The following is a 209829-nucleotide window of genomic DNA, read 5'->3' on the forward strand; positions in this document are numbered from 1 at the left end:
GAATGCTTTCTTCACACTTGCATGACTTGAGAGAATCTCTATTCTGTGCCAAGGGCATGGATGTTTGCACACCAGCCCATAGATCCCTTCTGGAGACTTCAACCGTGCTTATTTTAATTTTTTAAAGAAAAGAACTTGTTAGCATTGCAAAAAATAAATAGATCTGGCCTTGGTACAATTTGATGGCATTCAGACAATGAAATCCTGGCTTAAGAAGCCAGGATACTTAAACACACCATGCGTCCACTTCATATACAGCTCATGTACACTACATATACATGAGCAAGGAAACGAGCCAGGAAGCCACTGTTAACCATGGTTTCCCATTATGTCCAAAACAGGAAACAATGGTTAATGGCTTCCAATCAAGGGTATGATGCCATGGTTTAAAATTTGGCTTATGAATCCTGACTTGTTTAGAAAGCAATTATGCACAGTTCCCAGGGTTCATGCAATGAAAAGCATGTCGAACTGCAGTTATACACTTTACTCTTTTCCTATGAGTGATGGGGCTGCATGTGTGCTGGTGCACAAAGCTCATGCATTTCCATGCATATTAGGATTTGCGCATCTGAAGATTTTACATTACACGTTACATTGCAGTAATTGCTCTACGTTGGAAAAAGGCAAGAAAATGCATTTAAAAGCGCTTAAAAGATTATTCACTTTTATTATGTGTGCATCCCACCTTCTCTCTGGGAACACAAGGCAGCAATACATGGCATTACAAGTTATTTCCCATTCTGGCCTGGGCCAGCCCCAGACTGACTTTGTTTCAGCAAGGTCGCTACCTCGTGGACCTTCAGACTGTTGCCTACTCCTTATCAACTGTACCTCTGGAACTGAGTAAAACACATGTCTGATACAGAGTAGACACTACAAGCCTTCAAAACTACAAACTACAAGCTTTTGATATTGTGGTTTTAAAGCCTCTCTGCCCCCCATTACAAATGTGCTTTTCTGCTGCTGGGGAAAGATTCAAGATAATGGGGGGAGGTACACAGAACAGAGTAATATAGCACATTCATTTGAATGCCTTTCAAGATCCACCCAGCATTCCTGCCTATGTAGTTATGTACTGGTTAGAGCCACGGTTACAGCATTCACCCATGAGAGGAAGAAGAACCCAATCCGTAGATGTATAGCAAAGTGGCTAAGCCTTAAATTGCGTCCTGTGGAGGCCTGAATCAAGTTCCACTCCACCGCAGACCTCCCCATCATCTATAGCACTGAGCAATAACAGCAACCTACCTTTCTGAATTGTACTCCTTTCCACAAGTTTCATGTATGTGAAATAAATGAAAACACTTTTTAAAGAAGCTAAGTATGGGCATGTTTCCTTCTTGTAATCCACTCTGGAACTTCAAAAAGTGGCCAGGTTATGTTCCAGATCTTAAGAAATTAGCCTTCAATTCTGCACCCATTTTGCTAATTTCTAGTATGGAGCATATTGGAAAATATAATGACCCAATTTTGTGTGTACTGCTAAATGGTTTAGTGTTACATGCATGAGTCTGGGGCTACTAACAAAGGAGAACAGGGTGGGTATAAGCCCTGGCTCACTCATGTAGCACTAATACATAGTTTAGCACTGTCTCTAAAATAGCCAAAACAAGCTGCTTAAATTGGCATCCTAGGTTGCATGCAAGTTTCTCCACACTGCCGTTTGAAAGAGTGCATCAGGGACTGCCTACTCTAAAAAAATGAATATTGATGTATTCTTTCTTTTTTCAGTCTTTCCAACAGGTATGAAAGCAGCATTTTCTCTTTTTCTTCTCACCATGTCTGACCCTCCAAGTGTCCCTATTTTCCAGGGGTAGTCCTAGATTTACAGAAGCCATCCAGGTTTCTGATTTGATCCCAGAATGTCCCACTTTTCCTTAGGACGTCCCTATTTTCATCAGAGAATTGCTGGGAGGGTATGGAGTTATGCAAACCCCGAGCCAAGGATATAAGTAACTATACAACCTTTAAAAGACATATGAAGGTTTTTGTAATGCCTTAAGAGAGAATATTATGAAAATGATATACAGGTGGTACATGACACCAGTCAAGCTTGCAAAAATATATCATCTGCCCGATAACAAATGTTGGAAATGTAAAGAAAATGAAGGTACATTCTTTCACCTTTGGTGGACGTGCCCAAAGATTAAGGCTTTCTGGGAGATGATCTATAATGAAATGAAAAAGGTATTTAAATATACCTTTCTGAAGAAACCAGAGGCCTTTCTCCTGGGCATGGCCGGCCAATTGGTGCCAAAGAAGGATAGAACTTTCTTTATGTATGCTACAACAGCAGCAAGAATACTCATCGCAAGGTATTGGAAGACACAAGATTTACCCACCCTGGAAGAATGGCAGATGAAAGTGATAGACTATATGGAACTGGCGGAAATGACTGGCAGAATCCGAGACCAGGGAGAAGAGTCGGTGGAAGAAGATTGGAAGAAATTCAAAGACTATTTGCAGAAACATTGTAAAATTAATGAATGTTAAAATGATGTCGGATTGAAATCAAGTGGCCTTAGCAACAAGGTTAATAAGAATATGTAAAAATGGATTGATAACGGATGAAAATATGAAGTCATAATATGTTGAGATATAGAGTTAAGATAAAAGAAAGAGGGTAAGGATTTGCTGAACTAACCATGTGAACGGGAATACAAAAAAGGGAGGTGTGAGGAGGTCAGGGAAATAAGCAAACAAAATTTAAGATATGAAAAAATTGATTTGTTTTTAATTATTCTCTATCTACTTTTTCTGTATTTTGTATCTTTTTTTCTATGTATTTTTGTATTTTTTTTCTTTTTTTGCTTTCTTTTTATTCTGTAATTTTTTTCTTTTTGTAAAACTTCAATAAATATCTTTAAAAATAAAAAATAAAAGACACATGAAGGCAGCCCTGTGTAGGAAAGTTTTTTAAATGTTTAATGGGCAGCATATAAATAATAAAATTATTATGGAATAGGATGCCCCTATTTTCACTGGAGAAATGTTGGAGGGTATGCCATGTAAGCTGGGTTCAAAAGGAGAGCAAGGCAGAGACACTGTGGTTCGTTCCATTGCTGCTGCACATCAGTGGTACAGCGCATGCCTTAACACAAAACAATTGCCCTAGTAAAATCCATGTAGGGCTGCAGCTCTGGAGACCAGCTATCAGTCAGCGTTAGACAACATGGAGCATTGAATTCTGAATTTATTGTTATTCACATTTTATACTGTATCTTAAGCTGTTTTTTGTTGCATCAATTAAGTGTTTTAAATTTGTTGTTAGCCGCCCTGAGCCCAGTTTTCTGAACCGGGAAGGGCGGGGCATAAATAAAAATTTAGTATTACAGTGGTACCTCGGGTTAAGTACTTAATTCATTCTGGAGGTCTGTTCTTAACCTGAAGCACCATTTTAGCTAATGGGGCCTCCCACTGCCGCCGCACCGCCGGAGCACAATTTCTGTTCTCATCCTGAAGCAAAGTTCTTAACCCGAGGTAATATTTCTGGGTTAGCGGAGTCTGTAACCTGAAGCATATGTAACCCAAGGTACCACTGTATTATTACTAGATGGAAGGTCTTCAGGTAGGGGTCAGCAAAATTTTTCAGCAGGGGGCTGGTCCACTGTCCCTCAGACCTTGTGGGGGGCTGGACTATATTCTGAAGGGGGGGGAAAGAACAAATTCCTATGCCCCACAAATAACGCAGAGATGCATTTTAAGTTAAAGCACACATTCTACTTGTGTAAAAACACGCTGATTCCCGGACAGTCCGCGGGCCGGATTTAGAAGGCGATTGGGCCTGATCGAGCCCCTGGGCCTTAGTTTGCCTACCCATCTCTTAAGGCATTCTCCATTGCTACTAACTTAAGCTGCTCTTCAGCAGCTACATAGTTTTAAGTGGTGGTAAAGGGCAGAATGATAGGGAAGAGTAAGCAAACAAGTGCATTAATGCTCCCCTTGCAGCTTCAGGAAGTACCCTGCACACCCTCGCCCCACGGAGCCTAATCAAAGGAGCTGGTGTGATTTCAGGTGGGTTTGGGAAACAAACAGTCGGAGCAGATGACGCTCTCCTTGTGCAGGACGTTCTGTTTTCTGTACAGATGTCCTCTCTATGTAAGGGGGTGTGGGGAGAGATTTGAAGCAACACTTAACTGTTGCATGCCTTGGTCGCCTCTTCCTCCTTCAAGCGCTCCTTAACTGCAGCTGCTGAGAATGGGCTTCTGGATATTTTTTTACATTGAAATCCTCCCAACAAATCAGACAATACAAATGTCTGCTTGATCCAGTTATTTGCAAAGCTCGTTTTAAAGGGAGAAACGTGTTCAACTATCCCCAGGTGATTCTTATCTTTCAAATGCACCGAGAACCGTTGTACCATTTCTGGTTTTTTACTTCAAGATCCAAGAAGATGCCCAATGGTGATAATTTGGGTGTTGCTGGTTTTTGGGCTGCTTTCAGTTGATCTATAAAATGTATGTGTATAAACTGCAGTGCTTCGCGGGGCTTTTTAAAACAGAGAATCCCTGTCAATTCTGCAAAGAAGCGCTAGATGTTTCAAAAGCTTACACTGAAAATAAATTGGGTAAGATATGGCTCATGGAATAATGACTGAATCATGCCTGCTGAACTGTCCTCTGCTCGTATTTTAGTGCATTATCACGTAATTATATGCCATGCTAGTGTGCATTTGCCCCTTGAGAGACAGACTTGTAAAAACAGATCCTGAGTCTGGCCTGGCTGTCACTCAGGAATACTACAGCCCATAAAATCTCACGGCAGGAGAAATTGCTCCCTTCTGCCAATTACAGTTTTTGTGCTTTTATTCTCTCTCATCACTTGGAGCAACTACAGTAGTTAAAAATTGAATTGCTCCTGCATCATCATCATCATCGTTATTATTATTATTATTATTATTATTATTATTATTATTATTACACAAACATCTCTCTTTTTATATACCTACATTTGAAGGATTTATCTAATGTTCAGCAAAGAGTTGACATGTTGTAAGTGAATGACGTCATAGGAAATAGATATAAGGAAAGAATTATATAAACGGGACCCACTCAGCTGCGGGCTGTTGTCACTCTTACAAAGTTCATTTGAGTGTGGGGCTGGAGGGGGCATTTTTGCCAGCATGAAGCAAGAAAGAAGTATAGGGAGCATGGATTAGCTGGTTGCCTCTGTCTTCATGATGTATCCTCTCACAAGAGCAATTTTACAGCTAAAAGCCTAAATCCTTGTCTGTCTGTCTGTCTGTCTGTCTGTCTGTTTGTTTGCAATGGGTCACAGACTGATCCTGAAGTGGCAAAAAAGGGAGGGATGGCTCCTGTTTTAATATTAAGCACCATTTAAACATTATTTAATGCACGCTATTATTATTTTGCAATAGCAGACATGATCATGCTGCATTAGAAGAGACTTGCAATTGAAAAATGGGTGTAAGGTAAAGACAGAAAGAGTAAGAAAATGGAAAAACGGGTAAATAGGAAAAATATTTTATTATGTCAATTACACTCAGTTTCTCTTCTTGGGTGCTTCCAGACCTGAAGTTTATTGTAGAATCAGTACTGCTTACACCCACAAGCTTTTTGCAGTGCCCACGCAATGTTGTTGCTGTCAGAATGTCTGCCCATGCTGCTGATCTGCGCCCCCCCCCCAGCTAACCCAAATTTCTCCTTACTACAGAAAATTCAGTGTGCAAACACCCATTTATACAGCTGAAGTTGTTGGCGGTGTTAGAAGCTTGTTAGCACATTGTGGGGGGATTGTTGGGGGCAGTGCCTACTTCCATTTGCTCCCTATCTGAGCATTACTTAGCCATGTTTCCAGTGGCCCCCAATACCCTTATCTGCACTGATTAACACCTGCCAAAGACACACCCCCCCAATTGTGGAAGATATTCTCTCAAAAACTCCACAAAGTGGGGGAGATGGTAATCACAGTAATCACATTTGTCAAATGTTAAAACGATACAGACATCTTGCAAAAGGCCTCTGTTGTCACTGCTGCACTATTCTGCACTACCTCAGCATTAAAACAATTTTTAAAACCCAAATATCAATGTATACTGCAGCATCCCACCAAAAACCCAACCCACAAGCCTCCATTTTGCCCCTTGTGATACAGGAAAACTGATTGGATAAGGCTGGTAACATTTGTTCATGTGTATTTCATGGGGATTTTTAAATGGTTTAAAAGGTGAGTGTGTGAAGTACGGAAATACTATTTTCTATTGTTTGTGTTGCACACAGGTAATTGGGCAGTGGGGGTGTGGGGAGAGAGACTCATGGAAGAGATGTTCAAAAACTGCAACCCCAAAGCAGCCTACATACATTCTGTCATGCTTTGTTCACAGGTCTGGTCAGCAAGTGGGGGAATAGCAATGAATATTATGCTTGGAACCTGTGGAAACCTAACATGCAAAATGCATGCACTCGGGGAAAGAATTCATCTGGACCTAAGATTCCTCACCCTTGAGCTATAGGAACTATAGGAAGCTGCTATTGGCCCATCTAGCTCAGTATTGTCTACACTGACTGGCAGCAGCTCTCCCGGCCCTGCCTGGAAGACACCAGGAATTGAACCTGGTACCTTCTGCATGCAAAGCAGTTGCTCTACCACTGAGCTTACAGCCTTTCCTGCGTACTTCCTTTAAATATATTTTTTCTGCTGAGATTATAATCTTGTGCTCTGAATGTTTGGAGTAAAAGTACAGGTTCGATCTAACTGAGTGGCTGGGGTATTTATTATTATTATTACTACTACTGTCACAGCAGATATGACTGTGCTGCATCTCATTCACAAGCTCTCCTGTGGTGCCTCGAATGATGCAGGTGATGTGATGTCAGTAATCCTGAGAGCTTTTCCTGCCCTAAATGCCACCAACAATGGTGGGGGAATCTGGCAGTACAGTGATTTGTTTGTTTATTTATTTATTTGTATGTTTATAATACGGCAGGGGGGCATTTTTGTTTGTTTGTTACAATGCTTTGTGGTTTTTGTTTTTGTGGACAGAAGTACCAAATATTATATGGGATAAGTACAGGCTATGATCTCTCAAGAAACTCTAAAATTACTTTTGATACTTCATCTTGAAGCCATTGGTACTGATTTTCAGCTGAGTATCATAATGCTAACAGCAGCAAAATAGTGTATTGCACAAAAATGGAAAAAGATCCCCCTACCATAACTGATTGTTTAAGGAAAACTTGGCAATCTGTGTTAATGATAAAACTTACAAATGAGAGAAACACAAAACATAATGATCAAGAAAACAAAATTAATGAGAGGCGGGCCTTGTTTTTACATTTCTGGAGTGACAAAGTATATGTCAACATTTTCCCTTTTAATTTATTCATGGTGCTATGGAGTTTTGGTTATGTTGTCCTGCTTCCCTCTTCATATGCCATTTCTTTGTTTTTTTATTTTCTATTTCACGTCTTTTTTCTTTGTTTCTGTTGCACGAGAAGCCAGGCTGTTAATGCTTTTTGCTACATATGTTTACAACAATTTAATGTTACTAAAATTTAAAAGGAGAGGATGAGGAAGAGCCCTGCTGGATCAGGCCAAAGACCCATCTGGTCCTTCGTCCTGTTCTCACAGTGGCTGCCCAGGTGCCCGTCGGAAGCTTGCAAGCGGGACCAGAGTGCAAGAGCAATTTCCCCTCCTGCAGTTTCAGCAACTGGTATTCACTGCCTCCAACAGTATTTGTCTAATACTGTATTTGTCTAATCGCTGCCCCCCACCCACCCAAGAAAGAGTCCTAGCCCCAGTTATATGCATTTTAAGCTGGGCTGCCCCAGACACTGTTGGGCCTGAGGGTGTGTGTGTGGGTGTGGATGTGCTCTCCTTAGCCTCTCTTGTTGTTCCTCCTCTGAGAAAGAGGACAAGCATCCTGGGTCAAAGGGTCACGGCAGAGGTCGTAGGAGCACCTCTGGATCAAACACCAGAGGCAATAACTTCCTGTGGTTGGTGGGCCCCTTTCTCTCTCTCTCTCTCTCCCCCACCCCACCCACCCGCCCTGCTCCATTCCTCCAGCGCGGCCTGTCTCAGCTCCCTTGATCCTGCGCTCTCGCTTTTGATCTCTGTGGCATGGGTGTGAGGTATCTAAGGATTGCTTGTGAAACGCAGGCGTGGGGCAGGGGGAGCGTCCAACTGCACTGCTGCTGCTGCTGCTCCTCTGTTAAAAGGCCCTGTTCCTTCTTTCTCTCTGGACACAGTTTCTTCCCTCTGTTTATGAAGTTTTTTACACCGGTGGAAGAGACCACAGGGGAGATTTTGATGGATTGGAGAGAAGGAAGGTGTTTGATGTGAGCTAGGCTTTGCCTGGGAAATCCTCTTCCCGTCCCCCATTCTATTAATTTGTAACTAATATCCTCCTATTACAGTGGTACCTCAGGTTAAGTACTTAATTCATTCCAGAGGTCCGTTCTTAACCTGAAACTGTTCTTAACCTGAAGCACCACTTTAGCTAATGGGGACTTCCTGCTGCTGCCGTGCCGCCGGAGCACGATTTCAGTTCTCATCCTGAAGCAAAGTTCTTAACCCGAGGTACTATTTCTGGGTTAGCAGAGTCTGTAACCTGAAGCATCTGTAACATGAAGCGTACGTAACCTGAGGTACCACTGTATATGGGGCCCATCGGGCTGACACCACTCAACTTTGGCAAGTCTGCAATTTCAGGTCCTCCTCTCAAATTGCTGTATTTCTCCCTTCCTCCTCCTCCTCCTCCTCCTCCTCCTCTACCCCCCCAGAGCCCAAAGCAGGTGGTCTCTAAACATGTTCAGAGTGTCTCTCACCACTGAGAAGCTTGATGAAGACAAACCAAGCACCTTTCTCACAAATCTGCGTGGTTTTTTGCTTAGGGAAGTTCTCAACAGTAATTTTAGTCTGACTTACCCATCGCTAATGTATTCAGCTTCCAGCCTGAGAGCTTTGATTCTGGCAAAATCCTCCTTTCCTTTGCACTCAGGAGTGCGTGTGTTTGAAAAACTCTCTTGAGCAGGAATTGGGAACCAATAGCCCGCCAGATGCCGTCACTCCAACTCCCATCAGCCCCAGCCAGCATTGTCAATAGTCAGGAGTGATGAGAGTTGTGGTCCAAAATACTTGCAGGGCACCAAGTTGGCAAAGGCTGCTTTCTGCTCCCAAAGCCTTCTACTTGGGTTTTACGCTGCCATAGCTATCTGTATGTTGTCAGGGACAGATTGAGGGACAGGCGACTCAGGTGCCCGCCTTGGCTGCCAAACTCGGGGGAATCCTATCAAGGACTCTCTGGTCAACTATTTACTCAACAGCTGAAACAAAAATAGTACAAACCTTTGTTTGACCCACAAGGGCAGCATTGCATTAATGCTTTGTGTGTTTTTTGATTCGTGGGAAAATTTACGATGTGGCTGCCTGCTCAACAAACTCTGTGTGTGTGTGTGTGTGTGTGTGTGTGTGTGTGTGTCAGGGAATCAGGAGCAGGAGCACTGGGGAGAGAGGATTGGGAGAGCGAAGGGGAAGAATCTGAGGGCAGCGTAGGGGAGTATGACAGTGGCCCGAGAGATTCCATGAGCTTCTCCGGCGAATCAGAAGATTCCCAGAAGGGGGCGCCGATGGTCAGGGCAAGGGGGGTCCCAGGGGGGACGCACCAGAAACAAGGAGCCAGAGGGGAACCCCAAAGCAGCAGTGGAGGATCGGGACCAGTTTCCCCACCAGAGCATAGTGGGGGGGAGGAGTCACATGTGTCAGGGCCAGCGTCTCCTCCAGAGAGGGAGTCAGGGCTGACCACGCCTCCATCGGAGAGTGGGGGAACGGAAGGGAGGTCAGTTGCAGCTAGCCCCCCCGAAGGGGGAAGCAGTGGCAGCAGCAGTGAAACGGTCAGGAGGAAAGCTGCTGGCTGGGCGCGCGCGCCAAGTTCAAATGTGCAGGCGCGCGGAACAGCAGGAGACCCGGATGGGGAACCAGCTCCTAAAGCCCGCCGGAGGGAGGGAGAAGGCTCAGGGGAATCAGCGGGAGAAGAGGCTAGAAAGGGCGGAACCCCGGCGGGCAGGCGGACCCAGAGGAGGAAGGAGCAGCGGAGAAGGTGGAGCAAGGCTAGGATCTTAAATTGGTGTCAGGGGGGAGGAGACTCAGACGGAGCATCAGTGGTCTGACACTTTAGACGTGGGGCTGCGCGCTGCGGCTCTGGAAGTGAAACTGAACTTCAATAAAGACTTTTATACTTAACAACGAAGCAGCGTTGGTCCTTTGTGAGCTGGGACCTAGGGCAGCCCTGTGAGAGAGAGAGAGAGAGAGATTTGCACACTAGGATCTCATCATCTTATATGATATGGATAAGCCACTTGCACAAATCATGCATCCAAGCCTGAAAATGCAATTCAAAAAATGAAAGAGTTCAAAAAGTTGTACGAATGATGGAGTGTGTGCGTGTGCAAGATGCATCTCACCTGGGCCATCATTTGCTCTATGGCTGGTCCTGTATGCTCTGTCTCTGCACAAGAACAGAATATGCTATTGGGTGTCATATTTAGGTCCCCAAGAATCTCTGCTCTTCCTTGATTAAGAAGTCAAGTTTCTAGCTCTTATTGTTCATGTGTGTGCACACATTAGTGCTTTCTGGCAAAATCTCAGAAGCTCAGAGGGATTGCTGAATCAGATCAGGGAGTGGGGTTTCAGTGGCTTAAAGCTCTGCTCTCTGCTTCTCCTCTCTTGCAGAAGCTGAACAAATGATGAAAAAATGCTTTTAAAAGGAAAGGGAAACGAATGCAGCTGTGCAAATTTGGATGTTGAGTGACAACAATGCATTGGTGACACATAAGGTGGCCCTTTTTGCTCTGGTGGCAAAAAAGATCAGGAAGAAGGAATTGGATAAAATAGCCATAAACTGTAAGGGGGATTCAGAGGACTTAGTTGCCACTCAGTAGTGTAGACGCGGCGGCATCCCTGTTACTGGATATCTTCCACTGCCTCTCTACTGCTTTTATTTGCAGGTGGCTGGACTATATTTTAAACCAATTGGGATTGTATAGAATTGTCATGGCCTTTGACTAGTACAATAAACTTATTTTGAGGTGTGTAAATTAAATAAATTTGTGTAATTAATGAATGTCATGGAATATGGGCTCAGGCTTCCAATTGTCCCTTTTTTTTCACAGAATGCATTCAAGACACACTTTGCAATAGGGCTGTCCCTATTACAGTGGTACCTTGGGTTAAGTACTTAATTTGTTCCGGAGGTCCGTTCTTAACCTGAAACTGTTCTTAACCTGAAGCACCACTTTAGCTAATGGGGCCTCCTGCTGCCACCACGCCGCTGGAGCACGATTTCTGTTCTCATCCTGAAGAAAAGTTCTTAACCCAAGGTACTATTTCTGGGTTAGCGGAGTGTGTAACCTGAAGCGTATGTAACCTGAAGTGTATGTAACCCAAGGTACCACTGTAAAGGTAAAGGGACCCCTGATCATTAGGTCCAGTCGTGACCGACTCTGGGGTTGCGGCGCTCATCTCGCTTTATTGGCTGAGGGAGCCGGCGTCCAGCTTCCGGGTCATGTGGCCAACAAGACTAAGCCGCTTCTGGTGAACCAAAGCAGCGCATGGAAACACCGTTTACCTTCCCGCTGGAGCGGTACCTATTTACCTACTTGCACTTTGATGTGCTTTTGAACTGCTAGATTGGCAGGAGCAGGGACCGAACAACGGGAGCTCACCCCGTCAAGGGGATTCGAACCGCTGACCTTCTGATCAGCAAGTCCACTGTGGTTTAACCCACAGTGCCACCCGTGTTCCACTGTACTACTATACTACCACTGTATGACTCCAGAAAAAGAAGCTGTAGTCAGAATGAACCTGCAAGTGTGGATGCATGCATGCACAATCACCCCCAGTGTTTGCTGGCAGTGAGGCTTTTGTGTGCAATCCTCCAGTCTGGTCCCATTAACAGGAGGACATTGGTGCTTTCCATAAGCCACTTCTTTAAACAGGAGACTCCCAGAACAAAAGTCATTCTCTGGCCCTCTGCAGCTGAGACATGAAAACGGGGCGGGGGGGGAGAGAGGCATCAACTTTGCAATGGAGCAAAGCTGAATCTCCAACCGGCAGGTACGTTGAAGCTGTTTTGTTGGCTGATAACTCTTCCTAGCAACAGACAGCACACACACTTCTCCCTGGGGATTTATTTTAGCTCTACCAACTGTTATATGTAGTGCTAGACTTTCTTTTTCTTTTTCCATCACAGCTCTTTAGAAGCTTAACAGCAGCCAACAACAGGCTTTCCCAGGCAGCTCTGTCCCCAATCCCTTAGCAGGCTATATTGCTACTTTCCCAGGGGTCTGGAAGGAACCCAGCTGTAAATATGACGCCTTTGATTTAAATTAGCAGCAGCTCTCTTGATGAGAGACAGACAGACATATGCTATCTGTCGTTACAAGGATGTCCCACTTTTCCTGCAAGCAGCTCAAGGTGGCATACGAAGTTCTTCCCATTTTATCTTCACAACAACCTTGTGAGCTGCTTTAGGCTGAGAGATGTTGCCTGGCCCCAAGTTGCCCAGTGAGTTGCAATTTGAACCCTCGTCCTTTTCCAGTTTACTCCTATTAGCTAAATTCATGGAGGTACGACTATCAATGGCTGTCAACCATATTCCTGTGTGCACGCCAATCTCTGAGTGCTGAGAAATTTCAGGGGTGCTGGCGTATACCTCAGACTTGGTTTCCTTAGAATGGAAGTCACTGGAGAAGGCAGCGTCTTTATGATTATGTGGTTTTATTTACACACAAATATATAAGCCGAGCATAAGATGGAAGGGCTCACAGCACATCAACCACATCTTGCTCCCCCACCCCTTAGGTTTTGGGAGTGAGATGGTCCCAAAGTCATAGTCTTGGAATCAGCATGGAGAGCAAGTCAAGTGGTTCTCCCACCAGGTGAGAGGAGGGAAGACCTGCTCCCTTTGGAAAGCATCACTAGCTAGTCATTCCTATGGCAACACATATGTACTCGGCCAACTCTTTAGTCATGCAAATGGGACTTGGTTAGGGCCATTAAGAAAACAGACTGGTGTGACCATTTCAGCAGGTTTCTCCTTCTGCTGGCTTGAAGTGGCCCCAAAGATGACACCCAAACTAGTCCTCCCATCCTGTAACAATGTCCAATCCCCAAGTTCAGAGGCACAAACTGAAGAGCAGGCTGTAGATTATAGGCCCGGCTTGTGTGCTTGCCAGAGGCATCTGACTGGTTACTGATGGAAAGGCGATGCTACTAGCTGGACCATTGGGACAATCCATTCAGCAGGGTCCATCTAATAGCCTTGGCATAACTTAGTAGCATCGCATCTGTCTTGCATGGAGAAGGTCCCAGGTTCAATCCCTGGGCATCTCTCTTCAGGCAGAGCTGGGCAAGACCCTGGATAGTGGCTGCCAGTCAGTGTAGAAAGTACTGAGCTAAAATAGATCCAATGGTTTGACTCAGTGTAAGGCAAATTAATTCCTATGTTTATATGATGGTTTTTGGTTATTGATTGCGCATTGTGATTAAGTTGATTGTGTCAGCTTTTATGTAGTAGGAAGAGTTAGAGGTGCGCTCTTTTTTGTATTTATAGATAATATTTTTGCTGTTTTTATTTTAAATTTTGTATATTTTATGTATCTTTTTTTGTAAGCTGCCTTGAGTCTTCTTTTTTTGAGATGGTGCCTGCAAAAGATATTCCCAGGGTAGAATTTCCCCCGTGAAACCCTCCTGACCCCTTCTTTGGAGGCATTTTGGGTGCATAGTTTTTCGCAAAGCCCTTGGACAATGCTGCAGTTCATCACAGTTTCTTACATTTTCTGGTCCTTTAGCTATGAATTTCAGGAGGTGGGAACAGGGTGATTTGGTGAAACCTGGGGAGAGTAAATGTGGAATTTGCTTATTTAATTAAGGACTTCCCTAATTCCCACCCCTTTAATAATCTAAGCACTGGAATGCTAGGCTGGTTAAGGTATTTATCCAGGCTAAGTTAGTTGAAATTAACTCCCACTTTTATACATGAGATAAGTTAAACATCTCTAGGGATGAGGAAGAAATTCAATTCAGTTTGCATTTAAAGGTGAACCTACCAAATTCTCACGTTCTGAAACAATGTATGGTCAGAGTAATGTATAAGAAACTGCACATTGAGGGGGTAAAGTGTGCATAAGAATACATATATTAGTAAAAAAAAGAAAATACAGAAGTGGAATAGCATTGCTATTCCACTGTGGAAATAGCATTGCAAAAATGTGCATAATAGGCAACATTGCATTAAAAATTTGTTAATTGAGAGAAATTTGCAGTAAAACGTCAATGAATTTTCATGAGCATGAAAAACCTTGTGTGTCTGTGAATGTGCGAATTGATGCAAAGTGCGGGGAACTGAATTTAAGACTGGAAAAATTGGAAAGTGGGTGAACTAGAATTGACAGTGCCTTCCTTCTTTAGTCATGATTAACTTGGAACTAATTTCTAAATGAACGACTCGGGTGCGTTTTAAGTCTGAATACACAGCCCAGATTGAAAGGTGGAGTAAAATTGTTGAACGCAGGGGGTACTGCCAACTTGAAGAAAATTTAGTGGATTAATTGTATGGTTTTCAGTTGATTGATCAAATGAGGGGCAAACCTAGGCTTTATTTCTCCCCGGTCAAAGACCCAGTTTGGCACAAAACAACAACAAAAAACCCCAACCTCACATTTGCGTACACACACACACAGGCTGGGAGCTTCAGTGGTGCCCTTCTGGAGGTTTCACCCGGGGCAAAAAAACCAGCAAAAAAATCCAACATAGGAGTAGAAAAATACCAAGGAAGTTGGCTTGGGTTTTCTTTGTTTTTGGATCATGTGTCAACCCTGTTGCAATGTGACACCATTTTAGAAGAGGCATCCTGCTGTGTGTGTGTGTGTGTGTGTGTGTGTGTGTGTGTGTGTGAATGAGAGAGAAAAAACGACTCTCCTAAGAAGGTGCCTGCTACTCACATCTTTGTCAGTTCTTGAATAAAAATCATAAACAAAAAAATGGTGTTACAATTACAGTGAGCTCAGCAGCAGAACAGTAGAGCTTTGCATGCAGAAAGTCCTAGATTTCATTTCAGGCATCTCCAATTAGGGCTGGGAGAGACTGACTTCCTGAGACCTTGGAGATCCTTTGCCAGTTAGTTGACAATATTGAGCTAGATGGACCAGCAGCCAGACTCAACATAAGGCAGCTTCCTATGATCCTAACAGGGGAGAAGAGCCCTGCTGCATCAGACCATCTATGTATGCCTATCTAGTCCAGCATTCTGATTGGAGCACAATAGCTCTCTTGACCCCCCCAGGAACTGGTATTTTACCTCTCCTACAAGGTGATAGCCTTGTCCTCCATGAATTTATCTGACCGCCCTTTAAAGTTGTCTGTCCTGAATCCCCCAGCCTTCAACTCAATCAGATGAACATGAGTTCTTGTATTAACGAGAGAGACAGATCCGATAAATAGTTCAACCCTAGTCATAAACAAAGCAGTCTTGTCATTTTTTAAAAAGGCCTTTAGTGGTGTTTGAACACCCTTGTTGTGGCTAAGAAGAACAGTACATGCCGGGTTTAAGCTGTGCTGAGGTGGCTGTGGTTGGCTGCCGAAGGCCGAATCTTAAAGTCTTATGGGTGAAGTGGCAGCGGGAGATGTTGCTATCAAAAGGCAGCCAAGGTAAAAGTGAGTTTTGCGGCAACCCTTTTCTGGCAATGGCCTTGCAAAGCTCAGTACTCCTGTGCTGCCCTAACCTGTGGCGAAGGGTGCTATGACAGGTAATCTCAGTTTCATGTGTTCATCAAAGAGTCAAACGCCCATGACTACGCGCATACAGTCGTACCTTGGTTTTCGAACAGCTTAGTTCTCGAACGTTTTGGCTCCCAAATGCCGCAAACCCGGAAGTGAGTGTTCCAGTTTGCGAATGTATTTTGGAAGCTGAATGTCCGACGCGGCTTCCGATTGAGTACAGGAAGCTCCTGCAGCCAATCAGAAGCCACGTCTTGGTTTTCTAATGTTTTTGGAAGTCGAACGGACTTCCAGAACAGATTCCGTTTGAGAACAAAGGTAAGACTGTACCCTGTACCATGTTTAAAGCACATGACGTCTGTCCTCCACAAGATTCCTGAGAGCTGTAGTTTCTGAAGCATGCTGGGAGTTGTAGTTGGGTGGAAGAGTTTTGCTTGCAGTTCATGGCTAGCCAGAGAGAAGCACTCTGTACATGCTCAGATGAACTTCCTGTTGCTTTGAATACTGGAGAGTGGACCCCTGGTATTTAAACAGATTTCTAGGTGAGTAAGTTCCAGTACTGAATCGTGACCTAGATGTACTCTTCATGATCCCCTGCAAAGTGGATGAACTTTTTCACATAAATCGGCTGTGACTTGCCCAGCCTGGCTTAGCGCAGGAAACAGAACTCTGTTGCAAATGTGTTGCTAGGATGGTGCAGTTAACAGACATGCTTAGCATAGCGAATCAGTCCCAGCCAGCATGCTCAGTGGTCAGGGATGATGGCAGCTGTAGTCCAAAAACATCTGGAGGGCCACAGGTTTCCCACCCCTGCTTTAAACTAAAGATGAGCTGAAATGAAGGGAGGGCATCTGGTTTGCATGCTGCTGCCAGTCAGTGTAGACAATACTGCGCTAGATGGACTAACTTGGTCTTGGAATAAGGCAGATTCTTATGTTCCTATCCCAACTTTTTACTGGCTCCCTTGGCCAGTAAAGCGAGATGAGCGCCACAACCCCAGAGTTGGTCACGACTGGACCTAATGGTCAGGGGTCCCTTTACCTTTACCTTAGGCCTCGATACAGGCCATCTAGAGAGCCAGTGTGGTGTAGTGGTTAGTGTGTTAGACTAGAACCTGGGGGCCAGGGTTCGAATCCCAACAGAGCCATGGAGCTTGCCGAGTTACCTTGGGTCAGTTCCAGTCTGTCTGCCTCAAGCGTTGCCACAAAGGATGGAACGGGGAAATGCAGAGAACGATCTTAACCACCTTGAGCTCTTTGGAGGAATGATGGGATATATATGTACAGAAAAATAAAATACAGAGTGATTCCCAGCTATCCATGCTGGGCCTCTTCTGGTAGGCTTTCAAACTTCCATTCCAGCCTCTTTGATCCTATATCACCTGCCGTCACCTCAGCCCACCTGCCTCTTGCTGCGGTTGCAGATTACGGCTGCCTGAATCATCGCTCACCTTTTAAAGGAATGAGAGGCAATTTGGGGAGAACCCAGTCTCCCAAATGCCCTGTGGAAGAGGTCTGGGCTTGCCCGGGCCCTTGGAGGCCTGGTATGGTCAGCATCGCCGCCAGTGGCCAAGAGGCCTTTGGGATGTTCTCTCATTCTGAAAGAATTCCCCCCACTTGGTGGGTCTCGGTGGTGTCTGTCTCTCGGTTTTGGAAGGCTCTGCAGCTCCCTCTCTCTCTCTTCTCCCCCCACCCCCCTTTGATCTCCTCCGAGTGTTTGCCCAGTCGATCAACCCAGACAGGGTTAGCGTCTGAGGTCAGTCGCTTTTCCATTCCAAACTCCCAGCCCATCGGTGAGAGGGGAGGAGATTCCGGTTACACCCCCCTCCTCGCCTCTCTTTTTCTGCTCACCCCAGACACACACCCGGGAGCTGCTTTATAACTCTGTTCCTCCCTGACCCAGGAACTTAATTTCCCTGTTGATGTGCTCGCTCGCTCTTTCTCTCTCCCCAAGGTTGTTCACCAAGCCATCTTCCTTTCCTAGAGAACCTTCTTCCTCTTAGCCTCTGGCCTACTGGCTCCAAAAGATCCAGCACCTTTCCATTTGCCCCAGGGCCTGGATTTTATTATTTTTATTTTAAAAAAAGAAACTGGAAGAGAACGCATTGAGTGAAGAGAAGAGGAGCAGGAGGGCGAACCCCACAACTGGATGAAGTTCGAGGGAAGAGACTGGGAGCCCCATTTGCTGGTGAAACATGGACCTTTCCCTCTCGAGGGCTGCGCTTTAAGTGATGCTACTTTTTGGAAGGCCTCGTGTCTGGCTGCTGGTGGCAGAAGGCAGAATGGACACTGGAGCGTCCAGGACAGGCGATAAAATGAGGAGTGTGTGCTGGGGGGTGTAAGAGCGGAGGGGAGGGAAAAAGAAGAGCTTTCTTTGGTTTCTTGTTATTTCCCCCTCCTCCTCCCTTCCCTTCACCTTCCTCTCCCCACTCTCTTTCTCTCCCCCCCCCCCCCCCGCCCGCAGCCTCCTTGCAAATGTGATTGTTTTGTCTATCACACAAGGCAAAAGTGGAAGACTCTCCCTGGGTTTTGGGGGTGGGGGAACACACACAAAAAAAGGAAGGAGGCGCAGCAGTGGCTGGCAGGAGCTTGGTGGCGCGGCTGTATGCCTTTTTGGACTTTCCTCGGGAAGGGCTCGAAGCGAGAGGGCGGCCAGCGACGGCTCGGAGGGGAGCAGCACCTTCGCGACCCCATGCTGCCTTCACTCATCCTGTCTCTGCTGTCTCTCCTGGCAGAAGGGGCCAGCCTGCAGCCAATCAGGATGAGCCACCTAGGGGTGTGCCCCAACCAGCTGAACCCCAACCTGTGGGTGGATGCGCAGAGCACCTGCGAGAGGGAGTGCCAGGCCGATCAGGTGAGTCGGGGACGCTGTAGGTGAGCTCTCTCGCCCACCCGCTTTGCGAGAGCTTCGGCGCGCAGTTCCGGGCCTAGCCAGCAGGGGGTGGTGCTGTGCTCCCCTCGGGTGAAATGCCCTTCTATGGCAAAAGAGTAATAGCTCAGCCCGGGAGGTCGCATCGCTCGACGGTTTGTCACCGAGGGAGGCTTAGGAAGGTGCCTTATCTGAAAAGCGCAGGAGTGGCTCCCCTGCATTCGGGATCTCTCGGGATTCAACCTGGGGCCACCTGCATGTAAAGCAGATGCTCTGCCCTTGAGCCACAGCTCTTCCCTGGTTTGTAGGCAGAAGGTCTGAGGATCGGCCCCTGGCGTTTCCAGTTAAAACAGTCCCCGATAGGCATCGTTCATTCCCAACTCTGCTGAGACCACTGCCAGTCAGAGAGGACAGTGCTGTCCTAGACAGACCAATGATCTGACACAGCATCAGGCAGCTTTATATGCTCAACAAACTTTATGGTGCAGCTGAGAATCTGGCTTCCCTCGACTTATTTCGTTTTTGTTTTCTAAGACCTTCTGTTAAGAGGTCTGGAAAGAACCCTACCTGAGACACAAGAGGATCTTGATAGACCCAGTGGTCTGACTCAGAATTCAGCAGCTTCCTGTGTTTCTTCTCTCTGCCAGCAAGGGCAAAGGGACGGTGCCTGCATTTACTCAGCACTCTGTACATGCTCAAAGGATCTATTTTATTTGCTTCTCTGGATGCTTCAGAGATACTGCAGATTGTTAGGCTAATAAGCCTACATCATTTTAGGATTATTTTTCCATTTCTTTTTGGAAGCTACACACCTTCCCTCTTTTGCATAAAACTCAAAATATCAATGTGCCTATGTATAAAAGTTGCAGCTGTAATCAATTCTCCCTCCATTTGCTTTGGGTTTGTATGTGTGTGTTTTGCGCACCTTCTCTCATGCGCAATTCCCAGATGCAGGATGTCCTTTAGATGGGTCACAGAAATAGGGGAGTCCAATCAAGACATTGGGGCAAGTAGTACCCCCTCTTCACCTAACGATATGTTGTGCCCGTGGAGCAGTACAGGGGAACTGACTCCTGAAGTGGTGACAGGTGTTTGGGTGCCAGTAAGGATGGCAGAATGGGAGAGAGAAACAGTTCTGACCCATGGGGCACAATCAACCACAGAACTCTTCTGTGCAATGAAACTCGCAGGAGCTTTGGATGAGCGCAAATGATATTTGCACAAGAGAACTCCCCAGTGCTAATCTGTCATGGCTCAGTGACAGGGCACATATTTGCACACCAAAGAACTCTGGTTCACTTCTCCAACATCTTCAAGTTGGGCTGGGAAATTATCCTGTATGGGAGCCGGTTTTAGACAAAGCTGAGCTAGATGGATCAATGGTCTGAGTAAGGCAGCTTTTGGTGTACCTCTGAGAAGGAGATAATATCTCAGGTCATCCTTGAGCAAATGCTGCATTTCCAAGGGGGTGGGCAGTGGAGGAGCCAATGCTCGTGAATGTGTGCATGAACACATTCCAGTTTGGGAAACTGTAACATTTTGCTCAGCCTTAGGACTAAGCCGAAAGGCTGGTTCACATTGTCCCTTTTCCTCCTCCATGTGAACAGCCAGGGTCATGGGAACTTCTGCACCTTATCGGTATGCAGCCTGCAGTGTACGTGGGTGCCTGCGTGCATGATAGTAGGTATATGCATAGCTCAGAATGAGCCAGGCGGCTCAAGGAGAAAAGGAAGTTGCTTTGTAAACCACACAGTCCAAGGGCAGTATCAAACGGTACTCCATCAAGTGTGGAAGTTGCTACAGTGTGCTTCATTCCCACATTCCTGAGATATGTGGAAGAAGCCAACATTGTGGCTCTTTCTCACACTTGCATTGCCCCAGGACAGGTGGCGCTGGCATGGCAAGTAGACATATCACTGGTGTTGTTAGTACAGCACAGGTGGGCATAGTGCCAATGCCCCTTGGGACTGGTGGGGTGGAGAGCAGAGAGGCGAATGGTAGGTGGAGCGCGAGCCAATGACAGGCAGTGCCAAATAATTCTCTCATGCACCCCACCCCACCCCATCCTCTCCTCTGCTGAGTTTTACAAGGGCAATACTGAGACTTAGGAAGCTGATAAGCAGTACAACCCCCTAGATAAGAGGAACAGTGGAAAAGAGGCGACTGAGAGGAGATATGATAGCCGTCTTCCAATATCTTAAGGGCTGTCACATGGAGGATGGAGCAAGCCTGTTTTGTCCTCCTCTGGAGGGACATGAACAAATGGCTTCAGGTTACAAGGAAGGAGATTCCGACTAAACATCAGGAAGAACTTTCTGACAGTAAGAGCAGTTTGATAGTGGAGTGGACTCTCCTTCCTTTGAGGTTTTTAAGCGGAAGTTAGATGGCCCTTTGTCATGGATGCTTTTGTTGAGATTCTTGCATTGCAGGGGGTTGGACTAGATGACCCTCGGGGTCCCTTCCAGCTCTACAATTATCTGATTCAAAGAAGGCAGGCAAGTTGGGTGGGCAGACATAGGTTGGTGAGGCAGTTTCCTGTTCTCCCTAATGGAGCTGTGCCCATTCATGCTAATGGTGCAGTCGCCACTGACAGATGGGAATGGTAATTGCTGCTGAGGGAATGGAAGCCCCTACATCACTTCCATGTGGAGAATCCCATGCATCACCATCATTTTCATTATTACATTTGAAACCATTAAGCAGCTCAAGGCAGCCCCCTTTATCCTCACAACAATCCTGTGAGGGAGGCGAGAGAGAGAGAGAGAGAGAGAGAGAGAGAGAGAGAGAGAGAGAGAGAACTCAAGGGTCACCCAGTCAGCTGAGTGAGGATTTGAACTCGCATCTCCCCACTCCTAATATGACATAGTATAAACCATCTCATGGGACGTGGGTGGCGCTGTGGGTTAAACCTAGGACTTGCCGATCGGAAGGTTGGTGATTCAAATCCCTGCAATGGGGTGAGCTCCCGTTGCTTGGTCCCTGCTCCTGCCAACCTAGCAGTTCGAAAGCACATCAAAGTGCAAGTAGATAAACAGGTACCGCTCCAGCGGGAAGGTAAACAGTGTTTCCGTGCGCTGCTCTGGTTCACCAGAAGCGGCTTAGTCATGCTAGCCACATGACCCGGAAGCTGTACGCCGGCTCCCTCGGCCAATAAAGCAAGATGAGCGCCGCAACCCCAGAGTCAGTCACGACTGGACCTAATGGTCAGGGGTCCTTTTACCTTTACCTAAACCATCACATAGGAAACAACACACAATATGTTTCCATGTAGGAAAGTCTTTCTTGTGTGAAGTGGTCCTTCCTTCCTTGGGAGGTGCAAACGGTTGCTAGGAAACCAGAATAGGATCCTCCCTGACTCTGGCTTTAACACCCACCCTCAAATACTTGGTTAAGCACCATCCTCTGCTTTTGCCATCCATCTCTCTTATCAGTCCCCCGCATAACTGGAAATTTATATATTTGCATATGTGATGGCAACTGGAGGAGGAGAAAGAGAGGACAGAGGGTGAAGAAAGAGCTGTGAGTGGACGGAGGACCTTCTTCCCAACCTTTGGACCTCCTGGGAAACTCAGCAAACCTGCTGTACCTGGAAATGGGTGTGGAGAGTACAGTTGAATGGGACACAGTTGTGGGTAACCAGAGAAAGTGCCATCCACCTGCCTACAGAAAGCAAGTCTAGAGTGAGAGACTAGGGTGATGTCTGCTGTTTCCAGGAACTCTTCTCCCTGTAATACTTTTGTGGATGATCTGAGAGTTTGTTTGGACCCTGGGTGAGAACCTGGAGGCTGAGAGGGAGGGCGTGTCAGAAGGAAAATGAACTGATTTTAAAAATATATTAGTAACTTTAATTTTTATATGCAGCTGTTTATTTTTGTAATATTTTGATTAAGTTGTCTGTTGTGGCTTCAGTTTTCTATAAACCGCTTAGAAATATTTTTTAACATATTAAGCGGTATAGAAATCAGTCAATCAGCTTTGTCAAATTGTGGCTGTGCTACCTCGTTTTTGTCTGGGAAGGGAGTTGAAAAATTCTTTCCAATTAACCCCTCCCTTCCTCTCACTCCCTTGTGTGAGAGACCGTCCAAAAAAAATCCTTTTTACTCAAAGTGGTAAACTGGTTCCCCCATCCCCACCCCAGTCAGGATCAATTTCAGTCAAGCAACTTCTTATGTGATAAGGAAGCAGCAATGGCACCCCTTCCCCCCCCCCAGTAAGAGCACAAGTACCTCAGACGTAAAATTGTACCTCACAGCTTAGAGCATGGTTGGGGCTTGTGGTCCTCCAAACCAGTGGCGTAGCGTGGGTTGTCAGCACCCGGGGCAAGGCAAGTAATTTGCGCCCCCTAACCCTGAGTGAGCCAGGTAGGGGCAGAGAGCTGCGAGTGCGAGCGCGCCCCCCCCAATGTTGCACCCGGTGTGCCCGGCCCCCCCTGCACCCCCCACGCTACGCCACTGCTCCAAACATTGTTGAACGACACCTCCCATCAGCCCATCATGACCAATGTGGCCAATGGTCTGGGATGATCAGAGATGGATTCTGACAACACCTGGAGGGCCACAGGTTCCCCAGGCCAAAGCCATATCTAGAGGAGCACAAATGGTTCAGTTGCACTAGGTGCAGAGCTTCTGGGGCAGGTGCCACAACTATGAAATGCAACAGGAGGCAAAGGGGCAGATGTTGGCGTTGCACAAGGCACCACTGAAATTTGAGGTTCCAAGGTCCTCCACTGCTGGTCAATGGAGCCAGAGCCAACTGAATTAAACTGCAAGCAGAGCCACTAATTCTGGTTTTGTCCCCATCTTCCTCCTCCTCCCTGTTTAGTTCTACAGTGACAACACTGAGAATCTGGAAGGAAGAGGAAGATGACAAGCAGGACAGCTCCCAGGACTCGTTGCAATAAGAATGCAGGCAGGTAGCTGCAGGCAAGCTCAGGTTGATGGGCCACATTCACCCTTATGGACCAGCCTGCACTGTAGATGTGTGTATTAGAGGCAGGTTGCTTGACAGCGGCATATATAGGAAGACTTTGGGATGCTGCTTCTGCTAGGTCACAACCATAGCTGTCAACGTTTCCCTTTTTTTAAGGGAAATTCCCTTATTCTGAATAGGATTCCTCACAAGAAAAGGGGAAAGTTGACAGCTATGGTCACAACCCAGAGGAGGCCTGTAGGCCCCATCTGCACTATATGCTTAAATCACTATCACTGATTTTTAAACATGACTTTTAAACAGTCACGGCTGTTTAAGGTGGTTATGCTGCTGCTGTAATTGCACCGAGGAGATGGGGCCTTACACAGGCTGCTATGTATTTAGACACAGGGGCGGAGCACAGGTGAAGCAGCCTACTACCGGGACGTCCATTTTGTTCTCCCTCACACATGAGTTGATTCACGAGGTTAAAAAAAGAAAAAGGCCCTTTCCGCAAAAGCTGGGAGTTCGCCAGGAGATGCTTCTCCTCTCTGAGCCTCTCCTGAGCTCTCTCTGCCGCCCTTTTTTGCTTCAATGGGATGCCAGAGGGAGGTGCTGACAGCCCTAGACAGGCCATGCTGCCTCATCCGGAGATGGGTGGCATTCTCTGGACCACAGACTTCCCTCCCTTCAAGCCAAATAATTCATCCCTGAACCTGCTCTAGTTCTCACTGAGGTGTTAAAAGGTTGGTGGGGGGTGGGAACCGAAGGGGCCTCAATATTTGAATTTTTTTAATCCCCCTTGTGTGTGGAGGTTTATTCCATCAAGGCCCTTTCCTTCCTTGCTTGTTTCAAGGAGTTTGTGGTTTAGGCCGCAATCCTAAAGCAAGATGAATGTCAGCTGAGGGGCCAATAGATGCTGCTTAACTGCTGCTCTGCCAACAGCGGGAGGCTTCCCTGCAGAAAGGCACTTAACATCACTGGCACACCCACAGAAAACCCTCAGATGCTGCCTTATACTGAATCAGGCCCATTGGTCCATTTAGCTCGGTAATTTCTACATTGGCTGGCAGTGGCTCTTCAGCCTTTCAAGCAAGGATCTTCCCCAGCAGCACTTGGGATACAAAACCACACATAACTGATTAATAAGAAGCCAGCCAAACCACCACCCAGCCCCCAAATACAAAAATCCAGCTGTCCAATAAAACAACAGGATTACTCTGCCAAATAGTAGCAGGGTTTTTTGTTGTTAAACTTCTGGTTGTGAGCTATTTTTAAATGTGATTTAATTGTTATAGGAGACACCATTTCTTGCATATTTTGTTATTTCCGTGGAGTGGGAACTGCCTTGAGAATGGCTGCAGTTCCGTAATAGAGCATCTGCTTTGCATGCAGAAGGTCTCAGATTCAATCCCTGGCAGGGCTGGGATAGTTCCCTGTCTGAAATCCTTGTCTGAACTAGTTGGGCTGAAGTTGGACTCCAGTATAAGGCAGCTTCCTATATGCATATTTATTTATTGAATTTGAATTCATACCCCACCTTCCTCCCTAAGGGTGGCAAACAGTTACACAACTTAAAAAGAAAGCAGAAACATTCTTAAAATGTTAAAACTTACAATTGAAAACATTCTAAAAGCAATAGCATACTTCCATCCAGCTATCATATAATTGTAAAGTTGGAAGGGATCATGAGGATCTAGTCCAACCCCCTGCCGTGCAGGAATCTTTTGCCCAACGTGGGGCTCAAACCCAAGACTCTGAGATTAGGGTCTCATGCTCTGCCAATTTAGCTATTTTATCTCAGGATTACCAGGAACAGTATTCTTCAGCTACCAGATATGCTTGTGTGAACAGGTGTGTTTTAAAATTCTTCCCAAAAGTTAATGGGTGGAGACAGGCTCACCTCACAACAGAGGGCATTCCACAACTGGGGAACCACCACCAAAAAGGCCCTGTCACACCTAGTTTGATGGGGAAAACGATGCCGATTCACTCAAATCTAAAAATTCTGCTCCTCCTCCTCCTCTGCAGGACTGTGAAGGCTTTGAGAAATGCTGCACCAACGTCTGTGGCCTGCGGAGCTGCGTGGCAGCCCGCTATGCGGACGGAAGCCTCTCCTCGCTGGAGCTGGTGCAAGAGGCCACATGCGAGAGCTTTGTGTGCACGCAACAGGGCTCGGACTGTGACATCTGGGACGGGCAGCCCGTCTGCAAGTGCAAGGACAGGTGCGAGAAGGAACCCAACTTCACCTGCGCCTCCGACGGACTCACCTACTACAACAAGTGCTACATGGACGCCGAGGCCTGCATCCGGGGCATCAGCCTGGCCGTGGTGCCGTGCAAGTACATTTTCACCTGGCCCAACACCAGCCCGGTGCCGATGGAGACCACGGCTCACCCGACGCCCGGCGCAGGCACTGAGCTGCCCATACCGCCGGCCCTCTACAACAACCCCTTCCACCAGTTGGTCTACGTGGGGGGCACAGTCAGCTTTCACTGTGATGTGAGTGGGCGGCCGCGCCCTGACATCACGTGGGAGAAGCAGAGCGACCACCAGGAAAACTTCATCATGCGGCCCGACCAGATGTATGGCAATGTGGTCGTGACCAACATCGGCCAGCTGGTCATCTACAACGCCCAGCCGGAGGACGCCGGGATCTACACTTGCACGGCTAGGAACTCCGCCGGCCTCCTGCGGGCGGACTTCCCGCTGTCTGTTGTCAAGAGAGAGCACTCCAGAGGGGAGCCGAAGGCATCCAGCCCTCCTCAGCTCCCACCCGGCGAGTGCCTGAAGGAACCTGACAAGCAGGAATGCGAGGCCTACCAAGTCCGCTGGCATTTTGACTCCAAGAGAGGCTTGTGCACCACTTTCCGCTATGGCGGTTGTGGGGCTAACCAGAACCACTTCGATACCTACGAAGAGTGCCAATTGGCCTGCGTCAATAACGCCGTCAACCTCTGCACTCTGCCCATCGTGCAGGGCCCCTGTAAGAACTGGGAGCCCCGCTGGGCCTACAACCACCTGATGAAGCAGTGCCACTCCTTCATCTACGGTGGCTGCGAGGGCAATGAGAACAACTTTGATGGCAAGGAGAGCTGCGAGGACGTCTGCCCCTTCCCCAAGACGCTGCAGTGCAAAGCCTGCCGTCTGAAGAGCAAGATGGTGCCCAGCCTCTGCCGCAGCGACTTCGCCATCGTGGGACGGCTGATGGAGATCATCGAGGACCAGGATTCTGGCATTGCCCGCTTTGCCCTGGATGACATCCTCAAGGACGAGAAGATGGGCCTCAAATTCTTCAACATCAAGTACCTGGAGGTGACCTTGACAGATATGGACTGGAACTGCCCCTGCCCCAACATGACCACCGAGGACGGGCCCCTCATCATCATGGGCGAGGTGCAGGAAGGCATGGCGGTCCTCGACCCCAATAGCTACGTCCGGGCCGCCAATGATAAGCGGGTCAAGAAGATCCACGAACTGCTGGAGAAGAAGACATGCGAACTTCTCAACCGGTTCCAGGACTAGCATGGGCGGCAGTGACAGCTGCTGCTTGTCTGTGGCAGAGAAGGGAAAGGCAGACGAAGGCTGACGTCCCTTTCCCCAAGAGACTGTGCTCTCCTTTTCTTGTGCTGTGCTGCAGCTATGCAAGGACTGGGTTGGAGACTGGCAGGACAAATCTGGCGCTCCTGGAAAGCCCATGAGCCTCCAAGTGGGTCCAGAGTGCAGAGGGGTGAATCCTTATTCCATGCCACCTCCACGGACCTGCCTCTCATTTTTAGATGTTTTCAGTTATTATCACTACTGTTTCAATGAGCTCCATTATTGCTTGTAACTACCTATTGTCTGTTTTTGTGTGTGAGAGAGAGCTGTAATTTATCTGCGCCTGTGACATCCCTCCAGCCCAGCCTATGTGGAATTAATAATAATAATAACGAAAAGGAAATCCTGTGTTCCTTCTACACTGGAGGTTGTTCTCTACCAGCACCTTTCTTTCCTGTTGTAAAAACAAATTCTAGCTAAAAAGGTCATGAGGACTAGCCTCCCATCAAATAATGGCAAAGGGGAGGGGGAGAAACAGGCTTACTGTAGCCGCATGGGGAGCAGAGTTTGCAAAATGTGAGAAGGGACCTTCCTAAGGAAGGAAGAACAATTGCTAAGGGAGAAACAGAAAGTGACAACCACCTGTCCCAAATGTGGCTGGATGAGGAAATTAGATCCTCTTTGGCATTGATTTGCAGTGCTCATGTGACTATTCCACTTTTGGACTTGTTTTTAAGGCAGGGATGGGGAAATTGCCCTCCACATGGCCCGGGATGGTGGATGTTGTAGTTCAGCAACATCAAAGGACTGTCTTAAAGCAATATTGTGGGCCTACAGCAGTGCTAGCCAAAGCAGAATTGCCTCCCAGTCACAAGCAATCCTATGCAGAGCCACACTTATTTGGATAATCAGTTTGGGGTTATTTTGCTGTGTGCAGCAATGGACGGAAAAACAACCACTTAAAGTCTGCATGAACCCTTTCTGGTTCTACTGTGGGAGGGAAAATGCTTCTGATGACTGCCTGATGCTGGAAGCTCAAGAGCGGAGAGTGCTCTTGCTCTCAGCTCCTGTTTGAGTCTCCCTGCCTGGGCAACTGTCAGAACAGGATACTGGACTAGGTGGGTCATTTGCCTGATGCAATAGGCTCTTATATTCAGAGATGGATTCTGGATCAAATTTTATCTTCTCAGGTTACATATTGCAAGGTTTACTCCTTTGTTATGTAAGCTGCTCTGAACATTATTATAACAGAAAAGTGGGAGTACAAATATTTAATCTAAACTTTGGCTTTGCTTGTCATCAACCTAGACTACGTAGGAGAGTAAGGCTCTGGTACTTCAATCGAGTACAGTAAATGAATACATTTCTCACATAGCAATACCCAAGCAATATATTTATTTGCACTCAAATGCAGCAGAGTCCACACAGTATTACATCCACACAGATCTCCCTGGCAAAGTTCTTCCTCCTTGCTATTCCCACAAGCTCAGCCCTTAGCTATACATTGTTGCTGCTCTAGTGGCTGATCACCACTAGAGGGAGCTATTACTTCATACAGATTTTTTTAAAAGATGTGCTGGAGTGATTTGCTACCTCTTTTGAGGAACACTTGGAACAGGCAAAGAGGGGGGAAATTACTCAGCTGAAGACATGTTAAAGCTGCTAGACTGTAAGCTAACCTACAGGTGCAGGTGGGTATGATGTTATTGGGGTGGTAGCGTTTCAGAATACAGGTGTGGAATTACATTATTGAATACCCAGCATTTTAACAACTTTGTTAAAACTCTCTTGAATTCAGAAAACGAAACTCTTGAGGGAAAGGCTAGCATAGTGTCATTTTCCTTCACATCCTAGTTTTCCCTGGGCAGGGAGATTTTGATGGGGGGGGGATTCAATTGTGCAACCCACACCTGCAGTCCCAAATGGTACAGCCCCAGCAATCTCATAGCATGCCCTTTATCTGGATTGTCTGGTGTTGTATTGCCAGAATTCATGTGGTGTAAAATCCTAATCATGAGTGCAGGGGAGGAATCTGCAGGCCTCCATATCGCAAAAAAAAGAAAGAACAAAATCTCTCCCACAGCCACCCTTTCATAAGCAGAGTAATGAGGCTGATGAGATTGAGGGTTTGCACTTATTTCGCCCAGGCTAACCTGTGCCCCTCCAGATGATGCTGGACTACAGCTCCCATCACCCCTGGCCATGCAGGCTGGGGCTGATGGGAGTTGGAGTCCAACAACCACTGAAGGGCCCAAGAGTTCCCATTCCCCTTCACTGGGTGGGTTGTTGGCACATTGTGGCATTGACTTTTGCTCTAAGGAACATGGGAAGAAAAGGAACACAGCAGAATCTGGAGGGTGGGGTGGGAAGAAGGAGGAAAGGAAAACAGTCCCAGCCTCTTTCAATGACTGTAAAGAGTACTAGTCATCAAATCCATCTTTTCCATCTAGCTCTGAACGATAGCCTCCAGTTACTTGGGGAAGTGTCATTCTGAGCTTTCCTTCCTCCCATATTCTGTAATATTTTCTACTCTGAAATCCCCTCTTAACCCAAAAGTCACAGTTACAGGGTCAAAAGACATTGAGGTCTCCATCAAAGAAGGCCTGAAAACAAAGCCTTCACTGAAGCAGGCAAAAGGTAATAACCATGCACAAGAGACAAAAGTGGTTTGAGATGGGTACATGGATGCCGTCTAACCCACAACGTCAAAACCAGCAGCGAATACCAAAATCGAAGCATGAGCGGGCTAGCAGGGGGACCCGCAAGCCCTCCAGATGTGCTTGGGGTCACAGTTCCCTCCTCCCCTGACCATGCTGCCTGGGGGACGATGGGAATTGGGAGTCCAAGCACATCTGGGAAGACTGCAGCTCCTCCATCCCTGTGCTAGCTCAACACTGGCCAGAAAGCTTTGGGCAAAGCTCCATTCTCTGTAAAGGCTTTTCTCCCCTGATGCAGATCTTCATACAGGACATCATTCTCATCTCGCCAAGAGCTATTTTCAGCCAGGAGCTGAAGAAGCTACTAGAAACCTGGTGGGCTTGAGCACGACAGACACAGAGCAAATTTGGCAACGGCAGGCGACACTTTGACTGTCCTTGGTGGTCCCTTCTCCTTGGCAGAGAAAGTGGATGGGCTGGCTTAGTGTTTGCGGAAAACAAGACACTTGTTGTTTGCAGGCATGTCGACCTGGAAGCAGAAAATCTTGAGGTTACTTGAGATACTTGGCAGCCGCATTATACGGACGCAGGCACACAGTTCAACCAAAGACACCACTAGGCCTCTTCAGGGGTCTCCCCCTCCAAGCCAGATTCTCATTGCAGGGGGTGGGGAGAGTGAGGGGCACATTTCCTAGACCCTCTTTCTCCCTTGTGCGACTTTCTCCTCTCCTGCAGCTCTCCACATGTTGGGGGCTGCAGTTCTGCACTGGCAAACCTGCCCTGCTCCTGTTGGCAATGACAATAATTCGGTGGTAGGGCATCTACCTGGCATGCCGAAGGTCCCACACTCAATCCCTAGCATCTCTGGGCAGCCCTGGCACAAAACCCTTTCTGACATTCTGGAGAACCAGTCAAGTGCAGGCAATACAGAACGGGATGTACTAATGGTCTGACTCAATATAAGGCAGTTCCTTAGGCTCTCCATGCAACTCAGATCCCTGGAGGGTCAGGAACCTAAATTGCTTGGAGAGCCCAGCATGTGTGGGAAACCTCTGGAAGAGGCTGTTGTAGGGTGGTGGAACCGGTGCAGTGATACTGGGCGCCAAACTGCAGGGGCGCCAGAACAATGCTGAAGAATGGAAGGTGGGGACGTCGAAGTTTAGTGCTGCACTGGAATTTAAGAGCCCAAAGTCTGCAACCCCCTTTAGCCATCCAGCTGTTGAAGAACTACACAACTCCCACCGCCCCTGGTCATTGGCCATGCTTGCTGGGGCTGATGGGAGTTGTAGTCCAGTAACATCTGGAGGGCCAAAGGTTCCTCACACCTGACCCACAAGAATGTCTAATACACTGCTTCAGAACATTACAAGATGAGCCCTGCTGGATCCGACCAAAGGCCCATCCAGCCCTGCATTCTCACCATGGCGAACCAGAAGACTGCCAGGAGAACCTCAGCTACACACTCTCTCCAGCTGCTGTTCCCAGCAACTGATTCCCAGTGGAGGGAGAACACAGCCTCAGTGTTCTCATAGTGAAGGCACTCGCCAAGAGACAAATTTGCTCCTCCCAAATCTATTTGCAACACGTATTTCCCCCTCCCTTGCCCACAGACATCCTGCTGCCATTCGCAGGGGTGTGCTACTCCACACCTGGCCAAGAACACTTCAGTGGTGGGAGAAACCAGCTGGGGAAGCCCAAAGGAACTCCCAGGGGAAGAAGGCTCAGAGCCAAGGGGTTGGTGGTGGGATGACAAAGAGTAGTCAGAGGCAGAAGAAGGAGCAAACTGGGAGGAGGTGTTGGAAGATGAAGGGGCAACAGGGTTTGGTGAGCAGGAAGAGGCTGTGGCAGAGAGCAGTCCAGAAGAGGAGACTGGAGAGGAGAGGGGCCAAGAAGCAGAGATGAGTCAGGGTGTCACCCGCTCCTGCTGAGACCAGATCCCCTCCCCACTGGTCTCCCAGAACCAGAATAGGGAGGAGCTTGGGAAGGACCCTGGGGAGGAGGAGATTTAGAGAGCTGTGGAAGGCAGGGACCTTCAGTTATCGCAACTGCCTCATTAGGGCAAGATCTGCTGGGAAGAGTTGCTGTGATTATTATGCCTAGCCTCCTAAGCAGAACTTGCTTCCTTGAATAAAGAGTCAATTTTACTGATGCCGTGTGACTTATGCTCCTGACACCCATCCCTGACAGGTGCCCATCTTCCCAGATCCTTGAGCCACGCTAGCCAGAGCTAATAGGAGCCAAACAGTTGTGGGGCAGCACACTCCCCCTTCCCCCAAACCTATTCTTTAGGTTCCTATGACCACCTACCATCCTCTCCAACCACATCCTATTGATCTCAGCAAGCTGCTGCAGCAAAGCCGTGTCCCGGAGGCCCCAGGCTGGGTTTCTGTGGTTGGGAGTGGAGGGGAGAGGAAAGAGAGAGAATGAAGTCAATCACTGTATTCAAGAGGTGCTTACATACAGAGAGCAACACTGCTGCCTCCACATGATGGTTTCCTACCCACCCATGTCAGAATCCTGGTTGAGGTGATGCTTACAATTCCTACAATGGCTTAACAATCACTCCCTCTTCCCAGGGAACTCTGGGAATTGTAGCTCTGCGTGTGTGGCTAACGATGGCCTGAATTGGGCCATGTCTGTGCCAAGCAGAATTGGGCCAAGCAGTGTTATATTGCTTTAGCAGTCATGACTTCCCCGTGTGGCCAGGAGACCCCGGTTTCCCTCACAGAGCTACAGTTGTCAAGAGTGGTGTAACTGTCAATCCCTCTTCCCAGGGAACTCTGGGAACTGTAGTTCTGTGAGGGGAATGGGGGCCTCCTAACAATGCTCAATGAACTACAATCTGGAGGATGCTTAGAGGTAAGTCATGACTGTTTAAAGTGGTATAAGAGTGCTTTGAATGGATGGTGCAGATGTCAACCAAGTAAAACTCAGGAGTAGAGCCACACTACTCTTCCTTATTTTATATACTGTTCAATCAAAAATAAATAAATCTCTAAGCCATTTGCATAAAATGGTATAAAACAAACATTTAAAAATAGCAAAGATAACCCTAAAACCCAGAGACTTGAGAAACAGTAGACATAAATAAAACAATCCAAATATACATAAAAAACCAACAGATCTTTGAGCCTGATAAAATTACATGTCTGGCTAGACTTGCTGAAACAACAACAAAAAAGGGGTTTTTTTTACCAAGCATCAGCCACAGTGCTTAATATCAATAGGCAGGGAGTTCCTACTGGTACCTACTGCCATGCTGAAAATGAAGATTCCTTGCAGTTGCAGAATGAACATTATGCAGGACTTTTGAAAATGCCTTTTCTGCAGATGGAAACGGCTGAGAGGGCACAGTAAACTATTTCCAAAGCTGCAGAGGGCTTTATATGCTATGAGTAACTCATTCAATTTAGCCTAGCTCCTCCTTACCTCTGCCTCAAGTAGGAATCAAAGTCCACGTTGCTCTGTGGGTAGATGCAGCCATTCACAGCATAAGGCTAGGGGTGGAATCAGGCAGGGGGAAAACACACCAAACAGTTTAAGACAAAGTGATATCAAACAATCAACTATTTTTTTTTAAAAAAGTGTTTTTTAAAAAATCAAATAATGTGTGGGTTCTTTGTCCTGCGACCCCTTAACTCAGAACTGGGGGAAAACTCTAAAAATTGAGACAGCTAAGTTCTTCTTAATGAAGCTTTCAGAAGTTATGGGGGGCTTAGATTACAGAAAGCTTTAAAAAAACCCCAGCAACCATCAGCCGTGTTACCTCAAAGTTGCCAGTGTGAGAAAATGCACCTTGGATTTTCTGCAGAGCCAAGGGCTGCCACTAGGGGGGGACATGGCATACTGTTGGCAACGAATGCGACCAACTTCCAAAAAAACCCCAAAACCCAAGACTGAAACAAAACATCACATGAATCTCTATACAGTGGTACCTTGGGTTACATACACTTCAGGTTACAGACTCCGCTGACCCAGAAATAGTACCTCAGGTTAAGAACTTTGCTTCAGGATGAGAAGAGAAATCATGTGGCGGCAGCGGGAGGCCCCATTAGCTAAAGTGGTACCTCAGGTTAAGAACGGTTTCAGGTTAACAACGGACCTCCGGAACGAATTAAGTACTTAACCCGAGGTACCACTGTACACAGAATCACTAGGCTGTTGCAAAGGATAAACCTGCAGCCCTCAAGAGGTGGTTACTTCAGCTGCCCTCATTCTTAGCCAGAGTGACCAATGGCCAGGGATGTTGGGAGTTGTAGTCCAGTTACATCTGGATTGGCACAGGTTCTGCACCACCACCAGAGGCCCAAGAACAGCAGCTTTGCGTTCTGGTTACTTTAGAGCAGCCTTCCCTGAGCTGGTGCCCTCCAGATGTTTCAGCCTACAATTTATACTCCGAAACATCTGGAGGACGCCAGCTTAAGGGAAGGCTGTTCTAAGGAGACACAACATAAAGGAGTCAATCACGCCCAGGGTCAAAACTACATGTGGCATTAAAAGCACCTTTGGGGGAAAAAATTCAAGGCTTTTTTAAAAGAAGTAAATATAATTTCTCCCGCTCCTCTTTAAGTCCTGAGAAAAATCCTTCCTCTGCTGCTACTTGCAAATGGAAGGAAATTTTCCAGTGTATTTATGTAGCCAAATTCATACAACAGAGGGAGAATTTAGCAAGTTGGGAGGAACTGCAAGTTTTGCACAACGTTTTTTTGTTTTCTTTAACTGCTGGTTGGAGCTGATGGGAGTTGTAGTCCAAAATATCTAGAGGCCAGCTACTTGGCAAAGGCTGCTTCAGCAAAAGCAGCATCTAGATTACAAGGATCCTGATTGACAGCTTACCCCGTATGTGACCATCACCGCTTTAGGCTTTAACAGCTTTCCTGCTCCTCTGAACAAACCCTGTGGTTGGGGGTGGGGGGGCAGGGAATAATTAAACAAAATGCAAAGGAAATAGGTTAACAAGCTCATTTGGAAAGAGTGGATTTCATGAGAATCACAAAGCATTTGCAGGATATGTATAAAAATTAACAAGAAAGTGACAACTGATCTTTCCAGTAGGATTTTTCCTGTGTATCTAAATTCTGTTTCTTGCAGATTCCTTACGGAATAGTAAAAGAAAACAATGCAAGTTTTGCAAAATTGTGGTTGGTTTCCAGAGCAAGAGGCACCTTAGACTACCTCCTCTCCATAGATGCAGTTGATCAACAATGGTGAGGGAAATGGACTCTATGTAGACTCAAGGGTGCTTCCTCTAAGCATGTGCAGAGCGCATTTCTCTCACTGTTGCATCAGTTTATTTGTAGGAATGCACGCAGGTCCCGCTTTCTGAACATTCAACATGTGAAAATTCACTTATCCAAACACAGTGAATTAGTACTCAAACCTTACTATACACACCACAGATTCAGATATCCAAACAAAACATTTCTTTTTTATTTCCTTGTTTGCCTTTTATTGGTTGGCTGAGGAACAGAGGAAGGGAGGGAGGGGGAGCTATTGGACAAAATCAGAGAGCATTTTTTATATATATCTTGCTTTCAGGGGTCAAAATTCTGTGGGCATGAGCACATTATAAATTTCCCCAGAGGAATCAATGGAAATTATCAACTCATTATGCAAACACTCTCATAACTAAAAATTTTTAGGAAACGCATTGTTTTCAGTAAGTGAGACCTGCGTGTACTTCTAACCTGCCATATCACTGAAAAAGGTCTCATGGCAGTGTAATAATAAATTTGTTAAACCACCATAAAATTACAAAATCATAAGATACAGGAGATATGACCAACACTGAATCAAATTAATTCTCTAAAATCCCTTGGGAAAACAGAAGCATTTTCTGCAGGCAGCAAAATATCAGAATTGTTAGTGTTGGTCTGATTTCAAAGGGAATGGCATTCCAAAGGCCTGGTGCCGCTGTACTAAAAGCCTCAGCTGGCCGTATGGTGCACCATTTGTAGGTGTATAAACAACTGGGAGCAACACACTAGATTTCTGCTATTGGTGATGCCGGTTCCCTAAATTAGCAAACAGCCCAGGAAAGGTTGTTAGCTAGAAGGACATTCAACCAAGAACCACAAGATGGCGCTTGCATTAGCTACACAGAGACCACTCAAGTCCAAAAGCAAGGAAAGTGTAACTGCCTTCATTGCAACTCACTGATGGGAGGCCGGAGAAGGCGCATCCAATCAGGGCAGCAGCAGAGACTAAGGGTTAAAGCCCCCAACTCAACCTTCTCCCAATCCAGCTCACTCTCCTCTCTTTGCAATGACTATTTCTTTCTCTCCCTTGATCAGGCAGGCAAAAGGCATTATCCAAATTACCCTGATAGAAATGGGCAGAAAAAAGTTCCCCGTTCCCACTGTATGCACTTACCTGGGAGGAAGAGGTGAAGACACTCCTTTTTACCTTCTGGCACCCTAGATGGATATTTTAGGGCCTTACCTTATTCCTGTGATTGCGTTTTAAATTTTAATAAATTGCTTTCTTTTGCCACATATAACATTACAAACTTAAAAGAGATACAGAAATGAACAATGGCTTGCCTGTTTGGTGCCATATGGTCCACAACTTTAAAAAGAAAATGATACATAGTGGACAAATGGTTATTGCAGAGACATAAATCCAATGCTACAAATAATATTAGGATTCCATGGAAGCGCAACGGAGCGGTCGTTAATAAGTCCTGGGATGCAATCAAATTCACATAAAATCATACTTCGCAAGAACTTCCTGTAGCACCGCATTTCAAACTGTTTTTAGCATGGTGTTTCTGTTGTCCTAACCCGCCCCGTCACCTTAGGGTGAAGGTTGGGTAAATAAATCAGAATAATATGAAGTCCCATTCAGTTCAGTGGGCTTGACTTCCCAGCAGACACAGTACAGGCTTTCACTGCCAAGCGGGCTGACAGGAGCGTGGCCTCACCTCCGTGCAGCTCATGTCCGAGATATGAATCATGTTGATGTTGACAATGAGGTCCAGAGAGTCCGGGCGCAAGCTGCCCCACGTCTCCCAGCTGCGCGATGCATCCAAGTAAATGGGTGGTTTGACATTCGGGAGGCGGTACGCCCTGATAAATTCAGAAATGCTAGAAAGAGAAGGAAGAGAGCCAGACTGCAGATGGGGCAAGGGTCAACGGTAGAGCCGGCACCAGCAGTTTGCTCTCAGTAGGGACAGGGGTGCCATCAGGGTAGGGGACTCTGGGGTACAAGTCCAGGGCCCTTCTCAGCAGGAGAGCCTCCAGGCAAAGCATGGATGGATGATCTCATGTATGAGACGCCTCATGTATGAGACGCCTGTTGCCATTTAAAGAGGAGGCCTTGCACCAGTCCATTAACTGCACAGTCTGAATGTGGGAACATAGGAAGCAGCTTTTGGTCCACCAAGCTCAGTATTTTCTACAAACTTTGGCAGCAGCTCTTTGGGGGTTTCATGCAGCCCTACCTGGAGATGTCGGGGACTGAACCTGGGGCCTTCTGCATGCAAGGCAGATAATCCTGCCACTGAGCTAAAGGCCCATTCCTAAAATGGTTTCATTGCACCACCAGACCAACCAGTTGAAAGCATAAAGCAAATTCAGCCGATAAATGAAGTGCAAAGGAGGTTGGTTGCGTTACCAGCAAAGCTGCTGAAGAGTTCAGAAGAACCCTTCCAATTAATCAATTAAACCTGTGTAAATTGTGCATGGGGGGAAATGACCCACAGCCTTCCTAAAAAAAGGAAAAAGCAGCCAACGTTGCCCTTAAAGAGGGTCTTCTCACAGACAGATTGCACTTGCCATCCACAGCTTTTATAAACACTTTTAAAATGAGAAGTACTCAGGCCTCTACCAAGGACCACTGCGGGGCTGTCTCTCCCCGCCCCCAACTCTCCTGGAAAAGGGGGGGGGGCTGACCTGTCCTCATCCATTGGCCAATTAAGCAGCAGCTGGCTTTCATCTCTTCTCCCTATCCTGTTTTCCTTTTATAGCATCTCTATTAGAGTGTTTGGGGACACGGGTGGCGCTGTGAGAGCCTAGGACTTGCCGATCAGAACGGTGGTTCGAATCCCTGCGACAGGGTGAGCTCCCGTTGCTCAGTCCCTGCTCCTGCCAACCTAGCAGTTTGAAAGCACGTCAAAGTGCAAGTAGATAAATAGGTACCACTCTGGTGGGAAGGCAAATGGTGTTTCCGTGCGCTGCTCTGGTTTGCCAGAAGCGGCTTAGTCATGCTGGCCACATGACCCAGAAGCTGTACGCCGGCTCCCTCGGCCAATAAAGCGAGATGAGCGCCGCAACCCCAGAGTCGGCCACAACTGGACCTAATGGTCAGGGGTCCCTTTACCTATATGAATGTTCTTAGGACATTTTAGGTGCCAATGGAAACTTTGATTTCAGTAGAAAGAGCAAGTTGTGTGGGTTTTTTGGGGGGGGGCTGTTTCTGGATCAGAACTGCAGTGGGAATGAAGTAGTAAGGCCCCTGTACCCATCAACCCATCCTGCCAGGAACCCAATTCAGATCCTGTGACTATAATTTAATTAACAAAAAAAAAAAGTGCCAACCACTAAAGCAATTGCTAAATACACAAGTGATGTACTAAATCCAACAAATTATAGGCCTGACACTAAACTATGCTCTGCGCTATCCCCTAAACTAGGGGCTGGGCTGACTTCAGCCATGCGTGGTATACTTTCCTCCCCAGCCCCACCTGCCCCAAGGATATGTTTCAGATTTGCAAAACCAGAATGAATACAGAGATTTGCTGAAGAGTTAACGTGTAACAGAGCAGTGCTCAGTGATCCTGTGCTTAGAGGCATAGGAGATGCTTTGCTGGACCTGGTCAAGGTCCACTTAGACCAGCCTTCGTAGCAAGAATCAGAGCAACCAACTAACCATGAAGCTGGCCAATCATTATGGGCTAGCTCACTTTCAAGTACAATTTAAGGGACACTTTTTAACTACTGCTTTGGATTAATTTGCCCTCCCTCAACTGTCACCTAGGAACAGCCATCCCACCAGGCTTTCGGATTTGCTTCCATCCCTGCTGGTCATTTTTAGAACAGCAGCTTCAAAAGCTGGAGCTTGAGTTTGCTTTTTTCCTCCTCCTTCCCCACTCTTTTTTCATTGTGTGTTATCTCTTTTTTTAGTATCTGTTTTTTTGTTTTGTAAAACTGAAGGGAAAAAAGAAAGAAACCTTCAAGATGCTCTTTCAGTTAAAGGTGCTTAAAAGAAGAAGAATAAAAAACAAGCAAACAAGTACAATAACGCTCACTACACGGGGTTGTCTTTAAAGGCAGCTCAAACACACCTTTGGTACAGAACACAGCTGCCAGGGTGCTGGTAGGAGCTAGAGACCAGACTTATTATGCCAATCCTGTATCGCTTACATTGGGTGCCAGTTTGTTTCCAGGTTCGGTTTAAATCCCTTTAAATAAATACAAATGAAATATTTTATACTGACCACAGCCCTAAAACCATTAATTTCCAGCATTAGTCTTACAGGTGGGCACAGGCTAATAGGAGATGTATTTCTTAACTACTGTCTGTAATGCAGAGAAGATTCTGTACGTCCATTCTGCGGGGTGGGGGAGCGACAGAGAAGGGGAGAGACTGGAAAGCCATCCTGCCATCCTCTTATGGATGCAATAACTTCACCATGGGTGGGGAACTTCTGATCCCTTTCCCCCTAACCCAGCCCACCTGCTGCCAGTCTGCTGGTGTCATGGGGTGACGTCAGCTAATAGGCGGTGGGGTTCAGTCCCGCTGGGCACGGCTGCTTCGCCAGTGTGTTTCCTGCACGGCACTCACTGGCAAAGCAGACTCGCGCCCCCGCGAGCCAGCTGTGAAAAGTGGGTGGGAGGAGCACTACCCACCACCTACCAGCCACATGGCATAGTCCGTGCATTCAATGTATATGGTGCACATGAGGCCTGAAGCGCGTCAAGAACACGTTTCAGACGAGACCCAGGATGCTCGGGGGGGGGGGTCTTCCTCGTGACCAGACTGGACCGGCGGGGAATCCCGTGCAAGTCCACTCCGACGATCCATGCGAACAGCCTCCCAGGTCCGCCCCAGCAGCGAGGCTCCTACGCCTCGCCTTACCTCTCGATGCATTTCGGATCCACATCCGAGGGCTGCCAGAGCACGTTGGGCATCATTTGGGCAAAGTGGGCCGCGTGCTGCCCGGAGCCTGAAGCCACTTCCAGCACCTGGACTTGCGGCTGGCAGGGGTTCACGTAGTCCCGGAGGACCCTCAGGATAGGCTCCTTGTTCCTCTCCCCCGCCGCTGCTACGAACGCGGCACTCATCCTGCAAAAGAGGGGTGAGGGGGTCCTTGGAAGGGACTTGCCGCTTGCAGAGCAGAAGGAGAGCCGCAGGGCGCCTTGCAACAGTTTGGCTGCAGGATCCGCTTGGGTGACCCTTGCAAGCAGCCTGCAAGGACTTTCCTTCTCGTCCTCTAGGTCTACCTTTAAGGAGGCTCGCACCCCCGCACCCAAGGATGGCAGGCTGGGAATTTTGTCCTCCGAGCTGCTGGGAGGGAGGGAGGGAAGGAGATCGAGGAAGTTAAATGAAGCCACAAAGCAAAAGACTACGATTCCCAGAATGCAGCGCGGGGGAAGCGTGGCTATTGGTTCCACTTCTGCCCCTCCTCCTGGTATAGATGGTTTTGCAAGAGGGTGCTTGGAAAGTCCGGAAAGCAGGTTTCTGGAGGGATCTTGTTTTTCAAAGGATAGGAAGCGCGGGCTTCTTGAATGTGTGTTTGGACTTAGCAAATAAACCATAGATTTACTCCCTAGTAAGTGCCTGCGCTGCTGTAGCTAATTCATGCCTTACAGGTTCCTTTGAAATTTCGGCTGCAAAAAAGAAACGGGATATTTCAAGGTGCTAGTCCGCAGGGCTCTTTATTCCTTTTTGCTAGCCGGTGAACTAGTGTGCTCCTCTGAGACATTGTTGTTAATAATAAAAACAATTTGTATTATTATTATTATTATTCTTAAGTTTTCTTGTGTTGAAAGACTTCATATTCACTGTCTAAATTATAATACAACAACCCTGTAAGATAGGTTTGTATTATCCTTTACAAATACTCTACAGAACTAAATTGTATTGGAAAACAGGTTATTCTGGATGTGATGAATGGGGGTGAGCCCTGAATACAGATAGCTTTTTTCCCGTTCGTGTATACTCGAAAGTAATGCCCTTCTTCTGGGTTTAAGGGGGGGTTCTTCCCAGCTAAAGATGCACGTAGAATTACAGCTTTAAACTCATGGAGCGGATATAGACGCAAAGCAGCCGCGTGACACCAAGGAGGAGAAGCGGGAAACTGTTATCACGAGTTTGCGCATGCAAATATTACATACGTATAGTGTTTGCGAAGTAAAACGAAACCAAAAATGAAAAAAAATCCTGCGCCGCCCGGGAATCGAACCCGGGTCGCAAGAATGGGAATCTTGCATGATACCACTACACCAGCGGCGCGGTTAGGAAATTTGTGCTCTGGGGGTTCCTATCAAGCCGTAAGAGGGAGCCACCTACAGGTACGCAATGGTAAGTATCCTGTAATTTTCCCGTTAGTTTCGTGAAAAAATAACATGCTCCTGACTTTTCAGTGGTTTTTTTATTTTAGACCAAAAAAAGGGGGGGGGCAAGTGACAAAATGTAACTTTTTTTCTGAGTTTGCAAACATTTAAAACTTACTTTGTTAATGCCAATGTAGATAAAGTCCATCATTATTAAACCCCATATTTTGCAGGGGGGAGGACTGTGGATGGAAGTATAAGTTATGTCAGACTTGTTGTTATACCCATTTTGCTGAAGGGACCATCCTGGAATGTATTAGTATTATTATTAAATGTCTGTATCCCTTCCTTCCTCCCAAAGGAGCCCAGGGCAGCAAAACAATACAGCTTAAAATAATACATACTTTAAACAATTCAAACGCTCCTAAACTTTTAAAAATTATTATGTTGTTAGCTGTTGTGGCTAATGTCATAGGCCAGTGGTTTTCAAACTTTCTTTTTCTGGGCCACAGTTTCGGAATAAAAAATTCATTGCATCACGCCAAATATTTTATCGGTAAGAAATACATTGGAAAATAAAAAGAAACAACTAGCAGTGCTTGAGAACACAGAGCACAACTATTTTATAATTTGATCATGGGGCACCCAGAAAGTATAAAACAATTCAGCTACATAAGAAATGAATTATTCCCAAAATATAGTTATAAACGAGCCTCTTACATATGTACCTTACAAACTGAGAGATGTGAGCTTGCTTTTTCCACTAACCTCATTTATATTGGGTCTGAATTGAGACAAACAAGCTCTCATCTCATCAACACAAATAAGACTTCCTCTTTTCTGATCTTTAAAATTTGTCAGAGTTGAAAATCCCTGCTCACAACAATATGCTGTGGAGAACGATAGAAGAGTAGCCAATGCTGTTGAAGAGAGGCGCAGATAATGTTTCCGATGGTATATCCAAAAAGATTTATTTTGAAATTATAGGATAGTACATTGAAATGTTTAAATGTTTCTTTGACTGTCCTTGAATCTTCCTGCCACACTTGCCATCCTCTCCTGCCAAATAATAATAATAATAATAATAATAATAATAATAATAATAATTTATTTATACCCCACCTATCTGGCTGGGTTTCCCCAGCCACTCTGGGCGGCTTCCAACAAAACACTAAAATACAATAATCTATTAAACATTAAAAGCTTCCCTAAACAGGGCTGCCTTTAGATTGTCTTCTAAAAGTTTGGTAGTTGTTGTTCTCTTTGACATCTGGTGGGAGGGTGTTCCACAGGGCGGGTGCCACTACCAAGAAGGCCCTCTGCCTGGTTCCCTGTAATTTGGCTTCTCGCAGCGAGGGAACCGCCAGAAGGCCCTCGGCCTGGACCTCAGTGTCCGGGCAGAACATCCTTTGAGAATCACTGTCCTATGCACTTGGCTTCAAACGCCAGCAGTGGGAGAGCACTTGAGCCAGAGTGAAAAGTAATGTGTACGCAGCCATAATCTCTCAACTGGACAACCCTGCGGCTTAGAAGATTGTTGCCTATAATGTAGGACACTTGTTTGTGTCCCCCTGCTCCCAGAAGGGTGGGACTCTTGGATTAATTTTGCATCAGTATGAATAGGGGGCCCGATACATAAGAAAGATGATCTGCCCACAACTTACGAAAGCTTCTGCATACCTTGGGATAATCTGTAAACTGTTTTCACCTATGGCCCAGACATTGGTAAATCCAGCTCTGAATCCACTTCATCCATGTAAACAAGCTCAGCTTCCAGGAGGACATGGACCTTGGAACATTTCCAGCGACCGGTGCAATTATATAATTTTTAAAGCACCACCAACATTGCTCTCTGATGTGAATCCAGCAGACCCTCAAAAATCCACGTTGTAAGAATTGGTGTTTCGTGAGAATTGGGGTGCTACTGCAAGCACACCCACCCCTGTTGTCATTATGAAATGTTGATGGGTATGTACTGGGATTTCCCTTTCCCCCAGTTGCTCAAGGACCAAACTAGACATCTTTGCATCAAAATGCAAGTTCCCATTTCCATTTCCTCCACATCCAGCGGGCTCCCATGGCTAGAGTTTGAAGCCACATTCACACAAACTTAGCCACAATCCATATTGATCCTGTAGATTCTTAACAAATACTGCTGTCTTTTTCTCAAACCAGCTCCAATCCGGTTAGAAAAGCAGATGCAGGGTAATATGAACATTTGAGACAGCTGCTTGGCACAATGCACGTTTAGCTGAATAGGTATGCAAAGATGACAGCTTTGTGGATAGATTTTTTTTTGGGGGGGGAGCTGTAGGGACAGGGAAACCAAAAAGGCCATCCTTCTCAGTAGAAGACCTCCTCAGCTGCTTTCTGATGAGATAATAATAATAATTATTTATTATTTATTATTTATTATTTATTATTTATTATTTATTATTTATTATTTATACCCCGCCCATCTGGCTGGGTTTCCCCAGCCACTCTGGGCGGCTTCCAACTGAATATTAAAAACAGTACAGCATCAAACATTAAAAACTTCCCTAAAGAGGACTGCCTTCAGATGACTTTTAAAAGTAAAATAGTTGTTTATTGCTTTGACGTCAGATGGGAGGGCGTTCCACAGGGCAGGCGCCACTACTGAGAAGGCCCTCTGCCTGGTTCCCTGTAACCTTACTTCTCGCAATGAGGGAACCGCCAGAAGGCCCTCGGCGCTGGATCTCAGTGTCCGGGCTGAACGATGGGGGTGGAGACGCTCCTTCAGATATACTGGACCGAGGCCGTTTAGGGCTTTAAAGGTCAGCACCAACACTTTGAATTGTGCTCGGAAACGTACTGGGAGCCAATGCAGATCTCTCAGAACCGGTGTTATGTGGTCCCAGCGGCCACTCCCAGTCACCAGTCTAGCTGCCGCATTCTGGATTAATTGCAGTTTCCGGGTCACCTTCAAAGGTAGCCCCACGTATAGCGCATTGCAGTAGTCCAAGCGGGAGATAACTAGAGCATGCACCACTCTGGCAAGACAGTCCGCGGGCAGGTAGGGTCTTAGCCTGCGTACCAGGTAGAGCTGGTAGACAGCTGCCCTGGACACAGAATTAACCTGTGCCTCCATGGACAGCTGTGAGTCCAAAATGACTCCCAGGCTGCGCACCTGGTCCTTCAGGGGCACAGTTACCCCATTCAGGACCAGGGAATCCTCCACACCTGCCCGCCTCCTGTCCCCCAAAAACAGTACTTCTGTCTTGTCAGGATTCAACCTCAATCTGTTAGCCGCCATCCATCCTCCAACAGCCTCCAGGCACTCACACAGGACCTTCACCGCCTTCACTGGTTCTGATTTAAAGGAGAGGTAGAGCTGGGTGTCATCTGCATACTGATGAACACCCAGCCCAAACCCCCTGATGATCTCTCCCAGCGGCTTCATATAGATATTAAAAAGCATGGGGGAGAGGATGGAACCCTGAGGCACCCCACAAGTGAGAGCCCAGGGGTCTGAACACTCATCCCCCACCACCACTTTCTGGACACGGCCCAGGAGAAAGGAGCGGAACCACCGTATAACAGTGCCACCAGCTCCCAGCCCCTCTAGACGGTCCAGAAGGATGTTATGGTCGATGGTGTCAAAGGCCGCTAAGAGATCCAACAGAACTAGGAAACAGCTCTCACCTTTGTCCCTAGCCCGCCGGAGATCATCAACCAGCGCGACCAAGGCAGTTTCAGTCCCATGATGAGGCCTCAATCCCGATTGGAAGGGATCCAAATGGTCTGCATCCTCCAGGCATGCTTGGAGTTGTCTGGCAACCACCCGCTCAATCACCTTGCCCAAGAATGGTAAATTTGAGACTGGGCGATAGTTGGCCAAATTGGCTGGGTCTAAAGATGTTTTTTTAAGAAGCGGTTTAATGACCGCCTCTTTCAGCGGGTCTGGGAAGGCTCCCTCACAGAGGGAAGCATTCACTACCCCACAGAGCCCATCGCCCAGCCCTTCCTGGCTTGCTTTTATCAGCCAGGATGGGCAAGGATCAAGGAGACAGGTGGTCGGTTTCACTTGTCCAAGCAGCCTGTCCACATCCTCGGAGGTAACAGATTGGAATTGATCCCATGTAACAGGGCTAGACAGAACTCTAGCACTCTCCCACCCTGGCTCTGCTCCCACGGTGGAGTCTACCTCCTTCTGAATCTGAGCGACTTTATCTGCAAAAAACTTTGCAAAAGCATTGCAGGAGATCTTGGGGTCCCTACCAGGCCCCGGTGGTGCAGGTGGTTCCGATAGATTGCGAACCACCTGAAAAAGTCTCCTGCTGCTGTTTTCTGCAGATGCAGTGGAGGCGGTGAAGAAGGCCCTCTTCGCCATCGCCATTGCCACTTGGTAGCTCAACGTTGAGCTCTAGCCCGTGTCCGGTCTGATTCAGAATGAGTTTTCCGCCACCAGCGCTCTAGCCGTCTCAACGATTGTTTCATCACCCTCAGCTCCGGGGAAAACCACGGGGCTCTCCGGGCTCCATGCAATCGGAGAGGGCGCTTCGGAGCCAGACAGTCAATAGCCCTGGTTAACTCCGCATTCCAGCGGGCCACCAGGGAATCAGCTGAAAGGCCATCAACTTGGGATAAAACATCCCCTACCACTCTCTGGAAGCCAATTGGATCCATTAAGTGGCGGGGGCGGACTATCCGAATTGGTCCCACCTCCCTGCAGAGGGGAAGGGTCGATGAAACTTTGTGCAAATGTGGCTTGAAACACAGCTGTAAGAAGGGATGACAATGTGATAGCTCAGTCAGTAGAATATGAGATTCTAAATCTCTGGGTTGTGGGTTTGAGCCCCATATTGGGCTAAAGATTGCTGCATTATGGAAGGGTGGGGTGCATAGCTGTCAACTTTTCCCTTTACTTGCGAGGAATCCTATTTGGAATAAGGGAATCTCCCTTTAAAAAAGGGCAACGTTGACAGCTATGGCAAGGTGTCCCTTCCAGCTCTACAATTCTATGGCTCTAAGACTTTGCTGTGTCTTAAGTCCAGGGCCGTCTTTAGCAGATGCGGCACCGGGGTGCAAATATCTGCCCAGCGCCCCCAAATTACCACAGATAGTGGGGGTGCCCCCCGAAGCTGTGCACTGCCAGCCATGGGGGGGGCGCAGCTTCCATCCTAAGACTCTGCAGGGATCGCTGTCCTCCTGTGGAGGCTTGGGAGGCAAGCTGCATGCCCGCCAGCCATATGGTTGACAGGGCGCAGCTGGTGGGCATGCAGGGAAAGGGGAGGCCACTGGCAAAGCCGGGCAGCTCTCCCACTCCTTGTGGCACCCCTGAGAGGCCAGCACCCTGGCGCAATGCACCACTAAGCCTATGGGAAAGACGGCTCTGCTTAAGTCACTAATGTGGACATATCTTAACATGCAGATTTTGTTATATTATTATTAGGATTGCAGCAGGAAGGGAGGTGAAACTTCTGCAGTTTCAAGGGAGAAATCACCCTTTTAAAAAGACTGCCACTTGTTTTTAAGTGGGTGTGCAGGGGAGTCACTGCATCTCAGCCAAAGTGGGGGGGGGCACTTCTTCTCAATACAAAATACTGTACCAGTTTCAGAAGAGTTTCCTCAGCACTGCAGAAGGGGGGGAAGGCTTAAAATCCCACTACATATGGTCTTGTGAATTACCAGCCCTTCCCAGCTGTCGCAATCTACATTTTAAATATATATTATTAATTAATTAGTTAATTAAAAAACTGCTTGTTGGGTGCAAAGAGGCATCCATCTTATTTAACTTCTTCTGTAGTTTGGCATCGAGTGCTCGTTAGGTAGGCTGGATTTGAATAGTAGTAGTCAATTGACTAGAGGGCATGTAATGCAACAGCGGGAGGAAAGCGGCACCTTTCACCTACAAACAGACAAAGTCACCCTTGCAACGTTGCCGACCTTTGGCTAGCTAGAGCAGGAATTCCCAAGGTCACCTCTGAACTTGGCTCACCTTGGAGCACATGGAGAAAGGTGAAGGCAAGGCAGAGCCCACTGGCTTTCCCATGAAGCACTTCTCTTAATATACATAGGAATATAAGAAGATGCATGATACTGGCTGAGTCATACTATTGGTCCATCAAGCTCAGTATTGTCCACACTGACTGGCAGCAGCTTTCTGGGATTTCAGGCAGGGTTCTCTCTCCCAGCCATACCCCGGAGATGCGGGGGCCTGAACCTGGGACCTTCTGCACAAAGAAGCAGCTGCTCCGACAGTGAGCACCTGCCATCCTTCTTGAAGGACCTCAGACTGCAGGAAACAGCAGCACCAAAGTTTTATTTCCAGCTTTGGTGAGAGTAGAATCCTCTTCAGCAGAAGCGCCTTTGGCAGAAAATGGAGGAGGGGGAGAATCATATTTTGATGAAGCATTGAATTTGATTATTTGTGTTTTTCCTTTCATTTATGAATTGCTTCCTACAAAACATCACGAAGCAGTTTTACAATAAAACTGCAAAACCATAAAGCAATGTCATGTATCAAAACAATGAAAATGATTTCACGTATTCACAGAGTGGGATAAAAAAAATCGCTTCAAAGGCTTGCTGGAAAGGAAGGTATTAAACAGGCATCAGACAGCAGAGACTGCGCTTGTCTGGTATATAATGGGAGGGAATTCCAAAGATATGTTCTGCTGCACTAAAAGCTCCTAATGAGATGGTGTCTGCAGAATGCTCTCTCCTGTAGAGCACAGTGATAAGCTGGCTATATTTTGTTAAATTTATATGCTGCTTTTTGGCCCAAAGACTCCCCAAACAGTAAACTGGTGGTGTAGCAGGAGAGGATGGTGTGGCAGGAAGATTCAAGGACACTCAAAGAAACATTTAAACATTCCAGTGTAATATTGTATAGTATAGTATCAATTGCTTTTTTTTATTTGCAGAATATGGACAGAGATATTTTCAAAATGAGAACAAGAACATCAAGCGATCACAACTAGGATTGCCATTTAAACAGAGTTTGAATACAGAATTGCCATTCAAACAGAGTGCTGGAAAAGACTGATTTATAATTATATTTTGGGAATGACTCTTCAAGAGCATCCTACAGTTCTCCATGACATATTGCTGTGAACAGGGATTTTCAACAAATATGAAAGGTCAGAAAAGAGAAGGGCTTCTTTGTGTTGGTGAGGAGTTGAGAGATTGCTCGTTTCAATTTAGACATAATATAAATGAGATTACCCAACAAAAGCAAGCTCACAGCTCTCCCTGAGTTTGTGTACATACTTGGGGCACACATGTACATATTACAGAGTGTGAAATACTGTTGCTTTCCTGCTATTGTCATCATTATCACAAATAGGCTGCAACAAAATATTGCATGTCCCGAATTCCAGCCACTCCATTCCATTCTCCTCTCCCCAGTTTATTTTATTCTCCCCTGAACACAATCAGGCAGTGTTCCATGGTCTCCAAACACGTTCAGCCCTCCCTGCCTGTTTTTGAGTCCCTCCTGTTCTACATTCCCCACAGTTGTTGTGTTTTGTCCTTCTGTGAATCATGGGATCATAGGAAGCTGCCTGCTACTGACTCATACTGCTAATCTATTTAGCTCAGTATTGTCTGCACTGACAAACAGCAGCTCTCCAGAGTTTCAGGCTGAGGATATTCCCAGCCCTACCTAGAGAAGCCAGGGATTGAACCTGGGACCTTCTGCATGCAAACCACTGAGTTACTGCTCCCCCCCACTGCAGGCCAGCTGATGCCTCCCATTTTGTGTATGTTTGTGTGTGGTTCCATATTTTGGCAACATAAGGAATGGCACTCACAGCCTGAACATAAGAAACAGAGCGAATTTATTATTATTATTTTGTGTTAAGAATACACAGAAAGCAAGCTGGTCTATGGGACCGTATTGCTTGACCCAGCAGGCTAGTTCTTAAGATGTTTTCACTGCACACAGGAAGATTAAAGATTGATCAGGAAATGGGAAGAAATGTCTGCTGATTGGCACATGATTGGCACATCCCTTGATTTCTCTGCATTCAGTTCCTCTACTCCAGCCTGGGTAGTAGAACCAGTTCACACATTTGGCCCTGAATCAGCAAGTAGAATAACTGCTCTCTTTTCTCTAGGCATGGGGCAGAATAAGGGGGTAAAACAGAGCACAACACTTAGGAACAGAATGAAATTTTTAAATCCTCCTTTCCATTAAAGAGAAATTAAAAAACATAGCCATCTGTGACACTTTAAAGACAAACGCTTTTATTATGTGGCCCACAATCCACTTCATCAGATGTATGAAGTGTTATCCCTAGTTATTCCATCAGTGTATACCTGCAACTCAAGATAACACTTACCTGAATCTGCTAAAGTAGACTGTAAGACCTGAAAGCATATGTCATAACAAATGTGTCTTAAGTCTTGTAAGGTGCCACAAGACTCCTTGCGTTTTTTGCTGCAATAGTTCACACAGGAGACTACTCTCCTTAAAAGTAAATATCTAGTATGTGTGGGTGTACTGGACTACAGCCCTGATGTGGTAGTTTTCTCCTTGCAGGGAATTATTTACATAATGAAACATTCCAGATATTATTCCTGGTCAGCTGCCATGAAGCGGTCCAGCCCACTTTTATGCAGCTCAGGATTGCTTTGGGGGTGCCGAGAATCCCAGAAACCTGCTGCACTCGCGTGCTCGTGTGAATCAAGCCCAAGAGAGCCAAGAGAGTAGCCTAGGCGCACCTTCTCCCGCAGTTTCAAAGCCTGCTGTGCAATTGCGCAACGCATGAAAAGGGACCTCTGACTTGGAAAAGTTCTTGCACCGTCATCGGCAGACTTCTAGGCTGAGCCAAGCGCCGCGCTGCGCCTTTAAGAGGCGCGATGGGCGGGAGGGCGTGTTGCAGGCATGCCTCCTTCCCTCGCGCTCCCACTCGCCTAGTTAAAGGAGAACCGCGCCGCGTCCAGCTGCCGCCGCCGAGAAGTTAAAGTCAAAGGCAAGCCGGGAAGACTTTGCCATTGCAACAGGCGGCAGCAGCAGCAGCAAAAACAACAACACTTGGGAAGGTTTGCGGGGGAACCACCATCAGCGGAACGTGGGGGAGAAAGGAGAGCGCACAGAGGCATCTTATTATGATTACGTATTACTGCTCTTAAAAACACACCTTGCCATGTAAAGTTGTGTGTGCAGGACACACACTTTTTTTATTTTTTAAAACTAAACTATTCTAGTTGGGCGTGCGCGTGCGGCAGATCGCCCCCCCCCTTCCCTGCCTTGACCCACATTTCATTCATCTGGTGCTGCTTGGAGACGCAGATGATGTACACCATCACTAAGGGACCTAGCAAGTTAGCCACCCAACGGAGGACAGGTAAGGACGGGACGAGGAGGTGTGCGTTTATGTGTGGGGATGAATCTGCATGTGCGTATGTGACTCCTCTCTCGCCCCCCCGCCCCCCCGGTTGTGCTTTGAGAGGGAGGGAGGAGGGAGCGGGACCCTCCGGAATCCTCCCCAACCCGTGCCTCTGGGAAACTTCCTTCCCTTGCAAAATTGATCCGTGTGTGTGTGTTGGGGGGGGGACGTATCCCTCCCTCCCTCCAGGCCTGATGGGGCTCCTCTCGGCGGGAGGTCGCGCTGCCCTGGCCCTGCTCGATCGCAGCCCCCCACCCCTTAAGGACGTTGCCTCTATTTCCCCCGCGCAGGTCCCACGCAGCAGGTGGAGAGCAAACTGGCCGACCTGAAATGCCGCCGGCGGCAGCAGCAGCAACAACAGTTTAGCGAGTGGCCTCTGTCAAGGTGAGCGAAGGCGGCCCTTGGGTTCCCCCTACCCACGCGCAGCCAGGGACGGGACCGCAGAGCTGGGTCCCAATGGCTGCCTGGGCAGCGGTGGGGGAAATCCTGGCCGGGCGGCCGGAGAGGACGATCCGGAGCGGCGGTGACCTTGCGCGCCGCGTGCGAGGCGATCTCCTTAATGCGGCGCCTCCTCCTCCTGCTGCTGCTGCTGGGCCCTTCCAGTGACAGCCGCCCGGGGGAGGAGGAGGGGTGTGCGTCATCGCTGTGATCCCGCCTGGGCCGACTTGCTTGGGGAGGGGGCGTGAGTGGGGGGGGGGGCATCGCCGCGGCATGCAGCCCTCCGGTGTTTGGGGGGGGGAGAGACGGGGGAGGGAGGTGACCTTGTGGAAAGGTTACCGGGGTTGTCCTTGCCCCATGGCTCCCACGTGGAGGGCGGGCTGCTTTCGTAGGAAACGAGTAAGAGGCGAGGCGGGGGGTCGGGGTGGGGGGTGGGCCGGTGCGGGTGGGAGTGGGCGCAGGGCCCGCTGGGTGCAGCAGGGACGCCCATTGGCACGTGCGTGCACGTGTTGGGCTGCGAGGGGATCTCCTTCGCCACGGCGGGGGTGTTTGGAGGCGACGTCATTGGAGCTGGAGAGGGAGGGGGCGCGCGCGTGTTTCCAGATCGATCGCGAGCCCATGCCCAGCGGGCGACCTTTCCCCTGGAAAGCGCCGAGGAAGCGGACACACCCCCTTGCAAGGGGGCGGGGCCAAGGAGGGGGTCCCAAAGACAGGGCGGGGCAGAGCCCAGCGGGGCCCCCTTCGGAGTTGGTGCTGGCGCAGGAATCTGGAGCGGAGGGGATCCTTGCCTCTTCCATCCTTAGCCCCTCGGAGGCAAAAGGCCCTAGGAAGCCGCGGAAGTGGTGCGCTCGCGAGGTTTTGTAGAACCGATCTAGTGAGCCCTTAATGTTAAAGCTAGCTCATATTCACTCTCTGTTTCTTTTTATCCTGTTGGCTATTGCATTTAGCTCACACCCTTCCTCCAAGGGGCTCAAGGTGGCAAATTTGTATTTTTATCCCCCCTCCCCTATCATAATTAAATTTGTTACTCACCATCATGGGTGTAGCCAGGGTTGGGGGGGCAGAACCAACGTGATTTGGTCAGTTAGATAAGTATTTCTATTGTCTTGCTTGATTGGGGGGGGGCAGCTGCCCCCCTCTGCCCCCCACCCCTTGGCTATATCCATGCTCATCCTTCACTGGAAAGTTATCGTCACAGCAACCCTCTGAGCTTTATGAGGAGCAAGGATTTGAGGAATAGAGGGTGAGGCTCTGAAGTTGTGGTCTGGCACTCCAACCACTAGAGAACTCTGCCTCTATTAGCCTGGTGGGTGGCGTCCTCTTTTACTGTTGAAATTTAACCCAGATGGAACTCCTCAGAGCCGGGACTTTCCTGCTACACACACACACACACACACACACACACGTGTCTTGGATCTTCTTAGAAAGCCCTGGAAATTTGATTTTTAAATGGATAGTGTTAATTTGTGAGTTTCGATCCATCAAAAATTGGGTGAAGTCATGTCAAAGTCACATTTTGGTCTGCCATCTTGATTCAGAATGGCGCCTGGTGTCCAAATGTTGGCAAAGACATCACCCCCACACTGGGAACCCTCATGCCAAGTTTGGTGACAATATCTTGAGAGGCAGCCCAACCTACAGAAAACAAACAGACAAACTGTTTCCCAAATATATAGTAGCCAGCAAGATGGATAGATAGATCGAGCTTGCATTACTCTGTCAAGGAACACTGATAGTGTATACAGGACTTCAGGCAGGGAATATCTCCCTGCCTTACCAGGCAATGCCCAGGATTGAACCCACAACCAAGGATTGAACCCACATGCCAAGCAGATGCTCTGCCACTGCACTGGGGCCCTTTCTTCATTGCAGTTATCCTCCTTGTTGATTGCATTTCATAATGCAGGTAGCAGCAACATTAACAACTCACAACAAAATAGGCTCTTATTTTTGTTTATTTTTTAAAGTAAAGGGATCTATGTCATTTGGCCAACATGCCTGGTCCGATAGATCCATTTCACCGATAACTGTCACTATTTAGAGTGTATAGCCTGTGAGCTGAGGAGAGAGACTGGCAGTTTTGAGACTGGCATAATCTTGTACCATAGGAAATGGGGATGAAGGGGTGTGTCTTGGCAGCCCTGTTGCTTCCCCCAGCTCACCTGACATGGTCCACTTGGCTTGCACAAGTGTGTGCTTGTTAATTCTGGATTAATTATTTTGATGATGCAAAATACACTAACGTGGGGTTAGAATCCTTGCTCCATACCTAAACGTATGTTGAAATAATAGGATGAGACGGGGGGATAATCTTTACTCTTTCCCAATGGTGTGTTCATCTATCCCTGGAAGTTTTCCTGACACATGTTCGTTCCACTGATCGCACATGGAGCATGAGTCCAAATCTGTATTTGCCCTCAGTGAAGACTGGTCCATTAGGGCAAATGGGACCCTGCCCCCATCAAGATCAGTCTGTTTTGGCCACCCCCACCTGCCTGCCTCCGTACTTACAACCAGTTCAGGGGGAGGTCCTGCCTGCCAGCTCCTTCCTCTTTAGTCTCAATGTTGCCCTTGTAGAACTTAGCGAGGAGCTGGAGAATGGGGACCAAACCAGAATGATTCATCTCCGCCTCTCATTGGCTCTTGTTCCCCCTACTGTTGGGCTCCCTGCCTTTTGCCCTAGGAGCCCCAGTGGGCACCAGCCTTCCCTGCTCCCCATGCACCTAACATTTGGGAGAGAGAGTGAACTGGGCATGGAAGGAAAAGCAAGGAACGTGGCAATTGCTCCATTTTGGGGGACTGCTGGATTTGGCCTGGGGACAATCAGGTCACGGTTGCGGTCTCCTGATCTAGAGAACTAATGGATTTGGAAGATGTTCAGCATTGCATCCTTGATACAGTACGTTCTTGAACACAAAGACAGCTCTTTCTTTAAAAAAATTAAATCAACGAGTTTCCTTGTATGACATTCTGGGGTTTTTTTTGTATGAGCTGGGGGAAACTTGGGTGGCCTCCAGACTATTAGGATTTTGCAGCAGGGATTCAGTTGCAGGCCATAAGTTTAAGGTATGCTCAATTAAAGTACTGCAAAGTCCTATTTTTCTAAACAGGCTTTTTGCAGTCAGGAAAGTGATGGGGAAATGCATTGAAAAGTGTGGGGTGAACAAATGACTAATGGGAAGACCTAAACCACTGTACAAGCAAAGTGGGCTGAATGGCCATTGCCATATAACTCTACCCCCAAAGCAAATGAGAATAGACAGTCAATAAAAACTGGATGTAGTTTGGCCACTGCATAAGCTTTGTGGAAGCAGATCAGGATGAAAGCATAATAACTGGGTTATGTGGAGGAGCCTGGCAAATTCCTTATTCCGTCGCATTGTTAAGGTTCCCTTATCAAATCAACTTGAGTTTCAGGATACAATGGGCACCACATGGCTCTCCCCTTCCATTCTCACAACTCTGTAAGGTAGGTCATGCCCAGAGACTATTCCCAGCAAGGGGAGGTTTGAACCCTGGTCTGCCAGCTCCTAGTCCAGGATACAAGACACTACATGCCCTTGGCACACCTGTTTGTTCCTTGTTTCAAATCTTCAATGCCCTTCTTTACATACACAATTTATCCCTGTAAAATTTGCAAGCAGCGATCTGTAGATCTTTGATTTATTCATGCTGGATGAGCAGAAGCAGATTGCACTATTTTTTCCTCAGCAGCTGAATGGATAGTTGAGTATAATAGATCATGACAGGAACCCCACCCCCACCCCAATCCAGCACCGCCTTGAGCCCAATGCCCGAGGCAACCACCAGGGTTCCCATAGAAATCTATTCTGCGGCTGATCTTTTTGAAGAATTTATAACTCACCCACCTCCGCCAATAGCTAAGATGCTCTGATTGCCCTCGAGCAAGTATTACGATAGGTGCCAGGCCAGGTATTGCCTTGTAAGCCCAGCAGTTTACTGAACAATAAAGCCATTTTTATTGGGCACCTGAGATGAAGCATTATAAACGTATTGTGCGTTGCCTTCCCTTCCCTCACCATGGGCAGGTTGCAGGGCTGCTGTTCTCAGCAACAGCCTTACAGGAGGTGTCAAATCCTTCTGTACAGCTGCTTTATTTGGGCAGTGGACAAAGATAGACATAATCTCTCCTAGCTGGGGAGAAAGAAAATACTGCAGAGCAGGGAAGCACCACAAGCAGGTTCTCCCTCCAAGGGAGGCACAGGGAGTGGCAACCAGCGACAAGGACCATTCTAGTTGTGGCTTCCCTTCTGTGGAATGCTCTCCCCAGCGAGGTCCACCTGGCACCTTCACTGACATCTTTTTAACACCAGGCCTTTTGACAGACTGAGATGATGTTGGTTTGTTCTTAGCATCCTGCCAAGTTTCCTGTGGGGGTTGTTTGTTCTGATTTTATTGCATTATGTACTTAGATTTATGTCTTTAATGTGTCAGTCACTTGGAGACATAACAAGTCTAATAATAATAATAATAAAAAACAACGAATGTAGTATTTGAGGTGTGTCTGGTTTCCTCACTGTACATCTTTTGGCAAATGCTTTGAAGGGTTGAATAATAACAACAATGATGACTGTGGAAGAATAACACTCTCTGCCTCTGTTTTGGCAGCCCAGCTCCAAAGCTCGTGTTCAACAGGGTAAATGGCAAGAGACCCCCACTCATGACCCCCCCTACGTTGGCCACAGAGGAAAACTATACCGTGGCACATGAAGAAAATGTTCGGTTCGTGTATGAAGGTAGGTGAGCTGCTCTGTTGAGGTCAGGAACAAGGTTTTTAACCTGTGCTTGTTTTCCTTACAGCTTGGCTGGAGATGCTTCTGTCTAGGTGTGGGGTTTGGGATCGGCAATGGTTGGCTTAATTTCACAGGGCCTTCAGTCTCACCAGTCAGTGTGGGCTATCTGTTGCTCTCTGGATTCTTCCTTCTGGGAACTGGTTCCTCTTCCACTTTGCGGTTGTGCACATGCCAGAGAGAAAAGCAATCCTGCAAAACTGCAGGCTCTGCCCACCTCTGCTTCTGGCCACACCCAGACTCCCTTTTCCTATTGGTCAGTGGCCCTGAATAGGTAAATGGCCCTCATCACCCATCTATGGCAGCTTGGTCTAAGGAGATCTGGTGTAAAGGAGTTCGTGGTCTTCACGCCATCACGCCTATGGTCAAAACTATATGTGACGTTTAACGTGTGTCTGCAGATTTTTAAAAAAATATAGATTTTTTTGAAAGGGAAAATTCAACAGGTGTTGCCTTCCTTTCTCCCCACCCACCAAGCAGGTCTAAGCCTTAGATTGTAAGGGTTGATTTACACTTCTTTTCCTGTGCCTAGAAAGCATGTGTCTGCCCCACCATGTTCCCTGGAAAAACCCACTCTTTACCACTGAATCGGAGCAAATGTTAATCCGCGGGAAACCTGATTGGCGTTTGCTCCGATTCAGCGGTAGAGAGCAGGTTTCCCCGGAGGAAAGTGGCAAGACAAGCGGAAGTCTGGACGACTCCTGGGATAAGAAAACGAGCCGGCAGATGTTAGTGAAGGTCAGTCCATTAGGTCAAGTGGGGCACTGCTCCCGCCAGCATCAGCCTGCTTTCAGCCAGCCTCTACCTCCTGTTTCCTTCTTTCCAACTGGTCCAGAGGGTGGCACTGGCTGTGAGTCTCCTCCTGCTTTGATTCAGTGTTGCCTTCATAAAACTCAGCGGGAAGGATGGGGACAAATCTAGAATTAGTTGGCTATGCCTGCCTGTTATTAGCTCCATCTACTTTTGGGCTAATGCCCTCCCAGTCCTAATGGGTATTAGCCACCACTGTCTGACATCACTGTGACATGTGATTGACAGGTGAGCAGCCCCACCCACCTGTCAAACTTGATCTACAGGCAAAGGGTGATAAGGATCTAAGGATCTGGCCCATAGGCTGGATCTAGTTCCCCACAGAAAGCTACGTAGTCTTTGGCCTGCAAAGCGGCCAAAGCCTTCTTCAGGAAAGGCGTCAGCAGCTCAAGTTCTTGTCAGCCAGAAAATGGGGCCTCCATGAGGTTTGCTGCTTTGGAGTGTCCTTCTCTCCTTATGTGCCCTCCTCTCTCCCACCCTCCAGCCTGGCAACAGGTGCAGCAGCAGCTGGATGGCGTCCAGCAAGGGGACAGCAGATCTGGTCCAGTGCAATACACAGAAAAGACACCTGGCCCTGAATTGAAAGGTAAGTAAGTGCGTGTGGCCTGCTTTCAAGGAGTGGCATGGAATCAAGCGCCGTGGGATACACAAGAGATGTCAGCCAGATCCCCAGAACCAAGAGGCAACCTTTACAAGCCCCTAGATTCTTCCCCGGCTCAGATTAAAAAATCCAAGCTGGAAAATAATTCTCAGCTTTCTTCCCTTGCCTGCACCCTGTCCCCCATTCCATGATACTTAGAAGAGCCATTGTTTAGTGGTAAAATGCCAAATTTGCATCTATATTCTAGTGAATCCCTACTCAGTTCACTAGGACATATTGCAAGGAGACCCCCCCTGGTCCACTTCCAGAACCACAGTTCCCAGACTTCCCTATGAACAGGGATTGGTTGTTAAACAAACAACCCCTCTGGAAATGGTTACCAGGATTATTGCACCTCTTTACCCTGGTCTTTGCACTATTATAAAAATCCCTCCAGGCTGGAGAGGCCCTCAATCTCCTGTTTCTAGCATAGTAATTGGGTTGATGGATACAAAATAAGTTCCTTCTTTCTGTGGGCAGGTTGTGTTCTACAGCATTTTAATGTATATACAGTCGTACCTTGGAAGTCAAACGGAATCCGTTCCGGAAGTCCGTTCGAATTTCAAAACGTTCGAAAACAAAATCACAGCTTCCGATTGGCTGCAGGAAGCTCCTACAGCCAATCAGAAGCCGGGGAAGCCCTGTTCGGGTTCTGAAAGAACGTTTGCAAACCAGAACTGTCACTTCTGGGTTTGCGGCGTTTGGGAGCCAAAACATCAAAGTTCCAGGGTGTTCAACAACCAAGGTATGACTGAACTTTTACTTTACTTTATATTGGTTTTAATTTCTGTGGCCATTTTGAGTTTGACTCTTGTAAACAAAAGAAACTAAGTTATTTGAGAAGCTGTAGTTTTGATATTTTCTTAGCCTACGTTTTTTGAGAAACGATAGTTTTGATATTTTCTTAGCCTAATCCTTCAGCTTTTGCAGGCAGATTTTTGTTCTGCGTGTGCTCTTAAATGGACCCAATCTTCTCTCTCTCTCTCTTTCAGATTTTGTGCCCATAGACCTTGAGGACTGGTGGGCCCAACAGTTCCTGGCAAAAATCGAGAACGGATCTTAACAAGGGGTTATGCAGAAAGCTTAAAACAAAAAAGTTTTAAATTTACCGTAAGGAAAATATGCACCCGTCCAAGCAAAGAGAAAAGAGAGAGAAAACGGGGAACCCCTTGGCAGTCCCCCACCCTTGAGCCCACTTTTGGGGGCAGGAAGGAGAGTGATCGACAGCGAACTGCTTCCTTAGAAGCTCTGGATTTTTTTTCCACCGGAAGATTCAGACAGACTGAATGTCCGGAAGTGCCATGGCAACGTGGGTTTGGGGGGGAGGCTTAGGGGAGGGTCTGGCAACCCTGTCCTACTCCCACTTGGAGCTGGCACCCTCTGGAAAGCCAGCGCTGCCCTGTAAAGCCAAGACTGCATTCTCAATAAAAGCACCAATGTGCCAGTGGAACAAGGCCATATTGCGTGGGGAGGAATTATGGCTGGGAGCGGGCCAAGGACGCCACTCCTGCAAAAAAGGAAACGATTACAAAAGCCTTTGCTGGTGGTGTTCTGCTGGCTGGCAGATCAAGGGCAGGGGGGAGGTGGTGGCGCAGGGGAATTCAGGTTTGCTTTTGCCTCAGCTGCTAAGTGTTGCACTGCCGTTTGGTCAAGGCAGGGATGTAGGATCGTGTAGTCCAACCCGCCTGCAATGCAGGAATATGCAGCTGTCCCATACGGGGGATTGAACCTGCAACCTTGGCGTTATCAGCACCATGTTCTAACCAACTGAGCTATCTCTTCTGACAGTATTGTTGCTTTTCACTCTGTACGTCATCCAACACCCCCCCCCCAATGCATGTTGGGAGGTAATACAAGTGCTTAGGCAGGAACAACACAGAGTGCAAAGTCCTGCTCTTGCTTCAAGTTTTAGCTCAGGAGAGGATAGTTTCTATGTTCTTGGGTATTGTTCTATTTAAGAACATCAGGCCCATGTAGCCCACCACCCTCTTCTCACAGTGGCCCACCAGATGCCTCAAGCAGCATTTGAGCACAAGAGAGCTCTCACCTTCTGTTGGTTTCCAATAACTGGTATTCAGAGGCATTCCTGCCTCCAAACTCAGCAGAGCTGAGCTATGATTTTCGCAGAGCAGCAGCTGACGCCATGTAGTTATGCACAGCACACACACCTGCTAAGTATGTTACACTCTCTGGGATGTGGGTGTGCATGCATGTGTGCGCACAAACAGATACATACCCCCCCTCCATCTACCATGACAGGGGAAAAATGCAGAGTCACTATTTTGAAAATCCAGTTTATTTTTTGAGATGGGGGAAAATGTCACCACTACAACTGACTGCAGTACATAAGAGCCATTGAAGAGCAGATGGACACACACTCACATGTCTGAGACATGGACTAACCCTGCACCCCTCCCTTTCAGAAGTCCCTGTATCCTCCTTAGTGTTTAAAAATGTATTTTCATAGGCAGGCGCGCACACACACAAAACCAACACAAATAAAAAGTGAAATATGGGGGTGGGGGAATCAGAAAAGGGGCATATACATTGGGAGGACGCAATAGCTAATGGGTGGCTTTCGTGATTTTGATTAGTGCTCAGTTTGCCACTGTCGTCGTGTGACGCTGGTTCCGTTTGCCTTTGCAGCAAAAACATTTCAGTACATTGTGTTTGGGGGGTTGGTGCAATAACAGACCTGAGAAATTTCAGAGCACAAACTGGATCCATAAACACACACACATACAATTGTGCAAAAATGCAGTGACTTGTGCAAGACGAAGGGATTTGCTGTGTAAGTCAAAGTACTGAAAACAACAAAACTGTGACTATTTTACAGTCTCAAGACATCTAAAGCAGTGGTTGTCAAAACTCCCGATCCCCAGGGAACCAGTCTGCTTGCATGGAAGCCTCACCACTGCCCCTGTGAAGTAACTGAGTGCATACCTGGGAACACAAGGGGGACACCCCCCCACCCTCTGCTTTACTCATTTATTTCAGGGTTCTGCTGCCTTTCACAGCAACTGTGATGTGCAGGGGCAGAACCAATGAAATAAAAAAGGGAGAAACTCAACACCTGAAAGCCCTCTGTGGTAGCACAGGGATATTGCTAATAGCAGGTGAGCCACCTTCCAAGGAAGCCTGTTTGCCATTAGTGATCTCACTGAGGAAGGCCTACTCAATAAGGTTCCTCACGAAACCACGGGAGGTTTAAAGAACCACAGATCTAGATCCCATGTGGATGGACAAGCAGGGGGGTCCCAGGGGAGGGGAACAGCTGCAGAGTTTAGTGTATGGTAAAGCAAAATGTGGACCAAGCAAGAATGAACCCACCCCCTCCATAAAAGGTACATTCCACATAACACTTGAAGACTTGCATCCGTTAGATGCACCAGCTCCCTGGCAAATATCCACTGTTCAGAGGACCTGGTGGGTGACTGCCACATGCTTATAAATAGTGGTGGGTGCAGCCCATTGGGGCTGGTAGGGCAGAAGGCAGGGAGCCCAACAGTAGGGGGAGCCAGAGGCAAGGACAGGCATTCTAGTTTTGTCCCCATCCTCCTCCTTGCAGAGTTCTAGAAGGGCCAACACAGAGACGGAGGAGGAGGAAGCTGGCAGGCTGTGCCACCTTGCTGGGCTGGATGAAGTAAGAAGGCTGGCAGCTGGAGCTTGGCAGAAGTTGACGAGGCAGCGCCCAGTTTGCCCAAATGAAGCAACCCCCGCTGTTGAGTGCCTGTAAAAACCTGAAGCAGTTCTGAAAGCGGATCAGCCCTTATTAAGAGCAAAGGCTGTTCTCCAATCTGCTTGAAGCAGATCAGAGTTTCCCTTTGGCTTTGCGACTCTTTTGTTCACCAGAAAGCACCTGGGGGTGTGTGCGAAAAAAGGCCCAGGGGCCCAGGAGGGAAGGAAGGCAACGGAGCAAAAAAGCACCTGCACAGTCCTCTACTGGCTCTCCCTGCGAAAGGGGAGCTGCTTCTCCACCAATGAACCTTGGAAATTTCAGCTAAGGCCTGCACCAAGTAATGAGCAGCTGAACCTGGTGTTGGCCCTGTCTAGGTTAGGTGAGGTGGCTGCTGCTTCTGGTATATTTTTAATGCTTCCTAGGACGGTGGAGTGGGGGATAAGACAGGTGGACTGAGCATCTCCATGTCGAGAGAGGCCACAACAACCCCATACATTTAAAGAGCATGGCTTTCCCCAAAGGATCTGGGGAACAGCAGTTGCTGGGAATTGTAGCTCCATGAGGATTAAACTACAGCTCCCAGGATTCCTGGAGGGAAGCAATGCATTTTAAAACGTATGTTGTGTATGCGAGCCATGGCTTGTGCAGGAGAACCTCTTGGTGGACTGTGCCTGGGTTCACTAGGAGGAGTGGCACCTTAGGCTGGCCTTGGCCAAACTGGATGGAATGTGATTGAACACGGAAATGGACAAAAAAAGGACACCACTAATACACTCTTAAAAAGGAAGACAACAAGGAACATGCACCACCTGAAATAAGTAGTTTGAAGCGCCTTTCTTGAGTGGGTGGCTTTGTAAGCCAAAGGCAGGGTGGTGATAGAAAGGACCGACTAGCTCCCCCCTCCACCCCATTTGCTCACAGACATCATAGGACTGGGTTTCTGCCACATGGAAGAGGCTAAGCAAACGATGCACACAATGCACAGAACTCTTGGATGCACCTAGGGCGGTTAGACTTGCGCCCGGGGGTGACCCAAAGGCACCCCTTGGAAAATGCATAGTTTGGTTATTCTGAAGAGCCCTGGTGGCCAACCTGATGCAGGGAAGTGCTCTAACCACACCGTGATAATCTCACCCCCGTTTCTGCACCTTTCCCAGTACTAGGATAGCCTTTTGTGGGACGCAGCAACCAGAACTCTTATTTAGATAATAGAATTATAAAATTGTACAGTTGGAAGGGACCTCAAGAGTCATCCAGTCCAACCCCCTGCGATGCAGGAAATCTCAGCTAAAGCATCCATGACAGATGGCCATCCAACCTCTGTTTAAAATTGTGGCCACATGACATCACAGTTATTAAAAGGGCAATGAGGTGGCCATGAGAAGTTTTGAAAACAACAATCCACAATGCCACACACAAGGCTGTTGAGTGGCAAAATTAGCTCTCTGTCTTCCAACTCTTTAAGCAATCTGATACAATCCCAACCAGTGATGTTGGTCTGCAGATACACACTTTCTAGAGCACGGACCATCTTCATACTGGTCCTACAGTGCAACCCATTGACAAACAACTACAAGCACAAAGTAACTCCAGAATAAAGTACTGGCTCCTCCCTCTTTTCCACCTCCAGAAACCTGATTGCTTCCACTCCAGGGTCAGCTAACCAGTATGCAGATGGCCAGCTCCTCAAAGATTGGCAATACACATGTCCATATCAAGAGGGGTCCAATTCTCCTTGACCTGAAGAACCCATTCAGGCAGCTGTCAGTTTTTAAGCCAATTGAAGGCAAGTGCACAACTGCCTTAAGTAGTGTAGTTTGAAGGAGTACTTTTCTGGCACCAAACATGATTAGGAATCATGGCCATCCCCTCCATGGAATTCCCTGTATAAGAAGAAAGGGGGCAGATGGACCAAAAAATACTGTGTGCCTAAAAGACCCAGATTCTGCTCCAATGACAGGCATAGCTAACGCATCTAGATGTATTACGTTAACGTGCCTACATTTGCCTATTTCATTCCACTTCTGCTAAGCCATGTGAGGGACGAATTATGAAGAGCACTAAAAACATCACCCCCTCAGAACTAGGGGGCCTGCATAGCCCGTCACACGTCTTCTGGTTATTTCAACTGCATTTCCAAGCTTATTTCTGGAGCACTAAGGGATCAAAACGTTGTTTTATGGTAATGCAAATTAAGGATTCTGCAGATGTGGAATTCTCTTCCAGATATCAAATTTTACTCGTATGCAGGTGCAAGGAAATGCATGAACCCAACAAGGACTAGCCAATGGCTAAGGGTTGGTGGCCAGGAATTATCTCCTTGCTAGAGGGCCTGGGAATGAAGTACTAGGCCACTTCCTGCCTGATCTGCTGACAATCTCCGAGTCTCATTAAAACCTTGAGCACTGCAACTGCTATCATTGCCTTTGCACAAATAGGATACATTAGAGGAGGGACAAAATGGAAGGGTTTGTTTTGTTTTTTTGCTGGGTTCCCCTCTGCCCAACTTGGAGCTGCAGATTTGGGTGGGTTTTGTTTTTTTGGTGATCTAGCAAGCAGCATACAGAGGGCTCAGTGCAGAGCAGATGCTTAGTTAGCAGGTGCTGTTCAAGTCTTGACAGGTGCATGCAATTAGGCCCACATTTATCTAAGGCAGGATTTTTTAAATTTTTTGCCGGGATGGGCACTTGGGCTGCAACACACCTGGCCCTACAAAACGCTAGTCTCCAGAGTTCCCCATTTGGACAAGCAGAATAACCCCTTGCTAGGACCCTCCACTCAATCTTTCCTCAATGTGATACAAAAGGCAGGTTTTAACATGGTAATTTCTATAAGGCGCCCCCATGTGAGGAAAGCAAGGGACAACCACAATAATGTCTGCTATGACATGGTGGCATTTCTCTCATTTTTTCCCCCAAGGGGAATGTGCTAACTCACCCTAACAGAGGTGATAAGGCTGGCATGGGGAGCCTGTCTTCCTACTGTTGTTGGGCTGCAGCCCCCATCACCCCCTGTCTGCATGGCCAACGGTTTTGGGATGATGGGAACTGGGGTCGAAGAGGCATTTGGAGAGTCTCGGGATTCCCCTGCCCTGCATTGGGAACATCCTTCATTCTGGGGAACCAAGGGCTGAGCTGGCCCTAAGTGGGAACACATCCTGGTCATCTGTTGAGACAAAAGCAGCACTACAACAGAACATATCCTACAGTGCAGGTGAGCACCTTGGCAGATGCAGGTGAGCACCTTGAAACTGGGCGTGAACTTCCTCCTCACTCCAACTTCTTGGAGGGATTCAAAAGCCCTGGTTCCAGCAGAGCACCTTAATATAAGTGGCCACCTGTCACCAACACCTTCACGGCCTGTTCTTTCCAGATTTCAGAGGAGGAGGACATGGAGATGCTTCCACCTGACAACAGCCTAGGCCAAGGCTGACTTGGCTGCTACAAACCCCAAAAGTGCAGAACAATGTCCCCACCTGGGTCCAGAATCAAGCCGTAACAGAGCACATGATTAGTTGGTCCTGGAGCATACACAGACAAAATGACAGGTTGCCAAGTGGCGGTTCCACTTCTTTGCAATTGGCTAGGATTTCATACAGCAGAGAACTCTCCCATGATCCGTGGCTGATGGAAGCTTTTGGCTAGTTTCTCTAAATCAGTTCTCTTCAGCCTTTGGTCCCCAGATGGTGCTGGACTCTTGACTCCCACCATCCCCAGCCAGCTTAACTAATGGTTAGGGATCATAGATTTGAAGAATTGTAGAGTTGGAAGGAACCCAAAGGGTCATTGAGTTACAACTCAATCATCCCTGGCAGATGACCATCCAACCTCTGTTTAAAAACCTCCAGAGAAAGAGAGCCCAGCATCTTCTGAAGTAGCTGAATAAGCTCTTCCTGTCAGAAAGTTCTTAGTCGGAATCTCTTTTTTTGTAATTTGGATCCATTGGTTCGGGTTCTACCCTCTGGAGCAGGAGAAAACAAGCTTGCTCCCTCTTCCACATGGCAGCCCTTTAGATATTTGAAGGTGGCTGTCATATCTCCTCTCCATTTCCTCTTACCCTGGCTAAACCTACCCACAACCTCCCACAACCGTTCCTCGTAAGACTTGGTATCTTTATCATCTTGGCTGTCCTTCTCTACTCATCTTCCAGCTTGCTCATATCCCTGCAGGTGATGGGAAGCATAAGCAAACAACATCTGGGGACGGCCGCAGGTTGAAGAACATTGCTCTAAACTACAGCAAAACCACCTCGAAGGAGATTCTCCGTGAACATTTAAGGTTAGTGACATGGATGAAGGAATGTGCAAGGGTGGTGCCCGCGGGATTCCTACTATGCTAAACTCAGCCTCACAGTTGTCTGAAAAGCAAAATGCATTATCTCCCCCCCCCCCGGCACCTTGTGGAAAATAAATAAATAATCCCAGATCTGATAGGAACCCCAGAGTGAGGTGGGGACTGTGACCGGTTGCATGCTGCCCTCCTCGTCCTGCTCCACCTGAGGAAAGCGAGTGGCGAAAAGGAAGTCGGGCTGGACGGATACGCCACACGGGGACGTTTTGTTTCCTCATACAGACATGGGCTGCAGACAGACAGACGTGTGCATTGCCAGTGCCTCATTTGCAGAGGCACACTGGGCCAATGACATAGATGTTGACCCAGTGGAAGTCCTGGAGGAGAGGATGCAAAAGACAGGGTCCACCAGTCATCCCAGCACCAGGAGTTCATTACCTGCGTGGTGGTGCAACACTGTCCTCTCTGGTTGGCTTAAAGGCAGAGGGAGAGCTAGTTAAGACCCACAGGCTGGCTGTGCTGCCTTGAGATGCAGCCCTTTGCTGCTCTTTCCCATGCCTCGCCACATGCGGACGTACACCATGACACACACACACTCGGACACATCATGCATGCTCTTCTTCTTGATCCCGGCACTGCGGAGAGCTGGAGATCTCCCCCCCCCCCACTGCTTCGTTGAGAATGTCTGTCCTTTTGATGCATTGTTGGAGACATGGCTGATAATATAAATTACTGTCTCTATATATACTATGTATAGGCAGCAGGGTCAGTCCGTGCGGAGCAGGCAGAGGGGCTCCGCCTCATTTCTCTTGATCCTCTGTGTAGTGCTGGAAACGGGTGAAGCTCATGAAGACTTGCTCCAAGGAGATTTGGCTGACGGAATAATCCTCCATGCAGTACTTCTCTTTGGCTTTCTCTAGTGCCCCAAACACCTGGGAGAAAGGAGACAGCAAAATCTTGGTGAGAGGCTGAGGAGGGAAGAACCTTCCTTCAAGCAGCGCTTTTGAAAGGTTTGTAAGAGGCCTTGGGTTGCTTTTCCAAGATCTTCCCTTCTCCCCAAGAACAAGCCAGCGCCTCCTCTTACTATGATCTATTCTTACTGCAACATCCATAATATGGTAGGGGATGTTTTGGTGGTCTTTCAGCTGATTCCCTGCTGGCCCGCTGGAATGCGGAGTTAACCAGAGCTATCGACTGTCTGGCTCCGAAGCGCCCTCTCCAACTGCATGGAGCCTGGATAGCCCCGTGGTCTTCTCCAGGGCTAAGGGTGATGAAACAATTGCTGAGACAGCTAGAGCGCTGGTGGTGGAAAACTCATTCTGAATCAGACCAGACACAGGTTAGAGCTCAACGTCAAGCCTACCAAGTGGCGATAGCGACGGTGAAAAGGACCTTCTTCACCGCCTCTATTGCATCTGCAGAAAACAGCAGCAGGAGACTCTTTCAGGTGGTTTGCAATCTAATGGAACCACCTTTGCCATCAGGGCCCGGTAAGGACCCCAAGATCTCTTGCAATTATTTTGCAAAGTTTTTTGCAGATAAAGTCACTCAGATTCGGGAAGAGGTAGACTCCACCATGGGAGCAGGGCTGGGGTGGGAGAGTGCTAGAGTCCTGTCTAGTTAAGTTGCGTGGGATCAATTCCAATCTGTTACCTCTGAGGATGTGGACAGGCTGCTTGGATGAGTGAAACCTATCCTTGCCCATCCTGGCTCATAAAAGAGAGCAAGGAATGGCTGGGTGATGGGCTCTGTGGGGTGGTGAATGCTTCCCTCTGTGAGAGCGCCTTCCCAGACCCTCTGAAAGAGGTGGTCATTAAACTGCTTCTTAAAAAAATATATTTGGACCCGGCCAATATGGCCAACTATTGTCCAGTCTCAAATTTTCCATTCTTGGGCAAGGTGATTGAGTGGGTGGTTAATGAACAACTCCAGGCACGCCTGGAAGATGTGGACCATTTGGATCCCTTCCAATCAGGATTCAGGCCTCATCATGGGAATGAAACTGCTTTGGTCGATGATCTCCGGCAGGCCAGGGACAAAGGTGAGAGCTGTTTCCTAGTTTTGCTGGATCTCTCAGCGGCCTTTGATATCATCGACCACGACATCCTTCTGGACTGTTTAGAGGAGCTGGGGGCACTGTCATACAGGTTCCGCTCCTTCCTCCTGGGCCGTGTCCAGAAAGTGGTGATGGGGGATGAGTGTTCAGACCCCTGGGCTCTCACTTGTGGGGTGCCTCAGGGTTCCGTCCTCTCCCCCATGCTTTTTAATGTATATATGAAACTGCTGGGAGAGATCATCAGGGGGTTTGGCTGGGTGTTCATCAGTATGCGGATGATACCCAACTCTACCTTTCTTTTAAATCAGAACCAGTGAAGGTGATGAAGGTCCTGTGTGAGTGTCTGGCTGGAGGATGGATGGCAGCTAACAGATTGAGGCTGAATCCTGACAAAACAGAAGTACTGTTTTTGGGGGACAGGGGTTGGGCTAGTTTGGAGGACTCCCTGGTCCTGAATGGGGTAACTGTGCCACTGAAGGACCAGGTCATTTTGGACTCACAGCTGTCCATGGAGGCGCAGTTCAATTTCGTGTCAGCTCCATTTGGTACGCAGGCTGAGACCCTATCTGCCTGCGGACTGTCTTGCCAGAGTGGTGCATGCTCTAGTTATCTCCCACTTGGACTACTGCAATGCACTCTACATGGGGCTACCTTTGAAGGTGACCTGGAAACTCCAACTAATCCAGAATGCGGCAGCGAGACTGGTGACTGGGAGTGGCCACCAAGACCACATAACACTGGTCCTGAAAGACCTACATTGGCTCCCAGTACGTTTCCAAGCCCAATTCAAAGTGTTGATGCTGACCTTTAAAGCCCTAAACAGTATCGGCCCAGAATATCTGAAGGAGCGTCTCCACCCTCATCGTTCTGCCCTGACACTGAGGTCCAGCTCCAAGGGTCTTCTGTTGGTTCCCTCACTGTGAGAAGTGAGGTTACAGGGAACCAGGCAGAGGGCCTTCTCACTAGTGGTTCCCGCCCTGTGGAACGCCCTCCCATCAGATGTCATGGAAAGTTTTTAATGTTTGATTCTATTTTTAATATTCTGTTGGGAGCTGCCCAGAGTGGCTGGGGAAACCCAGCCAGATGGGCGGGGTATAGATAGATAGATAGATAGATAGATAGATAGATGATAGTATTATTATTAATCACCTATCCTTCACCCAGGGTGGGTGACAACGAAAGCAACTCACCTCAAGTGTCAAAAATCAGGAGCTGTATAATGAAGGAGTCCCACAACTTAGGGGCTGCTACAGAGAATGCTATCTCCTGCACCACCACCCTGAGCTCAAGAGGGCAGAGGAAGATGCTTCTGGCCCTCAGAAGTTTTTCCAGGTGGAAATGTGGCCCTCGGGCTGCAAAAGGTTCCCCACCTTTGGTCTAGCAACCCTGCCCCCTGAGTAGCCCTGCAAATCATCATGAATGTACAATAAGGAGGACATTTAGGTGGGCCTTCAGAAGTGGCCACTGCTCAAGCCCACCAGCAGATTCCCTTCAGCCCTTACCTGTGCCCAGCTGAGGTTCTTGTTGGTGAGGTGATAATGGACCATGCTCTGATGTTCATGCTTCAGGATGCTTCCTGGAAGAGGAGAAGCAGAGATATAATAACACCAGAAAATTCCTGCTGGGATTGGGCCCATGGCCCATGCAGTCCCACATCTTGTTTTCACAGTGGCTAAGCTGATGACTCGATGGAAAGCCAGCAGGAAGGACCTGCTCAGAGCAGCACTCTGCCCACCTGTGATTCCCAGCCACTGGCATTCAAGCTGGTTGGTGGTGAGGAGGAGACGAGCTACAGACAAGTGTAGCTAAGATGCTGAGCTACAAATCAGGAAGCCTCTGCTTCGGGCTGCCATTCATTCCCCAAGTGGCCTTTGGGGACAGAAACAGCACTATGTTCAATCATTTCTTTAATACCGTATGCTTAAGCATTCTTTACTGCATTTGCTATTTATATATTGTAAACCTTTATTTAAAATGGATGGCGGCATCTCCCCTTCTCTCACACAATAGAGAGAATGCCCTCTTCTAAGTCAATGTTGGTTATGAGACAACACGCATGTGCTTCATCTTGCTTCAGAATCACTTAAGTCACATGCAAATGTATGCAAATACATATGCAAATTCAAACACATTTGTATAGTAAAATTTGTACAAAGTCAACTGATTGTTTGACTAAAACTCATTTGACTACATAAAAAAGGGAATTGCTTAATTTCCCGGCACCCTAATTATTATGATTTAGGTCCTCACGAGCTTGTCTGTACGTACCTGGGAAAGTCTTCTCCACAAATGTTTTGAAGGCCTGAAGGTTGTCCTCATCATCGCTGTGGGTTTTTGCTAGCAGGGTGTACCCACTGCCAAATTTGCTCTTCAGGTGCTGTGGGCTCCCCAGGCATTTGAACTGCCCATTCACCATGATGGCCAGCCGGGTGCACAAAGCCTCACATTCTTCCATGCTGTTGAAAGGAGACAAGGATATAATTATTTATAGTCACCATTATTGAAAAAAAGAAAACCCCAAAAGTAACTCAAACCAAATTACGTTAAAACCAACATACAAGCCATGGAACATGCAGTGGTCGTGCAAACATGCATACAGATTTGGGGAAGATGTGATAGAGGAGATTTCTGAAATAATAGGTGTACTGGAGCCCAAACTGTCTTTCATTAATTTTCAGTGGATTGAATAAGCACTGTCGATACCCCTTCCCTTCCCACCATGCTAGTGCAGGCTAAGAAAATGGTCCCAACCTGTGTGAAGTGATAATGATGGACTTCCCGCACTCCCTCGTCCTGGCAACTGCATCCCACAGTAGGCGCCTGGCAACAGGATCCATGCCGGTGGAGGGCTCATCCAGGAAGATGACAGGGGGGCCACCAATCAGGGCTATCCCCGCACTCAGTTTCCGCTTGTTGCCACCGCTGTGGAAGGAGAAGGTATCAATGGACTTTGCCTGTTACAACTAGGATTACCCCTTCTCTCGTGTGTGTTTTTTAATGAGCAGCTGTGTGAGGAGGAACAGGAGGTGGGAGGCAAGCAACTCTTGTCCCAGGGGGCACATTCCCTTGAGAAGTTCTCCTGCACAAGCCTCTCTGAAAGGAAACAGGAAGTGCACAAGAGCGAGAGGAAAGCTCTCCAGCTCAGGGATGGGTCAACTGTGTGGTGAGGACTCTCTGGACTGGATTCACGGCAGGGGGCTGAGCTTTGGAGGCCAGTATCTCTCTGCCTCACCTGTACGTCCTGATGAGCTTGTTCGCATGTGGCTCTAAGAGCAGGCCTCGGAGCATGTTCTCCACACAGCTGCCAATGTAGCGCTCGGGGATCCCTCGCAGCCGGGCGTACATGCTCAAGGTCTCCCTCCCGGTCATGTGATCCAAAAGGGCATCAAACTGGGGGCAGTAGCCAATCCGCTGCTGGACCTGAATGTAAATGACAGACCAAAGTCAACAGAATTGCCCGGCAACCTATTGATGGTTTCAGTGGCCCACCAAACCTAAAACAGCCGCTTCTGGACCTGCCCTTGATAAAGGTCATCCAGGCTGCTCCAGTTTGCTTCTGTTAATCTGAGCTTCTAAGAGAGAAGCCCTGAATGTGAAACAGGGAGGCCACAGAGCCTGGCACCCACCAGCGACTATAGGGTTGGTTCCAGGGTTTGGAGGGGGTGCAGGTCTGGTGACAAATAAAAGTAAGGAATCCAGTTTGTTTGTATAAAGAAGAAGGAGCTGCAGAACAGAAGTGACAACCAACAACTTGGAAAAAACGACTGGACAAATTCATGGAGGATAAGACTTATCAATGGTTTCTAGCCATGGCGGCCTTGTTCTGCTTTCACTGTCGAAGGCAATATGCCTCTAAATACCAGTTTCCAGGGATCACAAGTAGGGAGAGTGCTAATGCGCTCATTGTATTTACAGTGGTACCTCGGGTTACATACGCTTTGGGTTACATACGTTTCAGGTTACAGACTCCGCTAACCTCAGGTTAAGAACTTTGCTTCAGGACGAGAACAGAAATCGTGCTCCGGTGGCAGCGGGAGGCCCCATTAGCTAAAGTGGTGCTTCAGGTTAAGAACAGTTTCAGGTTAAGAACGGACCTCCGGAACAAATTAAGTACTTAACCCGAGGTACCACTGTATTTATCTATCACATTTACATACTACCTCTCCCCCCCAACTCAAGATGGCATACATGGCCTTGCCCTCCTCATTTGACAACTCTGTGAGGTAGGTTAGTCTGAGAGGCCGTGACTCTCACCCAGTGAGCTTCATGGCAGAGTGGAGATTCTAGCCCATCTCTCTAACCCACACTGGATCTCTCATGCCAGGCTTGTGGGTTTCCCAGAGGCATCTCAGAGGCCACTTTGACGACAGGATGCTGAATTGAGACCAGGTCTTTAGCCTGATCCAGCAGGGCTCTTCCTACTGTTTCAACCCTTACCTTTTTGATGTTGGCCAGGATGCTGTGCCCATCCACATAGGCGTCTCCCGATGTGATGCTCTCATCCCCTGTCAGCATCTTGAAGGTGGTGGTCTTCCCTGCCCCGTTGAAGCCAAGAAGACCGAAACACTCGCCTTTGTTGACTGCCAAGGATATCCTGTCCACAGCCAGGCATGAGTCCCTGTTGCTGTACACCTGGAAGAGCAAAACAAGCAAACTGCTGGGTTGCAAGATGGCTCCTCCTCATTCCTCCCAAAGAAGTGATGCCATAACCTGTGTGACTGGTGCCCACTGGGACTGGTAGGGTGGAAGGCAGGGAGACCAACAGCAGGTGGAGCCAGAGCAACAGGAAGAGCCACCCCTTGATTGGAAGAAGCTGGGTGGGGAAGTGGTGGGAGGTGGCTGAAGGCAAACTGAAGTTGGTGGGGCAGTGCCCCAATTGCCCTAGTGGATCAATCTCCACTGGTATCTCCCCACTTCCTCCAGATGGGACTTCCTCCAGAGGTTGGGAGGACAAGACTCCTTCAATCTAGAAAAGTGAGGGGAGGGTGGGGGGCACACCAGCAAATAATCATCTCACATTGCCTCCAATTGGGAGTATAAATAAATGAGAATAGTGGTCATGTTGTGGTTGTTGGGGCCTGGCTAGTATTACAGCCTTGAAAATGGTCTGATTTGGTCACATCTACACCATACCTTTAAAGCACATTTAACACACGTGGTGTTGGGCTTTTTCACTGACAGGACCAGTGTTGCAAAATGCCCTCCCTGTTCAAGAGGCCCCCATTGGTATTGGGATTCTGCTGGCTCCTGAATACACTCTTTTCAGGAAAGCATTCCTCTGAATTTGAACTTCCTGACTTAATTGTTGTAATTGTTTTAAGCTGTTTTTATTGCTAAGCTTTTTAACTGGTTTGTTTTATTGTGTATAGCAGGCATCCTCAAACTCAGCCCTCCAGATGTTTTCGGCCTACAACTCCAATGATTCCTAGCTAGCAGGACCAGTGGTCAGGGATGATGGGAACTGTAGTCTCAAAACATCTCAAAACATTTGAGGAAGCCTGGTGTACAGCACAATACAATTGATTTTCTATTGGCAAACTGCTTAGAAGCCATTATGGCATGTAAGAGGTATAAAAATTAAATAATAATAATGATGATGTCTTCAAAGAGAGGCTAAGCTTTAGAAACCACATAGGAGGGTCAGAAGTTTACCTTGGTAAGCTCCTTAATGACTAAGGGACTGTTCAGTGATGAAAGGGATGCTGTTGGTGACTCCAAAACCTTCTTCCTCTCATCTGCAACATCCCGGTCTTCTGGAAGGACGGGGACTCTGTTCAGCAGCATCACCTGTTGTAGAAAAAGCCAACAGAAAGTAGACGATGAGCACACTGCAGTAATGCAAGATTCTGGCACAGCTGAACAAGTAATTAGCCTGGTTCACACATAATACTAAGCCATGGTTTGTTTACTCAACTACAACTTAACCACCCAGAATTGTTTCTCCGAAGCTTGGTTTGTTTTCCAGCCGGTTCTGCCTTGTGACTCTGTAGCTTGATGAATATCTTACACTGTATACACAGCCCTGTATACACTGTATACTGGGAAGCTTGGCTTACAATTCTGTCAACCCAGGAACGCTTCTTCCTTCCAGGAAATCCTTACCCACTTCCGCCTCCGATGCACGTTGCAGACAAGGTTCTTCAGTCTCCAAAGGATGTTGGTCTCAATGAGGAAGAGGAGGATGAGGAACACAAGCCCCTGTACAGCCATGGAAGTCAAGTATTTGCCAATCCCAGGGCTCTCCCATGCAAAGTAATTGGTTTGGAAAGTAATATCTGGAATGGTAGGAGAGAGGGGAGAGACAGAGAAAATACTGAACGGCACTGTACAATCCCAAACAAATACTTTAAACTCACCAAATCCCCTCACAGAGCGACAATTTTCACATGGTCTAGTCCTTCCCCAGCCCACCCCCTAATATTCTTATGAGGGTCTCTTCTCCAGTCTTCAGAGAGTAGCTGGAAGTGGGGAGGCAGAAAAAGGTCATCCTTTCCTTTATCTTTACTTTTCCTCCCTTCCACTCTGCAGTTTTAATCTGAAAACTTAAGTGTAGTACTGTGCCCGGAGCTCAGAAACTGCTTGCGCTAATGAAATCCCCTGCTGCAAAATGCGCCTAGAACAATGGGAGTTTCAAACACTGGATAAGATGGAGACACTGCTGATAAGAGCAGCCCTGTTTGAGACCTTTCTCTTCTGCAGTGCCTGAACATCAGGACATGGGTAACACTGAATATGCACAAGGGAAGGGAAGCAGTGAGCTTGATGCAAGGCTGTTGTTTTCAGTGGCAGTCCTGAGGTGGGGTATGTGTGTAATGACTGACATCTAATGCCCTTTTAAATGTGTTGCAGAAGGGGGGATTATTGGGTTATCTTTGTTTTTATTATGTATTTTGAGTTCTTTAATACAGTGGTACCTCGGGTTACATACGCTTCAGGTTACAGACTCCGCTAACCCAGAAATATTACCTCAGGTTAAGAACTTTGCTTTAGGATGAGAACAGAAATAGTGCTCCAGCGGCGCAGCGGCAGCAGGAGGCCCCATTAGCTAAAGTGGTGCTTCAGGTTAAGAACAGTTTCAGGTTAAGTACAGACCTCCGGAACGAATTAAGTACTTAACCTGAGGTACCACTGTATTGCAATTTATGTTGTGAACCATCTTGAGATCTACGATTATAGGGCGCTATACAAATTTAATAAATAGTAATAGTAATAATAATAATAATAATAAGATGTTTTGACTTGCTGCAGAAGCCAGAGACGAAAAGATGAATTCTGGATACTCACTAAACACTTTGCAGACAAGGAGAGACTCAATTGAGGAGGTGCAGAACTGAATGAACTCATAGTTCTGGTAGAATTTGCTGATGCTTTGTCCCAAGCAGTAATTGGGCAGGATTAAGAAGACTTTATCCAACATCCTTGAGAGATCCACCATTCCAAGTTCTGTAAGACAAACATGGGAAGGTCAGGGAAGTGGCCTTTGATAGTCAGGTATATTAATGAGTCTGCCCTGTTCATACACAGAGGGTGGCTATGCTTGTGTCTAATAATTCTTTTTCTCCTCCTTTTTACATCAGGCTCTTTTTTCTCCTGCCCAGTTTTGGGAGCTGGGCTGCGTACTTTAAGAAACAGAGCACAGTGATTCAGAAAACAATGACAATTAAAAACTTTTTAAAAAGTAGTTAAACACATTCTTCCATCCAATGATCTGGGGGTTACCAGGAGCAGTATTTTGCAGCCACCAAATTGGTGGGTTTGAAAACAAGCAAGGTTTTCAAATTCATCTTGAAAGTTAATGATAGGGACACATCACTAGGGAGGGCATTCCACAACTGCGGAACCACCAACAAAAAGGCCCTGCCATGGGTCAGTGATAACCAGGCAGCCCTGGTTGTGACATCTCCAATCTTAGTTGTGATAAAACTTTAGTATTTGTAGGTGTTTTGCTTTAATGGGGTTGGCTTATATACTTGCATTAGCCATTAGGAAGGGACATAATTATTAATATTTTAAACAAACAAACAATGAACGTTAAAATGTATTCTGGATGGTGTCAAAGCTGGATATTCGCCAGGGCCCCACAAGATCAGAAGAAGGCCCAGCATGCTAACAGCATTGCAAATTTCCACCTTGTAGAGAGTATCAAATATCAGATATAGCCTTAGATATAGCTCCTCCAGACTAGTGTTTATATTGCAAATGTATTCTGCAGCATGGTCCTGACACAATAAAAGTGTGTTAAGGGTGGGTTTGTTCTGCCTTTTTTAGTTGCGACAAACCTACCTCATTTATCCAGAGGGGCAATAGTGCAATGAAAGTGGGACACACACACTCGCCCTAAACCCCAAATCCTTTGTGGTGTGAAAAGTTACAGGAGTTCAGCAACATATGGCGTAATTTTGCACTGATTGGGAATGAAGCAGTATGACCGCCCCGAAACTTTCTCAGGCACAAACAGCATTGGGGGGAAAGGCTCACATATGACTAGCCCAATAGCATTATTAGCACAAATTGTCATAGAAAGGATGCCTGGAGTTTTCCTGCCTCTTCCTGGTTAGAGTGCCATGCCCTGGAAACAGCACTGACTGGAATCACTCTTCGTGTGCACAAGGATATTGTTGAGACTAGGAAACGTGATCCGCAACAGGGATGGGGGTCCCCGATCCCTTACCTTGAATGCTCATGATAGTGACTGCCAGGAAGGTGGCTGTCCCTGAGAAGATGTTGAAGATGGTGAGGCGTGTGTAGGCCGTAGAAGCCACAGAGAAGAAGAAGCTGAGCAGATACATGAGGGGGATAGTGGCCCAGCCGTAAAGGAGGAAGATCTGCATCACATCAACAAGGTGGTTGTCCTGGGTGAAGGCTTTCACATCAAAGGCTTGGAATATCACCTGGAGAGAGGGATCAACCAATGAAACAGGGGGAGGGGAGTATTTCAGCAGAAAATGCACACGAAAATACATATTTTAGGGGGAGAAATTCATACTATTTAAACATTATTTTGCTTATGTGGTTTTTTGTGGGGGGGGGGGTTAATTGCAGAAGAATGGGCACATACAAGACTGAGATGAACTAGAAAAGAGTTTGATCCATTCACCCCTGTCAGGTACAGGGCTTGCCCATTCCTGATTCTTTTAACTGAAGATCATGCAACCAGACAGTTTGAAGGGATCCTGAAGGTCATCCAGCCCAACCCTGGAACTGCAGATGCCTGAAACTGAGTGTAGGATTTTCTGCATGCAAAATGTCTGTCACTGGCCTGGGCTGGGACTGATATGAGCACCATGGCTATAAGAGCAGCAGGAGGAGGAGGAGATGTATGAACTTACACCTCTTAGAAATAGTCAGTGTTCCTTTGCTTGAATGTTCAGCTTTCATTGTGGGCGGGGGGAAATGATCTCTAGGATTCTTTGGGGGGGGGGGAGAATACATCCAGGCAGTATTCTATCCAATTGCTAAGTAAATGAGCTTTTGATTCAATTTTTAATGATTGGTTCAGTAATTGATTTACTTAATCCAATAAACATAAACAAATCAGAGTGTCTGAATTTATGTTTTGCTAGTTTGCACTGATTATAATGCTCTTCCCCACACAAATCTAGAAATTAGGAGCACAGGAAGTTGCCTTAGATTGAGTCAGACCATTGGGTCCATCAAGTTCAGTATTGCCTACACCAGGGTTTCCCAAACTTGGGTCTCCAGATGTTTTTGAACTACAATCCCTGACCACTGGTCCTCCTAGCTAGGGATGATGGGAGCTGTAGTCCAAAAGTAGCTGAAGAACCAAGTTTGGGAAACCCTGGCCCACGCTGAATGCCAGTGGCTGTCCAGGATTCCAGACAGGGAGTCTCCCCCAGCCCTACGTGAAGCTACTGGGGATCAAACCTGGGACCTTCTGCATGCAAAGTGGATTTCTACCACTGAGCCAGTTTGCTTACGTGCCTGATTAGCATGTCCCGCCCCTGCCCCTCTGCTAGATTCTTTCAGCATACATCTCCTGGTACATTTTTGCCAAACCACCGGCAAAGAACTTCCTGGGGACTGCAGCTGAGCTGACTTACCAGCATGAGCACACAGGGCGTGAGGTAGTTGATGAGGTCCCACAGGAGGGCTGAGAGCCAGAAATTGACGACATAGACCCCGCTGACAAACTGGACGTGCTTGGCCTTGATGGCCCTCTCGCTGACGAGCAGGAGAGCGAAGGTGCTGGACAACGAGGCCATTCCATAGAGCAAGTTGATTGCAATGGCGAAACCCGTCTGGCCTCTGATGGGACATTAAAGACAGCAAGGTGAGCAGGACCAGGGATGTTTATTTAAAGGAGCAGCCCACCTACCCAAAAGGCTTAAGGCAAGAGCAAGAAAAGATCCAATCAGGGGTTTTATAATGCAGAACAAGTATATCCTAGGAACTCCAGCGCAACAGGGTGAGCAACTGGCAGGCCCTGGACCAAGTCTAGCTCATGAAGGGGTGACACTTGCACTTTCTCCATGTCTTCCCAATCCAAGGGGGAAAGGCAGGTGTGCAGGGAGCAGCAGGGATGAGAAAGGGATAAAGCCAGATTTCACCAACCAGCTGCCCATTGGACGCCATCAGGACTCCAACTCCAACCAGCAGGGGTGATAGGATTTGGGAGTCATCCAGAGGGCACCAAGCAGGGGAAGACTGGAATAAGCCCTACTGGGGGTGGGGGCAATCCCCCTTCCCATCCTTAAAAGGACCCTCTGGAAGAACATTTCTATCCTGCTATTTCAGCCTAAAGGCACCCAAAGCAGTTCGCAAAACAATTTAAAAACAAAACACAATTAATACAGGACAAAGTAATAATTTTTTTAAAAAACAGCAATCCATCACTGTTTATACAGTGGTACCTCGGGTTAAGTACTTAATTCGTTCCAGAGGTCTGTTCTTAACCTGAAACTGTTCTCAACCTGAAGCACCACTTCCTGCTGCCGCCGTGCTGCCACAGCCTGATTTCTGTTCTCATCCTGAAGCAAAGTTCTTAACCTGAAGCACTATTTCTGGGTTAGCGGAGTCTGTAACCTGAAGCGTATGTAACTCGAGGTACCACTGTACTAATATCAGGGAAGTCAGCTCTTCAGGTGCCAGGCCTTGCATAGCCAACAGAACTGCAAACGCCATGTGTAAGAGAGAGTGGCAGTGACAGACTCGAGAATCCTGAGGTTTGTACGGGGGAAATTTAAGGAGAAGGGGGAAAGGGAACTCTCCAAAAACACTGAATATGCTCTGTGGGCATGGAATGCTGGCTGACTGCTGGGAGGGAAATGGAATAGAGTCGCAGGAGATCTGCTCTCCAAGTGGCAGCCTCAGAGGGCTGTTGTACGGCTAAAAAAAGAGGCGAGAGGACTATGCACACCACTTTCAGCCCTTTGGAGGAAAGGCAACATAGTATATAAAGGAATTCAATAAAGACTGAATTTATCGTTGTTCAAAAGAGAGGAAGAATCAACTCACTCCATGAGCTGGTCCTTCGCGGTCTCTGTTGTGTTGCGGGGCTGTGGGTAGTTAGCCACGGAGATGGAAGCATTGGGGTCAACCAGCAGCTTCAGCAGGGCGTTGTCAACCAGGAGAAGGGCTGCGGCAGACGAGTGGAACGCCTGGTTGTTAAAGAGAGCCGTCACCTTCACGAGATCCCCAGTTTCTTCGAAGGACGCTGCCGCAATATAGCGCTCGTTGAAGGCTCCCCCTTCTTCAGCTGCTCGAGAAATCAGGTATTCCTGCAGATCACCTGCAACAACACTTTCGTCAATGCAGCAGGCCTCCTAAGTGGTCCTTCCGTTGGCCAATCACATGCTATTTGAGATGAACCGTTAGGAGATATTGCTACAGGTGTTTAGCAGAGGAAGGCTTTCTCTGCAACCCTGAGGTCTAGAAACTTGCTGTTTGAACAGAAACGGGGATTTCCAGGAAACCGACAGGTGCCAGAAGCTGGAAACTAGGCCAAATTTTGGCATGACCTGAAGCCTCAAGTAAAGCAGAATATGTATAAATAATGTACATGAACAGCCTACTGAAGCTTGGTGTTTGCTGACAGCATCTTGTTTTTAAGACTCCAGCAGCCCCAAAGTTGGTTGGGTGTTTAACTTTACATGGAAGTCTATCTTCCTCCTCTTTTTGCTCCCTTACTCCACACTCCATGTGAGACTTCTTCCCCACAACCTTCCACCCTAATCCCTTGCTCCCCAGTCTCCCTTATCTGCCAAATGCACCAAGGCAGGCACACACCAGTCACTATCGTTCTCCTCCGCCCCTTCCAGCATCTACTTTGATATTGCACATTCTGTGACTGGGCCTTCTCCCTCAGGTGCTTCCAATGCCCATGAGAATTTTGCCATATCCCAGCTGCTGAGCCACAGCGGCAGCAGCTCCTATTTGTTCTCCTGCAAACCCAGAAGATTTGGAGCATCTCTTCTTGCTGAAAGGGCTTCAAAACAGACTAAATATCTGTTCTCTGCCTTGGCTACTCACCCACGACCTCCAGTGGCCCTTGGTGCTGAGAGTCCACGATATCCTTATACTGCTCTCCTAGTCTCTGGGCCAGGGTGGATTCTTGGGAGACAGAAAAGGGCACTGTAGTCTGTCCATACGGATTTAAGGTCATCTTGAGCAGGGAAGAGTCTCGTGGGCCTGGAAAGGTCTTGGCCACAATCAGGGCGAAGGCAGTGAAGATCAGAGGCACCAGGAACTGCGCTGCCACCATCTTCCAGTTGCGCCAACTGTAGACAGCCCTCTTCATAAACATGGCATAGAACTGCTGGCAGCAGAGGTAGAACTATGAAGACAAAGAGCAGGCTAAGGATACTGATAAGGTGGATCCCCTTGGAAGATTAGATAAACTTTGATGTTAACAGGGCATTGTTGCTTCAACGTAAAAGCCTTTGAGCGGTTTACATAAAATATGAATTAACAATTATCAATAAAAATTGAAGCATTCCCCTTTTTCATTTAATTTTTTTTTTTTAAAAAAATAGCGATGTGTTTTTAAAACTACAAAGCCATTCTTGGATATGTTTAAGTACACAGCTGCGCCTAATGTTTCCAAGAAATTTCACACCAGCCGTCAATAAGCAGTATCATGATGAGTGCTTGACAAAATCACCCACGCTGAATTTGTCTGGCTTTGTATACGTATGTAGCAATAATGAACATTCATTTAGGTCATATACAGTGGTACCTCCAGTTACAGACGGGATCTGTTCCGGAGGTCTGGTCGGATCCCGAGGTTTCTGCAACCTGAGGACCGCTTCTGCGCATGCAGCGAAACCTGGTCAAATACTTCCAGGTTTGCCGCTTTCTCATCCTGAAGTTTACATAACCAGAGGGTTACGTAACCGGAGGTACTACTCTATTTGCAAAAGCAGTTTGAGCATGTGAAGAACTATGGGTGCGAATTTTAGTCAAATATAAAATCAGGCAGTTATCCTAGAAACGATGATCATCTTCCCAGGAGGCTGAAGACTCCAGTGTCCTTGGTGCTCTGGCTAATGGTAGAGGCTGGATTCAACTTTAGGAATAATTAGGAAAGGGGCTGGAAATAAAACTCCTCAGAACTAAGGCATGGCCACGTTCGGGGTACTACTCATTCAAGCCACAAAGTATGGTGAGTTCCATTTTTGTCAACACCCACGATTAATCAATTGCTATGTTCACAAGGGCTGGCACCAGAGCAACCAACCAGAGCTCACCCCTGTGTTCAGCTTGATGCTGGAGCAATCTTCCGTGATCAGAGCCCCGCTGTCATCCGTCATGTCAGTCATCCCACTCAGGCTGCTGGAGTCGTCCATGGCCCAGTCGTTGGATCGCCGTTCATGCTGGTACTGCAAAGCCGGCAGCTGGATGGCTTGGATGTCCATGCTGGAATCAACCAGCTTGCCAACTCTTAAAGGAAGAGAGTGAATCCTTGTAAGCGAATGCCATCAGCATTAGGTGGGGTTTGTGGTTTTCTTTTGTTTTTAAAATTAAGTCACCCCAGAGGTTAGCTTCCCAACAACCTCAGCGTCATACCTGTATACAAGTTTTAGAAATGAGCCTCTTCTGGAAGCTCACTTGCCACATTTCTGAGTCATGCACAATGTTCTGGACCCATTTCTGGTTGAAGCAGAAATGGGCTTTCACAGTTTGAGCAGAGTATGCATTGGGGCAGGTCTAATTGGTTGCCCCTTGCTTCAATCATAAAACAACCCTCCCTCTTTTCAAAGCACGGCTGTGCATGATGCTGATTGATCAGCTGTGATGCCAATCATGAAGCCACTGTCCCTCCTTCTCTGTGCCCCCCCCCAATTGTATCAAAAGGTGGCAGTGCATGTGGGTTGCTCATCTGATGCAGAGGGAGAAGGGAGGGCAGGTTCCTCAGACTGCAGAGAAACAGGGATTTGACCAGAAGTTCATGGCACTGACCCATAATTTGAGGAGAAATGTTTTTGTGAAATTATTCCTGCCACTGCCAAATTTTGTTTTGCCAAATCATTTCAGCATCTTGTTTACTTGAGTCCCAATGAACTCAATGGGGATTTCTTCCAAACTGCACTGTTAATAGAACTGCACTGTTAATCTCAGATTCCCTCCCCCTCAATATACATCCGAATCTTATTTCAGAAAGAAATTAAATCCAACATGTTTTAACTCACACTTACTCCTGCTGAAAGAGCACGTTTACCTTCCTTGCTAGTTTCTCCAATGCCCTACCTCAGAAAAACTTCCTCCATAGTGGTGACTGAGGCTCCGTAACTGGCAATGCCCAGCTCTTCCCGGCGTAACTCCAACTCTGTGAACAGAGCCTCAAACCTGGAAAAGCAGCAGGAAACAGGAAAGAACTTCAGCATTCAAAGCGTATTCCTAACATTCCCTATATTACACAGAGGAAGTGCTTCCTACCACTTTGGCAAAGGCCTGTAACCTGGGGTTCTTGTGGGGGAATGTGCTTTCCATGCACTTTCAATGCACACAAGAGCTTACCAGCTGCTGGGAAAGCAATCTGCACTGCAGTTCTTGCCAGCCCAATTTCACAGTTTGGCCACACCCACTCTTGGCACGTGATCCTTGGAGGGTGAAGTCTTCGCCTAGAGAAGGTGAGCTCTCACTGGCTTAGACACATGCCCCAAATTTGCAAATGCTAGAGAGAGCCCCGGCACTGCAGTTTCACAACAGACAAAGCTCACACACCAATGACGACCTGGCAAGCCATCTTCAGTTCTTGCAGAGGGTGACACTACCTGTGCGTACTCTCTTTGGGAAGGATGAAGGACAGCTCCGCCCCAGCGTTGCTCTCCAGGGTGGCGTTGGGCACATAGTGATAGATGAGACGGGAGATTTCCCCAAGGTTGCAGCACGGCTCCTTCACCATCACCATGTGGTATCCTGCACCTGAAAGGGAGCAGATGGAGTTTTTTTTTGGGGGGTGGGAAGAAGTACGGGAGAAGAGAAGAGATTTTTGTGTGCACATAAGAAGCTGCCTCATGCTGAGTTTCCATTTATTTTGTTCCACTTCCCTGACATTTTACCTAACTGTTAATTTCCACATTATGTTGGGGCTTTAATGTGATGTAAAAACCACTTCCGGAAAACTAATGGAATAAAGTGATTTCTTTGCTGTTTGATTCCATTAAAAAACTGTCTGTGTCCCCTGCCCTGTAACCCCTAAAATCACTAAAGTGGTGAAATTTGGGTAAGGATATTGGCATACTATTTTTTATTCTCTGTGTTTGTTCATCAGGAAAACTAATAAAAAACAAAAAATAAAAAGGGTATTGACATACAATTCTTTCCTGCCCTTTTCATGGGGGGAATCATGGGGAAACAAAAGCAGGTATGTGTGGAAAGGGTTGGGGAGGAGCACTATTGTCCAATTATGTTGGTTCTTGTGTCACCGCACAGCCACCTGGCGTGAATTTAATTTAGTGTGGCATGTCGGTATATCAGTAAATAAGCCACAGTTCCACAACAGGCACTGCAGTGTGAAAGTGACATTGGAAATAAATAATAATAATAATAATAATAATAATAATAATAATAATAATAATAATTTATTACTTATACCCCACCCATCTGGCTGGGTTTCCCCAGCCACTCTGGCCGGCTTCCAACAGGAGATTAAAAATACATTAAAACATCAGTCATTTTTTAAAAAAAAAACCTTCCCTAAACAAGACAGAAGTGCTAGCATTATAATCAGGAAAATGAACGAAATATTTCCCATGTCTGAATGCACCAGACTGTTGGTCCATCTAGCAAAGCATTGTCTAATAGTACTGCCTGGCAGCAGCAATAGTACTGCCTAATAGTACTGCCTGGCAGCTGTCTGAGACCAAGGATCTTTCCCTGCTTGAAGATGCTGGGGATTAGATCATAGAAATACAAAGGTGGAAGGGACCACAGGGGTCATCTAGTTAAACCCCCTGCAATGCAGGAATCTTTTGCTCAACCTGAGGCTCGAACCCACAACCCTGAGATTAAGAGTCTCATGCTCGAGCATGGGACCCTCTGCAAACAAAGCAGATGATCTACCACTGAACTCCATCCAGTCCCCAAGAAGCATTCAGGGGTGTTCAAACTACATACCAACAGGCTGCCCTGCAATAACAATTGCTACGCTGAAATTGCCAGGTGACTGACAGGTTTTTTAAAAAAATTTAATGCAGAATATATACACACCATTGGTGAGGGCACCCACATTTAAAGCCCCTGTCCCATACAGGTGACTAGGCTCTTCTTCCTCCAAGTCTCATACAGAATGAAATAATTCTGTGAATGCTACCAAAGGGGAATGCCACCCCCTGCAAGGTCCTTATCTCTTTGTGGGCTTCTTCAAGTCAGGTGCTGGCACAAGCGGGATTCTCCTTACCGTATTTATGCTTGAGAAAGAGCGAAGACCCACAGCACTGGAGCTCCCCCTTCGCCATAATCGCAATGCGGTCGCCCAGCAGATCTGCTTCGTCCATGAAGTGTGTGGTGAGCAGGATGGTGCGGGTGCTCCGCTGCTGCTGCAAAAGCTCCCAGGTGGCCCGGCGGGAAACCGGATCCATGCCTGAGGTTGGCTCGTCTAGCATCACCACCTAGACAGTGCAGAGGGAAGAGGCCTCAGTGCAAGGTGAAACACAGCTGGCGTAAGATATGAAGGGCACATACCGTATTTTTCGCTCTATAAGACGTACTTTTTCCCTCCTAAAAAGTAAGGGGAAATGTGTGTGCGTCTTATGGAGCGAATGATGCTCCACAGAGAGGGAGAGCTGCGCAGCAATCCCTCTTGCTGTTCTGGCTTCAGGGATAGCCACGCAAAGCCTCTTCAACAACATTTGATTCAGAATATTTTGTTTCCTTGTTTTCCTCCTCTAAAAACTAGGTGCGTCTTATGGTCGGGTGCATCTTATAGAGCGAAAAATACGGTGCCCAGAATACAGAGGATAGACAGTGTGACCCAATTGTTAGAGAAGTGGGGGGCAACCTGAGGCCTAATTTCATGCAGTGGCAGGGGAAATGGAAGCAAATGGGGTGGCAGAAAGAATAACGAAGAAAGAAAACGGAGGACTCTCAAGACTCACTTTGGAGTCTCCAATGAGTGCGATGCCAATGGAGAGCTTCCGTTTCATCCCCCCAGACAATGCTTTAGACAGAGAGAAGCGTTTCTCCTGTAGGCTGAGGATGTGCAGGATGCGGCTAATCTCCTCTAGACATTTCTCTGCAGGAAAACCTTTCAACTGAGAGGAAATAGAATGGAAAAAGAGTTAGCACATGGGTTGACAAAAAAAATGTTTTTTGCTGCTGCTGCTGCTTTCATTTAAATCAGGGTTGGGGAGTGTGTGACCCATCCCTAGGTATTGGTCATGCTGGCTGGGGCTGATGGGAGTTGGAGTCAAACAGCATCTGGAGGACCAGAGATTCCTAATCCCCAGTTAGACAAAAAGGTTAAAAAAACCCCGAACAGGTTTCTAGTCCCTGTAGTTGACAACTGCTGACCCCAGAATCCTATTGCACTTTGTCCACATTGTGGCATCGGCCTGAAGGTGCATCAATGCTGCACATAGGAAAAGCTCATGTGTGCATTCACAAGCCCAAGAAATGTGCATCCATCATCTGCATCTCCCTCCAGCCTGAGAGATAAGCTTGGTGTTTGTACGGCCTTTGCTTTTTCAGAAGATCGTGATTGCCAGTGTTCTAAGTGAGAATATACACCATTCATTTAATGTAGGTTATCTCCTGAAGAGTTACACCATGCTATGTAACAAAGGATAAAAAGAAGCCTCGCAATATTTATCCGAGATTACCCCAGCGTAGAAGTACAGGTGCTCTTCCACTGTCATTTGGTCAAAGAGGACGTCGTGCTGAGGGCAGAGGCCAAGACTTTTTCGGATCAGATTCATGTCCTGGGAGATCTCATAGCCATTGATGTATGCTTGGCCACTTGTTGGAGGATACAGTCCTGGGGAAAAGGAACAGCCTTCAGATTAGCGGCCATTAGATTAGATGGATCCCCTAAAGTCCAAGAAGGTTTAAAAGGCATTTTATAGTATCCCTGCCAAGACTGTCCACAACTTTCTCTTGGGTGTATCCAATCCCAGTTTGCTGTCTGTGTGGTACATAAACTGAATCTCAACCATTTCAAACCCTGTTAATTGCTGTAACCTATTATCAGGTAGGGGTTGTGAATTCCCACATTTTGTAAGCAAATATAGCGCATTTCTCTATCTTCATTAATACGCTCCTTTTTATGCACACTTGCTCCTAACAGATGTGTTTTTGTAAATATAGCCTTGACTCATTATTCAGGCTCAGCATGGTGATGATGATGATCATAGGCGCCTAGGAAGCTGTCTTATGCTGAGTCAGACCTTTTGGTCCCTCTAGTTCAGTATTATCTACACTGTCTAGGGTTTCAGGCAGGTAATCTATCCCAGTCCTACCTGGAGATGATAGGGATTGAACCTGGGACCTTCTGCATGCAAAGCAGATAGTCTACCACTGCCCTTCCAGCCTAGTCCCAACAGCCCAACCTCACCTGTGAGCATGGACAAAGTCGTCGTCTTCCCAGCACCATTGTGCCCCAGAAGCACTGTGATTTGCCCCTCATACATGTTCAGGGTCAGGTCCCTTACGGCTTCCTTGGTTTTGTTCCCCATCTTGAACACCTGAGGACAGCCAAGTGAGAAGTATACATAAACAGGCATTCAGTTGCTCTTTCCATAAGCTGCTGTTGCACAACTCAGCTTTCAGAGTGCGGCATCCCAGAAGAACCCACCTTGGACAGGTGCTTAATTTTGATCCCTGAAACCAGGTCCGACGGCTCCTCTTCTATGTACTGGCTTTTCAGGGCCTTCTCTGGGTCCTCCTCCTCTTCTTTCTCCTTTCCCAGCACTGTCTGAGGACTCCCACACCAATACGAAGGCTAAGGAGAGACAAACAGGGAGGCTCTTATTGTTGCGAACAATTGGAGTTTGCCAATTATTTCATTGATGGGGTGAGGCAGCTTTTTCAGTCTGAGGGCCACATTCACCCTTCCAGGGGCCACATACCAGATGCTCAAATAAATTGCAATAAACTATTGACTTGCTTTTGTTTTAATATGTATTTTGTGTTCTCATATTGTATTTTGTATTTTTACGTTGTAGACCACCCTATGATCTTCGGATGAAGGGTGGTAAACAAATCTCTCACTCTCTCATACTCTACTACTTATTTATGCCAGCTGAGGTCCTCTGTCTATTTTGTTTGGTTCCAATGAAACAGGGTGAACTTCTACCCCCAGCGCCAGCCATTCCCAATCTACCAGCCTGCATGATGCAAGAGTAAGAATGAGCATCAGGGATTCATGAAGAGTCAATATTCATTTAAGCTATTCATAGATACCAAATGGAGCTCACATATATCCACTTGGTCAGATCAGGAAGCCTGGTAGCAGAACAAGTTGTTGCCACTAATTGCTATTATGATGTCTTCTAATGAAGACAGAAATAGATCAGCTACTATGCCTTGTTTGTTTGCCTAAAACAGAGGTTTTAAACCTATCTGAGTCCATGGCTCCCTTGACCAACTACATTCTTTCTGTGGCACCCCTGTGGGGCTCAGGAGCCCAGTTAAATCACCCTTTGCCTGCAGAGCTGGCAGCCTCTCACTCTTTTTCGAACAACCTCCCTTGTGGAGTGTTCCCTCAGCCTCCTCCCCTCTCCCCTCCCCTTGGGAGTTGTCTGGGCAGCCGCTGCTGCCACCCCTGATCACTGAGCTACCCACCCACCCCAAAGAAAGGTGCTTCCTCACACTGCTCCACAGAGGCCTGGGAAGCATCCCCTAGCCAGCCCCAGAGGCACCATTTGCCTGGGGAGCTTATAACCAGGGCTGCTGCAACAAACAGCTGTGCAAGTCTCTGGAAGGCAGAGACGCAAGAGGGCATCAGAGGAGGGAGGGAAGGAAAGAGGGACAGAGGCCAGTGTTGCCCACAGCACCCCCAACCATCATTCATGGCACCCTAGGGTGCCACAGCACACTGGTTGAAAGCCACTGGCCTAAAACAATGGCCTGGCTCACAAGCCACGCTGGGCCATACCAAGTCCCGGCATAAACATAGCCATGTACTTCCTAGAAGAGGAGATCACAGTTGCTTTGCTCCTCTTCCAGTCACTCCTCTGCTGGTTTGGTTTAGCCTGCCGTTCAATCCCAGAATCATGGTTTGGCTCTCTGGACAAATCATGAGCTGTAAACCATAAAAGAAACTTTGGTGGCAGCTTATGGCTAGTCCAGAGATAGTAAAACCAGGTGTCCAGGTTTGGGTGACAAACCAAGTTTCTCTGCATGTGTCTTCACAGCGTCAAACCCCACCACAAAGGTTCCATTTCTCAGTTCCACAACTTGTTCTTTTTCTGTGCTCCTGAGAATCGTCACAGCATACCCTCAGCACTGGACTCTTCCCCGTTACTAAGCTCCAGATGCTTTCAATTACCACGTGCAAGTTGTCGTCCAAAGCAACTGGAGGGAGCAGGTTGGCAAAGGCTAGGCTACACAACAGCTGGTCATTGGGAGAGAGATCAGCACAGAACTCACCATCAAGAAGAAGTACCAGGGCTGTGGGATGCCATACTCTCCTGGGAAGACGGCCTCCACATACCAGGCCACCAAGCCATACAGCACCGAGTCCAGGAGTAGCATCCCTAGGACGTGAGCCACAGTGAAGTTATCATCCACGCTGACTGGTTTCAGAAGGTCCCTCCACTGCACCCCAGTGCCTGGAAAACAGAATAATAATAATAATAATAATAATAATAATAATAATAATAATAATAATTTATTTATACCCCACCCATCTGGCTGGGCTTCCCCAGCCACTCTGGGCGGCTTCCAACAAAATATTAAAATACAGTAATGCATCAAACATTAAAAGCTTCCCTAAACATGGCTGCCTTCAGATGTCTTCTAAAAGTCTGGTAGTAGTTGTTCACTTTGACATCTGGTGGGAGGGCATTCCACAGGGCGGGTGCCACTACCGAGAAGGCCCTCTGCCTGGTTCCCTGTAACTTGGCTTCTCGCAGTGAGGGAACCGCCAGAATGCCCTCAGCACTGGACCTCAGTGTCCAGGCAGAATGATGGGGGTGGAGACGCTCCTTCAGATATACTGGACCAAGGCCGTTTAGGGCTTTAAAGGTCAGCACCAACACTTTGAATTGTGCTCCGAAACATACTGGGAGTCAATGCAGGTCTTTCAAGTGTTATGTGGTCTCGACATCCAAGTTCTGTTTTGCATCCAACAGCGCAAAGTGAAAGCAGGCGGCTAATACATTACTGATACCTGAAAGGTGAGGCGCCAGGGTGGGGAACAAGACATCCCCTTCTTCTGACCCTCTCCTCCCGAATTAGGGATCCCAAAGTTGTTTTTGTTTTAAATACTTAATGCTACATCATTGTGGAGGATATTTACTAGCTGGTTTGGAGTATACAAGAAATATTTCAACACAACAAAAGATTCTGAGTGTCCGAACCACATTGCATGCACTATCTTGGGTAGTTTTACAACAAGGTAGTCCAGTATGATGGTGGATTAAGAACCTACGAATATGAAAAGAGCCTCCTGGATCAGGCCAATTTCCCATCTAGTCCAGCACCCTGTTCTCACAGTGGCCAAACAGAAGCTTGTGAGAAACCAGCAAGCAGGATTCAAGCACAGGAGCCCTCTCCCTTCCTGTAAAAGGGTAAAGGGACCCCTGACCATTAGGTCCAGTCGCGGACGACTCTGGGGTTGCGGTGCTCATCTAGCTTTATTAGCCGAGGGAGCCGGCGTACAGCTTCCGGGTCATGTGGCCAGCATGACTAAGCCGCTTCTGGCAAACCAGAGCAGCGCACGGAAATGCCGTTTACCTTCCCGCCGGAGCAGTCCCTATTTATCTACTTGCACTTTGATGTGCTTTCAAACTGCTAGGTTGGCAGGAGCAGGGACCGAGCAATGGGAGCTCACCCTGTCGCGGGGATTCGAACCGCTGACCTTCTGATTGGCAAGTCCTAGGCTCTGTGGTTTAACCCACAGTGCCACCCACGTCCCTCTCCCCTCCTGTAGTTTCCAGCAAATGGTATTCAGAGGCATTTCTGCCTCCAACCGTGGAAACAGAGTGCACAGACTTCATGATTATTGCAGATAAGGACCTGAGACAGGGTGGGTGGCTAAGGAGAAGATGGGGACAAAGCTAGGATTAGTTGCCATGGGCTCTGGCTCCACCTGCTGTTGAGCTCCTTGCCTTCTGCCCTGCCACTCCCAATGGGCACCAGCCGCCACTGATTGTGGTGGATACTTGCAGACCTGATTGACTCTCCCTTGATCCTTCACACTCCAACATCTGCCTACGAGAGAGCCTCCAGGCCATCGCCTTACTTACTTCAAGTCGCTTCTCAAAAACAGTTCTTCCAGGAATCGTTCAGACAAGGGGCAGTCAACATGGTGACCTCTCATCAGCCCTGACCATCAACCATGCTGGCGGGAGTGGGTGGGGATTTGAACCCTGGTCTCGCAGGTCCTAGCCTGACACTTTAATCACCACAATGCCACATGCGATTCCAAAAGGCATGTTTATCAGCTGACAGGCTCCTGACTGTGCGCTGGAAGCCACATTCCTCTCTGCCCCCACACCTGACATCACTTGCGACACCAGGTGCTGAGCAGATGGCCATGGTTTTGAGGAAATGGCTGCACCAGCTAAACTTCTTTCCCTGTTTATCCCTGTCTCCATTATTCCTCCCTGTACTTTCCCTGTACGTGTTTTAGACTGGAAACCTCTTGGACTAGATACCTATCAAACCTGTTCTTTGCAGAGCACCATGTGAGGCAGTAAACTGCGGGAGGCAGTGGAAGACAGAAGTGCCTGGCGTGCTCTGGTCTATGGGGCACAAAGAGTCGGACACGACTAAACGACTAAACAACAACAACAATGTACACAGAATACGCTTATAAATAAAAAATATTTTAGCCCACTCTAGCCCAATGGTTGCCATTAATTTGATTTTGAATTGATTTTAGAATGAATTGATTTTAGAATGTATTTCAGTTAACTGATTGTGATTTTAACTGTGTAAACTGTAACTGTGTAAACTGTGTTATTTTTACTGTTGTTAGCCGCTCTGAGCCCGGCTTCGGCTGGGGAGGGCAGGATATAAATAAAAATTTACTATTATTAATTATTATTATTATTATTATTAATATTATTATTATTATTATTATTATTATTATTATTATTATTATATGCTGCACTTTTGTTTGTGTTTTTTTCCAGGAGAAAGAAAGAAAAATTGAAGAAATATTCAGCCCGCTTTTAATTCCAGCCAGAGCTGGAACAACAAGAGTATTGCAGCTGAACAAACATTTACCAGTTGCTCAATAACCAGCTGGTAAGTCATGTGAGTTGGTCTCACACTGACTCCTACTTGCAAGAGATACAGCAACAGATACAGAGCCCAGCCCAGGACAAACCTATGGCTGCCTGTCTCCTGATGATAGTTAGGCAATTCACACCGTGGGTGAATACATTCTTTCACAGATTACTAATCTCACCACCCTCTTTTTGGAGCTAATCCCGACCAACGCAGCAAACAATCAACATTTCCTGCCATTCTGTTATGGTACAATCTGCATTAATACAATTAAATTCCAACTTTCCTCCAAGGATCAAGGTTACTGCTCCAAGGGGACACCCAGTGAGCTACATAGCTTAGTGGGGATTCAAACCCCAGTTTCCCAGGGTCCTGGGCCAGCGTTCTAACCACTACACCACACTGGTTGCTGCAACCCATGCCATGCCATAAAGATATAAGAAGAGCCTGATGGATCAGCCTAATGGCCCATCTAGTCCAGCATTCTGTTCTTGCAGCGGCCAACCAGATGTCTGTGGGAACCTGAGCACAAGAGCACTTTCCTTTCCTGTGGTTTCCAGCAACTGGCATTCAGAAGAATTGCCTATGGCGGAGTAGGGCTGGCCGATATCAGCCTTTCAGCATCACAGTATATCATCAACCAAACATCGCGGTCTGGCGATGTTCAAAAACAAGCTGCATTGGCCTCAGCAACTAGCAAAACTGACTGGAAAACTTAAGAGGAATGTCAAACCAAAAGGTATTTAGGGAATGGAAAATATATAAAGAATACTTGAAAATGTACTGTACGAACTTGCAGAAATAGAGTGATACTGATAACCAAGAATTGTTCAAAATGTAATAGTGGATTATATATCTATATACAAAATAAAATAATGCGAATCTGTGCAAGGAATACAGATAACGTAAGTAGTATAATGAGAATTATTGGAAGTTACATATTTTAATTTGTTATGAAAGTGTAATATATTGTATTTGCTTATGTTCGTTTTTCTAACTTTCCTTACTTTATTGTTTTTATTCATTTGTATCGTCTTTTGTACTATATGTTATGTATATTTGTCTATGTGAAAATTATTAAAGATTTTCAAAAGAAAAAAGAAAAAAAGGAAAGAAATTGCTGCAGCTCTCACCGCGGGAGCTGAGGAGGGTTCATCCCAGCGCCTAGCGGGCTGGGACAAGGCAGCTTGTTTGTACAGCTCACCTGGGGCACGGGAAGGCTCCCAATCCCCAGCTCAGTCATCCCCGGTGCTCTCCCCGCTCACGGATGAGTAGGGAGAGCAGCGGGGCTCCTTTGGGCAGCTCTGCCAGTGATGGGGAGGGCTCCCCATCCCCAGCTGAGTCATCCCTGGTGCTTCCCCCACCCCCGCTTGCGCAGGAACCAGCACTGGACTGGGGGATCCTTTAACTGCTAAGCTGAGGGGAGCAGCAACCACACACTCCTCAGCCAAGCAGTTAAAAGATGCAGAGGAACAAGCTGTTATCGGTGCCTCGCCGATGAAGCTTTTTCTCCCCCTGCACAGTATGAGGGCAGAGTGCGATGGCAACGCTTGCTGGAGGAAGTACAGTGGTACCTCAGGTTACAGATGCTTCACGTTACAGGCCCTTCAGGTTACAGACTCCGCTAACCCAGAAATAGTACCTCGGGTTAAGAATTTTGCTTCAGGATGAGAACAGAAATCGTGCGATGGCAGCAGGGGCCCATTAGCTAAAGTGGTACCTCAGGTTAAGAACAGTTTCAGGTTAAGAACGGACCTCCAGAATGAATTAAGTTCTTAACCCGAGGTACCACTGTAGCTAGCGGCGGGACTCGGAAGTGGTGGTGGTTTCACCAGCAATATACCACTGAGTGAACTGACATCATGGTCTACTCCTTGTACCAATCCTAGGTGATATATTGATAGATTGCCCAGGCCTACTGTCAGAGCACTGCCACCATGGCTAGTAGCCATCTATAGTCTTATCCTCCATGAACTAGTCCAATCTTTTTAAAAAACCACCCAAGTTGGCAGCCATCATTGCCTCCTGTGTGACAGAGTTCCATAGTTTAACAATGGGCTCTGTGCCTTCCTGCACGTGCACAAAGAGCAAAAGCAGCTCGGCGGTTTCTGCCAGAGGAGGATTTGCATCCACAAAAACTGGCAGCCAACCAAGAGGGCGGGATTCTCACCTGGCCAGGAGCTTCCTGGCCAACTCACCTTTCCCTTCGAACATGCCGATCAACTGCGCTCCCATAGCCATGGCAACGTTGGAAATGAGGCACGACGAAAGCTTCTGGTTGTGTGTCATCGTGTCGTAGCGTGGGGAGATGAAGAAGTATGGAATGTAGGAGAAGAAGTAGAGGAAGCCCCCAGCAGCTGCCGCCACGTTTGCTGGGAATGCAAACAAGAGAGACAATATTCAGAGAAAACAACGACAAAGATTCATGTGCACTAACAAATTCAACAGGGACTCTTTGTTTCGTGGAAACCCAACTCGCGACATCAAAGCCAGTGTATGAAGGGAGGGGCAAAAGAGGGTCATGCAGTCCTTACACCTTTTTTCCTAGGCTCCTTAAACTGTGGCAGAAACTGTGGAGAAAAAAGCAATATGAAATGGGACCTGCAAAAATGGTTTGCAGCATGGAGTGCTCCTGCTCAGGACCCCAGCAAGATAATGCCCTTTTCCTGGACACTCCATTGCAGTCTCCTTTTCCTTCCCTGTTTCCCCAAAACAGTCAGTCAGCATTCTGTGTACACTGAGCATGCTCATTACTCCTATATGTGGTTCCAACTCCCTGCGCCAGACTTATAAAGTAAAGGTAAAGGGACCCCTGACCATTAGGTCCAGTCGTGACTGACTCTGGGGTTGTGGCGCTCATCTCGCTTTATTGGCCGAGGGAGCTGGCGTACAGCTTCCAGGTCATGTGGCCAGCATGACTAAGCCGCTTCTGGCAAACCAGAGCAGCGCATGGAAACGCCATTTACCTTCCCGCCGGAGCGGTACCTATTTATCTACTTGCACTTTGACGTGCTTTCGAACTGCTAGGTGGGCAGGAGCTGGGACTGAGCAACGGGAGCTCACCCCGTCACGGGGATTCGAACCGCCAACCTTCTGATCAGCAAGTCCTAGGCTCTGTGGTTTAACCCACAGCGCCACCCGCGTCCCGCCAGACTTATACTGTATGTCTAAATCTTTTTCTTTTTTAAAAAAGAAATATGTATATATGGTGTCTATAAAACCTTTCCAGGAGTGTATCACTTCAGACTGCAGGTGGGGCAGTCTGAACATGAGCTGAACACTCCGCCAAGTTAAAACACACATACACACAACTCTCTGCATTTGGAAAGCTAGCACATCAAGGAGAAGGTCAGGCTCAAACTCTTCTCCTTGACATACTCACACTCCATATGCAGGGAAACTGCATGCTTGACACACATTATATCACTGTTTATATAATAAATAACAATGTTTTTATTTGTTAACTTTTTCATCTGTTATAAACGAACAAAGCGCAATTAAAAATGGCATGGCTTTTGTGATTTGATGTGCAGTGTTTTCTACTAAGAAGAAAGTGTTGTTAATGCACAACGACAGGTACATTAAACTTGTAAACCTCAAATGAATTACTGTCTGCTTGGCTGGAAGGTTTCAGTATAAAAAGCATCAAAATGAAAAACTGTTGCATGGGTGGGCTGGACAAGGGTCTGCGTCTGCATTCCCACAGCGACAAACTTGTTCACTGTGCTTAGTCACATCCTGCCTCTTCCAGAGAGTGAATTACAGGTGCAACTCTGAAAACCAGGGGCAAGCAAGATTTTCAAGTTTTACTGTTGCAGTGACACACTAGACCTGGCTGTTTTTCACTCTGCAATCTGTTCCTAACATAGTCAATGCTTAGGCCTCAAATTCCTGGAGTTGCTTTTGACATGTAAACATTGCAATCCATTAAACTGCCAAAGGTGGGGTGGGGTGTTGCTGCTGGCACCTTCAACAGGGACTAGCTGCATTTGCAGCTGATTCCAGTGGGATTTCCAGGTACCGGGTGCAAATCCTGATTTAGCAGGGACTGGGTGCACTCAGAAAAAGGACACCTACCAAATCAGGAGCCTCGTCAGGCCTAATTAGGCTCATGGGCTAGAAGTCCCCAGCACCGCATTAAAGCGAGGCATACTATCCCAGGGTTGGCTTAGAGCATTACAATAAAATTTGTTGTGCTGAAAGTTCTGGTTTTCTCACTCCCTACATATAATTGCATCTCCTCCCCTTACAACTTGTGCTTTAAAGCTGTGATCCAATTAATACCATAAGCATGCCATGGGGGAGGGGGAGGGAGAACAAAGCTCAAAGCCCTCAGATGTTTCCACAGGTAGCTGCTTCAAATGCTGAAAGAGGCTAGCAACATTTCATTTCAGTTTTGAAAGTGGAAAGGTGGCTTGCCTCTTTGGAATGCTGTGGCTGAGTCAAAGAAACCTCTTGCTCTTTGGCACCTTCCTGTGTGATGATAACCGAGGTCTTGGGACTAGTTGAAAACACACCAGGGACTAGCGGTGGTTCCCAGGGCAGCACTTACGAATTCGTCTGAAAGGAAGCCATGTACAGCTCCTCTTCCTTGGTATTCTCCACCCATGCACCCCACTTCATCATCATCATTTCTTATTTATTAATAATATAATTTATAATAAATTATTTATTATTTATACCCCACCCATCTGGCTGGGTTTCCCCAGCTACTCTGGGTGGCTTCCAACAAAATATTAAAATACAATAGTCAATTAAAAAAACCATATAAGTTAAATCCAGCATACTTTGCAATGCTCAAATCTAGCAATGCCATCATCTCAGGGGCCATTCCACACCCTGTTTTTTGGCACACTGCAGGAGTGGGGATGCATTATGTTGCAATGGAGGGAAATTTGGTGTTATCAGCTACTGTGGGAAACAGAATACTGTACTGGACTAGCTAAGCCTTTGGTCTGACCTACAGGGCTCCTTTCTTATGCTTTATTTAGGGGGAGAAAGCTGAGCCTACTATTCAGCAGTACAGTAGCAAATACTATACGTGCATGGATATTATTGAGACCTCCCAGTTCATTCATTCACTTCTATCCCAATATGTGGTGGTGGGGAAGCAAAAAGGCATCAAGGGACACAACAGTTAGTTTTGAAAAGGAAAAAAAAACTAGAAAAAAAGTCCTGAGCTGCTCTGATGCTTGAAATAGCAACTTGATCTTCACAAAAGAGCAGGGGAAGATTTTGCAGTCCCAGTGGCAACAAGCACTATCGACTACAAATCGAGCTGCCATAGGAACCATGGCTAAGTTACATGCAATGGGTAACCCAACCTACTTCCCTGCCTGGGACAATCCTGTATCTTGAGCGGGCCAAAGTAGTAGAAGAAAAAGGCATGTGTTTTTAGGTTTGCAAAGAGGCAGTCCACACCCCTGGGGAATTTCCACCCAGCTGCTCGTCTGTTATCAGCTATCATACACATCACTGATGCTCCTGCATAACCTCATAATTAACATTTCAAATCCAGAATATGACAAGACAAAGCGCCACCAGCTTCCTGGCCTTATGATCACCCTGGGAAACTAGGAGGGGGAAATTGCCAGGCCAAATGCAAAACAAAACAAAACAAAACATGGCTTCTTGTACTTTCAACTTGGAAGCAATAAAGCTGTGGAATGCCGCACCAGGGGGCTGAATAAACAGGAGTTAACTGCCTCTGCAACTTAAGAGCACAGTCCTACCCATATCTGCTCAGAAATAAGTCCTACAGGATTCATTTCGGATTGCCTACAGATAAGTGAGATTAAGCTTGTGGCCGACTCTCTGTGGATTGCAAGAGGACATCCTATCGTTGGGCTAAAAACAAACAAGGGATGAGCATGTGCTTCCGTTCCTCCCCACAACCTTGGGCCAAGAAAGGAACCATCATGTGAGCCCCAGAATTTTGAGTACCAGAACTGAACTGAACTCAAAGCCCTTCCAAGCAAAAATCCATGGCTGGCCACCCTCTCTTTCCCATCGCCTTAGCTTACTTCATCTCACTAGTGTCATAGCTGTCCACTTTTCCCTTTTCTTGCGAAGAATCCTATTCGGAATAAGGGAATTTCCCTTTAAAAAAGGGAAACGTTGACAGCTATGACTAGTATAATTTGCAGGGAGAGCAGTCATTTCCTTCTTCTTTCCTTTCAAAACTACTTATTATCTTTAGACACTGAGGTAAGAAAAAGAAATCACAGCCAAGCTATAAAATGCAAATCAAATAGCTGAAAACCATAAAAACCAACAGGAAATGGGACAAAAAAAACCACAGGTGAGATTATTACACATTACAGCTGATAACAATTTGCATGCCTTTGCCGGCACAACAAATAAACTGACATTAGACTTTCCCTGTCTTGCTAACTGGACAAAAGAGTCAACCAAGGTCAATCAAATTGTTTTCTGCCAGGATGGTGGATGTCTCCCAGTATCAGATGTTGATGTACACAAAATAAAAAGGGTGCCCAGACTGCACTGTGGTTCATAGGGTTTGATTTGCCTTTCATGGTTCTTATATTATTGGGAACCTTCTCTAACAGGGCAATAATCCAGCATCTGTCATACCATTTATCAACAGAAATTTCATTATCCGCTTTCTAGTAATGTGAAATTGTGAGCTTAGCATCCATTAACATAATATGAATGTGATCTTTATTGGGTAGGGCTTCATTAGTGAGGTCCATTTTCTTGCTGCCATTCTTGGAATATTTCCCAATCTCCTCCAGGCACCCATGTTTATCTGCTTCGAGGCACAAAGGGATCTGCCAGCAGATCTGGATCTACTTTCTGCCTTCCACTGACCAAAAGCAGGGCCTGAAAGGCAACAAACTTTTCAAACGTGGGCTAAGCAGCAGCCAGCAGATTCTGCCAGCCTGAAAGAAGTGGTTGTGCAAATCAGTCACTCTTTCATCCTGACGGACAAACAGCCAAGGTCACTTTGCTTACCTTTGGAGAAGAAGGTGCTGACCATGAAGCTGAAGGAGATGGATGCGATGGAGAAGACTGTCAAGAAGGTAAACACCAGAGTGGGGTCACTATTTGTGAGCACCGCTCCCTGTTTGCTCACCTGCAAAAATCAATACCCTGCGGTTAGTCCCGTTATCTACTCAGAACTCAGCAGCAACATACAGACTGAAGAAACCTTGCAGATGGAAGGGAGAGTGTGCTGCCAACCCTGATGTGTATGTGTTAAGTTTCAACGCCAGATGGGAGATGCTCACCTTTACGCAGAAGAGGATGGTGACAAAGAAGTTGGAGACCAAGAGGAAGAGGAAGAACATGAGGAACCAGGCACTCCAGTGCAGCCAGTTACTGAGGCCCATCATTCGCATGTACTCCTGCGGATGCAAAAATTCAGCATTGGGTTCTTCTAACATTGACTCCTTCCCAACATTATTCATCCCTTGAATCCCATAGCCAGGAGCACTTATGAACGTTTACAGTTCTTTTCAACAGATAAGGGCAATCAGCAAACACTGGACACATTCTTCTGCCCGAGTTTGTCTTTTCTAATCTTTCAAAACCAGCCATACCCCTTCAGTTCCATGCAAAAGATTGGTCAATATAGATTGCTCTTCAGTTTTCCTACTCGCTGTACGATCACTTACTGTTTCCAAAACATATGCAAGCAAGAAGCGAGCAGCTACCTGCCTTTTTATGTGAAATATGACTGCTTTAAATGTATAGTGCAGATGGAACCTCAATCTCTTTCCAAAAAATGGATGGAAGCCAAGGGTGGTATCCAGCTCAGTTCTACTCAGAGTACACACACTGAAATTAACACGACTAACTCAGGTCCAGTGGGTTTACTCTGAATAGGACCTAGCTGGAACCAACCCTATGATTCTCCAGGAGTAATAAATTCTGGGATTAGAGTCCCAAAGTCAATAGGTGTTTGGTGCAACTGCAAATTCAGTTATATACCCGGCAGATGCAGAAATCCACACAGATAGACTTGCTGCCTAGCCTGGACTGTCAGAAGCACTTATCACTGCATTACCTTCAGCTTCTTCTCTTTCTCATGCACCACAGCACGGACTATGTTGAGCGAGGTATAGGTGAAGCTCAGCATGAGCAGCAGGGGAAGCTGGTTCTGAATGGCCAGCACAAAGAGGTCGTTGACGTAGGGTGGGTAGGGAAAACGGCGAATGACCACCATGAACCTTTCCAGCAGACTTTCCGCAGAAGTGTTGGTGTGGGACTGCAGGATTGCCATGTCCACAGCATGCTGCACTGCCAGGAAGCCTTCTCGGTAATACCCTACGGAAGCAAGAGGAGGGGGTCAGAAAGGACATCACAGAAGTTCTCTGATACTGAGGCCACATTCACACCACAAATCACTATCATACCACTTTAAACAGTCATGGCTCTTCCCTCCAACCCCCAACCCCCAATAATTCTGGGAACCACAACTTGTTAGGGGTGCTGAGAGTCCTTAAGAGACCCCAGAGTGGTTCTACAGCCAATCCCTCTTCACTGTGAAATCTGGGAACTGTAGTAACTCAGTGAGGGGAATAGGGGTCTCTTAACATCTCTCATCACTGCTCAGTGGTGCAGTCACCTCAGGTGGCAGGCTGGGGACAGCCGCGGGGGGCAAGTCTGGGCCCTCAGGAAGGCACTGCTTGCTGCCTCCCGCATTCCTCCTCCTCCTCCTCTTCCTCCCCCTGCCTGTTCCTCTCTAGCCTCCTTTCTGCCCCCCTCCAGGCCTGGATTAAAACAGCTGCAGGCCCAGGGCTAGGAGGTCTCCTGATCATGAGAAATAAAACCTCGTCCTCTTCTTTATCTGCTCAATGGAAGTAGAACATTGCTGAATTTTTGGCATTGATTAAATTGTTTACACATTTATAACCTTTAATAATTTTACAGAAGTATGGAATTAATGAAGACATTCACACAGAACATTCATAGGGGAATCATACCTATACTATAACATTTCACTATATACAAAGTCAGAACAGTTTCCTTCGAGCTCTTTTTGACGCAAACTTCTCCATTATATCATTAAAATCAGGAAGTCACAGTTTATCATTTTCTAGGCAGTAGAATGCTTAGATCAGACAACCATTCTGTTTGTAACCATTAAATACAAGAACAATCTGAAAATTGCTTCCACATTTGGAAAAGTAGTCCAAATTTTCTCCTGAAATATTATTTGATATATATCTTGGTGGCTTTTCAGCATGAGCCTGTACAGGTGGGAGTGCAAAAGGTCATCTTTGGATACTCTTGCACCAACATCTCAATGCCATTGTGAATCTGTTCCTTGGTTGCTTGCAGTTTCAACAAAAATGAAAAATTGCCAGCCACACTCCTATTCACTGTTGCTCTTCTGCCTAGATTGGCTTCAAGAGCATCCATGACAGGGATAAATGAACTTACCCTAAACTTATCTCTTGGAGAAAGTTCATCTAGGACTATGGGTGCTGTCCCATCGTTAGGTTCCCCCCCTACTTTCTGCCTTCTTTTGAAAGTTTTGTACTCTACATCCGGTACAGTAAACTTTGCTTGCTATTCATTCTCATCACAATTTGCCAAATAACTCCCTGAGGTATGTGCCTCCAAGTAATCTTGCTATGCTTTGATTCACTCTTCGAGTGTTGATGAGAGCATTTGACCACACTTGCTTGCTTAAGTGTGTTAGCATAGAGTTCATATGATTTTTAGAGTTTGCACAAGATAAGCCTGATGCCAAACAACAAATCCAGTAGAAGCTAAAGCTGTAGCTGAGGAAGTTTTACTAGAGAAAAGTGTGCACACCAAATTTTCCCCGGTCTCCTGCAGTGACCTCAGGCCGAGAAGGAGGGGAAGGAGGCGGCGCCATTTTCTTTTTTGCCTCAAGCAGCAAAACATCCTGGGCTGGCCCTACTCATCATCCTAAACAAATTACAGTTCCCAGAATTCTCTGGGGGAAGCCAAGGCTGTTTAGAATGGTATCATAGTGCTTGGGTCCTGCCTGATGGTTTCCCACAGGCATCTGGGAGAAGGGGGTGCTAGACTAGATAGGCCATTGGCTTGACCTAGCCAGCTCTTATTATGTTCTTACAATACAGAACTGCTCCATAAACAAATCAAAATGAATGCTCAATAAAAATGAGATATAATCTAATCCCTGCATAAACTTCGTGTAAGCAAATCAGGATGAGTGCTGAATAAACAGGTTACAGGGAGGTCAGCGCCTCTCAAAAAATGACCAGGCTCCCATGCCCTGTCTAATTAACTGACTTATTTTAAATGTGGGGCTATCTCCATTCCCTTCCTCTTGCCTTTGCTTCACATGTCTTACACTACAATCCTGCAGGCAAGATAGTGCAATTATTGTTAGTAATCAACAAGGAAGGCTAAGTTATAGTAGGATGTTCGGACTCTAACAAAATATGGGAATTTATTTAAAACAAGCAACAAGGCTTCAGCCCAAACAAAGCCTGTAAATCAAGCAAATACATCTCACATGGCAAACATGTGCATAACTTCTTATGTCAGTTACTGAAGTTCAGTGTGGAATTACAGGCCTCTCCTAGCCGCTCCCACAGTTTAAGGCCTATTAGTTCCAGCACTCTCTATGATCTCTACTCACCATTATAATTACATACTCAATCGCCAACCTAGTATTTTATTACAACAACAAAGTAATGTCTCACCATTTACATCACCTCAACAGTTTATACTATTGGTGGTATATAAATAATTCTGCAAATGCATACATACATGCGGACATGAGACTTAAAAGGTCACATCCACACCAATGCATTTAAAGCACATTTAACACACATTTAAAGTGCATAGCTTCCCCCAAAGAATCCTGGGAACTGTAGTTTACTCATCCCAGAGCTGCAATTCCCAGCACCCTCAACAAACTACAGTTTCCAGGGTTTGTCTGGGGAAGCCTTGGGTGTTAAATGTGCTTTAAACGTATCATGTGAGTGTGATCAAAAGCTGCAGTGTGCTCTCTGGGATCCTTAAACTTCTTGGAAACCTAAATTCCTACAAGTTAGAATCACAGCAGAGATATTATCTGTAAGCTGCCTTGAATCCATGCCAGGGAAAAGGGCAGGGTATAAATCAATATCACCATCATCATCATCTCTGTATTTTCTTTCCAAGCCCCCTATCCTACCACCCCCATAAATTCCCTTCTATTGTTGAAATGACATATCCATGCAGTTTGCAGCTAGACCTAAGATGTGCATATTAGCCGCCTAATGTCATCGTGTCTTTGCAGCAGAAGAATTTCACCAACCCTGTTCCAATTAGGAGATGACTAACACGGAAACATGCCAAGCCTAGGTGCCGGCAGTTCTGCCAACTCTCTGCAACTGCAGCCATTTGTTAAGCTGCTAATTAAATGCATTCCACCGCTCACTCCTCCAGCGTAAGTGAGCCAAGGAGACAATGAAAGTGGGTTCGAGAGAGAGGCAGGCGATGCACACAGCTTGTCCTTTAAATGATAAACAAGCAGGCAGCTGGAAAGAGACCTCCTGCTTCTTCTCACAGCCTGTGCTGGCCAGCGATGCCCTAGTTTTGTGCCGGTGCCTGCCACCAGAGGCTTCGTGGAGCAGCGTGGCTGTGTGTGTGCAATGCAGAGTGGGCCTGCTTTTAAGCAGTTTCTAGTTGCTTTGGAAAAAAACAGTCATTTATAGATTGTGTATTTACCCAAAAAGCCTTGCTTGCCATCTGATGAGGGGAGCCCTCACCCACATCTATAGCCACACAGTTCATTAAGTTAACAGCACAATTTGTTCTAGGAAGATCATACATCAGCTATGACAGCTGAATGCAAATTCCATTTTTAAAAATAGTGGGTGGGTTTTGTGGGGGGGGGAGGGAGGAAAAATGGAGGAATAAACAAGGATGATATATATGTTTTTGGATAATATGTCTTGTTATAATTTTTAATAATTAAAAAAATAAAGTATTAGCATGCAAGGTCCTAAATGGCCTCAGATGCAAGAACCTAAAATAACAACTTCTTCAATAAAAACCGCAGAACAGAATACATACTCACACACCAAAAATCAGCCTGGTAGATCCCTTTGAGGAGGGACCATCGTTCATGTCACAGATAACTTTCTTTGCACACAAGACGTCCCAGGTTTCATACTTGTCATCTCTGGTTTAAAATGTACTGGGCGGCATGGAATATGAGAAGCCTCTGCCTGAGACTCTCCTGAGCTACTGCCAGTCAGGGGGAGGCTGTGCTAATCTATGGTGCTCAAAGAGTCTGACCTGGTCTAAGGCAGCTTCCTCTGTTCCTGTGCCCTGATGCCCATGTGGTTAACTTTCCCCATGAACTCCCAGCCCAGAGATTACTCACCTGGTGTCCCTCCATCGTGCAATTTGGGTTCTCTGGGTCCTGGTAACTGGAACAGCGGGAAGAGGTAGCTGGTGTGCCAATCACGGTCCAGGTTAGGGTTCAGGCCTGTCTGCTCACTCCGAGGGGCATTCCTAGGGCTGTATTTGAAACGCAGGCGGTAACTCACCTGCAAGAGGAATTAAAATTTTAAAAACCCACATAACAATATAGAAAAACTGGCAAAAGCTAATCTCCCAGCAAACAAATCAAAATGATTACTCATAGCAAGTAGAACCTTGGTTCCCGAATGGCTTAGTCGCTGAACAAACGGCTCCTGAACGCCGCAAACCTGGAAGTAAGTGTTCTGGTTTTCGAACGTTTTTCAGAAGCTGAACGTCTGACGCAGCTTCTATTTGAGTGCAGGAAGCTCCTGCAGCCAATCAGGAGTTGTGCCTTGGTTTTCAAATGGTTTTGGGAGTTGAACAGACTCCCGGAATGAATTACCGTATTTTTTGCACCATAACACTCACTTTTTTCCTCCTAGAAAGTAAGGGGAAATGTCTGTGCGTGTTATGGAGGGAATGCCTACGGGTGGCATGCCTACGGATTTTCCTCCTCTAAAAACTACGTGTGTGTTATGGTCGGGTGCGTGTTATAGAGCGAAAAATACGGTAAGTTCGACAACCAAGGTACCACTATAAATAGCCAACATCGTCTAACCTCCCTGCAACAAAGCAAAATGAATGCTCACTATAACAGGCTGTCTGGAAGCACCTGCTAATTAACTGTGCATTAATAGCTGCCACTCAAAGCAATGACAAACCTATACAGCATCTTAAAAAGTAGAGACTTCACCTTGCCAACAAAGGTCCGTATAGTAAAAGCTATGGTTTTCCCAGTAGTGATGTATGGAAGTGAGAGCTGGACCATAAAGAAGGCTGATTGCCGAAGAATTGATGCTTTTGAATTATGGTGCTGGAGGAGACTCTTGAGAGTCCCATGGACTGCAAGAAGAACAAACCTATCCATCCTTAAGGAAATCAGCCCTGAGTGCTCACTGGAAGGACAGATCGTGAAGCTGAGGCTCCAATACTTTGGCCACCTCATGAGAAGAGAAGACTCCCTGGAAAAGACCCTGATGTTGGGAAAGATGGAGGGAACAAGGAGAAGGGGACGACAGAGGACAAGATGGTTGGATAGTGTTCTTGAAGCTACCAGCATGAGTTTGACCAAACTGCGGGAGGCAGTGGAAGACAGAAGTGCCTGGCGTGCTCTGGTCCATGGGGTCACGAAGAGTCGGACATGACTAAATGACTAAACAACAACAATAGCTGCCACTCACTGGCCAAGTTAAATTTTCCAAGATGGCTCCCAGCCACACATGCCCACAAAAGTCCCCCACCCCTGCTTCATCAATTTGAGGAACTCTGGGTGAAACCTGCCCCCGTAACTCCTTACCTGCAGTGGCAGGGGCTCTTGACTGTGAGCTAAGAGGTGTTCGAAGACAATGCCAGCCAGAACATTGCCAGAGCGGTTGTCAAACCTGATGTAGTCTTCAAAGGCTTTCTCAGAAGGGAAGCCTCGAACTGCAAGGAAAACGAAACATACACAATGAGTGTGCGAGGTGGGGGTGGGGAACAGGAGTGGCAAGGTGTTTCATTCAAGAAGTGGTGACTGGTGTCTATGGGTTTTTGTAGGGAGGAAGGCAGAGAGTCCAACAGCTGGTGGAGCTAGATCCAGTGACAAGCAGAGCCAGCTAACTCCAGACTTTTCCCCACCCAGTGGCAACTGGTACCCATTGGGACTAGTTGAGCAGAAGGTAAGGAGCCCAACAGTAGACAGAGTCAAAGCCAAAGACTAAGAAAGAACGCCAAGGGGTGCCCCACTCCTGTGCTAAGCAGAGGCATTATGCTACAGAGGAGCAAACATTTGCACATGCAGACAACCTTGCCTAGTTCCTGACCTTTGGTATTGATTTCCAGTGCCTTCGCCACAGTCTCCACGATGCTCTTCACAGCCGTGTTGTTAGCAGGAACATAGGCCAGCTCCAAGTTGTATGGGTGCCAATGAGGGGAGATAGGAAGCTGAGACACCGGAAGGCTGTGATAGGTGGTAGCATTCGGGTGGTCAACCGCCTGTACTCTGTGACGGAGGGCAATGAGGATGGCAGCAAACAACAATGGCAGGCAGATCTCTATGATCGTGACCAAAATCTGTCGCTTCTGCAAAACAAACCAGGTATATGTGTTTAGCTTGGCATGGAATCCTTTCCCCTGGGTGGGAAACGGCTGCAAGTGTAGATCAGGTGTTGCTATCCATGCTGCACCCCAAGCAAGTTACTCTTTGCTGATGCTAGAACTTAAGAATTGACATGCTGAGCCATCAGCAAGGGTCTGTCTGCTAGCAGCCGACATGAGAACAGGCCTTCTAAGTGCTGGCTCCCTGCTTATGGAATGCTCTCCCCGGGGAGGCACATCTGACACCATTGTTGCCTATCTTTAGGGGCCAGGTCAAAATGTTTCTTTTCTGCCAGGCCTTTGTTGTTGGCATTCGTCTTTAATTATCTATTGTGCCCTTCAGTGGGTGGGACGTTTTAGGCCTCCTTTTTTATAAATTTGAATGTGTTTTTAGCTTTAAGTGTGTTTTAGTTCTATGTTGCTTTTACTGTATGTGCTATTTTGTTGTAAATCACTTTGAGTTACATTTTATTAAAAAAAAGTGACTAAGTTCATTAAATTAAAAATATTAGTAACGATGACGATGACACAACTTTCTGTTTCTGCAGTAAATTATTTGCCAACTTATTGAACTATTTCTAAAAAGCAATTCCAGGGCACTGAATTTTCATCTTGGCCATTTCTCTTTCATACCTGTAATCAAGTGAGATCAAGACCGTATCCAAGGGATCACCTCTAGATCAAGTCCAAAGAGCACTGTAGCATCTTTGGGACCAATAACCTTTTCAGCTTAATAAACTGAGATGTGAGGATGACTTGCTCCTCCTCATGTAGCCATTTCGTGCCTCCTTTGAACTAGCAAACAAAGCATAGAGAGCCAGTCTCTGCTCATGCGCCTTTACAGCAACTGCAGATAGAACTTGCCAAGGCATCTAGATCTTCACCCATGGAGAAGAGCTGCCAATCCAGTCGTAAATGCTGTAGACATGCGATCAGGAGCGACCACAGCTTTTGTAATTGCCTTACATATGTATTACTACACTCTACATATATTACTACACTCTACACAAGACTTTGCAAGCAGATCAAGTTACAAGAAATGGGGCTCTGGGGGTGGGGTTGGTTTGGATGAAAAAGGTGGGTGGAATGGGTGGATGTTTCGGAAAGACATTTATTCATTAAGTACAGGCAGTTCCACAATCTCCAAAACAAAAACAAACAAAAATGATAATGGTTAAGCAATGAATTGCCAAGGAAATTCATAAAGCATTTAAACCATTTGCCTGTTCCTCCTCCTTGCTGGGTCTATCAATGTGCAGTGTACATAGGATTTCTTGTACCTATCAGAGTGGGCTAGGAATCCCATACATTCACATAACGTGCTGGGATCAAGCGGAACTTTTCCTCTGCAGTCATAATGCAATTCTCTCACCTGTGGCTTGAATCATGATAAATCACACGGACACACTACTTGAGCCAGTTACTTAACCAATGTCAGGATGTCTGTGTATTGTGGGATTGGTGCATGAAGCATTCTCCCCCCTCCCCTTGCAGCATCCAAATGACACTGACAGCATCAAAATGCCACCCTGTAGCACCCCCCCCCCCCGCAATGAATCAGAATTTACCCTTTCCAAGGAAAATCCAGTAAGTTCAAGAAACTTGTTTGCCAGTAACTTGTTTGCAATAGGTGAATGACTTGTTTGAAGTATTAAACCCTTCCCTGGAGGTGCCTTCTGTGAATGGCCATTGCTTATTATATAATTGTTACTGTCGAACTTCAGTCTTAATAATCTGGATTGTTGGTACTCTAGGGTTTGGCAAATTGCCCTCCTTGACAAGAGCGCTCATAAACTAAAAGTATCTAAATGGCAGAACTCAAATGAACCTCCCCCCACCCCATATGGCATGACGTAATTTCTTATACAAAAACTGAGGCACATACTCACTCGGTAACGCTAGTATATATAAATGTCTGGCTCATCTATGACTTTATAGAACCTTTATTCTCAATGATGGAATTCACAGGTGGCGAATACATTGATTTTTACATATCTTTATTATTTGTGAAGGGAATATTTGTATGAGTTAATATTTTATTATCCCTTTGGAGATATCCCTTTGTACTTTTGCCCTTCCTGGTTTTGACACTTTATGGTTGACATTTCTCTCCCTCTCCCAAGCATATGCATTTATACTAGCAACGCAGGGAAATGCTTCATGCATTGGGTAATTTGAGCTATTCTCCGCTAATTTTGTTAAATGTGCCACAAGATTGTTGTTTACACCAGTGGCTCCCAAACTTTTCCCCCCACTTGAAAATTCCTGAGGGTCTTGACGGAACACGGAATAATTTTTCTGCCTGTTGTAGCAACTGTAATGCATTGTGCTAGATGCTGTATGGTTTTTAATTGCATTTTTACGGATGCCACTTGAATAAAGCCTGTGGTTTGGGAAGCCTTAGTTTATGCTACCTTTGTTTCATATGTAGTGTACAATCATCATTAGGGGAGAAGTCACAGCTCTGGAGTAGAGCACATGCTTTGATGCAGAAGGCTCCATATCCCATCCTGAGCATCTCCACTGAAAAGGATTTCAAGCCACAGAGCTTGAGAAGGTTGCACACAACCCTTCAGAAGCTTTGCCAGTCCCCTGGTCAAGGGGGAATGATGGTCAAGATGGACTTGGTATAAAACCAGCCTTCTATGCAAACTGACCTCTGATACAGTGCAGATGAGGCAGATGAGTTGTGCAACCAACACACGGATACGCAATTGTAGGCCACCACCTTATGACCTAGTGGGCTCTTTGATTCGCAATGGAAGATCCATTTACACCTGACAGGTGCAATAAGAGAGAGACTAAAGGAGATTAACCTTGGCATGGGATAATAGGATCAGTCCATGGCCAAAATCTCAATTAAGCATCTTTCAATCCAGCCCGCAGGGACGTATCAACGTTTAATACGAAGCAAAACAAACACGCCTTAGTTAGATATGTTTGCATTGCCCAAGTCTTGTACGAGCTACACAGGAAGAAACACTTTCCTTCCCCACTGTTCACATTGGTTATTTGCTTTGCTTTGCTCTTGAAATAATGCCTTGTTGAAATTTTATTATTTCATTTTATTGTTAGTTCAAAATGGCGAACAATTCCCTAAGTGGTTTAACAGTCAATCCCTCTTTCCAATGTACTCTGGAAACTGTAACTCTATGAGGGGAATAGGGATCTCCTAATAACTCTCAGCAGCCTTAACAAACTAGACTTCCCAGGAAGCCACAACTACTTAAAGTGGTATGTCACAGCTTTAAATATATGTACTGTATAGTGCAGATGGGGCCTTAAAGCGAGGTACATTGGCAGCAAGAATGCAGAGGTCTGACCTCCACATCTCTGTTCTCCATTTCCACCCTCTTGCCCATGTTGTACGCCTCTCTGTAATCTTACCTGCAAGATGTAATTCTTCCAGAGAAGAAGCCCAAACTGCCGTAGCAGAACCATCTTTCACTTCGGAAGGGAGGAACCACAAGCTTCCAGGACTCTGAGGAAGAAAATGATTTGAGCTTTCAGTTAATCATGCAAAGCAAATTCACAACCAGACAGTCATCTTATAGAGAGACCTACTCCAAGAAGTGTTCTGCTGTCTCCTGTGATGGAAGAAATGGGCAAAATTACAAAACAAAGAGTTGCATGTCTCAAGAAGAGCCTAGGATTAGAGCTGGAAAATACTCTAGATACTACACTTGATCTTAGCCAAAAGAGCTGGAAAATATTCTAGAAGTCATTTAGCTCAAACTGTCATCACCTTGGCTACTGGAAGATTCAGGAGAGATAAAAGGAAGTACCTCTCTTCACATATAGTGCGCAATAAACCTATGGAACTCACACCCACCGGAGGAGGCAATGGCCAGCAATTCAGATGGCTTTAAAGGAGGACTGGACAAATTTGTGGAGAGTAAGGCTATGAATGGCTACTAGCCAGGATGACTATGTTCTACCTCCATTGTCAGAGGTCGTATGAGAGAATAGCCCCTGCCAACTCCAGCATGAAAGCCCTGAACAATAGACTTGGGTGTAGATTCATAGGAATCCCGGCAGCAAAACTGATGCAACAAAATAGCCTGCTTTAATAGGACGTAAGGCAAGTCAAGTCTGAACTCGCCCTGCATTCAGGAGCTGGCCGGGATCAGATATCAGTAAATTCCCTTTTGGAGATAGATGTTTCCTAATTCAGACAAGGACTGAGAGAGAAGATGAGAAACAGAACCTGCAACAAAATGCTGCAGTTTAGATCACACACATCATATGGGGACTTCCAGCGAGGAAAAATGGCAGGCACCACAGCAGCGAGCAGCTCCTGAAGCCAGCCAGAGCCAACTGCACTACCAGGCTGGCTCTGGGCTGCTGAGGCTGCCACTGTCACGTTTCCCAGGGACAGATTTGCAAATCCGGGGGCATCTGGTAACCCTACACCAAACATGCTGTGACTTCATTGGGTTGGGCTGTTCTTTGCTGGGAGTGGGGGTATGTGTGTGTGTGTGAGAGAGAGACACCCACCCCTTCAGGGTTTTTTCCCCCTAAAGGATCGTTGTTTTTCCCCCCTAAAGGATCGTTCTATCATATGTGGTGGGAGTGTAAAAAGGTGAAATGCTTCTGGGAGATGATATATAATGAGTTGAAAAAAATGCTGAAATATACATTTATAAAGAAACCAGAAGCATTTATTTTGGGTATTGTTGGAAATGAGATAAATAGAAAAGACTGTAAGCTTTTTTTATACGCGGTAACTGCAGCAAGAATATTACTGGCCCAAAAATGGAAGCAAGAAGAATTACCAACGTTGGAAGAATGGAGGATGAAATTAATGGACTATGCAGAATTGGATAAGCTAACAGGAAGGATCCGAAACTGGTGGGACCAGAGGTTCACCAAAGACTGGACTAAATTTATAGAGTATTTGAAAAGTATTTGTGATGATCAAACTACGTTTGTAGGTTTACAAGAAGTTCTGTGAGGAGTAATTTAAGAAATATTGTAAAAATGGAAAGAGAGAGATGAACTGTTAAGAAATATAAAGGCAATATTATGTTAAGAATTGCAGAAGATGTGATTATGACGGAGGATTATCAGAGGAGCTGAAGGAAGTCTAAATAAGAATATGTGTGTAATAATTTGTGTGGTATGTTTTTAAAATTTTGTAAGCTAAAAACTAATAAAAAAATATTTTTAAAAAAGGATTTTTGTGCTTCTGTAAACTTCTGGCATTTTGCTGAACATCTTCCTTCTGTCTGGGTGGTGTCATTTTGGCTACATTAGGATCAGCGCCAGCAGAATGAGCTTGTTACGAGTTACGTACGATATTTAATCTCTGGAACTTAAAACATGACACCAGTCCTCCATGACAAGGACTGCTTCTCTTCCAGAAAGCGAAGCAGAGAAGAACTCTTCGGTCACATTCGCACTATACATTTAAATCACTATGATATCCCTTTGATGGCCATGGCTTCCTACAAAGAACTCTGGGACCTGCCGTTTGTTAAGAGGGGTGGGGCTAAGTTGTTAGGAGACCCCCTATTTTCCATCAGAGAGCTACAGTTCCCAGAGTTCCCTGGGACGAAGGACTGAGCATTAAACCATTATATTAGGGAACACTGTTTCCCAAAAATATGTATTTAGCTTCTCCTACTGAAGAGGCTCTTCCCTAGGCTGCAGATTTAGGGTTGGAAGATACTGGTGAAAGCACTCTTGGGTCTCAAGCTATTTGGGGCTTTGTACGCTAGTACTGAGGGACGCGGGTGGCGCTGTGGGTAAAACCTCAGCACCTAGGGCTTGCTGATCGCATGGTCGGTGGTTCGAATCCCCGTGGCGGGCTGAGCTCCCGTCTTTCAGTCCCAGCTCCTGCCCACGTAGCAGTTCGAAAGCACCCCTAAGTGCAAGTAGATAAATAGGTACCGCTTTACAGCGGGAAGGTAAACGGCATTTCCGTGTGCTGCACTGGTGCTGGCTTGCCAGAGCAGCTTTGTCACGCTGTCCACGTGACCCGGAAGTGTCTGCGGACAGCGCTGGCCCCCAGCCTCTTAAGTGAGATGGGTGCACAACCCTAGAGTCGGACACGACTGGCCCGTACGGGCAGGGGTACCTTTTTACACTAGTACTAACACCTTGAATTGGACCTAGTAGCTCAGAAGCAGTTGGAGCAATAGTACAATGACAGGCGGTGCTATGATCTCCATTTGCTGCACAGTGCAGTAACTTGGAAATTGCATTCTGCAGTATCTCCAACTTCTAGAATATCATCCAGGGAAGTCCCATGAAGAGTGCATTACAGTACCTGAGAAATTATTAGAGCATGAATCTCTGAGGCTAAATGCTCTCAGTCCAAGAAAGGCTGCAGCTGGTGAACCAGGCAGAACAGGGAAATGTAGGGAAATCCGTAAGTCTGAGAACTTCTGATCTGGGATGCTGTCTAAAAGGGTGCACTCTAAAGGTCAAGGGGAAGGGAGACATTCAGTCCAGTCATTCCAGATGCTACATTGATCAGGATCAAAGCACACCATACATTCATCCCACTACAGAATACATTTGTACCAATTTTTATTTTGCATGTGTCTGTGTCTTCTATATTTATGCAAAGTATATTTATGCAAAAGGGAAATAAAGTGGAATTCTATTACCATGGGCTTTGATTTAAGCAGAGGCTCCTTTCTTCTGTACTGTGTAGGCAAAATGAAAAACACTTTACAGAACCAATAATAAGAGGACGTATAAACTCCAACGGCCTGAGAGACAGACGGCACAAAGCTCCACAAAACGCATCTTTGCACAACTAGACTCCATGTCTGGAGGCAACAACAAACAGCCATCAAAGGTAAAGGTCAGCAACAGTTTCAAAAATAAATAACAAGAGACACAACAGATGAAAACATCTCTGCCAAAGAAGGATAGAACTTTCTTTATGTGTGCTACAACAGCAGCAAGAATACTTATCGCAAAGCATTGGAAGACACAAGATTTACCCACCCGGAAAGAATGGCAGATGAAGTTGATGGACTACATGGAACTGGCGGAAATGACTGGCAGAATCCGAGACCAGGGAGAAGAGTCGGTGGAAGAAGATTGGAAAAAATTTAAAGACTATTTACAGAAACACTGTAAAATTAATGAAAGTTAGAAGGATGCTGGAACGAAGTTATATGGCTTTAGCAGAAATGTTATAAAGAATTAAGTAAAAATAGACTGTTAATGGGCCAAAGGGGAAAAAATAAGGTTAGATTGTGTTAAGATAAATTATAGGACAAAAACTGAGAAAGATGGAAAGGATTTGCTGAAATAGCTAACTGAACTAGGAGGTGTGAGGAGGTCGTTGAAACAAGTAAATGAAAGATAAGATATGGAAATATTGGATGTGTTTTTAATTGTTTTTGTTTTGTTAAGATAAGTAGTGTTTTTTGTTTTTCATGTATTGTATTGTATTGTTTTGTTTAACTCTTTTTCTTCTTTTTGTAATCTTTAAACTCTTAATAAATATTACTTTAAAAAAAAAAACAGATGAAAACATCTCGCTCCCTAAAAAGGTACCTGAAGCAAGGAAATCTCTTGTGGGCCCCAAAGCCACATCACGGAGTGTGTAGGAACTATACGTTGTAGACCACAATGATATATTTTTATGATACAGTGGTATATAAATATTATTTTACAAATTACATACTGGCATTGGCCCATGTGTTGCTACATCCTTAGCTGGCCTACTAGTGGCAAGCTCATCTAACACCAGCATCACAGGGGGCAAGAGTTGCAGCTCAGTGACAGAGCCTCCGCCTTGCATGCACAAGGTCCCAGGTTCAATCCCCAGCATCTCCAGGTAGGATTGGGAGAATGTCTCCTGCCTGAACCCCAGTAGAGATGCTGCCAGTCAGTGTACACAACACTGAGCTAGATGAACCAATTGTCTGACTCAGTATAAGGCAGCTTCCTATGATCCTATGCACTACAATAACCCAAGTATTATTTTGAATTCTTAATTATCTGTTGTAAGAAGAAAAGAAACCCCCTACGCCTTTCCATAACAACAGAAACCGCCCTCTTGTCTTTCAAGTCAGCTTAGGGCAGCTTACTGAAGAGGAAAGAAACACAGCAGGCTAAGAACTTCCTTCTGAGTGAGAGGAGACAGCCCAGGGCTTGGGCAGAATAGGCTCCAAACAACACCTCTGTCTTCACCTGTGTAGTGTCCTGCAGATTAGAAAATACTCTTTGCAACACCTGGAACATTATACAGTGGTACCTCAGGTTACAGATGCTTCAGGTTACAGACACTTCAGGTTACAGACTCTGCTATCCCAGAAAAAGTTAAGAACTTTGCTTCAGAATGAGAACAGAAATCGCGCGGCGGCAGTGGGAGGCCCCATCAGGTTAAGAACAGTTTCAGGTTCAGAACAGACCTCCGGAACGAATTAAGTTCTTAACCTGAGGTACCACTGTAAAATGCTTTGTGGCAGGAAGTTCTCAGGTGGTCTCCAGTGGTGTAGGAAGGGGGGTGCGGTGGGTGCAGGTTGCCCCAGGTGTCATCCCTGAAGGGGGTGACAAAATAGCTATGGGCTATGTGATACAGTGGCTTGGGCACCTGCAGGCTCCACGCTGTCCAAAACGGCAGCGTGGGGCTTGCATCTGCCTGCCGCCTCTCCCTCAGCCACCCTACAGCTGGGGGGGGGGTGATGAAGCTTGATGCAGAGCGCCCTGCCCCAGTGCACCCTGCTCAATGGATGGCTTGTCCCGCCCCTGGGCGGAGGGCGCACGCGACGCTCCGGGTGCCTGAGCGGCTAGCTATGCTGCTGGTGCTGGTTGCACCGATTTGGCAACACACTCAGGACTCGTGGTCTGTGACAGGTCCCTTGGTGACAGGAACATAGGAAGCTGCATTGGCCCACCTCCGGTACTGTCTGTTCTAGAAGCAGCCATTACCTCCTACCTGTTCTGGGATCTTTGGCCTGCAAAGCAGCGTCTGATGCCACTGGGCTAAAGGTCACTTTCAGACAACCTGTTTAATGAGCAGGCACCCCAATTTGTAAGGAGAGCAGATGATGTTGCATCAAGCAAGTCTTATCCCTGTCTAGTACATCTCCCCATCATTTTCCTTATTGCACAAAATCCAGTCTTTTAGACGAGCAGGCTTCTTTCACAAGAGCTCCATACAGTGGTACCTCGGGTTACATATGCTTCAGGTTACATACGCTTCAGGTTACAGACTCCATTAACCCAGAAATATTACCTCGGGTTAAGAACTTTGCTTCAGGATGAGAACAGAAATCGTGCTCCAGCAGTGCGGCGGCAGCAGGAGGCCCCATTAGCTAAAGTGGTGCTTCAGGTTAAGAACAGTTTCAGGTTAAGAACGGACCTCCGGAACGAATTAAGTACTTAACCCGAGGTACCACTGTATTTGTTTTAAGTGTGCGGTTTGAGAGTACATTCATACCAAACTTCTAAAGCACTACGATTCAACTTTAAACTGTCATGGCTCCCCCTAAAGAATTATGGGAGCTGTAGTTTATTAAGGGTGCTGAGAGTTGTTGGGGAATCCCTATGCCCCTCCTGGAGCTCCAGTTTCCAGAGTGGTTTAACAACTAATTGAATTATAGCTCTGGGAGCGAAGTGTGGCCTAGCAACTTTCAACGCCCTTAACAAACTACGGCTCCCAGAATTCTTTAGGGGAAGCCATGACTGTTTAAAGAGATATCATAGTGCTTTAAATGCATTATGTGACCTGAATTTGCCAGGATAGGATTGAATTCCAACCCAAAACTGTGAGAGTCTGGTAGAGTCCAGTAGTCTAATTCCTTGCTGATCTTCACTCATCCAAACAGTACATACTGGAGAATTAGCAGAGTCTGCACAGAATGGGTAGAATTTCAATGCAAACAACTTACCCAAATAGTTCTTGCACCTGCAAGGTTAATGCTAAATAGCATAATAAGCAACAAGAGGCTGTTTGAACAAAGTCCAACATTTATCTTATTATTTATGCTGCCTGGGTCAGCTCAGCTGAGAACAGCTAAAGAGCTACTTCCTAGCGATACGAAATTTGGAAAGGCAGCACCAGTCGGGATCCCTTTGAAAGTGCACCTTTCTGGAGTGGTGGGACAGATAACAGATCCTGGGTGAAAGGCAAAACACAGTTTTTAGAATGGCAAGGGCTCAAGCAAAGCCATGTGCACTGGCAATACCTGTGCAACTAACTGGTCTAAATTGGACCAGATGTCTACAAAACAGAGTACTTTGAACCCTAGCCCAGAAGCCTGTGACACTGTGTTGCAATTAAGCAAGGCTAAATAATGTACTGTAATCATGCAATGCAATTTTCTCTTACCAGACTGCAAATCCACAGCATGGATGTAACACCCGCTCAGGTGACACATATTGCCAATAAGAGCAATATTACAAAAAGGTTAAGGGAAGAGCCACTGAGGGATGAAAAACTGATTGAAGTAACACCAATGGGAAAAGCTCTGTGGTAACAGCAGCCTTTAAAACTTTGCATCTGCTCAGCAGTAAAGGTAAAGGTAAAGGGACCCCTGAGCATTAGGTCCAGTCGTGGCCGACTCTGGGGTTGCGGCGCTCATCTTGCTTTATTGGCCGAGGGAGCCCAGCGTACAGCTTCCAGGTCATGTGGCCAGCATGACTAAGCTGCTTTTGGCAAACCAGAGCAGCAAACGGAAATGCCGTTTACCTTCCCGCCGGAGCGGTACCTATTTATCTACTTGCACTTTGACGTGCTTTCAAACTGCTAGGTTGGCAGGAGCAGGGACCGAGCAACGGGAGCTCACCCCGTCGTGGGGATTCGAACCGCCAGCCTTCTGATCGGCAAGTCCTAGGCTCTGTGGTTTAACCCACAGCGCCACCCGCATCCTGCTCAGCAGTATTTTATCTATTATTTTGAAGTTCGGCTATACTTTCAAAATGTCTGTGCAGTGGAGCAGGAGAATGGGATAAATGAAGCAGGTAATGTTTAGCACCCATGCACTACATTTGCCAGGACTGACAGGTTGCTAAGTTTTTAATTTTGATTGTTTCACATTTTTAATACCAGAGCCTTTCCTGATCCCAGTATAGCTATTTTATGGCCTAAGAAAGTCAAGTGCTTTGGTCTCTCACTATAAATCATGACGACTTCCATAATCTTCCTAAAGACATTTGGGGTAAATAATTTTTCTATTTCGCAGCTGTTATGTTTCAGCATACTGTGGGTTGAGTACAGTGTTTATTTTCCCAGAATATAATTCTAAGGCTCTTGCATAACAAGTACTTAAGGGGTTATAAATCCTAAGGACTTTGCAGGTCATTAACCAGTCGGAAACTGATACAGTCCCCTGAGGTGTGCCAGAGGCAAGCTTCACCCTTCCCACATTATTTTTTCACCAACAAAAAGGGATAGAAAAACTAAAAGAGCAATAAATAGAAACTATTTTCTAAGCAGGGAATACAATGAAGATGATGCTCAAGATCTCAAGGCCAGGAAGGGATGTGAGGCCTGCCCTAAAGCACCTTCTGATGCAGACTTGGCTGATATGTCGGGAGAGTTCAAGGGGCGGCCATTTTGAAGTCGATCCAGTGGTTAATTTTCATGATTGAGGTGGGATGAGGATATCATCCCACTTCTTTTCAGGCAGACATAATTTAATTTGGTTTCACTATCATCTCACTTTGAGCCATGCTGCTGAGTGACAACATCCCTCAAAAATCCACCAGAGTTTTTAAGGTTGAACTTCTGAAGGATTCATGGGGCAGGGCTAAACAACAGTTCCTCTGTCTTGTTCCTCTGTTCAATTTATTGGCCCTTACCCAGCCCATGGCCACTTCCAGGCACTGATTTAGGGATAAAGTGGAACCCTGAAGGGACACCAAATGCAGAAATTCACCAACAGCACCTTCTGAGCCAAATGCTACCCCTAAACATGACCCCCCCCTTGTGGAGCAAATAAGCAGCATCAAGGGGTAAAAGGGGGAAAGTCAAACCCACCTTTCCCCAAATGTTACAGTCCCATTCTGACTCTCTCTTGCCCTGGGACTGTTTTTACCTTTTGGGGGGAAATCCCCAGGACAGAAGATCCAGCCCCAGGCCTTAGGTTTTCAGCATTCAAGAAGGATTTATTTTCTTTCTTTTTAAGAACATGGTTACAGGAAAGTATTAAAGCATGAACCCCAACCATCTGAAATGGTCTAGTCTTGGGAGGACTACATCATGCAATTTCTCTAAACATGTAGACTGGCACTAAGTCCAACATTACAGATCAGGGATGGGGAATTTTGATCACCCTGAGGACTACATCCCCTTTTGGGCAACCCAGGGCCACGTGGCAGTGGTGGGTGGGGCCAGAGGCAAACATAGGCAGAGCAACAAATGTAAATAGTGCCTCTGTACAGTAGGCTAGTTCCTACACACATCACTTTCTGTCCTCTAACCAGGGAGGCAATAGGCATGATCAGAGTGTGAGGACACAATCCAGCCAGGCAAGAACACACAAGGAGGGCAAAGCAGGGCTTTGGGACAGGTATGGCCTGGGACAAAGGGGAGTGGCTAGGGAGGAGGTGTGGTCCCAAGGACCAGATAGAAAGGCTTGGAGGGCTGCATTTGGCTCTGGGGCTGAGACCCCCCACCCGTATTCTAGACCTCAGCACAGCTATTTCTGGAGTTCTCATAAGAAATGGAATGGTGCTGTAAAAAGTGAGTGAGAGAGCTCATTTATCTCGTTCATGCATCTCCCCCTCTCTACCTGTTTCCCAAAACCAAAATAGCCTCATCTTTGCTGCAGGAAGAGAAGTTGTCAACTTAAAGGGAAATAAAGGAATAGCAGCTTGCCCAGGCCCCCCCACAACATCAGACAATTCTGCTATCCTCCTTTCACAACACAAAGGACAGCTTTCCTCTTATTGATTTAAGTGGGTACCCATGAACCGACAAGAAGCCTTAATGTTACCTTTTCCTTGTCTGAAAACCAAAAATGCCCTCATCAAAGAGATGGGCTTCCAGAGACAAAACCGCCATAATCTCACTTTAAGCCTCAAACCACCAGAGGCCCACGCTTACAGCATCGAAGGAAACCAGACAAATCAATGAAAGGCTAACAAAGCACCATCTCTGATCTTTCGCAAGACAAGGATGCTACAGAGGCAACAAGGGATGAAGGAGGAATTTGATTCAGTTTGCATTTAAAGGCAAACCTACTGAATCCAGATTTGCTGAAACAAAACACGAACTGAAACACAGCCATCCTTTAAAATTCACATTTATCCAAATGCTGAAAGCAGAATGCACAAAAATGCATCCCATCCCCTGTTTTAGACATGATTAGGAAGGGGGAAAGAAATTCAATGGTTTGCACTTAAAGGTGAACCTATTTAATTTTCACTTCCTGAAATAACACACTAGCTGAAACACAGACATTCTTTGAAATTTGCACTTACCTGAATTTTATAATGCAGTTCTCCAGCTAAGTAGAGTGTACAAATATGCACAGAATAGGGGTAAAGAGTGCATAAAAATGCATATATCTGTGAAAGTAACATACTAAAAAGCATTACAGTAAGAAAAACTGGTTTGCAAAAAAAAAGTGTGTGTGTATACTATAATGCTGGTGAAATTTCATAAGGACTTTATTTTATACTGCAAACTGATGTGGAAATGTAGAAAACTCTACTTAAGATTGGAAAAATGAGAAACTGAAACAGACAAATCCACCCACTTAAAAAGGCAACGATTTGCAGGTCTTTGCAGCCTGAATTGATTTGATCTATGAAGAGATTCCCATGGCAAAGAAGCAAAAGCAGAAAGAGCAGCTATCCATGCACAAAAGAGCCTTTTCTGTGGCAGCACCCTGGTTGTAGCATCACAAGAACAGCTCCACCCCTGGTGACAACAGGAGTCAAATAACCAAGATTTCCACAATGGAGGTTTCCTCTCAATGCAAAGAGGGATGCCATTTTTACCAGGACTGTGGCACAGGGTGGAAGGAATAGACTCTCCCTCCTCCATGGTTCCGATTCTGCTCCTTCTGTCCCCCACAACCTCTGTGTGGAATTCACACAATTAACATCACATCTACTCAGCCCTGAGGCTCAAAAGGCATGCATAGGAAAGCAACCCAGATTATGCCCTGAGTTCCGTTACCTTGGTTCATTATGCACATGAACATGCATAAATTTATTCTGCATAAATAATCTGTTCTGCTAGTAACAAGGAGAGGTTAAGTGATATGTAAAACCCTCAGTATTAATAGCTAGAATCCTTTCCTGTGCAGCTCACCTAACAAGAACCACCCATGCAGGTCTCTTCATCAAGCTAACCTTTGCAGGACTGAGGACTAGAAACTTGCCTTTTAGAATAAAAGCAGTCATGCACTGGTGCTGCTGTTGTGGGTATGTAATGCATCTCTGCATGTAGTCAGAGGTTTCTACACAGCCATACACAGACACAAACTTCTCCAATCTCTATCCAAACAAGCAAGAGGCATTATTGCAATTTAGAAATGCACTCCAGCCAGTCAAAAGGCTCAAAGAAGGACTGGTGGGGAGTGGAGGCTGTGAGGGTCCAGAGGGTTGAAATTTGGAGGGCTGCATTTGGGACCTGGGCTTGAGATTCCCCACACTTGCTTTAACCAAAAATGCCATGTGTCGAAACCTGGGCAACTACTGAGTTATGGACCCACCAGCTGGGACAGTGGGGACAGATCAGGCTAGAGAAAAGAGCAGTGCTGCAGCTAGGTAATTTTAGACTCCCTACTTCTTTAGATGGTATTGTTATTTATTGATTTATATACAGCTTACTTGCCAAACATAGTTATGTTTTTAAGTAATGTGTACAATTTCACATTTGGGGGGCTCATTATGCTGAATGAAACTTGACCTTCTGTTGCAGAGTTCCATAGACGCCTGACCAGGAATTCTCATGGGCAAAGTCTTCCATTTCTGTCAGCCCTAAAGAGGAGATGGATCCGCACTCCCTGGTCTGTCCCTTGTGGAGCTGGGGATCCTGAAGCCCTTCTCTTCTTCCCCAATGAGACCCCTCTGCCACTAGATTCTCATTACTGATCCAGCAGTTGTAGGGAAAAGTACTGCCCCTTTAACTGACCAAGTATTCAGTATTCATGAGGTAAGCTGGGGCTTCTAGCAATTGAATACCTAATCATGTGATAAAGATCTGCCAGTTATTACAGGACATTGCTGAGACAACATCTACTTTATGTCTCAACTGCAGACTCACCGGCTGTGGTCCTGAAACCCATACCATGATCCCTCTCCAAGGTGCTGATCTTGCCTTGTCTTGCCCCCCTGGGAATGACTGGCCTCCCTTTGCTTGGGCCATCACTTAACTACAGTGGTGGGAACCCCTGTGGATTAGGACACAAAGTCCTGACCTGACAGCACCACTAGGAATGAGACACATGTGCACTGCACATGTTGAATAGTTCACCTCTCCTTAGCCCTTCATAGCCATCCTCTGGGCTCACCTTTGCCTCTCCACATTATGTGTAAGCTCTGCTTTCTCAGCATCAGTAACACACCGATGCAATAGCTAGAAATCCAAAGGCTGCCATAAGGACATACAGCACTGTATTATTCTGCGCTAGAAATAAATCACAAAAGATGTGTTCCCTGAAAGGAATTAGACCATTTCTCTACACAGCATTTGATCTATATAGCAATCTTGGAAAAGACAGCATTCAGACTGAAACAGGGTAAAGCAAAGCTGCAAGGACTTCATTCAATCTACCATGGATCAAAATATGTACATCTCTTAGCCAGAAATAGCCATGTCTGTGTGAACATGATAGATTATGCCTACAGACTTTTGATGACTGTCCCACTTCCTCTCTGTTACCTGTGCAGCTGAGTCAAAACAATAGCTTTTTAAAAGAGAGAGATCATTTATTATATATAACAATACTGCATTAGATCCTCAGCTACACCAATGTTTGGTTATATGCCTTTTCTTCTTCATAAAGGTAAAGGTAAAGGTAAAGGTACCCCTGCCCGTACGGGCCAGTCTTGACAGACTCTAGGGTTGTGCGCCCATCTCACTCTATAGGCCGGGGGCCAGCGCTGTCCGAAGACACTTCCGGGTCACGTGGCCAGCATGACAAGCTGCATCTGGCGAGCCAGCGCAGCACACGGAACGCCGTTTACCTTCCCGCTAGTAAGCGGTCCCTATTTATCTACTTGCACCCGGGGGTGCTTTCGAACTGCTAGGTTGGCAGGCGCTGGGACCGAGCAGCGGTCTTCTTCTTCATATCTGTAGTCTTATCTTGAAAATCAATAAAAATACATTAAAACACAAAATATGAGTTCCCAGCCACATGGCTGGCTACAGATGAGCTCTGCTGCCAAGCTATCGCATTGCAAGGAGGGCAAGCAAGTTCAAAAGCAGCTTGTGGAGAGACAAGAGGTTCCTTTAAAGCCCTCGCCACGTTCTTCGCTCTTCTGATGCACCGTTTCCATAGGAACTGGGGCTGCAAAAAAGGCAGCGTTTCAGCTCACTTTGATGCAGCCGTAAGGTCTGGAGAAGCTGGGATTCTGACCTGAACGGTTACACCAGACAGCCTTGCATCATGGGAACCTCATCTCTGCCTGTTTTAGCAGCATCAGGACCACTTCCTGTCAAGTTTTAGGGGTTGGGAAGGCAAAGGCAACCCTGAGGCCAGATAGCCTCTCACAAGCCACCAAGAGCCACCAAGGAGAAAATAACGGAGTCATTTAGCAACATTTGTGTACCGTGGGTTATTTTGCTCCCTCCCCCTTTTAGTCCCACGGGCCTTGAGCATTTAACAGGGTACAGGTAGAGCATTTAATGTGGCACAGATAAGAGGGGTCAGTGCAAGCATAGAAAGCTGCCCTTACAATGAGTCTAGACCATTGGGCTCATATGGCTTAGTACCATCCACACTGACTGGCAGCAGCCCTTCTGGGTTTCTTTCTCTTCCTTGGAGATGCCAGGGACTGAACCCAGGACTTTCTGCATTTATTCATTTAATAGAATTGATACACTGCTTGATTGCTGAAGAAACCTCAAAGCAGACGCCCTTATCTCAGAGCTTTGGGCCTTCTGCATTGGGACACCAGCGTAAGATGAGCTTGCCGCCACCACCAGCAAGCAGGCTGAAGAGGTAGAAACATTCTTTTACAGGGAGACCCTTGAAAACTCCAGCAAATATGATGGGAGGGACATCACTTATGTCTGGGGAATTTCAACAAGTTAGTACACATTGTACTCAAGATCTCTGGAACAGAAGGAAAACAGGGATTCTTTGTTCTGCTTTTAAGAACACATCTGCTTGGGAGAGTCAAGAGCCATGCGGTTGCCACATAAGAGGCAGAGAGTCAATTTCCCGTGGTTTTGCTAGAGACTTCCTCTCTGGTCTTCGGCAACAGACCCTGTAGTGACACACTTCCCCTTCTGCCTAAAGAGCCAAGTCCTTAGGAAAGGTACAGGCTCCCTCACCCTCTCCAGCTCTCTCATCCGGCTCTCTTAACAATAATATGGTTAAAAACAGGGGGAGTTTGTCCCTTATCACCAAATCATTTATTTCTGTATTAAATTTATATCCTGCCCTTCCTCCTAAAAGGAGCCCCAGGCAGCAAACAGCAGGAGATAAACTTTAAAACAATTCCAATATATAGGCAGTCTTGGAAAGATCTCAACTTAAAAGGCTTGTTGAATGCCTTCAGTATTTGCTGAAAAATTCCACGCCTCTAATTTTCCAAGGGCAGGTACCGCAACACTAAAGGTCCAATTCCTACTACATTGTGTGGAGCAGACGTCCTGATAAGATGGCATCTGCAGGAAGCCCTCACCTGCAGACCACAGTGATCGATTGGTTATATGATTACAATGTGTGGGACAGAAACTGTTAACACCCCAGATGTAAGCAATGATGAACAGTCACAACATCTGCCAGAGAGAGAGACTTAGGATCTGGAATCTATTTAAATCCATTTGTTTACAGAGACCAAAGCTCTAGATCAAGGATGGGCAACCTGTGGTGCTCTAGATTTTGTTCAACTCCAACTCCCATCAGCCCCAGACAATGTGGGCACCGGTCACAGATGATAGGAGTTGCAGTTCCCAAAAATATATGGAGAGCCACAGGTTCCCTCCATCCCAGGCTTAGCTTGCATGCTTTGGTATGTGGCATGAATAAAAAGCAGCAGGAGGACTTTTGGTTCAGAGATAGCTCTTTAGCCGTTTTGTGTGAACTCTCCCCAGCAGAGTTGGTTTTGCTAGCATAACACTCCATCATCAAGGTCCATTATGCTGGATATAAGCAACAGCAATGAACGGATGGACAGACAGAATTTTCCACTAAGGACACAATTTCTTTCTGTCCTGCCGGTCAAACAGGTTTTGTAGGTTTCTGGAGCATGACAGAAACCTGCATATAACCTGTCAACAAAGATAAGATGAGGCCAATCCCTCCCTCTCAGGGGAAAATAAAATCAGTTTCCATCTTTACTGCTGTCTAAATTTCACTTAGAGCCACACAGGACACTACATAGTTACAGTAGTACCTCTGGTTAAGAACTTAATTCATTCCGGAGATCCGTTCTTAACTTGAAACTGTTCTTAACCTGAGGTACCACTTTAGCTAATGGGGCCTCCCGCTGCCGCTGCACGATTTCTGTTCTCATCCTGAAGCAAAGTTCTTAACCCAAGGTACTACTTCCGGGTTAGCAGAGTCTGTAACCCAAGGTACCATTGTACTCATAAAACTGTAAAGGGAATAGGCTTTTCAAATAATGTGGCGCCAAGGAAAGTGTTCAGCAAGAACTGCAAACTGATCCAGAATCAATTCCCACTCAGCCATGAACCCTGGACCAGTCACAGCCTGTCAGCCTAGCCTACCTCACAGGGCTGTTGTGATGATTAAACGGGAAAACCACGCAGGCCTGTGCAGAGCTTGTTTGAGGCACCAGGAGGAAGTCTAATTCTTGGCCTGATATCGTAAGTCTGGCGGGGGCACCCAGCTAGCTTTTCCCCTTTGAGGTCCGGTGCAAGTATACCCAGCTGCCCCTGCCTTCTCTGCACAGGCCTGGAACCACATGCACTGCTTTGTGCTCCTGAGAGGAAACACGAGGATAGTCACATGTGAGAGAGCTCTGTTGTCTTGCTTGCAGGCTTTCCATTGGCGCAGCTGGTGGTCCACTGTGAAAACAGGATGCTGTGGCTAGATGGGACCTTTGGCCTGATCCAGCAAGTGAGAAGCAATGAAAGCACTCCCAGTGCCCACATGAGAAAAGAGGAAGATGTAGCTAACTAGAAAATGGCACAGTGTGGTTACTGTTGGAGACGCTCGGCAATACAGTGGTACCTCAGGTTAAGTACTTAATTCGTTCCGGAGGTCCGTACTTAACCTGAAACTGTTCTTAACCTGAAGCACCACTTTAGCTAATGGGGCCTCCCGCTGCTGTTGCGCCGCTGCCCCGCGATTTCTCTTCTCATCCTGAAGTAAAGTTCTTAACCCGAAGCAATATTTCTGGGTTAGCGGAGTCTGTAACCTGAAGCGTATGTAACCTGAGGTACCACTGTACAGGGGTTTCCAAAATGTTAAAGGTGCTGAGAGTTGCTAGGAGACCTCTATTTCCCTCCCAGAGCTACAATTCCCAGAGGGGGTTTAACAACCAGCCCCTCTTCCTAGGGAATCCTGCAGACTATAGCTCTTTTGAGGGAAATAAGGGGTGTGTATGTTTCTCTCAACAACTCTCAGAACCCTTAAAACAAACCAGAGCTCCCAGGATTCTTTGGGGGAAGCCATGACTGTTTAAAGCAGTATGTTAGCGATGTGAATCTGTAGGTGCAGATGGGTTCTGAGCCAGATTTTGACATTGGTGCAGCAACTCGGAAAAGTAAGAGTGATAACTGCATGTACACAGGGACTGGCAGGCAGGCTAAAGAGAAGGAAATCAAAATGATTTATTCAATTAATAAGATTTACGTCCTGCTTGATTGTGAATAGGGGTTTATCTCAGGGGTTTATCAACAAATAAGTTATACATCTTCCTCCATTCCCTGAAGGTATTCACTAGGTCTGGTATAACTTACACTCTTGCATTATGAATAAAATTGGGAACAAATCCAGGAAGAAATAAAATGTTCTCCTGAACACTCTTATTATCCAATGACATATCTCTCAAACACACACTCTCTCTCTCAAACACATGCACACAAGCTGTGGTTTAAAAGGGACAGCAAATGAATAATTGCCACTCCAAAAGTAGTATCTGGAAATCTCCTGACAGCAGGAGGAAGAGATTAAAACCGTCAGTCGCGCAGAGAAGTAGGTGAGGTGTTCTAAGGCCAATGGGAAGGAGATCTTAAGGGAAACCTGAAACAACTTGCTGAAATTTCCCAGACATATTTGCTGGTGTTTTCCAGGATCTTTTTAAAAGAATATCCTCAGCCTGCCTATTACTGGCAAGCTCACCAATCACTGATGTCATACTAAGGAAGGCCCATAGTTCAGTGGCAGAACAGCTGCTTCACATGCAGAAGGTCTCAGGCTCAATTCCTGGCATCTCTAGGTAGGGCTGGAAGAATGTCCCATGCCTGAAGCCCTGGACAGCCACTGCCAGTCAGTGTAGACAATACTGAGCTAGATGGACCAATAGTCTGACTCAATATAAGGCAGCTTCCTACGTGTTCAAAGGACCCATCCACGTGACTGGAATCAATGTCACAACTCTTGCAGAATCAGATGGGCTGGTCAGGAATTCACACCGAAGAGCTTGCCACTCAGGACCAAATGGCATGGTGTATTAAATATGTTATTGCTAGGGAGGAGCAGATCATTCTGTTTCCAGACTTGCGTCACTCGTGATCATGTGCTCACCCATAGGTATGCTCCATCCCATCTCTGCGCATATAAGAGTCTCTCTCTGCTGTGAACATACCCTGAAAGAATATTCCACATCCATTGATCCTAAGTATTACGTATTTTGGAAAGTGGTTTGCCTGCCTGTCTCTCTGTCCATCCATTCTCTATGCATTCAGATACTGTTGCCCCGTTTGGCAACGAGGTTCCCTGGTGGAGAAACTGATTTCTGTTTTTGTTTGGAAACTGTAGACCCTCCATATGGGGTTTATAAAACCCTAATTAAACAACGGCCCTCTCCCAATAATTATTTGACCTAGATTCAGATTGGGCCAGTCCATGGCTCCAGATCGGGACCCTGAGTCAGGTGTGCACACCCCTAGAAACTAGCAAATGACACTTTCTGAGCCACACCAGGTGCTTTCCACTAGTAGTATGTAAGGGGAAATTGTATCTATCACTCTGCATACTATAATTTCCAAAACAATACATCAAGCACAACCGCTGTATTTTTAAAGGATGTAACTCAGGTCTAGACAGCTGGGGGGTGGGGGTGGGCAGACAACCCAGCAATCAGGTTTGACCTTAGATTCAGTTCACTGCTCTATCATCACTGGCTCATTTCTTTTTCAGAGTATCAGAATGATGCTTTCAGCAAATACCCAAACAGCATCTGGAGACGTCAGCTGGTTCAGAATATGGTAGACAGATTACTGACAGGGACCCATTATATTAAAAAAAGAAGAAGCTTGTTTTATCAGCATTAAGAGATCTACCATGTGCTCTCAGGTGTAATTCAGAGTGCTGATGATCGCATTTGAGTTGGAAGTGATTCTGGGGGTCATCTAGCCGAAAGCTACCTGCACACAATCTTAATGGAGGGTATGGTACAACTGCACTACCCCTGGGAAATGGCTGACCAGTCTCTGCTGAAATGCCTCTCATGTTGTGGCCCCTGTATCCAGAAGTGGCCTGGACAAAGAATTTATTCAATTTCTAACTTGTCCTTCACCACAAGGTCCCATGACATCAATATATATATACATACATACACCCAAAGTGGAAAAGCATTTTAGTGATAATTATAATGATAAGATCAATTACCAACTATTAAATTAAATGATGATTTAAATGTCGTAACATGTTACCCACTGGAAGTGTTACAAGGAATGTGGGCTGCGTGGTGATAGATTAACTTTTCTAGTATGTCCCTGCCCATATCAAAAGTTTCCCTTTCCCAATATGTCCCTGCCCATACCAAAACCCCACCCTTAAAACAAAACGACAGAAAAATAGAGCTGAAGGCATCCACATCTGTGGAGATTGAATTACCCTTCAATTCTTCAGCGTGGGGGTGAGGTGGGGGGTTGACTTTCTGCAGTCTAAGAAAAGTTGGAAGAACCACTGGGAAGTTAAGACACGAGTGGACAAAGCACGGCAATTCTGCATTAAATGCCTGGTAGAGAAGCACCTGAGCTAGACTTGAGTTCATGAATGCTTATGCCAGGGGTTGCCAGTGTGGTGCCTGAAAGCACACATGTACCCAGAGAGGCATTCCGTGGTGGGTGGTGTGCTCACAACAGCTTCTCCAGTTTGCAAAAATGCCCAAAAAGGTTAATGACCCTTCACTAACGCCATAATGAATTTGTCAATAAAGCATCACAAGACTCTTTAGTTGCTTTTGCTACACATACTGGCATGGCTACTTCTCTGGATATTGTTTTATAGTGTTGTTGGAACTGATTTATTTTGCTTTTTTATATATTAAAAAAAACCCGGTTAACTGCCTTGCACAGCTTCTTTACAAAATGAGTATTTCCTGACCTATTATTTCAATTTGTAGTACCAACCTGGAAAATTCTCTGTGGTCTCCCTGGGATGCTTTGAATTCCAGTGGCTTTGAAGTCTTCTATTCCCTGCACTTTTGCATGCCTAGCTTGCTCGCAAGGAAAGAGCTTTTGCAGCAGACGGAACTCCAAAGTAAAACTGCAGAAATCTACATTTCCTCCTCCCCCAACCACTGTGCACTGCAGTATCAAGATAACTCGCCCTGGAGTAACCTGCAGTAAAAAGGCAAAAGGGAAATTGTGCCAGAGGAGGAGGAGGAGGAGATGGTGGTGATGATAAGCGCCAATGCAAACCACGGCTCCAGACCAGGCGGCACATTTGAGATGGGTTTTATTGGAAATTACGAAACCAAGGCTGTGTGGAAGAGCCTGGAAGAGTGCAGATGGCATAAGACACTTGACATTTCAGAGCGCATTGTGTGAGAGAGATAGTGACCTCATTCAGAGACCTATTGCATCCTAATGAATCCCACAAGGAGGAGGCCCAACGTTACCTTTAGTTAAACACCACGTTCCACCTTCCTCTCCTGACAAAAGCTCTCTTTTATTCCCAAGGGACTTGTTCCCTCTTAAGAGCCCAATTTTCTAGCTGTTAAAATATTGATCCTTTCATCAACGCCCTCTTCACATTTCCTGGAGTGTTTATTCAGTTGTGCAAGCCACTGAACCCAGCGACAGAGTGTTGGCTCTCTGGGGATGGGTCTCCTCAACCTGAAGCCTTCAGGGTGTGCCAATCCATTCTCCACCCCACCCCATTTGCTAAGCTCACAGAGGCGCCTGGCCTGGATCCATCAGGAGACAAACAAGGTAGATAAGCCGATCTCTGGGCCGGGGTGGGCTTTCTGCAATAACCTCTGCTATTCCAGTCTAGAATTTTAAACTCAAATAAAGAGAGACAAAGTGCAAACTAATATTACCAGACTGGAGCAAAGTTCATATGGATAGATAGACAGACAGACAGACATACACATATACACATTGGCTGTCCTGGCCTGAGATGAAGGGAGTTGCAGAAACAACATCTGGAAGGCCACCAATTCCCCATTCCTGATACATGTGTGTTTCCTTTGAAGCTAATAAATGCTGGTGGGGACCAAAAACACCATTGTCACCAAACCTACAACCAGGTAAGAATCATGGTTGGTTTCCAAACAGGGAAACCAATGGAAATTCAAAACTGTCTAGAAATTTCACCCTCAGACTCCCTGCCTATTATCTCCAATGAATGGGGGCAGGCTTTGGTTACTCAGCAGTGAGAAAAGAGCTTTTCACAGGCTCTTCAGAGTCATTCACTGATGTGAACTGAGCCCTAGCATTATAGATATTGAGGCAACCAGCACAAAACATTCCAGGGCCCAAAGTGCAAAAAGAAGAAGAAAAAGACTACATTTCCTGCTAACACAGGAGCTGATCCACTTGGAAGTTCTGCTTTGCAAATCCCCACTGAAATGAGTGGAAGTTGCACAAGAATATGGTCAGGAAACATGGAACCCATTTCCCCAAGAAACTTCTCCTACACAAGTCTAGTTGGAATAAAGAATAGTTATGCTCCTGCTGAAAGATCTGAACAGAAAGACCTGGAGAAAGGAAGGTAGAAAGCTGTATACAGAGTCAGACCATTGGTCCATCTAGCTTAGTACTGTCTGCACTGACTGGCAGCAACTCTCCAGGGTTTCAGGCAGGGAACATTCCCTGCCCTATTTGGAGATGCCAGGGATTGAACCTGGGGCCGTCTGCATGCAAAGCAAATGCTCTACCACTGAACCTTGCCACTCCACCCCCAAAGACCATAGCTCAGTGGTAGAGAACTTATGTTGCAGGAAGTCCCAGGTTCAAATCCTGGCAGTTACTTAAGTTTAAAAAGGCCAGTGGACTAGACAGAGAGGCCAATAGGGCTGCACCTGGCCTGCAGTCAAGTTGTGGAAAACCTCTGCCAGAGATGGAGAACTGCTGCCAGGGAGGATAGTGAGCTAGATGGACACTGTGACCCAGTCTATTCCTCTCACTCTGTTGCCATTACGCCACCCAACCGCTCCCATCTGGAAGCAGCCACTGTGGCCAACCACCTGACCTTAAGAGCAGATGCCAGGGTCCAGGCAGAACTCTAGGGACACAGGAAGCTCTTCATAGCAGCTCAGACTATTTGTCCAAGGACTGTCAAATCTGTCTAGCAGCTCCCAGGCAGAGAAGAGTCCTTCTCATCAACTGCTGTTGTGACATCTTTTTTAATGGAAGCTGCCAGGGATGAGCGATGGTCCTTCTCCACAAGTGTTATGGTCCTGAATAAAACTTCTCCAGCACGTACCTTACATAGTCCAGCTACTCCACCTCCCGGAGAATCCTTCTTCCTTACAGAAGTGATATTCTCCTCCCACCCAAAACAAATATCAAACACAGAACTGGAATTATACCTCTATTCAAAATATTATATTCTTCCTCAGCAGAGCTACTTTCAGTGGTGAAGTGGTGGGACTGGAGAAAGTGCAATAAAGAGGAATAATTCCCTTTGAGTTAGTATTGATATTGCTGAACTAAGGAACTCACATCTTATCTGTTACCAGCTGCAAAGATGTTAATGGCTCAAAACTTGAAAGTTGCATTACTCCCTTCTTGGAAAGAACAGCTTTAAAGAAAGTTTGGGATTTGGCTGTAATGGCAACAGTAACCTCATATCTAAGAACTGCAAGAGAACATATAAATAAATTCTGGGGAAACTGGTTGCCCTGTACAAATATTGTCAATAAAATAATTCCCATGAATGCAAATTCAAGGAGGTTTTGATTTTCTGGCAGGAAATGTTGTAATTTTATATTAAGTCATATTTTCTTACAGGATATTATGGTTTGATCCTTGCAGCCACCCTCACCCCAGAGTAGCTTTGTTCATTGCTGTTAATAACTATCAAATGGTTTTAAAAAATAGAAAAAAAAGGAGTAAGAAAGGCAAAAGGAGAGGAAGCTGACACCTAGTGCTACCCCTGGCCTGGTGGTAAGGACGAAGGCAGGCAGGCAGAGGCTGGCTGAGAGCACAGTGAGGCTGCTGGGGCACTGCCCCACTTGCCCATATGCACCAGCCTGCACTGCAAGTCGGGGAACTGCTTTGTTTACAATCCAAGCCAAAGTCTTTGGCCCTCTGGCACAGGCCAGCCCCAGCCCCAACAGCCGGAGCAGATTCACCTGTAGGAGGAGCTCCAGCCAGCTTTACAGGCGCTCTGGCTTCCCCCTGCCTTTGTGTCAGAGCAAAGCAGGCCCCGCCATCCTACCTGAATCTAGACAGAGGGAAGCTAAGCCAATTCCCCCAAGGTCCTACCTGGGTAGCAAGGAACTGTGTCGACACCCCATCCCTGGATGAGGTTCTCACGAGCAGAGGAGGGTGTGACGTCATAGGGAAGGGTGCATGATTCATGCGCTGCTTAGAACATACACCCCCCTCTCTTTGAAAGCGAGGGCGCCCGTGGGGGAGGGGGAGAGGGGAGAACTTGCACGCCGACGACCACCTTTGCACCCCCTCAATGCACCGGGGGGGGGGATTTCTGGGCAGCAGGAGGAAACACGAACATAGCACAGAGGAGGAAAGCGGTGCTCCACGGAAATTGAGATGTCTCGTAGGAGGGCGGGCAGGCAGGAAACAAGCAAATTACCTAGGGGAAAGGAGGGAGGCAAGGAGGAAGAGCATTTTGGGAAGCCCTTTGTATGCTGGCAACGCAAGGTGGGTTTTCAGAACGGATAGGGGGGAGCAGAAGTGCGGGGAACGGGAGGGGGCTTTCCTTTTGATATACAGCACACAGCCTCCGTCCTGGATGGAGAGGGTGAAAAGGCGAATTCCTCTTTATGCGAATTCAAGAGCTTTCGGGACCAGCGTATTACAAAAGCCACACACACACAAACATATAAGACCAGAACAAAGGGGAAATCACAGCAGCTGCAAAACCCGGTGAGGGGGCGCGCGCACACAAGCAAACGAAAGGAAGAAGCAGGTGGGATCGAGGCCGGGCAAGGTTATCTAAGCAAGGCAGAGGCAAGGCAGGCCGCCCGGGAGTGGCTGTGCCTGGGACGCCGGCGGAGGCTGCATCGCTGGCTGGAGAGCCGTCGGCGGGAAAGGCGGACGAGGCGGGGGGTGCGCCGGCGCCCCTTACCTTCTCAGCACAGCTCTCGGGGTCCCGCAGGCGACGACTCCCCTTTACCGGCTCCGGACGTTGCCGGCACCGTTGCCATCCTGGCTCTGTTGGTTCAGGCCGGGGAGGCGGCCGCTCGTTGCCAGCTGATGCGCCCGGGCGCCGCCTCCCATGACGCGCCGAGAGGGGAGGAGGCTGGGGAGGGAGGTGGGTGGGGAAGGAGGGGTCAGAGGTGGTGGGGCGCAGGCTTCTCCTTCCCGTCTGCTCCGCCCCCTTGGGTTGCTCTCAACAAGGGAATCTGCCGCAGAAGAGCTCAAAGAGGCACGTCTGTAGGAGCTTTGGGGACACCCCGCAAATACCCACCCCCCCAGAAGAGAAGGACTTCTTGAGCAAAGCTTGCAAACTGTTTCGCATGCAAAAGGTCGCAGGTTTAAACCCAGGTGGGTTTTGGACCCAAAGCGCCTTGTGAAAGCTGACTGGCCATCGAAATTAGTGGGTTTATTATGAAATGGGTGCTCATTATACATGCATTTATTTTGTAGCGTCCTCGTCCTCGTTGGCAGGGAAAGATCTCTCCCCCGCCACACACACACACACACACAATTTTTAACCCGGATTTACCCTTTCCCGGGGAAATTCCATGTTTAAAAAATCTGTTACCAGTGACCCACTTGTGCTTTGTGAATTATTTTATTAAGCACCAAACAGAGCGGCAGCATGTGCCCTTAAATGCAGGGAGCGGGGGACAAACACGAGCCTGCAGTCCTTAGTTGGATCCCACCCCTTTATTTTGGCTTGCAATTTGCATAGGAAAGAATAAAATTCCTGACACGCGCAAAGTTGTTGAGCTTTTTGTAGGAAGACCCCCCAAAAAATCCTAGTTTTAAGATTTTGGAGCTGTTTCCACTGCTTTTTCCATCACACATTGCCATACATCCGGGTTTTCCCAGACATTTGGCCTATTCGGCAATTCCCCCCCCCCGCCCAAAAAAATTATTGCACCCACAAACTAGGACATGTCAGGAATTTTCCTGACGTATGGCAAGCCTAGGAAATAAGAGTTCCATTTGCAACAATGTAAAGTCGTTCACTCGTTCTCTTTCCTCCACCCGCAGCCAATCCTAAGATTATCAACTGACGGGGGCGGGGGAAGAACTGAATTGTCCTGGTCTTGCGCTTTAAACAGCAGTTTTATATGATAGATCACCCTTTTAGTCCCTGTTAGCAGTTGTGCAGGCTGTACAGAGGAGACGGATATCCTCTGCAGGCTGCAGCAATAATATGGACATGCCAGTGAAACAAAAATCATTCGGCAGCAAGCTTATTAAAATAAACTATAATCACAGATACTGGGTAATAAAGTTTTCACCTGCAATTTTTCACAGAGCGTTGAAAGATAGCTCACTAGCGCCCCTAATGGTCATCAAGACCTAGGAAGCTCCCCTATGCCATGTCGGACCATTGGTCTATGTAGCTCAGTATTGTCCACACTGACTGGCAGCAGCTCACCAGGGTTTCAGGCAGGGAGTCTCTCTCAGCTCTACCTGGGAACCTGGGATGTTCTGCACTCAAAGCAGAAGTTCCACCACTGAGCCATGGCTCTTTCTATTATTGTTATGTAAAATACACACCTGTTTCAGAGTGAGGGAAGTTAAGGGTGGCAAAATGAAGAGACATTTCTACAAGGCAACACACACACCTCCTGTCATCGTCTTTGATTCCTGCAGAAGCCCTTCCACCACACGTGTGTATATTTTTTAGTATCAAACACATGTTTGATCTTGTTTCAGACACACAATTCTGCCTGCATGGGAAATATGGAAAAATAGGTAGAGTTCTCATTTGATAAAAGAAAGCATGCTCAGTTAAACAAGGAGGTATCTCAGCAGAAATAAGCCTTGCTGTGTTCAAGGTGGGCTCACTACAAGGTAAGTATGTCTAGGATTGCAGCCTTATAGCACAATTCTAACTGTGTATACTCAGAAGTAATTCCTATTGAATTCGAGAAGCTTATTCCCAGGTAAGCAGGGTTAGGATTGCAGCCTTAGTCAGCCAATGGGGGGAAACGACAGTTCTGGAGCAAAGAGCATACTTTGATTTCCATCGGAAGTAGCACTCCCCCCCTTGAAGTATGAAAATGGGGGTGGGCAGGCAATGGTAGATTAGATGGGCGCAGTGGCGCAGTAAGCCCCAAACATGCACATTTAACTTGTGTGCATTCAGCTTTATACACTTGGGAAATTATTATTATTATTGTAATTAAAAGGGGGTGGAATGCGGTGGAAACAAGACTTTGGCAATTGCACCCAGTGTGTGTGTGTGTGTGTGTGTGTGTGTGTGTGTACACAAAATCTAGATGCCATCTTTTGGGTCCCCTCCAAACCTGTGATTTATTTATTTTTTACATGGAAGATGGAATTTCTGCTATGAAAAAGGAACTGCCAAAGTGACCAAACCAATGCACCCCTGGCATATATATCACTGTGCCTCCCACTGCCAACCTGCAGGGCCAGCTTGGATGGATACCACGCTGGATGGTACCAAAAGCCACTGAGCGATCAAGGACATGCCACAGCGTTGCACTTAGGGAAGTAAAGAAGTAGCCATTTTTGTCCCATCCTGTGTCTACTGCAGTCAGCTGTTTCTGTGCTACCCGTTTGGCTTCCACTAACACCTACATTGTTCACCTGGCTATCCGCTATGCCAAAAACTAGCATAATTTATTACGCACCCAATTTCAATTGATGGGAACTGTGTCAAAAGCACAGCAGAGAATAATGAAATGATTTACATAATATTTGCAGGCCAAAATGATAGCCAATTCCACTCATGTTCACTTGTTTGGTTTACGTTCCTGATCTCTGACAAACATGCAAACTGTGGAAATTTCCGTTCCTGTTTCTGATGGAATTCTCCAGCGTTCCTAGTTGTACTCTCTTCTCTGTCTCTCTCGCAACAGAGTTCATCCATCACACTCCATGGTGCAATGGCAGGAAATTAAAACGTTTACTTGCACAAAACATTGGGGGATGCTCCCACCTGACCCACCTCTTGGCACCTGAAATCGATGAGAGAAGTTATTGTTTACTTATTAGATTTATATTTTCCCTTCCTCCCGAAGGCGCCCAGAGTGCTTAGTTTCATAACATTATTTCCCTGCCTTTGGGTGTCATTTCTGTAATCGATGGCTGATTCTCAAGTTACAAGAAAAAGGTTCAAAAGCAGATGTACCGACCTCTTGTAACACAATCTCTCCCACAGAGATAGGTGCAGGTTCTAGTTGTGTATGAAGCCCACACCTCCCTCTTTGGAGATGTCATCATTCAATTCACAGGGAACATAGGAATACAGAGTCAGGTCATTGGCCATCTAGCCCAGTATCATCTTCTGTGCTGACTTGTGAGTTTCAGGGTTTCAGAGAAGGAGTCTTTCTCAGCCATACCAGGAGAGGCTGGGGATTGAACCTGGGACCTTCTGAATGCAAGGACGATGCTCTACCACCGAGTTACAGCCTTTATTGCCCATAAACATGCAGCAGTCTTGAAGGCTGGATCACACATTTATGTCTACACACAAACACACATTGCTCTTAAAATCAATTTATAACGCTTCCCTATATAGAACAATGCAGTACACAATTGATACTAAGGTGACAATTGATGCAATCCTGTGCCTACTTACTTGAACTCAATGGGACCTACTTCTGATCCTACGCATCTAGGGTTGCACAGGGTACACAAATGTCAAGAAGGTGAACAATAGCAATCCATCAAAACATAACTAAATAATTTAAAATGCTAATCCCATAAGAAAACAATCGTTCCTAGATGCCTTGAACAACAGCTTTTTGTCTGTGTGTGTGTGTATTTACCACCACTCTTTGCAGATAGTGAAAACCTGTTCACAATGGCCTCAGGCTGGAGGGGAGTTGTATATATAAATAACCCTATCATTTCCTTGGTTTATTCATATGAGGCATCTAGAAGTGTGTGCTCTGCAGAGGTTCGGGAAACTCAGTCATATAATGAATGCAAGTGGGACTGCCAACAAAATATTGCAGTGTAGGAGACTCCCAGACCCTCCAAGTGTCCCTATTTTCCAGGGACAGTCCCAGATTTGCAGAAGTCATCCTGTTTTCTGATTTGATCCCGGAATGTCCCGCTTTTCCATAGGACGTCCCTATTTTCATCAGAGAAATGTTGAATGGGTATGGAGTTATATGAGCATCCTGGCTGAGAGGGCATTTGAATCCTGGTCTCCCAGGTCCTAGTCTGACACTGTAACCATTGTGCCATACTGGCACTCTTTTTTGTACCTTCTGCAAACCTCAGGGTTCTCCCAAGCATGCCAATGCCTCCCATCTTATCTGCTGTTTTGGCAACAATCCAAAACCCTGTAAGTTTATTTTTCGAGGGAGTTTCAATGAAACTTTACAGTTGCAATGCCAGCAATGGGCAGAAGATGGTGATGTGATGTCACAAATCTAAATAGAATTGGCAAGAATTTTCCACACATTAAAACATAATGATAGTGGGTTTATTTGTTTGTTTTTATTGAAACACACACACCAATATTTAGCCTATCAGGATTTTTACATACCAGTTATACAAGCAGCATCCATGACTCCTAAAACATGGTTCCTATTACGACTCATAATTTGACAGGTGTGGTTTAGGCACTTTGCACACTGGACCAGAAACAGTGTGTAATATTCTGCAAGGAATACTGACAACATTCTACTCCTCTTCTACCCATCTTGTATTCAGTAGTGATCATTAGTTTTCAGCCATGTTCTTCATCATGTTTTGAGTTGGAAGAAGTACTAGTTCCTTAGGACAGATACAGAATAAGAATGCTACCCTCTATCACCAGAGTCTTCCATTGGAATTTCTTGCTCAGTCTGCTTCCTGTGGTTTATAAGGCTTTAGAGGTTTGCCCTGCATCAAATTATGTCTTACTCATCTGTCAGTTGGAAGTAGGGCTTCCTTTCTCACATCTGCCCATTCCTTCCCTACACCGATAAGATTATTCTGCTTTTCCTGCTGGCCGACTTACCAACACTCCGAATTTCCCTGAAGAAGGCAGCGTGGATAACACTTGCCTTAAATCTGTCCATAGGGTTTGAACAAAACACACCATCACCATCATAAAAAGAAATCTCCAGTTGGAAAGCAAGCAAAACAACTCAATTACGTTGTTCTTCCCCAATAAGCCGCTGCAGGAGCCCGTCTCGTTGCCTGGAGACACGCCTCAAGGGACTGGCTTGGAACCAATAGAATAGTAAGCACTCATGTAAAACAAAACAGGCTGTTCTTCAGAGCTACATGCAGAGAGGCTGTGCTGCCTAAACAGGGTCTAACACAGGCATGTCCAAAGTCTGTTTCAGGGGCCTAATCCGGCCGGTTGATTTAATCTGGGCCCCCACGGCAGTATATGTCCTGTGGTAAAAGCCTTAAAAAATGCTCAACAACTTTGGTCGGCCCTCATGCATGTGCACTTAATCAAATCTGGCCCTCTTTGAAAAAAGTTTGGGCATGCCTGGTCTAACAGGACAAAATTTGACATTCCCATCCCAATAAAAGACAGGTCTTGGGCTATGTTAACAAAAAGCAAAGCAAAACGAGCAACAAAACCAGGATGTTCTTGGGCCTGAGAAAGAAGGAACAGAAAAAAGTGGCAAGTTGGTTCTCTAGATGATGGGGATGTGAATGATATCCAAATGGCAACACACTCTTGGGCGTATCGTTCCTTCTATTACCAGTGTTCAGGTGTGAGTGCCAATCTTTATATAGCCAAAGCAGGACCATACACACATAAGAGGAAAGATAGCAGCAGCTTTGCAGAAGTACAAAAAAAATTAAGGAAAAACCCAAGGGGGGCCCTACCCCCTGTAGTCTCTCTCCCACCCCTGCTCCGCAAAAACCACCACCACCACCCAGCCCATTGAGGCCTGGGTATTCTCAGTGATCACAGAAAGCTGACTGTTGGCGGGGGCAGAACAGTAAACTGTTGGGAGAGGGAATTGAATGGAATGTGCTGAAATAGGGCACGGCTGGCTGACATGATCAGTGAACAGTAGAACTTCACCCTGCAGTATTTTGTTTACAGGTCCCACCTTACAAAGTCTGAAGGAAATATAGTACTGCAATATAAATTACATTCAACTGCTCTGTTATAATAGTGGATTTCAGAACTTTATAAAGATTAATCTATGTCCTCCTATTTAACAAATACTTTCACCGTTTCCTCTCGCTGCATTTCAATTTGCTGCTTGTCACCCTTTGTCCCCGGGGTGTTCTTTGCAGTATATAAGACAGGGAGACAGACAGACAGACAGACACACACACACACACACAACCCACTGCTCCCCCCAAGTAGTGCACATACAGAGATGGGGGGAAAGAGGAAGAGGTTCAAATGCCAGAGCAGGGTGCTGTTTGTTTGTTCATGCTTTTTACAGGAGAACAGGAGGAGGAACAGGAGGAGGAAAGAGGCTCCAGAAGTCCAGACTAGTAAGGAGCCAACTCTAATCAGCCTTCTTAAGCAACCTATCAGATTTGTTGCAGAGAGATTCTGATTTTTTTTATTGCCAGCCTGTTCTCCTGATAGTTGCTGCTGCTGGAGGCAAGGGAAACTGAAGGCGGAGTAAACGCTGCACATGGTTTCTCCATCTTTTCAGCCACAACTTGCGATTCCCAGGAGGCAGGGAGGAGCTTAGGTGGAATTAGCAAGGGGTTCACAGGAGGCCTAGGCTCCCCCCAGCTTTTCCAATACCGTGCTTGATTCACGATAAATGGCCAGGTCTTTTTTTTTTTTTAAAGGTTATCATGATTTTCTCTAAATATTGGTTTTAAACAATATATTGATATCTTGCAGAGGCCTACTCCTCACCCCAATAGCATGAAGGATAAGAGAAACACACAACAATTGTTGCAGGAATTTTCTTGAGTTTTTCAGAATCAAAGCCGGAACTGAAATCCTAACCAGAGATGCTGCCCATCATGAATAACAGATGAAATGAGTTGCTCCTGGAATGTCCTGGCTATATCTCAGAAAAAAAATATTCTCACTTATTCTGAAAGAACCACTGTTGGGCCCTTTCCACATCCTTGCAGGGTGCTTCTGGGTCAAGAAAGATCTAAGATCTTTTAAACTGTGCAGCTAGTTTGGAAGTACCCTCACCACTTTCAGTACAAACTTTTTCATCTCCCCCCCCCAAAAAAAAAGCTCTGGGACGGGGGGGAATCAGCTTTGCGAGTCTGCAGTGTGATCCAATTTGAAACAAGTAAAACTGGCTGTGTGGAGGCCCAAGTGGCTTGCGCCCAGGATCTCAGCAACACACCTCTCCCTCCTATAGCCTCAACAATATATATATATTTTAATATGTGGTTTTGCTGTTTTTAATAAATAAATAAAAAGTTGACAGGCAATCAAGTGTGCCTTTTTAAATTAAACAATAAAAAGTCAGAAAGCTGGCCTGGTGCATGAGTGGGAAGGCAAGACTGATAGCTGAAGCATCATTCAGCTGGCTGGTGGTATGTCTGTTATGTAAATTGTGAATCCAGGCCTACGTATTGAGCTAAAAACCTGCTGTGCCTGCTCTTCAAATCTTATGCTGTTTCTGCACACCAGAGAGGGAGGGAAAGGCTGCTTCTGTTCTAGAAAGCAGAACACAGGGCCATTAAAAAGTTCCTTACATAATTTCACTGAACACCCTCTCTCCTTGTGAATCAAAGCAGGGAAATGTGTGAACAGTAAAGAAATATGATGCCAGCTCCTGAATATTTCCTACAGAAGAACCCAATGTCATGTGTCTTTGTTGCCATGAGGAAAACAACAAAATACCGCCAAGAGCTCACCCAAGATAGCTAATTACAAGATCAACAGAATATATATCTTTATTTAATATTCTTAATAGACTTTACAATACCTTCTACCTGATAAAAGGTCTCCAAGGCAGATTAGAATAAAATTAAATTAAAACACAATTAAGACAATGAATGTAAGATTGTAGTTTTCCCTCCTTTCAAAACAAAACCAAAGCAGCCATCACTATTTACAAGGTAAAACACATGAAAAACAAATTGGGGTGTTACTGTTTTAAAATACTGCTCAAGCAGTTGTCTATAAAATAGGGATATAGGATTTACGGTAACCAGAATTCAGTGCTGTGCAGCAGGATAGGATTGATTCTATAAAAGGTCACAACAAGGTCCTAACAAACAGCTGCAAGAAATTCCACTTCCCTCCCCAATCTAAAAGTCAGGTGTGAAAAAATAAGGGAAATTGTGCTCCCAGCTGTTCCAGGATATTCCAGTGGGGTTGACTCTCTCTACCATCTTCTCTCTGTTTCCCAGATCTGCAAAGCACAATAGGACTTGTTATTCTTACGATGCTGCAATTTGTTACTTCAATGTTTACTTCCTATGTTACTGGAAGCCTAAATAAAGCCTAAATACAAGCTACCAGATGACAAAGGTTTGTATCTGTTATCAGATACAGTCATCCAGAGTACAACCTTTGCCTAAAGCCAGCTCACAACTTAGCATGACAACAAAGACATCTGCTACAGGGCAGTAAGACAGCACACACTCTATAGCTACTTCAATGGAAAAGTCATCTGTGGACATTGGTAGGGAAAATATAACAATCAATATATTAACTTGCAGATCTTGCTTTTCATCTAAAAACTGTCAAGGTTGCATCTCTGTAGCAAAGGGCCAACTCTAAAAACTTTGTAGAACACCCAGACCAGAAAACAAGGTGTTTGTACCCAACACACAGGTTTGCCGCTGCCATGTCTAGTTGCGACCTGTGTTTTCTCAGAGAGGTGAAAGCTGAAGAGAATGCAACCAGTATTAGCACATTACCTAGGGTACCACCTTGAGATCCACTGAGTCATAGGCAGATGTTCTCATCAGCTCAAGAGGCCTCCTCAGGACAGTGCGTAGCTCTTCATAGTCTGGCTTCTCTTCATATTCCAGGGACATCACTTTTAGCAGGTAGCTCTTCAGGGCTTTTGGAAAGGTCAACATGGTTGTCAAATGAGACTAGCCGGCTCCTACAAAGCAGTCATTCCAGTATTCCCACATGTTGTTGACCCAGATGGCATCTGAAAATGTGGCTGACTTGGCTCGGACTCAATACCCTTCATGGAGACCAGGTTGCAACCATAGTGAGCTCATAACGAAACCACAAGCATCAAAGAGAGCAAGCTAGATGTGTTATTTATGTGCTCACAATAGTTTTAACCTGGCATTCTATATAAACCCATTCAAGGCACTCTAGCAAAAATTTTAAATTATCAAATTTAAAAAACCACCAAATTACAGTAAAGCAACTTTACGGTATGGTTCAAACCAGATGGAACACACGGGTAGTAAAAATCTACTTCTAGAGAGCGCCTAAAAACACTCGCTGGAAACGAAAGGCCTTACCTGTCTGTAAAAAGACAAGCAGCCACAGGGCTAGAGGATGATCACTTTAGAAGATCATTGTAAAGGTGATCTGACATTATCTGACATCCCACATTATCTGACAGCAGAGCTGGAGAAACAGCACAGGTCGCCTGGCTCCCAGCCCCTTTGATAGGTCCATCAGAACCTAGGTCTTCAACCTGTGGGTTGGGATTGTGTGTGGTCTAGAACACACTCTTCTGATGCGACACTCATTTTATCAATTTTCATGGGTGCAAAGTGGCAGAAGAAAGGCAAGAGCCTTTTTCAGTAAGAAAGGCTTTTCTGGCCAGCTGTATGCCCTACTTTCCTATAGCTGTGCCTGAGACGTGGAAGCACTCTATGGAGCAAGGAAACTATTTCACTTTCCAGTCTGTTTCTATGGCTTTCTAGACTTCGTTCAGGATGGAAGTATGCTGGGGACTAGGAACGCAGAAGTGTCTTCTGCAGAACAGAAACAGAAAAAATCTACCCCACCACATGCAAACATACACACACAGAGCTCCCCACATTGTCCTTCCCTCATAAGCTCACTAGAACACACGCTAAAAAGCAATTTGTGTGAGGGTGTATCATGCATATAAATATTGTTCACTGTGGACACACTGAAATTAAGATCTGAGCTGCAGAAACAATTCCATGAGCTGTCTTGGGATACAACCTTAAAAGTTAAATTGGATTTCAGTTAGTAAAAACAACAACACCAGAATTGGCAAGTGAAGCAGTCATCCCTGCCATTTGGTACCACCTAACTTTATGAGCAGGCTTCTCAGCAATTGTGACCCTCAAAACAGTTTAGCGGCACAAAATGACTTGTAAGCCTTTCTAATGTCACCTTTCAATATGATGAAATCTAGAACACTCAGGTGTCCAACTGAAACTGTGAGTCTTTCTTAAAGAAACAAAAATCACTGTTTTTCAACAGCTTCTCAGCTTTTGGGCTAAGAACAAGTGTAGAAATCACTGGCTTTCATTTAGTAGCAGTGCTAAGATAACACTGCTGTCAGGGAACTGCCATCTGAGACGCAGGAGGTGAAAGGGCTCACAGAGGGTGAGAGAGACCATTCAGCTGAGGAGGGGACCAGCAGGGGGAGAAGTGGAGTTCCAAGGGAAAGTGAGTCGGAGGGAGGGCTCAGAGACACTTCAAGCGAAAACAGTGGGGAGGTTTCAAGACCTCCTGTAGGGACACCCACTCCTCGCCGGAAACTGTCACGCCGAGAGTCCAGAAGACGCGTTTCCGTTAAGGAGCTTTTATGCTGGAAGAAGTTCCGTAAACGCCCACTGTCCGATTCAACGAGCGACTGATGGAGCCATGCTTAAGGAGCTCCGTCAGAGACAGAGGTTTGTGGACTTAGCCAAACTCTGAGGGACTAGGATTTTACGCACAAGCAGCTCACCATCCCATCACAGCAATCGGACAGTCCCTGAAAGCAGCTTGTGCAAAGAGGCATCATGAGCAACCCAGCCGGAGCCGGGGGAGCAGGAGGAGCTGGAGAGGGTCCAAGCCTGGAAGAAAGGTACAGGGTGTTGGAGCTCCAGCTAGCGCTGCAAACGGCGAGGCTAGAGGAAAGGAGGGCACAGGATGCAGATAAGACAAAAGGCGCCCCACTAGCAAGAAAGATGCCAGGATTGGTGCAGAAGTTTGGGGGGGACCCCAGGAACTATCAAGCCTTTAGGACAGAGATGCAGTATGCTCTCGAGCTGCAGTTTAACGACTTTCCCGACGAGGCATCGCGAGTGGCGTTTGTGATTGGCCATCTCGAAGGAGGGGCGAGAGACTGGGTTAGACCCCTGATGGCAGGGAATAGTGAAATGCTGAAGGACACAAGGAAGTTTTTTCGCGCCATGGATTTGATGTTTTCCAGCGAGATTGAACAGGGACTGGTGCGCAGACAATTGATGGCTTGCAAACAGGGGAGCCGATCGGTTCGTGAGTACTGGACTGAGTTTACCATGTTGATACATAAATTGGGATGGGACCTATCGGCGGAACCCATTCAAATGCTCTTTGAAGAAGGGCTTTCTTCGGCGGTGAAAGACGAACTTTCCCGGGCGCCCAGGGCGGAGTCTATGGACCAGCTGACCAAATCAGCGCTGACCATTGGAGCGCGCCAGGAGGCAAGAGCCTTGGAGAAGCGGGAGGGGAAAGGAGAGCGTTGGAGGGATTTCCGCATTCCAGAGATTCCAGAGCCAAGTTTCCCGCCAGGAGAGCCGATGGAAGTTGGAACAGCGCGTGCGCGCGCAGTTTCAAATCCCAGTGAAGGGAGGAAGAAGGAGGGAAAGAGCGCCAAGAAATGTTATCTCAGCCAGCAGCCAGGTCACTTTGCCAGAGTCTGCCCGCAAAGAAAGGAATGGCAAGGGATGGCGGGAGCTGTTGGGGGGAAGGAGGAGGGAGTCCAGGAGCCAGTAAAAGCCAACGCCTGGCTGCCACCGTCGGGGCACTGCAGCCAGGCCAAGGAGCAGTAAAAGTGCCCACTCCGGAACCTCCAAGACCAGCCCTAGTAATAGAGGTGTTGCTAGAGCTGGCAAACGGATACCCACTAAAGACAAAGGCGCTGTTGGACTCAGGCAGCTCCTGTAATTTTATGAGTAAGGAGTTTGCAGCTGAACACCAGATACAGACACTCCCTTTAAGCAACCCCCTGCAGGTGACCACGATCGATGGGAGGGAGCTGTTGGGAGGAGAAGTTAGTCTACAGACCGTCCCAATGGTTATGAGGGTGGCCAGGCACACCGAAAGGATAGCGTTCAATGTGGCCACCCTGGGAGGGGCTCCCGTCATTTTGGGAATGAGCTGGCTAGCGTTGCATGACCCGCTAGTGGGCTGGCATCAGAGAGTGGTCTCCTTTGGGTCAGCACATTGCCTGGAACATTGCAGAGAGGGAAAGGTGCCAGAAGGGGCAAAAGCCTTTCTAGCAGGGACGGAAGTGGCAGACAAAGGGAAGGTGCCCAAACAATACGCTGATCTGAGCAAGGTCTTCAGCGAAAGGGAAGCAGATAAACTACCACCGCATAGAGACTTTGACTGCCAAATTAACCTGGTCCCTGGGGCCCAGCTCCCCGTGGGCAAGCTGTACGCCATGTCAGACAGGGAAATGCAGGAGTTAAGGGAGTTTATTGATAAAAACCTGAAGAGGGGCTTCATCAGAGAGTCCAGAGCGGTGGGGAGGAGCCCAGTGTTTTTTGTGGACAAAAAAACCACGGATAAACCCCGGCTTGTAGTGGATTACAGGCGGCTAAATGCCGTGTCAGAACCAGTGACTTTCCCCATGCCCAGGATTGATGACATTTTGACCAGGGTGAGGAAGGGAAAGATATTCACGAAATTGGACCTGAGAGGGGCATACAACCTGATACGAATAAAGAAAGGGGATGAATGGAAAACCACCATGTTCACCCCTTTGGGGGCTTTTGAATATCTTGTTATGCCATTCGGATTACAATCAGGCTCCGCCTGTTTTCAATCGCTCATGAACCATGTCCTGGGACCTTTGCTCTACAAGAATTGCGTGGCCTTCCTCGATGACGTGCTGATATATTCAGAGAATGAGGAGCAGCATGTAAAGGATGTCAGGGAAGTGCTGAGCCAGCTGCAAGCAAACCAGCTGTGGGTGAAATTGGAGAAGTGTCAGTTTCACACCAAGGAGGTGGAATTCCTGGGGTACCGCTTATCAGACAAGGGATTAGCCATGGATCCAGGCAAGGTCCAGGCGGTGCTGGAATGGAAGACACCGAAAACGAAAAAGGATGTGCAAAGGTTCTTAGGGTTTGGGAACTTTTACCGTAAATTCATCAAGAACTTTGCCCACTTAACGGCTCCCATCACGGACTGTCTAAGCAGCAAGAAGAAATTCGTTTGGACGGCGGAGGCGGAGCAAGCATTTGAGGAATTGAAAAGGGCATTCGCTTCGGAAGAACAGCTCCTGCATGTGGATTTACAAAAACCCATGAGAGTGGAAACTGATGCCTCAGACCGGGCGGTGGGGGCGGTGCTGCTTCAGCCAGGGAGCAATAAGTCGGAATGGAGACCTTGTGCCTTCTTTTCGCGTAAGCTGAACAAATCCGAGAGGAACTACACCGTATATGACCGAGAACTACTCGCCATTCACGAAGCGTTCCGGAGATGGAGACACTTACTAATTGGCGCACAGCATAAGGTGCAAGTGTGTACGGACCACAAGAATTTGGAGTATTGGAGAACGGCACGAGTGCTCAACCAACGACAAGTGAGATGGGCCCAGGAGTTCTCCAAATTCCATTTTGAAATCTGCTATGTGCCAGGTCCAGAAAACATCAGAGCGGACGCTCTCTCTCGCAAACCTGAATATTTGGAGGGGGAGGGAGCGCCTGAAGAGAGACATATTATCCCAGAGGACCACTGGGTGTGTGGGGCGGCCTGGGTGGGGCAAAGGGAACTGGTAGAGGGAACGGTAAATGATGAATACGCCCAGGATAAGCTCAGAGGTTTAAGGAGAGAGGGAGAAGACCCCGGAGGTTTTGAAGAAAGAAACGGGGCATTGTATTACAAAGGGGCTCTATATATACCCGAAGGGGAATTGAGGGGGAGAGTACTCAAACAGCTGCACGACAATCCCACAGCAGGGCATTTTGGGCAACACAAGACCATGTGGTTGGTGACCAGGGAGTTTTGGTGGCCCAAGGTGAGGGAGGATGTACGGGAGTATGTGAGAAGGTGTGACCAATGCCAGAGAGCCAAAGGAGAAAGGCGGGCACCAGCGGGGTTATTAGAACCGTTACCCACACCAGAACGACCGTGGGAGGCGGTATCTATAGATTTTATGACGGATCTGCCTAAATCCCAGGGGAAAACCGCCATACTAGTCGTAGTAGACCTGTTAACTAAGATGGGTCACTTTGTAGCTTGCTCACATGCAGTCACGGCGGAAGAGACAGCGAAATTGTTTGTAGAACATATTTTTAGGCTGCATGGCGCCCCCTTGAGGGTGGTCTCCGACAGAGGGAAACAGTTCACATCCAGATTCTGGAGGAAACTTATGAGCTTGTTGCACGTAGAGGTCAACTTTTCGACTGCCAGGCACCCTGAGACCAATGGGCAGGCGGAGAGGGCAAACGGTATCCTCCAACAATACCTGAGGTGTTATGTCAATGACAGAGAGAACGATTGGGTCGAAAAGTTGGCGCTAGCGGAATTTGCTTACAATAATGCAGAGAATGTGTCCACCGGGATGAGCCCCTTTTTGGCTAATTATGGGTGCCACCCCAGGGCGTTTCCAGGGGGAGGAGGGGAGAGATGGAGTGTCCCGGCCGCTGAACATTTTGTAGAAGAAATGGAAGCGATCCATCGTCAACTCCAACTCAACTTAGAAAGGGCCAAAGAAGAATATAAGAGGCAGGCAGACAAGAGCAGAAGGGAAGGTGAAACCATTAGGGTGGGGAGTCAGGTCTGGCTATCAACCCAAGGGTTGCCGTTCAAGGGGGGTTGCAAGAAATTGAGACCCAAAAGATTGGGACCATTTGAGGTCATCCAACAGGTCAACCCAGTGGCTTTCAGACTCCGGTTACCGAACCACATGAAACTGCACCCAGTATTCCACAGGTCATTACTGTCACCATATAGGGGGGAAGGTGAAGGGGTATCCACACGGGGGCCAGCCATAGAAGAAAGGGAAAGCAGCAACCATGTGGCGGAAATCATCGACTCCAGGTGGAAGGGTAATCAGGTGGAGTATTTGGTCGCGTGGGAAGGGGAACCGGAGTCGGAAAACACCTGGGTGACGGCAGAGGAGGTCCGTGACGAGATCTTGATCGAAACGTTCCACCAAAGGTTCCCCAGGAAACCTCAGCCAATAGCGAGGTTCCGGAGGGAGTACTTTGGCACCACCGACGATGAGCAGGAACTGGAAGGATTCAGGGAATCGGAGTTGGAAGGAGGAACAGACTCCGATGAGGAGGAGTACTTGGAAACCGGTAACAGCAAGAGGTGGAGGGAAGTGTTCGAAACTTCGGAAGATGAGGGAGGTTCATTCAGGGGTTTTGCTCCCTCGCCTCCCGCAGAGGAGGGGAGGGAAGGGGGTGAAGGGGGCCCTGGAGGGGAGGTGGATGTCAGGGAACTGCCATCTGAGACGCAGGAGGTGAAAGGGCTCACAGAGGGTGAGAGAGACCATTCAGCTGAGGAGGGGACCAGCAGGGGGAGAAGTGGAGTTCCAAGGGAAAGTGAGTCGGAGGGAGGGCTCAGAGACACTTCAAGCGAAAACAGTGGGGAGGTTTCAAGACCTCCTGTAGGGACACCCACTCCTCGCCGGAAACTGTCACGCCGAGAGTCCAGAAGACGCGTTTCCGTTAAGGAGCTTTTATGCTGGAAGAAGTTCCGTAAACGCCCACTGTCCGATTCAACGAGCGACTGATGGAGCCATGCTTAAGGAGCTCCGTCAGAGACAGAGGTTTGTGGACTTAGCCAAACTCTGAGGGACTAGGATTTTACGCACAAGCAGCTCACCATCCCATCACAACTGCATTAAGTATAAATCAAAAGTAAATATATGAAAGTGGGCCCCATGGTTCAGGGTCAGAGGTGGGTCTCGAATCTGGACCAGTTGAAGGCCACTGCACTAGAGCATATTGCCAAATAAACCATTACAGGAACATTGCAGGGGCACTGATGTTGGAAAGTGTCAAGAGAAAGAACGCAGCAGGAGTAGAAATCTTGGTGCATATCACATTGGCTATTTCTTTATGCAAGGAAATACAATCCCTCAGTGTTGCTATCAGACCAAGCCAGTTAAAACTTCTAAACTGGTCTCACTCAAGTCATTACCCCCTGTACAGGGAAGCTTTCATCTCACAGGAAAAGCAACTGCTGGACTGTCTCAGTAAGAGCTTTGAGAGGCTGTCTATGTGCTTTGTGTGAGAAGACAAAAAAAAGGCACACACTAGAACAAGTCATATTTAGGACAGCTTTGATGGCTAAGGAGAATTAAGAGAAAATGAAAGTGAATATGGGGACCTGTTTACCAAAATCATAACAAGTAAATAAAAATGAAAAAAAAATAAAAGGAAGAAAATGAGATATCACAACATATGCCAGATGGAGTCCCTAAAAGAAAGCTGGGGTGCAAATGTAAAGCTCGTACCTGGATTTGATTTCCAGTCAAAGGAGAGACTTGGAGACTTGATAACATCTGCTTTGTACCTACAACAGAAAAATTGGTGAGCCCCTCAAAGAAGAGGTAGAGAAAAATAAGGCTGAGTTGATAATTTTAAAAAGACACCCTTATTCTCTCCTACTCAAAATGCCCCAAATATGGATGCACAAGCTAGGGCCCATCTTGTACGTTGGGTAAATGTGATATTTGTCCCAGACTGTGCACTGCAAGTGACACAATATTTGTCAAGCAGTTAGTTACCAGAGTCTGCTGCTGCCTTCAACCACGGGTGTCAGCCAATCTAGAAAACAATGAAGCTTGATGGCAGTTTCAAGGAACAATATGTGTTCTCCAACTACTGTATTTACTCGAATGTCATGCACACCTTCTTTGGCCTAATTACGTTGCGGAAATTAGGGCGTGCATTAGATCTGATGGTGCATTAGATTTGCATAAATACGGTACTTTGGAATTGTGAAGGAGGGAGAGTACAAGACCAGCAAGGAGGCAGAACCAAGCACCAGTATACCAAGTGAGGGAACTCACAATGGCTAGTCTTGATGACTGTTGCAACCGACCAAGGGAAACCTATACTAATACTAGTCTGAAAGCCCTAGCACAAGGAATGGGGAATCTGTAGCCTTCCAGATGCTGCCGGGGGCCCAGCCAGCATGGCTAACAATCAGGAGGGATGGCAGTTGTATCTATCAGCTTTTACCTATCTACTACAAGTTTTCTTTTTCACATAACAAGGACAGAGGGGTGGTCATGATGAAACCAGGGACATCTCCCATGCACAGCGCACACCTTTCCTTCTTCTGCATGACCACACAGGGACAGTCAAGGTCCTCAGACCAGGGAAGACATCTGCACAGCCACTTCACTAGACAGTAACCCAGAGACTCAAGATCACTACGGCGAGATGGAGCTAACAGGATAGAAAAAGAAAGCATATCCAAGTATGGAACATCAATAGCACAGTACAGAAATTGGGGTACAGCCTTATAATCACAGTGGCTCACATGGACCGCAGTCACATCTTGGGTAAATCACTGCCTTAGCATGTGCTTCAATTTTCCACTATTTATTTCAGGGTTTTACTTGCCTTAAGGTCTCCAGGCAATTAATAAAATCTTACAACACCTCCAAAAGACAGGCTGTAACTAAGATGATCTCTCTGCATCTCCTTTGCTCTGTGAAAAATACCAATCAAGCAACTGAATGACGACATTTATTTGCATATTACCTAAATATAGAATCCTTTTTGCAATAGGAAGTAGGAAAATCACACCCACACCAAAGCACATTTAAAGCACATTTCTTCCCCAAAATGATCACAGGAACTGTAGTTTCTTAAGGGTGTTGGGAATTGTAGCTCTGCGAGGGATAAACTACTGTTCCCAGGATTATGCGGAGGAAGCTATGTGCTTTAAATATGGTTTAATGTATGGTGTGGATGTGACTGAAGTACAAGAAAAGTCAAAGTTTTAAAAATACACGAGCTGCCTCTTGCTGTTAGAACATAAAGCCAACTTCAACATTTCCTTTTTCCTCATGCACCAAAAACCAAATAGCCTCAAAAATTAAATATGCTAGCCTGCAACTCAGCCAACTAGAATTAGTCCTTAGTGATTAATCACTGAGAGCATGCAGACATGGGGAAAAGTATGATCTTGACTGCCAAGAGCAGCCTCTCTCAATACGTTGCCTTCCAAATATTTCTGTGCTACAACTTGCACCGTTCCTGACCACGAGCCATTCTGGTTGGGGCTAATGGGAAGTGAAGTCCAAAACATCTGGAGGGTACCAGGCTGGGGAAGGTTGGCCTAGAGGAAGCACAAAAGCATGGAGATACAGTGACCTCTTCAAGTGCACAACAAGTTAATGCCACTTTTGGATTGTTGCTGTGCAGTTAAAACTTATTTGGAGGCCGTGTGTAACAACCCCCTCCCCCCAAAAAACCCTGGGCATTTTGTGATAAGGAAAGTGACATGAAAATGCACTGGAAAGTGTGGAATAACACTTGATGCAACATTGTCTAACCTTCCCGCAAACAAATCAGAATGAAAGTTCAATAAAAAGCCAGTGTTGCTGAACCCTCTCCATAAGCAAAGTGTAAATGAAGCAAGATGAGTGCTCAATAAACAGGTCATCTCAAAGCTTTTTAAGAAGAGGAGAAGCTGGAGGCCAGGCAAACCGGAGAGCCTTATTCCACAGGAATAAGGAAGCACTTCTTTTGTGCAAGGGACCAACAAGTTAGTCAGAGAAGGGCCAGCTCCTGGAGAAGTATGATAAGGGCACAGGAGAAAAGACCACAGACTGAATCAAAACAATGGCTTACACTGCCCACCCAGTCTGTTTCTACAGTGCAACATTATCACCCACCGGCTCCTTTGTGGCTATCAATGCTGATGAACTCTATGGTGCCCTCGTGGGGTGTCCTGCTGCCTTCGCATTCAGGTACATGCTTGCCCCCAGGGCTGTACCGGAAAGCAAAGCAGTAATCTGCCAGGGTGATCTGGGGGAAGAAGAGGAGGAGGAGAGAGTGACCCAACAGCAAAAAGACAAAGATCTACCAGCCTGGCCTTGCAAAGCCCCCCATAGTATTTGCTACTCAGCAACATTTGCAATTGCCTTGTGCCCTTAAGCAACAGCCAGGAAGGCACCAAGGTCAGAATGAATGGAAACAGAAGGTGCAGTCATAAGAATCACTTCTCCCTAAGAATCACTGCTCCTTCCATGCTATGCAGTAAGAACGTAAAAGGAAAGTACATGCTTCTCTCACACAACCTAGAATGAGCAATAGTCTAGGGTTTGCAGGCAAGATGAGAGGAAAAGGAAGGAACTTTTTGGACTGGCTATTCTTAGCAGGAGGGATGGAAGAGAGTCTCTTATGTCTATACTTGGGGGAGCTCTGTAGAACAAAAATTATGTTCTCCTATCCTACAGAAACACCCTTCAGCAAGGACACATTCCCTGTCTGTCCCTGCTCCATTCCTTACCGCAGCAAGGTCAGCTGGATTCACATATATGTGCTGAGCATTGATGTCCCCATGGGTATACTCATTCTCATGGAGGAACTCCAGAACATCCACCTAAAGACAAAATGGAAGGCAGAGGGAAAATGACACGCTTGGAATGCCTGCATTTCTCAGAGTTACTCCTAACCAGAGTATTTTCTGCTGGTGATGGCACATGGATCTTTGCCATATAGCCTCTGGAAAAGCACAGCCGAAACATTCACATAGCATAAGCCACTCTATGTCTGTCCATAGAGGACTGTACTCCTAAAATCCATAGGCACAGAGCTGATCATGCCACATAGTGCAAAGTGCAGCTCTGTAAGGACTGGAGTTAATTACCCAAACCCTACTGTGCAAACAACCTGGGAAAGATCCTGCACAGCACTGCACTCTAGTCATGCTAATTTGCAGTTCTGAGGACCAAGCTTAAATGTGACAACACAGCCACATGCAACATTAAACTCACAGAGGCTTCTCCCCTGCAAAACACCTTCAGGAAGGGATTCATTTCGATTTGTGTTTACCAGATTTAACACTCTGCCTGGCAGAGTCACTGTATCTTCTGGTTCCTTCTCTCCACAACTACAGGTGGCAGCTACTCTCACAGAGCAGCAGCCTTTGCTTCATAGGGTCTGCTACCTCCCATCTTGCTTGACCTAGGAGTAAAGCTACTGAAGTAGGCCCTTGGCTTCAAAGCCCTCCTTCTCTGAAGAGAAGGGAGAAACATTTGAGAATAACCCGAATCTTTGAAGGAGGAACATGGTGTTGGCTATGCAGTCCAAAGCTCAACCCTGCCCAGGTACAGATGGGAGAGGAGCAAAGCAGAAAAAAGGGGCTTGTGGGTAGTGAATGAGCAGGCAGAACTGGAAAATGGGTGGGGACTCTCTCTCCATTCTGCTGCTGGGTGCGTGGCAGGGAGGAGGAGATAACTGAGGCTAATATTAATGGTTCCATCTACCAGACCAAGAGGGAGAAGTAAAACCTTCCTCCTCTAAAGGAGAAGGGTGGGCTGTTGTGCAAGATTCTTTTCCTGTCATCCAGTTGTTTGCAGCTCCCCTCATCAGTTTCCAGAACTTTTCTCATCTTGGAAACACTGGCTTAGAACTCTGCAGGGCACTTGGTAGGGAAGAAGTATGAGGGGTAAATGAATTGGGTGGGAAAGGCTTAAGCATCATCTGCTGCGCCACTTCTGATGCAAATCTCATCCTTGCAAGGCCACTTTGCAAGAATGGGGGAGGGGGGCAACTGTCAGATTTAAATACAGCAGCACTGTATTATTTCTACTTAAAAGCATAGCTTTGATCAAGGATGAAAGGAGTGAAACTACTCTCCAGGTTATTCTTGTTGAAGCATGGCAATCACCCATAATTCCCTGGGCCCAAAGCTGGCCTGCAGTGGCAAAAAAAGCCTCCGTTTTACAAAGAGACTTTTTGAGAAGATTCCTTTTCATCCATTCTCCTTTTGGGCGTTTCATACCAGTCTGACTGCAAGCTGCAAGGCTGCTTTCTCCGTCATCTTGTTTGCACAGTCATCCAGGATGGACTGAAGGGAGCAGCCCAGATAAGAGAAGACCAGGAACCTGCCAGTCAAAAGAGATAACACCGCAGCATGTGAACTGTGCTATTTGTTAGAGGTTTGCATCCACTATTGTCAGACCTCTAGTCCCCACCCCTCCATCTGTATATAAACTACCTCCTCTTCAGATCTGTGGACAACAAGAACTACCAGTAATCAGGATCTGTAATGGGAGGAATTCAATTTCTTTCAGCTCACCTTACTGCAGCACTATGGCCATGACCACACTCCCTAAGCTAGCATATTCAAAATGCAATACTACCAGAGATCTTAAGTAGAAGAATTCAAAGCAGGAGGTAGACTGACAAAGAAAGTCAAAAGCACAAAAAAGAGGCTCCGGAAGTAAAATCATAAAATCAATGTCTAATTTGCTCTTCTGGGAAAATAGAATAGCAATTGAATAAAGAAAACGGGTTCAGCACCAGAACAAAAGCGAGCCAAAGGGATTGTGAGAAAACAGCAACATTGATGGTGAAAGTAAGATGAGATAGCATAGCGCAGAGGAAGGATTTGGGCAGTAGAGGGAAGGATGGCTCACAGGAGTTCCCATGGCAAAGCTTCCTAACCTGTAGTTACTATTGTGGAGGCCAAAACCAACGCAATTAGGGATCCCCAGCAATGGAACTGAATGCTGTTTCTTCCACTTCTCCACTACAAAGAGAGACAGAGAAAACATTTGTCTTACTTCTGTTAAGTGATTTCCTTGTCCATGTTGGCTCCTTACACTCACTCCAGAGGTCAGGACTATGTTAATCAGGATTGTGTTCTGCACAGTGTGGGAGAGAACACGCCCCCCCATTTCAAGACATAGATAGTTCCAGTGCTATTTTTCTAGAAAAAGAGGCAGAATTCACCATGAACACCTCCCTTGTTCTCTCATAATGGCAATAGCGCTCACCTGACAGGTGCAGGAACTGAGTTTCAGAAAATTCAGGCTAAAAAAAAGCCCTAACTAGTTTCTAGAAGCAGCCTACTAAGCCTTAATACAGTGGTACCTCAGGTTAAGTACTTAATTCGTTCCGGAGGTCTGTACTTAACCTGAAACTGATCTTAACCTGAAGCACCACTTTAGCTAATGGGGCCTCCTGCTGCTGCAGCGCCGCCGGAGCACGATTTCTGTTCTCATCCTGAAGCAAAGTTCTTAACCTGAAGCACTATTTCTGGGTTAGCGGAATCTGTAACCTGAAGTGTATGTAACCTGAAGCGTATGTAACCTGAGGTACCACTGTAATAGCAGAGGGAGAACAAGAGAGAAAGACAGTAACAAGAAGATTAGGGAATTTCTGTAATAAAACATCACATGTATTTTTGGGGGGGAGGGGGTTCATCTCCATCCCTCAGGACCACCACCCTAATACTAGGGCTGTCTACAAGCTGACTCCTAATACTAGGGCTGACCACCACCTCTTCATCTAGCCAGAGCTCCATGGATCCTCCTCAAATGCCTTGGGGGAAAGCATCACTTCTTCACAAGGCTTACATAAAGGCAAAACAGAGACATAGTCAAATTTGACTGGACTTAACCGTCCAGGGGTCCTTTACCTTTACTTTTTATAAAAACAACAACAGACAGACTCCAAGAACTCACTGGTGAACCCTGTGTCCCTCTCCTGAGACACAGTCTCTATCTACACTATACGTTTAAAGTAATACCGGTGTCATGCCACTTTAAACTGTCATGGCTTCCACCAAAGTTTGTTAAGGGTGCTGAGAACTGTTAGGAGGCCCCTTTTCCTTTCACAGAGCTGCAATTCCCAGCTCCCTGAGGAGAAGGATTGGCTGTAAAACCACTCTGGGAATTGTAGCTTTGTGAGGGGAATAGGGGTCTCCTAATAACTTTCAGCAACCTTAAAAAAAAACTACAGTTCCCCAGACTCTTTGTGGAAAGCCATGGCTACTTCAAGTGGTACTATACTGCTTTAAACATATAGTCACTATAATGACTCATCAATTCCTACCTGTGGCTTTCTTAGCAGCTCGCTGCATGAAGTTCTGTTCATTGAAGAGCCGTCCATCTTTGCAATCCTGAGAAGGGAGAGAAACTGGCACCGATATTCTTTTTATTGCCTCACTGCACCTCCCCACCCTGCACTTTAATTACCATGTTGAAGCGATTCTCTTTACATAGCTTCTCTAACACTCAATAGACTTCACAAAGGCAAGTAAAGAATTCCATTTCCACTTTACAAATGGGAGAAATCAGAGAGGAGCAGATGTAGTAAGTTAGACCAGAATACCACCAGGAATGTCATCCCAATGAACCACAGTGCAGTTATTATAATACAGCCCACATGTGACAAGCATTAGGAATAGAATTTGGGTTGTATTCAATGCTAGTCCTACTGAGAGTAGACACACTGAAATCTACAGACATAGCCCATCAATTTCATTGATCCACTCAGAGGAGAACTTGGATACAACCCTGTTTGTGTATGAGTGGTGATTTATTTATTTATTTTTTAAAGAAAGTTGTCAATCCTTATAGATAGGAAAATATAAAAATGTTAAGGCTCTGGTGGGTATTTTGAAATCACAGAGGGCCATGGGGAGACACCCCTGATGGTCACAGAATGAAGCTACTATGCCTTACACACAGCTCCTAACAGTTCGACCATCGGGAGATAGCCAATGTTAGCTAAACTCAGAGAAGACACACTGAAACCAATCTACTCATTAATTTCAATGGCTCTAGTTTGAGCATGACCAATGTTGGGCATCACCTAGCACCCAGTATCCTACTTCTATTGCCATTCTAGGCTTAGCAGCCTCTCTCTGTACCTTGCCTTTTATTAGTCCTGTTCTTGAGAAAAGCCTGTGAACTCTTCTTGTAAAGCACAAGAGAGTCTGGGTGCTCTGACCTGCTTCCTCTATGTGTGATTTCATACTTCAAGTCCTTCTTTGTGTCACTGATTATTGGAACTATTTGGAAGAGACAAGCTCCAAGTCCTCCTGCTGTGTTTGCCTTGTTGTACCTTTGACCTACATCTTGCCAAGCTCAGATCCCAGTTCCAGCACATAGAACGATCTAGGATACACCTAACACAGAGAGCTGAACTCACAAGTTTGAGGGAGTATTTCAGCTGGGAACGGCAAGCTTCAGATGCACACATTGCTGTGAAAGGATGGAAAAAATTACGGTTAATAGGTAACCCAGGAGATCTGCACCTACTATATGAAGACCAGCAGGTTAACTTTATTTCACTCTTGTTATATGGATACAGTACCACCTCGGAAACAATAGGTATCAGAACACTTAAATACGCTGAGCAAGGAGCAGATCTGGACAGCAAAGCCAACACTGCACCTTTTGGACACAACCTTTGTATGTCCACTGCAACCACAGCAAAGGATTCTAGGAAATGGTTAGCACAGATCAGAGATAGCAGTGTCAGCAGCTCAGCATACATACAGCATTTGGCGGGGCGGGGGGGGGGGGGAACGACACACAACTTGTTGAGCTACGTTGACAGTTAAGACAATGAATGACAGATTATGAAGGTATGGTTATGACAGACTTACAGTTTTAGAAACCAGGAAAAGACCATTAAATAAACTGGGATATAGATTTTATTTGCTGAAAACTTACAACTAGGCAGTTTTAGTCAGTGTTTTATTTTTGCTGTTTTTCTGCCACTCATTTTTTTTTGTTCCTGCTGCCAGTTGATTTGATTTGATTTATCTATAGGAGCAGATATAGGCATTTAAAAAAAAAACCCTTAAGGGCAGATTTTCCTTAATAAAGTGGGACACAGAAGAGGTGGTTGCATTCTCTCCAGAATCCAGTACCATGCAAGCACATCTTGTACCTTCATACATCAGTCCATAGTCACCCTCGCCCAGAAGTTTCCCAAGCTTCCATTGCTTGTTGTTCAGGTCTGTTAGGATCTCGCCCTCTGGGAGAGGTCTCACGGTGGCACTCCTGTCCTTCCTGGGAGATCGGTAGCTGGGCTTTGCTTTACAAGAGAGACACAAGTATTTTTTACTTAGATTTGTAGCCCACTGTGCTAGGAATTCAGAGTGGGGACTCACTCTGCCCCCGATATTGCTCCCCTTGCCCTCAGTATTGGGATGTGTAAACTAGGAAAACTAGTTTTGGGGGCAAATTTCATGAAAATGGTTAGCATTGTGATAGCAATGGGTTTTAAATAAGAAAATACATAAAGTGAAGCACAATAGGAGTTTGTGCAAAAATTCAAAGCCAGCAAGCCAGCCAGCCACCCGCCTGGAATCATCACCAAATACAACCATATGCAGAGCTAAAATCCTCACCTTTTGCCTTTGGTGATTTAGTAGGTGATACAGAAGGTGACCAGCTCCATTTAACTGCAGAAGAAGCGTTTCCTTTGTCTGGCAATATTTCTGCCTTTTTCTTTGCAGGAGACCTCGGCAGCTGATCTTGGTCTTTCTGGCTTAGCCCTGATAAAAGGTAGCACTGTCAGAACAACAAAGGTGTTTACAGGCAGGCCAACTGCCTTTACTCATAGATCTGCACTGGTTGCTTATTTGTTACCTGGCCAAATTCAAGGTGTTGCTATTCCTTGCTTCAGTCTGCAGAACTGGTACTGTCTGGTTCAATGTTTTTATATTGCTGCAAACAGCTGTGATATATTTTTATGATACAGTGGTATATAAATAAAAAATTCCTTCCAGTAGCACTTTAGAGACCAACTAAGTTAGTTATCGGTATGAGCTTTTGTGTGCATGCACACTTCTTCAGATATGAAAAACCATACCCGTAACTAACTTAGTTTGTCTCTAAGGTGCTACTGGAAGGAATTTTTTTATTTTGTTTCGACTATGGCAGCCCAACATGGCTACCTACCTGTAACTGGTATATAAATATTTTTTTATAAATAAATAGATTTTATAAATACTGTTACAGGTACCAAATAATACCCGTTCCACACTTGTATGAAATTGGAACTCCCTGTCTATTGACATCAGACAGGCACCCGGTCTAGGGATGCCATATTTTGAAGAGCAAATTAGAGGACACATCTGCCGACTTCTGCTTTTGACTATGGATCACTGTGATGACTCTCACAGGCAGGGCTAGCTGCCTGCGGGGGGGGGGGGGGTGCTCCAGCGACGGTAGCCTCCCAACCCCCCGGTGAGTGGCATTTGCACCCCCCAGCAGGCGGCGCTCGCATTTTTTACAATTAAGTGGTATAGAAATTTGGCTAAATATCTTTTTACACTATTTGGGCAATATGGTATACCCACAGATATACTGCCCTGCTGCTGCAATAGTAAACCAGCTGGTCTCCTGTCACCCCATGGCGGCAGCCTGTGGGAACTGTGGGATGGCTTGGCAGCAGCAACAACCAAATCTTTAGGTCACAAACCCACACTCGCTGACCCCATCATCTTAGTTACACTGCCTCCACTTCTGATGTGTGTATATTATGGACGCAAGTTCAAACACACAGATTGGAGCTCCCCCTGGCATTGTTGCTGAGTTACCACACAGGAGACAAACTACCTGCTTGAGAAAGGGGCATGGGTGGCAGGGCAGGGAAGGCAGCCTGGCATTGGTACTGAGCAAAGATCTGCTTAGCGCTGCCATAACAGGCCCAGCTGCCCTTAAATAAGCAAAATCTGAAAGTTAATGGAAGGCTCCAAAAGCTGGTGCTGGGTCCTGTTTACCATTCCTGTCTACGATCCCTGAATGGTTCTAGCTCTTAACCTTTATCTCTCTAAAGCTAACAGGGATCCATGTTCATTACCGGGTGACAAAATGTCATGCTTATAACTAACTTCCCTGCAACTATTTCCACTTGACAGCTGTTGGGTGAGGGGGTGGATTGGCAGGCAGTGAATTCCTAACAAAATCAGGCATAATACGGAGATCAGTATCTTAGATTTAAACATCACTCACTATATGGGTTCACATCTCCTTTTTGTGCCATCCATTCTCCCTGGCTAATAAATGTGCTTCATGTTAAATAGGAGCAGTAAGTTAGGAGGTCTAGCTGCAAAGGACTTTCAGCTGGGTCATCAGATAATGTTTGTCAGCTGCCACATTTGACTAAACATTCCTACCTTTCATTGAAGAAGTTGGAGTGATCTGCATGGCCTCTTCTTCTGCAGGAAGTCTGGCCCCGCAGGAGGCACAAAAGTTAAAGGATGCCTCAACCCTCTGTCCACACTGTGGGCAAAAATTGACCATTCTAGAAAAACAGTGGGAGACAGAAGAGGGGAGTGGGTGGACATAAATAGCTGCAAGCCTCAAAATTGGAAAGTAATATTCATAATTTGGATTTGGTTGCTGCATCAGTGAATATTTTGATAGGGCTCAATTTAACTACTATCTAAAACTCCAAAGGCAATTTATAAGAGCAAGTGATTAATCTTCATGTGGTAAAAAGGAGTGGAGAAAGCAGCAGCTAATAAAATAGGGGGGGGGGTGCTTTGGGCTTTCGTGTGTGTGTGTGTGTGTGTGTGTGTGTGAGAGAGAGAGAGAGAGAGAGAGAGAGAGAGAGAGACCAGGTAGAAACACATGCATACCTTAAGTGCATTAGAGTAAAAATGGGAAAGAAGTGCAATTAATAAAATAACCCAAGGCCCCTAAAACCTATTTAATATTGCATCTTAGTTCACATAGTTCACCTACTCCCCATTTAATTCCTGCAACAATCCTGTAAGGCAGATTAGGTTGAGCGAGCGCCCCAAGATCACCCAGGGAGCTTTATGGCTGAGTGGGGATTTGACCCATGCCCTAGTCTTGACACTCTAACCTTTACACCACACTTGCTCTTTAAAAACTTTTAAAGCTGCAATGGCAGCTAAGGGGGTGGGGAAGCACCAAGACAGACAGTCCATGTTTTTGGAAGCTGTTTTTAATACATTCTCTCTCCCTCTCGTGAGCCATTTTATTTTATTTTAATTGCAGGGCAGGGTAAAGGCAGTACTGTGTGCCCAAACACATTTCACTAAGGTTTCAGTTTTGGTTTCAAAACACACATTTTAAAGGGGCAACAAAACACAGGAAGTGTGCTTTTAAAAAAAGAAAAGAAACAAGAGTAACCTGGCTTACCTTCTTTTTTTAAAGAAACACAGCATATAAACGTTATGAGGTGGCCACCCTCGCCTTCGGATCCAAGTGACCCTCTTTCCTGAAGTCACTTCCCCTCCCTTGTCAGGAACAACTATTTTACTTTTAAAAGGCAACTGAAGGCAGCCCCGTTTAGGGAAGTTTTTAATTCGGTTGGAAGCCGCCCAGAGTGGCGGGGGAAACCCAGCCAGATGGGCGGGGTATAAATAATAATTATTATAATTATTATAACTCACAATCCTCCTCTCCGGGAGGCATTTTGAGCCACCACGAATTCTGCGAGAGAGAGCTCCTCTTTTATTTTTTATTTGTTTCAAATAAAAACAGATCGAAAATCCCGGGGGCAGCCCCCTGCAGATCCACACCACACACGTTCAAAGGCACATCCCATCGGGCATCTAAAGCTCATGATTTCCCCCCCGCGCCCCAAACGTCGCTTGGTTTAAGGGTGCTGGGAACTGTAACTCTGTTGCGTTGGGTGAAACTACAACTCCCAGGATTCTTTGTGGAAGCAATATATATGACATATGGATGTTATAGAAAACATCGCTGTCTTATTCTGGAAGGACGTTGCTACTACCGGGCTTTTCCGGCTGCAAGAAACTAACGCTGCGACTCTCCCGCCGCATAAACAGCTTCACGCAGTGGCGGCGGCCATGCTGGGCCACACGGAGCTTCTTCGGCTCCCCGCGACTGCTCGCCTTCATACCCACCCAGCGCCGGCCTTCACCCGCTTGTAGGCTGGAGCAACAGCGGCAAAGGAGGCGTCTCCCTCTTCGGCCTCCGGCCTCTTGCGTCCTTCGCCAAACCTGTTCATGTCGCTTCCAGTGTGGGGCTCCGGTCTGCCTGGGAAGAAGGAAGCCCGTTACCTCGTCCTGCCCGGCCCGCCGACCTCACAGAAGCGCCCTCCGCGAGTCTTTCTCCTGACAAGCCGCCTCCAGCGACGCCCTCAGGCGGCTCAGCTCCCCAGCCCACAGGGACCGCTTTCAGAACCTGCCCGGCCGGTTCATACCTGTGGCGCTTAATCCCCTTTTGCTCATATTCATCAAGCGCCACAAATCTTTCACGCGTGTTTTACTCAGTGGGGGCACCAGGAAAATAAAACAAAATCTGGGGCTTACTGTATTTCTAGGTGGGCAAGAAATATGCTAAGATATCCGACAGAAAAACAATGTATATGTTGACGACAGGAGTCCAGCAAAAGGTGCGTGGAGCGGGGAGACTTGCTTCCCGCTCTGGCACAACACCCATAGTTTTACCCCATTTATTCTTTTATATGGGGGTCTTACTCCAAGGTAAGCACATATGGGATCGCAGCCTTCGGCCCTTTAAAACTAGCTGGAGGATTGTAGGCAGAGAGGAATCCCAATTTGGAGATTCCAAATTGCACTGAGGACCCTGTTAGAGATATTGTTTGAAGCGGCCGGGTTTTATCCTCTTGAAGAGAAAAACTTTTAAGATTGTGAATTGGCATCCATCCATCTCAGGAGACAATGGAAGAGAGCGCCTTGGGGTAAAGTCAAGCCGCTGGAGAGTGCCTGCTGTGGCTGTAGAGACCGATACAGGTGAGGCATGTTTTATTGCAGCTGGGGGAGGTGAAGGCATCCAGTTTGCTGCTACAGGTGCGCCATGGCATTTCTTCCCTCTGTGCTCCTCAGTGGTCATTCCTCCTCTGGTCCTCCTCTGCTGTGGATACACAACCTGTCCCCAGAGGGCACATCAATAACTACCAGTTTACTAGGAGGGAATGAAGTATCCTCAAGGGTAGACAAGGATTCTTCAACAAAATGGCAGTTCTTTATACAGCCACTGCCCACAACTGTAGCACCACACAACATTCTGGAGGCATAACAACAGCTGCTTGGCACTGCTGGAATACTTTTTTTAAAAAGTACAGTAGCTTTTCCTGCAGTTGCTGGGACCTTCAAAAATGACTGAGAAAGGATGCTGCCAGCAGGCGTCCATTTTTTTAAAGAGCTGTCCATCATGAGGTCTTATCTGCATCTCTCCAGCCCCCACTGTTTTGCAAGTTGGTCTTCCCAATATGGTACTTATGTTATACACAAATGCTTACTAAATAAATCCCAGACCAGAATGGTCTGGTTACTAAACCTAAAATACTTCCTTTCCTAAAAAAATCAAAATGGATTCCAAGGTTTTTTTTTAAGCTAATAAAAACAATGTACAACTGAAATACATGAGCAGGAAGATTTTTGGCTGCTATCCCAGAGTAACATTGGTACCAGTTGCCTCAAAAAGGGGTTGCACAGCTGAAAAAGCTAGAAACATGAAGCTGCCTTATAGTCAGACCATTTCTCCAACTTGCTCAGTATGGTATTGTCTATACTTGCTGGCAGCAGCTTCAAGAGTTTTAAATCCAAGTCATACCTGGAGATGCCAGGAAATGAAACTGGGACCTTTTTTCTGCATGCAAAATAAGCTCTACCACTTAGGCTATAACTCTTTCCATCAAAGCTATAGTCCATACCTGTTAATATAATTCCTCCAAAATATTTTCCAGTTTTTGGCTACGCAGAAAAGTCAATCAATCTTTGTGTAACATACTTGTCGTTTTCCCATCAAATACCAAGAGCAAGTCTGCTGAAGTACTGAAAAGTGATTGTTTGGAAATAATTCCTCCCTGAAAATAGCCACCCAAGTAACCTACAACCCACATGTGAAAATAGATACCCCCACGACTGGGGACAAATATGTTCTAATATTTTACTTTAAAAGTGGGGAGACGGGTACCACCTTAAGAGAATTCTGTAATGTGAGCCTTCACTCTCACCAAAACTGCAGCCTAAGTCAAGTGGGCAGATCTGGAGTTGTACATCTCTGGGAGATTTGCTGGTGAATCAGCATAATACCCCATATTTTGATGGCAGTTTAGCAACAAAATCCCCATGCCCCCCCCAAATCAGGTTGCTGAAATAACAAAGCTTGGGGCAACCAGGAATGGATTTGGGTATAGAAGGACTTTAAACAAAGATCACTTCTGGTACTCAAAACATACCTTGTGCTAAGCAGCTTCTGTGCAGGTAATTTCTTCCAGCTTTTAAACTGATTTTATCAGATGCAGCATACCTTAAGATACTGAATTCTGATGGGCAGCTAACAAACCTTACTAAGTAAATAAATGTGTCTTGTGTCTCCTTACTATCCACCTGCTATGTTTCCAAGAAGTGCAGATCAATAAGCAAGTTTATCATATACAGTAGCTTCTCCTTTGCCAGTGATAAGACAGTCTCATCTATGGAGAACCTCTTGTAGTTTTTATTAAACACCTCAGAGAACTCTCTGTCCACTCAATAAAGTCAGGAGTCTGTTATATTTTTAAAAAATTGTTTTTTATAAAAAAACATCACTAGCCAACATGAACTGTCATTGACATTACCTTCTGAAGAAAAAGAAAGAAAGAAATCATTTACGCCTGTCCAGTGTTTTTCAGATTCATGTAGTTAATTCCAAACACACAAGTTTTGTACCTGGGTATACATTCTAAGGAGGCATAATTGAAAGAAGGGAGCCAAACCTTATTTTGCGTCTCTGTTCAGAATCCTTAATACCAGTACAATTGTCGCAGAGGGTTGCAGGCACCATTTCAAAGTTTTGCACATGGAGGTGGTTCGGTCTAATGGAAGAACATTCAAGTCCACATGTCCAAGCTCTTGGCTTCAGACTTTTAGTGTGATCAGCTTTGTAAGACAGATGGTTCAATCCATAGATCCCATGATCCAAATGAGCTTTTTCGGACAATGGACAACTGAAGTGGTAACAGTTAATTCAAGTAAAATTAATTTCCATCAACAAACTTCTGTGTAGCAATAATTTTTCAAGCACCACTGCAATTAGAGCAGAGGTAGAACCTTAACAATTTAGTAATCAAGGGAGCCTAGTATAAAGGAGCAGATAACAACAGAAAAAAGGGAAAGGAGAAAGAATATTGAGAGGGGGGAAAAGAGAAAAATAAAATATATAGGACACTTAACCAAATTATTATAACATATTACGTCTCCCACAGGTAGCTGTTTGCCGCTAGCTCACAAAAGCCACTATATTGCTTAACATGCACAGAAGGGCAAAAATAGCCCCCAGCCTGAAAACAATTCATTGGTAAACAGGATCACTTTGCTTCTTAGTAAACTACAGTAGATGCAGCTGCTTTGAAGTAGCAGAAGCAATGAAGAGGCAGTGCAGATCTCAACTGTCAGACCAAATACTTCACAGGCAACAAAGGCCTCAGATGGGCCAAGCTCAACACCACTAACAGGGAAGTATCCACCTCTTGGGATACGGAAGAAAGGCATTAGAGCAGAGCCAAGAATGACACTGAACCTTAGTAAAGAATGCTTGATCATGTCATGGGTAGACATAGTTTACATGGAACAGAAGGGAAGAGGGGAAAGGAAGACTTTTTGCGGGCCATATTCTGCAGGGGAAATGCCACATTTATGCCTGCTAGTGCCTGAATCTTGTTTTGGCCACAGGATAATATGTGGGGAAGACAACAGCAACAAGTATTGGGGGAAATTCTTTAGGTAAACATTCAGCGAGACCAAGGCAATGCACCTCATGAGCCACCATGTACAGTGCAGCCTTCAACCATGTTTGCACCTGTTTGTTGTTAAAGTAAACAGCACCAGGACATCAGAGGCTTAAGAAGCCCAAGTTCATCTTTTCTTCTTCATTGTACTCAGCCACATTTTTCCGTTTTGCTTGCCTTCTGCTGGAGTGTAAACATAATTTTGAGTCATGAGGAGATCCGCCTTTGTTCTTGGCAGGGCCCAGAGGCTGCACTGAGGTAGCTTTTGGAGATGCTCCAAAGTTGCAATCTATAGTGGAAGTAGGGCTGGTACTGTTGACAGAAGAATAGCCAGAGCTGGCTTCAATGGTGCCCTTTGGTTGGCTGTGGTGCATTAGCCATCCCTTCCCAGCACCTGGTGGGTCATAATTATTTAGGTCAAATGTAGATCCCTCTTTGGCAATGCTCTCTTCATCACTGGAGTCTTCACAACAGCCATAGCAGTGTTCTTCAGGGCCCGTACAGACCACAGTTACATCCAGAACTCCGCTTGGAGCTGTAACTATACAGAAAAGTTGGTTGAATAAACCCTACTGAAAAAAAATCAAGACTAATCTTTGTAGTGCACTTTAAGTGCCCACTTTTTTTGCTTTAATTCTGTCAAAGTTTACCCTCTTGCAGTAAAATGCTAATGTTTAGCTTTGATAAAACAAAACAGTACCCTATTCTACCTATCTTTGATCAATTGATAAAATCAAAATAATTGGGTGTCAATTCTACCACCATCCTCTGTACCAATGCAGGTAAAGGTTGCATATCCAACTGTTCCCCTCAAACACCCCCCTAAAAAAACCTCTTCTCACACATGAAATTAGCTTAGCAGGGCTAAATGCTTTTCAACCAATATGCCAGTTTTCTATGTCGAGCAAGGTTTTGTTTCTGAAGCAAAGCATTCAAACATTCAATCTCAAGTATTACTATTCCACTGCTTGATTGTGTGCCTAAATCCAACCCCCACCCACCCCAAATGTCAGATGGTAATACCCCCAAATGACATACCACCTTCCAAAATAACCTTACCATCTCCCTCCTTCTCTCCTTCACTTTCTTGATCTCCTTCATAGCCAGAGCAGGAATCCAAGCTCCAGTCCAGGAAGTTGTCTAGAAGGCTCTCCTCCTGGTTGGACAGTTCAGCTGTTGGTGTCGTTACAAAGCTTCCCCTGTCTTCCTGGATGCTGTCTTCTCTTCTCCTGTGGAAAGAGTATCTATGACCATTAATAAAATACTCTTAAAAGGGGGAGAGAAAATGGGGCCTTGGATCAGCTTTTCCACAGTCAGTGCTCAAAGTTGAGTGTTATGCTACCCTACTTCTTTTCAAGCAATCATAAAACCATTCCAGTCCTTTCCATTAAGCACAACCAAGCCTAGCCTAATAGTAAACAAAACCACCACCACCCATTTTGAGCACTATCTATAGCCAGCTAGTTATTTGACACATGGAACCTTTTCTTGGCTGGACCTGGAAAGCTAGGAAGATTCCATTTTCAACTGTTTGCTGAACTGCCCAGCACTGATGGCTTGCAAGAGGGCAGTGCAGTTAACACAGTGGTAGACCACATGGCTTTGGATGGCAACTCTAGGAAGGGCTGAAAAAATTCCCTTGGCTGTAACTTCCAGAGGAGCTTCTGCCAGTCAGTGCAGACATACTGAGTTAGGTGGAGCTGGAGTCCAGCAACATCTGGAGGGCCATATGCTCTCCACCCAATAGATGAGCAATGCAGAGTAGCAGCTGTGATCCATGCTAGGGGTGGTAGAAGCCAATACTCCAGTTTGTACAAGGTTACAAATGCCAGAGGACTTGTCTAGTAGTCAGCGAATACCCCATCCATCCAGGTAAAACAGAGGGACCAGACTTGCCTTTTAGTTCTCTTTCCCGATGGAGAAGTGAGAAATGTTTCCACTGTGTTCATGTACAAGGAGTCAGGCTCTGGATCTTCATGTTTCACTCCTAGCAGCGAGCAGAGCTGGCTGTAATTCATCACCTAAGACAAGTGAGCTCAGTGAGACAGCATAGCTACAGTCACACCTGCTCTTAAAACTCATCCACTGATGCCATGGTAGTTTTTTGGATTTTGTCCCAGTCACCCTCCCCAACAAAACAAAAGCAAAGAAACCCCATACCATTCTTCTCTAAAGTACTAGTTACAAGTGCAACCTTGCACATCTTTACTTGAAAGTAAATCCATTGAGCTCAACTGCGCTTAGTTCCACACAAATATGGATAGGAATGAGGCTATAATAAGTTCAACAAGAGGTTTTGTGGATGGAAATTGGCACGGGCTAGTTTTAATCAGCGAGTCTGCAAGTTAAGGGCAGGTTTCCAATGAACCTACTTTGGATCAGGTCTGTAAAAGGAAAATATTAAAAAATGGCATTGCTTTTTATTAAGTTCTTAAATATTAGATGGCTTACTGAAGGAAATGTAAAGTTATTTATCATTATGTGGACATCACGTTTTTCCTCCTAGGAAAAGATATAAAGTTCTCTTCCCATTTTATTCCTCACAACAATCCTGTGGTGTAGGTTAGTCTGCCAGTCAGTGACTGGCCTACAGTCACCCAGTGAGTTTCATGGCTTGAATGGAGATCAGAACACTCGTAATCTAACACTTTATCTACACTAATATAGAGGTTCTAGAAACTTGCAGATTAACTATATTTTTAAATAGTTATGAACTCAACGATCAGCCACCAATAAGAATAACCATTTTAATTCTCTACAGTGTCTCCAGGGCCCCAGCACAGCATCACTCCAAGGACCCCAGAGGCATTGTGGGAGTATTAAAACAGTGGCTGTCAGCAAAAGTGCTTTGCTTGCTGCATATAATGGCTGCCAACCAGAGAAGGGTTTATTCCTAGTTCCCTGTCCGGCAAGAAGCAACTTCTCCATTTCTGTTTTGGTAATGGGAAGTGATGGGAAGAATATTTTCCAGTGATTTTTCCATGGGGGGGAAAAATCCATTTTATAAGTTTATTAGTAACAATGAATAAATGGATGCTAACTACAAACACAGTATTAGGGAAAGTTTGCCAGCTTAATCGTTTTTAACTTTGCCTGCTAAATGCTAGTAAAATAAGCATGCTGAACTAGATCACTCGCTAGCACATCAGAAAGTTTTCCAATGCAGGCTGAAAAATTTTCAACACAAATTTGTGTAGAACATTTCCCCAGAAGATCTGCTTTGTTACCAAGGGGTTCCACTCTAGAAGGTGGGCAGCCTATGACTCCACCAGACTTGGTGCTACCCATCCAACACATTTTACTGTGCTCCGTTTCCTTATAGATTTACAGTACAATCCTATAAAATGCAGTTCTGGAGAGTTCAGATACACTGGGACTCTCCCTTTCTCTTTCCCCTCAAAAGCAGTACCTCTTCTTTGCCAATTTCTTCATAGCGCTCATCTTCAAATCGTTGTTTCACAGCAGTAAGGGACACCTGCCTATAATCTTTTGGGACATCCTCATGGAAACTGGGAGACAGAGGGAGAGATGGTAAGTACTCCCTTTGTTTAGAGTCACTGGATAAATTTAACAGAACCACCAAGCATTACACAGAACCAATGGCTGCTGAAGTTTCCCTTTAGGTTTCCAAACCTGGCTTCAGACTCCAATTGTACTACTGACAGCCTTGCTCCCAGATCACCATTTTATATTTTATTCTGTGGGCACTGAAAATAGGAAGTGTCAGCAACCCAACTTGTCTTCTGGGAGAGCTTTACAGCACTCACATTGGCAGCAAAAAGGCTTAAGCAGAGCCTACGGAGGGTAATTAGAAGAAATATCTATGGCTTTCCTTAGACAGAAAGCATTGGTTTCAGCCTGATTAGCATTATTTCCATTTTTTGCAACACACCCTGGGAGCTGCTGGTGAACAGTGAGTAATAAACTGAAAGATGCAAATAATTATGATAGCAATGCTAGTATTATGGGTCTGTCTGCGTGCAACATTTTCAGTCCTCTAAACCCTGATTTTGAGCCTTGTGCTTGCTTAAGCAATTAGCTACTCCCTTTCCTGCAAACCAGCCTGTTTTTACACCTGAGCCATCCATCTGCAACTTGCACTTGCCCTCCACTTCAGGAATACAGACCAGCTTCAGGTACTTCTAATCAGAGAAGCCAAAGAGGAAATCTGGACACCGTTCTGCATGCAAAAACATGTACCTTAACCTCTGGGCTCCAGTCCCTCCCTCCTAAGTGGAAGACTAAAATGTATGTTGTTGACACAGCTGAGGATGTGATATGAGAGGATGCATCAGCTGGTGCAGGAGGAAACAGAGCAGAATGAGGAGTTAACCCTTTACTATCTGCTTCATTCCCTTCTTGACGAAGAACTGTACAAGCCTGCAGTAAGGAGAGTTGTTCATATCCTATGCAAATCTAGGAGAGCAGAAGATGCTTTTGTGGCCTGGGTGGGCCAGGCTGAGGATAAAACTTTCTAAGCCCCCACCCCTGCCGTGAACACTATACACACTTTTTAAGTGCCCCAAGTAAAGCACACTCTTGAGCTGGCAATCAGACCAACTCATTGCTTAAGATGCTGTCTGTAGGAAGTTCAAATATTATTGAAGCTGCATGTTCCAAGCATGCCAAGGAGTATTTTGCAACAGCTAGGAAGACTAAGCTATTATGACTCCCCCCCCCCCCACGGTATATACCATTTTTTGTGGATATTCAGTGCACAGGGTATCAGTTCTTCAAGGGAAAACCCTGTGGCTTCACATAACTGGCTTGTCCAAGGATGAGCTGGAGAGAGAGAGAGAAAAGACATGAACAAAATAACCAGTATTGCTCACTGGTCTCTAACACAGTGTGTTATTTAACCAAATTCTCAAATGAAAGCATTCAACATAGTGACAACCGGTTATGCTCCCAAGTACTCCAATGGCCACTGCCTGAGCTCTTTGACTGAAAACTGTTTGCCCAGATCCTAAGAGGCCACTTCCACCTCTCCAAACTGAAGCTCTCCCTGTCCCCCTTGCAATCAGTTCAACCCCTACAGCAGGAGAACCAGACAAGAGCTAAAATGGGACTATTTCGCTGGATATTGTTCCCCAAAAGGTGCCTGAATTAATTCAGCAGGATTGTTACCTTGCTTGTGCAATACTTTGGCCAGCAGCAAGGCCGCTGCAGACAAACGGGCAGGAGAGTATATGCAAAGGCCTGTGTTTAAGAGTGAAAGTTCACAAATGAAGCTGTAGAGATGCACAGTTCTTCTTTCCAATGGGATTATGTTCAGCAGCACTTCCTTGTAGTCCAGAATAGTAGGTATCTTTTAAAAAGTGGCAGAATAGAAGAGGTTACTTAAGGCAGACATACACAGGAACTATGCAACACGGTGTACTGTTCCAGGAACACCCTCTTTGCTAAAGGTTGGCTATTCAATGCAAACAAACAAACTTCTTATTAAAGTCACATGCATTTTATTATTTACATTTCTATCCCATTTTTGAGGTGAGGGTTACTGGGTTTTTGTCACCAGAGTTTTGGGTAGCAGAGTCTGTTAGTGAATATTAGAAACTAATAAATGGTAGTATCTAGATAATATTTAGAATATGATGGGAAAATACAAGCTGCAGAACTGTGCCAGACAAAGAATTCATGGTTAGCTTATACAAACCAGCATGGCTCGGCTAGCTAAGTACCTAGCCATTAAGGGACATTGGCAATGCAAAAGAACTGTTCTCCCCAGAGAGTGGATAGAGGCAGAACTGGCAGGTTGGCAAGGCGATGAAGGGTACATGATGTCACAGAAAAATGTGTCCTTTTTGAAATCTAAAGGTGTACTGGGAACAAGAAGGAGGAAGTAGGCAGAATTCCATGCAGTGCTAGCTGGATGAGGCTGCACTGAGAGACTGGTAGCCATGACTGACGGCTGCTTTCAACCAAGATTGCTGAAGCTAGCAGAGGGGCAATGAGAGACTCAGGTATACATATGTGTACAATAAACCATAAATCAACTCACTGCCATATCTTTATACATTCCAAGATGTACATCAAGAGTTGAAAGTCAGCTGGAAGACAATTACTCACCCCAAATCAAGGCTCTTGATCCAGCACCGTTTTATGCTAAGATAAGGGATCATTATGAACACTAACTATTCCCAAAATGTATGCCAGAGCACATTGGTGTGGGTGCAGGTACCAAAACAGATAGAAGCAAGGGAAATATGGAAAAATAGCCAACTATTAATTATGAACTCTTAGTTCAGGAGACCAAAGGCCTATCTAAGCAAAGCTTTCACCAGCCAAGAGGCCACCAGGAGGGGACTAAGCAGATCTTCCTCAGAAGAGTGTTCAGGACATGGGCACAACCACTGAGAATGCTCCATCCAAGCAGAGGAAGTTCTCTCCAAAACTTGGGAGGCAATATTTCAGTCCACAAGAGAACTTGTGAGCAGACCTCAGACTTGTTCAGTCCCTCCCCTCAAATTACAGGGCAGTATGAGTGAGCTGAATGAGTGGTCTCTCAACCCCGCAAGATAATCTGTTTTCCAAAAGCACAGATAAACTAGCTATTCATCTTTACCACCATCAGGAATATATCAGGTAAGAGGAAGCCAAGAGCAATACAGAATTACAAGAGGAATATCCCCTAATTTGCAAGGTAGTTCACGGAAAAGGCAAGGTAAAAAGCAGACCAGCATTTATTTAGTCAGCATTGCATTAATGGCAGCTAGATTAGAAAGGCTCTCACCATCTCTACAAGCTTACCTTTATCTTTCCTTCCAGGGCAGAAATGATCTCCCCCATCATCCTGACAAGATCTTCATATTTGTATGTGTTGTCTGTTAACCAAACAGCTTCCCGTATTGTCAGAATCTCTTTGCTGATAAAACTGTAACAAAAGATGGATTATCACCAAGGCCCAAACACATAGTGGATCTGTTTACTCATCCAACGCCAGATAGAATGGACAAGTCTCTTTCTGTGTATGTACACACATTATTTAAAGAAGCAGTTAAACCGGTAAAAGCTGATCTGCTGGTCTTATTTGTAAGGTTGCACTGGAGAGCATCTGGGAAACGTGAAGGAATACTTTTAATCTCAAAGCAGGAATGCAAAATACCAGTGGTGGGCATCAGCTCTGTGTGGTCTCCAAATTACAAGGCAAATCAGGGTAGTTTCTCAGGTTTCTGAGTCAGATCACACTGTTGACAAGGTATGTCAAGGTGGATCAAGGATTTCCTAAGCTTCTGAGGGGCAAAGTAGCCTTGGCTGCCCTAAACAACAATACACAGTAATTGTTTTCCCCACACTGAGAAACTAAACCAAGCAGACTAAGGAAACGATCATAGCTCAAGAAGGGAGGACAGTTCTAACTTCTAATCACAAAAATAATTAATCATTATTTTTCCAGGGCACTCCAATCAGTTAATTTGAGATCCCCACTGTATCCCCCAAAATCAGTTAGGGACAGCACCTCACCCATGACCCTTGGGGCAACAGGTGCTTGCAGGTGTGACATTTTCCACACCCCAGTCTTTCCTGAGGACCCATGCTGCCCCACCTTATGGTTCCATTGTACCCATCCCCAGTGTGGTCTGCCCTGTAGGAGAACAACAGCAGCAGCTGTCATTGTGAAATTGAGCAGGTTCCATATATTCAGAAGGCATGACCATGCCTGCAAATCGCAACCAGCTCTGGTAGAAGATGAAGTCACTTTTCCTTTGTTATTAAAAAATAACATTTTAAAAGTGCCCTGCAGCTAGCAGGGTGGATAAAAATCAATGATTTTTTTAAAAAATTGATTTTTTTGTTTGTTTTAAATTGGATTTTTTAAATAAAATACTTTTGGAGGAAAAATCTTTCTAAAGATAGTTTTCTATTTAAGTTACATTATAGCCCAAAGGCTATTTATCAGGAAATAAGGATTTGTTTTAAGTATTTAAAACTTAAAACTAAAGTTTTAAGTTTTAAAACTCAGTCTAAGTTTTTTTAAAAAAAACGTTTAACCACATCAGTTAACAAACATGGATACATATGCTATAATGTTATTATGTTAGTTAAATAAAATGTTATTAAGGAAATGATTTTTTTCTCCTTCCAATAAAGTACAGCAGAAAAGTTGTCCAAATATAAACAGTTAGCTTATTAAACCTCACAATATTTCCATAATTATCTGTCTATGTACTTCTAATAGTATAACCAAATCAGTAATAACTGTAAAAACTACTCTGAAATTTTATTCCAAAAAGGAAACCTTCATCTGGTTGTAAATATTAAGATTATACCAGCAAGAATGAGTCTTTCTGTAAAAAAAATAAATGATTTAAATCAAATCTTACTGACTAGTGATTTAAACTGATTTGATTTAAATCAAATCCACCCTGTTAGCTAGTACTGCTACAACTTTCAGAAAAACTTTGCAGACCATAATTTTGTCCTGTAGGTACATTCCTCATTAAGAGCCCAGCCATCACTACTGCCAATAGTCAAGTTACTCACCGTGTACAAATAACCATGCAAGCAATCCCCAAAAGCTGAAGACAAGCCCGGGATACAGGTCTTATTTTCAAGTACCGGTCCACACACCCTACTGTCATATGGAGACAGAGGCTTGAGAAATCCTTCATGGTGGCCACTTCTACCAGCCAGTCAATCAGAATGTACCTAAACAATAGGAGCAGCCATTTAAAAGCAAGCAGACTATAGCTGAGCTATCAACTTCATTCAACTACAACTACATATGTGAGTTGCTGTTCCTCCAAAAGGAGCTGGGAGCAACATATGACAGAAGAGAAAACAAGACACAATATGATAAAACACATGCAAATAAGCAGAAATAACTAGGATATAACACAATGTTCTTTCATTACAAATAATTGTAACTAAAAATTAAACATGCTGGGATCCTCAATTGAAGCCACATTTTAATGCAATAGTAACAAGAGAATGAAGCACATCCATATTATGGCTTGGAGCAGTTTTTACAGGCCAGTAAGTTTTCAATCAAATCTATGAGTGCTTTTTGCCATTTAGAGTGTTGTTGTGGGATGGGGGGGGGGGCAAGCAAAACAATGCCAGATTGGCATGGTCCAAACCACCACTAACTGGAGAGCTTAAATGCTATATCATAAGTAATTCTCTTTTAAAAGCAGATCACTGTAGCTCAGGTGTGGGGAGCCATTGGCATCCTAGATGTTGCTCAACTACAACTCCAGCAAGCATGGCTAATGGCGAGGGACGTTGGGAGTTGTTGTTCAGCAATATCTGGAGGGCCAGAGGTTCCCCACACCCACTCTAGCTAATAGTTGATGTAAGCACATTAAAGTAGTGGGCAGAAACAATGGGAGGGGGAGATGGCTTACGGCTTTCCTTCCACCAAGTATAACACATAGTTGAACCAGAGTAAACTCAGCTCCTTAGCTGTTTAAAATATCTTTCAATATCTACTAGTTTTTTAAAAATTATATATTTGTGCACATGTGTGTCTTTTCCTGTAGGTGGCAGTGCTTCCCCCCCAAAAAGAGCAATTAAATTCCCAAAAAGAAAACCCACCCTGTAGCAACCTAGCATTCTGCACAGCATGCTATGGAGAACTATAATACAAGCATCTGGCAAAAACAACTTAGCAAGCAGCCTTTTCTGCTTCAGCAAACAATTCCCTCAGCCTGTCCTATGACTCTACCTCATTGTCTCGTTCATTCCCTTCTGAACAGTGAAGATGCTCTGCTTGCTGAGAGGGAGGGAGGCCTGGAAGAGCTGAGACACCATCTCATTGGAGGCTTTTGTTTCCAGCCCTAGTTGGTTTCCATTCCCACAAGCTTTGGCTAGAGCAATCTGTGTAACAGAGAGAAAAAGAACACAAATCAAGAGGGAAAATAACTCATCTCCAGAAAGAGCTAGTTCTGCTTTTTCTGAGACACCAATAATTCAAGTAATAGTTGATGCACTCGGCTTATTTTAATGACACCATCTTCAATATTTCGGGGAAAGCAGGGCTGGGGACAATAACTTGTCCTAAGGGGACCCGCAATAACTAATAATGCCTGCTTTGGTTCTTCCATTCATTCTGCCATCTGCAGGCACCATTTAAAAAACCACCAAAGTACACAATATAGCATCACTACAAGCACTGTGGGAAATTAAAATAGCAGAAAACTTCTCCCACCCAGTCAATGGTGCCAGGTAAGCTCATTGGTTCAGGATCCCACTGAGCAGCACCATGCTACAGGCACAATCACATCTCGAATCCGCCCTGAGGGGGAAAGAGTTTTAAGTGTGGCCGCATTAAAATCAGCATTAACTGTTCATAATGAAAATAAATTATGGGACCACCTGAACCTCAAGTGCTGCCTGAACCCTTATATCCCAACTAGATCACAGAGGTCATCTGCAGGAGTGTTATTCCCCAAGTTGGCGAGACTCGTGCGACAGCAAATAAGAAAGAGTATTTAGTATTATTGACCCAGTATTGTGGAATACTCTGCCAAGAGGGATTCAGCAGGTACCTTCTGCTTCAACATTGAAAGCAGTTGGACAAAGTGGGGGAAAACAAAGATTCAGGAGTGACAGTCTTACCTGGGCTTCCCAAGAGCCCTTGGCTGCATAATCCCTGAGTTTCCTGAGGCTTTGAAGGTATCTACCAGGGTCTGACATCTACAAGGAGGAATGGAAGGAAAGTAAGATACTGCATATTTTGTGTTATTAACAAACTATCTTCCCTTTCGTACTTCCTATACAGTGGTACCTCGGTTTTCGAACGTCTCCGTTGATGAACATTTCGGTTTTTGAACACTGTAAACCCGGAAGTAAATGCTTCGGTTTTTGAACATGCCTCAGAAGTCGAACATGCCACGTGACTTCCGTATTGAGTTTTCGGTTTTCAAACGTTTCGGAACTCGAACGGTCTTCTGGAATGGATTAGGTTCGAAAACCGAGGTACTTGCAAATTTGAGGACCGCTGTTCAGAATTAAACTGGGACTCCCAAAGACACACACCACTTTCTCAGCACTGATACAGTATTTACTTGGGAGATAGACCATGATTATGCACTTTTATTCTATCAAGGTTGTCATCACACTTAGCCACCCACAAATGTACACATCAGCTCTAGAAGGGAGAGTTCTTCCAAGCACCCAACAACATCCAAATCCCTACACCAAGCCATGCTACTGCCTTCTTTCCATTCTTCTCAACATCAGCTCTGAGTAGTTTTTTGTCTCCTACCAGCAGCTATAAGACAACCATCTTTTGCGTGGCTCTTCAAGCCTTGTTTACCTGCCAGTATGATATTAAGTGTCATATATACTCACAGAAGCTTTTCTATTATTTTCCCAGAGGAGGTAGGCGCTGTGCAAGCATCCCTGCTTCGATGAGTTCTCAAACATTTCTAGAGCTTCTTTTCTTTTCTCTTCATCCTGTGAATAAGGGTGACATTTATTTATCCCCAACTATTCAGTTACGCCCGCACACAAAGCCACTGAGATCCAGTGTTCTCTATAATGGTCTCAGCTGCAAGCCCCTCCAAGGTTTAATGATTCCAATAACTGAGAAGCCTACAGTTCGGGGAAAACTGCAGCCTAAATAATTTGGTGAGCAGCATGCAAGGAAATGCAAGAAGCCCCTGCTTCCTGCCTTCCAAACCATTGTGCAAGCTTTAACTCAATAGCGTGATCCTATACGTGCCTGCTTAGAAGTCTCATTGAGTCCCAGGCAAGTGGGTTTAAGATTGTAGCCTCAGAAGCATAAAAGAAGAGAAAAAAAGTACATTTATGTTTAGAGACTGTGCAAGATTGTCTCTCTTTATTATCTGTGCAAGTGTTTCCTATCTGTAGAAAAGATATCTAAAAAACCCCAGCCTGGAACAAGACAAAATTGGTTGTTCTAATCTTTCATATTTGATCTTACTAAGCGTAAACATAACATGGTTTATATCATGATCCAACACTTTCATTTCCGGCTGCATAGTCCATTTATATCCCACCACCACCACCACACCCACTGTCCGCCTAAAATGACAAAAACAAATATCAGTTTACCAAGAAAACAAACTTAACCAGTCAAAACCATTTAAGAATAAGATACAGATTCAACTGGCTACAGCAATCAACAGACACTCTGTTAACATGGCTTGAGTAGTTGCAAATACGAAGTCCCACAATAGATTTGGTAAATTTGGCATGGTAGGACAGTCACAATGGGGGTGGGGAACTTACCTCAAAGAGATTTAGGACTTTAGCTAGGCAATACAGAATTGATCCTCTCTGAGCCTAAAAGAAATGGAGAAGGGTATATTTGTTATAAAGAGAAGCCAAGTAGCAAGCATCTTCAAAGTTGCCCTACATAAGTTTTCCTTCAAACTTCCAAAGTCTGGTGGATCCCTGAACTCATCACTTTTGTAACATAACATGAGATCAGTTTGCCTACCAGATCGCCTTACCCCAACATGTGCCCAGTCAACCATTTGATCGGTGGAACTGGCACCACTACAGGTGCCACATCATACTCATCCCATATTTGTAATAAATATATCATTAAGGGTGGCAGCACTTGCACTTGGGAACACCCTGCCTATTGAAATCAAGGAGGCGCCTTCAATGTACAGTGGTACCTCGGGTTAAGTACTTAATTCGTTCTGGAGGTCCGTACTTAACCTGAAACTGTTCTTAACCTGAAGCGCCACTTCAGCTAATGGGGCTTCCTGCTGCTGCCGCGCTGCCGGAGCCCGATTTCTGTTCTCATCCTGAAGCAACTATTTCTGGGTTAGCGGAGTCTGTAACCTGAAGCGTATGTAACCCGAGGTACCACTGTACTCTTTTCAGTGCCTGCTAAAAACATTCTTTTTTACACAAGCCTACCCAAATGCTTAGAAAGTTAAGGTAATTTTGATTTGTTTAAGTATTTTAACTTTCGTATGTTTTTAAGTATGGTTGCAATTTTTTTATCTTTTTGCAAACCGCTTGGAGGCTGTTTTTATTTTTACAAACAAATGGCATATAAATTTCATGGAATAAATAAATAATCCAGAAATACACTTAAGTCAAGGAGCTATTTTGCAGAATCAAGCAACAATGTTTGCAGTAAGTTACCTGAACTAGCGGGGGACAGCAAAAAGCAGGTTTTTCCCTTACTAATTCCTACTCTTTTAGTAACCAGTTGTTGGTGAAGCAGATCACTTCCTTTCAGGTTTTACTTCCTTCTTCCTCCTCCAGTTCACTCAGTGTGAGCTACCATGTGGTAGTGTTACCTTCTTGGCTCCATATCAGCTACAAGCAAAACGTATACTTGGAATGGCTTTGTTTGCCATGAGTAATAAACCTTGAGTTTTATTTATCCTTTCAACCAGCAGTCTTACCAGACTATTTCTGAACACCTCTGCAATATGTTGACCAAACTCCCAACACTGATGAAGGGGAACAGCATGCCTGCTCAGGGAGCACGTAGGATCAGTTCTTAGGAAGTTCTAATGCAGAGTCTGAGCAACTCAAAGAAAACTGGAAGGAGCGGGTGAGGCCCCTCATGGCATCAGTGGGGTGCCTAGACTTCATTAAGAGGAAACTCTTAACTGGCTCAGGAAAGAAAGAGGAACCGCAGGACCTGGGGGGATTTGGAGAAGCAGCAACTGGGGCATGTTCACGGTTCATGGGCAGGAAGAGCTAGTGTTTAAGGATGCAATCATATACACACTTATCTGGGAGTTAGCCCCACTGAAATCTATGTGTCTAATAATAATAATAATAATAATAATAATAATAATAATAATAATAATAATTTATTATTTATACCCCGCCCATCTGGCTGAGTTTCCCCAGCCACTCTGGGCGGCTCCCAATCAAGTGTTAAAAACAGTACAGTGTTACATATTAAAAACTTCCCTGAACAGGGCTGCCTTAAGATGTCTTCTGAATGTCAGGTAATTGTTTATCTCTTTGACATCAGATGGGAGGGCGTTCCACAGGGCGGGCGCCACTACCGAGAAGGCCCTCTGTCTGGTTCCCTGTAAGCTCACTTCTCGCAATGAGGGAACCGCCAGAAGACCCTCAGCGCTGGATCTCAGTGTCCGGGCTGAACGATGGGGGTGGAGACGCTCCTTCAGGTATACAGGACTGAGGCCGTTTAGGGCTTTAAAGGTCAGCACCAACACTTTGAATCATGCTCGGAAACTATTCTTATTTCTCCAAGTAGATGTATATAGGATTGCACTGCAAGTTAGTTTGCTCTTTTCTTGCTACTAATGAAAAGTGGGGACCAACGATGCATACCTTCCTGATATTTGAACTGAGCCTCATCTAGGCTTTACAGATTTTCCTGGGCCATTTTCATAGTGGCCAGAAACATGACTTTTTTTAAAAAAGGAAATAATATTCTCAGGATGCTCTGTTGTATGGCTTGCAAACTCCGGCCCCTACTCTCAGAAAGTAAGCACTCAGGAAAATTAAGATACTGTGTCTTTGGCTAGAATGACTAATCCTTCCCTCTGCAACAGAAGCTTAAGTCTAAGGTAAGTCTTGGGTGAAAGAGAGATCTAAGTCTGAAAGCTACAAAATAAGCCGGTTTACTTTTTGCTGCTGACACTCTGCTTTGAGGCTCTCGTAGACAACAGCTTTACAGCAGCTTCCACTCAGAGACCAAGGTGGGCGAATGAAAAGCCAGACAAATGGGGCTGCGAAGGTGTTCAGACGTTCCGCCAGGCTGAAGAAGCGAGATGCTTTTAACCCATTCACTTCTGCACGACCCTCGTCAGAGACTGATACTGAAGGAGTAGAAAGGGGGAAAGTTTTCTTGAAACATGAATTGTAGCAAAGCTTGGTTCTCTATACTACTACTCCTGTCTCTATGCAAGCTGAAAATCTGGCGGTAAATGTCGGAAGACCTACTTTCCTTGCAAACCTTTTTCTACCTGGCCTGGGAGAGCAGGATCTGACTGACTCCAGGTACAAAAGCTGAGACTGCTAAACAGGCTCTTGGGCTGGGTGTTTTGTTGTGGTGGGGCTGTTTTGTATCTTTATTTTAGATCTTGTTGGGATTTATGTGGAAATTAATCAGTTTGGATGTGTATTTTTTAATGTTGTATTTATTGTGCATGACTACGTTTGCTATGTTGTGGTTATGTACTTTTTCCATGTTGTAAGCCGCCTTGAGCATGGTTTGAACTGTGGAAAGGTGGCATACAAATTAAATCATGTATGCATGTATATAAGGGACGCGGGTGGCACTGTGGGTTAAACCACAGAGCCTAGGACTTGCTGATCAGAAGGTCGGCGGTTCGAATCCCCGCGATGCGGTGAGCTCCCGTTGATCAGTCCCTGCTCCTGCCAACCTAGCAGTTGTGCAAGTAGATAAATAGGTACCGCTCCGGCGGGAAGGTAAACGGCGTTTCCGTGCGCTGCTCTGGTTTGCCAGAAGCGGCTTAGTCATGCTGGCCACATGACCCGGAAGCTGTACACCGGCTCCCTCGGCCAATAAAGCGAGATGAGCGTCGCAACCCCAGAGTCGGCCACAACTGGACCTAATGGTCAGGGATCCCTTTACCTTTATGCATGCATGTACGAAATTACCATACATAAAACAGTGCACGTAAAGGACCAACACACCATGCAAACAGGCAATGTCAAAATGGAAAGAGAGGCACCTATTCAAATGTTGCTGCCATTCAGAACATAAGAAGAGCCCTGCTGGATCAGGTCAATGGCCCATCAAGGCCAGAAACCTCTTCACACTACAGCAAACCAGATGCCTATGGAAAGCCCCAAAGCAGGAGCTGAGTGGAACAGCACTACTCTGCCCACCTGGTTCCCAGCAACTGGTAGTCAGAGACACAATGCCTCCAGCAGTGGAGGGAGAACATAGCCATTGGGGCTAGAAGCCTTCAGTAGCCTTGGCCTCCATGAATTTCTCTCTCCGCTTTTAAACCATCCAAGCTGGTGGCCATAAGTTGTTGTATAAGTCCAAACAATTCTTAGCAAACGATACAGAAAGGGAAAGTTCCCTTGATAGGAAAATTGCAAGACCAGCATTTAGGACTATATATAGCCAAGTCTACAGAACCCTACTGCCAACTTCTTATCCTCAAGTTTATTGTTGGGGAACCTGTGGCCCTCCAGAGGCTGGATTCCAACTCCCACCATTAGCAACAACGGGGGGCGGGGGCGGCACCATGCTCCCAAATATTTTCCATGCATGCATTTCCGCGTATACCCATGACTTACAGCCTTCATTGTAGAGGTAGGCAATGCCCAGCTTCACAGCAGATTCAAAGTTACCCTTTTCTGCAGCCCTGCACAAATATAGAGAATTTTATTGGGGGGGGGGATACAGGTTTCTGAAAATTCCGGATTTTACCAAACACAGCTTAGATTCAATTCAGAAATTGGTGATACAATTGTCACTTATTCCACTGCTTGCTAAAAAACCTTCCTGAGAATGCATTTTATGTGCCAATTTCTGTTCTCTGCCTAACGAAGACAGTGAGTTTCAGTTAAACCTGGTGAGAGATCTGAGTAACTGCTGGATTTGTGTTTTGAAATACAGGGATTACCCATTCCTTCTTTGACCCAGAATCGTATGTGTCCATCTGAGACCAGTAGCAGAGACCAGTCAAGTCTGCCACCTTTATTTTGATACACACCTTCTCTCTACAACATCCAGCTAAGTGTCTGCTCTCAGTCTTCCCCTCCTTTATGTTAACATCAAGGCTGATCACTATTTTATGACGTTTTGGTTGGTCCTAATAAAGATATTGTCCAACTGTGGTCTTGGATTTTTCCTCCATGTGGCTCAACACAGCTTCCTTTGATTTGTATGTGTGTGAACTGACATCCAACCTGCAACACATCACCACTGCCCACAAGAAAAAGCAGGGGCAGATTTTAGTATGGCTGCACTCTCCATCTTTCCCCACTGTAAACTCAAAATACAGGTAGAAAGATTAGACCTTCTGCAGTAAGAGGATGATACCCCCAGCCTCCAATTAAACAACATGAAAGCACTAGATATTTACTGTATTTATACTGCAAAGAGATGGATGCAGTGTATTTTGTCTTAGACACTCAAAGAACAAATGGATTCTACCCATTGTAGGGGGCGGGGAGAAATCCCTCTATCTCCGAAGACAATAGTACATATTTTACCAGAGTATCCTAGAGAATGGATTGATTCATTTTTGTATTATGGATGAATGCCAATACGCTGTTTGCAGTGAAATACAAAGCAGTGTTTGTCCATCAAAACATAATAGCCTCCAAAATATAGGTAGGCAAGAAGTTCCACATAGAGGGTGCCACTCCTCAGGTCCTTTTCTTGCATTACTCCAGCAGTTTGCAAAAAAGATTAGCTGAAATATCTGCTTTTTCCAGAGAAAGAAATCTCAATTTAAGGCTCTGATTTAAAGGGCAGACAAGCACACAGAGCTCTCGAATAGCGCAGTTCATGGCTGAATAGTTGACCACCACCCCCTGAAAATAATAAGTGTCTGATCTTTGAACATCTCATTCTCCTTAATCTTGAGGTTTCTAAAATTCGTAGGAGTTACCTTTCAAACATTTTCAAGTTGCTGGGAGAAGGCCACACATCTTGAAAACTTGCACAGGCCCAAACACTAGCATGGTTATCTACAAGGTACTTAAGATGAGAGTGAACCTAGAAGAGAGACAAGCAGGTAATTACAACAAAAGGGCTTCAAAATGGCCCTGCTCACGGTCAATTAACCCAAAGACGGTGGCACAGCATTACACTTTCCATTTTCAAGCAATGAGGTCCTAGCTAGATATTATATATCAGGGGCTGTCAGCATGGTGCCCGTGAGCACAGTGGTGCCCTTGAAGTCTGTCCCTGGCACCCCTCCCACCCACTGCCCCCTAACTTGTTAGGTGGTGACGACTGTTACCTTTTTTCTTCTTTGAAAGGTTCATAAAACTAAAAAAGGAAGTTGGAAGAATGACACTCTTTCCCACTTCCTCTCCCAGCTCTATGTGCTTTTCAAAGCTCAGATTAATTCTACTGGATTTCCTGGAAACTGCATGTGCAAATACTCAGAAATCCAAATATGCCTGTGGGTCTAAAAGGGCTGGCGACCCCTGTGTGAAATGCATGCATTAAAATGTGCTTGTCTTTTCTGTAAAGGAGAAGGCAGACAATCAGGACTGTGGCATGTAGGGAGGGGGAATCAAACCTCCTCTATGCAATGCTGTGGGCAAAAATCGCTCCCTCACTCCAATTCTGTTACTTCCTGTGAAGGGTGAGCTGTTAACCATATTCCCATAGGACCCTCGCCACAATATAAACGAAGCATTAACACTTAATTTACAGTATGAACTAATCTAGCCCTGAAAGCTGAAGACGTTCCAGCTTCCAAAAAACTATTACATAACTCCAGAGCCCCAGCAGATGTTAAAATCCTAATATGAGGACTCAACTTTGCTGTGACTCCAAAAGACAGAGCAATCCACAACAGACTTTAAATTCGGTTCAGAAACTTGACTTGGGGAACAAGCAGATACCCAAGTGTCAGTAATAACAGGTGGCCAGATCATATAACATTGATAGTGTGACATCTGCACTGGCTGTCAGTGGGTTTCTTAAACCAACTTAAAGAGCTTGTTTTAATGGTTAAAAACCCCAAACGGCTTGGGTCCAAGTCATCTGGAGAACAACCTCCACCCATACTAGTCTGGTTGTAGAAAGAGAACAGGAGGAAAAGCTTTACTCCAACTCCCATCAGCTTCAGCCAGCATGGTCAATGGTCTGGACTGATGAGAGCTGTAGTCCAACAATATCTGGAGATCCTCAGGCTTCCCCAGCTCCAGGCTGACCATTTAGGATTCATTTTTCCTGTCTTTTAATGATTTTATTGTTAGACAGCATTATATTTTAATCACATGCTGCCTTGGGAGGATTCTGTAAAGCTATGCTAAATAAATTACAGTATTTTTCCATGTATTGGACGAGGTTTTTTGACACAAAAATCATGTCAAAAAACTGGGGTCATCCAATACACGGATAGTGGCACGGGAGGGAGATGCCACTGCGAGCGGGGTGATCTGGGGGCGCTGGCTGGCGGCGCGCAGCTCCCCCCATGCTGCTGCGCATGGGAAGCACTCCCTGGATCGTTTCCTGTGTGCAGCGGCATGGGGAAGGTGCCCTCTGGCCAACTGGCTGGAGCGCAACTTCCCTCGAGGGAAAGACTCTCTACCTGCGTGCAGGAAATGATCTTGGGAGTGTTTCCTGCCCACAGCTGTGTGGCGGGAGAGGCTCAACAACTTTGGGCCATCTCCCCTCATTTTCTTAAAACCGAGTCCCCCAAAATGGGGTGGTGGGGCGTCTAATAGATGGAAAAGTACGGTAGTATTCCTGCAGGGGTTAAACTTACAGCTCGGAGGGAAAGGATGTCTTCAGCAGGCAGCCCCTTAAAAACATGAAACAGAACATCTTCCGGGAGGCACAACAGCGTCAGGACTCTGGGTCTCTTCCTCATTCTTCGCTTCGAAGGGACAGAAAAGCACCTGGAGCACCTGCAGTGGGTCACTAAAGCAAGCGCAAGGTATTTCATCAGACAAGAGGTGCAAACATAGAGGCATGCATCAGAATAAAAATCAGCACGTCTGTGGCTGGCAGTACATTCTGTGCTCTCCTGCAGAAGGAGGACAGAAAAGACCACATCACAGCTTGTTCCAGCTGGACTCTACACACATAAGTTCATTTATGATAAACCACCCTGTGGGAAGGGTGCTAAATGGCTCTTTATATACCAGTATTGTTTGTTGCTTGTTTTAATAATGTAGCTTAATGTTTGGCAAAACGTTTGGGAGGATTTGTATGCGAAAACGTTTTGATTTTTGTTTAATGACTTAATATTTGTTTTCAGCTTTTCCAACAACAGTGCTGAGCCCAAAGCTCAAAACAGCAACATCAGTATTAAAAATTACAAACACTGCAATCCTATTAAAACACAACATATAAATAATGCAAAAACCAAAAGAATTATGTGGCAAACGATACAGCCAAGTACAAACTGATAGTGATTCAAAATATCATAAATAGCTACTGAGCACCAGCTCTGTGCCAGTTGATAAAAGCAGTAAATAAAGGTGGGATATAAATACTACTACTAATAATGCAACATATTTCATCGGCTCAGCTGGCTGTAGAAATGTTTAGGGTGAGATATTAGGACAAATAAGGATCAGTATTCTTAGCCTGGGATATCAGTAACATGTAATCCCCAAAACTGTTTGGCTGGTGATTTGTAGAGTAGATCACTCCATTCACACATGCTTAAGAATGCGCTGCACATTTAAAGGATATCAACTCAAGAGAATTGCAGTGCAGTCTTATATAGGTTCACTTAGAAGTTAAGCCACATTGAGTTCAAGGGAAGTTACTCCCAGGTTTAAGAGATAGTGTGGTGTAGTGGTTAGAGTGTTGGACTAATATCTGGGGGTCAGGGGTTCCTAGTCCCCACTCTGCCATGAAGCACATTGGGTGACTTTTCTTAGCCTAACAGACCTCACAGAATTGCTATGTGGATAAAATGGAGGGAGGGAGAACCAGGCATGCCAGCTTGATCTCGCTGGAGCAGAGGTGCACAACCTGCAGCCCTCCAGATGTCATTGGACTACACCTCCCATCACCCCTGATCACTGGCTATGCTGGCTGGGGCTGGTGGGAGTTGTAGTCCAGAAACATCTGGAGGGCTGCAGGTTGCGCACCCTTTCTTTGGAGAAAAGGTGGGATATAAATGTAATAAATACGTGCATACAGGATTGCAACTTCAAGCATCTCTTGCACCATCCCATTTAAATCAATGGGATCTGAAACATGGAATGACACTGTAATGCCATTTCTTACTTTCGTAAATAACTATAGACAAGCAAATCAAAATGTTGCAGAATGTATGAATGGCACATAAATAAAAATTGCATAATTATGCCATTGGGAGTCAAAATGTAGCACCCACCTGTAGAAGCAGAAGTGGTTACTTTGCCTGCCAAACTATCCTAATTCTGTATGAAGTTAATAGATATATGCTTTTATACAAAAAGCAAAATATTGATTTAAAAAACCAATCCACTTTAAGGGAAGCTGTTGATAGAAGTTTCCTCTTCTTTTTGATAACAGTTTTAAGCTATTCATGTAACCTGCATAAATATCAGTACAAAAATTGATCTGTTGTTTTTGTCTATGAAGTCTAAAAACTGTTGCCCAATTAAAATAGAATGTTGTGCTTCTGACCCACAAAACACAAGAGAACTAGAACAGTTCTCTTTAAATTTGCTTTAAAAAACCCAGGCATTTTTCGATTACCATTTTCAGATAGAATATCCTACCCCAACACTTTTGCCTCCTAATAATAATAATCCTGGCTTTTAAAACTACCCATTGCTTTTGGTCCGATGCGGGGGATCCAAGGGACCGCAACAAGCACGAAGTATTCTGCAATTGTGTTTCATTCACATGAAAAAGCCTCAAGCCAATCCCCAGCCACTGCATTCAACTCCTGCCCCACTATAGGCTCCGCTTCCTTTTTAAATCCACCCGCCCAAATTACCGGGGCGCCCTCTCTTTGAGATTCACATTTTTTAAAAAAATAAACTCCGGTTTCGTTTTGGGCAAAAACAGGAGAGAAAAGTCGGGAAGGAAACCTGAACGTGCGAAGCAGGTCCCACTTAGACTGCCTAAAAATAAATTGATTGCAACGCAGAGCCTGCGCGAACTGTTGAAGAAGTTTGAAGTTTTTACTAGCTGAGCTAGCAAAACAGAAGCCATTTGGGGACAATTCTTTCACACATGGAAGGCGAGGTTAAGATAAGCAGTTAACTAGCAGTCCCCACTTTCTATTAGCCTAGATACCTTTCCACCCCATTCATATTTTATCCATCATTCCAAAATTTATGTGCCTAGGACTTCCGGTGTCTCAATAGAAAGTATGTACAGTATAAATGAAGCCAATTCAGATTCATGAAGTGTTATCCTAAATTGGCAGGCATATATAATATGCATATATATGGGGCAGGGGGCGAGCTGGCTAGAACCCGGATGAGAATTACTTGGAACTAAGCCTCATTTCCATTCTGAAGGAAATCAGCCCTGAGTGCTCACTGGAAGGACAGATTCTGAAGGTGAGGCTCCAATACTTTGGCCACCTCATGAGAAGAGAAGACTCCCTGGAAAAGACCCTGATGTTGGGAAAGATGGAGGGCACAAGGAGAAGGGGACGACAGAGGATGAGATGGCTGGTCAGTGTTTTCGAAGCTACCAACTTGAGTTTGACCAAACTGCGGGAGGCAGTGGAAGACAGGAGTGCCTGGCGTGCTCTGGTCCAGGTGGTCACGAAGAGTCGGACACGACTAAACAACAATCCTCACTTATTTTCTTCTAAATAAGGGCTGGATCCCTTATGCAACAGGATTTCTGAGTAAGGACTGAACTGCTAATCAAGCTGTAAAACTAATAGGACTTAATTAGGCCCGGAACTAGTATCCTGTCATATATTTCAGTGGGTCCATTTTAAGCCTAGCTGTCTTGATCCAACCCTGCGTAAGTATAGAACTGAAACCTTAAACCATACGACCATATGTTAAACCTGCTAAGAACTACGGACCACTAGATTAAAAGGGATTTACTTCTCTAGTAGGAGTATTTTGGGCTGCACCTCTTTCAACGCTTACATAGGAGAAAGCCCCCTTCAGCAGAGAGGGGGCATTACTTTCCTGGCACTACTAGCCAGGATTTTGGCTCAGTAGCTCACAGGTAACCGCTATGGATAAATCCCCGAGATTGTGACCAACTCCTCATTCATTATTAGTTACTAATTGGACCCCCAAACCCCAATTTACACCGGAGCAAAATGGAGGGAACATCCAGGTTTGCTCAGTCAGTTCTACGGAGCACCCCCGTTTAAAGACACCCATCCACCCTCAAAGGCGCCCCGGGGATGGGCACTCACCACCCGCTTTCATTCCCGCTGGTACGCAGAGCGCAGAGTAGCGCGGATCTACCGCCAAGTAGCTAATTCGTAGTAAGCGCCAATACGGCGAGTGGGAGGAGTCCCAATTAATCCCGCCCCTTCCCACTCAAACTCTAATTCAGCAAAAAGAAAGCGCCTTCCTTTCAAGCCTAAGCCCCGCCCCGCCTACGAACGGACTAACCAATCGGCTGTGAAAGCGCAAAACCTGAGTCCGAACCCCGCCCTTTCCTTCCTTTCTTTTAAATCCCCCGCTCCCCGTGCATCACGCCTAGCAACCGCGCGCCCACTTTTTCAAACTTATCCGGGCTTGTGATTGGATAGTGGGCGGAGCAAAGAACGTGGTTGGGCAGAGACCGGGAAGCCGGCGTTTGCAGAGGCCGCGGGATGGTCATTGGACCAGCCGCGATGCAGATTCGAATTGGGGGGCGGTTGACGGTTCGAATGCCTCGCCGTGAGTTGCGTTGGGGCGCAGGCGCAAATAGAGGGAGCGCCGCTTCGAAATGCCGCATCGGCCGCGGGCGCTACGTAAGCAGTCCTACGCCATCGTCGCAGACTCGAATAAATGCGTTGTAGCCTAGGTCGGATATATACATTGAAATCAGTGGACCTGAGTAAGACATGTCTACTAATTTTAATGGATCTAACGTTGGATATAATCCATAGTTTTTGCCGCCTCACGTGATATTTAGTAAGTGTGCAGTTCTATATAAACGTAGAAAAAAACATCAACCCACTGATAAATAAGTATGTAAAGCCCTTAACAGCTTGGGATCAGTTCACTTGTGAGATTGCTTTACCTCAGATGTGTCCACTTGATTTCTTCCAGCTGCAGAATTGGCAGAGGTGCCAAGTGATATACTTTGGAACTGCCTGCATCTTGACATCAAGGAGCCTTCGCTTCTCTTTCTCTCTCTCTTTTGAAGCCTAATAAAAACATATGTCTTTAAGCAAGCCTATCCAGGCATGTAGAATGTTGACACAGGTTTTAATGCATTGTTTATGTTGATTTTAATTATTTGAATGCTTTAAATAGTATATAACTTTTTACTGATGATTTTGTTGTTTCATCCTTTTTTGTAAGTCAAGCAATATATACACCTTCCAAAATAAATATGTAATAATGATAGTAATAAGTGAAGTTTCTGAGTAGGACTGCACAACACTGTACATCTGGAGTAATAAACCTCCGCCCTAGCTTGCTACTGACAAATTAATGACAGCAAACGTTGCAGCCTTTTAATCTCTCATTGAGAAGGATAGTGTGACTGAAGGATGTTAGTTGAATAACAGGTGTGTAAAAACAAGGAGTCCTGCAGGAAAGGTGAACAAATTGCGGCACAGCCTCAGAGATGTGTGGGCTGGGTTCTTTCGCGTGTGTGGTTTTTTTTTTTTGCTACAGCAGACTAGCATGGCTACCGCTGTGGAAAGTAAAATGGGGTGGTACAGCGGACTGCATCAAATCAGACTTTGGCCACATTCACATCATACATTTGAGGCACCCAGTACCTCCTCCCAGGGAATTCTGGGAATGGTAGCTCTGATAGGGGAATAGGAGTCTCCTAACAAAGCTCTGCGGGACGTGGGTGGCGCTGTGGGTTAAACCACAGAGCCTAGGGCTTGCCGATCAGAAGGTCGGCGGTTCGAATCCCCGTGACAGGGTGAGCTCCCGTTGCTCGGTCCCTGCTCCTGCCAACCTAGCAGTTCGAAAGCACGTCAAAGTGCAAGTAGATAAATAGGTACCACTCTGGCGGCAAGGTAAACGGCATTTCTGTGCGCTGCTCTGGTTTGCCAGAAGCGGTTTAGTCATGCTGGCCACATGACCCAGATGCTGTACGCCGGCCCCCTTGGCCAATAAAGCGAGATGAGCGTCGCAACCCCAGAGTCGGCCACGACTGGACCTAATGGTCAGGGGTCCCTTTACCTTTAACAAAGCCCTGCCCCCGTTAGCAAACTACAGCTCCCAGGATTCTTTGGGGGAAGCCATTATGGTTTAAAGCTCTTTAGATGTATGGTGTAAATGAGGCCTCTGTGTGAGTGTTTATGTGGGTCACATTTCTGAATGGTTTCTGGTTGTTTATAATATTTATATCTTCAGCAAATAAAAAATAAAAATAAATCTCCAAACAGTTTACACAGTGAAACTTGGCAACAATTAAAATGGCATTAACATCCCTTTACTGTAAATTTTCTGCTACAGTTTATGTTCCGCTCACTTCCTTGAACAGAATGTTCCTCATGTCATGTAGGCCACACTAGATAGATGATATCAGCAGCAAATCCCAACTCTCTTGCCTGTCCTTAAAAGGAGGCTGCTGCGGGGAGCGATTTAATGATCAATCCCTCTTCCCAGGGTGTAGCACCCTGCTTGTGGTTAACGCTTAGCTGTAATGAAATATTCAACGCAGCAATAGAGAAATTAAAATAATAATTTATTTGTCAGACAAATAAATGATAGGCACAGTGGTATATGGTTACCAAAGCTCTGCCTGCCTTCCAGCCCTGATGGCCAGCACTTATATTTCCTCAACCCAGCCCCCTTGCTCCTCGTTTGGCTGCCTCTGTCCAATCAGCCTGGTTGAAATTCCTATTGGCTGTTTGCTAGAACCAATCATAAAAGATACACCCATTTCCTATTACCTTTTATGGGAGACAAAGAGCTATATTTCTTTCTATCCATAAATGGCAGACAAGTAGCCATATATCTTACATTTGCCTCGACAAGGCACCTTAATTACCAGATCACCTTTTGCCCCTGTTGCCCCTGCTGCCCCTGCATTCCAAAACAAATGGCTAAAACAGATGGCTCATGGTATTAAGTTCTATCTAAACAGAGATCTTACTATTTACCAACTCTTAATTAGTGTTTTTGCAGCTTGATTGTATTCTGTAATATGTAGGGTCAGTGTAACCTTTGCTCCCAGCCTGTATTTCCCTTTTACAACCTTGAGAAACCTGTCTCCTGCTACTGCTGTAAATCAGGGGGGCCCTTGTCCAGGAGGATAAACAACTGCCAAAGTCCTTAGCCAACTGGTTTTCCGCCTGGCATGAAACATTTGCAAATCTTTAAGCTCATTTTAAAATACAGGCCTTGATCAGATGCCTCAAGGGAACACTGAAAATCGTAGCTTTCGGATCTCCTAACAATTCTCAGCATCCTTTACAAACTACAGCTCCCAGGAGTCTTTGGGGGAAGTCATGACTTTAAAGTGGTATCATAGTGCTTTAAATGTATGGTGTAATTATGGCCTAAGTTTGTGGGGGGAACCCCCTGCCCTCCGGAACACAGGAAACTGGCAGACAGCACACGACCCAAAATTTCTGCAATGAAAATGGGGATGTCCCATTCCATAATGATAATTTTACTATTTATACTTGACACATCTTACTGGGTTGCCCTAGCCGCTCTGGGCAGCTTCCAACATAATAAAAATTAAACACTGAAAAAACTTTCCTATACAGAGCTGCCTTCAGATGGCTCGGGTGTGGAATAACACCATACCCTGCAACATTTCGCCAATGAAAATAGGGACAACCTAAGGAAAAAGGGTACATTCTGAGATCAAATCAGAAACCAGGACTGCTTCTCTAAATCAGGGACATCCCTGGAAAATAGGGACACTTGGAGGGTCAGAGATGGTCTGCAGACCCTTGGTTCATCTAGCTCAGTAATGTCTACACTGTCTGGCAGCAACTCTCCAGGTTTCAGACAGGCTTCTCTCCAGTGCTTTTTTCCTCACCATGAAATTGTTACACGAAATGCCACACTTTTTAACAACAGCAACAAAAGGTGCCAATTGTGTACCCTTGAGTACCCCCTGAAAAAAAAGCACTGGTTCTCTCCCAGCCCTACCAGAAGATGCTAAGGATTGAACCTGAAACCTTTTGCATACAAAGCAGATGTACTGTCACTGCACTACAGCCCTACCCCAAAGAGTGAATGTTCAGTCCTATGATCTGTCTGCATCAGGTGGTACAATACTGACACAGGTTTGCCACCTCAGTGAAAAATAGGTTTATGTTAGCGCACACATTCATCTGTGAGTCACCAAGTGCTGAGTAACCAAGTGACATATATATGTGTGTGGTGAAATTAGTCCTAAGTGAGGGGGATGAAATGGCAACATGAATTTTGCTGTCAATCTTGGCTCTTCCCTGTCCCTATGGCCTGTGCTGTGAAAGAGAGAGAAGCTCTCCAGTCAGTCCCCTTTCCAAATTACAGGCTCCCACTTCCAATAACACCCTTCATTTTAGAGAATGCCAAGGTCCTGTTATCTGCCACTGTTGCACTGCCATGATTCAGTGGTCTGACAGTACGAAAGCTATGGCCCGATGTGGGGGTGGACAATTTAACTTTGACAGGAGTACAACCTCCTTCAGATGGCCTAGATGGAAATTGTATTTACAGAGTTTGAACGATGTTCTAGTGCCTCACAGATAAAAAGGCCTAAATCTTTTGTAGCAATTCATTTCAAGGCAAAAAGAGAGATGATGAAGAAAATCAGTGTTTTAACTCTTTCCCTGGTTAAAATTGTCCCCTCGCCCTATATGAAGCTGCTACTAGTCCTACAGGGGCAATTCAGGAACCTGCATTTTAATACTAATATTTTTTTTAAGTGCAAAGATCCAGTCATGGATGCCATATTTGTTTTGGCCATTTATATATTATTTCAAATGCATTCAACTAGGTTTTACTCAGAGTAAATCAATGGACCTAACTTAGCCATGTTCATTAGTCTGGTCACCTAAATACACACACACCCCTTCCTCACCAATGCCCCTTCTAAAATATTCCAACCATTAAGCTGATAAGTGAGGAGACCTAGTTTCCTCAGTGAGAAGGCTGCTGTGATGATAAAATTTAGAGGACTTCAACTGGTGAGATGACTGTGGGACTTGTTGGCAATTTTGGTTCAAATATCCACTCAACCACTAGGTGTTCTTCTCATGTGAAATAGCCACACGGGGTTTGTCGCATGTGAAAATAACACAATGTAGGGGAATCACGCCACTTCTTAATCTTTGGGAGATGGGTAGGATAAAAATATATTAACTACAAGTAATTTGAATGAATATGTTATAAATCAAAATGATTCCCGATTTACTTAGGCCCAATTTTCACTATATATCTAAAGCAGTAATGATGGCTTCCCTCAAAGAATCCTGGGAACTGTAGTTTGTTGAGAGTGCTAAGAGCATAGCTGCCAAGTGTCCCTTATTTGAAGGAACAGTCCCTTATTCCAGCGCCATGTCCTGCTGCTGTCCCTTATTGATAGATGTCCCTTAAATGTCCCTTAAATGATGTCCCTTAAATTTCAAAGGAAGCAGCTCCTCTCCCTCCCTCACTGCCGGCCAGGGAGGAGGGAGGCTCCAACTGTGTTGCTTGGCTGTGTTGCTCCCCCAATAAGAAATCTAAGAACGACTGGGGGGTGGAGCTTGCATGCCTTGTGTGTGGCTAGTTAATGCAAGCTGAAGAGGTTTTTGAATGCTGGATGCAATTTTGTTGCACGTGCTGCTGCAAACTTTGCAGTGCAAAGCCAGGCCGGGGAGCCATCTTAAGTTGAGGCTGCATAGGCCTTGTGGTGCATGTGATTCAGATTCTATTCAGCTGAACCTCTGGTTACAAAGTTGGTTGGACAGTGTTCTCGAAGCTACCAGCATGAGTTTGACCAGACTGCAGGAGGACAGGAAGACTGGAGTGCCTGGAACAGGTGAGGCTGCAGGTCCCTTATTTTGGGTGCTGGTCCCTTATTTTCAAGGCTGCTGGTCCCTTATTTTCAAATCTGTAAGTTGACAGCTATGGCTAAGAGTTGCTAGGAGACTCCTATTCCCTTCCCAGAGCTAATTTCCAGAGTAGTTTAACAACCAATCCCTATTTCCAGGGAGTTCTTGCCCAAATAAATTGCCTTAAGGGATCCTCCAGAATTGTGCTTTTCCCGGATATATTTTGCAACATGTTCTTGACACACGAATAGTTCATTACAGGGGATGTATTGTGCTTTATTAGTTATCTTGTGGTGCCTCCCAAGGCTGTCCAGAGGGGCTATAGCACAATGAAAGTGGGGCCAAAAACAACAACCCAGAAGATTTGTGATATGAAAAGTGACAAGATTTCAGCCTGATTGGAAATGAAGCAGCATGTCCACCTTTAAAATTTGACAGGCACAAATAGTATTGAAAATGGGGTTGAATATTGCTACCACAACAGCATTGCAAGGATAAAGCATCATGAATTTAACCAAAGCCCTTATATAACCAGAAAAACAGGACAACAAAGCCATCAATCAAACTGCCACCAGGTGGCATCAGATTCATATTCTATTGCATAACTTTCCTCCTGCTCCACAGTCTGGGGGGGGGGGGAAACAATGCAAAACGACTGTAAAGCTGCTGTCATTTTTTTAACAGAGTGGGGGTGGGGAGTTCTCATTGTGCAAATCTTTGCTCATCCTGATGATACTAAAAAAAGATAAATTTTGCTTTTAGCAGAACTTAAAGTGCATCTGTTAGTCAGTATGAGTAACAATGTGAGGGAAAGACTCAAGTTATGAAAGAGGGAACTTTTATTGGTGTTGCTCCAACATGTTGAACAAGCACTCTGAAGCAGGTAGGGATCTGGGACTGTAGAATGACAAGTGGGGGGGAAAGTCCTAAAAGTAGAGTGGAAATGTCAGGGAATAAACAAACTCTGTGCTTGCACATTCTCCACTGCACAGCCCCCATTTCCTTTCCAAATCTCCCTACACTTATGCTTCCTCAGACTTTATAAAGCCCTCCCCAGACCTCTCTCTATAGCCCTCATAACTCTCCCTAGGCCACACCCTCCCCCCAGACAACACCCCCTCAAGAGCCTCCCTGCTTCATATCCTTGAGTGTTTTTGCCTGGCTGGTACATGCCCTTCAACTCTGATCCTGCTTCTTTCTTGCCTGGGCAGATCAGAGCACAAGGGTGTGCAGAAAGCAGCCTATTGTACAAAGGTCAATTTTACATTAGTTGCTCAATGACACTTTTGCCTCAAGCCCTGCCCACCACTGGCAGATGCCCCCTGCAAGGTTGCTCAGAAGGGAATACAGTGACTAAACAGCCTGAAACAAACCAGGATGCTAACTTCTCTCTAGGGCAGGAAGGTTATTTGCACTTTCAAAGAGACACGCACACTCCCCAATTCAGGCGAGGCACAGACACTACTAGGCCATCAGTTCTACCAACTGCATGGCAGGGTACATTACTCAGCTTCCCTTGAGTAAAAGCACCACCCAAACACACCATCAACTCTTCTCACTCTCTGCAAGGGACTGGGGAGAACTTTGGTTCAGTTTTCATTTAAAGGCAAACTTACTAAATTTGCATTTTACAAAGCAATATCTGAACCAAAACAGAGCCATCCTTCAAAAGTCACACTTCTCCTAATTTTGCAATGCAGTTCTTCAGCCAAGTAGTGGGTACACAAATCAACATACAAAGGGAAAGTGTGTGTCCGAATGCATATATTAGTGAAATAACAAATGATACTATGGGAAATTGCTTTGCAAAAATGTATATGTTAGGGAAATTGCATATAAAATGTGTACAGTAGAAGAAATTCACACAAAAATGCCAATAAATGTTCACAAGGAATATAAAAAATGAAACAAAATGCAAACTGATATAGAAATGTGGAAAACTGAACTTAAGATTGGAAAAATGAGAAACCAAAATGGCCACATTCACCCATCTCTACCTAGCTGCTCTGGCTTTTTACTGGTTTGCTCCAAGGCCCCCTCATTTATGGGTAGATCTTAGCCTGAAATTTGGTAGGCTGGCCTTGTGTCCCGGGATGCTGGAGGGTATAAGGATGTAGCCAAATTTCTTTTTGCATGACCCACATTCTCCATTTTCTTAAAGGTGGAAGGATCATGCATTCGGGTGTCAACATAGCGTTATTTATTCGGAGGATCGGTGATGATAGCATACAACGAAGAAAGCAGGAAGCAGTAAATCTCACCCAGATATAGTCCAATTCCCTTGAAACTCCAGCTATATTAAATACTTTCTAGTAAGTAATTAATCAACATATGTTAGAGTTGGGGGAAAGGACATTTATGTGAACAGGAAATGCTTGGAATGGAACCAGCCAACCAACCAGTTTCTCTAATTGGGAGAAATAATTACACAATATGGGCAGACAGCAGTCCTTTATCGGGCAGACAGGCGTCATGTGTTACTGTAAAGAGCCAAAGGGTTCTCTGCCCAGCCTGATATTTTTATCCAAGGTAAAATCCCTCAAGCACGTTTAATAATTCAAAATCTCAACACACACCAAAATTAAAAACAAAAACATCACACCAGAACCCAAGAAATTTATGAATAATGTAAACAAGTTTATTTTCACAATCAAAAGGGAAGTGGGTGGCAGTTTGGGTTTTGCCACTAAGAAATGACACATGGAACAAAAAAGGCTCTGAGCCGAATGTGATGATCTATTTATTTATATGGAAAAAACAATAATACATAATAATAGTAATAGTAATAGTTAACTCATTCTGCAAGTGCCTATCTTATGTTGCCAAAAGGGCACCCCCAGTAACTGTGGGAATAGGCAGTGCGGAAGAGAAAACCAAGTGGTGGGAAGGAATAGCATGAAAAACCCTGGAAGGAGGCATGCCTGGCAGGAACCCTGAATAGGATTATTCAGCACTGCTGTCATGTCCCCTCTGAATCCAGCAGCAATCCGGGTACAGTGTTGGAGGCAGCAATGGCACCAACTAAGGAGTGGAGCTACAATTGAGGCTCTAAACCAACTGCTAGAAAGCAAGAGACCACCGCAGCCAAGCCTGATGGACAGGAAGCTCCCCAGAAGAACCTGCTGTGCCATCAGGGCATGTAGAGCACCATCCATTGAGGAACCCAGTGCCTCCCACACTACCTCACCAACCCAGCACTGCAAGGCACACACCAAGTTGGAAGCTATGAAACAGGTGAGAAGTGTCCATCTTCAGGCCAGGGGGTTGGTCCTTTAAGAACCTGAAGTTCTCCACAAGGGGGTGGAACCCGGAAGAAGTAGTCCAGAGGCAGGGGCTTCAAAGTCCTGCTCAATTCTGTTGGAGCAAGTTGGTCACTCAGAGCTGTCTGTGGTCCTACAACTCCTGACCCACCTCACCAAGGCCCTATTCTGTGCAATCCGGCTTCAGGCTGGAACATGACAACTACAACACTTAGTTGCAGGTCCCACTTCCAGCAACTATTTGTGCCCGTGGCAGCTTTCCACCAGGGCAAATAGAAGCAATTTTGGTCTAGAAAATGGATGGGGGGGGGAAGAAGGATTGCACTCCCTCCCTCCCCCCCATTGTAGCCCCAAACCGAATCACTGGTTCTCATGGTTGGTCTTTACATAGTGAGTGGATGAGCGTGTGGGTGTGTATGAAAAGACAACCACACATTTGCCTCTCTAGTGTAGCCCTCCAAATGTTAGCTGAAGCAGACCATAGGTTTATAGGAAGCTGCTAGATTCCATGACCACTGGCACATTATTGTGCCCCTCCATTCTGGCTCAAAATGGCTAGGAGCCCACCTGTGCACCTGTATGCTTCTTGGGCTGCTCCTCTTTGCTGGTCTGTGCAGCCAGGTGAGGTCCACAGGCTCCTCTGACAAGGGCGCCAAGGAAGGGGTGGGGGTGGTAATACAGCTCTTTGCCAAGGACACAAGGGAGCCTCGGAACCTTAGATATGAAAAGCAAATGCTCTACTACTGAGCTACGGCCTGTCCCTAATTGCTAAATATAGTCCGTCCGTCCCCCGGTTCTTTATGTATGGCAAAAACTGGCTTCCAGAAACTCAAAGCTCAATTATGAACTGAACAATAATTTCAGATGATTAATAATCCATTGATTAAAAAAAATACCTGGCAATTGAACACAGTGTGTAGGTTTGTTTGCCTTTCAGGGTAATTGAGGAATATAATGTTTCGGGTGGAAGTGGAATTAGAATGACAACTGTGTGTGTAAACATTTCAAAACCTTCCGCATACTCTTACAGTTGTTATTTCCTCCTGCGTATAAGATTTGAAAGTCTTTTATTAATGAGCACCATGGCAATATTTGGAATGCCTGTTTTCATATGAAGGGGCTGCAGGATTAAGAACTGCAAGCCTGGAAGTCAATGGATGTAACAGAACATGAAGTGGCTATCACAGGGTTTGAGGCTCCCCAAATCAGGGTTAAACTAGGCAGATCTGTTCCCATGACATCACATTTAATACAGTCCTCAAAGCATAAAGAGAGAGGTGAGTAACTGGATCGAACCAGTGGGCCAAATCCTGACCTTCCCCACCCCCAATTAATCAATCACTAGATGCCGTAATGAGGTCAGGAGACAACTTCAGAGGGTCTCGCAATTTGCACTGATCACAACAGTGAAGCTTTAGCACTGTGCTGCCCCTTCAGGTCACTGCTGCCAGCTTTGCAAATAAGATGGACTGTGTGTGCCGTTTATTTCAGTTGTTCTATGAGTAGTTGGGTCAATCATCCATGAAAGGTGACCCCTCCACCCATAGTCCAATTCAAATCTGACAGCCCAATCCATCACTGGGTTGCCTTCCACTAAATCCAGCCTTGAGCTTACACCAACCTACTACAGTCAACAAAACATAGCTAGGATCTTCCCAGCAGAAGAGATGAGTGGGAAGTGAGAGCACAGCAAACAACGCAGAATGGAGAGATTCTGACAGCTGTTTCACCACTGTATAGGAAAACATGGCCAACTCCAGCTAATCATGCAGCAGCCAGGCATGGAGGAAGTAAAACACATGTGGTGAGAGAGAGATGCCTCCATGACATCACTCCCCAAGATCATCCATACCACACTGTCCTATCCCACCACCTCACTGGAGAACCAGTCCAGATCTGGATGAGTTTTCAGAGGAAAAGGAGGACACTGTTGCTGGCCCCAGTACTGAAGGGGTTCCAGGGGAGTTCATGGAAACCTGTCACACAATGGTAAAGCATCTGCTTTGTATGCAGAAGATCCCAGATTCAATCCTCAACATCTCCAGGAAATGGAGCTTTGCATGTTCCTACATGCCTAGCATCTTTGTCTTGGGTTATCATTATTAGAGGCACTGCCTCTGAATACCACTTGCTGGGAATCAAAATAGGAAGACTCCTGTTGTGCTCAAGCCCTTCTTGTGGGCTTCCCAAGAGACATCTGGTTGGCCACTGTGAGAACAGGATGGTGGACGTGACGGGGTGATTCAGCAGCCTATTCTTCCAAAACCATAATCTGGTTATTCTGCTCAAAGGAGCCATAGGTTTGAAAGAACTATTACACCCTGACTGGTTCTGATACTAGGCTTGAATGCAATCCTTTCCTAAGAATCTTTTGTAAGCTGCTTGGAGCTGTAATGTGGGCTGTAAGTATATTCTTATGTGGGGCAGAAATGAGATCTGTACCCAGGACTTTCCTGTTCATATCTCTAACTCTTAGCCACACAAAACCTCCATAACCACAAGTTAGGACCCTGATCTAAATAAATAAGTGCCCTGCTGACTGGATTGAAAGGGTTTCTGGGCTTTATTGGAACATCTCTAAATGCCTGTTTCTCTTGCGCTCCATGCTGCTGGCGTGCTGTTTGTAATTGCCACCATCAATTCTCCTCTGTGAGTCATAGCAGATGGCAGCATAACAAACCAGGAGGGAATCTTCCCCTTCTTTTCACAAGGGCACTTTATACAGGGATAGATTTCAACATTCAGTGCCCACACCCCCAAGTCATTCATACTATTGTCACAAAATAAAGCAAGGAACACAGCATGTTCTGTTAAAGCCTGTATTAAATGTATCTCAAGTTGAACAAAGTGTAAGGAGTTAAAATGGCCCATGTTTGTGATCAGGCTATAAGCTGGCAGCGTGGAACATCTCACCTGCAGTGATTCACCTTTTGCCTGCAAGGCTGCTTTCCACAAGTTACCTGCCCTACATCTCACGTCTGCTACTGGATCAGTTCCAGGTTCTTGCACTAGCGTACAAAGCCCTGAAAAACTTGGGCCCAGGATACCTTAAGGAATACCTTACCCTGTACACCCCAAGTCAATCTCTGAGAACATCAGGGCAAAGAGGGAGGCGCAGTATTAGTAGTTCACTATGGGCCAGAAGCATGTCTCGATGTCAATGAGGAGTCGTGTCTTCATCTTCTAGGCCCAACTCTGTGGAACTCCCTCCCACAAGAAGTTAAGGCAGGCAATATCCCTACCTGTAAGGCCCTGTTCCTTTGCACATACGGTTTGATTTCAAACCACACAGGCAAAGGGAACCACTCTGCCATTCTCACATCGTGGTGACATCTGGCGATAAATAGGCAGGGGTGGATCTGTCCATTTTGGTTCCCTCTACTTGGTTCCCCCCTCCCCATCTTTAATTCAGTTCTCCACACTTTTGCAGCAATTTGCAATGTCTTTTCTTTTTTACAGATCCTCATAGAAATCAGTTTTCTGCTTGTACCTTTGCCTGATATACCTATTTTTACAATGCAATTTCCCCTAATACAACACTTTTTTGAATGTTATTTTCACTGTTATATGCTTTTTTATGCACACTTTACTCTAACATATGCACTTTTGGTACAGATTACCCCTGCCACCCCCACCATTACTAATGACAGGTGAGTAACCCTGCCCAGCTGTCAAAGTGGCCTGCAGAGGCTAGTGGATGTCAGGATCTTGCCTGCCAGTCAGATTCAGTTCCCCAACCCTGCCATAAGCAATCCAGAAAGTAGAGACAAATAAGTTTAATAACAGCATGAATAAATGATGTTTTCATTCTACAAGCTAAGATGCACTTCCCTGGCTACTATAGAACTCTGGGGAAAACTTGCTGTTATTGATATAAAAAGTAAACCCTCACCTGCTTTAGAGGTGAACAAGCACATGTCTGTAATAAGCACAGACACATGTCTGGTCTGGTCCTCAGTACCTACTGTCGAGTAAACCTAGGATCTAGCTGTTGAAGTACAGGAGCATCTTGAGCTGTTTGAGAGATGCTGCCCTAGAATCATAGAATCATAGAATCATAGAGTTGGAAGAGACCACAAGGGCCATCGAGCCCAACCCCCTGCCAAGCAGGAAACACCATCAGAGCACTCCTGACACACCCTGTTTCTGCACTGAAAGTTAGTCTCTGTCGTGCAATCATAACACATCACAGTCATTCCTAAAAGCTGCAAGAGAAAGTAAGTCCTTAAGGATGTAAGTCTCAGGTAGTCAGCATGGTGCCTTCCACATGTTTTGGACTACAATGCCCATCAGCCCCAGCCAGCATGGCCAGTGGCCAGGAGTGATAGGAACTCTAGTCCACGGAATCTGGAGGGCGACCCTGATGCAAGTTATGAAGAAATGCCATGAGAATATGCAGATATGCCTAAGCAACCTTAGTAAGAAGATTATGCTCCCACAGAGATGCTTTGGAAAGGATCACTGCGCCATTTAGGTCACTATGTCATGACCCCAAGACCTGGCATTCCTAGAAAACACACCCTATTTAAAACCAGCAAGCTTAACTCTCCGACCCAAAACCTTCCCATCCTTGCTTGCTCAGGACTAAGGCTTTGCAAAAAACCATGAATGGCAGTTTAATGGATTTCAGCCACAGGAGTTCCTCTGAAATTGCGACTGATATAGCAGCTCTTGTTCGAAAGGAAGTGTTAGAAGTGATTGGCCAAAGCCCAGCTTAGGAAATTGCCTAGTCCCCAGCCATTAACCAGCCATCTCCAGTTCATCATGGCCCTGCTACACACTCCATTAGCCTCCGGGAGATGAGCAATTAATGCACACGTGCAAAGAACACAGTAATTGCTTTAATTACACAGCCTCAGATTAAACATTTTCCATTTATCATCTTTCTGGGGCAAAACACAAGGGAGGTGGCACAAGCTGCTCCAGAGTAACTAGTCTGGGGAAGGGTGGTAGCTCAGTGGCAGAACATCTGTTTGGCATGTAGAAGGTCCCAAGTTCAATTCCCAGCATCTCCAGGTAGGGCTGTGAGAATATCCCCTGCCTGAAACCCTGGAGACTGCTAACTATGTCCCAGCTCCTAGGCAGGTGTGTGCAATGGGGTTGACTTACGAACACACCACCAGTGCTTTAAGTGTGTGGGGTGGGAGCCACCTTTTCTCTAGCTCCTCTCTAGGGTAATCATATGCCCCATTTAATAGATGACAATCCTCTAATTGGAAGGCTGTCTGGTCCAAGCCTAGTTTAAAGATAAAGTACTCTATGAAGGGAGAGCAGGAAGGGCCTTCAAATTGCCCACCCACAGTTATCAGCACCTGGACAGCAGCCTGAGCAAGCCTACCCAGGTGACCTCTTCAAAGTCTTTCCGTTATGGTAAGACTTGTTGTATTCTCTTTAATTATAGTCATGATTTATAAATCACACATAAACATGTGTGCAAAATCTGTGCTCTCTTCCAGTGCCTTCACAATCTCTTCTTGCTTTTGTGTGCAGTCCCTGAGACATACAGCAAACTTCTTGGTGGCACCAGGAGGACACACATTACACATGGTGACTCATCCTAGCCTCATCTTTTCTTTGGAAGGAGAAGATCGTTCAGTTGTTACTGCCCATCTGCCAAAAGTGAGGAGGATGGTGGGTCCATGCATTAGGAAGGAGGTGATGACTGTGGCTCTGCTAATTATTCCCTACTGGTTGCTAAACAGCCACTAATCAGCCCATTACATTGCTTCAAGCATCACTGGTATGAGATGTTCATCCCAGTCGCTGTATGAACCACAGAGTGCCCTATCTAATGTACCGGTACTCTGTATGGGAAAATCTCAAGAGATTGGGTTACTGGGGCCATTTTATGAGCAGGGGTATGGTTTTAAGTGCCTTCTGAGCCCAGGATCTCACCAAAAAGAAGAGTGGTAAGACAGACATAAAACAATCATCATTACTCTCTCTAAAGCAAGGGCAAAGAATCTGTGACCCACAGAAGGCATGCAGCCTGAAGATGGGGTGGCACAGCTATACAATCCTGTAATGCTGCAATTCCACCCACTTTGGGCTCTGGCTCCACCCACTAGTTGTTGCAGCCGCCTCATCGACTCTTCCTTCATAGGAAAATGGCTCCTCGTCCCTGCTCTAAAGTGTTTTTTTTGGTTTTTTTTAAAATAAATTTTTATTAATTTTCCACCACATATTAAATAACAATACAAGACAATACAAAAACAAACACACATATAAACATGTATAATTTCTTAACCTTCTTTTCCTTAAACCTTCTTTCAACGACTTCCCCATACCTCCTTTTTCTGCATCCTTGTTTTAAATTTTTCCAGCAACCTCTAATTTTATTTACTTATGGCACTTCCTTTAAATCCTTTTTCCCATGTCCAATTGTTTATCGCTGCAATTCTATTTTGCATTACTCAAAACATTTTAGCACTCATTAATTTTACAACAGTTCTTAAGGTAAACTTTAAATTTCTTCCAGTCTTCTTCCACCGTCTCTTTCCCTTGGTCTCGGATTCTGCCAGTCATCTCAGCCAGTCCCATGTAGTCAATCACCTTCGTCTGCCATTCTTCCAGTGTGGGTAGTTCTTGTGTCTTCCAGTACTTTGCTAAAAGTACTCTTGCTGCTGTTGTCGCATACATAAAAAACATCCTATCTTTCTTTGACACCAATTGGCCTACCATGCCCAAGAGAAAGGCCTCTGGTTTCTTCGCGAAAGTGCATTTAAGCACCTTTTTCATTTCATTATAGATCCTTTCCCAGAAAGCCTTAATCTTTGGGCATGTCCACCAAAGGTGATAAAAAGTACCTTCAGTTTCATTACATTTCCAGCATTTGTTATTGGGCAAATGGTAAATTTTTGCAAGCTTGACTGGGGTCATGTACCACCTATAAATCATTTTCATAATATTCTCTCTTAAGGCATTACATGCCGTAAACTTTATACCGGTGGTCCATAACTGTTCCCAGTCTGCAAACATAATGTCATGTCCAATGTCCTGTGCCCATTTAATCATAGCTGATTTAACCATCTCATCCTGTGTGTTCCATTTCAACAGCAAGTTATACATTCTTGACAGATTCTTAGTACTGGGTTCCAAAAGCTCTGTTTCTAATTTCGACCTTTCCACCTGAAAGCCAATTTTCCTGTCCTGTTTAAAAACTTCATTTATCTGGTAATAATGGAGCCAATCTCTTACTTTGGACTTCAATTTCTCATAACTTTGCAATTTAACTTTTCCCTCCTCATACTCTATAATTTCCCAATATTTCGGCCATTTAGATTCCATGTTTAATTTTTTCACTTCCTTAGCTTCCATCGGTGACAACCACCTGGGTGTTTTGTTTTCCAACAAGTCTTTATATCTAATCCATACATTATATAGGGCTTTTCTAACAATATGATTTTTGAAACCTTGGTGGATCTTGACCTTGTCGTACCATATATATGCATGCCACCTGCTCTAAAGTGTTGACCTTTGAAGGCATCTATCAAAGATCACGGAGTTGAGGTGCCAGCATCTACTCCTAGGCATAGCTCCTCACGCCTTTAATCCATTTTGGCTTCCTACTGGCCATAGGACAAACATGGAGTGCTACTTACTCCTGCTGGATAAGGGTGGCTGAAAAGTCCAAGAGAGCAACAGGCAGGACTACCATGTCTCCTTGATTTTTCAGTAAAATGAGTCCTACAGTGAGCCGTGTTATGTGAATAGGGGTGATGCAAACAACCACCTGTTTTCATCAGTGATATGTTGGAAGATATGAGTGGTGTTCTGCCACAGTCTTCACAGCTTTTTCAGTCTCACGGAGACAGCAAAAATAGAGTTTTATCAACCATGCATGACTGGTGGGTAGCATTTGGCTTAAATGCTCACAAGTTAAAAACCATGTACGCCCAATCGAAAGTAGCCGAAAAAGACACAACATATGAAAAGCCACAACCTTGTTTCCATACCAGAGCTTTGTCACATCAATTATGCGGAAGGCAGGAAAGCCAAGCCGCACTTTCTCAGACATACTGTGAAGGAGGCACTTGATATTTAAAACACACACACACACGTAAACAGTTTCATCTGAACACTTTGTACTTTCAACAAAAGCCACTGGAATATATAAATGTCCCAAGTTGCGAGGCATTTCTGGGTTCCAGAGTACAGTGATAGATTGAGATAGATTGGGGGGAAGGGGATGACAACAAGAGGGGAGGCAACATGGGGAGGGAGGGAGACTGGGGAACAGGAGGTGGGGGAGGCAGGTAGTTTTCCCTCCCAGAATATGGCTGCACCGGCTGGGGAAGCAGGACTCCCATCTCCCTCCCTCCTTCCCTGGAAGAGGGACACAGCAGCAAGGGGCTCTGTGCAGGGTGTCAGCCCACTGACTATGGTGGAGGAGTCAGAAAGGGAGGGCAAAGCCTGATCACCCATGAGTCTCATGAGTGGGCACACCTTGCCTCCATATTTAAAAGCCTGGCAGGTGAGTGTGCCAACCCATCGGGACAGCTCTATTCCATTTCTGAAATCCTTGCCCTGATCCTGGACTCCTTCAACTTGGACTACTGTTTCCAGCCAAATAGCCTTTCCTTTCTTGTCATCTAGCCTTAGCTTAGCAGCTGCTGTGACACATTACCTGTTGCTGAGTCTGCGTATGTTCTCTGCTTTAATAAAGTTATCTTCCTTACTCTCAAGTAATGGCCTCTGTCTCTGTGGTCTGGTCAGAAGCTGGGAAAATGAACTGCAACTTGTGTCCTGCCATAGACAAGATAATAACATGTTACTCAATGAATCACAGGCACTTTTAGTAATGCTCCTGTGATTCAGTTTATATCCACTAAGACTAGGTGTTGCAGCACCTGCCTTTTGCAATGTGCTCCCAATGAACATCAAGAAGGGAAATAACAGTACTGGCATTTAGGCACCTGCTTAAAACTCATCTGCTCACCCAGTCGTTCCCTGAGGAACAATCCAGCTATGTTTGATGTATTAATTTGATCTACTGATTTGTGATGTGTTTTGCAGTTGCTTTATGAATGTAGTTTTATTGTTGATCAGGTCCTGTTCACCACCATGAAATACAGATATAGATATTTATTAATGTTGGTAGTATATACGGTAAATGCTTGCAAATAAATAAATAAGATAAATACGATGACTAAAATATAGTTTCCCTTAAAAAGAAAGTGCTTTATTAAATCAAACCCTGTTTGTTTGTTTTTACTGTTTGATTTTTATTAAATTAAACCAAAACCTCTTTAAAGCGGTTAAACCCAAGTGGGATAGACCCTCCTCTTCCTGCCCTCCTTCTCCTCACTGCTGTCACAGCTGGAAGAATATATTTCAAAGCAGGGCTAGGGAACCTGTGGCCCTCCAGACGCAGTCAGATTACAACTCCCAATAGCCCTAGCAAGCATGATGAGTGGGGTGAAATTATGGAAGTTGTAGACAACCCCTGGACAGCCACAGGTTCCTCACGCCTGTTAAGGAGCACTTGAGCAGAGGCAGAGATGGAGAGAAAGAAGTGGGATTGTTATGTATGGTAAATGGTGAGTGATTAATGTAATTACACATTAGACACAAAATAATAATATTGAAACTCTTAGTAGATAATTAACAATTCACCAGTAGAGAGTTAATTTAGATTTTAAGAGAGTTTGATACTCTTGATACTCTGCATTTCATAATGGTTATTGCAAATGTATGTGTGTGTGTGTGTGTGTGCGCACACACACACACACACACACACAATGAAAGTCTCAAGATTCTCTGGAAGACAATGTGATCTATTGGTGTAGAGGACATCCACTGATGTTTGGCATTAGTGTTTCTGCTGCATTATCCTTTGTGGATTGTCAGCAGAGTGCCTTGGGTGCTGATTTACATAAATAAATTAGTTTTCAGAGTGGAGGCCCTTAGGTGAAAGGAGCCTTTTTTCTCCTTAATTGAAACCACCCCCCGTTGAGTCAACCTTTTGCTCGCCTCCACCTGTAGGCCGATGCAGCAATTCAAGTTATAGAATCATAAGGGGCCACAAGGGAATTCTAAGCCAACCCCACCTGCAATGCAGAAATCGTTTTGCCTAACTTGGGGCTTGAGCCCACGACCCTGAGATTAAGGGTTTCATGCTCTGACGGGGTGAGTTCCCGTTGTTCGGACCCAGCTCCTGCCAACCTAGCAGTTCAAAAGCAACTGCAAGTAGATAAATAGGTACTGCTCCGGCGGGAAGGTAAATGGCGTTTCCATGCACTGCTCTGATTTCACCAGAAGTGGCTTAGTCATGCTGGCCACATGACCCAGAAAAACTGTCTACGGACAAACATTGGCTCCCTCGGCCACAACCCCAGAGTCGTTCGCGCCTGGACAACGGTCAGGGGTCCCTTACCTTCTTTTTTTTTTAATGGCTTGTCAGGCAGAGACAGCCAAGAAGCAAGCAGGCCGTGACAGCTCCCCTCCTCCATGTTGTCTGGGTAAGAGGAAGAGATGGGTGAACAAAGAAGCAGGTTTCGGTGGCGAAGAGCAGGTGCAAGATGCTTCCATAGCAGCATTTATTGGTGAACCGCAGATTAACACTCAGCACAACAGCTAGGACTTGCTTGTGCAGGCAAGACTAAGGTTCCAACTAGTTCCAGCCACACCCAGAGAAGGGAACCGAGTTTCTATGATATACCAGGCATGTCTCTTAAAGAGGGAGGCCACAAACACTATTTTATCTATCATCTATCTATCTATCTATCTATCTATCTATCTATCATCTATCATCTATCTATCTATCATCTATCTATCTTCTATCACATTTATATTTCCCCTTTTTTCCCCTCCAAGGAGCTCAAGGTAATGTACATGGTTAACCCTTCCTCATTTAATCTCCACAAAAACCCTATTAGGTTAGGCTGGGAGGCAGTCATTGCCCCAAGTGGGGATTTGAACCCTGGTCTCCCAGGTCCTAATCTGACACTCTAACCACTCTACTGCCAGATTCTGCTAACTCTTGACACTGACCTGGGGTGGATCTAGACACAGGGGGTGGGGAACGCTATAAATAAATCAGAAATTAGATTGTTATAACAAAAGAAAGAAATTTCTAGGGAAACCCGTGTTTTAAAATTCCCTGCTCTCTGGTGCCATTTGGTGTTGCATGTTTATAGCGCATTGAAATGTCTGTATTACTAATTACTACTAATGTAACTGAATCCCGTCTGTGTTGGATCAAGGCTGCACACTTATATACACTTAACATGGAAGTGAGTCCCTCTTTCAAGCTACCATCACATTTTGGTGAAGGCTTTTGTCTGCCTCCAGCCTTAAACCACTCTTTCTTTCTTTCTTTCTTTCTTTCTTTCTTTCTTTCTTTCTTTCTCTCTTAAAAAAGAATATCCATGGGAAAATATCTTCATAGGAAATTCTACCTCCTTTCCCAGTCAAAATATTAATATGTCTTCATGCCAGGAAACAGTAGGAGGTAAATGAAAGTGAACCAATCCAAACACAAACACTGTGTTATTTTCTAACTGGGAATGGTCGCATTATTGAGATTTATTTGCAATATGAATCCTTCCATTTATAATGTTGTAGCATAAGAGGCAGTAAGTGCCAGTCTAGAGCCAGGCTCAGTATGCATTTTAAGAACATAGGAAGATCCCTGTTGAATCAAGTCAAATGCCCAAATAGACCAGCATCCCATTCTCACAGTGGCCAACTGCTAAAAGTCCGCAAGCCAGTTGCTGCAGAAAACAACAACAAAAAGCCTGGGACAGATTCAGCTACCCCATTCCACTCATGGAAGCCAGCGCAAGGACCCCCACAAGCACAATGGGGCTTCCTTTCCCCCCTTCGCATCCCTCACATCTCCCCCAAATACACTCAGCAGACTTGGGAGAGCCTCAAATTGAGAAGGGGGAAATCATTCTGTCAGGCAGACAGAAATCCTTGAGCTGACAGAATGATTTCCTTAGCACTAACACTGAATTCCACCTACAGATCACTACACAAAGGTTTGGTTTTACTTGAACAACCCCTGTGCTTATTTCTCATTCCCCTCCTGCTCTTCTCTTGATAAGTAACTTTCTGGGTTTTAGGAAACAATGGTTTGCTATTACATTCAAACTGTTGAATTGTGCTTTGCTCAAATGCAAGGAGGGTGCACAGCAGGGAGAAAAGGGGTGTGTATGGCCTAGGGGAGAGTCTTGAGAGCCAAACAAAATAGCTTGAAGGGAATGTGTCCACCTCGAACTCCAATCATGCATCTTGTTTCCTCAGATGGAGGGCTGCGGGGGGGATGTTTGCAGAAACGAACCATGGACTCAGCTGTACAGCTGCAAATAAAAGGTTTTAAGTGTGTTGTAAAGTGCAATATACAAATGTGACACTAGGTGGTGATGGTGAGCTATGGTAAATTCAATATATTTTTCACAGCGTTTCTTTTTTATATGTGAGTGGATTCCACCCAAATGAACAAAGGTAACCTTTGCTGCTGCATCCACTTTTGTCTCTGACCCTGCCCACCACTAGCTTGTGGCCCTCAGAAGGTTGCCCAGAAGGGAATATGGCCCTCTGGCTGGAAAAAGTTCCCCAGCCCTGCATTATAGCCTTGGTATTAGCTCCCTTGATGCTTAATCATTGCAGTGGTCAATTTCACATCATTATTATATTCCATATTTCCCTGCACGAGTCCTTCAGTACCAT

The 209829-nt window shown here is 45.8% G+C and overlaps 6 protein-coding genes, 1 long non-coding RNA gene and 1 other non-coding gene across 19 annotated transcripts; 3 read left to right on the forward strand and 5 right to left on the reverse strand.

Annotated features, from left to right (window-relative positions):
- The first annotated feature begins 17473 nt into the window (after positions 1 to 17473).
- Positions 17474 to 27457, forward strand: WFIKKN1 (WAP, follistatin/kazal, immunoglobulin, kunitz and netrin domain containing 1). Its single transcript, XM_053364594.1, has 2 exons — positions 17474 to 18591; positions 25546 to 27457. The coding sequence occupies exons 1-2, from the start codon at positions 18343 to 18345 to the stop codon at positions 27037 to 27039; spliced, it is 1743 nt and encodes a 580-aa protein (XP_053220569.1). The 5' UTR covers positions 17474 to 18342; the 3' UTR covers positions 27040 to 27457.
- Positions 27458 to 29852: 2395 nt separating this feature from the next.
- METTL26 (methyltransferase like 26) lies at positions 29853 to 40269 on the reverse strand. Its single transcript, XM_053364595.1, has 6 exons — positions 39789 to 40269; positions 36634 to 36796; positions 34548 to 34607; positions 33141 to 33208; positions 32019 to 32097; positions 29853 to 30240 (listed from the first exon to the last, which is right to left on the reverse strand). The coding sequence occupies exons 1-6, from the start codon at positions 39992 to 39994 to the stop codon at positions 30193 to 30195; spliced, it is 624 nt and encodes a 207-aa protein (XP_053220570.1). The 5' UTR covers positions 39995 to 40269; the 3' UTR covers positions 29853 to 30192.
- An 825-nt stretch (positions 40270 to 41094) lies between these two features.
- On the reverse strand, positions 41095 to 41165 carry TRNAG-CCC (transfer RNA glycine (anticodon CCC)). Its single transcript has one exon. It is a non-coding gene; the product is annotated as a tRNA-Gly (tRNA).
- An 8843-nt stretch (positions 41166 to 50008) lies between these two features.
- On the forward strand, positions 50009 to 58715 carry MCRIP2 (MAPK regulated corepressor interacting protein 2). Of its 2 annotated transcripts, XM_053365044.1 has the most exons (5): positions 50009 to 50520; positions 50853 to 50946; positions 55630 to 55757; positions 57106 to 57207; positions 58254 to 58715. In XM_053365044.1, exons 1-5 carry the CDS (start codon positions 50466 to 50468, stop codon positions 58322 to 58324), a joined length of 450 nt encoding a protein of 149 aa, XP_053221019.1. In that variant the 5' UTR covers positions 50009 to 50465; the 3' UTR covers positions 58325 to 58715. The 2 variants fall into 2 exon arrangements, with proteins under 2 accessions (XP_053221019.1, XP_053221018.1); XM_053365043.1 differs by lacking the exons at positions 50009 to 50520; positions 50853 to 50946 and adding an exon at positions 51553 to 51842.
- Positions 58716 to 63155: 4440 nt separating this feature from the next.
- Positions 63156 to 132610, reverse strand: ABCA3 (ATP binding cassette subfamily A member 3). The gene is made up of 31 exons (XM_053364148.1): positions 132472 to 132610; positions 109085 to 109178; positions 105424 to 105682; positions 104919 to 105046; positions 103482 to 103647; positions 99171 to 99430; positions 98392 to 98508; positions 98117 to 98237; positions 93340 to 93513; positions 88334 to 88515; positions 86538 to 86684; positions 86298 to 86427; positions 85567 to 85721; positions 84844 to 84999; positions 84147 to 84357; positions 82519 to 82669; positions 81992 to 82090; positions 80992 to 81184; positions 79775 to 80078; positions 78761 to 79034; positions 77347 to 77551; positions 75957 to 76176; positions 74570 to 74728; positions 73388 to 73560; positions 72938 to 73072; positions 71723 to 71917; positions 70518 to 70705; positions 70037 to 70207; positions 69554 to 69741; positions 68788 to 68861; positions 63156 to 66161 (listed from the first exon to the last, which is right to left on the reverse strand). Exons 2-31 carry the CDS (start codon positions 109136 to 109138, stop codon positions 66030 to 66032), a joined length of 5121 nt encoding a protein of 1706 aa, XP_053220123.1. The 5' UTR covers positions 109139 to 109178; positions 132472 to 132610; the 3' UTR covers positions 63156 to 66029.
- A 7722-nt stretch (positions 132611 to 140332) lies between these two features.
- VRK3 (VRK serine/threonine kinase 3) lies at positions 140333 to 161717 on the reverse strand. 8 transcript variants are annotated; one of them, XM_053364791.1, is made up of 14 exons: positions 161694 to 161717; positions 159670 to 159797; positions 157897 to 158043; positions 157434 to 157580; positions 156687 to 156739; positions 155586 to 155652; positions 154194 to 154278; positions 153529 to 153631; positions 152032 to 152124; positions 151415 to 151547; positions 149837 to 149957; positions 149018 to 149076; positions 141321 to 141469; positions 140333 to 140809 (listed from the first exon to the last, which is right to left on the reverse strand). In XM_053364791.1, exons 2-13 carry the CDS (start codon positions 159794 to 159796, stop codon positions 141321 to 141323), a joined length of 1284 nt encoding a protein of 427 aa, XP_053220766.1. In that variant the 5' UTR covers position 159797; positions 161694 to 161717; the 3' UTR covers positions 140333 to 140809. The 8 variants fall into 8 exon arrangements, with proteins under 8 accessions (XP_053220766.1, XP_053220764.1, XP_053220761.1 ...); XM_053364789.1 differs by lacking the exon at positions 161694 to 161717 and adding an exon at positions 161551 to 161673; XM_053364786.1 differs by lacking the exon at positions 161694 to 161717 and adding an exon at positions 161395 to 161673 and having other exon boundaries at positions 157458 to 157580.
- A 2292-nt stretch (positions 161718 to 164009) lies between these two features.
- Positions 164010 to 188173, reverse strand: CCNF (cyclin F). 4 transcript variants are annotated; one of them, XM_053364601.1, is made up of 17 exons: positions 188153 to 188173; positions 184577 to 184731; positions 182741 to 182847; positions 181419 to 181486; positions 179769 to 179962; positions 177426 to 177479; positions 176523 to 176627; positions 175788 to 175865; positions 174895 to 175046; positions 173712 to 173876; positions 171978 to 172101; positions 170355 to 170535; positions 169922 to 170009; positions 168637 to 168736; positions 167124 to 167248; positions 166287 to 166456; positions 164010 to 165768 (listed from the first exon to the last, which is right to left on the reverse strand). In XM_053364601.1, the coding sequence occupies exons 1-17, from the start codon at positions 188163 to 188165 to the stop codon at positions 165332 to 165334; spliced, it is 2316 nt and encodes a 771-aa protein (XP_053220576.1). In that variant the 5' UTR covers positions 188166 to 188173; the 3' UTR covers positions 164010 to 165331. The 4 variants fall into 4 exon arrangements, with proteins under 4 accessions (XP_053220576.1, XP_053220575.1, XP_053220577.1 ...); XM_053364600.1 differs by having other exon boundaries at positions 166287 to 166471; XM_053364602.1 differs by lacking the exon at positions 188153 to 188173 and adding an exon at positions 186164 to 186334 and having other exon boundaries at positions 166287 to 166471.
- A 278-nt stretch (positions 188174 to 188451) lies between these two features.
- Positions 188452 to 189375, forward strand: LOC128401485 (uncharacterized). The gene is made up of 2 exons (XR_008327480.1): positions 188452 to 188861; positions 189000 to 189375. It is a non-coding gene; the product is annotated as an uncharacterized LOC128401485 (long non-coding RNA).
- The last annotated feature ends 20454 nt before the right edge of the window (positions 189376 to 209829 follow it).

Source organism: Podarcis raffonei, chromosome 14 (genome assembly GCF_027172205.1).
Source record: "Podarcis raffonei isolate rPodRaf1 chromosome 14, rPodRaf1.pri, whole genome shotgun sequence".
NCBI classification, from domain to species: domain Eukaryota; kingdom Metazoa; phylum Chordata; class Lepidosauria; order Squamata; family Lacertidae; genus Podarcis; species Podarcis raffonei.

What these genes read in the sequence shown, in the direction of transcription:
- WFIKKN1 (XM_053364594.1), top strand. Translation starts at nt 18,343, where the DNA reads ATGCCTTTTTGGACTTTCCTCGGGAAGGGCTCGAAGCGAGAGGGCGGC. An exon ending in GGGAGTGCCAGGCCGATCAG is followed by an intron (nt 18,592 to 25,545) that starts GTGAGTCGGGGA and finishes CCTCCTCTGCAG; the next exon opens with GACTGTGAAGGCTTTGAGAA.
- METTL26 (XM_053364595.1), bottom strand. Translation starts at nt 39,994, where the DNA reads ATGAGTGCCGCGTTCGTAGCAGCGGCGGGGGAGAGGAACAAGGAGCCT. An exon ending in CGGACATGAGCTGCACGGAG is followed by an intron (nt 34,608 to 36,633) that starts GTGAGGCCACGC and finishes CCCCAACCACAG; the next exon opens with GGTTTGTTCAGAGGAGCAGG. An exon ending in CGGTGATGGTCACATACGGG is followed by an intron (nt 33,209 to 34,547) that starts GTAAGCTGTCAA and finishes TTCCACCCCTAG; the next exon opens with CCTTATGCTGTGAATGGCTG.
- MCRIP2 (XM_053365043.1), top strand. Translation starts at nt 51,619, where the DNA reads ATGCCCAGCGGGCGACCTTTCCCCTGGAAAGCGCCGAGGAAGCGGACA. An exon ending in CCTAGGAAGCCGCGGAAGTG is followed by an intron (nt 51,843 to 55,629) that starts GTGCGCTCGCGA and finishes CTGTTTTGGCAG; the next exon opens with CCCAGCTCCAAAGCTCGTGT. An exon ending in ACCTGGCCCTGAATTGAAAG is followed by an intron (nt 57,208 to 58,253) that starts GTAAGTAAGTGC and finishes TCTCTCTTTCAG; the next exon opens with ATTTTGTGCCCATAGACCTT.
- ABCA3 (XM_053364148.1), bottom strand. Translation starts at nt 109,138, where the DNA reads ATGGTTCTGCTACGGCAGTTTGGGCTTCTTCTCTGGAAGAATTACATC. An exon ending in AAATTAAGCACCTGTCCAAG is followed by an intron (nt 86,428 to 86,537) that starts GTGGGTTCTTCT and finishes GGCTGTCCTCAG; the next exon opens with GTGTTCAAGATGGGGAACAA. An exon ending in CGCCCTGTGTGCTCATGCTG is followed by an intron (nt 76,177 to 77,346) that starts GTAAGTCAGCTC and finishes CCCTCTCTCCAG; the next exon opens with GTGATATTCCAAGCCTTTGA.
- VRK3 (XM_053364785.1), bottom strand. Translation starts at nt 161,498, where the DNA reads ATGAACAGGTTTGGCGAAGGACGCAAGAGGCCGGAGGCCGAAGAGGGA. An exon ending in CGGGTGAAGGCCGGCGCTGG is followed by an intron (nt 159,798 to 161,394) that starts GTGGGTATGAAG and finishes CTGTTTTTCTAG; the next exon opens with AATGGTCAATTTTTGCCCAC. An exon ending in ATCCAGCTGACCTTGCTGCG is followed by an intron (nt 151,548 to 152,031) that starts GTAAGGAATGGA and finishes TTCTTCCCCCAG; the next exon opens with ATCACCCTGGCAGATTACTG.
- CCNF (XM_053364600.1), bottom strand. An exon ending in TGCATGGTTATTTGTACACG is followed by an intron (nt 172,102 to 173,711) that starts GTGAGTAACTTG and finishes CTTTTGTTACAG; the next exon opens with TTTTATCAGCAAAGAGATTC. An exon ending in CCCTGGAAGGAAAGATAAAG is followed by an intron (nt 170,536 to 171,977) that starts GTAAGCTTGTAG and finishes ACTTTTTAAAAG; the next exon opens with ATACCTACTATTCTGGACTA.